Source organism: Pagrus major, chromosome 14 (assembly GCF_040436345.1).
Source record: "Pagrus major chromosome 14, Pma_NU_1.0".
NCBI lineage: Eukaryota > Metazoa > Chordata > Actinopteri > Spariformes > Sparidae > Pagrus > Pagrus major.
In genome coordinates this window covers 9,358,137-9,585,243 of record NC_133228.1, presented here as the reverse complement: position 1 = coordinate 9,585,243, position 227,107 = coordinate 9,358,137, and the positions used below count along the sequence as shown (strand labels likewise).

Genomic DNA, 227,107 nt, shown 5'->3' with positions numbered 1-227,107 from the left:
GTGGCCCCGCCACTGCCAGTTTGAATTGCCAGTGCGACAAGATTTCAGATGCAGGTTTGCACTGTTCGGCTGTCCTTGAACAGAAGTGGCGCGCACATTAATAGACTTCGCATTGTGCTCGGAGGAAAGCACGTACCATCTCTCTGACGACGCTGCGAACATCTCTAGAGGGAAACAAACGTCTCCAGAGCGAAAATAATTCCCATATCCTCGCAGAGGCTGATATCCCCATACATCCTGTTTTGATATGCAATCATGGGGAAAATTAGCTCTACAGTGATTCTGGCACACTCAGTTAAATAACCATAGGAGAGCTGACAGGATGAATGACTGAGATTAAAACGCAGCAGAAGGTAATTAATAGTTGAACAAACAGAGATAAGGCAGTAAATAGAAGTGACTTCTGGATGTTTATTTTTTATTATCTCATTTGGAAGCAGATGAGTTCTTGAGACACTTAATGAAATTTTTCCATTTTAAGGCAGAGCAGGGGAAAAACAGAGAGGAGAGCATCAAAGCTTCATAGCAGAGGAAATGAAAGGCCTACAGAGAGGGGTAACGTTCCCTCTGTAAACAGGCCGACCCTCCACAGCTCTTCTCTCCTCTTCAGCCCAATCTCTTTCAAACAGCACATACTTCTTCCCTGAGTGGGCTGCAGATACACTGACAAGCTGTTTAAGTTGAACTCCAAGAGTTTATTTCCAAAGTGCTATACAGTGCATCCGCTTTCTGGGAGAAAAACATCATCGACTCAAGTTCATCATACGGCGACTTTTACATGTTCTGAAGTGTCCAGTCTGTGGAAGTGTTATTAAATCAACTTCGAACTGTTTTTGAACAATAACTGTCATATTTAACAACAAAAAAGACTTTTTTTGCAAAGCTTTTACACAAGTTAATAAATCATGATAGTTCCATCAATTTATAAAGTACCTTAAAATTAAGATGTGGTACTTTTAATGGTCATAAATTATGTATTTTTCCCCTGTAGCACTTCAATTATCTGGAAAAAACAAAACAATAAGATTTATCCCTAATAATAAGGTGAATAGAAATGTATATGAAATAAAAGCTCAATCTAAGCCCATGTAAATGTTAATTAATTATTTACTTATTATTAAAAAAGCATTTTTTAAGTATGTGTTTATTTGCATACTTGTCTGCATACAAATGTTCACAATTTTGCATGTTCAGCTGGCTAAAAGACTATTTAGCAACTAACTGGAATTAATTAATTAGAAGTGCATCAATGGTCTCCATTTTCCTTAAAATTAGTGTTTAATTGATGGATTTTTTCATGATATGTCTTATTGTTTTCTTAATGTGACTACAGGGAACTCAGTTTTTTTTGATTCTAGCGGCCCATTTTGACAAAAGCAGTACGACACCAGCGCCTGCTGTTGAAAACATCTTTACGTTTGTGTAACAGAGAGACTGCAGGATGGGTCGTGATGAGGTAATGTATTTAGATGTGATTTTGTATGTGATATATGTGATTGGACCCGAGCACAGGCAATAATAATAACTATATAAAAATAGCAGTCTTTTCGCTGATGGTCTGGTTTGCTTTTGTACAGATCATTTATAATCATCAGATGAATCACCAGACTGTTTCATAAACACTTAAAAGTTCTTCATAGTCACTTTATATCATTAGAAAACAAATTGGAAACAGGAGACCCATAACCAAAATAAATGTTGCTACTCATTCCTGATGATTTTGATGAAATTCATTCCTGCTTTGTTTTTAAACAGATACCTTGCCTTTTTGAACGCACACTTATTTGCTTTCTTGCAGATAATCACCATGTAGGAACTATATATTAATCTAGAGCCAGCAGCTCCCAATATCTATGCTAAGCTAACCATCTCCTGGCTATAGCTTCATATCTAATGGACAGACATGAGAGTGGTATCAATCTTCTCATCTAACTGGGCAAGAGAGCAATAAAGCGTAGTTCACAAAATATGGTACTATTCCTTTAAGGAGCCCAATTTCTTACTAAAACATAGTTACTTGTGTAGTTCTGATACGGACATAGGTGAATCATATACATAACTGAATGTACTTTATGTACGAGTCGTAATTAAACTACGTTCGAAAATAAAAATAACTCACCATGGATCTTTGGATTTGCAATACTATATTCTACACGTGACTTCCTCCTTTGCTGCTGTACTAATTTCTACGGACACTAGAGGTCGCCACCTAACAAGAATGGTTATATGGGTCATGAGAAGCTGCATTCACAGTCGACATATATGGTCGTTTTTCTGATGAGGACAAGCTGACGTTCCCACCAGAATGCATCTCTAATAAAGTCCTGTGTAGTTCAGCATACAAACCATTTATGGTTTGAAATATAAAATGCAGCTCATACTGCACATGCCGGTCATATTTATAGTGGGAGAAGCAGCTGTTTTTTACCATATGTTATAAGGTATTTCTCATGATAAACATAACATATGTTGTGGAGAATCTCCCCTTAAATCTACATTCACAGTGCTCTGCGTAATTTACTCACGATGGCATCGGGCCACGCAGATAGTTTTGGATTTACGTGCTGACATTTCATCTATCTTTGAGATATCCACCGTCAGTTCAGTAACATGGAAATGAATGGAATGGAGAGTTTTCATCAGAGATACTTTTATCCTCACTGACCAAGAAACTGCTTCCATACAGACATTTTTTCAAAAGTAGTTTTTGTCCGTCTGACTACAAAGAGCATGTGAGAAATTATATTTGTTTTTGTGTGTGTATGAGGGTGTGATCTGGGTGAAATCCCACTTCCGTCCGACCTGTTGTCGCATCACAAAAAAGGCATCAGATGGGAATTTAACTTGTGGCTCAGGAGGCAGAGCGGGCTGTCCAACGATCGCAGCGTCGGTGTGTCTCTCCCCGGCTCCTCCTGTCCGCATGTCTCCTCATCCTTGGACCTCTGAAACTCTCTTTACGTGCACATAAACATTGAAATATGTCAGCAGTATAAAATAAAATAAACTGTGGAAACCAAAGTAGAGGATTTCTCCGTTTCTCTCTTCATCCTGTGCTCGATGAAGCATTGCAGTTGCCATGACAACCAAGGCCTTTCCTTGTTTTAAAGACACTCACTATGGTGACCAAGGCGTTGTTGTACTGTGGGAAGGTCTGAGAGTGGGAACAAGGGTTTCTTACACACACACACACACACACACACACACACACACACACACACACAATCACAAGCGTGCTCATAACTTGCACTTACAGGTACAGACACACAAACCCACCCACAGTGGTTAAATGATGTGATGAAACCTGTGATGCATGCTGAGACCTTCAGGGCCTGACATATAAATTGAGCTGAATAAAACAGAGGGGAGGTTAAATATAGAGGCGCCACTCCACCCTTTAAAATCAATGCTCTCTTTCCTGTGGCCCGGATAGTTACACACTTCTACCTGCAGCATCAGGCTGAAACATCAGCGTTCACAAGAGAACATGATTCACAGTCATCAGAGGGAACTGGAACATTTTCAAACAATGGCAAAAGCTTTTATATTAGAGATCCATATATAGTTCTACTCTGTTCTTCTGAAACTCCTGTAGTAATACACTACACACAGTCCAAACAGTGGAGTTGTTGTTGTAATGACTAGCTGCTCAATCTGAGTAGTGCATGCATGAGCACGTCCGCCATCTTGGACAGCTGGGTTTGCAACCCAACTTGGGCGAACCGCATGCAGAACTGCAGTAAAACCAGAAATTTGTTCATTTAGTTTGTGCTAATGAGTATTTTGGACGGCGGTGCATGGTGCCTGTCGTAGCATAGCATATCTTTCAATTTTCATATTGCTGTTATTATGTTCTGTTCAAAAACTTCAGACAAATTGTACTTTCATGCTTTGACATTTTTTTTCATAATTCCCATGTCAATAAAGCCCATTTGAATTGAACTGAAGAGGAAAGAAAAAGCTATGCTACATCAGGCAACCGCATCACTGTCCAAAATAATTATAAGCACTATATTTATCATAACAAACTAAATGAATAAAAACATTTCCAGTTTTGCAGTACAATCATTGTACTGAACAACATGACATACTGTATTGTTGCCTTATGAAATTGACTTTTTATGTGATAAGTAAACACGCTGTGTTCGTCCAACATTGACTCTGGATTGGTCTCCGCCTACGCTTGAGAAAACATCTGGGCCTTTAACTCGATTGGATGTTTGACTTTCTTCACCAGCTGGCTGCTAACAGCAAACATTGGGTTATCAGGAGATTTTGATGGAAACATGCACTTTCTGTCAAAGAAAATGAGGATGACGAGTGCTGGACAGTAAATCTTGAGTCATCCACAGCTAAGACAGAAAATAAAAGAAGTTTAGAATTAGGCTGTGAGATTGGCTCTCCATTGTCGCACAGATGTTTCTCAGATGAACAGAAATCTCTCGTGGCTTCCTGAAGAGAACAGTCTTCTGATTTTCTTCAGAAATGTCTCAAACAAAAAGAAACCACAGTATTTTTCTGATCAAGTAGAAACAAACAAAACTATCAGATCAGAGGGGCCAGGGGCCTTTCCTCAAATCTGAAGAAGTACCAGAGCTGTTTTGAATAAAACTATAAAGAGTACTTACTACACTTGACTTGGATTAACATTAGAAGACTTAACTCATCTCCTGATGAATGATCTGATGATGGATCTTTGTTGCTTGAAGGTATATAATATATATATAACTGTATGTCAAAATATTGATACGTGCAGCTTCAATATTTCTGAAGGGTTTACATTGCATGCTTGTGTATATATGTCTTATGGAAATGCAGCTATTCTCTTAACTGTCTTGTAAGAGTGACACAAACTGTGTAACAGAGTCACATACAGGGAACATACATTCTGTAGTGTGACGGTGAACAGTGTGACTGTAATAGTGAAAGGAAAAAGGAACATAAGTTCATGTGAAATCTGTTTCTTTAAGACACTCTAGTCTCAAGAATACAAGTGATTAAATGTCCACAGTCAGGAGAGAGAATGAGGATGGATACGAGGAAAGATGGGTTTGTTTAGGAGGACAACGCCCCCTCCTGGTTCTATACTTCACTCCTTCTGCTCTACACTTGTGATTTCTACCCAAAACAGAGCTTGGCTGTATACAAAGACACAGAATTCATACGATTATTTCCAAATATTTACAGTAAAACAGTGCTGTGGAGATGGACTATCAGTGAGCAGGTGTGTTTACAGGCGCGGTGGCTGCAGGCAGGCAGAGACCTGTGGCAGATGAGAGATTCGACGTTCCACCTTAAGCATGCAAGAAATCACGCTGGCAGCAGATTACCATCAGGCTGCCAGTGGTCTGGTATGCAACACGTGTCTCAGATTGGGAAAAAATGTGAAGCATGGGACAAAATGTGAGGACGTTTTCAGGGTGTAGGGCTCCGGGGATCAGAGGTCGACTAATCTGAGGTTTAGAAGAACATTAGCAAACTGAAAAGCCGACTATAATATCTTTAAAGATGATTAAGATCAACGTTCTTAGTGAGCACGGTTGTAAATTGAAGATCATTTCCAGGAGAAGCTTAATGTAATGTTGTCTAACACTTTTAATATTTAATCTCTAAATCATCTGCTAACTCAAGTGATACTGATTGGAGTGAGGGTGGTCTGCAGTCTTAACAAAACGGTCTTCAATCGCGAACATGTCCTCACTTTATTTTCTTAAAGAGATTGAGAACAGCTGTGAGAACAACAAATGATATCAGGCTTTAAATCACTGCCTAGTTTAGAGTTGAAGCCACTTAACATGAGGTTCACTGTCATGTGATCTTTACTTTTCCTTGCACATAATCCTCCAAAGATCCAAAGTATCAAGACGTATATGTTCTCTATCAGTGTTGGGCAAGTTACTTTCAAAATGCAATATATTACATATTACTAGTTACCTTCATTTTAAAGTGATATATTACAATGTTACTGTCTGCATAGAGTAATAAATTACTTATTACACTAATTGTTAGTAACTTTGAACAAAATGCCCAAGTAACCAATATAGAACAATGCAAAGTAAAGCACGCACGGAGGATTAGACTTCATCATTAGGCTCATTTCAGTCACACACAGACTGAACAAAGAACTTATAGGCTTTAGCTGCCGTTATTTAGTTATCTCAGTTAGCCATGAAGCTTGCAGTCTGGACTGGGAGCTTGTAGCATCGGGGAAGTGTTTGTGTTTACACTGCTAGCCCAGCTAGCTGGTTAGCATGCCAAAGATCAAAACTTCTATCATTCATTATCAGTTATTATCTACTCTTCCCCATGGCGATGGAAGTTTTGGTGTCTTCATTTCTGGAGGTTCACGGCAAAACAGTGCTGCAGCATTCTCCAAACCTCCATTTGGCTAAAAGTTTTTAATATTTTCAACCTAAATTCTTACATATTGCACCTTTAAGGGAGGTTTTGGCTGGATTTCTGTATAGTACAATGTGTTTTATTGTGATGCAGTGTGAGGGATTCATTTCTTTTCTGTAATATTTCTATTTTAAAGCCACACAACTGCACAGTCGAGATAAAATGGTACTTGGAAAATAAAGATTCTGTTTAGTCTGATTTATGTTTATTCTTAATGACGCCCTGCAGCGATCGCAATCTGTCTAACCAGCTACTCTGGATGATATTTTTAAGCCCACACACCACAGAGGTTGAGTCGTGTGCTGGTGTTTTCTGCGTACCAGGAAATATAACAAATAAGGAACGACTCGGAAGTGTTCATGAAAGATGACAACAGGCTGGTGTCTTTGTGTGCACACAGACGTTAGCACTATACAGGTACAAAGAATGTGTTGGTTGAAAATTGCATACTACTACTGATCCTAAAGCTACAGTAATCAAGATTTTTATCACAATGGATTGAATGACTGTGTGTTATGTGAAAGGTGGCAAACCTACAGAGAATTATCACCACACAGAGCAGCTCTTGTCAGCTCTTTGAAGCGTTTTAGCGTCTTTCAGCTCATTGTTTTGGCTTTATGGCTCACAAAATAACTTTTGGTGAGCAGGCAGCTGTTTTCAGAAAGAGAAAAAGATCTGACAAACCCACTGTATGCTACTGTACCTGTCCAGTACCAAATGGCAAAGAGGTAAAGTTAGTGATTAGCTAGTGAACACAGAGGAACATTTACAGCTAAAGAGCAAGATATTTGTCCCAGAAGTTGGTGGAGACCAAACCAAAGTTATGAGGAGAGGAAACATTGGACTAACAGTCCAAATAACTGCTGATGTTACTCAGCATCTGCTGGATGTACCTTCTGTCGTTGCTCGCAAGTGCACAAAAATTCAGTTAATTCAGAAAATGATTAAACAATAACAATGTTTAAAGATATTAACAACTGTAAAAGATATTCATCTCCATGGATAAACTTTTCCTTGAAGTGGTGCTCACTTATTTTGGTTATAACTGAGCATTCTCAGTTTGACAGGAACACTCAGACATGAAGTCGTCTCAGAAATATCTGCCTGATGATGCCATTGTTTGAAAAGTAATAATGTGAGTGTGTGTGTGCAGTGACATATTCATGACTGAATGTGTTTCATATTACCTCCGTAACATAAGTGCCTAACACAATTAATCTGAAGGCTCGACGTGAAGCGGGCAGCAGATGAAAGGCAGCGCTGGACTCCAGCAGGTCTCCCCTCGCTGTGGCCTCGCATTGCCAGTCAACTTTTAACACCCCGATCGTCATGCCAAGAGGAATAAAAAACAGTAGTAATCCAAGATGAAGGGATTTTGGGATTATCACCACATATTCTCAAAGTTGCGTGTTCCAAAACAGGACTTTTTAAAAGTACAGTAAGAGCCAGGACTTCTGCTACAGTGACCATAAATGGAGAAAAACATTCATGTGGAGCTCTGCGGATGACTGATAGAAACTGGAATGCACGACCACAGGTATAATAAAAGTTGTTACCTTTAATAACAGAAATCTGGATTTTTCAGACAAAAGAACAAAAAGTACAGAAAGCAAAAAATAATCTTAATACCAATTAATTACAGAAACACATGAGATGCATCGCACTTCTCACAAATAAGCAGCCAGACATTAAGATCACATAACGACCAAATTTTACACACCTGAGGCACACGAGAGGGGGTTGGTTTTCATGCCACATTTACACCAAAATACGGAACGTTGATTACACTTAAAATACCATACGATACCATCCACCATTCAGCAGAGAGGAAGGGACACAGTGGACTCAAAGATTGGCAAATAAACCCGTGCATTGACATTAAATCTCTCATTTACAAACGGCACATTTAAAGTGAACTTGATTTTCCTTGAAGTATTAGCTGTACTCAATGGCAAGTCTCTGTGGCTGCATATTCAATTCAGTGTTCGGCTATGTGTCAGTTCAACACACCTAAAGTTAAACCTGTGACTCAACCGTAACTGAAAGAAGAAGAGATGTTAAACATAGCAGAGTATTGCCTTTTCTCCAAATCATACGCCATGTTTAACTGAAATTGTGATGAAATAAAGGATGGATGTGATGCGACTACGTCTGACAGAAATGTTGTGAAATGAGCACAAACTCTGCACACACTGATAACGAACATGGAGGCAGCATCTGTGACATCAACCACAGCAGCTTTTAAAGACACGGTTGGATGTTTTTGTAGCTCAGACAGCTTTCGATCGAGCAAAAGTCCTTCGAATACATCTCTCTTTAAGCTTTAATATCTTCCTGATGTGAAAATGTCTTTCAGATTTGTTCCTCTAATGAAATCGGCTGCTGGCACCAGAGAAAGAAAGAAACAAAAATGAGGACCAGGGCCAGATCAACTTGCTCAAGGGCTGCAGGACCAAAAATGTGTTTATCTCGCTGGTGCAGCACTACAGGTTATAAACTTCAATTTACAGACTATATCCCTAAAAAAAAAAGTTTTAGGTACAAAAAGCTTTGGAATCGGTCCCGTAGATCACCTCAACTGGCAGCCACGACACAGGCTGCAGTGGTTCCAAGTAAACGTTTTGCAATGTAAACACCATCTTCTCTCCAGAAATACACAGTCAAAATGTTAATTAATAAGCATTATAGTTCCATTCAGGGGAAATTAAGAATTAAACCAACTCGCCAGAATAAATGTTGGCAGTGTATGTTTCTGCAAACCACTTTTTCCTGCTACAACTTTACATTTCTTCAGGTTCAATTTTCTATTTTATGTTGTGACTGTGCTGTGTTTATAGTCTGGTTAGGTTTAGGCACAAAAAACACTTGTTTACAGTCCGGAAGAGGACATATTTAGGCTTAAAATAACTGTTTTGGACGCTACAAACGTTTTGAATGTTGAAACGGAGTCTTGAACGGTGGTCACTGGCTTGGTCGTCTTCTACCACCATCCTCTCCGACTCCCTCCATGAAAGTAAGGTCATAAACATGTAATGTGAACGTGATATGACACGTTTTCTAGAACTGGTACGTAGCCTATGACATGTACAAATGTGAATGTATCAGTGGTTTGCCGAAACTCTAACTGCCAACATTTTATAGTGGCAAGGTGGCTGCTTAAAGAAGGAGTTTGGGGAGTACTTTACTACGCAAAGCACACACATCTTCATCCCGCTGTGTACGCAAGAAATCTAGACTCTCATCTCTCTTAGGTTGATGTCACAGACACTACATTGTTGTTTTGCTACAATCCATGTATCAAACCAATCCCTTTCGACTGAGAGGCAATTTCCTCTCCCTTCTTTGTATAACTATGCTCTTAACTGCGTATTGGAACACTGCTCATTTCACAAAATCTCCTCCAGTACTACCATTCTATAGTCAGTTTCTGCAGAGCACTGCTGAACTTGAGGTAGTAAACTTTGCAGTTCAGTTTGAATTGAGACAAATCAAAAATATGAGGCGTATTTAGCTGAAGCAGCTGAATGAGAGACTTTATCTGGCCCGAAATTCCCCAAAAAAAGCTAAATTTACGCTGGTGACGAACTAAAATCATCTGACATCTGTTCATGAATTATTATTCGACCGTATAGATGGGTGTATGCATGACATCAACTGGATCCTATGCTGCATTTTCACCTAAACTGCAATAAAACTGAGAAAAGTGACATCAAAGTTTATCTTTCATCCTGATAGAAGTATTACTAACACATAATTAAACTGTGTGATATGGTTTCTCTCGATTTTAACTTAAAGTCAGTTAATGCTGTGTGCCTCCGCGGGGCAGGACAGGCGTCTTTATGTCTTTTAAGTTAACGGACACAGTGATTTATGTAAATATGTCAGTTTATCAGCGACGTCACAGCCATTATTGCGTGGCACATAAGGGATAGTAAATCCTCATGGTTTGGTTATGGCTTATCACACTGCAGTATTACATACTAAGTGGTAGGCATATTTACAATACAGACAAAACAATATGATTTAAACCTTCGAAGGGTCTCACAATGAAATGCTAATTTGGTCCATTTTGACACAGTGCTAAAGGTGATGAAAGGCTCAATGACAAGACACAGCATTTACTCAAAGATGAAGCTGACTGCAGATCAGTTTTACTTTTACAAACAGTCTTCAGAGGCAGAATTTTTACAACCAATGACTGTTTGGAGGGAAAAATCACAGCGTTAAACTTTGTTAAACTTAAATTGCACCAAAGTAAGATAAGATAGCACTAGCACAGATTTCCTGATGTTGACCTTTCACTAAACCTTTCCCCTGAATGCCTTAATCAAAAATACACCATTGAAAAATAAATAAATAAGGAATGGATTCAACAGGGTGGTTAATATAGGCAGCTAACATTAGCATGTCTGGTGAACTAGCGTACTGTGGACATCTGTGCCTGGGATCTGCTAGCTTTAGCCTCACTTTTTTTTAAAGCACAATATCATGTAGCTATATAGCCATCAAGCAAGTGGCTCCGCCCACTGATGATAAATGCAACCGATAGGATTATTTTATCTCCGGAGCAACTGTTTGTAAAAGTAAAACTACAATCCCCATCACTGCTTAGTATGGTTGTTGGTTATGAGCACTGTAGCGTATATTTTGTCAAGCTAACGCACGTTGAGCTTTTGTAGCGCCATGAACAAACAAAGTCAGCTCCTCATGTTTCCGACGGTGAGACTTTAGACAAGTTTAAAATCAAAAGAGCGTCAAACTTATTATTAAACGAATTATTGCACAAATGGGCAGTTTGTTTTGTGGTAGTATCATTATTTATCATAATGGCAAATATACAGCTTTACACACACATACACACCCACACACACCACCATAAATGTTATACAGCTTCATGCATTTGATTAGATTTTTATCTTAAAATAGGTATTATTATTATTATTATTATTATTTTTATTATTATCATTATTAAAAGAACAATAAGAACTTTGGAATCATGACAGGTCCATTTAAAATACTGCATACTGCCCACAGATATACAGATGTCTTATTTGTAAAAACACAGCAGACACATTTCTATTTCTGTTTGGGGTACTTGGACAAAAAATAGGATGAAATATGTATAATCATTTTCTTTGTTGTACAGGTACCCCTAAATGAAATGGGAGGAACAAAAAACACAGCTATCTAAGCTTATGAAGTTTGTAGCACGGATAATTATGGAGCCAACTACAAGACAGCTTAATAAATTTACTGCAAAAGGAGCAATTTACAGGTTATTAGTTGTGATTGTTCTCTGCATGGAAAGCCAAATATACAATTCCCTTCTGCAAGCTTGATCCAACAAACTGCTGCAGAGGGGATGCACACAGTAATTACTTTGGGGGGGAAATGACCATGCTAACTATTTACTTTGTGGGTCTTTGTAAGTTCCTAATTGTTTGCTTTAAATAGAAGAATAGTAGAATGTTTCCAGTAAAAGATGGAGGTGCTGATTGTAAAGAAAATTGAGACAGCATTCAGTTTGCACACTTTCAAATAATTCCAAAAAACTGGTAGCTTGAATGAAAATGTGAGCACACAGTTATGTTTCCGTCAAACATATGAATATTTACAGAGATTAAAATGGATCTTTGTCATTGTTTTCAGCCATTTAACCTGACACATCCCAGCAGGGATACAGAATACTTATCATCATGAGCTTGTGTTGGTTTTCTGTTAGAAAATACAGTACTGATTGGACTCCAAGTAAGACATTCACTAAACATATACATGCAGCTCCAAAGCAGGATGAATTGGAAGAGGATGTCTGCTCTGCTACCACTGCAGATGTTGCATATACACCAGTTTTACCAAAAACTAAAATAAGGGTGATGATGAATTATCTACAATCAAAGCTGACACTGATTGCAGAGAAGGAGAATCAAGATGTGAGATGGTACACAACCAAACCGTTTCTGTCTCAGTGGATATTGAAGAAGTCTCAAAATGTTACATCCTCACTGTTCGCCATTAAACACACAGCAGTTGTAGTTGCGATACAAATCCCCGGCAGAAAACACACCATAGTGCTATACACAAAGCACACAACAGTAAGAAAAAGAAGAAACTGCAGGGGAAGATCTGGCCTGTGATGGAAGACGATGGCTGTAAGCCAGTACAGCATTTGCACCTTGTGAAATCACAAGCTCAAAGGTTGGTTTGCCGTGTGATTTTTTTTTTCTTGACCCAGTGCAGGGGGGACGTTTTTATTAAAAAGCACTTTGGTAATGTTAGTTAGAGGAGTCACTACGTAAGCCAATATGTGTCTACAGCACGTGGATGTCTGAGAAATGTGGCTGCTGGCAAGATGCTTGAAATCGCTGGTGAACCGTGAGGATTCAGTATATTTCTCATGAAAGAATATTGCCGTAGACGTCTGCAAACCGTTTGGAAGCTGCGAGTCAATTAAAGTAATTAAAAGTAATTTAATTAAATAAATACATACATAAATATATAGAAACAAATCGGACATGACCCAATAATGCACAGTTTCACTGGTTGAACAAACAGTATGCGGAGTAACAACTATATACCAAGCAGTGTGAGCTGTCATCATTTACCACTAGAAAAGGCAAAACTGCCACCAGCTGACTGCTGATCTGAATTCCAGGTCGCATTCACATCTTTTATTGATACTTTTAAACTTTGTTTCAACTTTAAAGACACTAAATTACACCATCAAAATGCCTTAAAATGTCTCGGTCCTCTATAAAAAAAGGATTATGGGTATGAGGACAGCGGCAGTAGCATGTAGGGATGGACTAAATAATGGCTGGAGTGATACTTGATACTTGTATGCTGACCTATGTCTTTGTCTGGCACAGACGAAACAGACAAGATCATTAGGATAAGTAAAATCGATAGAAATTTGAATGGGATCTGGTTGGATTCTATGCCTGCATTGACACCCTGCAGCTCTTAAAATCTCTCTATGTGAAGATGTCAGCTTCTAAAATCTGATACCTCCAGTCGACACCTTCGTGTAACTTTTGGCCTTTCTAGTGATAAATGAATGGCAGATCCGACGACAGCGGGTTGCACCAGGTGTTAAACTTCACAAACAGTGAGAAGGAAAGAGAAGGAACAGGAAGCTGAGGCTAAGAAGGAACGAGACCCCAAAACAGATTAACCAGTCAGGGTTTTGTATTTTTTTTTCTTTTTTCGAACCTGACAACTGACAGGGAAGAGGAGGCTTCTGGGACGGCTTTTAGTCGGAGAAGAGGCTGGCGAAGGACTGTCGGAGGCTGCGGATGGTCTCGGCTTTGGCCTCGTCGTCGGTCACGTTTCCTCGTAATGTCTCTGTGAAGGTGTTGGTCAGCGACTGGGATTTGCTGTGCAGTAGAGAGAACAGTCATTTAATTAACTACTTTAATAAAAGAGAGAAGAAAAGAGGTCAGATGGGAGGAAAATCCATCATTACAAATGTAACCTTTGACCTCTGCAAAGCTGTTAATTTCACAGCATTTATCACTGTCCCTCTACTCACTGCTGCCAAACAGCATCCCTTTTTACTGCTGCTTGTATTATTTGGAGTTATAAACAAACAGTATTCCCTGATTGAGAGCCCAATCTCACCCCTGTCTCTCAAACAGGCTGGACTTTGGACAGCTTCGCGATTTCATGTGTCAAAATTCAACCAGAAGCCAAGGCAGCGGGTCAATTTGCAACCAAAAGTGAATGTTTCTTGCTCTGTTTCACTTAAAATTGGAAGGGAAGTGAATTTCGGTCTAACTTAGAACTTTGATCTGCTCGGTCTTCCAGCTGCACTGTGTTTAGGAGTGGAGAAGTTATTATTCTAGCATGTTCTATCGCTTTATTTAGTACAATATGACACTACTAGGCTACAAACTGTATGGTGCATTCAAGTGATGTTGGAAATATTGGAATAATTAGTTCCCAACTAGGAAAATGTACATGATTGCCTCCTTAAGTTGGTACAAAGACTCAGAAAGTTGGCAAAAAGTAAGGTACAAGACTTTCTGACGTTACTATCATATAATCAGTAACAAGGCCGACAGAAGTAGATGTTCCAGGACATGGAATGTAGTTTTGTCTGCTGTTTGGTGTTAATCGAAAGGAAACAACAGTAAATCAGCTGACTTAATGTCTCCACCTTGAAGCAACAAGCCTGATATATCCAAACATGCAGTCCTACACAAAGCTTTTCATTATTATTGTCACTGAACTGTGACTTTAATGATAAAAAATTTAAATTAAGTCGTGGCTCTTCCTCTCTGATATGAGTAAACGTTACATTTTTGAAAAAAAGACACAGTCAAAGTAATTATTTGGCTCATTAATCATATACTCACAGTATCATGGATCATATTGGTGTGCTACTAGCCAGACCCCAGCGACTTACTTCAGCTGTGGTGACTGTTTCTGAGATCCAGGCCCGGTGGTGGCAGGGATGGGACCAGGCTGGAACGCCTGGCTGGGAGAGGTGGTGGCTGATCGGGCTCGCTGAGGTGAACCCTGGGCCGACTGGGAGGGAGAGGCGGAGGCAGAGCGTTGTCCTCCTGCAGAAGGTACACAGCAATACATGTAGGTTAGTTATTTTACTGTACCATGACACTGCTGCTCTCTGCTGCAGTAATGAACAGACAAAAAGTGTCTCCTACCTCGTCTGGGCTGCGTGGTCTGTGGATGAGGAGACACAGAGTCATTATTGAGTCATGCACATGTCCAAGTGCTCAGCCCTCATAGACTGAAGACACCAAACAAAACACAGCTCCAGGTTCTTACAGTCATTCATCCATCCATCAAAAATGCTGGACATTCAACTAAAAACTGCGGCACTGAAATCATCACAAAACAAACAATAAAACATGATATGGACTTAATCTTCAATCACAACCCGAGTCTTTTCTCTTCAGGGAGACGAATAAACCTGCTTGTTTCTGTAATCAGTCTGCCTCACATCAGGCTCCACACTGTAGTCATTTCAATTAGAGCATTTGAAGTGATGGTCATGGTAAAGTACGAGCGGCCAGTCAGATGTGATTAATTAATTAATTCAGCTGTTCAATTATATTTTTCAATCATCATTTCTTTTTAATTTCCCAGTATGAAGCCCATACACACCTAGAATATCAATCACTGAGAAATAAATACATACACTACAATATATACCTAATTAAATTAATGAATGCAATTATAATCATGTGGCTTTTAAGCAATTTTGTTTCTCAAATATTGAAATGTGTGCATCTATTTGCCCTGGTTGTGGGGAGGATCTTACTGTTCTTTCAAAATCAAAAGGAAGATTTAAAGAAAACATTAAAAAGTCTGGGGAGGGGCGTGTTTTTAACAAGCACACAGATGTATTGAGGAGAAGAGGACACCACGATCAAAGATGGCGCCCATTCATTCGTATGTATGTACATATGGAAGCCTCCATGTGCCTCCTCAGGCTGCTGTGTTGAGTATGAGTACTAGTGTCTAGCTGAGATGGTCGACAACCGAGACCGAATACTATAAACAGGTCCAGTAATATTGGCAGTAACGGGCAAAGTAACAGTAACAGTAGTAACATCACTGATGTTAATAATGGTAGATGTGGTGGTTTTTATAGTGGTACAAGAATGGTAGTAATTTTATTATAATAGCTACTTATGATACGAGTATTAGCATCAGTATTCGTAGTATTATCGTTACAGTAATAGTACAGTAATAGTAATGGCCACAGCACTACTACTACTACTACTACTAATGATAACGTGGATTTATAAGGCATTTAGCAAAACAAGCATACAAAGTGCTTTACAACAAACACACAGACACAACAATACAATACACAGTAATGTATGAATAAGCAGGCTGGCATGAGGAATAAAACTGATTTAAACCATAAGAAAAACAAAAAAGTTTAAAGTATACAGAACAATGGGAGAATAAGCAGAGAGCAGTGCAAGATTTAAATGGAGCATCAGCTGATGTGTCAGATATGATGTGGTGACGTACCTTGACAGAGGAAGGCTGAGGTGTGGCAACTCCCAGCAGCACTTGGGCCATCTTGTTGATGACCAGCTCTGTGATCAGTTGTTTATCCTCCTCCACGTGCTCACCAATCAGAGGCATGGAGCTGTCCATCACCTGCAGAGACGGGAAAAACAGCCAATCAGCTTCCTGGATGGTTGAAAGTGCACAGAACTGAAACTTTAAAGCTCCTCCACTAGATGGCAGCATTGCATCTCTTATCATGAGGATTAGACACAGTCAGCCCCCACATGATGTCAGGGATAATGGACCCTGTGGGGATTTGCCAGCAATGATGAGTCATTTTACAGAGATCTCAGACAATATAAGCTCTATATATAAACAACTCTGCTGGTCTTAAAGATAATTTATTGCCGGATGCACTGAGCATGACACTGACTTTTCCTTTTGTTCCCATGCACTCATACTCCTCAGAAAGCCCCCTGTCCTGGGTCTCTTCGCCACATCCCCTGCAGAAGGGCGCAAAATGGACAAAACAGTGTTTAATAGATGTCCAATGTTGCTTTTTAATAAAGATCCTTATTAAATAATTAAAATGGTAAGCCCCTCAGCCCTCTCTGATACTAAATCACACAAACCAAAGAAACAAGAGACACTTTTGAGCAGTCTGAGAAGATGAATAGCTTCATTTTAAGGGCTCATGAGACAAAACTGTTGAGAGCTCCTGGCCTACTCTCCATTTGAGCAGTAGATAAACTGAATAGGCATATTTGAAAACACAAATCTCATCTTTCAAACTAACTGCTATTTTCCTGCGCCACCCTCAGACGGACAAACATGACCCAAAATTAGACAATTCCAGCAAACAGCAGCAGATAAAACGTGACTGCTTCTGTTTTATAAATATTATGTTGCCCTGGGTATGACTTGGAAGGGCACAGACCACATCCACTGCTGTACACAAATAATTAACCTCAAAGAAAAAAAAAAAAAGAAAAACAACTTTCCCACCACTTGAGCTCACATGCACGTACACGTGTGCAGCAGAACCACGGAGCACATGGGGCTTCGGAGACCCGCCGTCCTCCTTCCCCGAAGACCAAAACAAACAGGAGCAGAGGAGTGTGGCTGCTGGCACTGCTGGCTTGGATGCAAGATGCTTGGTGTGGTGGATGAGGCTGCTGCACCGCGCCCCGGCCACAGGCTGTAAACACAGCAGCGGGCATGCATGTGCTCATCCTCTTGTACACAGTGTGCGCCAAACAGAGGCAAACCATGTGCTGCAGCGAGCACGCAGGGATTCCAGTCCAAACAAACACTGACTGCATCAGCTCATTTCACTTCCGGGGCCTCCCTGTTCTCTGGCTGGAGGTGTTTTCATTTGCGGCATCAATTCAATTCAATTAAAAATACTGTTGTCCGTTGGGGGCAACAATCAATCAATGTTCTACTCTATAAAAATTTGAAAGGGACTGTTAAAACAGCCGATCACTGCCAGCTGAAGGCAAACTGGCCAACCCTCCCGATTTCCCTCGGAGACTCCCATTTTTCACTGCCCTCTCCTGGTTTCCTGCCACAAAATGATCCCGTATTTCTCCTGATTTATGACAAATTTTCACAACCGTTTCCCCTTGTGTTTATCACAACCTGTTTCTGGCACTGTGATCTACTGTACTATTGCGCCCTGGTCCTCCCCAGTGAGTAAGAGACAGACAGAGAAATGGAGAAAAGAAATACTTGAGCACATTTCAGACATCCTGAATAAGAGAATTCCTTTTGGAAAGTTTTAAAGGGGCATGGGACTGTGGCAAGAGTGACACTCCACATCGAGAGTTTTGAGAGTCATGTCTTTATCTGCCCTGATGTAAGCTGCTAATGTTAGCATATCTGGCTAACTATAACTGGTCCTCATCTTCAAGGACTTTTCTCTTGTCTACTTGAATGTGAAAACTGCTTGAAAATAGGATTAACTGTTCTGTCAGCCTTAGACTACAGCTAATAACAATGAGCTAGTAAGTCAGTCGGCACAATCAGTTGGCAGTCGATGGCTAAATAGCTAGTAGCAAGCTGCTTCTGTCTGACTGCGTCTGAAACACCCATTGTTTCAAAAATGGCTGAATTTTAAGGTTAAATCTGCCAAAATCATTGTGAACTTCACATGTGCTGTGGGAGAACGGAAAGCTCCACTGGCATCAGGTGAAATTCCACATTATATTCTTCTATCTACAGTTACACACACAGGGTATGAAAATCCCTCTCTTTTTGCTATGTGAAAGTTTTTCATATAATCTGCTGAATATATGAAAGTCCCATCAAATAAAACACGACATAGATTTTGGTATTGACCCAGCCAAGCCCCCCTTGATCAGGTCTCTATAGTTAAGCCCTTCCTGATGTTAAATCCTCTCCCAAGATCATGTTTCATGTGGAAACACGTCAAACCACAACATAAAATTAAAATCTTGAATGGGACCCGATTGTCCCGTGCATTCTTGAATGAGATGAATCCAGAAAAACATACAAACTGATGTTTTTATGTGACAGGGTCTTGTTTTTCAGAGTAATTTCAGATCTAACCATTTGGGTTCATACCGTTATACACAGAACCACTATCCATACCAGAGAGCCCTTTAAAGCCCTTCCTTTTCTGTGTGTGCAGCTTCTTGGCCAGGACTTGGCGGCAAGGTGGGGCGTGGCACGGTGTTTTGGCCAGTTGAGTCATTACCACAGGGGACTGAGCAGAGGCCTGGCAAGCGACCACCAGGCCCCACTTCAAACGGCGTGCGGTGGCAAGCAGAGCCGGGATCCACCCTGCTGATTTATTAGGATACAGAGTCATCTAGCAGAAGACTGGAGCTGCCACTGGCCTTTTCAGCACTGGAACATAGAGGTGTTATTCTGCACTTTTATTGAGCTGCACAGTGTTCTGTCTGGACAATATACCCGGCTGCATGGGAAAGTTCACGGAGCACGACATGTGAAATGTGCTCATTCAAAATTATGGTGCAGTTGCGGCACAGGGATGGGCACAGGGTGATGTTTTTCCTGAGAAAACAATTCTAGCTTCAAGAAAGGAGGGTTTGTTTCCCTCCCTCTTGTGAGATTAATGATTTTTTTGATTCACTCCAAAAAGTCAGAGATAACAAAAGGCCACGGATAGTTTATCTGAGATTATCTGACTCAGTGGGCTGTGTCCTTCGACTCTATTTACTGTATCTCATTTCTGTTTCTCTCTATCTCTGCCTGTATCAAATACTGTAGCTCAGGTCATGTCACTGAGTTATGACTGTCATGTTACACTGTGTCATGACTGTCATGTTACGCTGTGTCACGATGTTGCGGGATATGCCGTGTCACCTCATGTCGCAGCATCATCCTTTCTCTGGACACTTTTTCAGTGACAGCGCTGGAGTTTAATGCCAGCTGTGGTGAACTGTTAATGAAGTGCCTTTGAGCAGCTCATTACTTTCCATTAGGGAGAGGTGTCGAGGCTGATGTCTTTGTCTGGAACAAAAAACAGATTCCCACTGTGATGGAGCGACAGCTCGTCCCTGTCGTGGTTAATTAAATTCCATCATGCTGAAGGGTTAGAGAGAGACAGCTCCACAGAGCAGACGGGGAGGAGGAAGCGTTGGTCCTTATCAGAGAACATTGTTACTCGACTGTGTCACCAGTTTCTCTCTGACCACCAAACAGTCCGGCTCTACATATCTCTGGGGAGCTGGTAGATATTTCCTGAGATAGTTAAGAGTTTAAAAAACAGCTTATTTTCTCACTGCTGACCTCACCCAGCGTATAGATAGAGAGAGGCATGATGACATGGTCTCAAAATAAATATGGGCACATCAGACGTCCCAGACAGGCCTGTTTCCTCAGATTTGAAGACATAGGAGACTGTTCTGAAAACAAAACTGATTACACATGATACAACTATTTTTCTCTTGTTTCTCTCCTGGGTATAATCCTCAGGAGGAAAAATCCCCTGCATGTCATCCTCTCACACAGCATATTAGCAGTCATTCCTGCGTGGTGACTTTCACAGGCAGTGTTACAATTCACCTCTTTACTATTCTCTCAACCTGCCTCCTCTACTTCCACTCCAGCTACTGATATCCTGTTTTGCGCTGACCCCAGAACAAACAACATGACTAAACCTGTCTGAGCATTTTCACTTTTTTTCCCGTGCCGGAGGAGAAAGTGACAACAACACTGATAGCAGACGGAGATGTCTTCCATTTGAGAGAAAGGGAGTCGTGACCTTTACTTACATCTCAACTGTCTAGTTGCTGAATTGCATTCTAGTCTATTTTCAGCTCGTATGGGGGTAGAAAGGGAAATGACAGCTGCAGAAAAATGGTTGCTTTTCTCTCTGAGGAACAATGCCTTCATAACCAGAGAGAGAGGCTGAGAGGAAAAGCTCATGTTAAATATATCTGGACATATCGTCTCTCGCAAGCTGTAAACACAAAGGTGACATTAACACCTTGTTCATGAACCTGTTAGTGAAAGGCTATTTAAACATCAGGCAGAGACAGAGCAACATAAGCCTTCATTTGGGGTCGTGCTTATGGCTAGAGCTTGGAAACCCAACCTGAACCTGTCGGGATCTGACGGGCCGGGCCGAGTTTGAATGATGTCCGAGGTTTTGTCACATCAACTGACAAATTTTATATGTATATATTTTTTAAGTTTGTGTCTATGTGTGTAGGACAATGCCTTTTCATGATCATCTACACTGTACATGTCTGTAACCATGGTAACAGCTGCATGACATGGTAACACACACTCAGTGCTTCAGCTTACATTAACATCTGTTCAGTTCGTGTCAGGCTCATTTACTGCTTTCTTTGGACAGAGTAATGCAGCCTGAGCTGCACTCTATATCTGACAATCTGTTGAAGGAAATTTCTATATTCCTTTTACTTTTAGCTCTGTTTTTGGTCTTCACCATCTTTTGAGAAGAATATCTGGCCATTTAGCTACTAAATGCATAACTGTGTTTCCTCGCTAGTTGCACACTTTGCATTTCCTTTAGTGCTGGGCAGTTAGCACACAGAAACTTTATCTTTACCTGCTGTGTTTAGATACAACACAAAGAGAGCAGTGAGACTGAACCAAAACAATAAAGTCGTGGGCAGTAAAACCAAAACACTTAGTTAAAAGACACTAAAACACTGCACAGGGGATCTGCAGCATCTGGTGATAATTCTCTGGGTTCATTACTATTGGCGACCCATATGACATTACACATACAATGAATCAGTGGCTAGTATAAATATATTGATTATAGCTGCTATAATATAATGTTCATACATTTTCAGCGTTGGTGACCCCAGTTGGAACTGGACACTAGGCAGTGTTACCGTCGGTGGAAAGAGTCCTGAAAATCTGTACTAAAGTACTGAAGTATAACTGCTTTACTACTTTATCAACAGCAGGCGTTCAATCAAAGGGGCTTCTGTTTCTCCAAGTCTTGAGTCTAAATGACTCCCAACTCCGGCTCTGTTCTGTTAAGTGGCCATGGTCACCTCTCCAAACCTGCGCCTGCTGCAGAGTTTTGTGTTTTCTGTCCGTATGTCAGGGTTTTTGTGATCAGACAGCCTTATTGGCTACAAACATGCAGATGAAAGGTTTAGATATTAATCCAAATTGTACTGAGTACTCAAATATGAGTTTAGAAGTTACTGAGTAGAATACAAGGTGAAATGCACACTTAAGTAACAGTAAAATTACAGACTTGAAAAAATACTCAAAAAAGTACAAGTACTCCAAAAAATGACTTAATTACAGTAATTCAAGTAAATGTAATTAGTTACTTCCACCCCTGTCACGTTATAGAATGGAATTCGAAACATGAAGTCACTTTGGAAGAAAACATCCACTGAGTTGGTCGTGTCAGGCCATGCAACGGCCGTTTTATCTCTGTACAAACTGTAAACTGCACGTGGAATGCCAAACTTAAAATAAACAGGCTGTGTTGGTAGACCCTGTGAGTCAACCGCGTCCTGATGTTGTTTTCATTCTCCTGCCTGTGTTTGGTCTACACACTAATCATTCTTTCAAGGCTCTGATGATCACGTCCCATCAAGTCTGGCTGCGCCCCTCCCTGTTGACTTTCACCGTGATATGAAAAGTTTTATCAGCAAGGGAAAGGCGACTGAATCCAGGGGAAAGTTTACACTGGATTGGTGTTTTGCCATGTGATCCTACGAAAAACTGGCCTACAGATGACTAGTGTGGGTCGAGCACTAGTAAATTGCCAAGAATGTAGCAAATGTTTGGTAAGGGGGGACCACCTTTAACTCAAAAGGTGTAGTCTTTGTAACTTTCAAATTACACAAGCGCTTTATCTCAGACGGAAGCTGGAGGTTATTTTGAAAACAAACTGACCTCGATGATATAGTCGTTGCCGTCCTTTCCGTGGACGGCCTTCACTGCACAGATGTCTAGGCCACCAAACATCTCAGCGCAGGAGTCCACCCACATCCGATATCTGGAACACAGCGACACCAAAAACTGATAAACCAACAATTAAAGACCCAGTAAAGGAAGTAATATATGTGAGGTTTAGTAAAAAGAAAGATATCTTTGAAGGTCTACAATATACAAAAAGAAGTGAATTATCTCAACAGGTCAGCATGTTCCCACTGTATCTCTGAGTCAGCTCACCTGTCAGTCATCGCAATCTGTTCCAACATGGCCGAGCCTGTGTTAGCTTTCCAGTTCCCGGAGATGGACGTTCTCCTGAAAATCACCGAAGAAACCTCAACAAATGAATCAACCTGCCTCCAGTTAAAAAGCAGGCGCCTTTGACGCCCCACCAACGTTCAGTCACTCACAACTCTTGCTTAATCGAAAAGCTCATGGGAGAAGCTATCATCAGCGATAATGAATGCTACCCACACCTACATTACTGTATGTTGGTGTCAGAGCGATTTAAAGACATGATTTCTTGGTGAGCCTGGCGGGAAACAAGATGCGATAAGGTTACTGGTTACTGTGTTCCTCTGCTTTTGTTCAAGGAAATGTCGAGATACAGTCTAAGAGTGTTGACTCACACTCCTTGTTACTATACGCTCGGCTGAATTTACAGAAAAAGGTCTCTTGCTTCCAAATGGGTGTGTTGGTTTGAAGGAGGAATGAGAAAATGTGTTTGGGATGAACAGACATCTTTTCATCTTTTAGCTACCATTAAAAATGACCAAACTGAGCGCTGACGACAATGAAGCACGTCTTCTCACGCTTTTACTACATTTACTATCACTGGCTGTATCGTGTTGCTCGAGATATCTACTGAAATTAGCATGCTAAACAGCTAACCGTCCCAGTCCAAAGCTCCTATGCTAGTTGTGTAAACACCAACAGTCCAGACCACTAGTTGCATGGCTAACTAAGCAAACTAGCTACAGTAATAGTCGCAGTTAGCGATTTGATATGCTGTGCATTACATATTGCACCTCTGAAATCCAAAAGGATGCGGTAAACTCACTCAACAGGGGGACGCACCCTGTTTTTTCCATGATAATGCTACATTGTGGCTCATGGAGCTATAAGAGCTAATAAGATAACAGAGCTAAACACACAGCACGAATGAGAGTTTCTGCTCATTTTGTCTGCAGCCCTGTAGATGATATTTATAGCCATTTGTGTTTTGATCAGTGGACTTTATTTAGCAGCCAAAATTTCTGGTACCAAAAAAGTCTCTGCTCTGTGGGTTGTACTTTCTGATCGCCTGATGCGTGAAAATCACACATGAAACGCTGGCCTCCTGTGGTCTCGATGGTTCTAATGTGGAGACGCAAACAAAAATGTACAGAAGAGTTCATGTTTAGTTCCTGTGGCTCCATAGTTCCGGGAACTACTTACTATGTACTGTCTACTGATAGTTTAAAATGCTGTTTCAAACCACTTTCAACTAAAGAAAATTGAATTTCTGATGTGAAAGTGGTCAAAACTGAAGAAACTGGTCCAATATAAAAGCTTTATAGGCAGCTTCAGTCCATCTGTAATGGTATAGGCTGTTAAATGTATTGACTGAACTCTACATGTTGCACTTGTTGGCCCCCAGCTGTCAAATGTATGACGCTGGTGGTGTGAAGCATCTTACATGTAAGCCTTGTAGTTGTTGCCGATCTTCTGGATGCGGATGTCGTACTTGGACTGGACGAAGGGCTCGGTGGTGGCGTAGGTCCCAGCCAGAGCCACCACGCTGGTGATGTCCTGGAAGTCCTGTTGGTTTTCAACTTTGATCTGTGGGAGAGACGCCGCTCGTTAGTGAGCAGCTAATTAAAAAGCGCGCCGTCAAAGCTGGCAGTGGTCGCCTAGAATCCCACAGGAATTTCACACTTGTACACAGGCGGGATAATGAAGGGTCCCTGGATGGAAACATTGCCAGGGGCGGCTTTGAACCACGTCACCACACCTCAGTCTACAGTGATTAGACTACAGATGGAGGGAAATGACGCAATGGGAACCCGTCAACACAGAACACGGCTCTTACATAAAACTCGATTTTTCACTATAACTCTTAGATAATTAGGTAACGATGAGGTGTGAGATTGTAAAATAGGAAGGAAACAACTAGTTGCCCCTCAGTGGTTGTCTGCAAGGCCCTCATTTCTTTCTGTCTACACTCTATCTTGGATGCAAAAGCCCTCATTGGCCTCTTCACCACAGTTCCCTTGCATTTAAACAGCCTTACGCGGATGTCTTCATCTTTGGATTTTCTGTGGATGATGTTACTTTCGGTGGTTCTCTTTTTCTTAGTCTTATTTAACTTTTGTAATATACATGAGGGGTATTCTCTCAGGTCATGGGAAATGAATCAGCAGCTAAGATGTATGCAAACTGGCAAACTGACAGAGCTCAGTGTCTGAGATGCAAAATGATTCAGTCCAGAGCTTCCTATCACTCATCGCCACCCCTTTCACGGATATCATCACAGTTCTACACAATGGGTGAAAAAACACAAACCAGATAGAGAATCCAGGAAGCCCTTGTTGTTCCTCAGGGGTTTCAACTCATCACACGGTCTTGCTCTTCTGAAGATGAGTTTAAGTGTAGGATTAAGTGAACTTAGTGGGTGTGAAGGTCATCAACTCACCATAAGATTGTATAGATATGTGATTGCAGTTGTCTGATGTTCTAAATGAGGCTTCATATCCTTTCTCAGGGTGTAGTACACTAGTTCTGCCTCAGATTATGTCAGTATCATAGGGTACCAAGCAGTTCCATGCCTCAAGGTCTGATTTTGTTGAACATGGGGATAAAAAGTTGTACTATTTTACTTCTAGATTTACATATAGGTAACAACAGATTAGATGATTTAAAAACCGCTGTAGTAAAGTATGATGCTGTCAGAGTGATCAATATGGAGTATTGTGTGGAAAAGACATAAGACGCTGTGTGAGGTCTTAGGATTACTGTTGTGTTAATAAGGGTTAGGATGAGGGTTAACTGTACTTTCACACACAAACAAATCCTAAAAAGACCACTGAGAAAGAAATAAAAATTGTCCGGGTGGAACAAAGAAATCCCAAGGAGCTTTTAAAAATGATGCAACCCTCACCAAAAAATGATCAACAGAGGCAGCAGTGGGAAAACAAATAAAGTCAATCTGAGTTAGAACGAGAATGGTACCCAAACAGTAAAAGTGGGCTCAAATGTTTAGAAGAAGAACAGGCAACTTTGATGGTTAATGTGGTCCAATAAACAGTGTTGTTACTTTGATGGCCAATAAAATTAAAACGCTTGTTGGAACCGACATCAAAAGCTGTTCTGCTGCAAATAAATCCATTTTTTTTCTCAAATGAGGTCAGAAAGCAGATAAGCAAGTATATCTTACCGTTTGTGAAGCCAATAAAGTTCATGTCAGAGAACTATTTCTCTTGTTGAAGCCGAGAGTACAGCAGCAATACAACGCACAATCTGGAGTTCATATTGGTGAAGCTTAAATATTAGGGAGCAGCAGCCGACACAATGGATTTGTCTTTGAATCTTTGTACCAGTTGTTGCTCTCTGTATCATTCACTATTCAGTATATTGAAAGGTAGGCTCATTAGTTAGCCCTAATGATAACCAATTTTAGTGGAAGCAACCGAATGCCGACAGCTAACAGCTAATTTTATGCATTTCCTGTTGAATCAGACCGTTCGGGTCAGGCATAATGGAGTAAGCTAGCGTGTTAGTGTTAATCAATGTGATATCACTTGTAAGCTGGTTTTATCTCTTGCAAAACTGGCTAGCATATAAGTAGAGGGTACGACTGGCTAATGGCAGCTTGAAGATGTCACAGTAAAATGGCTTTAAGAGCTTTTCAACTTCATAATTTTATGCATCTCCCATTGAAAAACATGTCTGTTGGGCCAGACAGTTAGCTACAGTAGTATAAGCTAGTAGCCATCCTAGAGTTTTCATATAAGCCTACCTCTACAGTATGAGTTCACAATAAAAAGACATTAGCCTACTGTATATTAACATATTAACTGAGCTGAGTCTTCTCATGCTACAGCTCATACTGACATATGAAGGCCTAGCTCAAGACAAGACAGTTCAACCGGCACAGTTTACAGTACATTTATCAGTGTAGTTTAGATAACTGACACAAAAATATAGACAAAGCAAAAAAATCTGGAAAGTAGAGTCGTTATCTTCTGGCCTTAAAGTTAGACTACGTAACTTTTAAGAGAGGAGATAACTTTGTTCTTTCTCTTACAAGTGCAAAGTTGAATTGCTAGACAATAAAACACACACGTTTTACTACACACGTGTTTTGATACTGTCCTGTCTGTTATGACCATTAGCTGATTGTGGCTAATGTTAGCACTCTTTAGATTTTTCTGTAACTGACATTACTTAGTCAGTTTGCTTATGTTATAACCTTTCTACACTTGTGCTACTGCTACACTATGTTTAATCATGGCACAGATTAACACTGCATTGGTTCTAGTAAAGAGGAGTAAGTAAAGGTGCAATATGTAACAATTGGCCACCTATCAAATTCAGACAAAAAGAAAGGGGGGGGGGGGGGGGCAGCATATAACCAGAGTAACCGCTAACTGCTGCTAACTGCTGCCTTAGCTAGTTAGCTCAGTTAGCCGTACAGCTAACAATTCAGACTGGGAGCTTGGACAGGAGCTTTGGACTGGAACGAGCCAGGGCTAGCTGGTTAGCATTCTAACTTTAGTTTAACTTTTTGAATGTTTTCAACTAAAATTCTTACATATTGCCTCTTTAAGTCACAAAACTACATCAGTAATATCAGTTACACAGCAGAATCTACCTTAAGGTTTGCTCAAATTAGCTAATATTCGCCACCTTTAGCTAGCTGGTTGTATCAGACCAAGTAAGACTATAGCAGCAAAAGTTGTGCCTTACTGAAGTGGGGATGGGTGTGCTTTATTGATTATGTATTCAGTGTTTCATTTGTAAGAGGAAGAAAGTGTTAGTTCTGTTATTAAAAGGTACACAGTGTTGCTTTAATGTTGGATGGCTGTTTTATTATCCTTTTGTCATTCTAATGTTTGTTTGCATCATGTTATTTTAGAAATGGCATCAAGTTATGTGTATGTACTACATTTGTATTATGTTACAAAGTTATTTTAAATGCTGCTAACTGAGCGACTGAAGCATTGAGGCAAGTAGGCAGAAGTTGAAACAACAAAATCAAGTGAATGAAGGGAAGTGACCCACTGTTCACATCGTGGCACCAGAGGTAGAACCTGATAGCTAGTGGCAGGTCCAGCTCTGAGCTGTAAGCACGCAAATCCATCCAGATAATTACGCAATTCCTCTGAGACACTAAACAAACGGTAATGATGCAAACAGAAAGTCAAAAGGTAAGCCAGAGAAGGTGAAGAACTGGCATAGAGATGAAGAATGGCGTCTGGTGGAACAAGTAATGTCATGCTGGTGAAGCGTCCAGACTAAATGACATACTAGCTCAAATACAAAGCCTGTCTGGTATAAAAGCATGTAATGGGAAAATTAGGATTAAAGCTTCCCTCTGCTACTGAAATGCCAATGATATTTGTCAAAATGCTAATTGAGTAGCCATATTTAAAGGACCAGTGTGCAGGATTCAGTGAAAAAAGAAGGTTATGGTTTCGCCCACATCCATTTGTTGGCTGGTTGTTTTGCCAGCAGGATTATACAAAAACTACTGAATGGAGAGGGATGGATGCAGGATTTTTTTTTTACTTTCTTTAACATTGCAAGATTTGGTTATAGTATATAACAATAGTATAACGCTGGTGGTATCAGGTGGTATCTATGTTTTGTCAGCGTCAAGCATCTTGGTAGTTGCCAGTTTGTGGGAAAAACTTAAAAATGTCTGATTTCTACAGAATGCACCCAGCATACTGCACTGCACTAATGTTAGGTAGCTAGAGTTAGCAACATTCACATAAGCGAAGTTAGCACTAGTCTACAGATTTCCCTCCAAGTCAATCCTGTGGCTTACAGTGGAAAATACCAAGTAGGGTATGACAGTTCTCTCAATTTTCTTTAAAGTAATAACGGTAATTACCCAAAATGAATGTGCCATGGACTTAGACTCAAGTGCTCATGTAGCATCTTTAAGTTGTGGTTGATGTAATATTAAGATATTAATAATAAGTTAATGTGGTATAAGCAAGCTAGAAATGCTATCACTTTCTTTGATCCACTTCCATACGCATTTCAGGTTTCTGTCAAAAGCAAACCAAACAGCAATGACCTAAATCCCACATGTTCCTGTCCTCTCTCAGAGCTCTGTGATGTCTGAGGGGTTAAACAAGGTCCTGTTCTACAAGGGCCTGCCAAGTTCCCCTCCAGCCTTATGGGAATTTCTATAGCATGTCTGGCTCCTGAACAGGAAACCAAGCCCATCCAGACAGATGAGGGCACAAGACATATAGGAAGTGTCCCCCCCTGTGAATCCAAATGCTGCTGCTGGCAGGAGAGAGAGAGAGAGAAAATAAGTGTGTGAACTTTCTGACTGATGTATACATTTTCAAACTCCACACTTTTCATTGACAGTGTGTCATCAACAGAGATGATCGACATCAGTCTACAGTTATATCTGTGCAGAGATCATCTGAGATCATCTGCAGCCAGCATCAAAAGTGAAACTGCTTGTGGAGTGCACTCAGACCTTATCAGTGGCGTGTCTGTCTGTGTGCTCTGCTGTCACTGTAACAATCTAGCGATAGTAAAGCAGGAACACACTATATATTTTACAGCCCTGATTATAACTGTGATTTGGCCTTCATGGCTGACTTTAAAGATCATAGAGAGACAGCACTGGTGTGTACAAACTAGAACAGACTTGGGGCTAAGCTGCCAATCTGTTGCCTCCTGTCTGAACCTCAGACCAGCCAAAGCTGTGGTGATAATATCACATGTTTGAGCTGCATGACTGGAACTAGACAATTCTGAGTGTGAGCCTGAAATGTGAGTTGCTCAATGTGGAAATCTGAGCTTGCGTGCTTGTCTGCAAAAGGCAATTGTTGCAAGTGTGACGCAGACTCTTTCTGTGGGTTTACCAGTGACTGTTCACTTTGAAACTGAAAACAGAACCTGGTCTGAAACATAGATGCTGTAAGCTTGGTGCGTGGTCATGTCAGAGGCTTTTGGTTGGACCTCTGGTCCAGAGCAGTGACGTGCATATCATAGGTAAATCGTGCTCGCTTTGCCCTTCCCTCACCCCGTCTCCAACTCAGACTATCATTGAAAAAATGCAGACATGAAGAAGAAATGAGAAGACTGTCATTATCAAAATACAAGACAATGTCAAAGTGGCACTTTTTTCAGTCATACTTTTGATGATGAACTGGGACTTTTAAAATCTTACATCTTCCAAGATTAAAATATAATAAATTAAATAGTAAGACATTTATATCTGTCCAAAAGTTCGAAAGCTTACCAATTATCTATTAATGAATGTATCTTTGTTACCTTTGGACAGAGCCAAACAAGCTGTCCCCACTTGTTTCCGGTTTGTATTAAAAGCTAACAGTGTCCTGGCTGTATCTTAACATTTAGTGTACAGACATGAAAGAGGTTTATTTTCCCATCTAAATCTCAGTAAGACAGTTAATTAGCATATTTGCGACAAAGATAAAAGAGCAAATTAAAGAGTGTGAGTGTTTTTGTTTGTACTGTATATTTGAAAAAACTCACCTTTCCCATTCCAGAGTGGGCGTGCCCCATCTTGACCACCACAGGGTAGGAAGGAGATGTAACCTGCAGACAAGAGCAACATCAGATTATTAGCTGCTATGACTACCTTGGTCTTTCAAAAGCTGGGTGGGAGTAGTGAGGTTTGTATTTGCTTTCTTGGCCACCAACAGGGTTGTAGGTCAGTTTTTTACAATGTAGGGTGTTGTTGATGAAGTTTCTCAGTCATCCAGTGCTGTATCATAGGCAATTGGACGTGTTTCACCTCTCATCCAAGAGGCTTCTTCAGTTCTAACTAACTGGAGGGGAGATGCAGGATTTAAACTCTGTGTGGGAGTGTCCTTATAGAGTTGTTAAGGACACCTGTGAGCTCTGAGTTTCACAGCTGTTAGGGCCACTTGTGGGTCGTTGACTCAACCGGCCTTCATGTGGGTTGCTAGGGTTAGGTGAGCCCAGGTGTGAATGGTTGTTAAGCTGTCTGTGGAGGGAACTCAGTACTGCATTGTAGGTGGGTGATAAGTAGGGCTGTTGAGTTGCTCTTTAAACACTCTTATACAGATTATTATTATTTTTTGGCTACTTGAGAGTAGTGGAAAGTAAGCTGTTAACATAACTCTGACGTACTGCAATACAGCTCAAGTTAATGTTTTAGCGAACAAGTTAGCAAACTGCTAATTATTTACACATGCAGCAGATTTGGATTGAACTTGGCATAAATGTGGACCTTTTCTTCAAAGCTTACTCTCATTTTAGCCTCCGGTTTATTTTTGGTTAATATCTGACTCTATCGAGGCTAATTCTGAATGCTAACTCGTTGTTATGATAGTGTGAATTTGGTTTACAGTGTATATGTGTGTACAGCCATAAAAAACAATCTACTGTTTGTTTAAAAAAGAAAGAAATGTGAGCTGTGAGTGAACCAAAACAGTAAAGTTGCAAGCTAAACAATCAAAACAATAAGCTGAAAGAGGCTAAAATGCTCCATTTGTGAGGGGAATGCAGAGTTGGGTGATTTCTGTGGGCTGGCACGAGTGACACCTTTTTACATCACAGTCATTTTTTTGACACTTTTAATATGCCAACATTAATTATTGCAGCTTTAAATAAAAAGTTAAAATATAAAAATGGCTTTCAGCCTGCTTTAACCTCAAGATTATAACCTGCAGAATAAAAGTTGGAAGCTCAGGGATCGCTGGTGTCAACTGTTTGGAAAATGATGTCCCACTAAGTAGGGACATTCAGAACTGTACTTGGTGCTCTAAATATACAGCAAGACAGACATGTGGTAAACGCCACACTGAGAGACAACCAAGAGCGGGAAACTATTTCCCTTGCAACTGATTTTGGATGTGTACATGAAGTGTCCAGAACCGTGGCCTTGTAAAGAAATACACTGGCTCTCATGACATCCCGCTGAACATAAAGCTGCCCAGTTTAGGAAGCGTAATGTGGAGTCGGAAGAATGTTGGTTTATTGCACAAAAGAGAGAGGTTCTGGGAAGCTGGGTGGACGACCACAGCTCACTGGGATGGGTTTGGACAAACCAGACGAGCCTCAAACATGCTATTTCTCATAGTTTGTAGAACTGAAGTGGGTGAAACATCAACAGATTACTTCAAACCTCCCTGTGGTTTAAACGCCCCTTGATAAATCCACTGATATGATTGTAAATGGGATGTAATCTAGAAGGGACTTTTCCAGTTTCAAAAGCACTTTCCCAATCTTGTGTCTAATAGCTCTGAAGCAGCAATGCCAGTTTATGTAAGGGGCTCAACTGGGGCTAAACTGTACTCTGGTTATCATTTATTGATGTTTAAAGACAAATACTGCACACGCACTTCAATACAAAATCATCCAAATGTGGCTATACTTTTAGACAGATGTGATGCTTGCTGAAAGCCAGTTACCCCTCAGTGTTGTCCAAAACTCAGAATCTTCTCACGCATGTTGCATTTTCACAAAAGGCATGTGGATGTAAGAATCCAAAAGTTTACTCAAAGTTGAAGCGATTATCTCTGCAGGCACCTCCAGTTCAAACCCACAATTAAGTAAAAACAGTAACAGAAGATGTTCGGGCCAGAGGCACGAGGCCAGATCGTGCGTGGAGACATAAGCTCAGACCTGCGAGGAGGAAGGGAACGCCTAAACAGCTGCACATCCTAATGTTGCTGTCAGCTTGTTTTGTGCAGAGCCTTGAACAGACATCAAGCTGCTTGAGGGTGTGAGCGCCGCTTCTGTTGACAGGCTCTGACAGTACAGGCCTGGCTAACACGCTGCCAAGATAAAGTGTACTCTAATTGTCTCCATTATCACATGTGCCAGATTACTGAAGGGAGGTAGGACGAGTCCACTTGGTAATCAAATTTCAACTGATGAACTGTATGTATGAGGCATATAAGTGTAGAAAACACCAGTTGTAAGAATACAGCACCTTCTAACTATGATTCAAGTCTTACAACTAATACAAACTGAATCTTTATTGAGATATTTGCAGTTTCAGCAGTTCACTGGTCTAGCATTGCACTCCTATAACAGTCGGACTCATTGTGGACAGTTCCTCCTACCTAGTTCCTACATTACCCACAATGCAACTCACTGGAGGGAATATATCAGATGACATGCAGCTTCCTCTGGAGCCACAAAAGACTTTATACTCCTTTTTATGTAGACAAATCCTTTGTAAAAATAACGAATCTATAAAGTGTGTAAAAAGGTGCTGAATAAAATCATCTCTTTTCCTCTAAAACAATATTATGATCGTGAATTAATAATTAAAAACATTTATGTCAGGTCCAAAATGAGTCGCATCCCCAACTCGTCAAATACTGATGCTTTGGGGTTGTAGGACGGGTCGGGTTGGGAAACCTGGCAGACTGTACTCCCGTTATGCTAGCTAGCTAGCATTAGCAACCTTAACATTAGCCGGTGGCAGCCACATGAGGGGGCAGATGATTCGAACAACAGCGCTGTTGTGACGTGAATGCTATGGATGGGCAATATTGTACACCGGCAGGCAGTCAGTTTGCCAGCCTCAGTCAAAGTGAGCATGTTTTTTACTTCTGAAGATGAGAATCTAGTCACAAAGTCCCCGAAACAGGCCTGGCAGAATGAAAAGCCTCCTTAAACAAGTGAAAAAGTTTTCAGAAAAATATTTCCATATATAAAACATATATCAAAATTAAAGCAGCACAGACTGAGATTTCATGACTTTGCAAGAGTATAAACTGTCTAGACCTTATCATATGAAGGAATGAAATTGGTTTAACAGGTTACAACAAAATGAGATCTTAACATATGGGTTTTTGTCTTTTGGCTTTATGAGTCCAGTCTGTACAACTGTTAAGTGAGTGCGTCACGTGACGACAAGATGCCTGAGATTTGGCACGTATCTGAGAGGAGCACACCAGCAGCACAATACAGATGTCTGTCTGCTGGAGAGGAGTGTTTTGGGTGGACGGGGCCGGAGCCACCCACTCTGTCTGCACATGTTCCTTCCAGTCATTCCCATCAGTGTGGCAATGACGGCAGACGCTGAACATGTTGGGGAGAGACGACCACATCCTCTGCCCCTGATGAAACTTGAGTGTCAGACGGAGACGTGCGCTCACTGTTGTTTTCTGATGGTCTACGGACCACAAAAATGCATGGTCACTGTTATTACAATATCAGGGAAAGAGAACATATGCATAAGGCTGCCGCAGTTTAGAAACATATGCATTGGTATGTAGCCATAATGTAATCCCTGACATTTGGACACCATATGAGCCAGATTGTCTTGATTCACTCTGGCAGTTTCACAGTCTGAATAGGTGTAATGCGGTAAGGGTCTGGATCTATCCGGTCCTATCCTTCCCTGACCTCTAACCAATAAATTATTGATAACTATTAGCATTTCTAGCCTTTGCGGCACTAGCAACCCAGGAAACTCACAGACCAATTACATGTGTTTTAAATGATCTCATTTGATGTTACTACGGCACTCTGCAAGTAAGGTAACCATAAACACCTTAGCAAGCCAACATAGTCACAATAGTTCCTCTTTTTAGTCTGTACTGTACTGTGGTTTACTACTCATGTACATTTTAATTTTAGGTATGTACATCATTTGCCATATCAGTTTGCCTTTTTAAAGCAACATTATGTAAGTTTTTTACCTTAAAACAAGAGCTTTAAAATCATGTTGATGGTTCAGTGTCTTGTAACAGGGTGAATGGTGTCTCTGTCTCAGCCACTCCGCCCCCCCATCACTTGTTTCTGCACTATGTAACTTCAGTGAGAGGGTAGGATCACAGCCTTACATATGTTTACTTCAATATACAAGTTTTCTACACATAACATTATTATGAACTAATGAGTTTTGTTTGTAGTTAGCATCTACATTACGCCTGACAGATTGTTACAGACCTGGGATTTGTGTTTACAACAGTGGTGTTGCACTCAGAAACTGTGGGGGGCGCCAAATCGCATCAGGTGATCTCTGCAAAGTCTGTCTGGCATGTTACATTTTTTATTATGTATTTATTTAATTTTTAAACATAATTTGTTTCATGTAATGTTGTTAAATCACAATTTGGACCTCTTGCCTTGGTTTTATCTATTGTTTTTATAAATAAGGATTTTTGTATTCTTTGTGAAACATTGAGTAATGTTTATTTGGAATCTTCTATGAATAACTTTCCCCTCCTTTGCTCTGTATATTTCTCTGTCGGAGCTCCCAGCTATAAAATGGAGCAGAGTAAGAAAACATTGTGTGTCAGTGGTGTGAACTGTGGCTGAAGCCTTTCCCTCAGACATAAGGGAGGCCATTTTATGGGACGTGTCTTTATTTTACAGTGATTGATATTCTTTACAAGATTGTTCAACAAAACTAGTTTCCGTACTTAAAAAAGCCTTAAGTGGCCATTAGCGCGAGTGAGCTCTAAGATGTGGAAATTTTGGTTTCAAACTTCGGCTTTCTGTTTCATCCGAGCTGCGTGCTTGCCACTCGGCCTTTTGTTCCAAGCAGAAATCTGTAAAAGGCATCCAGTGTGGTGGAGATGTTAAGAAGTCACATGCTGAAAAAGCTAATTATATGGTGGGTGATTTCACCAGTCTAGGTTTCATTTCATAACACACACGCTCTCTTCATTTACAGTAAATGTGCCAGACGACCAGGCCTGGCGCGTGATGGAAATACTTAAGGGAAGCCCATCCACTCCCACACACATCCCCTCTCTCTGGCTGTATATGCAAAGCGTGTTGTGAGTGAGTCACACAAGATTGTCGCTCAGGTCGGTGTCGGAGGTGATTCATGCTTCCCTAAGTAAAAAGCACCTACACGTGACATTCCAATCCAAAAAACTTTCATCCGTGGTGGACAGAAAGTTTCCAGATCCCACTGTGCACATGTAAAACATAACAGGGAACGTGATACAAGGACTGCATCCATTATTGACTTAATTGTAGGCTCAAGAAAGGTGCGTTTCTTTCACCTCCTCATGTATTGGGATCATTCACAACGAAAAACATCCCTACTAGCTGACTTAACATTTCCTTTTATAGCTTTTTTGGACCTTCTAATCATATCATACGTTCTTCTTGGCAGATAAGACAAAACCTCAAAGTATTCAGATGTGATATGCTCAAAAGTCAACTGTTTCCAAGGTCAAACCACAGCTTAAGCTAACGCAGATCTGTAATATTATAAACTGGTTGAAAATGTATGATATCTTTTAATAATGGATTTGTAAATATATTTAAGATAAAGCTAATACTCTAACAAAGATATGAAGATATTTATCTGCCAAAACAAAGAATTAAGGGAACATTTGGCTTTGGGATATTTTAAAGTGGCTTTCAAAGCGCTAATCGCAACATCATCAGATAAGATTAAGGTTAAGATAACGATGGCTTTAATGCAGCATTTATTGATTTTTCTGGCTGTTTGGGAACAGCAGGACAATCTATGACCTCAGCAATGGATGTTATCACAGTATAGAGATATTATGGCAAACAAGTTAGCAAACAGTTGCCTACTTACACGTCCAGCAGACACAGAGAATCATTAACATTCACACAGAGTCACGTTTTTGGTCACCTGGTAAATGATAGCTCAATATTTAGTCTCCTTTTAGCTCAGATTTGGTCTCTACCAACTACTGAGGGAAATATCTGGCTCTTCAGCTGCTACATGCTCCAGTATGTTTACCAGCTAGATGCAAACTTAATCCTGCTGTTTGGTGCTGGGCAGGTAGCACGTTGGGCTGATTACAGTGGCCTGCTGACTGAAGTTGAGGGCCGTTAAACCAAAACAAAGAGCTGAAAGACTCTAAAACGCTAAGCAGAGCTGAGAGGAAGTGCAGAGTTGGGCAACAATTTTCTGTGGGCTCATCACTAGGCTCTCAAATTACTAGTGGAGGAATGTAACTAACTAACATTTACTCAAGTACTGTAATAGGGTACAATTTTGAGGTACTTGTACTTTACTCGAGTCTTTGCATTTTGTTATTTTGTACGTTTAGCTCCACTACATTTGTCCCCATGAAACGGCTAATCGAGTGCTATTTGTTTTGGCATAGTTACGTGTTTCCTGTAAAAACGCTTAAAGCTAACCAACTAACGGCAGCTAACGTTACATTAAGTAACCGTTAACGCTTACTTAAGCAACAAAGCTACCGGTATCTGTCAACCAGGAAACTCCTTAAATCACCCTGGTACTACAACTGGCCTCCGTCGTTGTTCTCGGAGGCCGTGTACGGCCCAGGTCCGGAGGTGTTCATCGAGAAACTGCTGGTTATCAGTACATTTGTTAGCAGTTACTTTAGCAACAAGTCCAGCTATATGTCCAGAGCGTCTCCAGGCAGGGCAGCCCAAGGCTACATTGAATGACTAGAGCCTGTTAGTGACTTGGACGTAGTCGTACTGTCACAGATAGGGCATATTTCACATTTAATCAGCAGCCCTATCACTCCCTTCAGATTAAAGACCTTAGAACGATAAATATTTCCAATTTATTTGATAAAGTAAAGTAGAATAATGTAAAACTCCACTCCTCTCAAGTAAACGCAGGCAAAAATGGGTCTCACACACACACCTTATCCAATAAAAGTGTGTGGGGATCAGTGCAGTGCTTCAGCTACTGAGGCAGAAGGAGTTGAACCGTTCTTTGGGGGCACATGCATTATCCAACAAAACACATGGTGCATCCATCCTGCATTTATGATCTCTTAATTTTTATTATGGCCACTCAAACCTGCCACATCAAGGAGAAGACATGAGGCACGATGGTTTGGGCAGACGACGAGAGCCGGGGACCCTGACCCAGAATCCTTTTCAAGAGTCCGACCGCAGCGGGACCAAAGACAGGCTGCCCACATCAAACCCTGCCTGCAGATTAAATAAGCCTCAAGAGAGCAATAATGTTTATCATGCAAGTCCCAGCTAAGTTACTGACTGAATTCATACACCTGACAGGAATGGATGCAGCTCTCTTTGAAAGTGTAGCATATGAACGTTTGAGTCGTTTCAAATGAAGGCAGGAGTTTAACCCCCACTTTGATCCAAAACAAAGTGGATAGGTGGGCTTTGGAATTTAAGATTTATTACAACAAATATCCTTACTTTATATTACGATGATGGGGACTACAGCTCAGTATGAGGAGCAGATGAGCTTTTTCAGCAATAAACTGGAGAATCACCAGAGGGTTCCTGTATCATGGTTACAGTCAGCTGGAATTCAAAGATTCAGTAATTTAGTTTTTAACTCCAAAAAAGTTTGCTTCTTGTTGCTAAGAAATAAAAATGCATGTTTCACTTTGTTTGTACTTCAACAGTGATAGGAACATCAAGTTGTTACAAGCTGTAACTTAAAATCCTGTCACTACCCAATGTGAGTAGGGCAAGCATGAGCACAAACTTCATTCTAGACAGCTTGGGTTTAAACCCCATGAAGAACTGAAATCAGATATTTGTTAAGTTACTTTATGATTGTGATACATTTGCAAATTATTATTTCAGACGGAATATTGTTCTGCTAACTTCCATGAATTGAATTTAAAAAAGCCTCACTACAACAGGAAACCACTACCGCCGCTCTAAATAATCATTTGTCATGAAAACAACAATTTACTGGTTTTGATTTTTGTGCAGATTAAATAAACTAGATATAATCTGGTAATTAGGGATCTTTAGCGGTGCTGTAAGGTTTATTTTAACATTACAGACCCAGGCTGGCTGTTTCCCCGTTTTATTCTATATGCTAAGCTAAGCTAACCGGCTGCGGGTTTAGGTTTCAATTTTCTCATCTAACTCTGACTATAAAAGCAAATAAAGTTTAATTCCAACACTTTTTTGCACTTTTTCTCCAACAGTGCTCATACTATATTGTGAACAATCTACTGTCTATCATGTACCACTCTTATGAACATGAGGCTCTTATCTGGTGTGGGTTATAATTCATACTGACTTGTATTTGTGTGGTTGTGAGGTGTTTTCTTATTTTTTTTTAATGAAAAGTTAGTTTTTGCGTTTAAATTTGTATATGAGACAAACTGAAATGAATTTTATGCAAACAATACATTAGCAGGCTAAAGTCCTCGGACTGTAACCCTTCAAAACAACACATGTTCCCAAACAAAGAGTGACATAAGCGTGACACATACAGTAGTTCCTGGATATGCTCCCATAACAGGCATTAACAAGTTGTCATGGTAACCCCCCCTGGGCAAACATCTGCACAAAAATGCAAATGTTAAAGCGCATACAGTAAAGACCATCTAATGGGGCATGGTAATAATTGTTGTGGAATTTAAGCTCATCTGGCTTCCATTAGGGTCCGTCCTGGTGTATTTCCATGAGGGAGACAGCTGTCTGGAAAACACAACTTATTTCTGGGGATGGAAGTTTCCAGAGCAGACACCCTGAGGTGCTGATGGAGAAGTGACGGAGATGGTCGGTGGTGTCTTCTGGTGGTCAAGCCACCTGCTTTATCATTGCAACATGTTGGGAAGAAAAAATGCACAGTAAAGACTGAAGCTATCTTTACCAAAGACAGCTACAACTTTACTCAAGCCACATAGAAGTCAGTCTCCTGTTCCATAAATACTATACAATAGTGATGTCATCTATAGACAGTCACTAAAACACTGACTACTGGGCCTTTGCTTTCACCCTGACAAGCTGAGTCAGTGTTGAATCACCAAATCAACAGCTGTAACATCACTAAAGGTGCCGCCAAAGTCAAGAACAAGAATACTGTCGATTTTTTGTTTCCACAACTTCCTGCGTCATTCTGGAGGTTTCATTCAAGTCTAGAGTGTTAAAAAATGCTGGCAGCATCTACTCATTAAATCAAAAACCAAATCAACACATAGCAGCGCACACTACCAAGAACTTTAATATACTGCATAAATATTAGATATTAGGTCAGTGTTTGATGCCGAGCCCAGACAGGGTTGCTTGGCTCTTGTTTTTCTTGTGCAATAATTAAGTCATTATCATTTTTCAGCCAGGGTAGTAGTGTGGATGGCAGTGTTGGTCAGTAGTCTGGTCAGTTTGGATCAAAGTGAAATATGTCAACAACTTTTACAAGAATTGCAATGAAATTCTGTGCAGACATTCATGTTTCCCAGAGGTAAAAACTCACTGACTTTAATGATCCTCTGACTTTGCCTGGACTACTACCCTAAGGCTGATATTTGTTGTTTTTTTTAGTGACATATCTCAGCAACTATTGGACTGATTGCTAGACAGTCATACATTTTAATCACTTTGGAGATCCTCTGACTTTTAATTTAGCGCCACCATCCGGACAAACATTTTATTTTTGGTTTAAGACCAAATATCAACAAATTAATCATATCAACATTAGCCACAGCCGTACTTTGTGTTAAGCGCTAAGAGGGTGAACATGATAGCGTTATACTGTGCCTGATATCAGACGAGATTGTCAGCTCTTTCAACTCTGTTTCCATCCTCAGTCTGAAAACTCCTCCACTCTAACCAATTTCTGTGAGAAATGAGGGTTTGACTTTCCTGAACAGATCATCAGAGATCCAACGTATCCACCTGAATATAACTTCATTTTAATTCGACACTGATGCAAAGTGAAGTAGAAACAAACTCTAATGTTCGGCGATATTGAACGACACAGACAGCCATGATAGGAGCATCTATCTTGTCTATAGCGGTCGCCATTGCTCCTCATTGGTTCTGGCGCACAGTTTAATAATGCTTGACAACAGCGTTTGATAAATCAGTCAACTCGGTGGCCTGGATGGATTCAAAGGTCTGGACCCAGGCAATGGCTAACTGTAGGTTTAGCCTGTGGCGTAGCTATGTGGCAACATGTGTAATTTCTGAAATCTACACCGTCACTTTTCCTGTAAATGTCTGAATGAAAATTCCCATTTATGCTGTCTTCATAAATATTCTATCAAAAACTGCTCCCTGAGAGCTCGTCGTAATATCTCAGTGATATCACAGGTGGTTAATATTACAGATGGTTAACAAATAGCATTTAATAACAGAACACTACTTGAGTCCAATCCATTCATTTTAAATAAACACAGATTTGTTTGAAAGTCAGTGTTAAGTACATGTCCAGACTGTACCAAAGCAGAGCTATTTCAGTCCAGCTTCTCTGCGGTCGTGCTGTAATAGGGACCTGGACAGGCCTTATTAGCACTAATCAATTCACTAACCTACATTCCTGCTTCAGAAGAAAAAGGACAGACGGGCCGCGGGCGAGCCATTCCTGCAAAAACCATCAACGCTGTGCCACATTCCTCTCAGTCTAAGAGGAAAAGTGATGTTTCTTTCCCATTTTCCAGGAGCTCCTGAAGTATTAGGTCTCGGAAAAGGCTGAGCAGAAATGAGGTGACTGTGCGCAGTTTGGCTCCCCTGTCCCATGATCCAAGGACTGAATGGAATCATTCACTCAATGCCTTCAGCTCAGTGATGCTGGCGAAAACAATCGTGGGTCCAAACCTGAGACTGTGCGTAAAAGTGTACCCAAAACAAGCAGAATGTTGACTTGAGAGGTCAAGTTTATTTTTTGTAATACTTTTTCTTTTCTCCAACCTATTTCTGTACACACATACTCACATACACAGAGGTCAGAGGTCAGGGTCAAACATCACTGGCGGTACTTTCACGGTATAAAAGCTGCTCAGCTGCCGTACAACAACTCAGTCGCTCCTCTATCACCACCTGTTTACCGAGAAAACGTCCATCCAGTCTTTCCTTGAATAATTCCCTTCCAGCACTTTGTCCCACCCCGATATCCTGTTTCCATAGAAAAATACATTAAACGAAGGAAGCTGGATGTCTAAATATGCAGCTTCATTGTAACACTCAGGATACAGAGCAGATGTTGGCGTCTGGAGTTGATGGCGTGGACAGAGTGCTTTAACTACCGTTACATTGGGCTTTACTCGGTGGTTTGCCACAGTTTCATGCAACATTGTCAAGAAAATTACAGCTCGCCCAAGCATGAATTAAAACCCACGAAGTTAGCATCAAGTTATTCTCAAAAGCAACAACAGGCAGAGTGGGAAGTTAAAGGTTTCAAATGTTTCAACAGTGAACTCATAAACTCCCACACCTGTAGACCATGTGATCCAGACCCACTAGTACATCCTTTCTCTTCAGAGCTTATACATTTTGAATGTTAAAACCACAGCCTTTAACTGTGAGGCGTTTAAGGGAGGTTGTGGAGGGAGATATGTCACTTGAGGCAAAGACACCATGAGTTGTAAGCATGGATGGTACTTCAGACCCTGCTGATTGTCACAATTAGAGGTAAAAATTCTCGTTCTTTGTGTCAAATCTGAACACACAGACATGTGTAGAGGTTGTCAGATTCAGTGTGACCTACACTCCCTGAGGACATCATTATCGACAAACAAACACAGGACTCTCACCCAGGAGATTTCAGTTTGTGTCCCGGGTGAAACCAAAAGTAAATGGTGAGTTTTTTAGACTTAGGTAACGTACCTTACTTACATCATGTATGCAAACTTTTATGTAACTAAGATACTTGTTCAAACCCAACCATGATCCGTTTTCCCCCCTTAATCTACCCAAGTAGTTTTGTTGCTTTAACCTAGTTTCACAACTTTAACCGCCTGACGACAAGGTTTTTGTATGCTGCCTGTCGCTGGTGCTCTGTTTAGGTAATAAATGCGATTTGGGGAGTTAATGCCAACCGACCTATTCAGTCATTTAGGTGTGAGGTTATGTTGTGGAAATCACTTGCCTCAGAATCATCCATTATAAGTAATGCAGTGATAGTTGTCTGTACATCCATGGGTACACTGCAAACAGGAACTGCTAATAGCTTCACTAAAAGCTCACTTTTAATGGTGCCAATTAGCTTAAATGAAAACAGTGTAGGCCAGAGAAATGGGGTTTAATATGTAGCCAAAAGACTCTAGCGCAACATTAAACTTCCTGTTCACATCTCGCAAAGCACTATGGTCAATCATTTTTTGGACATAAAGCAGTTTGGGGAGTAGGGGGGCACAGCGTCAGGCTTTGAAACCTCCCGGGTTTAGAGGACACCGTATGTTAAACCAGAAAGTGCAACAGGTAAAACACAGAAGCTACATTCTGGATTTCATGCCTCAAAAAGGGCATGGCTCGAACAGATAACAATGACACATTCACTCAAATGACATAACACAAATTTAGGACATATTAAGAACTGTTTCCTGCTCTCTGTTGCTGATAAGACGCAGTGACAGCAACTTTTTTGACAGCAGAGGAAGGAAAGGCGGATTTCGGCAGAGTGCATACCAGGGCTCAGCCCAAATGTCAGCACTGCCACTGTTTTCAATTAAGTCACGATACAAAGAGAGGAGAGCGAGAAACATCAAGGAGGAAGATGTTTTGGAACAGCTGGATGTGGCAGACCTAGACTGTATTTATAGCAGCTGTGCAAGCAGCAGGAATAGGTGGTACTCTGTAATACACAGCAGCAATGTGAAGGCAATGACTTTCATACACTTTGTTAACAAAACTAGAAAGCAATCAGGCTGTAAAATCCTCCGAATATACTTTAAGAAGAGAAAAATGTTCAGCAATTTTTAATCCCCATCTGGATTTACATACACATGGTGAAAATCAACATTTGGCTGATGGCAGCCATTTTTGGATAACTAATACCAGGATGACAAAAGACACAAACAATCACAGAGTTTTGTTTAAATGTCTCATGTTGCTGAGGGGCAATAATTAAATGAAATGCCATCAATGTTTGCAGGGTCGCTTGTAAATATGTGCCCTGGTGTCCTCGTGGACTAAAGGCACTACGTTGAACAGGGTACACGTGGCATAATTTGGAAATTGGAGGAAAATTCTCCAAAAAACAAGACTGTTTAAAATCCATAGCAATTTGTGAGTGTTTATTTTAATTTAATTTGGCAACTAGTATGCTAGAAATGTTCATATACTGAAAGAATTGTCTTGAACCAAGAAATTCAGACAGGTTCTGTGTCTATGCATCATGATGAAAACTTGATTTTTGAGAGTCATACGTGTGCACCTCTGTCAATTTAAACTGTACAACCCTGAGCTCTGGAAACAGCCTCGTGATCAGACTTTGTCCTAGAGAAACAGAGAGACTATTTAACATATATAACTACTTTTTTCATTAAGGAGTGACTTTTCATGCTTATCTGGCAATGAGATTTGTTTGGCCAGCATAATAGCGGGTTTGCAACCCTGTATAATGTTAAGCAAAAATGTAAAATTATGTTATTTTTTACTAGATTCCATTTTAAAGTACAATTACATTTATGATTTTGCATAGATGTTTTCACCTTGAAACCTTGTATTGGGAATCGTGAGAAGGTTCTGGAAACAGAAACATGGAGCATCCCTATAACCACAGTAACTCAGTCTCGGTCTTGTCATGTCTAGGGAGAAAGTTGCCAAGTTAGCAACACTGTGTTCATAATAAATATTGTGGCAGTAAAAAAAAGACTTGTGGCTAAAGAAAAATAACTATAATGACTGTGGCTATAACCCAAGAGCAGTTATTCTTATCATAGGTTTGATGACTGTGAATTGTAAAGAATTAAATAAAATATTTATTTTTCCTTTTTTAAAATGTTTCTTTAAATATGCCAGTTTGACACTGAGGCCTGAACTATACAGAATTAAGCTATTCATAAAAGTAATTTTATGTTGCGCAATTTCTTAGATTCATCGTGTGACTCCTTCTGTGGGTCCACACCCTCATGTTAGGAACCACTGTTCTACAAAAGTGCTGACACAGCTAAACTTCCGCTGAAAAAAAATGAGCAAACACAACAGACGACAACAGACAGAGTGCGATGTGACTGGGATAAAGTGGAGAGGTCCCTCTTCAGTTTAACAGAGACACTGTTGTTGTAAGCTCCATAAACACCATTATGAACTTCTTTACAGTTAGACAAATAATTGCGTCATGTGACCGTGTCTCCATGCTGTGCTTAAATGTTTGTGTAGAGTCTCCTGTCTGGTTAACGGGGGATTCCAGCCATAAAAATAAATGTGGGATGACTTACCTCCTGCTGTGGTTTGTCCAGCAAATCATTGTAACCTATGGTCAACAAATCCCACACCCTCTGGTCTCAGTGAGGGGAAGGTTCATCACTACCCATGGAAACAATGAGCCATCTTAAAGAAGAGCTCTTAAAGGGGAAAACTCCCAACAACAGTTTATCATAGCTACAAACAAATATTGGTTAAGGCGGGCGTGGGATCTCTCCGTTGAGAGGTATTCTTCATGTGAATAAGTAAGCAAATGCAGATATGTTATGATGTCATGTTTAGATATTCATCTATCAGTCATTTTCTAACCTGAGGGTCGAGACCCCCCCCGCCCAAGGGTCCCAAGATAAATCTAATGGGTCACAAAATAATCAAAAGGATAGGAAAGGAAAACATAAAGAATACTTTTTGTGTTTTCCTTGAGTTTCCCTTTGTTTTTCTTGTTAAACTCTGAAAGGAAAAGGAAATAAAGAAGGATCCCAAGTGGACATTTCCATTTCACAAACTGACAAGGTTGCCAACCACTGATCTTGAACCTGAATTAACTAATTTTTTGGCTTCCTGGGGGCAGCGTTACAAGCTGTAAACACCTAACTCTGCTTTTCATCCAATAATCACATCATAAAGTTGTTACGGCTAATGTGCTGGTGCCTATTTTACATCCAGTAAACACAGAGCAACATCAGCATACATTTGGAGTCGTATTTCTGACCACCATGATGAACGTACGTCTGAAATTCACTCTCCTTTAAGCTCTGCTAAGCTCTCTAACTCCTGAAGAAAAAATCTCACTTTTTACCTGCTAAATGCTACGTTATGTTCACAAACTAATTGCTAACTTTGTCTGTTTTTACGGATAAGTTTCTTATAGAATGACTGATTGCGGCCCGTAAAAGAAAAGACACTAAAACACTCCTTAGAACTGAGGAGAAACTATAATATCTATGATTTGTTACTACAAGTGACACCTTTAACATTAAACATGGTCATTTGACCAACTGTTGGTGTAAAAATTGTAGTAAGTGCAGCTTTAGAGGAAAAAACACCCATACACCCAAAGTAGAAAACAATAATGCAGTGCAAGAACACTGGTTGAGCCTAGTGTCTTGTCTGCAATCGTAACCTACTGCTGAATGAATGTACTTTAAAGAGCTTGGATAGAATATGGCTTACAAATATTGCTTAAATGAAATGATAATCCGCACGTCTCCCAGAACACTTTTGGCTTTTGTTGAAATGTTTCACGATAAACACTCATTTCTTTGGCATCTTCCACTTCCCACAGAGACACTGAAATAATACCATTCTTAAAATAATAGCTCTTCTTTAAGCAAAGGTCAGATGACTCATTCCCAAAACGGTAACTCATTAATCCCCTCAGCTTCCTGTTGAGCATCACGGGTAGATAAGATCTCTAATGGTCTTGGAATGAGAGCCTACATATGCTTGGTCAAGTGGAAAAGACTGACAGGGGTGTTCTGACAACGTGATGTCATTTCTAAATTTAACCCGGCCCGAGTCCCTCCACACTCCCATCGTGTGACGTCAGCACCCTGTGGACCCTGTTGACACTCTTGACCTCCGACCTGCTGATGACTCACTGGTTCTCCCTCGACCATCTTCCCTAAATTAACTGTCTCTCTCCTCCTCCCACACACACCTTTCCTCTGCTGCTTAATTTTCTGGGAAACACTGGCTTTTTACAGCTTTCTGAGCAGAGGAAACACTGGTGTGCTTCAGTGTGCTTTCCAGATGAACTCTACTCGAGGCAAATTAATAGGGCACGGTACGAAACCAGGAAGGAATAACAGACTGGTTTATAGAGGAGCAGTATGTGTAAACACTCTTCTCGGCTTCTCAAAACAGTTTAAGTGGTTATCCGAGACACAAGTTTTACTTTAAGTCTTAATTTTTCTAAGAGCCCGATGCTCATACTGCATTCCCTGTGATCAGCTGTCAATCAAACATTGTCGGCAATAATGTAAATGTTGACTTCCTTTGGTGTCTCTGCTCATGAGGTACTTTCTCAAGCCCAGGTTCGACCAACGCAAACTTAGCTTTGCAATTAACCATGCAGGTTTCTTGTGCTAGCTGGAAGGATGTAGCTACTGACTGTATAAAATATGGGATGGAGCTCCTGGGTCGGAAAAGTTACTCCAATGTGGAAGTGACTTAAACCTTCATTCTCTCTCACAGCCAGCAGGGGGCTTCTCCAGTGGCCGATTGTATGTAAGCTTATGGGAAAATCACCTTACTTTTCACTTGATTTTTTTACCTCAGTAAACATTTTTCTAATGAGTTTATGTTGTCAATTGCTAGCTTCAAATTGTCTTCAATACAGAATGATGTTCATTTTGTAAATTATGGTCCCATTTAGAGTCAAATAGACAATAAAGCTGGCTTTTGGGTGTGGCTTGTTGCTTGCTACCATGACATGTTCATCAGATACAATCTGCATATCCTCCCCAGCTACATCCTCTTGTCCAAATATGGTCACTTTTTGCTCGACAAAATAAAGATGGGAATGGCCGTAATGCTGTAACGTTGGTCTACAAACCAACATGTGACATCACATTGGGTTTACACTTGGGCGTGGCTAGCTAGCACTGTGGCGTCAGGACACAGTACTCGCAGTTAAGTGACAGCTGGTAACAGTTTAAACAACAGAACAGAAAAGTGACATTTTCTTGGTAGCGGCTCCCCCCTAACTGGAGGCAATGTAACATGCTAACATAACACAGGACAATGGTAGCATTCATTTGGTGTCATATCTTTGTCAACTTGACAAATATAGGTCCAAACAGACCGAACAAATCAGCTGCCAGAGAAAGAGGTTGATGAGACGACTGATAGTGAACCAAAACAGTAAAACCAACCAAAACAATGAGCTGAAAGACGATAAAACGCTCCGTAGAGCTAAGAGGAAGAGCAGAATCAGGTGATAAATCTCTAAATGTCACTACTAGTGACACATAATCCAGCTGACAGCACTTATTTGTGAGTCAAGGCTCAAACATTTCCACGTCGTCACTTAATAGTAAAATAAATTATTAATTTCATATTTTTTTCTGTTTATGTACATGAAAATATCACAGGTTATAAATATGATGGCCTCATTCGCGATTTGCGGACAAAAGCATTATAAGACTAAAGCCATTTTGTTTTTACTGCCCTCAGCATCAGACCCACTTTAGGCATTCCCTCAACCTTAAGGAATTCCTCAAAGCTATTTCCATGCTGTCATATGCCCGTGTTTATGGTCAGGCCTGGTGTCTCTTGCCGTAATACAACATAGTCATTTTGTGGGGTTTCCTGACCGCACACACACCAAATATGTACAGTGGAGTACAACGGGGGACCCTGCGTCTGAGCAGCGAGCGCTGTGGTTGCATCTGGCCCGCCTGAGTAGGAAGTTACTGACCGTTCATCATACTTTATTGCAGGGGGGAGTCCCATTGTGAGCGGGATCACGGGTCAGGGCCATGTTTGTGTTTCCTTCTCTGATGTCTTAACTCCACATCAGATGACAGACGTGCTGGAGCTGGAAACTGGTGAGCATCTGTTGAAAAGCTCAGAGGAATGGACGGACTGAGCCACTCACGAAAGCGGCATCAGGCAGCGATATAGCTTCCTATTCAAATGGGAGGGTGATGAGAACGCCACTCAAACGACCAATATCTCATTGTAGTGCCAGCTCTCAGATACTGAGCTTTGAGCTCATTTCCAACAATTCAGCCTCCATTGTTCAGATGAGAGCAACGGTGATAACTACGGCTATCAGATTAATTCTGACAGCTCTTAGATCCTTTCTGTCTTAATTGGGTGTTTTTTGGTTTATTCTACTTTACTACAGATGTTAAGAAAGGAGACTTCTGAAGTTAACATACTCGTATTTCCTTATACTAGACACTGATGAATTGGGAAGCAAGGTCCCAGTGTTGCACCACTAATACTTTTGTTTTAAAGTTAAATTGGTGGGTCAAATTGAGTTGAATGAAACAACAGCACTGAGGCCAGCAGTTTAGAGGCTATTCAGCTTCATCTGTTGTTGGCTGTATAAATACATGATGACACAATTATGCTCACTAAAGGAACCTGAAAAATGCCTTTCATTTCTTATTAACCTGTCTCAGTGAACCTTAAAAGACAAATGCATAATTATATTTAAACGTTGCAGCTTTAATTACAGCATCAGACAGCTCAGGGAAAAAAACAGTGCACACAATTAGCACAGCACTTAACAGTAGACAGCCAAGTTAGCAACTAGCTGGTGAACATAGCATTTCGCAGCTAAAAAGCCAGATATTTCACCATAAAAACGAGCTACGGCGAGAATAACTTTTTGACTTACAATATCTATCAATGCTAATGTTGCTACATATCTGAGGTATGTGTTATAGGCAGCTGTTTGTTCACAGGTTCACCACAACAACTTTGTAAGATAATATGCCACTGTGTTTAAAGCTTGTTGCGCTGCCCCCAAGAGGCCAAAAAAGCAAACAACTGAACAAAAAGGTAATTGATGTTGCTTAAAATTGAATATAAATCTCATAAATTTCAATAAGAAACTCAGGCCAAACAATACTTTCAGATCATGAGAAACTGGCTTCATTTTTAGTCTCGCTTGTTATTTCATACACATGTCAGAATGGAAGCTTTATACACTGATAACTGTGATAAAACACTTTAATAAAGTAAGAGTCATCCTCATTAAATGCTCTGGGAAAATCCTGTAATCATCATATTATGTAACGTCACTAACCATAATCACATAGAAAAGCACATTGTCAGACATTAATCGCCATAGTCATTATTCCTTTTAGTGGACGACACGTGTTTCCTCTCTGTCATATCAGCCACCCAAGAAGTTGGAGAAAGATCCATCCTCAAACCACAAGATCCCAAATCCTCCTCACGACCCGAGAACTGAGGCCAACACTTCACAAACTAGGAAACATCCAATTACAGTTTTTCTCCTGTGACATGACTTCCACTACCCGTCGTCCTCCCAGCACAGAGCTGCAGAGCAGGGGTCGTCCTGTCTGTCCCACTTAACTGAAATGGCATGTGGGCTGTGCAACAGGGCCCAGTGAGTCAGGGCTGGACGCTGTCCCTCGGTGACCGTTGCTCCCGGCGGTGCTATCTTGTAAAAGTTTTGCCTCTTCCTGTGTCTCTTTAGCGGCTTGTCAGTCGGATAAAAGGTATTTCCTCTGAGTCACCGCTCTGTTCTCTTTTGTCAAGCCAGAACCACGCAGGCCTTTAAGACCTCCGGTACACAATGCTGTTGTCTGATCCCCCCGCGGCCAGCCAGCCTCAAAACCGGCCTTTTACTATAATTGGACTTTTTCAGATGAAATGCACTTTGCTCTGCGTTATGCTTACAGTATGTTGGCCTAGTTTGGCAACATTTCTTCCAGGGGGTCCTGAGTAGTTTTCTTTATTTTTTTAGTTGTGTAGATCAAATCAAAGTTACATGCTGGGAGACGGACACATAACCAGAACATTCTGGACACTCTCCTCCGTTTCATCTTGTCCCATTTCCGACAGTAAAGTTAAAGTAGAGCAGGCAGATTTGCATTTAAGTTGCCAGCGATTTTATTGATATAGCTACAGTATTCAAACATAATGTCCTTTTTGTTGGGCTGGGACATAAAAGGAGGCTTCATCTATCTTATTGTGGTCTTTGAGGACAGCTGCGAGCCAAGACGACACATTGATCCCACACACATATGGTGAGCAGCAGTCCCTACTCAACTGTTCACTCTTAAAGGAAAATTCACACTCATATACTCTTACACACAATAAATCATTTTTGATACTTGCTGCATTCCAAGGACTATTTTGTGATGAAGTGTTGCACTTTAGTTTGCCTTTATTTTTAAGCCACTTTCCATCAACCTGCCTCGTAAAACTTCCACTTCGGTTTTGCGTCTTCCTACGTTTTCAAGAAAAGGCTGTAGACAGAAACCAGAGAATGAGGCTGAACTTGTTGCCTTCTGTCCAGATTAGAGAGAGCATTAACAGACTAGCTAGAAAAAGGTGGTGCGAGTTCAAGTTCATTTATAGCTCTGTATCATTTTTTATCACTGCCGTGTCTACAGTAGACTCCAAGGACTAAACATCATCAATCAATTACGGAGCAAAAGGAAGTGATACAGCATCCAAAAACATAACTTGCAATGAAACACATGTAGCTTCACTGGCTTGTGGCCCATTCTCTCCTTTTGTGAATGTACAAATTGGTCCATAATGTGATGAATTTTCCCCTGTAGGGTAGTTGACTACCTGTGAAAACCAGCAGCTCAAGACAAAAGCTATTTGTCTTTAATATTATGGAACTGGTAATGAGATTTGCTGCTCAAGGTGTTGAGTTTTATAATGTATCATTGATACTAGATATGACTGGCTGTTAGATGACACTACCACACCACCACAGACTTTACAGAGTCTAAATTGGGCCAATTATTAATTGAAAGAAACATGTCAGCAGACCTATAAAGTAAGCAAAATCGCTTCAATGAGTTGTTTGAAACATGCGCAGATTGATACCACTCTTGTGTCAGTATGGTTTTGTTTTGGATGGCGCGTTACTTCCGTGACTCGGTCATCAGCTCTGTCAAAGGTGCCTTAAGACAATTTCAAATCCAGCACACTCATGTCACGTCTTCTGTGGTAAACGCATAGTTTTCGAAAGGGGTAATGTCTAAAAGGTTTTGGATGGTATTAAATAATCGGCTAATCTCTCCTCTGAACACACAGAAACAAAACTGATATCAAACACTCCTGGTCAAACAGTGAACAAGCTAATGATCAAAGAGTTACTGAAGGGGATAATTGTGATGTAACTACTGAAATTCACATTGTATGTTAATGCTTTACAATACTCGATAATGAGAAAAGTAATCACACTACTATACTAGCTTTAGCGGTGTTGGTAGGTGGATTTTGTGACCTTGGACAGAGCTAGGCTAGCTGTTTTCTCAGTTTTATGCTATGCTAAGCTTACTTGCTACTGGCTTTAGCTTCATAGTTAATGCATGGTCATAATTCTGGGCGAGAAATACAATAAATGTATTTCTTTAATTTCAGTGTTTAAAAGTTGACTTTAATTTAAGGCTTTTGATTCATCCACATTATCCCTTATTAGGTCTTGGCCTGATTCAAGCTGTTATCTTTGGGACATATGTGAGGAATGCAGGGCTGTTTTACATCCATATCTATAAGTGAAGTCATACACTATGTAATATTGCACAAGTGAATCCCTCCTTCTCCCAGCTTCCCTGTGACTTCTTGTAAATCAGAACTTTTCTGTTTCCATCACCTTATTTGGGCACACAAAATGTGCGTCCACCTGTCACACATGCCAGCACAGTGTCTAACCGAGGAATGTCACAAATCTGTTGGTTCAGACATCGGGTTGGAGGCTGAAATAATACCTGACCGGCTCATTATCAATGGTTAACAACAGCAACGCAGCTGACACGTTTCCTCTAATGTGTGCTGGAGTCGTCAGAGCCATCCAACCTGCTCTGGACCCGCAGATGAGACTGAGATTAAACATGATGTTAAATTTCCACAGATGGTAAATGTCCTGTTTTTTTCCTATCTGATTGGCTGAAACCAGAAATGCGTTGATGTAGCGTACCTGAACGGACTGCTGAACAAACACTTCATGGGTAATAGTGAAAGGACATACTCAAAGTGAATAATAAACTCTTGATGCAGTTCTGAGTCATGGGTGAAGGGTGGATGGAAACTGTGAAACTATTCACGACAGTTCCTGTGTTTGACTCTGGTCTGAAACAATACATCCCGTATGTCTTTAATTGCTCTATCTGCAAAGTGAGGACAAAATAGTCTTGTTAGGTCACCGATACATGACTTCAGTCACCTTTTCCAACTTTTATTTTGAAATGAAAGTTACTTTTAAAACAGATATTTGAAGAACAAGCATATCAAGGCCATGCTCAGTACAAATAAAGTCTCTATCTGGCCATGCAGGTTCTTTAAACTGAGATAACTGTTAATGAAGGCACATGAAGGGTCAGAGTTCCCCGACCTGATTATTTCTGGCTTGGTTATATAACCGCGTGTAGCGTCAACCCTTAACATAGCTCCCCCAGTCTCCGCCGATAAGCCTCTGCAGCGATAACACAGCTCCACTCAGGTCCGTGAATGCAGGAGAGAAAGGGGGGTTTAATTGGCTAATTTGACTCATCGTGCCCTGCGAGTAACTTGAGTGAATCCAAGTCGGAATAAAATGGGACTTAATGAGGCTGTGGGTCCCGCCACAGGTAGCACTGACGAGGAAAGTCAAAGAAAACTGGAGCCTTCGTTTGCCTTCACAGCTACCGTTTGTCACCTGGTTTCCTCTGTGGCTGCTGCAGACTGAAGGAATCTGGCTGCATCCTGTATTCACTACTTTGTTAGTATTACTAATTAAGTGGGCGTCAGTGGGTGGGCAGGATGACTAAGTGAGACTCAGGAGAAGTGAGCAAAAGGAAAGTGCTTTTACAGAAAAAAAAGAACAAACTAGACAATCTTCTGTATTATCTTGTTTATATTTAGGAGGAAGAATGTGTTACCAGGTTTCAAAACGTATTCGATGTGATGACACGATTAGTGAAATATTGAATATTGAAATATTTTGATAATTGATTAATTATTCAAGTCAAGTTCCAGCAATTGTGAGGATTTATTTTTAGACAAATAGTATAAGTTAAAGATGTTATCTCAGATTTTATTGTGATCGGCATTTGTCACAATTATCCAGCATATTATGTGCCAAACAGTCAATCAAGAAAATACTGTATTTACTCTGTGATGGAAATGATTGTAAACTTGCATACCTCCGCCAACAGTCCCCTTTAATTCAATCAAGCCTAATCAAATATCAAATTTGACAGCCTCACTCTAAATTTTGGACCACCCACAACTTCTTAACAATAATTCAAACTCACCAGATGTAGGATCTGACTCAAATTGTACTCACACCCTGAAAAATGTACAAAAATTTGGAAAAATGCCCGATCACACAAGTCTCTCTGGGCCGAGACACATCCTCCATCCAAGTTTTGTGGAAATCTGTGCCGTAGCTTTTATGCAATGTATACGTAATCTACCTGTCGCTGAAGATGAAGATCAATTTCGCACACATTTCAAGCCAATCATGTGAAACTGTGTGTGGCTATTTCTATATTTATACTAGTTTAACATCCATTTTAATATAAGTCTGCGTACTGTAAAGTTTATGTTCCTTATATTAGATAATTAAATATTTGATGTTAGTTACACTGCAGCGTGGGAAACATTAATCAAGCACAGCTTTTTCAATCAAGTAACACCTTTCAAACTCTTCTCATCACATCTGTCACTCTCACTGTGTATGATGAAGTCCAAGTGTGCATGAACATTATACTTCTATATGCCTGTTCATCTTTGAAAACATTATGTACCTCGACCTTTTTTTTTTTGTCTGTCTGGGAAAATAAGACTAAGTTCCAGTATGTCATCGCGTCTGCGATTCCTAATGGCATCACCGGCCGCTGATTGGCCGCCCCTCCCGCGAGCTGCAGAGGTGGAGAGGGGCGTGAACGTCTCTCCGGCGCGCTATATGTACGGCTGTGCGCCTCTCCGGGATCAGGGAGAAACGCTCCAGCGAGGCGAGAAGCACCAGCGACGACAAGCACAGAGAGACAGCAGAGACTTGGACATTACCCGCAGCCGTTCACTCCAGCACTACAGCAGCAGCCTGTGCGCGCAGCGGATCCACACGGACTCCATACTACACTTTATTCCAGCAGCAGAAGCAGAGAGGAGCGGGAAAAAAAAGTTTGGAGAAATGCAGTCAGTGTACCAGCACCTGATCAGGCTGCTGTTTGTCTTCAGCAGCCTGCACCTTCACCAGCTGACGGAGGGCTGTTCGTGCGCTCTGACGCACCCGCAAGACGCGTTCTGCAACTCCGACATAGGTATGTAACGGCTCACACCGCCCGCTTTACTGCCATAAACCAGTGTGGTTTTTTATTTTCTCTGAGAGCACGTTGGGATAAGAGTCAACACACGAGTGGGGAACTGATCTGCAGTCAGTTCACAGCATGCATTCTTTTGGTAGAGCTTGTTGTCAGATACATTTCTAGAAACACAAGTTGGAATTGAGATGTATGGGGTCATTTTTCATCAAATAGTCCTACTTTTTTTACTTTCAGTCAAATGTTAACACCAGAACATTATATTATGGCTCTCTCCACTATATAACTGCTAAGAATCAGGTTCTGTCTCCACTGTTTGACTGAAATATAACAACTTCTGGGTTTGGTTAGTGATAGACATTAATGAAGGATGCCAAACTCACAAAGATCCACTAACATTTCCTTGGTTTTCATCTTGATTTTATGATATATTTTCTCCATCTTCTCAAGCAACTAATATCTCTGTGTGTGGCTCATGATCTGACCCACAGTCACTTCAGATGTTTCAAATCCAGCTTATTTATCTGCACGCTCTGGTATTTCCCTGTCAGACGTCCACCTGGTTGTAACTCAGACATGCCCGGCCTCTGCTCCACAAACACTGGACGAGACGGGTTTACATAGCTTGTTTTACCGCCTGGTTATGCTTTCTCTGACTCCCCAGGATAATATGAACTTAGGATCTGGCTTAGCCTGGAACGCCGGTCCAACCTGGCCTCTGTTTTTGGATAACACTGGTTAAAGACTCTGGGATTAAATGATCTGCCCCTGCGGGGAGAGAGGGGAGTGTGTTGTTGGGTTGAGATGGGGGGGTGAAATGTTTGAGACAGTACAGGAGGGCAGCTGATTTCTTTGTGAGGATGATTTTTTTGACTGATAACCTGCCACACATGTACGATCACATTTGCAAAGGCAGATGCTGAGGCTGTTTTTGAGGGCAGTTGATATTTTTGCTTCAATATCATTTGACCCAAAAACCGTCATGAGGCTCTCTGAAACCATGACACACTATCAAACAATAATCTCTCAGTTTAAACTGAGCACACACACACGCACACAAATTGCAGCCATGTGTATAGACCATGTGTTTACCCTATCGCCTAGTGTCTGCTAACACGTTGCGAGGGAAGTCCTAGTTTCTGCAGGAGACGCCCCTACACACACACAGGCACACACACACACAGGCACACACACACACACACACACACACACACACACACACACACACACACACACACATGCATAGATGTCACTTTTTATGATGTTGCACTTACAAGCGGTCACCAGTAGAGGCTGATAATGACAGATTACACATCTTTTAATGATGCTATAGCATCACAAGGAACCAAAACAAACTTTTTTAATTATATTATATTTAATTACATTTTAGTGTTTTATTTCTTGTTTTTTTTATTTTGTCATTAAAGGGCTAGTTTGACATTTTAGGAAATATGCATAACTGCTTTTATTGCAAGGGGAAAATCTATGCAACACTCATGTCCATATGGTATTGCTTAGCTTAGCTTAGCAAGATGTAAGCTAGACTAATATAATTTAGTTTTTATGCTGGTATTTATATAAATGAAATAAAAAATGATATAACATGTTAACTCTTGAGCTTTAGAGTGATGGTGAGATAATACTGTTAACTAGCAAGGCTAGCTGTTTCCAGTCTGTATGCTAAGCTAAGCTAACCAGCTGCTACCTTTAGCTTTAAAGTCAACACAATCATGAGAGTGGTATCAGTCGTCTAATCTAACTCAGGCAGAAACAAAAACTATTTAACTACTCCCTTCAATTCTACCTTATTCTGTCTGAATATGTGAAAACATAAATCCTTTATAGCCAGTAATAATATTTCTTGCCCCTTTCAATCCTCCCATCTGAGAAAACTGCCTCTCTCCTGAACTGATCTCTTGTTGTTTTACACTTCTCAATGATCCCACTGCAACAAGAAATACTTCACATTACACAGGACATAACACGCTGTTAAAATGCAGTTTCATTAGCAGTGTCCTATTAACTCAATGCATCACTGTACTGCGTGGCTTTCCTTTTACAAAAAGACTCCTCCAAATCCAACATGAGGCTTCTTCGCCTAGATTTTCAGCACACAACCAGCATTTTTTTGTAGGCGAAGGTCTCTTCTTTTAGTCCTGACGTGGGTGGGAACTCACAATGATGCTTTGGTGAATCCTCTGCAGAGTCTTGTAGGGGAGGAGGTGCAGGTTTGGCCTACTAGCCTGATATTTTAACTCGCTGGATCCAAAATGGTCACTCTGTCTCTTGCTCTAGGGTAACCCCTGATCACAAGGTCTGTGGGAGCGTCTTCAGCCAAGTGACCTGGTTGGAGGGAGTGAAAATGCCGCTTCAACAAACACTCATGCGATGCCTTTTGCAGTCCTTCAGATAGCTCATGGTGTTGGCACCCGCTGAGATTTGCCGGTGTAGAATGTGGGACTGACTTCAATGGGCGCACTGATCAGTCGTGAGCCCCACAAATCCTGTTTCCAAGGTCCCAGCTTAGCTCTAGATGTGCTTTGAATGCTCACAGTTCCTCTTAAACTTCGGTCCTCTGAGGGAAACCCTCCTGAATCATCGTTTGGATGTAGATCACAAAGGTCAGGGCTAGTAACATTCAGTAATCGGGGTCAAATTTACGTCTTTCACGATGTGTGTAGGAAGCCTGGATGGTTTGAAGTGATCCAGCCTCACAATATTGAGTCATTCTTCCAGTTTTGGCCTAAATACTGGTTTCATCCCCAGGCTAATGTCAGAGCAAACATCATGTTCAGCACTACACTGCATCAGTGTGATCCTCCCGTTCTGGTTCGTCCTTTCATTTATTGCCAATTTCTATCACCTCAAACTAAAACCTTTCTGTTCAAGTTCTGCTCGTGTCACCAAGCCGAGTTGAAACGCTGAGACGTGGAAAACAAAAAAAAAAAGTATGGGGTTGAAATGCTAATGTGGCGAGGGAGAAACCCTGTAATTCTCACCGTCGACATCAAAGGCGACAGGCCTGAATCTTCCCAATTTAAGACCCGTACTTGAGTTCAAAGCGTTTTGCTCTTGTTTTCTTGGCCCTGACCCATAATCACCCACAGGCACTCCACTGGATGAATCACAATTAGGTTAGGTTTGGAAATTGGGTTATTGGAGGCTGTCTTACTTTATTTGACAAGTTTTAAATTGAAATATTCGAGAGCATGAAGTTGCTCCAAGTAGTAGTTTCGGCTCAACTTTATTAGTGTCTGGCTTTCCCTTCATTTTGATGGTGGTATCACTTTCTTGGCAGCCTTTTGAGTACTTGCTGATCAAGTGTCAGGTTTGTTGTTTGTATTCAGAGAACTACAAGTGGGAAGTGCCTTTGGATGAGAGAGCCTGTCAGGTTCCCCTGCCTAACATACCTGGGCACCAGGCGATGACCTGGCTGCTTTCTTGTGCAGAGACCTAGTTGGCTGCTATTAGGCAGCTGGGTTAAAGCAGCCTATTCACAAGGGGAAATGAGCAGCGCTTGTTTTTCCAAAGCCCTCCGAAAGCAAGATTAGAGGCCCGGCAGTAAACTTTGACCCTGAGATTTAATATCGCTTCGTAACGACGGGTTCCCAAGCGCTCTGGGTGACGGGAGAAAACCTTTACATGCTTGCGCCATGAACCAGGTCAGTTGCTGAGGATTAGCATTGTGTGTGTGTGTGTGTGTGCTCAGTTTAGGACCGGGCCATTGAGAGAAACGGATCCCATCCTGCTGCGGGTATTTTGTTGCGCATAGAGGAGCTCTGTCAAACAAGTGCAGCGTAGCAGGTTTAAAGTGATGCACGGCCTTGGGCTTTGTGACAGCTCTCTCCTGGTACCACTACATCCTCCTCTTTCTACTAATGAATTATGTAGCATTTAGTTAAATCACTACTCCCTCTGTCAGCCATCCCAACCCCCCCATTCTGCAGGTCAACAGGTGACGGATGATAACCTGAAGCCAGGAGTCCTGCTATGAGAGGCATTATATAAGCTTGGATCAGATATCTTCAGTTTTCCCAAAAGTGAGTTAAAATGCGATGAGATGTCAGAGGTCCTGGATTCCGTACAGGCCTGGGATGTTCGTCCACTGAGCCAGGCGTATCAAATCTCCAGTGCGGCCCTCCCTTCTCTGATGACCACGCAGTCCATCAAGGGGGTTGGTGTTTTTAAACAGGAGGCCAGCACAGGGGGCGATGGGCATCAGCCCAGCACACACTACACGTGATGATGCATGGGCTATTACACCACAGATCAATGGTTCGATCAGCTTCAGCTGTAATTCAGCTATACTTTAAAGGCAGCATTGAGTTATTCCACCTCTGTCGACCTCGTAATACAATTTCCCTATACAAGTCAGACTTTTTACTCCAGGAGGAGATCGAACTACAAACAGAAATGTAATTAAATATTGGTATTTGAACAACAGTTATGTAATCATCAGTATATCATCATCATCATCATCATAGTAGTGTGTCAAGTAGAGTGTCGCCTAAGTGGCATTATCATTGAATTTGCTGACAATGTTTTCATTGCAAGTTACATGAATCTGACCAAATTTAAGGTAAATTTGAAGAATTGGTGAAATGATCATTGCTGGACATGTTGTGACATGAACAGACCACCGTAGGCAGCGATTTAAAACTCCGTCCCTGCTTCACAGGCTGTCTGAGCGTTTTGCCAACCAGTGAGTGGACGTTCCAGGCTTTTCTGCTCCGGCGTGTCAGTTTCAGTGTTTATTTTTGAGCGTGGTAGTGTGTCGTCCTGAGAATTCCTCTTCCTCCCACTCACCTCCATAAACTTGGACCACTTTCTGCATACTAGAACCAGCGACACTCGCCCTGCGCCTTGCTTTCTTTTCTCTCCCTCACACTCACACACATAAATGAGTAACCTTATTCTTGTCATGCCTGCAGTTTGCCACATTGTACGTAGGCTGAAATAAATGTTTAACTAAATTACATGCTCACCTTAAGATTGAGCATTTGCATTTGCGCTTGTGTAATCCCCTGCTTTAGGCGAGAGGTGCCGAGTGAAAAAATGGATTCAGTTCTTCTTTTTTCTGTCAGACCCTGGTTACCTCTCTTATCACGAAAAAGCCTCCCACTCTTGAAAATGTGTGTCAGATCCTCTGCAGGAGATGAATACTTGTGCGTCACAGCGCTGGCCTGTAAATCCTCATGTTTAGCAAAGTAAGAAGGAGAGAAACGCTGATTATTCAACCAAACTACATTAACTACAGGGTTATTAACTTCTAAAATAAAGCCTTGTGCCAACTGCTGTGGGCTGTACAGTATGAGGCGCTCACTGTGGAAGCTGACAGCATGTCAAAACTGAAAGCTGTGCACAATGGCTGCAGTTGCATTATATTTACCAGCACAAACAGTGTTCAAATTTCATTTTTAGGATCTTTAGGAATCACGAAGACAAATGCGGTTACAAAGATAAGCACTTTAGCTGCCTGATGTCCTGCTGTAATCACCATATTAACCTAGTGGTGTAAACTAATGTACAAATTAAACTATCTAGATAATCGATTTATCATTTCAGTCGTTTATTAAGCGAAAGGTTCAGTCAGTTGGTGGTTCCAGCTTCTTAAACGTAAGGATTAGATATTTTTCTTTGTCATTAATGATGGTAAATGAAGAATCTTTGGTTTTTGGACTGTTGGTTGGACAAAAACAGCAATTTGAACTCAATTAATCTAGAAAAATATCGTTGGATTAAGTATGTAGACGTACAGTATGTACATAAAAAGAGGCATTGTAGTAAACTGAAGAAACCAGACTTTTATCTACACAGTTCCTCCGTAGTTTCTGTGAGCTCACCTGATGAAACTGGGTTAAATAAACACTCGTAACACAGCCTTTTTGACGTGAGAAGGCAGCCCTGCGTTTGTACATAAATATAACTGCCGAAATGTAGAGGAGGTCAAGGGGTCACTGCAGGGGGAATGACACAAACCCTCTGTCTCTGCAGCAGCTGAGGCCCTTCACACATTCCTCTGGGCGATGGCACCATCACCGGCCAATTAGTGGCTGCCGTCTAACAAGAGGGGTCCTATCTGGATGTACTTCAGTGAAATCAGCTGACCTGTGGCCCCCCAAACGCGAACATTTGTTTCTCCTGAGGGTTGGTTTTGAGGTCAGGCCGGAGTAGGAAACTAGGTTTTGGGGTGACACTTAAAATAACAGCAGCAGTGTATTTAACAGAGGCAAAAGTATCCTCATGTATCCGCACATTCCTCTGTAATTGTGCCCCGGTTCCTCTGTAATCGCAGCGGCGTACGTCTGTCAAACAGCGTTTGGGTACATTTAGCAGAGGCCCATCAGGCAATGGCGCTCTTTAGTTCATATCAGAAAGAGTTGACAGATTAATGGATCAGATGTTCTGCGGCAAGTTATCGTGAAAGGTCAAACAGCGGAAGGCAGGCAGGGGGTTTGTACATTAATACCAAAAGGTCTGAAGTTACATTAATTTGACTCGGTTGTGTGATTTATTGTGACACAATGATGGCAGGTGAGTGTGTCCTCACATGCACTTTAAAAGATTTTTTCCATTTTGCAGCTCTGTAGCGCTGCATGTTTAAGGAATATGAAAATTCAGTCATTATATAATCATTTCTGGAGCTTCACAGCAAAACAGCACCGCGGCATTCTCCTAAATGACTGAAGTAGATGGGGGCTTGTTCTCGAACATTAAGAAGAAGAAGAAAAGCCAAAGCATGGCTCCATACAGCTTGTCCAGCATAATCCAAGTCACCAGTAGCCCCGAGACCATCAGTTGAACTTCAGACGAGGTGTGCTCTAAAGCTTTTAGTGAAGATTTTGGCTTTAAAAATGTCGTAAATGACGTCTTTTCAAATCATTTTTGGATCTCAGAGACTTTGATTACTTGGATATATGTTTTGCTCATTAGTTTTTTTTACATTTTAAAGTTCCCCTTTACTCCAGTTGTTTCAGAGAATACTGCGACACTTATTTGCTGTGAAGCTCCAGAAATGTTTTGTGGACTGCAAAACTTCAGCCGACTTTCCATCTGCATGGGGTTGAGTAGATGATGAGGTGAACTTATCCTTTAATGTAATGAAATTTTGAACAGATACTCATGGTACCCCGAGGATGAACCCTACTGACTTTGTTGATGCCTAGTGCCGCCATGAGGTTGAAACTTGTTGTTTTCAGCAGAATATATCAAAACCTATTCAGTGGAACGCCATCAAGTTTTAAACAGACATTCGTGGTCTCCAGAGGATGAATGTTTCTTTAACTTTGACCTCCTGGCTTTTCATCAAGTGCCATTATCAGCTCAAAATTAGTCTTTGCCCAATACTCAGCCTCAGCTTTACTTTGTGTGTAGTGTAACTTAGCTAATGTTTGCATGCTAAACTAAGGCGGTGAACAGTACTTGCTAAACATCAGCATATTCGTGCTGTCAATGTATGCATGTTAGCATGCTCATGTTAGCATTACCGCAAAGCACAGCCTGAAGGAGTAAATGTAAAAGAATTGGCCATGTTCCTTTTTAATTTGGTCATACTGGCTCAAAATAAGATTTTTTTAGGGTTATTCAAATAAACGCTCGGTTCAAGTTGGGGTCCTCATGTCCAAAATAAATGTGTGGTCACCACTTTTGGGTGGCCGTGCTGTAACTGCTTCCTGTTTTGAGTTTTATTTTTACGTCCATTTCCATTTGCCTGGAAGTAGCACAGCTAAAGCAACACGGACCAAACAGAAGATGCCACATGCCTAATTTCTTCCTCCGGCCGAAAAAGAATGAAAGGCTTCTCATTTTTTTCCTTTTCTGGGGAATGTGCGCCCCCAAAGAATGTGTTAAGGAAATTCCACCGGGAGAAGATAACAAACATAGCCAGTGTTAGTTGTGTCTGCGGCCGGTCGGCTGTGGGCAGCAGGTGAACTTCACAGAGGATTGACTGCTTATGCAGGGCCCGCAGCTCTGGTTAGACTCTATTCACCGGCTTGTATTATCACTCGTTTCTACGCCCCCGCCTCGTTCGCCTTCCACAATAAGCCCCCTTACTCCAACATGAGTGAAAGCAAACAAATCAAGGTCGCCGCTGAGCGTTTTCACCTCTCAGACGTTTACATGAGGGTCTTGCACACAGATTAGATCTTTTTCAAGCCCTGATCCCAATATAGAAGGAACCCTGTTTCAACAGAGGAGAGGCACTGCACCGGTTCCCCTCGCAGGACTCTGATCTGGTGTTTTTTAAATCAGCGAAAAGATAATTCGACTCAGGTTTTCCTGTAAAGTTCCATTTCAGATATAACACCAGCAGTGAGAATGAAGCCTTGGTATATGGACGAGGCCTCTTCTCCTCTAATTCCTGTATCAAACTCAGAAGTCCCAGTAGTGTTTTTTCCCATTGGCCTCCCTTGGCACACAGCAGCAATGCAGAAAATCGGATAAACGGATTAACTGTGGTGCCAACCTCGTCCTGAAATGGTATTTATAATGGGTTTGCTAATGCCTCCTACTGGCCGAGGCAGTGTGTTATTTTAATGGCTTGGAGTGGAAAGCTCAAAGTTATATGTTAGAGGAATGTGACAGTCTGCTCTGATCGTTCACCAGTCTGTCTCCTCTCTTCACAGTGATTCGAGCCAAAGTGGTCGGCAAGAAGCTCCTGAGAGATGGACCGTTTGGAACGATGCGCTACACCGTCAAGCAAATGAAGGTGAGAGCACTGTTACTCTGCCGAAGTGCTGCTGAGCAAGACACTGAATCTCTATCAACTTTAAAGGAATAGTAGATACATTGGCAAACTGAGCTGAGTATGAAGTGCTAGAGCAAGTACATTTAGCCTAGCCTAACATAAAGTTAGCGTAGCTTAACATACAACAAACAAGATGCAGCTTAATTGTTTTTTGTTTTGTTTTTACTTTGGACACAACTCAGCTAGCTGTTTGCCCCTGCTTTCAGGTTTTATGGTAGGCTAGGCTAAGCTAACGCTACTGGCTCTAGCTTCATATTCAGCTTACACACCTTAGTTTAACAGCAGAAACAGCTAGCCTGTCTACACCTCTAAAGCTAGTAATTGGCAATTAGCACACTGCTTCTTTAGCTAAGCTAAGCTAATTGTCCTATTGCTGTTGGTCCGTACTTAGCATGCAGTTATGTCAAAGGTATCAATCCTCATATCTAACACTGGACAAGGAGGCAAGGTGGTGTATTTCACAAAGTGTTGAACTATTCCTTTCACTGTTGTGTAGGTAAGTTGTGTAGCACATGCATCATATTCACAGCCAGTTAGCCATTTTGGGATGCCATGTTCTTTTCTGCTGGGCTCTGTTAAGGATCAAGACAAATAAATGGGCGTAATCCTAACTAGGACTTTTAAATAATTGGCTTAGGTGTCAATGTCCTCAGCTGACTTTAACATCATTATTATTATTGTTCTATTTTTAATTTTGCCCCTTACATGTATTTAATAGATGATGTTTTTGCCTCTCCTCAGCGCTCAATGAAACCACGTGACAAATTCTTCTTTATATAACCCATTCTTATTGTAACCACAGGGCCATTGCAGTAAGAGTGTTATCACCATGAAATAAGAACAAACCTATTATTCTCCCATTTATGAATGCTCTTTGATCACGTATTTAAAAGCTCCGGCACATAAAATGTCATCCGCTGGATGTGGCAGGAACCCCTTTAGTTACAAGACTGTCTCTCCGCCCCCTCAGCTGCTGTGTGATAGCTGAAAAGCAGTTCGGGATACTTAGCCTGAAAGCCTGTTCTTCACTTCCTCTGTATTCTTACATAACGCTGCATATTTCTGACAGATGCTGACATCGGCCTGCTGCTCAGACAGGAGCCAGGCCGGAGGATTAGCGAGCTTACAGGCATTACAGCTCAACCAAACTCCTCACTCAGAGTGTAAACATTTCAACAGAGTCATGCGCCGCATCGGTACGATCCCAGTTCGTACAAAAGCATTAAGTGGCCTCTTGTTACTGAAGCACACCAGTCATCACTGTAAGGATTATCCTCAGGAATTAGATGTGACCTTTGCACCTCTCGGGTTATTTATTTGTATTACAGTCTGCTGGTTTATACTGCAAACAGTGGTTTTCCTTGTGGGCTATAATAGTGTACAATTCTCTCCAAGTTTCAACAAATCCTATGAGACAAATGCCTTTGGCTTTCCCAAACCTCCACAGTTTCGGGCTTAAGAAACAGTTTGTTCTGCTTTTCTAGGAGCGACACGTATAAACAGGGATTTCCTGTTGTTCCCAGACAAATAAATTACACTGAAAAAATCCCAACAGTTCTCAGGGCAAACACTGACTGTTAGCTCCACATACCTGAGCTGAATAGAAGGAGCCGGGTTCCAGGGTTTAGCAGTGACCTTGCCAAAACGGCATCAAAGTCGAAGCACATTACACAACGTAATTATGTTATCTATGATTGAGTTAAGGGCACAGCCTAATACTCCCTCTCCCGTGAGGCATTCTTTAAGGAATGTCATCTGATAAAGCTGGCGTGCGCTTTTCATTCCAGATTTATTTATGGGTGGAGGTGGAGTCCGGGGTGTAGTTGCCAGTGTGAGGGGTTCACAATATTGCTCTTTTAAATTCAGGTTTTAACTCAACAATTAAAAACAAATTCAATGTCCTTGTGTCTTGCAGATGTACAAAGGATTCGACAAAGTCCAGCACGTGCAGCACATCTACACAGATGCTTCAGAGAGTCTGTGCGGCGTTAAGTTCGACATCAACAAGTACCAGTACCTGATCACAGGTGAGCTCACTGTCTGACTTTGGATAGTTAATTTATATATATATATATATATATATATATATATATATATATATATATATATATATATATATATATATATATATATATATATTATACTATGTTACTAAAAATGTTTGTTGCAATATTACAGGGTAGAATCCAATGTTTTTGGTGCTTGAACCATATGAGGGAGTAAAGTCAGATTAAAAACAGCATGGTCAAAATCAAAGCAGCAGATGCTGAGATATTCTGTTTGCAAGAGACTTGCTTTTGGGATTCAACATTTGGGGAAATAAATGACACTTTTATCTAGTATCTATCTTTCTTTCAGTTCACGTTGAACTTATTTGCCAAGTTTGTGACACCACACAAACCTCCAAACCTCCGTCCCAGCCGGAGAGATGCTGAAAACATTTCAGTCATGTTACTGCTGCCAATAAACACTTGCTCCTTCTCTCGGGCCTTTCAGAGTTTTGCTAGCAGCAGTGCGAGTTTTTTTGGCCCAACGAACTCCCTCAGCCCTCTCCCCTCCAAGGACTTCTTCATTTGTCCTGTGACACAAACTTTCCCCCTATTTATAACCTGTCATTTGCCACTGTGCTCGCAGGCAAAGCAGGGTCACTTTTTTTTTCTTTTTACATTTTTGCACTCGTTTCCCTCATCTTCTCAGGCCAGAAACAGCAGAAGGCCGTTTTCTCTCTCTCACAACTTGTAATTAACAGCTAGCAGGAAGCGACTGGCGTTTTCCAGCAGAAGCTTTTTATGACTTGCTATTTCCAACAGAGGTGCAGTTTACTTTGGACCCTGCTGTGCTTGGCGTAAATAGCTAAGTCCCGACCTGTAAATACTGTAACTACACCCCCCCAGTGCAAGTGAATGAGCCGCCGTTGCCAGGCAGCGATGGCTATGTTTACCTGGCCTGGGTGCGAGTGACATCACTGACGTCTTTCCCTCCTCTCAAGGCGTCTATAATAAGTCGTGCATACGATGAAGACTTTATTACGCGCAATTTAAACGCACCAGGCCATGTGAGACGAGCTGCTCGGCTCTCCTTTGATCGAGCCCCGAGCGCTCCGGCCCTGATTAGTATTTTAGGAGCATGTCACACACTCAACACTATGTAATAAGCCCGAGAGTGACTCCAGTAATCCCAGTGCGGGGATGCGGGCCGAGCGGGAGGTTCAGGGGGGTTGAAGAAGCACATATTTGTGAGCTGTCAAATACCAGCGTGGTGACAACACGGTGAAGGAGACAGATGGTGACAAATCATGATGTTCCTGAGCGCTCGCGGGCCGCCGCGGTGCACCTGTCTCAGGAGTCCTTAAGCCGCAAACGGTCCGGCGCTAAAAATAGATGTCTGCTGACCTTTGGGTATTCAGAAATAGGGGTGCTGGTTTAATATGCGCTTACTGTATGAGATTGTCTTACCATACATAAACAAGTTGGATTGCTTGAGCGGTTTGTTTATGTTATCCTATGTTACACAGGGAGGATTATGAAATTAGACGAATAGCATTCACGGCCTCGTGGCTCAAGAGCAAAACAATTTCTCCAAAGGGAACTACTACATGATGCCAACTTTGATTAAGTGACGGCCAATCGGATTCACATATGTAAAGCTTCCTTAAAGCTTCAGCAAACACTAGAAATCTGGTTGCTGCTGTCAAGATGTTCACCACTTTGGTCCAGACTTAAATGTCTCGACAACTTTTGGACAGATTGCCATGAAATTTCGCACATATGTTTACACGAGCAGGTTTTGTTTGTTTTGTTTTGTTTGATAGAACATGTGCATGTTGGCATCGTCATTAGCATTTAGCAAGCTGCAGAATCACTAGCATGGCTGCACCTTTCAAAACAGCACCCGTCAGTCAGCCTTTCAGTATCTTAGACACTTGCGTCTGCAAAGGAGAGAAGTCTCATCCACACTACCTGATAAGCTGGACTCAGGTATTGACCCTGAATAAAAATCTTAAGAATGAAATCACAACAGAAAGTTTCCAAGTGGCACTTTCAAAAAAAAAAAGGAAACTGAGATAAAGATTCAACTTGTGTCTCAAAGCGTTAACCAATCCCCTCCCTTCATTCCTTCCTCAGGTCGTGTGTATGATGACAAGGTCTACACGGGGCTGTGCAACTTCAACGAGCGGTGGGAGCGCCTCTCATTGGCCCAGAAGAAAGGCATCAACCATCGCTACCAGCTGGGCTGCAACTGCAGGGTGAGTGGAAACCAGCAACCTCTGCCCGGCAAGAACAAGGAAGATGAGGGGAGAGGAGGGAGGAGGAGGATCAAGAGAAGAAGGAGCTAGAGCTTCCGGCTCCTTCATTTCACTCACTAAAGTATAAATACAACCGGTTGACCGCTTATGTAAAGTCTACTTATTAATGATTATAGGAGGAAGGAAGTGCCTTTGAAGGCTATGTGACAGGTCAGACCAATTCAGGCTCATTAATGCTACTGTTCAACAGAGCAAAACTAATTTACTGAAAGTGACCTTCATGGTTACGTAGCTCTTGTACAGTACTATTGATACTGAGGCTGAATTATAAGCTTCAGCTCCACTATTACACAGCATGGATGTTCAGCACGGACAGAAATAGAGAGAAAACAAGTTTTACGAGCACTATTGGGAGTTATTTAATAACAGTTTTGGAATCAGTTCATCTCCTCATTCCCAGTTTTATGTGACTCAAACATGTAGCCTGCTGCTGTGCAGCTGTTGACCCGCCTCGTAAACGTCCTACTGTACAGCAGTGTCCTGGACATCTGCTTACACCATCGGCCCCTATCAGTATAAGTGGATTAGCAGAGAGACCTATTTGTTCCCAGTGCGGGCCAGCGTTGTAAACTTGTGTTCAGTGTGTTCATGGCAGCAGCCCAGAGGCATCCGGAGAAGGCCATCGATCAGCTGAGACCCCTGGCTGAGAGTCCGTAAGCACAGGCAGGCGTAAACATCATCACACTTTTTAAACTTTACTCCTCCGCATTTCTCCACAAATGATGATTTACTGCACTGGAAAGCAGGAAGCGTGTCGCACCGGTTAGAAAATTATTCCCCACACATCATTAAAACCACTCAAACCAGGAAGTTATGTCGAACATCTCTGAACCGTGGAGGACAAACTCTCCAGGCTTGAATAACAAAAACACCCAAAATGGGGAACACGCCCTCTAACTGGCTGATTGAATTTGCCGGCTCATTCAGATTCAGATAAGTGCGGCTGATGACTGAGTTTCGCTGTCACTTGACACTGCTTTTCCGTTCATCACCTCGGAGCCGTTGTGTGATTCTTCCTGTCAATTCACGCTGTACATTCATCCGTGAAGCTGCTTTTTTATTTGTGCGAGCACCTGGAGGTGTGACGCACGAAAGAGGCTCAATGAAATCTAACTGAATCATTAGGGAACTACAAAAACATCACCGCTTCAGGAAGATGGCTGACGTTAATTTAGCATCCCACAGCACAAAGCGTACGAATGCTTATTGGTTTTTGCACTTTAGTTATTTTTCAAAAGCTGAACTTACACACCTCATCTGTTCATCTGCTGCAGTAAGTGACTGTAAGCAAAATCTGAAAAGCTGTAGAGCAAAGACGAGATGTTCACCAAGCGCATGTTCACCCTTTTTATATTTTAACCAAATCGTACACTGACTTCCTGTCTTTGATTATTCAAGCTTATTGCTCTTGTAGAATTGTGACATTTTTCAGATGTTAATGGCTCATTAAGCTGACTCTACTTTGGCCTTTGCACAGACTTCTAGACTGTAGACTCACTGTTGTTGAAGTTAGCTTCCTTGAGAAAAATAAGCCGATATGTTGTTAAGAAACATGAAAAGAATGTCTTTCATTCTGGGAAAAATACTTATTTGCTTTCTTGTCATAGTTTAGGTGAAGAAACTGATACAACTCTCATGCTAAGGTTGAAGCTAGAGGCAGAGGACATTAGCTTACTTTAGCATAAACATTGTAAACTAGGCAAATGGCTAGCTTGGCTCTATTCAAAGTTTTAAAAAAGCCACCTACCAGAACACGTAACATGCTAAACCAACAAAATACAACTTGTTTTAGAGGTACTAAAGTTAACCCTATAAACTGTAAAGACCCTGTTTCCCCTTGTTTCCAATATTATGCTAGCTAAGCTAAGTGCCCCTGGCTCTAGTTGCATATTTAGCATGCAGACATGAGAGTGGTATCAGTCTTCTTATATAACTCTTGCTAAGAAAACATCAAAGTTTACTTTACCTTGCTGCTGACTTAACACAATTACTATATACCTGAAAAAGCAGTGAGTCTACACTAGTTGTTGCTAGTATGCAGTTTTGTTTCCTGCTTCATGGCTACATCTTTAGTTTCGCTTCTGTCTCTGTAGATTAAGCCCTGCCACTACCTGCCCTGCTTCGTGACCTCAAAGAATGAGTGCCTATGGACGGACATGCTGTCCCACTTCGGCTATCCCGGCTACCAGTCCCGGCACTACGCCTGCATCCAGCAGAAGGAGGGCTACTGCAGCTGGTACCGGGGCATGACCGCACGCGACAAAACCACCATCAACACCACCGACCCCTGAACCCCCAAAGCACCCTGCCTGAAATCCACTGCCGCCTCCCCTGACTCCGTCCCATCCCGATCACTTCTAGAGTATTACAGGACTCTTAAAGCTCACCGGCCTGGGTGACAGCCGCCTCTTTAAATGGGCAAAAAAAGAGAAAAGATCAAATCCATTACAGTGCCTGTTTCGTAGCACTTCTGATAGAAAACAATACCTTTTTTTTGTTTTGCAGATCGCCCTGTTGAACTGTATTATCATTTTCCCAAACCGCAAATCAAACAGTCCTTGCAACCAGCTGTCTCTGCAGGGTTCAGTCAGGTTAAAAAGGTGACAAAGACTGTGACCAACAAGAAATGTAAGACCTCAATCAAAGAACTTATCCCCAACAAGTATCAATAATTGTCATTGGCGTTAATTAGTGACATGCAGTTAGACTTCTGCTCATCTACCACTATGGTCTTTTGTGCTTTTGAGGCAGTTTATCTTCAAGGACTCTAAAAACTAAAGGTCATGATTCAAAGAAAAAAGTCCAGCCAATGATCACTACGTAAATCTGAGAGGGTGTTGCTACTGAACTGCGCTTGCTAGCATTAGACTCAGTTCTCTAAGAATCTTTCCAACAACACAGATCGAGAGCCGATGTGAGGTACGTTCTCCGAAAGTCGTACCTGTAATTTCGGCTCCAGAAATCCTTTTTGAAAATGGTATTGTTTTACAGTGAAGTATACATCGATTATGTTCAGTTTTTTACTGTAACATGTGTCTTTATGGATGGTGGTATTCTCTGCTTACCGGAACGTTTGCAATGTAACTCATTTTGCAGTTATATCACAAACAAACGCCCTTTCTGTTGAGCACAGACGAGTATCAGAAATGCTAAAAAAAAAAAGAAAAGAAAAAAAAAGAAGTCTGTCTGTTACAGTGCCAACGCAGGGAAGAGCTCACTTCTTGCAGAGATGGTGATATTTTATTTTTTGCTGTATATAACATAAGCTACAGAAATGAACTATCAACTCAGCTGAAACCTCTGTAATACGTTTATTTATATGTTTATTGGATTACTCTGTAACCATGTGGTATATCTGCAAAAAAAAAGAAGAAGAAAAAAAAGAATATAAAAACAGGTCAGAACTACATAGTGACAACCATCACAGCCTGTGCAACCGTCCAGAATGAAGGACCAGCATCTCCAATGGAACAGTACTTTGTTGTTAGCGTGATCGTAGTTCCCCCCCGACTGGTACTCTTCACCGATCCAATGAAAGTCAAGTATAAGCAGAGGTTTCAGACAATGAGATATTTTGTAAGTGTATATTCAATCTTTTTGTATTTAACTATTTCAAATGGACATTATATATATAAAGTAACATATTGTCACTAAATTCTCCACCTGTTCCCTTCACCTGTTTTTCTTATTTTGTTTCCCAGTGCTGTACCTTCAGTCCATTCCAATAACAGACACAGATTTGCCTCATGGGGAGTAACGGCCCCTTCATCACTAACATTACACACAAGCAGCACTTGAGAGTTGTTTGACATTTTTGAAAATATCCTCATTTGCTTTCTTGCTTACCACTTTTGGTATGAAGCTACAGCCCCTGTGAAAGCAATGTTTTTGCTCTTCTTGAGACAGACATCAGTAAGAGTCAACAGTTCTCCTACTGCTGATCTGATTTGGCCCATGATAAAGGTTGACAGACAGATGGTTCGTCCAATCACCTGCCAAGTATTTTTTTTGAAAGTGAGTGCCCTTTTCCAAACAGTTTCTAGCGGCTGCTTTCCAGATGGTTCGGTGTAACAAACCATCTGGCGCGTCAAGTTAAATGTAACCATCTTGCGACTGTAGCTTCATATTTGACGGACAGACATGAGAGTGGTAGAGAAAATTCTTCAGCAAGAAAGCAAATCAGCTTATTGCACAAGATGTCAAACAATATCTCTAAATCCATTCATCTCCATTCCAGAGTGCTGTTTTCCGTGACTTTCCTTCATGGGAAAACAGCACTTAGACACTAAAACTTTCCACTACAGTCCGATCATATCAGAGGAGGAAGAGAGCGATGGCCTGATAAGTCGATCTAAATTACGATTAAATTATCTGATTCAAGTGATGTTCATCTACCCTTTCATTTTGCAACACAAGTACTTTAAACAAAACAACTCAATCCATCTTTCCTATCTAAAGTTTTGCTCTTTTTAAGTGAACTTCTGAAATAGTCGTCAGCCTCCTCTTGATCATGAATCTTTGGCTCCGGTATGCAATATACAGCGAGTCACGACTAGAAGTCCTTTTCTTGTAAGACCTTACAAGAAAAGTTAATAATTAATTACCTTTGAGGGAAAACACTTTGTGTAAAGCAAACAAACCCACGTCGGTGTATAAAACATCTCCTTTCTGTCTTTCTATGTGATGACGAGGCTCTTTATCCAGCCGTGGCGTTTCTGTGTCACTATTTCTGTGGTTCATGTTTGTGTAAATATTCTGCTTAACACAGAAACACTTGGTCAAATTTGATCCTTAAAAAAAAATATCCAATCGAGGAAGCTGTGTACAGTCTGTGTGTAAAAACACTGATTCCTGAAGTGTGTGTGGGGGGGGATGTTTCCTTGTAGGGGTTATAGAAATGTTTGACTTAATTTCTGTGTTTTATATTTTTATAATAAAGATTTAATGAAAAACTGGCCACAAGAAGTCTGTGCTTTTTGTGTGTGTGTGTGTGTTTTCACTCACCATCTGCGTGTGGTTGGCATAGAAAGTTTGTTCATTCAGGGGGAACTTCTCAGGACCGAGGGAGTGGTAGAGTTTAATCATCTGAGAAAACTGCAAGCAGAAACAAGCGTAACGGTCAGACGTCGTTATTTAAGCAGCAGAGGACAGGAGAAGTTACACCTATGTTCAAAACCAGAGGATGAGTTGCATGACGAATAACCTAGAATTCAGTATGGGATTGAGTTGGCATGCTTCGCCCTTTCAGATGCTTTTAAAATGTGACCCAGTACAGTCAGACCGGACTCTGACTGTGGGAGTCTGAACACCTTTTGCCCTAAAAGGAAAAAGTTATTTTCAGAGCGGCAGGAGCTTTGCATTTCAGGAGTTATTTAATGTCGAGGTGTTGTAATGTTCCTTTCTGGTGGACCCACTTCCTCTCACATGCCTTACCTACTTAAGTTAATCGTGTTGAACTTGTTGCATCCAGCTGTGGGTTAACATAACATCGAGCTTAGCTTGACATTGTAGCTGCAAAGTATTCTGGGCAATTTTCTGCTACACTGGGTGCAGAAATGCTTCTCTGCCCCTTTTATAATGGGAGTTATTTCCCCCATGTGATTGTAGAGTGGAAGCTCGACGAAGAAACGCTCTCTGACATTTACTGTTCAGAATCATAAGTACATTAGATCACTAATACAAACCAACAATGCAGAATATATAACCACAGACCATTGAGATGTTTAAGCCTCATCAACTTGATTAAGAAATGTACTAATGTACTGTTTCCAACCATTTTCTAGACATAGCCTGGGTAGACATAACCTTCTTGGTTTTGTACTCTTCAGCAGGGTTGATGTCTGATGACAAAGAAACACCGCTGCCACCAATGTATCCCACCGTCTTGGGTTCGCCTGACTGTGTGCCTTTGTGTGCTCTGCTGGGGGGCCTTTTTTTTAATCACAATGTTACGATGGTACAGGGGCTCCGACTTTGATGACAGTCAGCCAACCCTACCCTCCATCCACTGATTTGAGTTTATTTCAGGATGCTACGAAATTGAAAATCGATTTGTAGAGATTCAGTATAAACGTTGCTGCAGACACGGTTGCTAATCTGCACGACCGTCACAATGAACAACACGCCTGCCTTCATAGTTACCAAAGTGACATCGTTGCGGTGTGGTAACACAGTTAGCAAAATGGCTAACACTTCCTTGCTTGGCATGACCTGCCATACTCTGCCTCTGACTGGCTACATCCTGCCCGACGAGATGTCTCACTCTGTAGCTGAAACGGAGCATTCAAGACAAACAATGTTCATTTGAAAATGAAAGTATTCAAACTTATTCTACTAGGACCGCCAAATAAAAGTATAAACCTCACAATTAGCATGACATGACCTCTTTAATGGTCAAAACATTCAGAGAGCTTTGTGTCTTTTGTGTACAGACTTGTGTGGTTTGGGCAAAATTTGATTTCAGTCACACAGCAGAAACTAAATAAAAACGTGTACTTCATGTTCCTGATAATGATGTTCAATGAAATCCAACATGTCTACTTTTGTTTCTAGGTTCCCCAATATTGCTAAAAAACAATCAATTGATTCCTGCCTTAAAAGGTTTCAGCTTCCAAAGGGGGACATGACAGAAAAACTGCCAACAACTGGAACAGATTGATTTGCAAACAGCAAGTCTGTGCCATCTGGTTTTCACTGAGCATCACAATAATAGAAATGTGTGGCTATCTGAAAGCTTATGTTAGGCCTGTGCTTTGCAGTACTAACAGATAACAGAGGTGTAAGTGTGTGATGAATGAGCTGCAACATGAAGAAAGTAAATTATGGAAATATATGTGTCGTCTTCTGTTGAACATACTTTGCTCCTTTAAACTTATAGCAGCTGACAAGACTACAATTATGAAGCTCTGCAGAGCCGAGCCTTCACACTCTTTCCACTGCAGTGTTGTATCGTGTTTTCTCTGAGTACAGAGTGAGTAATAATGTGTGGTGGTTGTGGTGGTGGAGGCCACTCGCTCCGCCGACTCCAGAGACAGGTGTTACAGCTCCCTTTAATAGCCCAAATAAATCAGCCGCCGAGGGAGGGACTCACGACGCCTTTGTGTGGGTTAAAGTGGAGCAAACAGAGCAGTTAAAGATGCTTACCACCCAAGGTTTGCTGCAGAAGTTGTAGATGGAGAAGAGAGAGTTGATGCTCGCGACGGCGCCGAAGTGAAGGCCGATCACAAGGTTCCGGAAGTCTTCACCGGGGACCATGCTGTAGGCGTGCTGGCGGATCAGGACGAAGTCTGGCTTGAAGGACCTGGAGAAGGACAGAAAATGGAAATGAAAACCAACAGATAGTGGAGTTGGGCATGGTTTGGGCTACTAATCTGCAAGGGGAAAAAAAATCAAGGTGTTTTAAGAGCACAATAAAAACAGGGAAGAATTCAATAGCACTAAATATTCATTTTTAGCCTTGCTAGCAGCGTGGATCTGGGAATGACGAGGTCCGGTAGGCCAGATTGGTTTGGTCAGACTGAAGTATTGGACGGATTGGTGGGAAATCTGGCACTGACATTCTTGACCCCTCAGGATGACTTGTAAAAAGTCTGATAATCCCCTGACTTTTCACCTAGCACCGTTACCAGGTCAGAATTTTACAACATCCCATCAGCTAAAAGGTTTTTAGAGCTAATCAGCAATTGTTGCTAACATGCTAAACTTAAATGGTGATCATGGGAAAATAAATACCTACAGACATCAGCATGATACCCTTTTTTTGTGGGCATGTTAGCACGCTAATGTTGCTAATGTTGGCTGTAGACTTTGTGGGGGAATCTGTCACTTCAAGACCAAGGCCAATCGAGTTGTGGCGAGTTCTTGTCCAAGATTAGCCACTCATTTTCCCAGTTTAGTCTTTGGTCGAATTTCTTGAAATCTGTAAACCTTTTAAAATCACAAGATCTTCTATGAAATTAAAGTACTCATAGTCCCACCTTCTGCCCCTCTCAAGTGGTCCGTCAACCATCCGAACATCTGTCAGTCATCATGAAGAGCTGACATTTGTGTGAGGGTAGAGTTTATGACAGGTGATGAGGTAATTTACATGTAACAAAATGTTCTGAACATTGTTTATGAAGCTATTTTCAGGCTGACAGGAACATTTGGATGATAAATGTCAGAAAAACGTTTCTAAAAGAATCATCCTTTCATTTATGACCTCTAACCTGACTGCGCTCTCCACCCGGTGGCTCCTCCTGGGCCCTCAGCCCTGTCAGCACATTAACACACTGTATCTGGGCCTTGTGTTTACAGTCAAGGGCTCCATTATTCAGCGGCTGTGTCGGGCTGAAGGGGTGAAGAAATGCTCCTCGGTGCACCTAATCTTTTTGGACCATCTATCCAATTAACACAGCCTAATCCTTCCTTTACAAACTGTTCTGGGAGCAGGGCCAAGCGACCCATCAAGCACCTGGAGGCCTCATTTCAAGCAGCCCACATTTCACAGTAACAAAGGAAATTCACTTTGACTGCAGCCATGTTTTATCTATTAATGCTTCCAGATTTGATTCAGGCAATGTGCAACATGTCTCAGATTCCTGTTATTTACTGCACTTTTTCAAATCTTTCATGTTAGCAAGTGTTGTCTATTATTAACACAGTCTGACTTTGATTTCCATTGCTTTGATGAGTCTCATTCCTACTAACAGTTACCAGAACGTTTAGTTTGCAAGTATTTTTCAAGGAATGAAAAGGTCACCAGTCCATCTGTTGTATGCTTTCTTCTGTAATTCCATGTTGACGTGTTGAGGCATAATGAGCAAAAAACAACCTGGCTCTTGGCTGCAGAGTTTAAAAACTGGTGCATAAATAAAACGCTGTGAGTACTCTACCAATCAGAAATGGTGATCACTGCAAGCCCCACCCCCAAAGTCCCTGTACTTTTGGAAAGTACTACCCCTCCAAGCACAGATTTTTTAAGGGGTATAATAACATCCCTGAGACCTAAGTCCTCCAAAGTTCCTCCAAAGGTTCCTCGTCCCTGGGGAAAGCTCATGCAGTGGAAATGTATCAGTTATGTGTCTGTGATGTAGAGAGATGTTCAAATATATTACGCTGCCTTTACTTGCATCTTTTATGCTTCAGATTCCTACGTTGCTCTTTTCTTAAATTGTAAAATGTATCTAAATAACACAGTCTAGGTTAGAAATGCGCATTTCCAGTACATGGAGTACTTTTTACATTTAAAAAGTTAGTGTGTTACATGTTGTAATTTCATTTAGACATAACAGAACTCATACATTTAACATTTTTACATCATGTCAACATACATGTTAATGAGTCACGAAAATGAAAAGAGTTTGTTTCGGCATTAAAAAATGAAGACCTTTCTCTTCTGATTAAAATTTCTCCCGCAAAACTACATAGTTCACCTTTAAGGGATAGAAAGTTTTCTTATATTTTCCTTCTCTCAGGGAATTAATGAAAAAAGGCATATTTAGGTGGCTGATATCTGTAAGTGACTGTTGGGCCTTACCAGAGGTGTGCGCTCTAGTTGCCATTCATGTGACCAGCAGCTTCACAAAACCCCTGAGAGATTACTTCTGTCTTCTTGCAGACGCATGTGCTCGCACATCACATATGCACAATGAAAATACATACACATACATGCACATACACACACAGGAGGTTAATGGCTGCAGGTCAGAGGGTGAAATTAAAGACAGGCCCTCAGAAAGGCTCTGGGTCTTCAAGTGCTGCTTATGTAAGACAGGACTGGCAGGATGACTGAGGAGTGATCTGGTCTTCGGCGACAGAGCGACTACAGCTGTTCCTCCCTGCTGCTGCACTCAGCCGCAGTGGCAGCAGACCAAAGGCTCTGCTATTTATACTGGATGAAGCTGTTTATTGAGGCTCCAGAACCAAAACCAGATTCAACAGTTCATGTGAAACACAAGTTCGTGGTAAATATGAGCTGATTTGTGTAACGTGCTGATCCGAACAAACACCCGAAGCTAAGGAAGGACAACAGGCTGCTTAAAAGTGTAAATGGGAATTAAACACTGCATGAGCCAAGACATTGATTTAAAGTGCACCTGTCTGATGAGCCTTAAACAAAGTGTAGCGCTGCATCAGAGAGGAGCAATCCATCTTCCAATCCAGAACAGCTGGGTTGAATAGAGGAGTGCAACGTAGAATTAATTTAATCAATTAATCTACTACTATTTTCTCAGTTAAGTAATTCTGAACTTCCCAGAGCCCATGGTGACATATAGTCTTTTTAATTTACTATTATAGAAGATGAAGAAAACCTGCAGGTATTCACATTTGAGAATCTGGGGCCCATGAAATTGGAGCATTTTGCCTTAAAAATGACTTAAACTATTTATCAATTATAAAGATTGTTGCCTGGGCATTCTGGTGGATTGGCGTTTTAAGACGCTAACCACATAATCACAACATCCCTGGTTCAAGTCAGGCCAGGTACGTTTACTGCATGTAATCCCTCTTCTCCTTGTGAATTAAAAAAGGGTAACACCTGCACACCTACTCCGTGCCACAGGAAGACTACGTTTCGCCCCCACTTGGATCAAAAAGTTTGACCTGATGCTCTAGGATTCATTCATGTACAAGGACACACATATTCCGTTTTCACCTTGTGCTGACCATCCATGCCCATGTACAAGATTCCAATCTACCATATACCTAGCACCCTGATACCTCGTGCAAATTTTGGGTGCAAATTATTGCGCCTCCAGTCACAACACGGTATCTGCATCTACCATGGTAACAGGACGCTAATCCTGGTTCTTAGAGTGATTGGTACGACGTATCATTAATTCATGATGATTTAGATTTACGACTTTGTCAAGCGAATACTACTAACACTATAATGGCTCAGCCCGCTTAGTTTCTAAAGAGCGTCAGTTATTATGATATTTTGTTACTTCCGCTAGCTCAGTGGAGCACCGGAAGTAACCTCTCCAGTGACGTCCCCTGGAAACTCATGGACAGATCACATTTCATCACTATTTCACACACTGGCTTGACACTGGGTTGTCCTGTCACCTCTCAGCTGCCCACGATCAAATGACCTTAAAATCTACACAATGCATTTTTGCAGATTCATTTTCTGGCAATGGATTGATTAATCGACAACTCAGTCCAGAAGCAAGTTACATGAGGGCATTAACACAGCTGCAAAACAGTTACCTCTCTAACCCTCACTTGTGGTGTCACGCTCAGCAGATTACTGTCGGTCAAACACAGGCGAGCATGTTTAGAAATAGCTTCACTCCCAATGAATGCAAAATTACATGGATTCATTCATTTTTAGGGATTGATGATCTTAAATGCATCCATAGCCTCATAACACTTACATGATATATTCACAATGCAGATGTTCATTAGTACGGACAACCTTTTATCCCATGTTTTTATCTGTTATGATCTGTTTACTACCACTACCACTGTCGGACAGCATGCCTGCATAATACCAGATAGACTTTACCTTTGTGCTACCTCATTAGCACACAAAGGCCAGATGCTGAAGACATTCAGCTCAGCGGGATGGCTTTCACCGGGCTACGGTTAATGGAGCCAGTGCCCTATAGCAGCGGAGCTTTACTGAGGTTTGTCACCCATTAACTTTGTTTTTCCGTCTCTTCACTCGGACTCATTGTGCAGAAGCAGGGCTCCCTGCGGGTCGTGGATTACACTAAAGCGGCACATCTAGGCTTTACGATCCAAATCGCTCGGGCCCTACAGTCATCACTTCACGGACGATATGCTAATGCGCCCTTTGAATGGGTTATCAGTGGTGCAATAAAGGCTCATAACAGGCACTGATAGGGGGATGGCAGGGTTATAGATTAGGACATGAGGAGGGAATGGATCCACGTGGAATCATGAGCCCACTCAACACTTGAATGGAAAATTGAGCACGATAGGTACAGAAGTGCTGGAGAAAATATAAAATGTCATCACTGAAGTTGAGTCGAATAAACCCGTGGAGAGGGTAACATCATATAAATCAAACTGCCTCAGCACAGTCACATGTACGCCTTACTCGATGCTGAAATTCATTTTTTTCTAGACATGAAATATGCTTCAACTGACAAACTTTACTCCTAAAATTTGATATCATTTCATGATTTGTTTTAAAAAATCTATTAATATTGACAGCTGTGCTTTATACACATCATGAATCATGGATGTGTAGAAGGAACTGTAGCCTTCGAAACATTGTAATACTTCAGCTCAACAGCATGTTTAAGCAGTTTGTTGTTTTGTTTTTAAGGACTGCACCTTTAAAGTCTCACAGCTCTCACCGACATAATTTCTTGGCGCATTAGCCACTTGTTTGCAGTGAAAAAGCTCTGATAAACCCACTGTATGGTACCTGCCCAGCACTAATAGACAAAGTTAGCGACTAGCTGGTGAACGCAGTGGAGCATTTAGCCGCTAAAGAGCCAGATGCCTCCCTCAGGAGACCAAAACAGAGCTAAAAGGGGAAAACTTAATCTGAGCCTAGAACATCATTGGTACACATCTACCGAGCATCAGTGATATTGGTGAAGTGAGATATCTGAGTATACTAAAAGACAAAACCCACCCCAGCCAGTCTGTTCACCCTGCTGCCATCTGACAAAAGATACAGAAGTATCTGCTGCCGTACCACCAGATGACAGAGTTTATATAAGTAGCTTAAAGGGAATACGACTATCATTTTGTAGTTTAATCCTAGTTGTGACATGATGATTAAACTTATAAGGTGACCAAAAACACAAGCTCAGATATCAGCTGTATAAAGTGATCACATTTCAGTGTTGTGTTTGTAGCTTGTGGCTTATGGTAAAAAAAAATGTGTTGCCAGTAATGAAGAGTGATAGTGAAGCAAGTAAATGCTCAAAGCACCAATAATAAACATAACAAACATCACCAACCTTTATATCTGTTGGGTAGCCTGACAATTATATAACATATTGTCCAACAGCACCAACAAGATGTTTTCATCACCATTCCGAGAGCAGAAAACTATTCAAACCCAAGACAATATGCTGCCATTTTGTTCTCCAGATCTATTTATCATACAGAATCTCTGACCTTCTAATAGGCTCCACAGGGATGTCTGAATTGCGGGGAACGTTTGTCTTCGTAACAGCCCTGTGCCTGGCTCAAAGGCTGGTGAGGGCCTTATCTTCCTCCCATCAGCCTGTCTTTCAGTGATAAGGATAATCGGGGTAGAACTCGGCGGGAATGCCACAAATGTCAAACAGTACATACCGAGGATCGGCGCGGTACTTGCTCACAATGGTGCATTGTGCTGAACAGGCTCTCCGTCATCGGAGGGAAATGCACCTTAGAGAGAAAAATCTGCTTTCCTGTTACGAATGAGACACCATAGAAAAGAAAACTCTCCATAGTGCTACATGATTGTTGTGTAGACTTAACAAAACAGATGGTATAAAAAAAGAAAAGTTCCAGATTTTGCTAAATATGCTTATTTCTCTCTTTGAGGTATGAGAAGCTTGCTGCCAGTCTCATTCCTGAGAGTCAAGAAAGGAGCTGTAGCTGGGAGGTGAGTTGCTAGCTTAGCATACAGACTGGAAGCAAGGGGAAACAGGTAGCCTAGCTCTCTCAAAACCTCAAAAAAATAGCCCAGTAACACTTCTAATGCTCACAAATTAACATCTTAATGTATAGTCATGTAAACTCATGGTTTCAGGGGAAGTTCCCAACTTTCCCACCATTTTTTTTGGCGAACAGAAGCCAGGTGCACTAACTTCACAGAGTGTGCTGCACAGAATAATGCCACGTTCACATCATGTCATTTAAAGCAGATATATGTTGCTCATTTTCATGTTGCATAATTTTATTTTCAGTTGCTTTAATGCTCAAAAAACACATCAGTTTCCTCATACTGTCCAGTGCTGCAGCACTTTATCCCCCTCTTTCTGAAACGCTCTGTTTTAGCTCCTGTCTCTTTAAGGCCTCCCGAATACCCAGTCTGCTCTGATTGGTCAGCTCACACACGCTTTAGCAATTACGTGCACTGTCTTTCCGTTTGGCTCCGTCACATTTTCAACTCGTTCAACTGCTGGCTCTAGATCAACACAAGTGCATGAACGGGGTATCAAACTTATCATCTAGCTCTCTAAAGTAGGCAATATTACCAAAAACTATTTTAATGAGTTATTATTTAAGAGTTTCACGCACTTGAACTTCAATGGTCTATAGCATGACATCAGTAAACTACCTTGGGGACTGGACCTCAGTGAGTCTACTTTTATCTTCAGCTCTCACTTTCCTCTCTGTCGCAACCTCCCTTTGTCTTCTAGGCCAACAAACGTGCTGTATTAATGAATTAGAAACTTGACCTGTGAAACTTAAAGAGTATAATAGCTGTTGCTAATCCAAAGCAATTAACTTGATCGTTTACAGCTGAGAGGCATTGCCTGTTGGCAGCAGTTAAGCGGAGCGCTCTTTATTTTATGTATCAAAATGTGAAGCCCCGTCATACTTTAAACAAAGATATTAGCTCTGGGGTTTACTGTGATACTCACACTGGCGCTCTGCTAATGAAAACTCTGTACGCTTTTATCAAATGATAAACATCATCAATCAGAAACGACTGGAGAGGGGTTTTCCACCCCCGCCTCTGTCCGCCTCGTCAAATTGTGTGAAAACCAACATTTTTGTTTATTTTAATTGGTCGATTGAGATTCAGTTGGCTGACCGTAGGAAACAAATTGAAATGTTTGAGTCCAGCTATGAAATTTATGAAGTTTTACTCAAACAAATCAGACGATTTTAAGATTAAGTTTTTTATCTAGAACTGTACGGACAGTGCCCAAAGAACCCTGGAGAACCCTCCATTCTCCCTGCGTACGCTGACTCCCTGCAGCTTCAAGCTGTGGTCCCCTGGCCTGAATGGAGGACTCCCTGTGGTTGCGGCTGTGGCTCCGGGCCCGGTGGCACCAGAGCGACCTGGCAGTGGCTCAGACCCTGGGCGGTGGCCCGGTCAGGGCTGCCAAAGCTCTGGATCGGCCCCAAGTTCTATCGCGCTCCGGGACTCATCTCCACAGCAAAGTGAACGCGGCGAAGGTCACGTAGAAAACAAAAGGCGCACGCCAGCAACTAAAACAACAAAGACTAGATTAGATTCATTTGAATTACACCTCTGAAGTCCAAACAGGAGAGGGTGTAACTTCAGCACGTCTACAAGCAAAACAAATTAGAGAATGTTTAGTTGTTTAATAGTGATTTTGTTGAGGATTTTGGGAAGAGTCCCATGGGAGGCAGATGTAATGAGGAAAGGAGCTGCAAGAGCGATAGAGCACCAAATGACCTCTGGCAGGAGGGGAAATGAGTGTTGTTAGGAGTTTGAGTGAATTAGCGGGGCCATTTGTATTCATGGCTATATTACAAAAGCAGCGACGGTGGAGTGGGCCTCACAGTTGCTGTATGCTTTCATTACAGTCACCGCGCTCCTAAAGGAAACCACCCTCAGGCCTCTTAAAGCCATGTCTGAACTCAGCGTGTCTGTGAGCGGGATTTATTTGCTCGGTAACAAGATGAACCTGTCTGAGGTATTAGGTGTTGAGGCCGCTCCAAGCAGACAGTCCCTTCACTGATTAAAATGGGTTTTCACAGGGGTCAAGTGAAGAGGGGCTTAAGACTTGTTCTTGTGTGTGTGTCTGTGTGTGTGTGATTCGTCTCTGTGTGGTCTCGGCAGTAAATCGTCACCTGAGGTAACCAAAGGAGGAGAGGAGGGGATTTGAAGGAGGGGTGGCCCTGTCTGGTTGAGACCGGTAGCTTTCAGGACAGAAATTAAATCGAAGGGGAGGGGGGAAAAAAAAGAAATCAGACAAGGATCTGCTAATGTAATCCCGCTGCCTCCCTCCCTCCATCTGTGGGGCCGACAATGGCGAGGAATGTGACAAGGCTGTCGGGCCATGGGAAGGTCGGGAGCCACACACGGCAGAAAACGCCCATCCGAGCATGTAATTCTGCGTATTGTTGAACTTTCTCAAATCCAGTCAGCTAATGTCAAATATTCGTCAGATATTCACAGAAATAACTGAATTGCAGTGGTGACAGGTGAGAGTGAAAACTGTGCGCAGTAACATTAACACTAATAAGAGATGAATGTGATTCTATTACCTCTGGTTGTCTTTGCCAAATTTGACTCCTGGTGCTGGTTAATAAAGGACGTCCTGCTGCGGCGGTCTTCAGTGAACATAAGCTAAACTGACTGCTGTCACTTTTTTATCAGACGTCCGAACATTCGTTAGAACGTGGGGTGAAAAGTTCATCCTCGAGCTGTTTGAAATGCACAGTCTATAAGAGCATTAGGCCGTTTTGTTGCGGTTTGCCTTGTGATCCGGCGGGCAGATGGTGCTCTGAAACGTTACTATCAGCTTGACCTACAGCCATATCGATCTATTGATAAATTAAGCTCACGTTGATGTTAATTGTGTGTCATTTCAAATGCCTTTCGATCTTGATTATTGGAAAAAGTGACAGCCAAATCTATTTGAAAACACTTTATTCACATCCTTTAAAACTGTAACCTAATAAAGTCTCAAGATTGTCTAAGGTGTAAATAACGTCTTTACAATTTAATTGGGACCTCAGGGCTTTATGTTTTTATGTTTTGAAAGGAGTCCCCATCTACTTCAGTTGTTCAGGAGAGTGCTGCAACGCTGTTTTAGCCGTGAAGCTCCAGAAATGTTTTGCGGATCACGAAACTTCACCAAAAATGATGTTATATACTAGAATAAGAAACAGAGGGCTATTGGATGTGTTCTAGCATAATGTAGCATAATAATGCAAACTCTGACGTGTATTAAGAAACAAAAAAACTTCCTTGGAGTGAATGAAGTTTGTTTCTTTGAAATTCAGCGGAAGTAAACGTATCAGCGTCCTCATGGGTAACATAATGTGAGCTGCTCGTGTTAATTAGACCCTCAAAGAGCAATAAATGTGTTTTCATTGTATTCTGAAGTTTATTGTACTGAACTCCCAACAGTGTAAAACCCCACATTTACTTTTACATCCACATTTTAGCCATCTAGCTGACGCTGCCACCCAAAACTGCTTCCAGTGAGTGCAACAGTAAAACAAGCGCAATAAACTCCTCAATCACCAACGGTTAACACACACACACACACACTCCCCGACGTTAATTACCACCAATTAATCAAGGGGTTTTATTAGCTCTGTAAGGACGGTGGAGGAGAGAAACGTCCCTCTGTGGCTTATCATTCTTTGGCTGCTGCGATCCGTCTTTCAGCCAGACCAGCGTTCCCACTTGGAGCCGAGCAGCTCGCTGGAGGTTTTGGCAGCGGAGAGCGGAGAAGCCAAAGGGCTGACTACAGCAGTGCAGGCAGGGAACGACACGCCATAACTACTGTACCTTGTGGCGTGTCACTGTGCTGTACTGTAGGCCGGGCAGTGCGTGCCACGTTGCACGTCGCACATCGTGGGAGCAGAATTGCATGTAAGCTCTACTTTTTATGGCCTGGAAGCAGAAACCGGCATTCAGGCCATTTGTTGCTCGTCGAGACAAATTTGTCATGAAAGCAAAAGTATGATGGTCCATCAACCAAACAATGAGGCAAAAATGATGATCCCTAAGACCGACATATACACATACTGCATACTCAATGTTCTCATTGTGAAACTGCTTGCATTAGTCCTGTCAGTCTTTCTCTGTCATTTTTAAAGGGGCTCTATGTAACAATTTGTAGCGATTGACATGTATTAATCACTTTTTTATCAGCCATATGTGAGCGGATTGTAACGTGACGTGAAAAATGAGACCTTCTCCGTCTCTCTCAAGCCTGTGGACGATTTGTTTAAGTTGTTTAGTGTTTGCTGGATTGTGGATTTCTTTGTGAAGGACTCCGCTTTTCCCGCAACACTCAAAATGATGTGACTTTATGCCTCGTCTCTGTGCCTCTCTCCACTCCTCCAACAGAGATCAACAGTAGCTAACGTTAGCTTAGAAATTAAGTCGCTAAGGTAAAAAAAAGATTGGCTTCCAGTTCAACACAGAAGATCACGGAGCCCCTTTAAAGCTTAAATTTAACCTATAATCAATATTTACTATGTACCTATAAACTGTATAGGCTTATGCATAACTAACGTCTACGTCCTGTCCATTAGAGGGCGCTCACACATTACCAATACACTTTAAACTGCTAGCTTTCATGCTTAGTAACAGTCTGATAAAATGTTGTTGAGGTGTAGACTTGCAACCTGCATACCCTTTCGTTCAGTCTCTTCAGACGGTGCTCCCTCTAGGGAGACATGTTTACGCATATTATGACTTTCTGAATAGCAGGTTTTCTTGAGGAAATAGTATATGCGTGTTTGTTGTGCGTCATTGAGACATCCGGCCCCTGGTGTCATTAAATTCACACCTACTGCTAAAACCAGCACACAGTTTGAAATCAAACTTTTTCATGACCTCATCGCTATTTCTCTACATTCATCAGTGGCAACAGCGAAACAAGAACCTGATTCACACACAATTTATATGACCTGTTTCCTTACTGTAGCGAGCTTATCGTGTAACATTGATTGTCTCCAGTCCATTGAATACATTGAACCATACACCAGATGGATATTTTTGCATAGCAAACATGACACAAGTGAGAGAAACGTCACTGCGCAAACAACCCTGAAACCACAGAACTGTGAGAAAGTGTGCTGCTGCATGGAGCCAGCAGAGGAGAGGTGTGAACAGCAGAGCACGGCTGTGGATGGAGGGCAGAGGTCAAAGGTCAGAGCGCTGTGAGCACAACAACCAGAGGACACATGGAAAAGCAGGAGCCTGCTTTACATCTACAGTATGAGTACAAGTGTAAACATGATAGTATGCCTTAATGTTGTCACTATAACAGGATTTTAAACAGGATACGATACTAGAATGAAAAATAAAACTCAATACCTCTGTGGACACTGCCTCAAGCTTTCTTTTGTGTGGGACAATAATGCTTCACACAAACACTTTGTGGTTGTTATGGAGATGATAAGGACGAAATAAAACTAATTTTGGATACGCTTCACTTCATAGTGCTTAATTACAGCTGTTTCTGCCTGCAACCTGATTAACTTTACTATTGTAACATTGACTAACCAATGTGCGAGCTAGCTAGCCAACGTTAGCCGTGCTCTGAGGTAAAAAGGTTGCCAGCTTGACGTTAATGTTAGCTGCTAACGTTACAGTAGCTCACTCATCAACATCAAATCGCAGCCACTTGATTTTTCATTAATGACAATAACTTTACACTTATTAAAGTATATTAAGTCAATATTACCTCTCTTAAATGTACAGTGTGTAGTTTTTCCGCTAGGGGGCTCTCTATCCAAACAAAACATAAGACATTTGCAGAGTGTTTTGTGGAGAGGAACCGGCTGGAGTGTTTAGGTCCAAGCCAGACCTGTGGAACTACCAGACCTGTCGTACTATTTTCTTTTTTGAGTTGGGTTAGTTCTGGACTTGCCACGGCTAACTATAGCTTGCTTCTTGAATAACAGTGACAGATCACCCGCTGGCTGTTCTGACATCAGAGTGCATTTTTTTCTGTGTTTGGGAAACTTGTTTCATCTGTCCTGTGCATCTGTGGATGCATCTCAACATCCATTCCTCTGGCTGAGAATGAAACGCATTGCGATCAAAGAAATATTTAGCTTTCATTGACAGTAATCTTTGATGAAAACAGATTATAATCAGTTTACACTCTGGAGGTTTTTGGCTGATGTTTGATCCAGACAAACTTTCAGTGTCTTCCTCAGCGAAAGATATCAACCTCTGTGGGTTTGAACTTTGCAGTTACAGGATCGTGTTTCAAACCACCGTACTTTATTAGTCATCAACTAATCAGACCGCCAGCCAGAAACAGGCATTATACTATTTGTAGTGTAGTTCAGAGTCATAAACGACAAGCCAAACCACAGCAATTTGGCAGTGAATGTCAGTGTTGTGTGAACGCAGCAGCAGCCAGACCATCTGCTGCCAATTTTGCTGCTCTGTCATTACAACAATATCACCTAAACATATTCAACCCACACAATAACCTCCGTGTCCAACCTGACAACAGGTCGCATTGTAACATCAGCCTTGTTACTGTGATTATCCCTGCTTGATTTAACACTCCACTGTGCGCTGAGGCCATTTCCATTACAAATGCTACTTTCAAGAAAGTTAAGATAAGAAAGTTATTTTGCAAAAGTCGAGTCGAGTCCAAAACACAGATTAGCTGATTATTCCCCGAGAGGGCTAGAGTGAGCACTGGTGGCCTGACGCTGGATGGCATGCGCTTGGTTAGCTGATGTAATGGACCAATGAGGATGCAGGAACTCAGAGGCCTGGAGAATAAGAAGCAGAGGACAGTTGAGGGTTTGTAGATTTGTTGTTTATGATGATTGTTTTAAGCAGTTACAGTTGATGCAATGTTGGGTGTCAAGGTGAGAGGATGCTGGAGGCAAATAAAGCAACCAGATAAAGGGATAAAGACAGCTGAAAAATTGGCTGTGGGTTGAAGGTCCACTATGAAGCTTTGGGGAAGAATTTTTAATCAGAAGAGAAAGATCTTCACTGACTGATACTAAATAAACAAACTGACCTTAAAGGACAACACAATTCATACTGTTTTACTTTGTTTATATGTGGCGGACCCTGCCACCTTTCTAGCTTCAAACAGTGTTCTGGGACCTTATTGTCCTCTGAGAACAGCTTGTTTATTCACTTATGGTTTGCATTATCACCTCATTAATACTGTAAAGTTCTGAGTTTGATTTTCTTCTCCAAAACTACATTGTGCCCCTTTAACATTATAGGGGGTTCTGACTGGGTTTCTACTGTTGTTATTTCTGACTTTGTTGCTCTGTGGATCCCGAGTCTGCACAGGATGTTTTACTCCGAAAAATTGACCAGATTTTACAGCTGTAAACACAACACTGACATATTATCACCTTCTAAGTTGATAATGCAAATTTGTTCGCAGTTGCTTTTTCACACGTCCAGCATATATGGAGCATGCTAAAGTTAATGTTAGCATTTATTCAGAGTCATGTTTCTGTCCACCTGATCTAACTGCAGTGTTTGCTTTCCTTTAGCTCTGTTTTAGTCTCCATCAACTCCTGAGGGTAAAAATCTAGCTTTAAACGTTCCACTATGTTCACCAGTGAGTCGCTAACTTTGTTTGTCTTTGCTTTGGTGCTGGGCAGAAAGTGTGCAGTCAGGTTTTAAAGTGTTTTTGCTGTTAACAGCTGCCTGCTGAGGCTGTAAATGATGCTGATTAGAGGGATGGGAGCAAAGTTTTGGATACAAAAACCAAAACAATGGGCTAAAAGAAGCCAAACATTTTGTTCATCTGAGTAGAACTGCAGAGTCAGTTATAATACAATATAAAAATATAGATCATACCCACTTTTTGTTTAAGGCACTGATGGCATTCATATGTCGGCTGAGCAGCAGCATGAAGTCATCTTTACCTCCAAGATCAGCTGATCATTAGTGATCGCCTTGAGTGCCGGCTTCACATCACAGAGCAGTCTATTTAAATACCCAGCTTCACTTGTCTAACTGCTGCTGCTACAGGAGCTGCTCATTGGCCAGAGGCCACCTCTGCCACTGCACGATGAATAGCTTTTTTTTGTACTTCAGATGCACCCAAATGACCCAAGTGCTCAGCAGCTAGCCAAGAATAGCATAAAAATGACTCATGTGTTTTCTGTTTATTTTTTGCTGTGATTATAGGCATGAAGCTGATGTATATGGTGCGAGTAGCTGTCAGCATTGCCAGCCCACAACAGCTGTAATGAAAGGTTATATGACTCAAAGGTAATCTCATTTCTACACAGTGATTAGAAATACATGTGCAGAGACTAGCTTAACTAGTTTCCAACAAGCGCCACGAGCTGGAAATGCAACCAATGGCCTGACAGGAATTATCAGTATTGTCCGAGCGCTGACACATCAAACTCCTGCACAACATGCATTATGCAATAAGGAATAACATTATGGTGACAAGATGAAACCTTTTGAATCCATCTTTTTATAACAATGTCACACAAATTTCCCACCAAGGTTGAAATAGGGTAAGAAGTCTCTTTGTTTTGTCTTCCCATGGCATAATCACATTACAGCCTTGATTTCTCTGAGTGCAAGCAATGTTATATATACACAGTCATGCTCAGTGCCACTGAGAGCAAAGAACAGGAGTCTTTGTGCAGGCTCACTGAGGCAGATTACAGATTGCGTGGGCAAATGCGTCAAAGGACTCGAGCTCCTTTTCCCTCCTCGAGCGTCTTACCTGACCACTTTGGTGCCACCTTTGTTGACCTGCATGTCCACCATACACCCCGAGTTCACATAGGAAGCCAGGTTGATCTCCGAGAACTCCGCCTGCAAAAAACACACCCTGACGTTAGATGGTACATTCCACAACAACATACAGAATAAGGTCAAGTTTGTCCTCAGTAACTGACTCCCTGACTCAGAGCTCAGATGAACAAAAGGTCTTTCTGACATTAATATATTCATTTTGGAAAGTGAAAGTAAAAATGTTCTCTTGGTTTCAGGCCTTGGACTCATGAAAGTCATGTGATTGAGCTGCAGATGCAGGCTCCAGCTCTTTCATTTGACATCTTTCCTATAAAAATGGAAAAAAACAAAGACAAGAAAAGTATCTCTGACTACCAAGACAGGACAGACAATAGATTTTTTCAGCTTGACTTCATTTTACATTTCTGCGTTGGCACAGCAGAAAGAAAAAGACAAGAGTCATAGAGACAGACAGAGTTGGTGAGAGAAGCCAAATTGAGTTATCCCCAGTCTGTGGCCTCCAGGACAGTGAGAGTCTTGTGAAAGGCTGTAGCCCGGCTACCTAATGACTCAGTCAAACTCCCAAAAATACTCAAAAGGAGGGGCAAAAAAGCTGACTTCTGGGAATGGACTTTCTAGAAGGACAAGAACCAGAGGGACAATTCAATTTTCCTGCTAATGACTGTCACCACAGTCAAGATATCTATTGATGTGCTCCTGACCTGAACTGTTCTCCTGTCACATTAAAGATGACAAAAGGCTTCTTATTGAAAGTTTTCAGTGTGAGAAGTAAGTGTATTTAAATTCAACTCATTCTGAATTCAGAGGTCAACCGGAAGCTGTTCAGAATACAGTTACTTTAGCTCAAAATATAGTTAGATAGAGATATAGAGAAACCTAGCAGCAGCAGAAAAGTGATGCAGAAGTGGACTCCACCATTACAGGTGCAACAGAGGACACTTTTGTCTGAAGTGCACCAAATTTACCTTGTTTTTACTCATGACATACCCATCAGCATCTTTAGTGATGGGAATGTAATTTGTGTTTAGTGCAAATTAGCAATTGTTAGCATGCTAACACACTAAACCCACCTTCAGGCATCACCCATTGGTTTTTGGTCAACCATTTTGAAGCCTCAAGTTTGACATTGTTGAACCAGAAGTGACCATTTTTGAACGTGAGGGTGGAGCTGCGGAGGATATCCTGATGGTAGTAAGGCATGGTGGTGACTTGTCAATCACAAGTAACCACGTCAGAAAGCACACCCTGCTTCATCATCTGTTTAACTCTAAATGGGACTATGATTTACAATGACTGAACATGATGCTGTATGTAAGAGGACTTGAAACTAGCGATTGACCATAAACTCATTAGGACACTGTTTAAAGTAAGAAGTAGGGTCAGTTTCTCATAAGCTTACATATAATCGGACTTCTTTTTTAAATCAATGGAAGCTCCAGCCATATTTTATATAGTCAATGAGCTTCACTAAGATATCTATACATCTATTAACTATATATGTATGTAAATTATTCTTATTTAGCTGCAACACAGCTGCAATGGCTGCAGTGTAATCCTTTGGGGCAACTCTGTCAAAGTGGTGTCCAGTAAGAGGACAACAAAATAACATTACAGAAAACGATTCCTACAGAGCTAGACCCAAACAATGATCCTTTTTTAAAATCAGAAACACAAGTCTCGCTCAAGGAGAAGTCTCGCTCTGACATCTTGCGAGAGGCAAGTTCTTGCAGGAGGACAATGATGGAAACGTGAGTCAGAGTTAGAGCGAGGAGAGAAGGACACTACCAGTAAGAATTTATTTCCAAAGTCAAGGCAGAATATTTAACCGACAATCTAGATGAGGCAACAACTGTTACAACACACCTCACGAGATTTCAAAATCAGACTTCTCTTAGAACGAGACTTCGGAGTTGCCCCAAAGGATTACATCGCAGCTGGGTCGTGGCTGCCAGCTGAGGCGATCTACTGGACTGATTCATGTCTCTATTGTCTCTCTCTATATAGGACATTATATATATATATATATATATATATATATATATATATAGTAATATATAGTTTGATATATAATAATAGTTTGCAGAATGCTTAAGAAGCTCTTATTTACTGTGGCTGTGGTGCTTAGGACACAGCACCAAAATAAAATGTAGCCTTCTACCAGACACCCTGCTTCACTCTGAACACGCTCTGCATGTTTCCTCAGAGGGGTAGTGGGGCTACAGGTTGCTGAGGGCTGAGAATGTTTTCAGTCAGTCTAACAGACTGTTGCATCACATATATCCCATGTTTCGTGACAGGATCCAACCTCAAGGCTGCATCATCGTAAACTCCAGGTACAGAAAGCCCCGGAGGGACACTAAACAGCTGCCGGTTGACCTCAGACATGAATCGCTGCCATTTGTTAGTCTTCACATCACTTTCAAGTATGAGGAGTGACACTGATGCAGGCGATTTAATGGGCTCCAAACAAAGCAGCCTGCTGACTCTCTGTGGAAAAACAAAAATTCAATTTGACATGACGTGGTCAGCTACCAAACACCGCACTACAAAGAGAACATGGCTGCATTTCATTTGTCTGAGTACTCTGAACCTGAGTCAGCAATGTACCAGATTCAATCCTTCACTCCCTCTTAACACTGCATAAAAGGAAGGCTGCGTTTAACAATCAAATGTTACTCAAACGAAAGACAAATCAAATGAAAAACGGCATCCATAGATGTGACAAACTGAAGCTGGCTCTGACCACAACATGGTGCCACTGAGAGCACAGAACAATCACACTCACACTGTGTGTCAACACTGCTTTTGGCTGCAGAGCCTGATATTCAACAGACTACATCTAAAGATCTCATTACCATATAAAAATACACCTCTACAGCACAATTTTAATCTATATAGCTTTATAACATTAGGAAGTGATTTTATTAAGATGTGTAGTTTATTTTGGCTATATGGGAATAATTTATGCAATTCAAATATTCCTCACCAACACTTAGCAACAGATTCCTTCTCCAGAGGATATACTGCATTTTGGAGTGTAGCCTGCACATGTGTACAGCACATGGCTAATAACACACGGGAGTCAGATAATCATAGAAATCGGTTTGTGGCTGGAGGGTCGATGGATTATCTTCTGGACTGGCTACATAAATAAATAAGTAACAGCTTGATTGTGCAGCGTGTAACTCTTTGTAGCTGCTTTACATTTGTAACATTGGCATGAAGCATTTAAGACTTAAGAATTTTGAATAAGATCTCCTCTGATTGTAAATACAAATAAATGCTAATGTTGCCCCCAAGTGGACAAAAAAATCAATTGATGCGTAAAGAGTAAAAGAGAGTTACCAAAGTCTTAAAGAGGAAATGGCAGCAATTTAGAACTACACTGGAAACATAGCTAACGCAATAAAGAGCAGCTGTTTGAATGTCAGACAGCTGATGCTGTGATAATCTCACAACAACACAAACCTGCAGTAAGCTGCTCTGCTTTATGAGACAGGCGTGCAACATGTCTTATATAGATCAGCCTTGGAAAATGGCAGCATTTATGGGGATAGAAGCAAATCCTCCGGCTGACCTGGCACTCAACCCAGCTCCTGCCAATTTGCATTGCATGTTAAGTCAATTGCTATCTACACATTCTCATACTGTGATCATCATTTGTCACTTTAAGCCTGCTTTACCAAGCTTTACATGGGCTTTCATCTGCATGAAAAGGAAATATTATCAGCAATATTCTCTCAGAGATAAATTTCCCTTTCATCCAGCGCTGTGGCCTATGTAAACTCTGTATGGGGGAGTGAGTTGGTTTTGAAAAGAATGTGCCAGCATTACGATACTGGGTTTTTTTGCCAAGAGAAAAAAAAACAACACCCACCTCTTTTATTTATTGTGTTGCACTCTCAGAGGAAGAGCAGGGGGCGAGTAAATGCCGTAATCTTATTTAGGGGACAGCGAGGCGCCACTCATACTCTATGTGCCTCAAGGACATGCACTTGGCTCCCTTCCTTTTCTCAGCTCTACTCTACTGATCCCCACTTCTGAAAGAAACATCTGTGCGCTCAGCAGCAACATACCTTGCTAGAAAAGACTACACAACTACACATCCTTCATCGTCGCTGCATCTCCCAAACAAATCCCATCCCAAACACTGGGGCCTACGTTGACTTTTGCTGCGACCAGATAAAACAAGAGAGCGGGCAACATTTTGGCAAGGGCTGAGCATTCCACGCCACCTCTGATTGGCCGGTTCTGGGTAAGAGGAGTGCTAACAACCACTGTCATTGGGCAGTAATGGATGGAGTGGCTGGTGTGGGGCACAGGCCCAGAAGCCAGGACAGGAGGCCTTTCACAGCGCCATGGTTACCATCATGGTAATACATTCAGACACTTGTCTTGAAGCTGCTCTTGCCCTGGGAAAGGAAAACAGGAAGTGATGCATGGGACAACTGCTGATTCTTCTCATCTCAAGAATAGTTTCAGCCAACCTGTGTGAGGAAACTGAATTACAGAAGACAGTATGGTTGCGATCTGGTTAAACCATGTCTCCTTACTGAGCTAGGTCTTCTGTTGTTTGCCTGTCAGCCACATTCACTCACTGCTATCTGCTAACTGACTGGTTCACTGATCTACAAAACACTTTTCGTTCTCTCTCACAGGAAACAGCTAATGGATAAGCTCCCATTTATAAGTACTGGATCACTGACCACAGGAAAAATGGTACTTAAATCCACACAATCTTGGACTTGGATTAATAATATCTCATATCTTACAAAAGGTGCAGGGGTATAAGGCACCAGTTTAGCTTAGCCAAAGCAATTTACAGGCAAGCCTCTTTTATCCCTGCATTGCTACACGCACTCAGTCCCTGACTGCCAAGCCATGTGAACCTGCGGACAGTACAGTAAACACCACTTGACAGTAGCTCATCTGGAATCTTGGTGAGTTATTTTTAGATTCGGACTAACCCGTGTCACTGAGGTTCAGGTGGTTAAGGTGCCTTTTGTTTGGTCACGAGTCAAACTGTAAACAGGACCTTTTGTCCTTTGGCAAAAACAACTTAGTGGGACCACTGAAGCTGTTCTTTAACTACAACCTGCGACTCTTTCTGGGCAACAAAACAAATAAAAGGATTAATGTTAGGAGGAAAGTTTAAGTGCTTACTTGTGCTGTGAATGTAAAAATTGTAGCTTGAGTTGAAGGTCAGTTTAAGTTTAAACACTTAAATCAGGGGTGCACAAACTTTATCCCTTAGAGGGCCAAAACTGGAACTTAATGGTGGGTGACGAGCCAAAAGAAAACATACTGAAGCCCATTTCATCCAGTTAATGAAAAGAAATTGATAAAGATTTGATGGTAAGTCATAATCATGGGTTAAATGTTGACTTTTTATCTTATAAATATGACTTTTATCTCACTGTGAACTTTTTTTTATCTCAATCTAGATTTTTTATATCAAAATCATGACTTATCATGGGGTTATTTGGAAATCTATGGAATATGTTTTTTATTAGCTTGCTTAGTTATCATGTTTTTTTCATCTTTAACTGTCTCAAATGGGCTTCCATACAAATGCTTATTGTATTATTTAGATGCAAAATGGTACTAGGATCCAAAGTTCTCTTAATTAACCAACTCTGGACTGCAATCCCCACTTTGGGCAGCCCTGACTTAAATAGTTTGAATTGTCAGTTGAAGTGTAAGTTGAACTGTCATTACAAGAATTACAGATAAAAGCTGAAATGTCAGCTGAACTGTAAACGGTGAAAGCACTTGTAATAACAGTTTAAGCACTGGAGACAGCTGAAGTGCGTGCACTGTTAAATGTGAAGTGACAACAGCTGAAATGTCAAATTCAGTAGCTCATCCATCAGCTGAAGAGTGAGAATCCGTTAAAATGACAATTAACATGACGACACTTGAAATGTCAGCTGTAGAAGAAGGAGCAGCCAACATGTCAGTCAATGTCTAATCCAGTAAAGCAGTTCAAATTATTGTGTACACATATAAATTGTAGAAAACATTACAAAAGATCTCTTATTAAGATTTAATATGTTGATTATGGAAAAGAGCACTTGAATACAAGGTAGAACTTTATTATTCAAATAAATGTATTATATAATATAATTAGAGGTCGCAGGTATTACAAGCAGCCAATGAAGATAAAATGAGAAAATAGATGAAAATAGACTGTTTATGCTGATCTAAGACATAATTAACCTTCCTGAACTTTCATTTTTCTTCTTCATAAATGACTATTATATTCCTTCTAACACTGACCTCTAGTTCTAGTGTTTTTTTATTTCTGGTCCCGAGTGAGACTGCTGATAAAATCAGAACACCCAGACGCAGCCTCTTATTGTGTGGTTTCCTTCGTATCTGAAAATAGATGTTTTTTTGTGACACAAAGTGCTTCTTTTATCGCTTTTACCTCTTCAGTTTCAATGGGGAAGACCTTGAACAACCAAGACCTATAGAAGTGTTGTGTTGTAGATGTAGTTTTTTTTATAGCATAGGACGAAATCAGGCAACGCAGTAGTAGGGCAGAGATAAACTTGCTTTTTAACACAATCTTGAACAGCTTGTCTTCAAACCTTTCCACCGTTGTTGTCCCTGGTACTGCTGACATGCTTACTGCCCCCTGACCCTGTCACACCTCCATATGAGCAATTTACTGCCCGTACACTTCATGTGCGTATTGCATCTTGGCGACGTTACTTTTTCCCATAAGTTTAAATGGTGAAAGAAGCAGCTGTAAAACGTGGATAAATTTTTTCGAGCATCACAACCCCCATGTAATAACTCATTTGACTATCATAATTTGAGCCATTCGGCCCATTTGGAAAGCCGAGAAGAGCCGCACGATTAAATCATTTGATCTCTATTCAAGTTTGCTGGGTGCACGCTCTATGTTCACACGCTCAATGAACCCCACAACATGGAAGATCCGGGTAGTTTTTTATACCCGCGAAGTCGAGGTTTTTTTGGCTTCATGCGCCACAGAGCAGCTTTTGTAGGAATGAACAGGGTGCCATCTCTAACACTGTATACAGGTTTAAATTGCTAGATGCATGATTGGCGGTTGGGCACAGGACCTTCATTCAGGAGACTGCTGTTCGTGTCCCGTGCAAAGCCACAAGTCATCGCTTTTATTTGACGTGACATACTTTAACTGTCATTCACTAACGTTTCGTTTCGTTTTGATGTTACTCAAGCTAACTTATTTAGCCACAAACCATAATCTTTTCCTAAACCTAATCAAGCAGTTTGTTAGCTTAGTTTTCCGTGCTAATGCTATAAGAGAGCAGACTGTAGTGATTTGATTTGCAGTTGGAGGGCAGACTACTTTGTTGACTGCCTCTGAATTTAAGTAACTCTTGATAAGCTCGGTTGAATCACATACTGATGCAATTGAGAGGCCTGAAGTACAGTGGACCATTCATGTGCACCACAGAGAGGCATTTGCTGCTAATCACTACCACCTTGTACAGCAGTGAAATAATCCATTGAGGCACTAAATGTTGAAATCCAAGACAGATGCTAAATGCCACAGGGCAACAGAAGGCGTGGGGGCAGCTGGGTCGGTCAGATGTCTGCAGCAAGTACCAATCCAAATCATCTGTCTTGAGCAAGTTCGACCCAGATGCCCCATGTCATGTGCAAATACCAGCCAAAAAAGGGTACGGATAACATACAGCCAACTGCCTGTGAGCTGCCATGACTGCAGCAGAAAGGAGCGTGGACGGCGCTGAGGTCATATGCCTGCTGAGCAGATGTTGCCCTGCTCGACCCAAACCACACATGGTCCGGCCACGCTGAAGAACCTCCCCTTGTTCTTTCACAAACAACAGAGCCCTTCAAATTTAACTGCCTAATTTGTCCAATTGTGTAAATTGCAGTGTTTATGACTTCGCAGGGCTTGTGGGTAGCAAACAGGCAGTCTGTTTGGCTGCCTTCTGTTGGGTGTCATCATCGCTGTGATTAACTTTGGTAGCAGCAGGTGATCATTCAATTTGACATTTTCCGCAATACTTCTCATGACTCTCAAAGTGCCAAACATCACAGAATCTCAGCTCACTAGTCCCTCAGCCTGGCACTGCCGCCACGCTACACATACTTTAAAAGGAAAACAAAAGGCTCTGTACAATAGGCAATACCTAATCCCCTAATCGCAGAAGATCTCTGGAACGCACCATGGTTTTGAATGAATGCGCATAATCTCTGGGTTCAAGTGCAGAGTGGCGAGCATATGTGTCCAGATAACAAATCAGGGGTAGAGTCAGTGGGCTGAATTATCTCTAGCCACCTACTGTGAGATAAAACTCCCCGAGGAAACATCTATTAAGAAAATAGCAGACAAGTGGGTCAAAAACTTGAGTCAACTTTAGAGTGAGATGTAACTTTTGACAGGAGAAATACCTGAGTTCTCCTCTTATAAATGAAAAGTTGAACACTCAAGCATTAAAATGCACCCTTGCTCACTTCAGTGAACTCAGGTGTTTTGCTGACTTTACAAGTCACTGGCTTTAAAACTTAACCTGTGTTAAGTTTTATAGCATCCCATGAATTTCACTTTAAAAGGCATTTTTCTGATCATTTAAATTTCATTTGATTTGGTTGTTCATCTATCACAAGAAATGTTAATCAATCAGTTATAAAAGGCTTCAATCCTTTCTCTGTGTTAGTGTGTATTCATTTTAGTGGTGAGGTAACACTGTTGTTTACATGTGGATCAGAGGTTGCACCTTTAAAGAAAAAGTTAAACATGTCATTAAATATGCTCATTGGCTTTCTCACCAAGAGGCCCAGAAGGCTGCTAGCTAATAGCTTAAGACTGAATCAGGGGAGAAAGGCCAGCATAATTAACTTCCAATGAGAACATCTGAAGATCCTTAATGACACATTGCATCTATTATACACAAACATAATGTAAAAAACAAAAATAACAGTGATTTCACAGGGAGTTACTTGCTTTAAGCGCATGGTCGCTATGAGTGACAGCTAGCAGCTCGCTCTTCAGAAAGCTATAGGTGACGTCACAGCGACTACATCCATGTTTCATACAGTCTGTATTTCTAACACTCTCACAGCTAAATTTAGATGATGAACAAGGTAAAGATGATATGGTTGATATCAGTATCGTATCATTGTTATTGTGGGCATATTAGCATGCTGACCACTGTGACTAAGTACAAGCTTGCAAGGCTGCTATCATGACTGTAGACTTATTGTTTGAACTTTAACTCAGATTATGACATTGTGGTTAAAAAAAGAAGAAGAGGTTCATACTAGGGAGAAAACTGTATGATAGTTATTGTGTTTTTACCTCAGTTTTATTTTTGTGGATCTCGTGGTTTAAGTGAGTCACAGGCTCATGATATATGAGCACTGACCTGATTGAACTCCACATTAACTCTCCCTTTAAACCACAAGGGATTAACTGGGAGTGAAAGGGAGTTTGAAGAAGTTAATATACAACTCCCAGCTCTCTTCATGTGAAGCAACAGAGAACTTTTTGTATTTGGCTCCGACGTTACGTGTCAGTGAGGCAATCTCTTTACATTTCTGGCTGTGTTTTCGTTTGGAATTAAAAAAGGTTTCACTGCTGTATTAATCTGACTGTGAGGATCACTTGCCGTGTTTTTGGCACTCAGAGCAACAAGAACTACTACAGAACATGATTTTTCATTTAGCAAAAGAGCAGTGGCTTCAAGTCTGTTCTTTATTAGACACCCAGGAGCACGAAGAAACACCACTGGCAGTCTCATGAGCATCTGTTTATAGGATAAAAAGAGTTACCCGGTGGACACACAGGACCTCAGGCGCCTGCCAAATGTAACTTCAAAGCGGGTCATGTAAATGAGAGGGAATGATCCACAACAATGGGATCAGAAATGTGCTGTGGGGCAGCGTCTGGGGAAGGTACAGGTGGCGGAGCAGCCTTAATGACAGATATTACATCGAAGAATCAAACCGGGAGTGGCTTTCTCTTTCTTTTCATGAAGTTTGGCATCATGCCTCCCCACTGCAGCATCACATGCTGCGGTGAGTCTGTGCTGGAGTCTGAAGATGGTACCTTATATGGCAGAAAGTAAGCCAGAGAGGAGTTCCATTAGTTTGGGGGTTGTGAGCACGGATTCACAGAGCTGTAACAGCATGAATACGAAAGATGGCAGCAAACATATACGTTGTAAGGTCAATGTCCATCCAGATAAGTTAAAAATCAGCATATATAATCATTTTTTGTTCAAAATAGTACCAAAACAGCCTTGAGAGGAAGATATTCACTACAGTGGGTAAAGTTTGTTTCAGTGTTTCTGCAGACCACTGAAAAATGTCCATGTCTGATGAGAAGTTTGCTATGTAAAAGCCAAAAAGGAAGTGCGATTGAAGAGAGACGGAGAAAGTGCAGTTGGTCTCTCTGCTTTTATTGTCGTCCCCTAAAAGGGTTCATCTCAGCGTGTCGCTAACTTTTCACACAGAGATTGGGTTTCCATCGTCCTAAGGCTCTCAGCGAGGTGCACTAACAGCCTATGAAGAGTCTGGCTGCTGAAGGCAATTAGCGACTGACTTGTTATCGTCAACGCGGAGGGCTTCTGGGAAAGAGTGGAGGGTCCAACAAGATCTAAGTAGGTCAGCTGGAGCTGTAGCTGAGCTTTGGTCGTGTGGTCCCCTTTACTATACACTTAAGGGGCCTAATTAACGGCGCCACATTTTTATTGGGGTTCAATATCTGTAACGCCACAACATTTTTTTTTTTTTTTTTTCTAAATCCATGTGAATGTACACTCCTTAGAAAAATCTGGACTCATATTCCAGCCCCACCCCGCCCCAGAAAGAGGATGTGACCACAACAGTAGAGCGCTGAGCAAACAGGCTATAAAATCACCGGTCCAGCTTTTTGTGGTCGCTTTTTCCTTCTCTCATAAAAACTCACCACTTCATTTCAAAGACAGCTCCGGTCTCAACAATGGGTTGCAGATGTATCGTTGAAGTTATTTGAGGTAAATTAGATGTTATCTACACGCTGTAAATACTGTATGTCTAGACTTATACGCACATTTCTGTGCATACGTTATGTAATGTTAGCACAAATGCGTTAAAATTAGGTGGCTTTATGAGATTAGTTCAACATTTGGTAATATCCACTTCTCTGGCATCTTCATAACATATCCATCTGGAGATGGAACAAGAAAGTGATTAGCTTTGACCAGTTTGTCATAAAGACTGAAAACAAGGGGAAATAGCTAGCAAGAAATAATTACAGCTCTTGACTTTAATTAGTGAACTTTAGCGATGCTAGTAGGCACATTATTAAACCCTGGGTTCAGCTAGCTAGCTCTTTCCCCCTGCTTCCAGTTTTAATGCTAAGCTAAGCTAATCGTCTCCTGACTATGACCAACATACTTAGACAACAGGCATGAGTGGTATCAAACTTCTCATCTAAATCTTGGCAAGAAAGTCAATGAGCACATTTTTCAAAATGTATATTCATAATACTTTACTAGAATAGTTTAACTACTTTTTTAAAAAATGTGCAAAGTGGCATGGTATAAGAGCGATAATGCACTCTGAGTTGTACCAATATAAAAAATAATGCACTCAATGAATGAAACAGCTGTTATTGTTTATATTGATACACCTTGATGTACTTTGAGGTTCATTTCAGCCAAATCATTGACAGTTAGCCTGTGAATTTGCTACTAACATCCACACTATCATTTATTTACATTTTAATGTAATGAATTTACTAGTTTTCAAATGTCATATTACGATATTTAAGAAGGCAGAAGTGATGTTGAATCCACCATACCTGCTCCACCCGGATTTCATACTCTCCGTTCAGCTTCTTCCCTCGAAAATACTTCGCCCTGCAAAGAAACACAAGACAAGCTGTCAAGGACTTGACAAGAAGTTTGCTTTTTATATACAGTTAGAGCTTTTTATGTAATTAATAATCTCCAGATATGACATCTCTGCAATGGAGCCCAATCAAATTGTATAAGTGACTGTACTGCAGGGATTGATTCTGTCTTTATTTTATGTGTACTTCAACATCTCTGCTGCACCAACAGTACCGGCTCCCAACAGTCAAAACAACCTTAAAATATCCTTTGTTTATTTGATCAAAGGAGAGCTGAAATTTCAACAGACCTTCCAAAATACCTTGTGAGCGGGCAAAATAATGACTCATATTTTCCATAATTACAGAATCTGACCTTGCGAGGCTTCAAGTAAACAGAATCTCTTGGCAAAGAGTAACTAGTGAAATACAGTGCATTTAATAAAGAGAGCACACTGATGGAAGGGTAATCCCTGTCTGTGTGTGTGTGCGGCAGCAGTTTGTGGTCAAGGTGAAGCTAAATGTCGGTGGCTACATTATTGATGTTAACAGTGGGACATATTAAGTTGAGGCAGCCCAGTGACCAGAATTGTGTTGTACATTTCTGCAAGCCACGGAGTAAAATTTGTATGTTTCCTGCGACTCATATCAACTTGATTTTGAGGAAACATTGGGACATTTTCCAGCCGTGTACATGGCAACAAAACTGCATATCCTTGATGAGACATCGGGGACAATTTGCAGTCGAAAAATGCCAAAAAAAGATTTCTTCCTCACCCTAGCCAAGTGATTATTGTGAGTAAACCTAACCAGAACATAAGCACAGTGTAAAATTAGAAATTGAACATAGAAAGAAAGTTAAGTTTCAACATGACTGGTCAGAACAAACATACAATACATTGCACACAGTCACTCTGGTGAATGAGTTGGTTTCTGAGCCATCTGATGACCACATGGAGTCATCCAGCACTGATGCACTGGTTTTGTTGCCCTTGGAAGCTGTGAAGATTTATCTCCCTAACCATCAGACCTGCAGTGTTTTGACTGATGGAGAGATGTGTGGAATCAATGTGCTATTTAAAGCCGGAGTGTGTATACAGAAAACCACGGTGGAAAGTAGACATGGTTTTTGTTTACATTTGGTTCATTACAACCATGTTGCACAGTTGTACACACTTGTAACTTCATCCAGGCGTGATCCTCTGTTATACACACTTCTTCTTCTTCTCTGATGTTTAAACAGCTAAATACTCTAGCAATTCAGCTTTGCACTTCCATAAAGTCAAGGTGCTTGCAAGAGACATACATATCTGTCAAAGAACAGTCAAACTTGAGATGCAGAGATATCCAGACTTTTATTCTTTGTGAGGCAACCTCCAAATGCATTGGATCCTACATTTCCCACGATACATCTCAGTAGCGTCTTTTGCCTTCCGATGTATTCCGGTTTGCAGTACAGTCTTCAAGCCCAAGCACAGATGACTAAACCTCCATCCAGAGAGGATGTTACACGGCTGTTTTCACATCCAAGTGCTCTCCAAGATAACTAAAACTGACCTTTATTCGTTGGATCTACCTTAAAATGAACATGTCTAGTTTGCTATTGCAACAAGTACAAACAGTGGAGTGTCCTGACTTTACACACAACATACAATGGACAGGTGCACAGTGGGTTATGGGATGCTGAATGTCCCAAAAACCATACAGTTCAAAAGTTGTTTGAGCAACCCACTAAACTGCACCGTCCTTTTCAGCCCATTATGACACATTCAGCCCAAAATTGCAGCCTTTGCAGGATCCAGGCCAAACTAAATTGCTTTACAGCAGGGGTCCCAACTTTTGTTGCGCAACACACCATTTTGTGTTGACAATGTTACCCTAGTTCACCCAAAAGAATCTCTCAATCTTTTCCAAACTCTCAAAGCAAAAGCTTTTTTCCTCATGTTAGCCAGTTGCAACAGTGATAAGAACACAGAACATGCAGATCGAGTGTCTAAGTGGGTGATGAGGACTTGTGAAATCAGACAAAATGGCTGTCCTGTTGTTGCGAGAGTGATTGAGAAAGATGACCTCACACGCCGGATGGTTTGCTACACAGAGCCTTCTGGGAAGTCGTCCTCGGGAGGTGGAGCATTTTCAGAAGTATTAAGCAGGTGATTGGACAAACCGTCTATCACCGTCTACAATGGGCTAACTTCATCCAACAATAGCAGAGTGCTACCACCAGCGGAGGCAGCTGGTCACCAAAACTCTTGCCGAGGGCGAGAAAAGCCTTCCACTTCCAGGCTGCTGATTGGTTTAACCACTGTGTTTGACTTGCTTGGAGCCTGGCAACATGAATTCGCCAGACCACATGCTCATGTGATTTTGCAAATCCAGCTGCCTCGCAAATTGATTACAGTCATTACTGCACAAATCATTTAAGTTATGAAATCAGTATTCAGGTTTTTTGCCGAACCAGATTGTTTTCTTGTGGCCAGGTAGCGGTCCACGCAAAAATCTAAGTTCTAACAGTGCAAACTGAGCTGAAACTTTCAGAGTTTTCACTGATTTGAGCCTAACCATGCAACAGTGTCCCTGGGAAATGCTGTCTTTATTTGAAGAAACACGACAGCTAAACAAACCTACTCTCTCTTATTTGCTCAATGTATTAATTTGGCAGTGACTACGTGGAAATGCAGAGCCCTATCAGTTTGTGGATTTTCTGATCCTCTCACGCACTTTTTCATCCATTCTGTTGTTTAAAGCCATGCTGTGTCCCAGTGCTCTTTGGGTCTCGGCGTTGAACTCTCAATCTGTCGAGGGCCTCAGGCTGTGTGTAGCAGAGGATCTAGGCTACATGCTAGAGGCCTTCGGTTACTGGGACAGGCTGTTAGGGATTTAGAGTGCCTCTTGACCTACTCACACCAAAACACATTTCCCCATTGCTGCGTTTTCTCTCAGAGCCTCTCACCAACAAAGCCTCCTCCACTTATCTTCTCCATGTCCGCCTCTTGTTTTTCATCTCCCTACATCTGTCCTTTTAGGTCCGTTCATTAGCGTTCATTATGGCCACTGAGACTGAGGGGGATCTTGTTCTTAACGTCTCCCAGCTGTTGGACTTTAAAGTTTCGGGTCCCTAGCTGTCTCATTCTCTGTAATTTTGGAAGCCGTGAATCTTCAGCATGACTGACCTACATACTAGACAGGCAGTGCCCCCTGTCACCCTGGACCACCTCCATCACAGAGCATGAGCGAGGACCTCAAGGCTCAGCGTCTAAAAATGACTGGTATGTGTTTCAAGGTATTGCAAAACATGTCGTCACTCCAAGTGATCAGTTTAATTTACTGGGCTCTTTGGTTTGAACGGCCGCCTTATACACGTTCAAACGTAAACACTCAGCCCGGCAAAGAGGTCTGGGCTTTCCTTCTCCCAGTCGTGCACACGCCCACTATATAAACACCACGGAGCTGAATTCCTTTTTTTACCATGAGAATATGTTCCTTCTTTTGTGTACCACTAATAGGAAGCGTATGAGTCATGTATATGGATAAAACCGATCGGCCCTCCAGGGTGTTTGTACAGTTATCCCCGCTTCTATTTGTACTCACTCTGCTAAACTTGATGTTGAGCTAATACTGCTGTGTTTACAAAGGAGATTTTCTATGCTGGACACATATTTTTACATGAAGATCAAATTCCCCATGTGTTGGTTCAGCTCATGTTTTCTCCTGTGAAGGACGCAAGGTTCCCAGTGATAGGAAACAGATAAAGTTCATTGTAATATGACTAGAAGTGTAGTTATTGTCTGTCAGGATCACTGAGCATCAATATTATTTGTGGCGACCTGACAAATTTAAGTCCTTTGCTCTGTTTTATGGTCTACCAACTCCAAAGGAAAATATTTGTCTCTTTAGCTGCTAAATCATCTGGTACGAGCGAAAGCCAACCACAAACTGTGTCTGTCTAGTGTCTGGTTCTGAGCAGGTAGTGTGCAGTGGGTTTACCAGGGATCATATCCACAATTCTGTGGTTCAGTTCCAGCCAGGGACCTGTGTTGCATCTCATCCCCCCCTCCCCAGCTTCATGTCTGCGTCTTCACTAACAAACCGTCCAATGGAGCGTAAATGGCAAAAATGACCAAACAAAACAAACAACAAAAAAAAAAGGACAACAGCACTGAGGCTTAACCAAAATCACATAGTCCTGGGCCAGACACCAAAACACTGAGCTAAATCACACTCAAATGCTCTGTAGAGACAGTAGAGTCGAGTGATAATTCTCTGATAGATCATCACTATGAGCGATCCTTTGACATAAATGTTGTGTGATTTGTTGCTAACAAAAAAATATTAAGCACGAACCTCTGCACACATCAAGGGCTCAGTATGCTTGACAAGAACTAAGCATGCAATGTGAAAAAATGGCCCTCCAACAAAAATGTTTCCCTTAAAAAATGTTTTAGCTCAAGTGACAGAGCATCCGGTCGAAGGAAAATCATGATGGGAACAAAGGAGGAAGTCAGGCGACGTTATTACAGAGAGACAAAGTCTGTGCCAGACTGACAGTCAACATTTTCTTTAAGCATGACCATGATTGTTGCGTAGCTTAACGTTGGTTACTACCACAATGTTCCCCTTCGCCTCCAGACACACAGCCAATTGCTGCTTCGACTCCGACATCAGAACAGGGTTTTCAGACTCTGTTAGATTTGCCATTTTTGTTCATACTGAGGCCTTTATACCCACCTGGTCAGTTGAAAAGTACCAGCTTGTAACAATGTGTATGGATAAAGGTGCTTGACTTTCTATGCTGATAGGTTATTGTTCTTACTAGAACATCATATAGTCAATTAGGAAACCTAACTTTTAACTGCTGGAACAATGCACCATCTGCATCTTCCTTTCAGGTCAACGTTGCAGCAGTGCAATGAGTTGAAAACGCAAATATTCAATTACAGGCCCCCTATGAAGATGCGCCACTCCTCTCAGTTTCATCAAGATCTGAGCAGAAATGTGTGGGAGGTCAGACTAGAGATAACGGGGCTAGGTTGATCTGTTTAAGCACGTTACTGTCTTTAACTTTTAAGCACTTTTTAAAATAGTTCTGCTACTTTGTAATGAACTTTGTTGTTCGTGAGGTGCAGCATTGATTGACAAAAGCCCCCAAGAACATGTTCTGCTTCTTTTCACTCTGAAGATGTTCAGCAGTGTGTGGGCTCCCTGCTTTCTCTTCAGACAAATGATGAAATTAAAAACCCTTGTCATACCGCTCCGAGCGAAAAAGAGGATCTCATAGTACTCTGCTACGTACATGAAGAAGTAAACACTTTGCCAGAGCGGGGCTGAATTGAGCAATCAGATGCTCATATCATTCAGAACACAGTGCAAACAGACCGACAGCTTCTTGGCATAACGTCTCACATGTCAGCCTGAGAGAGAGAGAGAGAGGGAGAGAGGGAGAGGGGCACGGAGAAAGAAAAGGAGGGATTGTCGGTGGTGGCGGTGATGCTCTCGGAGACTTTGCCTCGGTGCTGTGTACTGCTATTGTGCATCAGTCATTGCTGGAGGCCAAGCCTGTCAGGACAGAGCAGCGTTTCCTCAGAGACCTCAGCCTCTCTGCTGGAATGCCCAAGAGGAAGTTCAACCCCGAGGCAGGGAGCGATGGATGGACGGACACCCCCTCGCCTTCCACTGTGGTACCTTCAAGTCAGGACAGTTGAGAAAGACTGCGCTATCTGACGAGTAACCTGTCCTGCATCACAGCACCGAGACTAATTTTGTTTTCTGAGGCACTGTGCATTTTTTGGAAAAAGCCATATTTTATTCATACAGTACAATTCATCTTTGGCCAACAACAACAAACAAACCTGCAGACTGACAATCATAATAGATCTCAGAAGCAGTTCATTAATCTGCTTGTCCGTCTCAGTTGTTCCTCCAGATAAAACAGTTTTGTTGGCCCCAGTTAAACCAGTGACCACGGCTGGGATAAGATCAGTGTTGATTTGTGGAAATGCATGAAAATCAAAACGCATATATTTAGAGGGAGACTGCTGGAAGACTCGAGGAACGCCACATGGTGCCTTGAAAAATAAAAACAAGATTGCATCTGGAATCACTGCGGGGCCGTCAAGTAAATTAGAAATCTGGCCGGCGTGGATGAAGCGTTTTATCTCGACAGCACAGAGATTTCGACAGCAAAGCAAAGCACACAGTATTCCTGTTTCCTCATCGCCTATGAATCAACAACAGGACGCTAAAAGCAGGTTTCTCATTGTCCTTAAAGCAAACATGGTGATAGAAAAAGCCAACACTGTGACACTGACACGTTGCCGAAGCAGCGGCTGAATATTTGGTCGTTTTTACGAGGTGTACTTGTCTCAGGGGGTCGAGCTTTAACTGTTGAGATGCTGCTTTGTGCTCGACCTGAAACTTTTGAAGTGGCCTCCGACATGTCTACTGTAAGACTCTAACGGAAAGCCAGAGAAAGGTCTTATGATTTAGAGTCGCTTTTTGAAATGACCTTGAGGCAGAAATGAAGAGTTTTGACTTCAGAGCTGTTGCTCTCTTAAACATAAGCAGCAAACAGTCACAGCTAATATTTATCAGCGATATTTTGGATATAAACCAGCACAGAGAGGAGCAGATCTGGGGAAAAGGCAGAACAAAGTGTCTTATCTCCTACAGACGGAGAGGCTTCTTTCATGTTGCTGTAAGGAGACATCTACTATAAGTGTTCTTCTGTTTATTCAAACCAAACTTACTCCCTGTGTAGCAGTACAGAGACAGCAGGTTTCCTCTAATGTGTATCTTGTCCGTGACGTAGTATGTTCTAGAGAGTGTCTGCTTCATCGACGAGGGTCTCAGCCTGTCACAGTCAGCTGTAATGATTGCTGCTTGCTCATCTCGCTGTACAGACATCTGTCAGTGGAAAGAAAACTCAACAATTTGATGATTCTCGGGTAAGTTCTGGACTTAAAAGGAGCAGATTCTGTTATTTATAACAAGATTAATGGATATCTATAAGTGATTGTGATTAGTATCGTGTCAGTGTGCTCAGATCTGACTGGATTATGACTCAGAGAAAGTTAAAGTACCTTAACTGCATTAGCTGAGCCACTGATGCTGCTACAGCTGTTGATCATGTTGGTGTGTGAGTCAAACTACAATAACTAACTTCATATTGCCTCTTTCAACTCATGTCTCACATCTCTACCTACGCACCCCCCTCAACTCTCCAGGGGGGCCTCATTACCATTAGTAATTGGAGATCAGTGTTGATGTCAATGCTAATTGTTACTTTCAAGCTGCTGTATTACTTGCAACCTACAGAAAACCTGCAAACAGTGGTCAATTAAACCAAAGTGATGAGACAGAAAATGACTGGTGAGCGCAGCTTTCTATGGTAGAACACCAAAGAACTCAGCCTGAGTTTAGACTGAAGTTTACTCTTAAGGTTGAGTTGGTCTCTTCCAGCGTGAAGATTACAGTGACTGTGGACAAACAGCATCACTCTGTATGAGATGGGACACCCTGCCCTGTCACAGTCCATCCTATAAATGTGTCGTAATGCAGCTAAACGTGCTTTTATGTAGGAATCATCTCAGTGTGAGATCGAGTGTTCTGCGTTGCCTGAGAAGGGCTGCCGTTGTTTACAGAACATCTGCGAGTGTTGATTATTCCAACAGCAGAGGCAGAGTGTTTGGTATGAACCTCAGAGGCTGTCACACATCGCCCTCTGCTGGCCAAAGCCCTTCACTTGCACACAGACATATCAGAGCAGGAGTAGAACTGATGAGCGTTTCACTGTGGAGCTGGAGGAAGTTAAATCACAGCGCCCCTCGGTGGCCAGAAAAGTAACAGGCTGAGTTACATATCAATTTAATTTACATTTTTCTTGTATAGATGCTAACAATGTAGCTCTCTTAGAGGGGCAGCTTTACTGATCAAGTATGTGTACAGATATATCACAGTGCTGTCAATGTACTGCAGACATACAGCTAAGAACAAGGAAAACAAAGCTGAATAAATGGAGGTAAAGAATAGACATGAAAAAGTGGGTGTATATAAAATGTATTCAGTATAAAAGCGCCTGTAACAGGCAACGTGAACAAAACCTCTATATTCATGTCAAGTTTTCTGTAAGTTGTAAACAAGTAGTGCAAAGAAATAAATATTTAATGACTATAAACAGAGTGGGTAGGTGGGTGTTTTCTGCATGTGTTATCTGGAATCCTGCCTTAGATGAAAAACAGAAGTTCATGTCTCTGAGGACAGGAAGGCACGGTGAAGTAAAATCTACGAAGTGCATGCTGGGATGTCACACATCTACAACTGTGCAAAAAATAGATTAATATAAAATGAAGATATTCTTAGTGAAAATAGCTACAAATGTTGCAAAAAGATTCCTAGATACTACAGGATGATTAGAATATAAAGTACATTAAAGGTTTGGAACAATATATTGCTTATACATTACCACAAACTTTAGCCTTTGAGATGACCATAAAATAATAATTTATAATTAAGTAACTGAGCTTGTTTATCTCCTGCTATTCTCTCAAGAGTGAGCATGATCCCTCAGAGAGTCGGACTGAGCCTGGACCCCTCAGTGGGTGGATGATCCTCTGATGACTCATTTCAGAAACACCAGGGTGTGAAGAGGAACGGGCCCTTTTGGGATTTCAGCCAGCCGGATTAAAGAAAAAGAGGTCGCCCGCCTTCTCAGCATATTGAGCTCAATCCTGGTGCTTTTGACGGGGCTGTCAGCGGGGCGCTTTAATTTAGTGATCATTTTTAGACCCCGCCGTGATTTCCCCGCCGAGCCTCAGATACAGGCTTTGGCACGCAATGATCCCTGCTAATTGTGTAGATAAATTCAAAGGGCTGAAAATAGCTAATAACGGCTTCACTGAGGTTGATTTACGAGCAGATTTCAGGCAGCAGAATAACAGTCTATGAAATGGAAGAGTGTCCTATTGATTCAGTCAGACAAACATTATAAACTGGCTGCTGCGCGTCTTGACTGCAGCTCTGGAAATTGATTCCTCCACGGCTTGCAGCAGAAGACAGCTGATATCAGCCGCTGACATGCATGTATGTGCCGTCGCTGAAAGATGAACCCATCTCTCCTCATTAAAGGTAATTTGCTTGTCTGTCATCTTCGGAGCAAAGGACCTTCCTCTTGTTACCATGGCTATTTTTATTCCCACACAGAAAAACATGGTATAACTCTGCATGAGCCAAGGACGTAAGAGTCTACCAGAAACAATAACACGTCTCATTCCTTTCAAAACTGAAGCAGAGGAATGTTTTTGATTTAAGCTAAAAGCTAAGGTTAGCGAAGAACATAGAGGGAACTTTTTGCACCTTAGCCACAATTTTTCTTATAATGTCAAGAGATTTTGATTGTAAATCAGCTTACTGACACTGATTATTTACCTCCAGAGCAGCACGTTAAAGCAAGACATTTTGGGAAATTCACCGACATGCTTTCTTGAAGAGAGTTAAACGAGAAGATGGATACCACGAGTATCAAGCTGGAGCAGGGAGGTGGTTAGCTAAACTAAGCAGAAAGACTGAAAACAAGGCTAACAGCTAGCCTGGCTCCATCGAAAGTTAAAGAATACATTAACAGAAATTAAAAACAACTATTTGAGGTTGTAGGGGGATTAACCCTATAACACATGGACGTAGTCTCTGTGATATCACACACAGGTTTCAAAAGTCACTGTGAAACTCTTCTTGGCAGTGCCTGACTCCAAATAATTCCTGGCTCATCAATAAATGGGCAAAAAAGTGGATCGTGTCAGAGCTAAGCGGTCTGAGTAAAGCCTGGTGGCTAGCTGTCACTCAAAGTGCCCATGCCCTTAAAGCTGAGGCTGACAAGATAGTAGAAACCAGCAAGAGCAAGCTACATTTTGAAAGAATTTAACCGAAAGAATCCCACCTGCTCTTGTCGGGATTCCTTCCAGAGCCACTACACAACACCAACTGGCTTAAATGAAGAATGTGTTACTCAGTGATCTTTCAAAGTGTTAACAGGCTTTTCTTTCAACTGTTTACCCCTTTCCTTCCATATCTTTATGTTAAGCTAACAGCCGCCTGTCTCAAGCTCCACATACATGAGAGTGGTATCAATCTCCTGATCAAAGTCTCAGCATGTAAATCACCTGATTTCCCTCACAAACTGTTCGTTTTATGACTTGAAATAAAAAAATCAACACGTTGACGACTCCTGCATGCAATTAAGATTCCACACAGGTTGAGCTAAAGACAGCCCAGGGATACAGCATGTTAAGAAGTGTTCACTTACGCAGTTTAAACATGCTTTCCCTTTGAAAACAAAGGTCGAGCTGTCATCTTTAATCCTCCAGATACTACTCCGCTTCATGTAGCAGAACTGAAGCGTTGTTACTTCCAGTCAGTAAAGAAAGCAAGTGAGCTAAGATGCTCATTGGTTTTCGTGATTCACTGTAGATTTGTCAAGGGAGCTAAACTCTAAATGAACTGGAATAATTTTGGCACTGAGACAGTGGAAAACAAATAACTCACGGTTCATTTGATGATCTGCTCAACTAGGAACTTTTTTGAGACAAATCAGAGTCATTTTAATGCTCAAAAGTAAAACTGGAATTTGAATGACGAGAGGAAACATGCAGCAAAACGTGAAGATACAGGCTTGAAACTTCCACTCACCAGTCTGTGTGCTGATCATCGATGACCAGCAGGATCTTGGGCTTGCGTATGACAGGTTTAGGTGGCTGACTGCTTCCTGTTGAGGCTCCTTCAGCAGCTGCCGCAGCCGCTTTGGCGTGTGCAGCGGCAGCGACGTTCTGGGCCATCTGAGCGCTCTTCACCACACTGGAGAAGGAGCTGAGGAAGCTCCCTGCGCCTGAGGTTGGGCCTGAAGTTGGGGCAGGAGTCGGGCCCGAGGCTGGGCCCGGGCCTGAGCCCTGGGTCTGAATCGGGATGCTCGGGGGCTGCCGCCTCTCTGTGGCCGGGGAGGCAGGAGAGGAGGTGGATGAACCTGGAGGGGTCGGCCTCTGCAGATCCATCATGTAGCCGTTGGGGAGGTTGGCCACGAAGCTGCTGTCTGACAGGCGCCGGCGGAGGTAGTTCATGGTGATGGGCTGGTGGGTCAGTCAGGCCAGAGGAGGTGAGGGGGACAGATGCCTGAAATCCTGAAAGGAGACAGAGGAAGGGAGAAAAGACCTGTTCACAACCAGATCTGCAATGCACTTCCTATCTAAATACTTGTGCTTCCACTCCACTACATTTTGGAGGCAAATTTTGTTTATTCTACCTCATTTAATTGATAACTTTAGTTACTAGTTACTTTTTGATTGCTTGCAGCATCAGAGCAAAGCGGCACAATTTTAATTAATTTATTTGATCAGTAATTGGATTTAAAAGAAACACTGATAACAAGGCAAAGGCTGTATAACAAATCTCATTGGCCAGTCAGAAAATCAGTGGGGTCATCATGGGTTGTTAAATATACTTGGGCGGCCATTAATATACCTGGGCGGCCCGCCCAAGTAAAACTATGTGTGGGAAACACTGCCTATGAAGCGTTTTAGCATCTTTCAGCCTGTTGTTGTGATTTGCAGCCCCACGACTTTTGGTTCACTGTCACAGCTATTATCAACCTTGTTTGCAGTCGCACCACACAGCTGTTTCCAGCTCCAGTTTTTCTGTCCCTTTAGTGACCCAAAATTGAATTTATGCACGGATCTCTCAATGTTCTGCTTGTGGCGGATTCTCAAGTGAGTGAAATAATATTAGCATAGCATTAGCAACCACAGAAATCCATTTTGAGCGTTCAGTGAGCTACAGTATTTTGCAGGATCAGAGATACATTTTCAATAGATGAAAATTGTTAAACATGAAGTTTTCCTGCTTTCTGATCTTCACACTAATCAGCAAACATCAGATCTGAGGTAGAGAATCCAACCTTGAAAATTCAAAACCTTCAAGCCCAACAAAAGCTGCTATGCTGTTATATCGACAGCTTGTACTAAGGTGCTACAGCGAGGGTATGAATCTGCTAAACCTGATTTGCATAAGATTAAGTTACCCGTGCAGGGTGGGACAGAAACCGCTGGCAAATAATTCAGTGACACAGCAGTGATGATGCAAAGTTGGGAGCAGTGATTCACTGCTCATTTCTTTGTAAAGCAGATCGAGCTCGCCGGGAGAAAGGAAACAGTTATATAACACATGGAACCCAGCGTGGCAGAGAAAAGACATTCAAACAGATTAGCTATCAAGCTGCAACGAAGCAAGCATCCTAGCAGAGGGGGGAAGAAACCCTTAAACCTGATTAAAATTAGGCCGCTCTCATAGTAAATGGAGCTCGGATGAGATGAAAGTGCATTTGTTATTGAGGCGTCACGTCTCAGGCGGATGGGCCCGTTGTTTGCAGCGGTGTTCTCGTAGTTAAAGGGGGAAGGATGGTCTAACAAGCCCCGCAGCAGGAGGAAAAGGATGTAGGGCAAATGTTTCATCTTGACAAGCTAATGTAGTCAAACAATCACCATCAGGAAGTCTTTACGGAGAGTGAAAGTTGTAGCTTCTGTCTGAGCATCTGTAGCCAAGGAAGTCAGATCTGTGAGCCTGACCTCGTAAAGTAGTATCATCGTTAGTGGCAGCACTGATCATAACTGTTGTAGCAGTAGTGTCATAACGTTTCTTTTTCCAATGCGGTAATGCGATAGCCACAGGGGAAACTCTCTTTTCTCTTGCCTCCCTTGAGAGACCCCATAGAACATCAGTGAGGGTAGACAAAATATTAGAAACACCTCTCAGTATAACGTAATACAGCTCAACTGCACCAAAAAGCCAACAGCTGGCGAGTGAATGGATTTTCACCTTACCGTATAAAGTTGTTGTGGCTAACAAGCTAGCAAACAGTTGCCTATTTACACGAGGCAACATTAGCATCATTTGCACTTATGCTTTTGGCAAATTTAAGTCCAATATTAACTCTTCATTGAGCTCTCTCTTGGTTTCCACCAACTCCTGAAGAACATATCTGCCTGCTAAATGCTCCACGTTGTTCACCAGCTAATCGCTAACGTTGCCTGTCTGCTGTTTGCTCGCAGGTAGCGTACGATAAACTCATCGGAGCTCTGTCTTTCTGTCTGCCGCAGCTATAAACAAGGTTCATGAGAGGAGTTGGAGAGTAAAGTTGCAAGCAACAAAACCAAAACAATGAGCTGAAAGATGCTAAAATGCTCCGCAGTGTGGTGATGATTCTCAGAGGGTTTGTAACTATGATTTACCCCTCTACTGTTGCATGAAGTTAATTAACTTATGCTACACAGCTGCAACTAACGATTATTTTCATTATCAATTATTCTGATGATTATTGTCACGATTCTCTGATTGTTCAGTCTATAAAATGTAAAAAAAAACAACTCTCTCTTGTTCTTCTATTATACATGACAAAGAGAAGCACCAATTCTAGAATCCTTGTTGCTGTAACCAGCTAATGTTTGACATTTGTGTTTGAAAGGCAATTCAATTTCTTTGAATCTACTAAATGATTAATTGACTAATCTTTGCAGCTTTATTTAAAAACAAATATATAACTCTATTTTTTGGAAAAAGTAATTTCCTTAAACAGCAGTAACTAATGCATTTATCAGGGACTATTTCCCACAGCGTATTAATGAACATTTGGTGCTCTATTGAGTATGTTATCACAGCGTACAGTACATGTTAATGATAATATTGGAATATCTCACACAGTGCACAGTTTGGCTCGTGAATGTGTTTTAATAATTTCTGGACACCAGTGGAGCTCTCTGTCAAAGCACGAGATGATATCATCTGAGCTACACAGGCAACGCTTGTTAATAGGATCAATTCATTGTTAGTTTGGATCTTCACATGGTTCTGTTGATGACAAAAACAAAGAATATTATCCCAAAAATTTTAATGCTTGAGTTTGGGCTGTTTTGCCGAGGGGCATTTCAGCAAGCCAGATGCTTGTTGTCAAGAGGAATAACATGAGACTGGGAGATGTAATATGCCTTCCAGCGGGTGAGCAGCCCATCCTATCGCAGAGCGGGGCGGCTTCCCCCTGGGAATTATGCTTATGCGTCAACCACAACACAGCACTTAAAGAGCAAACTAGCAGGGCTTAAGTCAAATTATAGAAAATTGCTAGAAAACAGACAGAATATACGCAAACAACAAGATGTGGCAATTACAGTCACAGGGCCACTGACTGCCGGCTCAGCCCTCTTTGTAACGACTTGATCCCATTGGACAGATAAGGAGCTGTCTGCTGAAATGCTGGAAATCACTATCTTTACACCACTGGCACATTCCCCACTTTCTCAACACCCTATAAGCTGCTTTCTCTCTGTGCCAGAGCACATCTGATGCCATTAAATCCTTAAAGGCTTTTGCCTCTCAGTTCTCCGTGCTGTGTATCCACACTGGGAGGAAACCACGGGATCCCACTGCGCTGTTACTGCTGACCTGGTGGCAAACACGACTGATAAGAGCTTCTCAAGAAAGAGCGATAGAAAGAGACATACAAACAGCAACAGGACAGAAATAACACCTTTAGGTTATCAACGTATTTAGGATCTTTCGATAATCCTTTTGTGCTAAGAGTATAGAAAGGATGTGGCTGTCAAATCATTTTCAATATTTACAGACTGCGCTAATAGAAACCTATAATTGGTGGCTGATGATTGGTACAGTAAGCAGCAATATGAAGGAAATATTAGAGAAGTCCTTAGAGAAGCCATCAAACAGGACAGTGGGCCAGCAGTAATCACAGGCTTTGCTCTATAATGATGGAGAGGAGCAGGATAATACCACAGCAGACTGTGGGACCCCCGCTGCCGTACGGTGTGTGTTGCGTGTGTTACTTATTCTATATTTAAAAATCTTGTCATAGATGAAGATGCAGCTTCGCGGAGCGAGCACTTCCTTCAGGCTGCTCTCGAATTGTTTCATGTTTCGCATCCTGACTGTGAATCTGTCGAATCTATCACATACTCCGACTGGCTGTTCTGTGAATTTGCTCACCAGAGCCTGTTAGAATTGTTGACTAATTAGTTCAGGACACGCAGTCGTGTTATTCCATCTCCCTGTTCACTACCTAAAGCGTCAAAATTATGCAATCATGACTAATATGTGGTTTAATAAAAGCGAACGCACCGGATTATATTGGTAATGAGATTAATGATGTGAGGTGCATCGAGGATTACTCCCAGATGAAAGATGTGAAGTAATCCTGAAGTTTCAGCCTCTTTTAAACGCCGTCTCACAGCTTGTGTAAAAATTTAGACCATGTGTAGCTATTTTTGGAGGTGTGGAAAATTGAAGGTACACAGTGGGGGATGACCACTGTGGCACTGCTATCTGGAGTCTTACATGGAGCTGTGGTGGATGAAGACCGTGTTAAGAAAAGAGGCACTGGGCAATGTTCATATAATTTAACAACCAGCACTTTCGGTTTATTTGCATTCATGTTTATTACATTGTCATTTAAAGAGAACATGCGCACATTTAGTACATTTTGTCAAGTATTAAAGGATAAGTTCACCCAAGTTTGGTAGTCAGCAAAACATTTCTGGAGCTTCACAGCAAAACAGCATTGTAGCATTCTCCTAAACAACTGAAGTGGATGGGGACCTACACCCTCGATGCATGGTCAAGCTTGTGCACCCCAAACACCGTGTGCATACTTTAGCTTGCAGCTACAGTGACAATTTCGGCATTAAAAGGGTTTTTTTCAAATCAGTTTGGGATCTCAGAACTTCTGGACACTTGGATTTTGCCAGACAAGCTGTATGGAGCCATTTTTTTATATTTTTATATTTTATAAGTCCCCATCTCCTTCAGTTGTTTAGGAGAATGCTGCAATGCTGTTTTGCTGTGAAGCTCCAGAAATGTTTTGTGGACTATGAGACTTCATTGACATGGGGGTGAGAAGATAATGACAGAATTTTCATTTTTGGGTGAACTTATCCTTTAAGATCTGTAATCTATAAATTGCATTCATATCCAGGTAATAAGTATGTTTAATTTAGAGTTATTTTGTTTATATCTTTAACTCTGAGTATGAAGCAAAATGTCTATCTAATTTATCATGTTTTGTTCAACCCTTCTGTCTTCAGTTGTTTGTCCAGTCACAGTACAGGCCTACATTGTGTCACATGTCATTAGTTTGGTCGATTTTGTCTTTGTTGAGGTTTGTTCAGTCACTCAGTTCTTTTCAGTTGCTTGGCCCATAACAGTTATTGTTCAGTGTATGTTCAGGTTAAAAAGGCTCTGTGGAACTTCAGTATTGCGCTGGAGGCCGGTCATTAGTTTATGTTAGCAGACTCCATTTATAAACTAATGTTAGCTACTGTTGCTCTGTGTTAGCGGAGTGGAGGGAGGCGGTGAGAGGAGGCACTCGAGAATGAGAATAAAGTCACATCCTTTGGACTGTTGTGAAAAGTCCTTCACAAAGAAATCCACGGCCAAGCAGCATTAAACAACTCAAACAGATCATCCACAGGCTTGTGCAGGCAGCAGACAGAGACGGGAAGGTCTCATTGTTCAGTAAATGTTACAATCTGCTCACATATGGCCAATAAAACAGTGATTAATACATGTAGATTGTCACATATTGTTATATTAAGGCCCATTAAAGATAAAATCATTTGTCAATTAATTGTTTAGTTGATTTGACAGAAAACTGTTTTAAGAACTAATTAAATCAAACGCCCCCCAAACATTCAGTTGTTACATAGCTGATTTTCTTTGTCTTATGTCACAGTGAGCTGAATGTCTCTAGATTTTGGACTGTTGATCGTACAAAACAAAAGATTGGAAGGCATTCCTTAACCTTTAGAAAGTTACGATTGTGAAAGAATTGTGATTTTTTAATGTTTTCTGGCATTAAATAGAACAAATGATGGATTAATGGAGAAATTGGCAGATTAATCAATGATGAAAATGATAAAAATGAAAAAGACAAAATGCACGACTTTAATGGATGGTTGTTAGAGCTGAAACAATCACTAATTTAATCAATCAGTCGGCATTTGTCACTATTTTCTGACATTTTCTTCTTCCTCTGCAAACTCAACAGGCTCAAAATGGAAACCCAAGATACTGTGCAGATCCTACAGGTGCATCAGTGACAGTATCCTGACTGGCTGCATCACTGCCTGATATGGCAGGTGCACTGCCCTCAATTGTAGGGCTCTACAGAGGGGTGGTGAAAACTTCCCTACACATCACCGGGACCGAGCTGCCATCCATGCAGAACCTCCACACCCAGCGGCACAAACTGTTCTAACTGCTGTCGTCTGGCAGGTGTTCCTGCACCACCAGGCTCAGGGACGACTTCATCCTGCAGGCAGTCAAACTGTTCAAGTCTCGAGCTCACAAACTCGTTACACAACTTTAATGAATGTTAATATCGCTTTGCACGCATCACAGTATACCTAATTATTTGTTTTACTACTGTTTACAAGCTGTTAAACCATAATGTAGTATATTAATGCACATTAAATGTCCTACATTACAGTTCATTTATTTTAGCTCTACTGTACACCAGTCTGACATCTCCAGGTTGTCTTATTGTCCAACCAACAGTCCACAGATTCTTATTTTACTTTAAATGACCAAAAAAATACTTAGACAGATTTTATTGTCAATCTGTGAGCAACAAATGAACACAGAACGAAATTTCTGAAAAAAAGCAGCAAATTCTCAAATTCAAGACGCTGGAATGAGCAGATGTTTGACAGTTTGTCAACAAATGGCAGAAATGATCAATTGATTATCAAATTTAGTTTAGTTTTTTCAATCAACTACTCGATTAATCGACTCATTTTTGTAGCTCAGTCTTATATAAATGATAAATCAGTCCTAAATTTGTAACCTCTGTACTATTTTATGTCTTGAGTCTTGGATTGTCTTTTTCATGATTTTCTTTTTTTCCATAATATAGTATTGCTGGAGGCCTGGGAACATGAATTTATGTGCCAAATACTGCTACACTGTGACATTATGACAAATAAAGATCTTGACACTTGATCTAAATGCAAACTGAGGCAGGAAACAGACGAAAAATGCTCTGAAATGTAGCATCATCTCAAATCTATTCACTAATACCCTTTAAAAACCCTTTTCTCACATATTTCCATACCATTTACTGAGATGTTGTTAGTATTTAATGACCTTTCTGTGTTAATCTAAAAAGATAATTGGCCTAAGCATCCTTGGCCAGACTCTTACAAGAACCCTCCTCACACCCCACACACAGACAATAACACACAGTCATTGTCCACCACCACAACTGTAATGAGCTTAAAGGGATCAGTGTGTGTCTGCTGTGCAGTGTGTCACCACGAGCACTCATTCATGGCTTTTATTATTCATGACAGTCTGAGCTGGGGGGGCTGGGGGTGTAACCGGTTAGAGCAGAGGGTCTGGAGCCAAAGTGAGGAAAATGAAACTTAAAGAGAGGTGGGAGAGCAGAGGGGCCATATTCTGGGCTGGAAGGTGGCGTTTAACCTGTCCTGAGGCATTCTGGGGGATTGTAATAAACATGTGGGACTGGATGCTCATGACAGGTCATCACTATCTTGACATCCTACAGTTGAATCCTCCAGGTCAGCGCTGCTGTCACTGATGTTGGTCCATCCGTCTGTCCAACACTTTAAGGTCCAGAGTGAGATATGTCAACCAGATTGGAATGACGTTTGATGAGGAACGCACCGATATTTGAATTCTAGGCCGATACTGATGTTTAAAATAACAATTTGACCAATTAATGACAGATTTTTTTTACATTTTTGTTTTTGTTATTTATTCCCCCTTGAGTGTCAAGGAAACAAAGAAATCCTCTTTATAAAACAACAACTGACCTGATTATCAACTCATTTGGCTCTTAGTCACACTATCTGCCCAGCACAAACAGCACAGCACAACAGAATCAGCCCATGGCATCAGTGAACGCCTTCTTATTTGCTGATAAGCTAATGCCAGTCAACAAGGTGAATATCGACCGATACTGAAGTTAGGCCGGTAAATTGGTGATTCCCTACATTTGACACAAATATTCATGGTCCCCAGAGGATGATTCCTATACATATAACTATAGATCCTTCCCTTAAGCACCACCATCAGACCTCAATTTTTACTCAACAACACAATTGGTTCAAAATCCCCATGGAAAATAACTAAAAACAACTAACAGGTAGACTGCCACGAACTGACAGAGCCTGTCTACGCTCTTCAAACCCTTTCTGAAATTGTTTTTTCCATGGCCTCTTTAGTAGCTCCACACTGAAGGCTGAGTGATGAAATCATCACAGTGTTTTTGTTTTGCCTGCCTTTAGTTGTGTTTAAGGTGACTAGTTATGTTTCACATCAGCCTCCTCCTGCTTTTCCTTTTGCCTTCTTGTAACTTCACTATGATAAATCTTTACAGCATCTGAGATTATGTCGATTATTCAACCACCTACGAGATTTAATTCAACTAATAAGATTATTTGAATTGCATTGCTTTGCTTTAAGCAATGTTTAGGCCTCTGGTTAGTTTGTCACTGACTGTCTTATTTTTGAAAATATGCATCCAAGTTGAATGATTTTGTTTTTCTCCTTAACCAATACTTTGCTCTGTGGTCAGGAGGAAGCTAACGTTTTCTGTACTTTCTTCACAGTTTTTGGGCGATGGTAGCAGCTCCAGGGATGATGATGTCTGACTGTCAGTTCACCACTTTCTCCAGACAGAAATGTCTCAACTCTTAACTACTTCTACATCACTATTGAAAGCAATTACATTTCGCACATTCATAGTCCACAGGAGGACTTTTTAATGAGGTTTCCTCTCATTTCTCCTGACCTTTCCAACAATTTGACATTAATATGCTATGAAATTTGGTTTATGCTCCCCTGAGGATGAACTGTAATAACTGACTGATTGACTTTTCATTTTAACTTTGTCCAATAGTATGGTTAATGACAACCAACTGGCAAAAGAAAACCCTATCATCTTTAGCTTGCTAGCATGTTAGCACACTAAACTAAGATGGGGAACTGCTTAACATCAGCATGTTGTGTCATTGTGAACATGTTAGCATGCTGATGTTAGCATTTAGCTCGAAGCACCGCTGTGCTTTAAACTCTGTGTTTGACTCAACCTACCTATGCAATGTTTGTAAAGCTGATACTACACTGGTCAGTTGTGCATGTTGCTGATGGATGGTTGTTATGCACTGTCCCTTGCTCCTGTTGTTCATTTCCAATGGGTGCCAGCATTTTCACTCTACGAATTCATATACGTTCATTGTACTTTGCAATAAAACAAACTGCTTTACAGCATCAGATTAGCTACAGTGTTTCTACAGTCGCTTAGCAACCCGGTCCCTATTTTACTTATAATCCTACAGTGCGTGTGGTGCAGGAGGCAAACTCAGTAACACTCTGCTCTTACTTTGCAGGGCACAGTGGTGGTAACATGGTGACTCATCATGGTGTGTCTAGCACTCTGCCACCTTCTCAGTGTTGCTACTAGGAGAGCACGAAGAGGCTAAACATGCCATTAAAAAAGCTTCCTAAAAGCTTTGTTCTAACACCCTGTCATCATATATTACTAATGTCAACATTAAGGCTGCTGCTTAAATAAATAAAGGACAAGAATGTAATATTACAGTGAGAACAGTGTAAGCTGGCATCTGCCTTTTGTTAAACATTTTTACCAAGTTATATTCAACACATGCCATTAAATGGAGTAGATCGTTAGTGTGTGACACAATGTGTTTAGGTAATATTTTTAATTCAGTTACCTTTATAGAGCAACATAAGCCAGTACTGGACTGGCATACTGGAAGCCATTTGTGGGATTTCTCTCGAAAAAATACCTAATAGTTCACATTTAGTGTTCAATATCAATAATAGTTATTTTGTACTTATTTGAGTTTGTCAGTTTTGTGAGCTGCTAATATACAGGATCGGTATATCAGTTTTGGTTTTAGTTCACAGTCTTATATTTCATTAGTTTAATGATAAACTGCGACTTTCTTGAAAATTATCTTTTAAATTGACAAACGTGTAGTTCGAGGCACAATTCAAACAGATCGAAAAATGATTTGCCCCATGGGGTCCTCCAGAAGGACTGTGACTTCGGCTCTTTATATTGCTCCCCCCCCCCAAAGCCACTAGACTCCATTGAAAAACACGATAATTTTACCTTGCAGCTGACTGGAAAACATACTTAATTCAAATTTGACAGAAACAACTCACCGAAACCATCTTGGCGAGTCTTTCCACTGTTCCAACAACCACCAGCTCTGGTTTGGCTGGAATAATCTCTTAATTCAACAACTTAGAAGCGAAAGTATTCTGGCTCTCACAACGTTTTCCACTTGGTAAGGAGCTTTCTTCAATCAGCCCAGTGACCTAAAGCCAAGTAATGTAAGCTATCCTGCTAATGCTAGCTACCTAAAACATCAAGTACAATGAGCTTTAGGTAGCTAAAGTTTGATGCTTTCAATTAAATGTGAAAACATGAAGGTGAATATTTTAAACTGCACTTTGCCAGCTCACTTTTACATTACTGTGTGGGAGGTTACTCTGTTAGCTACAATTTCACAGGAATAACGTGCACACGCGGCCAGACTGGCTACCTAAACAAAGAACAGAGAGGCTCAGATAACACACACAGAGACACACACACACACCCACGAACAGAAGGAGAGCGACTTCATTTCCTGCTTACGATGCCATTACTGCACTATATCTTTACAAAGCAAATAGGCGTTTGCTGCTACATTAGAGTTCAAAGTCGAGAAAGTCAAGTTTTTCTGTATCTTTTCCAAACTGTTACACCACAAATACAATGAGCGAGAAACACCTCTATCAGAGGTGGACTGCACTCACAGAACAATATCTAATAATCATTATCACTGGTTTCGATTCAAAGCCAAGTCTTGACCTTTATGCGTGTTGTCGCCTCCGCTGTGACGGGACGTCTACAGAAAAGATGGTGCTGGGTTGTTTTGGGCGGAGGCCTGCTGCTTATTTTAATCAGCCATCACAAAACCTGTAAAACGCCAGCTTGGGAGACACTATTAGATTTAAGCTGTTGATTTCAGTGACTGAAAACATGCTGTGAAATGCTTTCAGCAATGCCTCTATTTTAAAAAACGACTTTACAGCCAGACAAGACATAAGAAGATCATGGGGGTAATAATCATAAAGTAATTATGACTGCAATGCTTCGCCACACACAGATCAACTTATAAACTAAAAACAGTGGAGCTTAAACTGAGACTCTTGCCGGAGAACACACCAGGAATGAGAAAGTCATCCCTGAACTGTGAACCTTGACGACTGCAGTGGCAGCATGCTCTCAGCGACACCACAGTCGCAGCTCACTGTGAGAAAGTCTGCAGCGACGACGCCGAGCTGGTGAGGCGAGGAGTCACAGCCGAGTCACCACGCAGTGACCTCACCGCCCTTCTCACTGCAGACGCCACATTAATATCCACACACAGACAATGAGGCGAGGAGGGAGGAGGGAGGAGGGAGGACCACAAACTCTGGCTTTTCTTTTCTCTTGCTCTTTAGATTAGATGAGGTTCACTCAAAACAAATGTCAAGAAACCCTCAGGTCAAAAGCGACTTGTCTCAGCTCAGGAAACACCTGAGCATTATTCATCGTTTGAGCCAAATAACCAGACATTTCACTGGACTGAAGCTCCACGAACTAGAAAATTGCTACTGAACGACGCACTGTTGGCGTTCAGCTAGTCAAAGCAAAGCTATTGCCCTACTTAACACAATACATCATCCATTCATGTCAGAGTTATGACTAACAGACAGCTGATGAATCATTTCCATATAAACAGCATCAGCAGCATATTGATTCAAAGCTCCATTCAAAACAAACCAGCCCCCTCATGACTACAGCTGTTTCTGCATCCAAGTCTCCTCCCATCACAAACTGGACACTTTTCTCAGTGAAGTCTGGTGCAGCGAGCCGGCTAATTAAGGACGGAAAGGTCACTGTTATTTTGCAATTTATCATTTCACCAGAAAAAAAGGGATCATTAGTGGCTGCAGGCAGCCTTTCATGCTGGGGAGCATCTGCTGGGAGACAAAACAGATAACTGGTTATGGAGGGAACACTTGTGTCTGCCTCCTGATTGCCTGATAAATATTTCATGGTGTTTATTTGAAAGTATGTCGTCATTATCATCAATATTCAGAGCTGAGCTGTAACATGCATCCACTGTATATGGAGGTTGAGTCATTTTCGAGCTAAAAATGATATTAGAATGAATATCTATGTTTGTGCACAACAATTAAAGTCCATGTTTCATGTGTTAAGTTTCTCTCTATGACCGTAAGTAGCCATGAATAAATATACAACAATCAGAGTTAGAGTTCAAAAACGCGCTCAAAAACTGCAGCCTAACCCCAAAACCATAATATTCTGATTCAAATATTACTAAATTCTGTTTGGTGGACAAAAAAAGGGATGTCATCTTTATTCAACTGAGCCTATCCACTTTAAATCCAGTGAGAAGAGCACAGAGAAACAAAGAAAACTGGCGGTCTCTAAAATTAAATAGCAAAAACTGTTCTAACTCTGTGTAAACTTTCATGTAAGACCCCATCACTTACAGTAAGAGGCTGATTGGATTTTAGTGTGTGGGATTTAGGTGGATCTATCTGCAGAAACTGAATATAAATTAATAATCATGGTTTCATTGGTGTATAGTTATCTGAAACTAAGAATAGTTGTGTTTTTATTACCGTACGATGAGCCTTTATATCTAAAGTGGGAGCAGGTCCTTCTTCACTGAGTCCACCATGTTGCACAGCTGTGTTTTTAGCATTATAACCGCAGGTAAGGATGAGGCAAAGGGTTTAAGGTTGGTTGCATTCAGCAACCTCAACCTTAAGTGCCACTAATTCCAACACACTGGACCTTTAAGTGGCAAGTTTACTACCATCTTGTAAAATACATGGCTGCGATCAGTATCTCTGTGTTTACAATGGATCCAACAACTACTTGAAGGCCTAGTATATGTGAAGAAGTAGCTCATAGTGACAATCCAGGGAGAGTATCACTTGACTCTGCAGCTGTCCTGACACATTTTTTATTTTCCATAAGTGAGTGGATGACGTGAAAAATGAGACTGTCCCTGGCTCTCTCGGTAGCCTGTGGACGATTTGTTTAAGTGGTTTAAAGATGCAATATGTAAGAACTTTAGTTGAAAAATTAACTACAATTAGCAACAGAATGTGAAGAAATAACAGTTCTGACATCTATGTATTGTGTTGCAAAGTTATATACTGAAGATAGCATGCTAACCAGCAAGCTTCAGCCCGTCCTGGTCCAACGATCCTGTGCTAGCGGACTGCCTCGTCTCAGTGCCTCTCTCCACTCCGCTAACAGAGAGCAACAGTAGCTTACATTAGCTTACAAAATGGAGACTGCTCAGAGGTTCCAAGCTGCAATTGTAATGTTTTGCATTCACATTCACCTCTCGCAGTGTTGTTTTCAAAGCTCTATAACGCTACCTGGTCAGCACTGAGCAACAGACAAAGTTAGCAACTAGCTAGCTAACATAATGGCGCATTTAGCAGCTAAAGAGCCAGATATTTTTCTAAGGAACTTGTGAATAGCAAAAGAGAGTTATGAGTAGATTGAAATTTTGTGTTTACATTTGCCAGGTGGGCAGAAACACAACTCCAAATGAATAATAACGTTTGCTCTCAGTAAGCTAGGTGTTTAAAAAAGGAAAATGTCGGCTAACATGGCTAATATCCGTTTGAAAAGTGATAATATGTCACTTTAATCTTCATAGCATGTGGTGGCGCAATTAAACAAGCAAAAAATATCTCAATATTCAATATGAATTGTTCTGTTTGGCCGCAATTTGTAAAATAGGGGAAATAATATCACGTCCAGAGACATGTATTAGCTTAATGAAGGCTAAAGGAGCTCCTGTGCATCACTTTCACATTTCTAAATAGGATACACACACCCCTTATAACGCCAGTAAACTGACTTTATGGTCCAGCCCCCCGGTCACAATCATGAAATGGATACCCCCCCACCTCCACCTCCCTCCCCTAATGAAACGCTGAGCGGAGGAGTGACTGGACTGGAGGCTGCAGAGACATGGCTGAGGGAATCCCTGCACAAACCCACTGTCACAACACCAAGCTGTCAAACCATTCAGATCAGACACACAGAGAAAAAAAACCCCACTGCGCTCACAGGTCAAACCCTTCATCTTATCCGGGCTGCAATAATCACGAAAAAAACCCGGAAAAAGATTCGCCTCATCGTGTTAAGCAGCTGATTTGTCCAATGAGCACAGCCGGCAGCAGGAAACCCACACACGGAGGATAGATACTGGAGACTAAACGTGGGAATGATGCTGAGGAGGAAAATGCGCACATTCATTTACCTGAGCGGCTGTCAGTGATGAGCAAGTGTCGGAGGATGACTCTTCTTCTTCTTCTTCTTCTTTTTCTTCTTCTTCTTCTTCTTGTGATGCTGCTGCTTCTTCTTCTTCTTCTGCGCTCAGGTCCTCCTCAGCCTCCCAGCCAAGCCCCCCACCCTCTCTCTCTCTCTCTCTCTCTCTCTCTCTTTCCACAATGCATGCCGGGAACGTGAGGGGTGTAGTGAATTCATTACTGCAGTCTGTCCATGAATCTCATTGGCCATGAGGGAAATTGAGGGAGCATCTCTCAGTAAAGCAAAATGTGAAGCATTGAGTAAAAAATCGTGATAATCTAAAATATTAGACTATATTTTGGTTGTTTTTTTTTGTCTTAACCCTCTGAAATGTAGCTATATAATAATTATGTATTAAAAATATACAGTATATTTCATGTAAAGAATGTTTTTGGCAATTATTCTTATAAATGATACTGTTTTTCTCATGAAGATTCATATGCGACACATTTAAAATGCACTTTAGTCACCATAGCTGAACCATGATACCACGTCAATGATACATAATGTGATCGTTTTTCGTTTAAAGCTGCACTAATTATGGATACAATCCCCCCACAAAAACCCTGTAGTCTACCCTCCCAGCTCTACACAACTGACAGATAATAGCAGCTAGCTGGTGAACATCACAGAGCATTAGGCAGCTAATGAGCCAGATGTTTCTCTCATGACTTGACAAAAGTTGAATATTGAACATTCATCTGGCGGCGGATAAACAACACAAGATGAATGTTAACGTTGCTCTTCCTGTGTGCTAACACGTTCACCGTGTCACCTTTTATAAGGAGGGAGAGGAAAGTAAAAACTCAAAATGCTGTTCAATTATGTAATATTTATGAATTGGCCATGTGCCGAACTCAGACTCAAAACAAACAGAGGGCAGCAAATCACAAGAGTAACCACTAACTGCTGCTAACTGTAGCCACCATTAGCTATTCAGCTCAGTTAGCAGTACAGCTAGCGGTCCGGAATGTGAGCTCGGAGCAGCGGGGAAATGTTGGCTTTTACAAGGCTAGCAGGGGAGCTTTGGACAGGTCGGTGCTAGCTGGTTAGCATGCTAACTTCAGCAAATATATCTCTGCAACACGACAAAACTATTACAACTGCCTCGACGAAGGTTTTTTTTTTAATTTATATTTTCAACTAAAATTCTTACATATTGCACCTTTAATACAATTTCTCAATTGATAAACAAAGATCAGCAAATTACCACAATGATGATCTCATCACTTTAACTTCACCACTGAAAAAAAATTACCTGGCCCTCATTACCTCTGCATCATATGTCTTATATATATATATATATATATATATATATATATATATATATATATATATATATATATATATATATATACAGTATATATATATATAGCTTATGTAGCTGCAAATTTGGCACAGGTGGAAAAAACATATACAATGTTCATAATTAAATAAAAAATCAATAAAATCTCAGGTTGCTTGTAGATAAAATGCTCTAATCCAAACACCGTTTGGCCAAACAGCTAGTTAGTAACTAGCTGGGGAACATAATGGAGCAAAAAGGAGACTGAATATTGGACCTACCTTCATCAGCTGGACGCAAACTTGACTCTAAATGAATGCTAATGTTGCTCCATGTCTGTTGGATGTAGTAATAGGTAACGGGTTGCGATCAATTTAGCCACACTGACCCCCAAGTGACTTCAAATGGTGTCTGAAGGTTCCCTGTTGGTCCTTGTCCTTCCAACATGCTCCACAACTACTTTTATGACCAAATAATTAACGAACAAAACATTACTGGAAGGTTTAATGATTGAGATATATGTATCATACCAGCAGGGATAAATATTTGATGATGGCACTCTGGCGCAGGAGAACATGTCAACCCACAGCTGTCACTGATGTAATAACAACATCATTAATCTCTTTTAGTCTGCAGCCTCTGAGATGTTCCTGTCTGTTTGCTGAGAGTTGGTGCCCGAAAACAAAATTCTGATACCATAAAGGTGCCGATCATTGATCATGATGATATGTTTCATTTCAGGAGTTCAGTGGGTGTCTTGTGTCTGAATAATAATGAGAACACACAGAGCATAATTATGACACTGCAGTCTCCAGTCAATACATTAGACAACAGGATCACAAGCACAAAGCTGGATTAAGAAAACTTTAATTAATTTGTGGATAACTGCGTGAATGGATGGACAAATCCCAGGACTGTGTTGGAGCTAATTACACTGTAATGAAAAGCTGTGGTCCAGCTTCCAGCCCTATGGAGGCGAACAGCACATTCACAGATGCCGTGACAGCAACTAATTAATTCCAAATTTAATGTAACGCAACAGTATAACACCTTCATCAGCATTAGTTGGATATTCATGGGCAAATATATGAAGCAGAGCCAAAATCAACTATGGTAGCTGCATCGTTTCAGCTTCAGGCGTCTCTTTGGTTTGAATGCATGAAGGCGAGACGCGAACAGAGGAACAGGCTGCACCCAAAAGTGTAGTACAAATGTTGTTATCCCTCCGTGGCAAGACACATCTGGATCCAGCAGCTGCTCAAAAAATAGAAACTAAGATGAGGTTACAGCTCATATCTATCCATATTACATTAAGACCACATTTCCTATTATCCTAGTTGCTTCCTGTGCTGCTTCAGGGAACTCAAGACAGGATGTTTTTACTTAAATGGCATATTTTATCACAAGAGGTATAATATATAATAGCAGAAGTCGTAGAAGCACTAAAGCGTCTGTCTTTCTTGTCTCTGTAACTCTAAATGGGGCTGTAATGGTCAGAACAAACATCATCCAGTACTGAAGAAGACTTGAAACGGAAACCTGTTTACTAAGGTAATGAATTAAGTGAGAGGTAGAGCTATTTGCTCATAAGCTTACATGCAATCAGATTTCTTTTTGAAACCAGTGGAATCGCCCCCTGCTGGCCATTAGAAAGAATGCAGGTTTAAGAAACCTCCGTATTAGCTTCTTTTTTCAGACCCAGAGGCTCCGTCCTCAATCATGAGTATCTGTAAAAAAATATAATGTCAATCTGTAAGATCGTTGTTGAGGTATTTCGGTCTAAAATCAGTGTCGGGGACAGAGTTACCAAACTACAGCTGCTACCACACACCTTTGATAATGAGCTGATCACCAGGTGCAGTACTGATCCATCGAGGCTGCTCACACTGTACAGTAGATGTGCTGATTGCAGCTGTTATTCAAATGAAACATTTCAGAAACTCAACAAAAACTTCTGCTATCAGCCAAAATAAAGCTCTGACTCACTTCCACTCACCCCGGGGTTTTGCCACTATAGCATTCTTCCAACAGTTGGAACTACACCACCATGACTCAGCAGAAACATGAACGCCACGAACACCAAGAGGGGTGCACACAAACAAAGGGAGAAGAGTCATATTTAATTCATGAGCCCTCGCAACGAAGGAAAACCAGATTTTTCCGATATTATAAGGCGTGGAAGCCCCTTTGCTGAGCAGATCTGGTGGATCTGTTCAGTGTACTAGGAAACAAGAGCCAGGGCAGGACACAGCAGCCACCACTGGCACACATCAGACAGGAAGTAGCTGCCAGGCTGGCTAATGTCAGTGGATTACTGTCACAGGGTGGGCTGTTGCACCCTACAGAGCACAGCTGCATCTCCCATAGGACAGCTCCGTGTTAATGGGCAGCACACGCATAATGAAGCACGAGGGTAGGGAAATGGATGCAGTGGTAGTGATAACCGAATCCATTTTCTCCCCGGGAATTGTCTTTTGGTAATCTACTGTACCATCAGAGCTGATCTTTCTCTGCACAGCTACACCGAAGGGGAGTAATTGCTCTCGTTTCACTGAGAGCGATGCTCTTTTTCAGGAACACCCTGATCACTTTCACACAGTAACACATCCACACCTGGAGGCTGCTCAGTAAATTAGCCCGATCTGCGGGCCACTGAGCGATGAAGCAGTTTGGGTTAAGGTCCTCGCTCAAGGACACAGTCTGACCACCAGTTCTTGTGTCGTATAAGGTTATCAATAACAAATCTCAAATAACAACACACTTATTTTGAAATGACACTAGATTGCATAAGAACACTGAAGGGCTGAAAAGGCTTTTTTAAATTCAGCCCAATGCTGGTGGTGAGAGGTGCTGGAATGGGCTCCAGAACCAGACTAGCAGGACCAGACAGAGCCTCCAAGGACATCAGAGGCCAGTTTGACAACAGGGAACACAGTACAGAGGTGGTTTTCTTGCTGGGTCCGACCTGCCTTAAACTCCGCTCAGGCCTCCAGAGGTGGGCGCCGACTGATGCCTCTCACTCCTCCTGCTTCACGTCTCTTTCTGTTCCCGCTTGAACGTGCCTCATCCCTGGAGTCAGAGTCTTGGTCGGAGCCGCTGTAAATAACCCTGGTACCGTATTCCCTGTCGTCAAATCGGCCCCACGTACCTATTTTCCATGCTACTGTAGTTACATTCCACAAGGTAATCCCATGGTTTCATCTAAAGTAGGTTGGAGAAAGAAAAGATGCGTCCTGTTACGATGGCAATCTGTAAAATGTGGCCTTCAATGAGTATGTTTATCTCAACACAAGATGAAGAAGCGTCTCATCGTCATGCTGTAAATCATTACAAGTCCAAACATCGAAGAGGCACAACACAAGTAATCGCAGATATTGTGAACATCAGTGTCCCCTTCATGTAAATCAATGGAATGTGGAATGATTTAATAAAAAAAGGGAGTGTGAGTGGAGTGAAATCTCATCTTAACATGCAAACATATTCACATTCATGCTGCAGTTTGTCAGGAAACAACAGGAGGCGGTTGCTGGTGTGTGTGTGTGTGTTGAGGGGAGAGCGGGGGGTGATTTGCAGCCTAATGTCTAATGTCACAGGAAGCACCGGCAGCCATATTGATCATTTTTCATGTCCTGCCTCATTTCACTAAGAGGCCCAACCCGACTGCTGGTGGCGTTTTCAATTCACTTATGAGACAGCCGGAGAGCTGCAGCTCCAACAGTAACAAACAGGGCCGCATAACACAAACTGGGAAATAACACAGAGTTAACAGTGAACAAGAGTAATAGATTTATTTTCAATGCACAGAATAGTGTTTGCAAACGGTACAACACTTTGGAAAATGGAAGTACTATTAGTGACAGTGGAATATAAAGCAAAAGAATCACTCAACACCAAATCTGCAAGTGGTGCTTTAGACAATCAATAACCGTTCACCCTAAACACACATTACAAAACCTCATTTACATTTTCTAAACAAAGATATTCATTTTACAGCCTATTTTTGGACACAGGAGTTTGTCGCCCTCCACTTGTCGGGGAGGGTAAAAAATGATTATTCCTGAGCAAATTTCTAAACAAATTAATTTCACATGTATTCCTGTTGATTTCCATAAACCACACTGTTTAAGTGCACTTCATGAATGTGTTATTATGCACATTTTTCATTTGTGCGCACTAAAAACAAACCCTTGAAATTATTAAGAAGAAAGAAAGAAAAAAAGAAAGTTGTGTATTGGTGAATTGAGTCGGTGTACTGATAGAAACTAAATGTGACACAGAGAAATGTCAACAGATTTAGTGCATAAGTCATGACGTCCGCTGAAGCTTCTGCTCCACTGGAGACACTCATCGATGAAACAAACCGTAATGTCAATATTGCATCATGTTCTTCGGTAATGCAAAGCGCCACCAACAGTTTGTCTCCATTTACTCATCTCTTAATATTCCCATAGCAGTAGTGGAAAAACACACACATTCATTTACATTTTCTTTTACAATTTTCTGGAAATTTCTTTAAAATTTGCATTTAATGTGGGTAAAAACTTGGCGATTGTGAACGTCTACTTGACTATTTTCAATACTGCGATTAAGAATTTTCGTATAATGTCGTCTTTCACTCTGTGACAGTCACAATGCCGTGTGCTGCATGAAAGACACTTTGAATATACTAAATAACAATCATTCATTGCCAAAGTTACCCAAAACATTCTGCGTAAGTGCAATTGAGCATCTTTAAATGTCATTATCCATTAACTGCCCTCACTTCAGCTCTGACCCTAAGCAATGACACAAGTTTTATTTGGTTTCGGGGTTGGTGAGGAAGGTGGGGAAGAGGACCATGCACTGGATTGATATGAGGATGTGCTGGGTCGGTGTGGGGATGTGCTTGGTCGGTATGAAGATGTGCTGGGTTGATATGAGGACGTGCTGGGTTGATATGAGGATGTGCTGGATGGATGTGAGATTGTGTTGGGTTGGTATGAGTATGGGTTGGGTTGGTATGAGTATGGGTTGGGTTGATATGAGGATGTGCTGGGTTGATATGAGGATGTGCTGGGTCGGTATGCGGATGTGCTGGGTGGATACACAGAAACAGTGGGTCGAGGAGCTGGTTTCGGTGCCGGTGCCGGTTTTGGTGCCGGTGCCGGTTTTGGTGCCGGTGCCGACGCAGCACCATATAAGGCAACGAGCGGGTGCGCGGTCTTGTACTGCAGCAGGTACTCGGGGTAGATCTGGTGCCTCTCAAACACAACATAGATGGAAGGATTCATAACGTCGTCAACGCAGCTGTCATAGAAGTTTATGTCCCCGCCGTCCTTAGAGGGAGGCCGAACGTAGTTGGAGGAGCCCTTGGTGTAGTGTCCCACCAGCAGCCGCGCGATGAACATGGATTTGACATCAGAGTCACCGGTGTAGCTGTGGGAGTATTTGGCATCCCGGGCAAAATAACTACCTGGATTTGGACACAGAGATATTTAAAATTTAAAATGTCAGAGATGCTAGGGGCTGCATATAAGGAGCATGTCATGATTGATTAGACTGCAAATTATTTTCTTGAATAAAAAAAACATTTGTTCGGGTCTATAAAACTATGAAAAATATTTTTTCACAAACATTATATTAAAGGTCACATTAAGAACATTTGTATCTAGACAAATCGATATTGCGACAATATTGCAGGGATGACTGTTGACTTACTTTCACAAAACACAAACACAATGAGATTTTTGAAAAATAATGATCAGTAATGTGGATATAATGACTGTGGATTAAGATTAGTATTAGAACATGTAGAAATCTGGTAAATTAAGAAAATTAAATACTTTATGCAGCCTTTAAAATCAGGAAACGGTTACACGATACACAATAATAGTCTCATATCAGGAAAACGACAAATCGCTATCTCAAACCGGCAGACTGAACAGTTCTTCAGCTCACCTTTGCCGAAAGCGGTCCCGTGAGTTCCGCAGATTCTCCAGTCAAAGTTGGTGTGGCTGATGACGTCCACGTATTTATTGTCGGTGCCGTGGAAGAGTTGCTTTTCTGTCACGTGGCGCCCGCCGTTGTTGTCCTTCATCTGCATTTTCTGCCTTTATTTGGCAAAAAGTAACGAGAGAACTTAAATGGAGCTGAAACATTTAGGATCACGTGACAACGTTAAGTGAGACTAACGTTTGCTGAACAGTCAATTGTAAAATGTAGCAAAAGAAGGAATAGAAAAAACTCACAAAGTCAGTGAACTGGCTCAGTAATATCTATCTAAACTTTTCTGACATTAGCCACTGTAAGCTACATGCTGCAGCGACCCAATCCCTCAGCAACAGTGCATTTTACGCTTTACATTTTTAAAAAGGAAGAATATTTGTTGTTTAAAAGGTTATGTAGTCTCACTGAGTAGACATGATAACTTAGCCTAGAAAACATTAAACACACAGCCAGTCAGATGGATACGTACAGCTGAAAGCGATCCCAGAGAGTTTTGTTCTGAATCCTCTCGATCCCGACAATGTCGAACCCGATCATGGTTTTACAGAAAAGAGCTTCGATCTCCTTAAACTCATCTGAGGAGCGCTGGAGCGACACTCGCTGAAAGACACATAGCAAAGAGAGAGAAAAATTACTTTCACCATTGCAGAAAGTGTTAATTCTACGATTATCCGACACAATTCCCTCCAATAACCAATTTCTTGGCTACTGCAAAGATCTGCACACGAGAATAACGTATTATCGCCTTTAAAATGACAAAACCAACAGTTAGCAGCAACGTTATCACTAATTTGAGGTTGTATTTCTGGCCATGTGCTGAATCTCAGTCCAATATTTAGTCTTTTAGCTCTGTTTTTGGTACAGCTTCCAGTTATCTTCACTTCTATCATGAATATGTATGTATAAATCATAAAAAAGGTCAAGAAGTCACATAATTAAAGGTGGGAGCAGTGTTTTCTGAGGGAGAGACGAGCTCCTGTTGACGCTTTCTCCTTTAAATTCACAGTGCAGTTTATCGTTTCAGTGCACAGATGTCATTTTGGACGATAGGGTTTATGTTAAACTGTAAAATATCCCGCCTTTGTTACTTACCTTTGTCACAAGTTTAAGGGATTATTGCAAAAATACTTTCCAATTGGCTTTAGTTTTTGGTCTCTAACAACACCTGAAGGAAACACAGCCTGTGGGTTAGGGTTCTTTGCTGCATGTACTAAAATCACTAAACCACTTTCACATTGGCACATTGTCATCTGATACATTGTTAAAGATGTTAAAGAAATTGCAGCTTTAATTTTTTAAGGGATTAAACTGTTTCCAGTGTAGGAAGTGGGGGGAAAAGAGCACCACTGAACATTAGTCTGGCACTCAGCTAACTCGCATCACTGCTAGTCGAACATATTAAAGGCAACATCTGTATTGAAAATAGCAAAAGAAGATCAAACCTTCTTGCATTTTTTAGTTTGAATGCATTACAAGCCATTTTCCAGAGCAAACCAAATTGTTTTTAGTTGCAAAGCATCTCATTGAACAAGGAACTGCCTCAGCCAAAGAGCGTTGCAACTGCTTGTTTTGAGTATCTGTAAACAAGTGACTGCGGTTGTAAATTCTTTGGATCACAGGGTAGGGCCAGCTCGACTGGAAGTGCAGGTGGATGACGTCAGCCAGGTTTCAGGTTTACATCAGTAACACTGTGTGTCCTTGTCAGGGTTGTAAAGTGTTTTTCATTCCTGTGGCTGTCATTTCTTTCCACTTCAGCATTAAGCCAGCTGTATTTTACATTTTGAATTATTGTGAAAAACACAACTCATTTTTATCCAGCGTTACTCAAAGTGGAGAAAATGGCATCTTTGTAGGGGCATGTTCTTTAGCAGCAAATAACTACACGTGTTGTGTTGTATGTGTGACTCAGTGGACAGTGTGACTCATTGACAGTGTTGGGTAACGTTACTTTTAAAGGTAACTCATTACGTTACAAGATTGCTGCCATTAAAAAGTAATTTGTTTTACTTAAGAGTTACCAAAAATTACGGTAAAACCACTTTGCGACTCGTTGCACATGCCGGTTATGTTGTCCAAACGGCGTGTAGCCAACTGTACATGAACCTTTGAATGTATTGGCTCTACCATCATTTTGTAGCCTTCTTTACAGCCCACAATCAGTAACTCTGCAACCTGATAATAGGAATGACAGATGCAGTATAACATTTACAGCTCTTTATTTAGCTAATAATCTGTCAGCGAACTGGGCAGAGGCATACAGCTGTTTGAAAACAATGAAAACAATACAACACAGGCTCTTTTAGCCTAATATATGACGTTTAAAACTGCAACTAATGACCCCGTAAACTATGAGTGCTTACATAGAAACAATAAAAGCACAAATACAATGAAAGTTTTTTTTTTCTTCTTCAAAACACATTCCTACACACAAACTATAAGTGCATTTAAACTTTTCAAATAGGGCTGGGGCGACGCGTCGACGTTATCGATTACCTCGACGCAAAAAATACGTCGACGCAAAAACTGTACGTCGATGCGTCGTCCAACCAAAACAAAAAATGGCGGCAGCGAGTAGCAGCAGCAGCAACGCCAGTGAGTCAGCTGACGCTGAACTCAGCAAAAAAAGAACACGTATTTCGAAGGTATGGGACTATTTTACAGTAAAAGCGAGCGACTCTGTTGTTTGTCGGCTTTGTAAAACGGAAATGGCCTATCATAAAAGCACGACGGCTATGCACCAGCACCTCAAAAGGCGGCATCCAGGAGCAGCTTGAAAAAACACAGTAAGTTTTAAGTAACTTTTTTTTCTTTTCTTGTTTGTTTTGTTGTACATATTATATTACGCAATGAGACGTCACATTTTAATACCGTATTATAACATTAAACATCATAACGTACCCTTTGTTAAATGCTACCTCTGGCATCAGATTGCACTACTGTATTCATTACTTGAATTTTATTTGGAATTTGTAATTAAGAGCAATAAAAATGTATTGGAATTAAGAAATTTGTGTTTTTTCATTGAGATACATAAATTAGCATATGTAAATTGCTATATAGGTCAAATTATGGGGAAATAATCGCTAATCGAATCGAATCGAAATTGAATCGAATCGAATTGAAAAATTAATCGTTAGATTAATCGATGCATGGAAAAAATATTTGCTAGATTAATCGATTACAAAAATAATCGTTTTGCCCAGCCCTATTTTCAAACACACAGGCGCTTCCTCTTGGGGGTAAGGACAAGACTAAAAAGCCTTTCCATGGGGGCACTGGATGGCAGCAGTTTTTTCCAGTAATGGATTTGGAATTGAAATACAGAACTAACACGTTACGTTACTCGTTACAAAAAAAAGTAATCCACGTACATTACGGATTACTAACAAGTTACCCCCAACACTGCTCAATGATGGTTTTTCTATTGTTTTTTGACAACAATGAAGCTCTGTGGCACAGAGGATTGAGATATATGAGGCTTTCACAATTCACACTTCTCTTCACAGGATTTGTTGACAATAGTAAACGTCAATCAATTCAATATATTATTCTTTTATAAAAGCTTCATTATTGTTGGTTTAACTGTTAGGCATAGTAGCTGCGCCACCACTGGTACTACACAGCATACTTTGTAATAGGGTTGGCCATAATATGGATATTATAATGTTAATGTGATGTGAGACTATATTTGTCTTAAATTTTGGTTATTGTTATATCTTTATTTGTAGGTGACAGGTTTTAAAACAGTCCACTGGTCTAGCATTGCTCTCCTGTAACACTGTTCGACTCATTATGGACAGTTTAAGGGCAGAAATATCGCCTTTTTTAATCCACACATTATTCTTCCTTTTCAAAACCTGCTGCCTACATTACCCACAATGCAAGTTGTCCACTGAGTGACATCACTGGAGGCAATTTATCAGCTTAGAAAGTGACAGAAGCCTGAACAATAAACTTTTACTGGCTTTTGGTAAAGGGACTTGCTGGCGGTATTCCAGAGACACACTTTCATTTCTTGTTAGTACAGGACACAACATTCACTGACGGCAAGACCAGCATCAACATTCATTTATGGTGTTTATATAATTACAACAATACACAGTCTAAAATGTCTGCATGTCTTATTTGTATGTAAATATTGCAAACTTTATTGTGTTGATTTTTCCTCTTTTGTCAGTAAATCACACCCAGACAGGACAAGCAAAAAGAAAATGTGCAGCTAAACTACCACCTTGCTTGTTTTGCTAAAATCTTCAATAGAATGTACATTTACACAACTTCTAATCCTGGTCATGAGTGTCAGCTGAATCTGTGGAGGCGGATACCTTGTATCCTATCTGAGGGATCTGTGTCTTGTCCCACTGATCTGGTACGGCGGTGATATTTACTCTACCAAGAGGCCTTCTGTGGTCAGAAAGAAAATCAGGGTTAGTTTTACTGTGAGGTAGTTTGAAGAAGCGTTTCTTATACGTGGGATCAACGTAGTATATTCAGGATGTCGTACCTCACTTTCCTCGCTTGAACATCAGCCGCAGAAGCAAACCGGGGTCGTCTTTTCACAACCCTCTTCGTGCCATATTGCTTGTTTGTTTGTATCATGTCTGAGGAGAAAAAAAAACATCATTAGAATATCGCTTTCATTTTTGTAAACACGACATCAACTGCATAATCTTTGTTTACCCTGGAAACTCAGTGAATATGACTGTGAACCGGCAGTGAACTCCACCACATCTTTGTCGTTGTCCAGGAACTTCTGCTCCAGTTTGGCGCTGTCCATGTCTGCTTGTTTGTGTTTACCATCCTGCCACACAACACAGAGAAGTCTGTTTTAGCTCAACAAGATTCTGCAATGGTAGACGACCAATCAGGAGCCAGTTGTTATAGTACACAAAGACACTACTGCCAACAGAAAATGTAAATATTAACAGTAAATGTGCATTTCAGGCAAATTATTGTTTACTGCAAATACAGTTGACTTCAGCACAATATCTAACATTAGTGTTTTCAAAAAAAAGTTAGAGGATAAGACCAACTGCAGCTGCTCAGAGCCGAACAGCTCTGGAGGAGAGAGTCGGGTGCGGAGCCAGATCGACCGGAGGAATAAACACCCAGAGTCACATAACCTAACTTTTGGAATTAAAAAGTAGATTTATCTAAACTTCCATTCATCAACCTGACTGCAGCAGACATCTGCTGAGGTGACCTCCATTGTCGGGCGAGCTGGAGGAGAAATGTACTTTACTTCACGAACGTAACATAACAGAGAGGAGAGGCGAGAAGAAGAGAGAGAACCAGAGTCTATGGTGAGTGTTGAGTTTAGTCAGAGCTGACCTGAATTTAAACACACAGACACGCACCATTGAGGAGTGCCCTTGCTTGCTATCTAACGGCTAATGTACAGTAAAGTCATCTGGGCTGTAAGAAATAATGTTTCTATTGATGTTTTTTGAATGAAGCTTCTAATGGCTTCTGGTAACAACATAAGTAATTTACTATTATAGTATTAGAGCTAACACATGTTTTGTTATTGTAGTTAGCAGGGATCCAGAGTAACATTTTTTACCACCATCCCAGAGCGGTCGTTGTTAGTTAAAATTAGCATTAGCATTAAACATACTTTTACTTCCAAACTGTACCCAGTGACTCTATTTACTGTAAACTTACTGTGTTGTCACATTAAACTGCAGTTCACTGTTTGATGCTTCATGTTCCTCTGAACAGAAACTCTTAGTCCTGCTGTGTTTAGCTGTTAGCTGAGTTAGCTCTATTAGCTCTGTTAGATGCAAGCTACTCTGGTGCCCACCAGCTGCTAAAAGCCTACAGCTTACTAGGTTTTTTCCTTCCCATTTCAACACAGATTTGTTGTTTACAATGTAGGAAAAGAATAGGGTGCATCCACTTCAAGGGTGATTTTACTGCATCCTTTTGGATTTTATTTATTTTTTGTAGGTCTCTCACTGAGTAGCCAGCCCCGTGATAGTAACAGCATGAGAAAACAAGCTCAGTTGTAGTCAGCGCTCAGATCAGATTTCATTTGCTCATCATACATAAATACATACATTAAAAAAAAACATTTTTTGTCCCAAACACATTTGTTTTTGTCGTCCCTGAAATGACAGGAGCCCGTTAGTCTCGAGGCTGTCTGTATCTATGTGTACTGTTGCTCACAGCTCACTTAAGAAGTAACATTTAATTATTAATTGATAAATTCATTTATACTCAGATATTTAGTTTATTTTGGTGACTAAATGTCTCATTTCCCAGAGTGTATGAGAGTTTGAACTATTGAAACGTGATCAATGTGAGTATATTTCATCATAATTTCGTGGAGATCAGAGATATACCAGAGACTTAGTGTCTCTTACTATAATTTTCAGGCTGTATGCTTCTCTGGATCTCTGAAATCTGTAGCTTCCAGTCAGCTAATGTTCTTTTTGGACGTGTAAACCTGGAGGACAGCAGATAAACTGATGAGAAGGGCTCAGCTTTGAAAGTTGGAGAATTGATCAGCTTTGGCTGAGGGGGCCTTAAGAACTTTATTTCTTAATTCATCAATCTAATATGAGCGTGACAAATTCAAATTTATTCAATCTGACTACAATCTTGGCTGCTGCTAATCTCTCTCCTCTGAAATGCTACCACACAGTCTGTACACACAGCTCAGGCAGTGTGGCAGCCTCTCTCTCTCTTTTGATTTTTTTGTGCGGCTGTAGAGCCGTACAAAATAAGATTAAAACCTAAATGATGTGCATGAGTAGCAGCATCAAAAACAAAATACAGCAGGGACAAAACGAAACGTCTGCCGTAGACATAAAACAGCATATAAGAGTTTCAGAGTTATGTAAACGTGTAGTCGTCAGTTCAGCGCAGGTTTACTAAACCACGTGTGGGAGAGATGAAGTGGGAACTTCAGTCGTGTTGTGATTTGAGTTTTTACATTTCTGCTCCTTTAAAAGGCAGAGTCTGAGACCACTCATTGCCACGACAGCTGTCAGAGTCCTCCACAGCCTCAGATAGCGGAGGATTGCATCAGACGGCCAATATCACGTTATAAATTCCACTCCTGAGCAAAGCAGCCACTTCTTTCTTATCATGTGCAAAATGTATTAGAGTCAGTTTGCTACAGTGAGTTGTTGTCACTACAGCAGCATTTAAGGTTGTGGTGCGGCTACAAAACATCACTGGAATAAAAAGGTACAGTGGCCATTTTTAGGCCGAATCAGCTCCACTGACTTCACTTGCAGAGGCATGTTGTCAGTGTGCATATCTTCAATGAAACTGTTGGCTGCTGCTGTATTTTCATGCTGCTCCACCACTATCTATAAGGAACCGTTTCAGTGTTTCAACAAGTGAAACTCTGTCACTTACTCAGCCTTACAAAGGTCAGATAATATGCATTTGATTGATTGCAATCTGCAGTGTTGCAATCTGCAGTGTTGCAGATATCCTGTTGGGCTACCAGGACATCTCGATTTCAAGAGATTTACAACAAGGCAAGACATAACTAACATCATGAAAAACAGCAAATATCTCCAAATTTAATGAAGAAAAATACAAGATACTCTTAAACACATTACAAGTTACTCACAGCTGAAGCGTATATGTTCCACTTCCCAAACTCATCCTCCCAGTACCAAAGCCACTCAGTGGTGTGGATGAAGGTTGGCTCAAGCAAAGAGTTGAGGGTAGAGAGTCGTCGGACTTTGTTCGGGCCACAGGTCATCGTGTCAAAATGCACTTGTGGGCTGCTGCTACTAAAGACAGAAGAATAAGTAAACATTATTTCAAACAATTATAGTCATTTTTAAAAGACAGTAGTCTATCGTGTTACACCAATGCATTCGCCAATATGTTTATTTACTTTATTGCAGAGACTTAAACAAGAACATTGGTGCCACTCTGAAAACTATATGCAAATATGGCAAATATAACGAAGAGGCTAGCAGCTGGTTAGCTTTATGGGCGCAGAGTCTCCTCAGTTTGCCTGGCAACCGCGTTTATATGGATCCCACTGCTTTTCCTGCCAAGACCCGCCTTACTCTGCTCGGTTGACTGGTTGCCTTTGTTGGTTGGGTTGGTTAGGTTTAGGAATGAGAACTGAGATTAGTGAAGGTAAAAATACCAGGGTAAGCTTATCAAATATAGAGTAGGGGGAAGGAAATGGATACTACCGATAAGAGGCAGAGTAGTCTCCAGACGGTCACTGCACCCAGCTTGTCTGCTAACCCTAACCCTGTTTGCAGTTTTTATGCTAAGCTAAGCCAACCGGCTGCTGAATGCAGCTTCATATTTACCATACAGACGTGACAGTGTTATCAATCTTCTCATCTGACTCATCTAAAGTCAAGAAATGAAGAGTTCTTAAAATTTAGTTACAGAGATATTTTATCATTCTGATGGTGTCTATGATGTTTCAAAGGTGTTTCCCCTTTATTAGTTGGGAGAAGGCAGACCAAACTGGAGGATTGGGTTTGCTGTAGATGTAAGACTGACCGACCTTGAGATGGTTGAGGTGAAGAGCAACATTAATTCAGACCTACAGAACTACAATCCCACTGAATGTCAGTAGAGAGTACCTGTATGTTTTTGAAGGATCACAGTAGTCCTTCTCAATCGTCTCGTTATCAGGCATGGCGGTCCACTGGTCATTCTCTCTGACCTCCCATCTGTACGGCATCTTGTCATGAGCTTTAAAGCATCGATCTGGGAGCACGTTGGTCACAAAACAAGTTTAACGTCACCGAATTAAACTGATGTAACGATCGCTTCAAAGAACACAAAATAAGTGTTGTCACTGGTACTCACCCTCATGTATACAGTGTCCTTTGATGAAGAACATGCATATCTCAGTTTTATCTAAAAGAGACAAACAAAAAGTGTTGTATTGTATCACATGTCACACAGTTCTTTCAGAGAACACTTTTAACAAAAGCTTTTGCAGCTGGTGGAGTTTACCTCTGACAGGCCTTCGCCTTTCTCCTCTGTTCGGCCCATCATCACAGTTTCCCTCGTCATTGACAGCAGCAGTGATGTCGCCAGTGGAATGGGTTCGTTGCAGCGGTTGATGGTTACCCCTATTGGCCACGCTGCCGACGGTACCACCTCTACCTCTGACAAATGTCAAGGTTTTATTTGGATTTGGTATTTGTTTGGCGTTCTGACCATCGACGCTGCTTGCATCAGTGCTGTAGGCAGCAGCAGCAGAGATGTCACTGGTGAGGGAATTTAGCTGCTGCTGCCGAAGAGTTAAGGCATCGATGGCAGCAAGGAGGTCATTAGTGGAATGGGTTCCATGCAGCTGTTGATGGTTGCCCCTGTTACCACTGTTGCCACGGTTATTCTGGCGTCTTGTTCTTTTTCTTTTGTGACCATCGACGCTGCTCGTGTCAGTGTCGCTGGCAGCTGCAGAGATGTCACTGGTGGAGGAATTCAGCTTCTGCTGGTCACCGTCAAGTAGTCCATCTTCAGTATAAAGATCAAAGTCGTCGATGTCAACAAGGAGGTCACTGTTGGAACAGGTTGGCACCTCCTGTTGACCGTGGCCCTGGTTTCCTCTGTTACCTCTGTTGCCCCGCTTTCCCCTGTTGCCTCTGTTACCTCTGTTGCCCCAGTTTCCCCTGTTGCCTCTGTTGCCTCCGGTGCCCCTGTTGCCTCCGGTGCCTCTGTTGCCCCTGTTGCCTCCGTTGCCCCTGTTGCCTCTATTGCCCTGGCAACCACCTCGCTGTTGAAGGCTGTCCCTGTAGTTAGAGTACCTCAAAGCCACTATATTTGCATAAACTGACCTCAAGGAGCGAATGAGGTCGTCAGGCACGCCTTTCTCCTGCAGAATTTGTAATGGCTGTGCCGCATTAAAGTCATGGGTCCTGAGGCAGCTGCAGTCACGGTTCAGGTACCTCTCACAGATGTGCAGTCTCTTGCAATCATAACCAGCTTTACAATTGCCGAACTCCCCCGCTCCATTGTTGTAATCATGACATACCTAGTAAAGAGAGAAAAAAATACAATCAAGGAAAGCAAGAAACAAGGAAAAAGAAATTAGACATTGCAGCTGTGATGCTGAACAGCTCATTTAAGATAATAATTACACATTACGCAGCTAAATCTTTGTGTTGATCAGAACTTCTTGTACTCCAAAGAACTCAACGGTTCTTCTGGGGTTAGGTGATTGGACGACTATAACGGTGACTGGCCAAGGCTGGTTGTTTTTTTTTGCTAAGTTAATGGTCTGCCTCAAAAGAACAAGTGAAAGCTGCTGTTCAGCAAAAGACTCAGCTCAACTCTCAGCGAGCAGGGTTGTGTGTGTTCTGACTTATGCCAATTTTGAAGACAAATCCCTTAGAGACTGCATTTGCATGAAAATACCAAACCTTCCACACTTCAAAAGTAGCCAAATTCCGCAGGAAAAACAACAGACTTGGGCTACTAAGTATTTTCTTACAAATGCGGTCTTGACTCTGGTGTTTGCCCCGAAAAGCGGCCCAGGTCGGAACACACACATGCGATGTGTCTTTACTCTCCACCTGCCGACGCCCCGCCTTTCATTCCTAACTCTGCTAGTTACTGAAGAAAATAATAGCCAACATGTACATCCTCTCACTTGCCTAATGTAATAACATTGTCACTTGACATGGTCCAAAAAGGGCAACTCAATTCCTTTCTTTGTGCTGCTGTGAACAACAAGAGGTAGAGAGGGCGTGGGGGCGAGGGAGGGGGAGACGTGGCTGACAAGCCGGTTTGTTTTGGTCTAGCATGTTGGTGCTGAACTGCGACCATGAGTGGAGCTCAATGTGGCATTTGGGAACTTTAAAGCCAGAATACTTTCAGATCTTACTCTGCGAATTAAAGAATTACTTTGGGCGTACAGGAGTTTGTGATTGTTGGCAGAGCGGAAAGATGGTTTTGGTGACTTTAATTTTGTGTTTTATAATAAGTAAACAGTTAGCAATTAAGCTTGTCTTAGTTTTCTCAAGGGGGAGAAACTTAAATTCAGGGTTACTGTTCAATTTTCCTGTTTAACAAGGAAAATAGGTGGAAGAATATTACCTTTCTTGACGTTTTTTTGTGGATTAATTTTGTATACCCCCACACAAAATATTAGCAATTGCTGGTTGTTAGGCTGGTGCCTCTTTGTACCCTTCCTTGTGCGGACACAACAGATGTTAGTCCCGATCCACTCTGCGAGCAATCAAACAATATGATTTTAAAAAAACTCCTCTGGATGTATCATCTGTGTTCAGTCTTACTTACAGATGGCAGCAGCCTGTCGTCGCTCTGCAGCAGCAGCGTGCACAGCTCCGTCCTGCTCAGACTCTCCAGCCCGTGATCTCCCAGAACCGTCTGATTGGGATCAGAGTCCAGCTCGTGGGAGAAGGTACATCCTCTCCTGTCATCAAAGAACACAACGCACGTAGTTCAGCCATGAGTTTGATTCGTAATGAACAGTTGCTCAGGAAAAGAATAAACTCCTGTATGATCAAATATAAGTAGCAGTTACAAAGAGGTACCGGAGTGGAGTACTCGACTTATACAACACTGACCTACAGTAAAATGCTGACAGGGATAAAAGGTCACCATTTCACCAGAGTTGTGAAACACGACTAAGAATATATCCAACTCGTTTTTTATTGTCTGACTACTTTCTTGCTGACAGTTATGGAAAGAAATGATAACCATTGCCTGTGTTTTATGGGAAATATGTGGCTAAAATCAGCAGCTGGTTAGCTTAACTTAGCATAAAGACAGAAAACAGGCGCCTTCACTTCCCTAAAAGACACAGTGCAGTAAATAGAAACTGTGTAACATATTGAACGGTTATAATGCTTTGTTTTTTGTTTATTTTTTGCTTTATGCGTGGATTTTATTACCAGAAGCTGCCAGGAACTCAGAAAATAAGCTACCTAAAAATGACTTACTTAGTTACTGTGCACAGAAAATAAGTCCGGCACTTTGAATTAGTAGAAAACCAAACTTTATTGCTGTTAATTTTTGAATTTTAATTTAATGTAATTTATCAAAACTTTAAATGCGGCACAGGTATGATGCGTCATCTGTTATCTTTAAACAGAGTCAAGCTAACCGTTTCCCTGCTACCCTTCTTTGAGCTAAGCTAGCCAAGTGGTCAGCTAGCTTCATATTTACCCAACTCTCTGGCAAAATCCCTGAGCGGTTTCCCCAGAAATGTCAAACCATTCCATAAATATCATGATTCTGACTTTGAAGTCACCTATAAACCTGTGCAATATTGGCTTTACACGGTGTCCAATTAGCCTGCCAGCTGTGCAATGTCTGTGTTTGTCCTGGTTACGCCAAAGCCAAAAATGAATGCCATCTGGCAAGCCTCGGACGTTGGTAACAAGTACATGAACGCACCACTTTTAAGACAGGTAGCACCTTAAACGCAACAGCATTACGTTTCACCAGCACACTGAGGCCAACCTGCGACAATTCGTTCGTTATTGAAGCTTTAAGCAGCTTTAATCAAAAGGAAAGGGAAATAATGATAAATTTGAATTTCAAACAATAAATGTTCCTTAAAAACAACAACTGAGATGCCTCTTAATGAGTCACAGGCCTTATACCTACGTGCACAAGCACACAGACCGGTCCAGGGCTTCATGACTCAGGACTTCTTTGACCTCACACTTGAAGCAAACATATTTACCTCTGTAGACTGAACCGACAGGATCCGCTGAAGAGGAAGTTTTTACACAGGTGCAGGCCCTCGCATGACCCCGGACAGTCCCTGGCTCTGCACAGTCTCAGTCTGGTCCGGGCCACCACCTTCGGCTGCCCGAAGGGACAGCAAGAGGCGAACTTGTCTGTGTTGCAGAGGATATCCGACACGTTTGCTGAATCACCCACACCGAGATTAAACATGAGAAAGTCCGTGTTCACTGCTCCTTGATTGGAGCAGATGAACTTCAGTATGTCTGACTCCATCATGTTGACGCTCTAACCGTGTTTCCTGCCTCCAACGAGCAGGACGGCGAGTCAGCAACTGCTCGGCGAGCTGCTCACTTCTCTGGAGGAGGAAATGTTAGGTATCGTTTCTGATGATTGGAAACCGAAACTTAACTGCTCGGTATTTTTAGCAGGATGTGATGGTGTAACGCTGCTGTTTTCCGCTTGGGGGCGTCCTCGCGTTACATGACCTCATGCAGCCTCTGGATTCAAATGAGGACAGAGGAGCTGTTTTCTTTCCCTCCTCTGCTCTGTAGTTGGACACTGTGGGCAAATTCATCTTGGGATCTCTGGAAGTGCACATGGAAATGTATAAGTAGTAATATCTAAACAATAAATGTAACAGGACCAGAAGTGTCCTTCCTTCCTTCCTTCAAGGATTAGATTTAAAGGTGCAGTATGTAGTTTTGGAGAGGACATTATAAACATCTTCATTTGTGCCTCAATAAACTAAATAAACAAACTATCTGTTTTCATGACTGAATAAACAAACTGACCTTAAAGGACAACACAGTTTCATACTGTTTTACTTTGTTTATATGTGGCAGACCCCGCCACCTTTCTAGCTCCAAACAGTGTTCTGGGGACCTTATTTTCCTCTGAGAACAGTTTGTTTATTCACTTGTGGAAAAACAAATATTTCTGAGTTTGTGTTATTACCTCATTAATGTTGTAAATATTAAAGTTCTGACTATGAATTTATTCTCCAAAACTACATAGTGCCCCTTTAAAACAAGTCTGAGTCTCAGACGAGTGAAACAGTGAAGTGACACCACTGAGGACAGACTGTACCAACTGACTGTTTAAATTGTAGCTGTAATTTCTAAAAAATAAAAATATAAGTTAAGTTTTCACTCAGTAAATTTCAGTACTCACTTTCTGTCAGTGTCTGTAATCTGATTACTGTGTTTTTGCAGTGGGTGTGTAAAATTACATTTGCCACTTTCTTAATCCGATTACTGTAATCCCATTAATGTAATCGGTCAGTCTCACCTGCTGAAACCCTGCCTTACACAATGTGTCTCCCCTGCGCTTTCTTGGATTTTGTGAAAACACAGAAAATACGGTTGAATACACGTGAAGCCTTTTTCTTACAACTGTCAAAATTTTAATTTCTTTGACAAACTGGCTCATTTCAACTGCACAAAGGACTGAACTGACTTTATTTTATCACAAATTCCAGCTCCAAAATACAGCAAATTACAAAGACTGCCTTCCAAATACAAGTTTACTTACAGATTACCTCTAAGACAGTGACTGCAGTGTGTATTATTGCAAAGGTGATGAATAGAGCTACAAGTTTTATATTCAGACGTAATTTAGATTAACTTCTGTTGATTTGTTTTCACTGTAATTGTTTTTTCTGAAGGTCATGGCAAAAAAACAAAATGAAACATCCTAATACCATCCACTGTGATTACATCTCATCAGAAAAAAATAGATAAAATGAAATGAAGTAACATAAAGCATGCAAATCCAATTATGTAGCAGGTCTCAGTCTGCAGCATCAGGATGTACGTGCAACATCCCTCAGCTTCCCTCATCTGCGTTCGCTCATTAAATTGCAGCGCACTTCCCATCAGCCTCATCGCTTCCTGTCACCCTCTCCCTGAAGAGAATGCACACGGCGCATGATGGAAGTGATTTTTTCCCGTGATTTTTGCCTTTCTCGCCTAACACCATCTGCTGCCGCCGGAATCTCTGAAGATTCATCTGACCTGGAGGCTCAGAGTGTCTGAACACGAATCAATGGGGCATCCTCATGGTCCAGTAATCTGAGATGCATATAAGTAATCAAAGGGGTCCAGGTTGGGGACCTTCATCACATATCAGATGCTTTCATACACATGGAGCCACTGTGTGGTTTGAAAATGATGAAAAGCACATGTAGTCACCAGATCTCAAACACCTGTGGGAGATTTGAGAGATTCTTTGTCCTCCACCAGCTTCAAAACACCTAAATATATTGTCTCAATGCATCGTGGTATGAAACCATATAACTAGATCTTATGTTGTCTTTTTTTTCTTATATTTGTCACTCATCATACATTAGGTAAGTTAATTTAGCTCTGGGCACCATCTGTTAAGGGAAAACCAAATGCAATCAAGTGGTTTCTATGGTAATGACTTTGTGCAAAGGACTGATTGTGCAGCAATTAAAGTGGTAGTGACATATTATTGGCCACTTGGGGGCAGTAGAACAAGCTGTAAATACAACACTGACATACAGAATCATCACCTTATAAAGTTTACCATAAATCCTGATTAACGATAAATGTCCTTTTAATACCTGACTATCATGCTCTTTTAGCTCTGATTTGGTCTCCACCAATTTCCTGAGAGAAATGTCAGCCTTTTTAGCTGCTGAATGCTCCACAGTGTTCACCATTTAACTTTGCCTGCATGATATGTGCTGCTAGACATAATTTATATGCAGAGAACACTGTGCAGCTGAAAAAAATGATAAAAGTAGTGAAAGAGACCCATAACAGTAAAGTTATTTGGAGTAAAATCAAAACAATCGGCCAGAAGAGGCTAAAATGCTTTGTGGACGTAAACTGCAGAGTGATATTCAATGTGGGGTTTGTCGCCATGAGTGACCCCTTTCACATCACTTTTAATCCATTGTTAATATTAAAATATTGCTTACTGCAAATGTAATTATTATTAAAAATTTAGCTATTTATGCCAAGGTAGGATTCATCCAAATATTCAGAAATTTGTATTCCAACATACATACTTATAGTTGTGCAGTATGTACGGATATAGACATTGGACAAAACAACCATTGAACTTTTTACCCTCTCATAAAACTGGACCAAGCTGTGGGACCTCAGTTTGACAACCGCTTTATACCTAAATTATTATCATTACTGAGTCTCAGAATAAACCATTCTAAAATATTTTTAAAGCATTGGGTATTTTCCCTTTTATCTTAAATTCTATACAACATTTAATATTAATTTTCCTTCTCATATAGAATATTTGAGTTGCCCACGTCTTTTTGTATTGTAGAGTTTTGTATTACATCTCTAAAGTGGAAGTCAGTGACTGACTTTAAAGTGACCTTTTCATATACTGTGTCATTTGGTTGATAAATAATAAACCTTTTACCAGCTACTGTTGCTCTTCCTTTTACTTACACCTGCACTGTTTATCTCTTGTTCATACTTTTTACTTCTTAGAAAATGCATTTCACACTATTCATGCTATCAATAGTGTAAATATGTAATCAAGCAATATTCACATCTACCTGTTACTTTTTATCTATAAATGTGTTACTCTGCACTTCACTGTTTTTTGCATTTAGATGCACTGCACCTGTTCTGTGTGCAATGACAGCGTTTCATCTGATCTAATCTGCATCAATTAAAGGATAAATTCCCCAAAAAATAAAAATTAAGGGCCTGTGTCCGCATTATGTTTTTTCATTTGGGCAGAAAAGGGCTGGCAGTGGGATGAAGCTTTTGTGCCCTGAGAGAAAAAACGCTGCACGTGTGTCTTGTCTCTATGACAACAATATCTTGACAGTCGCCGCTGTATGGCGGCCACTGCCCCTAAGCGCTTTACTGTCCATTTGTTTTTTTTATTTGACATCGGGACATCGGAGCAAGAGAGGATGTGGGAGCATGACATGATCCGTAGGAGACAAAAATACGGTGAAAGAGCGACGGTGGTGAGAGTCGAGAGATTTTTCAAGTGGAAGCGCTCTGGTGTCTGAAGCGTCACAGCCAAACAGTGTTGTTGCTTTTTTCCCCTCCAATCAACTGAAGTAGATGGGGACTTGTTTTAAAATGTGAAAAAACAACCGGAAAAAAAGAGAAAATGGCTCCGAAATATTAAACCTCACCTGATTTTCATCAGATTACGATGATGACTGAATTTTCATTTTGGGGTGAACATATCCTTTAATAACTCATATTATTTCATTTTTTTAAAAACTATAAATATGTAATAACCATTCAGACATAATTGGCTTTATTTGGAGTCCTGCACATGCTGATACTCCTGCCCATCACCTTTAAGGAGTTACACTACACTACACCTGATGCTCTCTCATTAAAGCAGGTCGAGTCTATTGTGTAACCGCATTAAGCTGTAATTAAAAAACAAAACACACACAAAACCAGTGTGTGTGTGTGTGTGTGTGTGTGCCTCGATCACACTCTTCAGCCAGTCAATGCTTTGAGACCTGCTGCTGATTTCCTGCTACGGGTTTCCCTTTAAAAGGGGGCAAGGCTCAGTGCTGGGAATTCACGTCATTTCGCCGTTTTACACACATCCAGATCAATGAGAGAGAGAGAGAGAGAGAGCACAGAGGAGAAGGACACTCTCTCGCTCTCTTTTTTAGCCTCGCGCTTCCAGGAAGGGATTATTAACCAGCACGCTGCCGACCCGTGAAGGGAAAACACACGCAGACAAAAGAAGTTTTTTCGCAGCCGACAGCCCGCCGCGCTATGGAGCCGCCGGCCAGCGGATAAACTGAGCACAACACAGGCGGGCTTACATGACAAAAACAACTTCTTCTCCCACCACAACAACAAGCCGAGCACTGGGACTGGACGCTTCTTCTTCTTCTCCTTCTTCTTCTCCTCTTTCTTCTTCTTCTTCTTCTCCTTCTTTTCTTCTTCTTCTTCTGCTGCTCCCGCCGCCGCCGTGTTGCGTTCGCTCCAGGAGAGGAGATAAAGAAGAGAGGAGCACAACGGAAAAGTGGAAGGAGAAGGAGTGAAGTTGACGGGAGATAATGTCTGAACCCTCCTCCGCTGCGAACAAGGTAACACGCTCGCCTTTTCTCCCCCCTTCTCTCCCCCCACTTAAAGGTTTTTAATCCAGTGTGTCTCTATATTTGTGTGCTGCCTTCACGTCACCTCTCCCGGTCGTGTTAGCGCCATTCAGTCGAGGCGCGTTTGTTTTGCCAGTCATCTGTTGCTCGCGGCTCCTCCACCACCTCCACCTCCATCTCCACTCCGCCGGTGATGGGGAGAAGTCGTGACCGTCTGCGACACGCTCAACGTTTGGTTTTACCGCCCGGGAAAAAAAAAGTGATCAAAGCCGGCGAGGCGAGCATGTTGTAACCTACACACACACACACACACACACACATACAACACCTCTGTACAGGTGGGCAGCGTCACAACAACACATCAGGGAGCTCTAAAAAGTCACTACATGGCGGGCCTGTTGCACATGTAATCATTATTATAATCTGATAACTGATGAATTATTGTGATCATGGTTTGATTGTAAATTATTGAGCAAAAATAAAATCAAAAGCCAAACATGTGTTTACTCCAGCTTCCAGATGTGACAGTTTGCTGCTTTTGCTGCATTTCGGGCGATCAGATTAAACCAGAACTCTGAAAACATCACCTTGGACTCTTGAATATTAGCATTTTTCACTTTTATTTTTGTAATTTCTATGAAAATATGAATTGATTTGAATATTTTCAGGCACTATGTAGTTTTGGAGGAGAACTTCAAACTTTAGACATTTTAATTGAAAAAATATAAAACTCATACATATTTATTTTTTCTTCCATAACTGAATAAACAAGCTGTTCTCAGAGAGAAAACACTGTTTGGAGTTAGAAAAGGTGGCAGGGTCCGCCAAATATAAACAAAGTGAAACGGTACGAAATTGTGTTCAGTCGGTTTGTTGATTCAGTCATGAAAACAAAGAGAGTTTGGTTACTGAGTTTGTTTAGCCAACGAAGATCTTTCTCTTCTGATTAACCCCCCCCCCAAAAAATAAATTAATCAATAAGGTTAGTTGCAACACTACCTTTTTTAATATTTTAATTATTAAATGGATATTTGCTTGTCAGACTGTGTAAACAATCCAAAGTCAATCTGTGCTTGTGATGGCGTCTGTCATCATGTTGTAATCTAACTGATCAATCTTTCATTAATCAGTAATGAAAATAATCCATAGTTGCTCCCCCACAAAAAGGAACATTTCGAAAGATTAAATTCAGTAATGATAAGAACAGACTTTGCTTTGAGTCCCAGTCGGAACTAGAATTAAAAAATGTAATAATTGATGAATTGTTTGCATTTTTGTAATCAAACAAACAACACAGACAAATATTCACTTGTTCAGCCTTCTCAGGTGTGAGGATTTGCTTCTTTTTTTTTCACATTTCATTAATCAAAAAATACATTGACTGCTTAATCAATCATATAATAGTTGCAGCCCTAATAGGAACATTTATAGAAATATTATTTTGGGTGTTAAAGGAGCACTATGTAGTTTTGGGAAAGAAATGTTAATTGGAAGAGAAAGATCTTCAATGAATGTTTTTTTTTATGCCTAAACAACCTAAATAAACAAACTGTCTTTGTTTTCATGACTGAATAAACAAACTGACCTTAAAGAACAACACAGTTTCATACTGTTTTACTTTGTTTATATGTGGAGGACCCTGCCACCTGTCTAGCTTTAAACAGTCTTCTGGGGACCTTATTTATTCAGTTATAGAAAAAATAAATATTTCTGAGTTAAACTGAGTGTTCAAATTCTGAGTTTGAATGTCTTCAAAACTACAAAGTGCCCCTTTAATGTTGGCCTGAAAACAGTACAAGCTGTTCAGCGACTGGAAGTGTAATACGGTGTTTTGTTTATGAGGGATGTCTTCTCATTAGTGAGTCTGATGTCAACGCTCGATTGCAGTTGCATGCTGAAGAGCGACCAGCACTCCCCTGTGAGAAGAACTCCCCATCACCTTCATACTGCAAATCCCTCTGCCTCTCCTGCAGCATCTTAATCACAAGCTTTGGCCTGACTGTCGCCTTACCACTAACCTAACCTCTGTCTGGAAAACTGAATTTTTAGAAAATGATTGTCAAGCCAGAGTAGAGAAGCGTTCGCCTCTGAGGGGAGGAAATAAAAGACTTAAAGATTATTGCGCGGCGTCCCCAGGAAATTCCTGGTGCACACAGTGTCGCAGGTCTCAGAGTGGCTGGGTGGTGACAGTGTAGTGGAACTGGTGGGAGTGAAAGCAAAAAAAAACTAAGCTTCATTTCCTCAAGAAAATGAAGTGGCTTCATGTTCTGCCCTCATTTACAGGAAAGGAAAGCAGTCAACAGAGAAAGACCGCAAACTGGAAAACCTCATACCTAAAACCTACATTAAATGAGTGTGCTGCACAATAGCAGACCGAGAGTATCTAAAATCTCAGAGTATCCTGAAGACAGCCGGCTGCAAATAACATCTGTTGTCATCGTGGAAGAATATGCATATTATTCAGTGTCCTACTGCTCAAGGTGACAAATTACTGGATGTGTCAGACCAGCATTTCAAACCACAAATGATCTAATTTAGAATCATACAAAACTGAGAAGGGCAGCTAATCGTCACATTTGCAAAACTGAAACCAGGAAATGTTTTTCTTTTTTGTGACTTTTTTTAAAAATCCATCAATTCTTGATAATTGGATCTGATTTCACGCAGGAACACTTCTCAGCTGAGGGTTGATGCTCATTTGATTCTTCTCATGTTCAAACATGGATGGAGTATTTGCTCTGTGGTTCACGACTGGAGAGGTAACTGGTATTGCTTCAGGTCAGGGCTGGGCGTGATGGCCTTAAAATAATGTTGCAGTAGATGATATCTTGATATCAATATTGCGACCACATTGTCAGGATGACTACTGATACTTACAAAATATTAACTCAATGAGATTTTTGATAAGTAATCATCAGTAATGTGGATGTAATGACTAAGTAGAGCAGTCTGGTAAATTCAGAAGATTACATCACTTATCTGTAATTCAGCCCTCAAAACCAGAAAAAGAAAACACTTATGCCACATTACAATCTAACAATATCTCCATAATCTAAGATGATATGTAGTCTCATATCCCAATGACCATATTATATCAATATATTGCCCAACTTATGGCAAATAAAAATGGTAAAAATACATTTAATAAAGTACTGCAATCACTACTGGTTGTTGTTGCCACTACATCTGGCTTGTACTGACTCATGAAGACAAGGGACTAAAATAGCGACCGTATACATCCTTGAAACATCCATCAAGTTCTGAAATACAGCATTTATTTAAATTATCATGGTTTACAGTTTTCCATGACAGGATTAAAAATTACTCTTGAGGTCTGAATCCGATATTGGTCATTTTCCCTCACTTGTATGTTTATTCAAGGGCTGCAGCTATCATTAATATTCATTATTGGTTAATCTGCTTACTATTTTTTAAATAAATTGATTGTTGATTCTATAAAATGTCAGAAAACAGTTAAAATGTCTATCAAAGTTTCTGTAAGCTGAGGGGGAAATCTTAAAACAGTTTTCCCCCTTAATAAACAGTGTAATAATAATAATAAGCAGGGACCCCCTACTGCGTATGTTGTATAAAATGATGTTGCTTATTAAACTGGGTCTACAGTGATGTGTAGCTAACTGGCTAATATCATATGTGGTTAGCCACACGTCGTCAAATACAGGAGCCGCTTTGTCACTCTGTGTTGTCTCATACATATACAAAACGTACCCTTTAGCACATTTTTGTGACATGCCATGGCATTAAAGTAATCAAATGATTAAAGGTCCAATGTGTAAGAAAGTTGATTTTTAAGTCTCATTCCCAACTTTTCAAACATCGATGCTGTGGGATTGTAGTTCGGGTTTGTCATTTGAAGTCTCATTACTTGATCTTGGTGCATACCTCCGCCAAGGCCCATTCAGTCAAGCCTAATCCAAAACTCAACAGCCCTCTTTCACTCTAAATTAAACCACTCTTAACTGCTTAACCATAATTTAAACTGACTACATCTATGATCTGCATCAAACTGTACTCACTCATAGATACCAGCCAACTAAATACGCCTGATTTTTTCACCAAGATCCATCAATTACTCCCTGAGACATTAACGAAAATGTTGAAAAATGCCCTATCTTGCAATGTTAAAAACAAGTGAGAAAAAAAATTCCTGGATTCGTCCCTTTGTCTGGATCTGCACCAAAAAGTTAATGGCATCACCTCAAGCTTCCTCACACCTCACCTCTCAGTGTTGTCATGATACTGGAATGTCTAACTTCGATACAATACCTTGGAAAATAGTGAAATTCGATGTTAAGTTTGATGCAACAGGGAAAAACTGAAACCACATTGATAGCTTACAATTAAATTTTTTATTCAAAGATGCATATAACAAGGCTTGTGTGCTGTGTATCAAGCACAACAGCATCTTAGTTAATGTACTCCTGGAGGTGGTGGGGCCATGCGGGCACTACAGCGGTGTACATATTACATAGCTCTCGGAGAGGAGAATGCAGATGGTACTGGACGTTCGATACTGCAAAAAATGATTACTGAAATCGTTTCAAATAATAAATATTTTTGACAACACTAAAGAAAACAACTGCTGATGTAAATCCAGCTGCTTTGTTTCTGAGCCTCTAATGTATCTTGAAGCCACTTTTACAAACACAACATGTTGGTGTAGGACTTAAAGAAGCAACACGTGCTAAAGCATGTATGGCATTTTGAAAATTTGTGTCTCCAGAATACGACTTCACAGCACAACAACCCCGTGTGTCGGTTTGTTAGACGCACACACTCCTCTGTGTACAGGGATGAGGCCGCGGCTAGCCGATGTTGTGGGTGCACGGCGAGGTGAGGTGAGGCGAGTTGGCGTTGGGGCTGTTTGGGTTCAGGGCCGGTGCATCGTGGAGCTTTGTGAGCCATGCTTTGTGTCTCTGTGTCTATTCATAGCAGGAGAGGAGCTCTTTCAGTCCTTCCGCGAACCCGCTGCCAAACTCCACTTCCTCCCCCGTCCATGCTCCTGCCGCGAGGCCAGCCAGCCGAATGGAGGACGAGCCTGCCAGGCTGCCTGCGCACCTGCGTGAGTCACACACACTCTCACACACACAACCAGATGAGCAGTGACTCCTACACACATTGATCAGTCGGTCATTTGAACAGGACAGATTGATTTTTGTCCGTGTTTTTAGTACCTTGCACTGTAAATGTTTCTGTAAGGTTGAAGCTGTGATCTTGGAAGATATTTGTATTCGTCTCATCCCATAAACCACCTGTCAATCAAGCCGTGTGGGCGGGACTGTGACATCTTTGGATTTACTGTAGATCCGGTTTGAGCTTCTGCTGCAGGTGGTGATATCAGAGAGGTTAGAACAGCAAACAGAAGCTGTAGACAGTCTGTCAGAATCAAAAGGGCCAACGTGAATGACAAAAAAAAGCGTTGCGAAATATCACTTCAGTTGTTAAAACCTATCACATCCAATCATGACAACACACACATCATAATCATTGCATGAGCGCCGGCCCAGTCACGCTGGACCTCTCAGCTGGGAGGCGCTGAGGCAGAACCGGGGGTCAGACACCTGAACCGTACACGCTTCCACTGGACCAGAACTGACAGACCTGGCTGCAATGACCAACAGTTACAGCACAGTCGGGTACAGATAATGCAGAGCGGAGAGCACACAGGGGCTGGCAATGATTGAAGAGGAAAGGATGGCAAATAATAGGTTGAGGGCCGGGGAGAAGGAACTAAGAGGAACAAAAAAACTCCTCAAAACTGAAGTGTAGGAAATGGATGCAGCTCGTCACAGTTTGAATGACAAACAGGACAAAGTAAAGCTGGACGAACGCTAATATTCATCCATTATGTATCTGCATGTTTTCTTCTTCAAGGATCCTATTTTTCATTGAGCCCTTCAATACACAACATGTTTAATTTACATTTATTCTGACCTTTGAGCTAGAAGCATCCTTGAACCCCCTTGAATGCATCAGCAAGGTGAATTAGTCCCTGCCTGCTACTGCATTAAGAATAATGAATCTCTGAGTTAATAGAGGCAGCAAAATGTTTTGCCATTACGGTCAGAAAAAAGGTGCTCAGTGACGGCCATGATCCTGACAACCGAGCCAATCAGAGCCTAGGCTGGTTCAAGAGTGGGGATGTTATAAACCTTGAAAAGCAGTAACAGAACAAAAGTGTTGTTGATGCAGCTGAAGGAAAAAAAAAAAAATCATAAAAATAACAACTCTTAAAGTGACATAACATGTTTCTCCTCTCACCTAGAAAAAGTTTAAAACTAATTATTTTTTGTTTCGTCTTACAACCAATACCTTAAGGTGGCTAATATTAGCTATTGTTAGCAAACTGAAGCTAGTCATTGTTGTATTCAGTTATTGTTATGGAGTCAGTTGACGGATGGGATGACTCTTTTCTACTTGTATACTGTTACAATATATTGGGTTGCAGAGGTACCTACTGAAGTTGGCATGCTAACCAGCTAGCTGCCCACAGCTCATGTCTCAGTGGGGCTGCTCTGGTCCTCTGAGCTCCCAGTCTGGACCAGTAGATGCAAGGCTAAACGAGCTGAATGGCTAATGGCAGCTGTAGTTAGCAGAAGTGAGCTGTTCCTCTGGGGATATGCTGACCCGTTTTTTGTTTTTAATAATTGAATTCAACAGGTGGCCAGTTCTTGCATATTGCACGTTAAATGGACAGATTTCTTTGATTGACGTGGAGTTAATTGCACTAGCGTCCATTACTGAATGTGTTTTTTTTGTAAAATGACAGCTGTCTGAGGGCTAAATATGACAAAATAACCCCCCTCTCCCTAACAGAAAAGAGCTAACATGAACATGTTGTAAGACTCAGTGCTAAGGTAGGATAAAAAGGCAATTCAGACTGATTATCAGGCTAAAATCGGTCCATATTAAAGGCACCCTGTGGAGATTTTGACCACTTGTAGCACTACAGAGTTTTGTTTGTATTGCTCATTAAGACACGTGGGCATGTGGACACGATTCATATCCTGCTGTTGGTTTTACCATTTCCTTTGAGAGACAGCCGGTGGGTTAACACGTTACCAAATGTGGCAATGGGCTGACAAAGGCTGTGAAGAAGAAAACTACTTGAAAGCAAACCTTCTGTAGATGTTAACAACGTAGGATTTAAAATATTTTTAAAAATCAGGTTTGCAAATCAACTCATTTCTTAGACCTCAAGAACAGAGATGGCGTGTTTGTGTAAGAAGACACGCCATCTCCTGCGCCACACCAGACTAATAAAGACTCCCGCCTGAGGGGGCTTGGTTTCGGCTAGTTTCAAGCCGGCACAAAATAGAGGCCTTTGTAACAAACGGTTGTATTAACGTGACAGCTAAACAGTACACTCAAATATGTTTTTGAAACATATGAGGCGAGAAGAAGGTGACACAGTAACAGAATCTTGGTTCATATTGGATCGTCACTGTGTAGTCTGACTACCCACATTGCCAATTTTCAGGCCTTTTATGAGTGTTCCTTTAAACACCAGTATCTTAAACTGGTATGATACAGCCGAGATGAAAGAACCAGCATGTCACGATTAGCCAGAGTAGCTGGAATCAGACTTGTTTCTGATGAGTTCTAGTAGACACTGGAAGTCATTTAGCTTTTGTTTAGAAGCACTGATTGTCTAGTAATTGGCTACTTTGAAACAGAACAAACCACATGTATAGCAGGGGGAAAAAGAGACAAGGAAAACCATTTCCAGGCCATTTTCCATTTAAATTTACCTGAACTGGTTTGGATCTGACACTACCTGAACTCAGTTTTGTTAATTGAACCAATAGAGGAAGCAAAGTGAGAAACAAACAGTGTGCAGGTGAGGCAGTCGGTGAAATATGGTTATGAAATGGTGTAAATAAATGAAATGAAGCAACACTGTGACATTTATGGCTCTCCGGGGCTTCGGTTCGGTTGCATTGGCTCACTGTTGCTTAGCCAATCACAGAGCAGGCGTGGCTGGAGCCGTGCCAAGAGATATGCTCCATGTTCAAAGAGTAACCCTGCGCCGCTTTGTCCATGCGTCCGTCAATATTTAACCAGCTTATTTATTTTTTTCTGGCAAGTGTGAAGTTCAGGGCTCTTGTGGGGGCGATGGGCTGGGCGGCTTACCGGCTGAGGCTGGATGAGACGCGCAGGAAACTCCCTCAGCCCACTTCCTCTTTTGCATTGTTGCAGAAAAAGGAAGAACGCTCAACAGGTCCGCGTTGAGTTTCCTGCCGAGTAAACCGATGGGTCAGTTCACATCCGCAGACATGTGGAAGTCCTGCTTTGTTTTAATCAGATTTCAAACACAGTTCCTCACACAGACATGACTGTCACGCTTCTGCAGGAAAATGTCTCTTCTCTTTTTTCTCGTCAGTGTTTAGTTTATGGCCGCCGCTGGTCGGGATCCACTCTCCTCCGTCAGACAGACGGCAACATGTCTTTGTCACCGCGCACACAGTGAAACACCTCTGCTCGCCCCCTTTTCTCCTCCTGCCTGTCTAAACACACATGTGCTGGAAAACAAGCCGTCCATTAACCCCCACACTCAGAGGGAGTTCTGTCCTGAGGGGGGAGAGGGAAGGAAGAGAGGAGGAGGAGGAGGGAGGAGGAGAGGGAGGAGGAGAGGGGGGGAAAAGACAGAAAGAAAAAGAATGAGGGAGGAAATTGCAGTGTGGGCAGAAATCCGCCTTCTCCATTTCCTGGGGAGGAAGTGGATTAGATCGGGGAGAGTTGCAGCCTGCTCCTCACACTAAAGAATGCTACCAGACTCGAATTTAACCCTTTCAGCCAGACATCACTGTAACACACTACACACCCAAACCTCATGAGAATATGTGTGTAATGAATTATTTTCTGTTCACTCCTTACTTCTATTTTCATTAACTTCCTTCCTGTTTAGATCCTTGGCTTCATCTTTTTGTGTTTTGTTTTTTTTGTCATCTCCTTTGTGCATTAACAGGTTATTCATGTTCTCCTCTTTGTGCGTCCTTTCTGTTCTTCTCTGAATTTCCAGTGAAATTAGTTGGAATAATTCTTTCCATTCGTTAGAACAGACATTTTCCTGTGAACGGCTCTGATTTTGTGCAGTGTGACAAAATGTGTTTTTAATAACATGAAATTTAAGAGATAAGATCTTTCTGAAGAAATGTTTGGTTCCCGAGATGCTCAACGTTAATGGAAAAGTAAATACATACCATAGATATTGTATATGCAGATAAAAATAGATTTGAATAAAGGTGAAATATTGTGCAATATTTGAGTTAAAGTGCAGTTGACAGTTTCAAAGCAATACATAAACTGTACAGAAAGATGCATCTAAATTACTGTATTAGTTTGTAAAAAAAACAAAAAAAACAAAACACAAGCATGGAAAGATAAAGTACTGAATGAAAACTGAGAAGCACTCTGTATGGAGTTTATTTAGTTTATAAAGTGAATATGTGAAATGATGTTACAGCTAAATTGCATTTTCAGTGCATTGTACTTATGATAAATATACAAATGTATACAAATGAAATATAACAATGTTACTACCAAAAGTTGAATAATTAATATTTATGTCTTATAATTACCAGTAAAAAACATAAAACCTCAGGCAGCTCCTGCTTCTGATTAGTTACCATAATATAGAGCAACATCTGGTCTGTGCTTGTTACTCAGTTCTGTTACTAACCAAGTTATGGATCCTGGAGTATACACTTACTAGAGTCTGTACCAGCTGCCTGATAACCTCCAAGGTGACAACAAGACTTCAGCACGAAAAGGTTGAGCACATAAAACCCAAGTGAAACCATAACTTTTTTACACTTTGGGTTTTGTTCAAGTAAAACAAGATATCAGTGTTGTCACGATACAGGAATTGCTAACTTTGATACAACAACTTGTAAAATATCGATATTTGATACCATTTTCAAAACCACAGGGAAACATTGACACAACATTGAGAATAACACTTTAGATTTTCATAGAAGACAAATATAAAAAGGCTCTGACAACGAGGTAAACATTTTCAAAAAAATGTATGTCAGTCTGTATGCTAAGCTATACTAACCGTCTCCTGGCTGGAGCTTCAGATCTAAGAGTGGCATTAATCTTCTCGTCTAACTCTTTCTGCAAGAAAAGGGAGTTACCACACTTTCCAAAATGTTGAACTACCCCTTTATTCCTTCTTTCTATTTCCTTGTGTGGTAACACTTTCTATGGAGCCCATGTCTAGACTGCATCATAACACATTATGAACTATAATGTGCTATAATGCACCCATAATGCTGTCTAATCATAGTTATTAGCACTCAAGAATATTGAACTCATTATAATTTCATTATTTTATAAGGTCAGGTATCAATACTTAATATAATAATTGCTGGTCACTCGCAATTTTTGCAAGTATCATAGTGTATTAAAATTCTCATAGCTGTCAGACATTATAATAATTTTATAACACATTATAAACACTATAATGCATTATAATATGATTTTGAGTTACTGTAAGTGGCCGTTGGGTGCTTTAAGTAAAGTAAAGAAATCCCCTGTGTCATAGGCTGATTTAATACATTACAAGCGGGTTATGAATCACTATGAGTGGTCATTGTTTGCTCCAAGTAAAGTGACAAGAAAAAGAGAAAAAAATACAATAATCCATTACACTGATATTCTAGGGTGTCAGTGGTGGGGACATATGACAACGGTCTTCCACATATGAGATTTTAGGCATCAAAATTCATTTAAACTCATTTGCTCGTTAACATTTGGTGGTGCTAGCTTTTTTTAAAATTTATTTAAAATTTTTTAGGCAAATTATTGACTCGCCATGCCTTTATGTGTTTATTTCAAAAAGTGGTGGGAATATGTCCCCTGCAGTGTAAATAACACCCATATGCTAATATTTATAATGCATTGATAATACGGCTGTATAGGCGCATTAAAACGCATTATAGGTGTATTCATAATGTGTTGCGTTGTGGACATAGAAAGTGTTTTTAGGTAAGTGATTTGAAGAGCATGTTCCTCCGTTTTATTTAGGCGCACGTCAAATAATGGTCTTTTTAAGAAATAGGTGGAGCCACATTACATCACGTGAATTACACATTTGTAAAAAAGAAATATATATTTTTCGATTCCATTGTGACTTAAAAAAAAAATCACAGCAAGCTGGGTAATATAAGGCATCATTTTGGCAGTACTGGTCTAAAAGCGGACTAATGTACAGCTGTAAGCGGCTAGCGGAGGAGTGCTGTCAACCACCGTTGATGTCTTGTTTGTGCTTCTGTGCCGAGACAGGTAATAAGTTGCCTTGGAGAGTTTTTCCCCGACACTCGCAATGAAGCAGTGCTGATTTTAACCGATGAACTGGATTTGTTGGGTTCTAATACAATCGAAAAATCCAGGCAAACGTCGCTCGACACGGCGCCCACGTACTTGGAGCGTGACGCAACCGAGAGCTAGTCATTGGGACAACACTGAATTATTTAAGGGCCTAAAACACACGGCGTCCAAAGTGATATTTTACAATAAACATGCAGGAATTACACAGAACAGTAGCTGCAACAGGAGAAATATCTTACTGGGTGATTAAAAAAAAAAATCTATGTCCATGGAAACAAGACTGGCTGGTTTCCTCGGTATGTGTGTGTGTGTGCGTGCATGCTCGTGTGTGTGTGTGTGTGTATATACTCACAGCTGGGTTTGCACTATGCATGCTTGTATGAGTGGGTGGATGAGTGTGAGTGAATCTTGTGTCTTTGTGCAAAGCTTGCCAGAGGTAGTGTAGGTGTATAGTCTGTGTGTGTGTGTGTGTGTGTGTGTGTGTGTGTGTGTGTGTGTGTGTGTGTGTGTGTGTGTGTGTGTGTGTGTGTGTGTGTGTGTGTGTGTGTGTGTTACCGTACATGACTGCAACACCCCCCCCCACCAACTTCCTTTGGTCTCTCTCTCTCTCTTTCTTTGTGGTATATTACCCATTTTACTGTGTGGGGGGATTGGTGTTATAAAGTATGCCGTGTGTGTGTGTCTGTGTGTGTTTATGTGTGTGTGTGTGTCTGGTCTTTCTGAGGGGAAATTTCCTGCCCCTGGAAGCAGCTCTTGTCCTCAGGAATTTCCTGAGTGGGCAGACGGCGCTTCCTGAATAAATGTTGTTGTTGTTGTTGTGTGTGTGCGTATGTGTGTGTCTGTGCGTGCGTGTGTGCGCGTGTGTGTGTGTGTGTGTGTTTAACTGGCTCTCTTTTCTCCTCTGAAAGGGAAACTGTTCTCACATGCCAGCGAGTGAGCTGAGCGCAGCCCCCTTCTCTTCCTGTTCGCGACACACTCCACATGGCGTTTCTAACAGAGCTTTACTCTAAACACCACAATGAACACACACTGGTGAGACTGAATGATGGCGTGTTGATTTCTGGATTTAAGAGGAAAATTCACAAACGCACAAATGCTCTTCTAAAAATCGAGTTATTGAAATCACTTTTCTTTCCTTCTCTACAAACACTTTGGTTTGATTTCCTTCCACACAGGAGTTGATATGTTTTATATCTCCGGCATGTTTAGAATAAAAAAAGAATAAGAAATGCTGGGTATTTAGCAGACCAGCAGACCACCTACAGATTTCTCCAGTTTCAGGCAGGAAAGTTGAAATGGGAGTTTTGTTATTGTACTCTCTGAAAGTTGGCAAATGTGCAAGAGACAGACACAAAAATCTTCAGAATGAAAGCACCAGGGGCTGAGATATCCTTACTTTTAGTCCCAAGTATGATCCAAAAATCTGAAAAACTGGATCTTACACTTCCCATAATGCAACACCCACGTTTATCTCACTCCTCATCTTCTCAATTTTAATGTACATGCAACAAATGTAGTAGTTTTTTTTAAATTCAACATTCTTTACTGTTTTACACCACCAGAAACGGATAATAAATTCAAACTGTGACTTTGGAATAACAATGCATATTCAACTCCGAGATGGCAACATTTTTTCACACAGGCTGAGAGAGGGGGATGGTGTGCAACAGATGTCCCCAGCTGGACTGACTAGGGATGCTGCGATCATGTAATATGGGTCCTAAAGGTGTAATATGTAAGAATTTCGTTAGCCTCGAGCCATTTGTACCTCTGATAGTCCGATAGAAAACGGCACCAACATTCCCCTGGTGCTCTGAGCTCCCGGTCTGGGCAGAGTTGGCTAATATGACCGCTAGCTGAATTCAACAGTTGGCCAATACTTACTTTAACCTCTAGGCTTCAAAGACGCTGTGAAGATTTAGTTCTTTAATATATTTTTTATTTTTCCACCGTCTTTTGGAGGTTTCATACCACTAGATGTAATTTATTTAAATGTTTTGCAGCTTTGAATAGCTTGTATATTTCCTTTAAGCACTGTAAGACCATAAACACTATTTAATGAATGATAATAAGTCATTTTTACAGGGCTCCTGACTTTTATAAATAGGCCCATACTTAATGTTTTCTTTTTGGCATGAATTCAGAATTAGTCATTTGGAGTCTTTCTGGCCTATCTCTGCTCACAACGCTCATCCAGAGCAACTGAATAGACATTATACACCTGTTTTCACGTATTGTATAGAACTCCCTATGACTAGTCAGTCGATTGTTAGTTGTTGAATTGGCCGAGTTCCCTGTTCATTGACAGGTAATTCTGGAAAATTCGATGTGAAAACCCTGCAAAATTGAACACACATTTGAACACAGAATGGCTGTGTACTTATGGTGGGGGGGTGGTGGTCAGTATTTGACGACATGAAAAGACTCAAAAATTTGCTATTTTTCATCAGAGTCACATTAATTGTCAGCGGATGGCGTTATTCTCTCATACGGATAAAAAACAAAAATATATATGAAATGCTAAAATGGCGTGCCAAATATACACAGGCAGCCGTTAATATACCTGGGCGGACCGCCCAAGTAAACTATACGTGTGGGAAACACTGCCTACCACTTAAGATTGAGACAGCACTCGCAATCTTTAGTGGTAGGTAGTAAAATACTTGGCTCCGCAATGTTAAAAACCTGGCTGTAAATGAAATCAGTAACCAGTGATTACTGGTTCAGGGAAAGCTGAAAGAAAAAGATTTTGACTGTGCAAAATTGTTTGTCACGGTTTACTTGTACACTTATGCAACATGGGACGAGAGTTCACAAGCAGTCATTGTTTAAGACGAAAGGGGTTATGAAACACTGTCAGGAAGCCCTCAGTAGAAGTGATCACCTAAGTGTTAGACAAAATGCTGACTTCACTTTCTTCACATGGAAAGAAAACAAAGAGTATATACAGTGTTTACAGTGTGTGTGTGTGTGTGTGTGTGTGTGTGTGTGTGTGTGTGTGTGTGTGTGTGTGTGTTGGGGTGGGTTCAGACAACCATGGGCCTTTTGATTTAACAAATGTCTTTGAAGCTTCTGCATTTTCAAAAAAAAAAAAAAACGAGGGGGGGAGATTGGCTCCTGAACAAAAGGAAGAGTGGCAGTTGACGCTGGATTCAGGAACTAACCTACAAGAGCCGGCTTGCTCCTGCGCTCAACAACAAGCTATCAAAAACAGGTCGCGCTACTTCCTGGCCATAAAAGTTCCGTGTGATTGATGATCTGTTTTATGTTTGTTTTGACTGGATGGAGTCCAGATTTGCAGGACGGGGACAGGCACGTGCATGCTGGTGGAGGAAGCAAAGGATGAATATGAAAAAAAAGGAGGGGGGGGATCTCTTGACTGAAAAGTAAAAGTGTGTGTGTGTGTGTGTGTGTGTGTGTGTGTGTGTGTGTGTGTGTGTGTGTGTGTGTGTGTGTGTGTGTGTGTGTGTGGAGGTGGATTTTCCCCTGCCGCACCCACCTGACAGGGAATCGATGTACGGAGAGACACACAAAGCAAGCGGAGATGAATAGTTTGTGAGGATTCACTGTGGAGATGTGTTGCTCTCATACCCACATGTCCCTGAGTCAGGGTGTCAGAAGGTCACGGCCAGCCCCCCCTCCACCTCCTTCCACCTTCCTCCTTCCTTCTTCCTCCTCCTCCTCCTCCTCCTCTGTCTGGTGAAAGAAAAATCTTTTCTCTATTGAGATAGCAAGACCAATATCCGCCTACTTTCTGCTTCAAGAGAAAAGGCAAACATTCACTGAAGGACTGAGTGACTAAGGAGCTTTGAGTTTGGAGAGCAAAGTCCCAGCCTTCCTGATGCAGCAGTGCTTTTTCTTGTTTATTTAGTTATAGTTCATTCAGTTCAGGCTACGCTGAAATCCTCCGTCTGAGTCGTGTCTTTGTGCAGGCTAAATTTAGACTTAGAGTTTCTAACAGAAGACAATATCTGAGACTTTCATGTTCCAGTATGACTCAAAATACAGTATGCGTGCACTTTTGTTCCATTTTTAAAATAAAGAGAAAGGAAATGCTCAGGACTATATGACGCGCTACAGAAGTCTAACACATCCAGTTAACTGTTGTTTCTGACGCAATTCCTGCACTTTACTTATTACTCACTTATTGAAAACGCACCTGAGACTGAGAACTTGGCACTCATATTCTAAGATTTAACTTTTGTTTTGTCTCACTCATCAGCCAGTGCTACTGAAAACTTAAATGGTCGATTTAATGGCTGAAAATTTACCAAGCAAGCTAGAAAAGGAGAGTTAAAAACAGTCTGTTGTCTGTGGATCCATTTTATTGTCCACAGGAAAAGTAAACCGGCTGGTAAGGAGGTAAATTTGTGTCTAAATATGTCTTGAGAAGCATCAGCTCAATTTGTGTCCCAATTTTCTACTACATACTAATGATGTATAATGAACTTAGCTATGGCGTTAACTAGCAAAACACTGGTTTTAATGCTGACATTGTAATGCTAGCTTCGTCTTAAATGTGTTCCAATGACCTACAACATACTAACGCGATGACATCAGCTATGCTTAGTTAAAAATACCTGCTAGCTGTAAGGTTAAATAGCAAAAACACTTGTGTTAATGCTAACATTGTAATGCTAGCTTCTCCAAAAATATTTCCCAATGCTATACAACATACTAATGCTATGACGTCAGCTACGCCTAGTTAAGTATATCTGGTAGCTGTAAGGTTAATTAGCAAAAACACTGGTGTTAAGCTAACATTGTAATGCTAGCTTCTAACATTGTAGTGCTAGCTTCTCCGAAAATATGTCCCAATGCTCTCCAGTATGCTAATGCTTCAGTCTGGGAGGACAGCAGTTAATATACCATTAAATGTAGTCTCATGTTTCATACGAACGCCATTCACCAGTGAAAGTCCATCAAATGGTGTCTTCAGAATTGACAATGACACAATACACTAAAATTGTTTTCAAATTGTATCACTTTGTTACTTTCTGGCACAGCATCAATTTTATTATTGAGTTATACTTATGAATTCCGCAAAAATTTAAAATATTCACAGGATTTGTGCTTTTCTTTGTGTTCTTTCTTTATAAATGGCATGGAAAAGTCATTATTTTGGGGTTTTGAGTCATTGTTCAGAAAACAACTGGAAGGCATCATTTTGAGCCTGGGTTAGGTATTTTCTTCCTATTTTACAGACATTTTATAGACTAAACCATTAATCGATTAATCACAAAATTATCCGTCGATGAACTGATAATAAATGTATCATTAGTTGCCTCCCTTGCTGGAGCAACAACAGAATTGTTTCTCTTTTATGAGCTGTGAGCCGGTCCTCCCATTTCCATTCTATATTGCATTGTGGGATGGTTATACTTTGGTTAGTCACCATTTTTTCCCCAAGGGTCTGGGTTAAATAGAAGAATTGGATGAGTAAATACTGGAGTTAGCTTGCCAATAAAACAATTTAACCTAACCTAAAATCAGTCAGATCAGTCCAATCCAAAACAGACAAAACAAAAATGAACAGCATCAGTTCTTCTTTACTGAGCTTGGATCGAGCTGTAAGAACATTAACCCAAAACCTTTTAAAATGGCCCCCCGAGGTGGCCGTGAAAGTTGAAAGTGATTTTTTTTTTGGTCAGTCGAAATAACAGCACACAGTCGTTGCAGTTTCCAGTTGGGTGAGAGAAAAAGAAACGACAGTATATCAGTGGCGTGAGTGTTGGAGAAACGTTCCGAGCTAAGCAGAGATTTTGAACGGGACCTTTTAAGCCTCACAGCAGGACGGACCTCATTAACTCGTCTGGCTGTGAGGGGAAGTTGAGGGCTTCTGTACCGCAACAACGAAACAAGATACCAGTGATCTCATCCTCCTCTTCCCTTCATTCATCCCAAGCGCTTATGAGTTGCCTTGGCAACTTGTGCGCCCTGTGTGTGTGTGTGTATGTGTGTTAGTGAGCATGAGCGGGGGCCCGAGAAACCACAGAGTGAAAATTATGTGTCATCAGAGAGGATTAGGAGCCCACGGTTTAGTCAAGGGTTTGGGATCTCGCTCCTGTCGTGCTTGACGCTTTTATTCAATGTAAACACACACACACTCAGAAACACACTCTCACGCATACACTGTCATGAGCACTGTAAACCTGTGATGCAGGGACTGATGACAAGGAAGACTGAAATTGATTTTTCTTCCTCTTGCAACAAATCTGTAAGAGATTCTCTGACAGAAGACAGCCAGAGAGGACATCAGTGTGTGAATGTGTTGAAGGATCGGAGTGTCGGGGTCGAAGGGGCTCTCTCTTCGTCTCCTCTCCTCTCATTTTTCTTTCCACCTCTAAGTAAGCAAAGGATGTTTGTGTCTCACTGGCTGCGCCGAGACAGAAAGTTTCCCATCATGTTTAGAATCAGTTCCTGTCTAGATCACATGGATATGAGATAAAAAATAAGATCTTGAAACTGGCAGCTTCGGTGTGACTTGAAATCAGAATGATCGGCGTCGATAAGGCTGTGTATCTTCATGATTCACCTAAAGCTGTCATAGTCTTTGCCAGCCTGCTGAGAGATGTGAGCGTAGAGGACAAAGAGACACGTCAATGGAAAGAAGAAACCATGAGTGACTTGACTCATGATTTCTTTCAAACCTAAACATTCAGACGGTAGCTGAAACCGGTTGCAGAGACAGATTCATACATACAGTGCAGTCATCTGAGCTCTTCTGCTTTCATTGATTTACGCAACATTGATCAATTTATCTTAGTATTAGATATATAGGATGGAACAATATAAGAACTATTACGGATCACGATAGCACGCACTTGGGATAAGTTGACGGTGGAGAATTTCTTTGCTCAGGATCATTGTAAATATCCTCACAAGTGACCTGTAAAGTGCAGTCCAATAGTGATTTTCTGATATATTTTGAAATGCCACAGTCTGCATTTCCCATCTTATTTAAAAATTCAAAGCCATGGCTCATTAAAACTCCGCTCGCCCATTGTATCCCCCCCAAAAAAGAGTTAAATCAGCTGTTTGAAAATACTATGGAGTTCAAACTAAAGAGCAGCAGAGGCCTGGGACTAGATTAGACTTTAAAACAGGTCTGCCTTCAGGAATCCGTAAACACGAAATGTTACGATAAGTTTAAAAAATTTGGAATCAAAATTAGAACTGGCAGTTGTTACGGAACCTTGGATCAATCAGCCGTCTCACGTGGACTTACATGGAAGTACCAATCTCGGCACAGCAGGGAATGGGGAGTGACGATAGGGGAAAGTAGACTCTGAGCCCTCAGGTGGATGCTGGGGTGGATTGAACTTGAATTAACGGCTCTGGCAGTGGCAGCAGCAAAAAGTGACAGCATGGCTTTCAGGTGATCCATAATAATGAAGGGTGCCTTGGATATATGTTGGAATCAGAGTATGCCATGTGAGTGCGGTGGCTGACTGGAGTTGATCGCCTGAACTAGCCTGCAGGCTTTCCTTCATATATTTGTTACATCCCAGAATAGGTATGAACAGTCAAAAGAGTCAGACGAGCAAGAATTCAGGGCTGATCATGACGTCCCGCTCTGTGAGCTACATTTGAGTTCGGGCTTATTATCTGTTTCCCTTCCTGTTCGCCTTTCCTTCCTCTTTTTGCATCTTTGTTTAGTCCTCTTGTTCCTGCTATCTGCCTTCATTTTTTCCCACCGCTGTCACACTCTATCCGCTGCTGCTCTCGTCGCTCTTTCCTTTCTGTTTCCACTCTTCCTTTTCTCGTCTGTGTCTTGCTGCTGTCTGTTAATACACCTCCCGGCGTCACTCTCTAACCTTACCGCAGGAAGTTTCCTGTGCTGAAACGGAGCCCACGCTGGATTGCTTCCTGCCAAAGTGCGTTGCGGGACACGTTTGTTTGGGCCCCCTTCTTCCTTCTCCTCCTCCTCCTCCTCCTCCTCCCTTCTGCTCCCCTTGTTGCTTCCTCCTTTGGGCTCTGTGCAGATGGCTGAGGCCGGCAGACCGGATCTCGGAGGGGTTTTGGCAGAGCAGCACCTCTCTCCAGCCCTGGAGAGAGCATACCGCAGCCATGACCTCGCGACCCGGGCTGCACTGCTGCCCGCCCTGGCCTCGCTGCTCTCACAAGTCAGCCACGAGAGACGGACGTACAGCTGGTGCTTTCAGTGCAGATGGCAGCTTGATTCAATATTGATAGAAAGTCAATGATGTAGGCAGGAGTATTCCAGTGCATCCTAGATCTATTCCTGTTATATAGTCCAGATACATTTAAATATTCAGTTGATTTAAACATTTGTAGAAAATACAAAAGAGACCAATTTTAGGTAAAACCCAAATTTTAGCTCTTCAATTTCTCTGATTTCTCTTACCACTGTTGTTTAAAGTTTATACTCAATCAACTTTAATTGCCAAAGATTGGAAATCAAAACAAGTACATTTACATACAGTATATTAAACATACTAGAGGCGAGATAATGTAGCCCTGCTACTGATTTCTACTGTGCCAATGCTCTGGGAAAAAAAACCCAGTAAAAAAAAAAAAATGTATGAAGAAATATAGTTCCTTATCTGCCCAGCACTAGCTCCTGTGGTTGTGGAACACCTGTATCCCATTCCCTGACACTTTCTTCGGATGTCTGTTGACAAGCTGAGGGTCAGAGCTTGACGGGCTGTAAGCTGTGCCTCAGATAACCTAGGCCTTCCCGGGCTTATCGGCACCGCTCCTGCAGCTATCTGAATATAGAGGACTAGAAGGGAAAGGGAAGAAATGGGAATCTGACAAGCTAGACAGGGTTTCATTTTATATTGATTGCTCTCTGTGAAAACTTCCTCTGTTTGACGGCTAGGGGGGAGCTAAGGGGGGGAAGAGGCCTGAAAGCGAGCACAAGGTTCCTATTACTTGTGTGACAGTGACATTGGCGGCCAAAGATAACAGCTGTCCGACTCCCAGAGGAAGTGTTTGAGGCCCGGGCGATAAGTGAGATGTAAGAAATGAGTAGTTATGCTCCGTGTGGGTGTCACCAAGGTTCTGATCGGGGCTATACACTGTTGCAAGTCTGTTTTTGTGTGTGTGTACATGTGAAAGAGATAGAAAAGGAGAGGGAGGTGAGTCTGAGTCATACTGCAAATCATTGGGTTTCACAGAAAGCGCAAAATGATATGATGAGGTGGCAGTATCTGCCTTAACCCGGGTAAGGGTCAAAAATGTTTATGTGTGAGGCTGAGATCATGGACCATTTTATGTCAAACAATAACAACACTATCAGTTTGAGAAATAATCAAACAAAAGCTCATCTGGATGATTTAACTGTAACTATAAATATAAAAACACAATTGGTAAAAGAGGAGGAAGCTGATGTAATAAGACCTAGTGCTCTGGTATTAGCTAAGAAATCTTGGCATAGTTATTTATTGAGTTTTGCTATTTGGCTCATTTTATTATTTCAGTTTTATTTTAGCACATTTGGCTAATATTCAGGAAAATTTTGAGGCATTTCCTGTCACTTCACTACACTCAGAATGTTCACACAGCTGATATGAATTCTCTAAAATGTGTTTAGTTTCCTTTTGGAGGAACTAAATATTATGTATTTCCTCATTCGCTCAAGCTGTTGTTGTTACAGTATTTGCTAGGATGTGGGTTAGCCATAGAGCTACCATTGTTTTCCTTAAAAGCTAATATATAACATTTATTTCATCATATAATAAAGGTGCAATGCTTAAGAATTTTAGTTGAAAACATTTAAAACTAAAATTATCAACAGATTGTGAAGGAAGTATAAGACTTCTATGTTGTGTTGAAAAGCATTTTTGGTTTGATAACCAGCTAGCCCTGGCTCATCCCGGACCAAAGCTCCCGTGCTAGCTGCGTGAACACCAACACCTATCGGTGCTCCAGGCTCCCAATCCAAACCGCTAGCTGCATGGCTAACTGAGCTAACTAGCTAACGGTAGCTACAGTTGACAGCAGAAAGCAGTTAAGCTGGTGATACGCCATCTGAAATTCTTTTGAGAATGACTTTTCAATTCTTACAGTCTGCACCTTTGAAAAAAAATAATTTAATCGTTGTGTTTTTTATGTATATAAGTATATTTCTTCTTTGCCATTGAGCTAGCTAGCTTGTGCACTAGCTCTGGCTGGTGCTAAAAACGTACTTGAACTTGTACAAAGAAGTATCAACATTAAAATCTAGAGTGCATCTTTTGTATAAAGATAGAAATAGAAAGTGTCCGTTACTTCAACTTATTAGCTTTAGCGTTTAGCCATGGTGGTTGCTACCTAAATTAGCAATTGTGTTGCCTCAAGGTTAGTCAGCTCATTAGCTATTCAACAACTTAAATGAATGACATTGAAACTAGCCTCCATTTACATTTCTGTCAAGATTTTGACCAGGTTTTGACGATTAGCTAACTTGTCCACAGAAAAAAAACGTCATGCTTTGAGCTCTGCCAACGGAGGTTGAGCTAGAGAACATTTCCAGGAGACTATTTCTGCATTCACAGCTGGTGTGGGAAATGTTTAGTACAACTATAATCATTTCTGGACCAGATTCACATGAAACTGAGCTTTTGTTAAGATTTTTCTTCACACTCTCCTCTATTCTTTCCCTTGTTGGTCACCAGTGCAGATGTTTTACACCCCTGTTCCCACGGCAGTGAAAGAAACATTTCAGAGTGCGAGGGAGGAGAGAAAAAAAGAGATAGTGTCATTGCTGTTTCCTCTGCGCTCTTTCTCTCCATGTGTCCTTGTCCGTCTATACACAAACCAATAAACTGTCCGTCCTCTGATGTGCCTGGTTGGAGTTCAGAGAGCGAAGAACAGCACAGATCACAGCAGATCAAATAAAATAACGCTCTTTTCATATAACTCTCTCCCCCTCCTTTTTTATGCCTGTGATTCATTTTGTATTCTTCCCCTTAACCTATCATCTTTTAATCTTTTATTCTAACCTCTTCTCCCTTTCTGACTCTGTCTCCTCCTTCATCTTTTTTTTTCTTTATCTCTGCTGCCGTTCCCGTAATCACTCCCTCCTTTTGGCTTTTATCTCCACTTCCTCAATATCCTTTTTACTGCCTCTGCCTCCTTCCTTCCTCTCCCTCCCCCCCTTCCCCTCCTCCTTTACTCTCTCCCCTTCACCCTACCCTCCTTCCTGTCTTTCCTCCTTTCTTCCTTCCTCGCCCCCACCCCCGTCCTTCTGCCACCGTGCTGAGTTCATCCTTCGTTTGTTCCTTCCTGTCCCCTCCACCTCCACTTTGTTGCTTCTTTTACCAAACCCTGGTCTCAATTCCCTTTTGTTCATCCTCTTCCTTTCCCTTTTTCCCCAAATATTTCCACCTGCAGGTCTGCAGCCAGTCTTTTGGAGCAGGGAGGATGTGGCCCAGTGGCTGCGATGGGCAGAGAAGGAGTTCGCCCTGCGGCCGATCACCAGCGGCTCTTTCCAGATGAATGGCAAGGCCCTGCTGCTGCTCACCAAGGAGGACTTCCGCTACCGATCCCCCCACTCCGGTACGCCTCCCGCCTCTTCACTCATTTCTTGACGATATTAAAGGTGTCTTCCAGGCTTGGGAAAACTGGAGACATCAGTGAAAAGTTAAACAAATGAGTCACTTTCATTGATTGCATTAGACATTTTCTTAAGTCCAACTGGAGCCAGACCCAGACTGGAAAACAAGATCTACCATGTAGGAAGGAAGAACGGTTTTAGATCATGGAAACACACTGACGACATCCAGAAAAACTACGGAAAATTGGCGCAATTGTATGTAAAAGCTGCTTTTCTCAGGGAAAAAAGTGACACCTGCTGTCACAAAATGAATGCTTTAATACATCAGCATCCATGACCACATCTAGTCTCCCAGCAAATACTGTGACTTTATGTCAGCTCCTGTGCTCTGTGGTTTTGACTCATACTATAGTTTATTTGTACATGAAAACCTGTGCCAGTGCAGCTTTAAAATCAATGTGTTTACAGCAAAACTACACCCTTTAAAAATCAATAAAGTCAGCTGGAGCAGAGGAGGGGAGACAGCAGTGTCAGGCGACAGGGGAGGGAGGCAGCTGTTACAGAGCGGCTGCCGGGGGAGGAAGTAGGAGACGGTTGATCAGGAAGTACGAACCAACCTCAACTGTTGCCCCGGCAACGCCAGCGGCCAGGCGCATGAAAATAAAGCAGAAAAAGTTCTCATTTGGGGAGTTTTTTAAAAGTCTATTTTTCAATGAATGAATCAGGAGTCAGCTTCTGTTTGTGGTCGTGGGAAATATTACACTACACATCGTTAGTCAGGGACGACGTCAGTACTGTGTGGTGTGGGTCAGGATGATAGTCATCATAGAGAGTGGGATGATAAGAGTGATCAGCATCATGAAGTATAAAGATAAGATAAACCCTCCACAGCCTGTAACAGAACTGGTAATGTAGGTTCAGGTCATTTTAGGTTCAGAAACGTGTGGGATTGAAAATGTATGTCATGCTGCAGTGAATACAAAAAACTGTATCAGTGAAGAAAAGAATAAATGAATGAAATCAGAACCAAATGCATAAATATAAAAATCAAAGAAATAAATCAAAAATGCTAATTAAATATTGATATTTTATTAAAGCAACATTATGTCACTTTGTTTTACCTTAATATAACAGCTTCAAAATCACCTTGATGGTTCAGTGTCTTGTAACAGGGTGAATGGTGTCTCTGTCTCAGCCACTCCGCCCCCCCATCACTTGTTTCTGCAGTGTAACTTCAGTAAGAGGGTAGGATCACAGCGTTACATACATGTTTACTTCGACGCACAAGTTTTCAACAGATAACATTGTTCTGACGTAATGAGTTTTGTTTGTAGTCAGCACCTACATTACATCTGACAAACTGTTACAGACCTGGGATTTGTGTTTACCACAGTGGTGTTGTGTGTGAACAAAGTTAAAGATGAAGTTGATTGATAGCATTATATTTTCTATACATATATAGCTTCTGTGTACTGTATGTGTAACTAACCGTTAACCTGGTCATTTTCTGACTGCAGGTGTATTTTTTCCTTTTAGAAAAGCAGCTTCATTTTATAATTGCTCTCATTTTCACAACTGGTAACAGGATCAATTACTTTTGCCTTGCTAGTGGTGGTATATTAGCTAGTGGTAAATTAATGTATTTAATTCAGCTTTTATTTTTATTATTTTATTATTCTATTTAATAATTTAAATAATTATAATTTAAGTAATAATTTAAAATCTTTATGTATTTCAGCACTTATTTGAATATTGATTAATTGAAAAAGTCGTTTTTAATCCTCCGTACAATTGAACAGAAAGTAAGTAAAGGTTTTGTGTTTCCTGTGTCCATTTTGAGTTATACGACATGTTGTGAGGAATAATCTGTAGTTACAGAGCGATGTGGCTCCAGCTGACAGCTGTTGTCATTCTCCTATAAGCATGTTTCAATTTCAGCCCTGCAAAATCTTTCATATCCTGTCAAGCAATTGATGTCTGGAGGAAAAAAAAACATTTTGGAAAATGTGCCTGATCCTCGCAGCTTTTTATTAGCTGGTTTTCGTCATCGCTACATGACACTGCCATCATTTTGTTGTGAAATGGTCTCATGCGTCAGCAACTTCACATGTTTGATCACATTATTTTACCCAAAACAAAAGCACGGGGTGTGAAGAGATAAAGCTGTCAGTGATTGATTACATTTCGGTATTGTTGGTAGTTTCGGCCATGTTGTCGGTGACATCAGTGAAAACGTCACTTTAGGGAACAGAGCACATTTTTTTGCCATGTGATGTGTCCCATTTCCTCCTTTGGGGGATTGTTAGGGTGCAGTTCCCATCAGTCTCTGCCGTGTGCCATATTTTCCTTTGAGAAAGCTCAAATGATACGTTTTTTTTCCTGGAATGCCTCAACCTGACTTCCAATAATCCGACACATGGTTCATAATTACGTTACAGCTACATGTTTCTACTCCATATGTCTTTTATTGAGCACAGCTAAATGTTTCAACCTGCACATGTTTAATGGGACACACTTAAAGCCAAAGAAGGTGTTTCATGTTCTGACTAACTGTAAGATGACTGGATGTTTTCTGTCATTTCCTTCTAACTGTGATTCACGGTGATAAATAAATTCTTTTGTTTTTAGCGTTCAGACAAAGTTCAACGTTTAACAAAAAAACAGAAAACATAAATCCAGAATGAAACAAACTTTAATGCATCAGGAAGCAGGGATTTTCCCCGGACTGCAACTCAGTGCCACAGGAGCAGAAAGTGAGAACTGAAAGGGGTGTGTGTGTGTGTGTGTGTGTTTGTTCACCATCACTTCCTTTATGAGAATCATTTCCTTGTTATGGTAATCTTGAAGGTAATGTGTGATGGCAGGCTTTCTTAAAAATCACATCCACTGCACCTGAGGTTATTTGCTAACCGTGTGACTGCTCTGTGATTGTGGGAGAGGAGTCGTGGCAAAACAAACAGCTGTTAATGATTCGGTGAACTTCCTGCTCAGGCTTTGAGCCCCGTCGTCACCTGCTACTGTATAGCCACTTAAAGAAGAATACCAGGGTCGTATAGAGCCACGGCCCATTTACTTGTGTCAACATGGAGTTCATGGTGTCTGCTAAGTAGCCTGCGACGCCTGATGTAGGTATGTAAACTCACTGGGTGCAGAACATTTACCTCTTTGGCCCCTTCTGTACTCAGCAGGTCATCAGGGTTAGGAAATCATTTTCTAGTAACAAACAAGTTTTTTTTCCACGACGCCCTCTCCTGAAAACCATCACTCATCTTTACTTGTGGTGTCTGCCTCCTCAGCGTCTCTTCCATTATTGCTCAAGCTCCCCGCTGCCTGGAAAGCATAGAGGAAGAAGAATGGGAACCAGATTCTGTGAATGACGCCAACGCTAAATTCCCATTTTTATGCAGGCGCAACAACGCTGCGGGGAGACGTATGGGTAACCTCTGACCTTTGCATCTCCGCAGGTGACGTCCTGTATGAGCTGCTGCAGCACATCCTGAAGCAGAGGAAGCCCCACGTGTTTTACCCGTCCGCCTACTTCCCTGGGAACTCCTTCCACTCGCTGCCTGAGAGCGCTGTGCAGCACATGAAGCTTGAAGGTCAGTACAGTAAGCGATTTCTTCTTTAGCGCACACATTTCATACAATTCCTGCTCCGGGATTGGACAGTTACAACAGGCCCTCGCTTCATCCGGTGGCATCTGTTGGAATCTTATTGGAAAGCACTGAATGTTGACATTTACTGGGCTGTCTGAAACTCTCAGATGCACAGGTTATTGGAACCTACCTTCTACCATGCATGGGTTATAAATGATTGTATTTCATTGATAATAAATACACACTTAAGAGTTTTTCTCAAATGAATTAATTCATTACTATTCCTCACAAGAATCACTTAAAAACCCCATTATTGATCCCTCAACCAGCATCTGTAAGACTTTTTCTCAGCTGTATCCAGCAGCCATGTCAACAAAGTACAAGGAGAGTGTGTTGAACTGTGTCATCTACAATCAATATTTATTTATATGAATCATCACACGATCAAACTAGAAAATATTCTGGTCTTTAAATTAGCTTCAAGGTGCATGTAGGAATCGGCCGCCTTTCAAATTCATACTCAAAACAAAAGAGGGGGCGGAGGGGGGCTGTCATGATAATGACCCGTCACTGCTGCTAACTGTAGCTGCTGTTAGCTAGTTAGCTCAATTAGCCGTGCAGGACTGGGCACTCGCAGCGCCTTTATATATTGGCTACTTCACTAAGTTCACTTTAATGGCAGATGTTGTTATTCTGAGGCCAAAATGAGAGCTGCAAACATTAACCAATTAATCAACCATTAAATTAATTGCCATCTATTTTGATAATCAATGATTTCTTTCCTCTCCGCTGACAGTAAACTGAATATCTCTGGACTTTCCACCATTTTCTACCATTTTATACATCCAACAACAAATAATCAACGGATGAAAATTCTTAATTTCAGCTCTTGTTAAAATACATATTATACATGCACCAAGTATAAATGAGCTGTTGATAGTAGTATAGCTGAGTGGTTACGCTAATTACATTTATTTTCAATTTCTCACTACTAATTCTCTACTCGGCCAAGTCAGCAACTACAGTAACATTGACAGTGATCTACTATTAGCTAGCACTTGGCTAGTAGGCTAATTTGAGCTTGTAATTAGCAGCAGGCTAATTGATTTGGATCATTTACCATAATTAACATAGATAATTATAGGTGTCAGCCCACGTGATGACTTTTACTGAGGTAGGAAGTAATAATTGTAACTCAGTGTCGATGTTAATGACAGTTGAACTGTGGTTCACAGTAGATATACACACCTGACAGACATAATTAAAAAGGAAGAACAGCAAATCCACAGAGTCATTTTGAACTACTTGGGGAATATTGGGGTAAAAATCTAAAAAAACACAACACAGGTAAATCAAACATATTACTATAGTAGGGTGTATAGAGCACAAGGCATCAAAAGGTCTCTTTCTTCAGAAGAACAGACGTTTAACTCGGCTTTTGTTGTGACCAAGGAAGTAATGATTACGTTCGGTAAAAATACCGGGGACTGTTGGCACATCAACAATCACCATAACTTCACATGCTGACAGTAAAACCTGTTCCACAAGGAAATGCTGCTTTATTTGAACAAGCTTCAGAACAGCACGAACCGCTCCAGGTGCTTTGATTGGATCGCTGGTATTTATTAAAACTGTCTTCCTTGTTGCGTTTTTTTTTGTTGTTTTTTTTACAGTGCCTGGGGACAACACAAACCTCAGAATTTACATTTACTAAAACCCAACAAAAACAATGTAATAACCATTGTCAGCCCAGCTGTAGGACGTTAGTGACGCCTAGTGGTCTTTTCTGTGTAAAGTCAGTCCACCAAGAAGCTCTTACAGCAGTGAGCACCCTGACTGCCAGTTCATACCCTGTTCTTTAAACTTTTTTAGTAATAATGTTGTATTTTTTTTTTTTTATATAAAACCTTGTAGCTGTCGATATTTATCACACATTGTGTCCTCTTGTAACCTCAGAAACGGTACGGCGGGCACCACGTGGCACAGAGCCACTTCCCCAGAATCCACCAACCATTGAGCTGCGGCACCGCTCCCGCTCCCCCCACCATCCAACAACCAGGCGATCCCCTCCAGAGTCAAACCACCCCCGCCCAACCAATGAGGACCCTCTCCAGACCTTCTCCCAGCTGCCTGACAGCAACCACCACCTGCCAGAGGAAATGTACCCTCTGTCGGTGTCCCCGGCCGCGCCTAATGGCCGCTGCACGACGCCACGAGAAGCCCCGTGCCCGGGCAGCCCTGGGGGCCCGGAGGCGGGCCCTCCACGTGTCATCCAGCTCATGCCCAGCGCCATCATGAACCCCCTGCTCCTCAGCCCGAACAGGAGCGGCGGGGCTGCAATGGACTTCAGGCACAGCCGCGGTGGAAGCCAGTCTCAAGTGACGCTGGAGAACGGGCGTGAGGGGAAAGTCCACAGCCACCACCATCAGATACCAATGACCCAGCAGCAGCAACAGCAGCATCTACTGCAGCAGCAGGAGGAGGCGCTCTACAGGAACCACGTCATCATGCCCGTGTCTCCTCCAGAGGAGCAACAAATACCCATCGGACGGATAGCAGGTAAGATTTAGCCCTCGTGAGGGTGAAGATTAATGCTTCATGAGGTGGTGTCTTCAATCTCATGCAAACTCCCTGTGCTTCCCTGCTGTGTCACTGCAGACTGCAGGCTGCTGTGGGACTACGTCTACCAGCTCCTGTCAGACAGCAGGTACGAGAACTACATCCGCTGGGAGGATGCAGAGAGCAAAGTCTTCCGCATCATGGACCCCAACGGCCTGGCCAGGCTCTGGGGCAACCACAAGGTAAACACACACCTGGCAGAGGGCTCCAGCTGTTCAGTTAGTATCTTTGATGAGGCTGCAGGTGGCTCAGTGAGGAGGGACGTCCCACCCATCGCTGTCATTCCTGTCACAGTGTATAGCTGCACTAATCATTACTTATTTGCATCAACAATGATTTCAAAGATGATGTTAATATAGAATAAGTTGCTCAGAGTGATGAATTCACAGATAACACCTAGTTTAGCAGCTCACCTTCAGCTCTACAGCCTTATAGCCACTTTAGCTCCTTGTTGTGGAGCAACTAGCTGGTAAATCGAGTGTGGAATCTAGAAAGTAAAGCTATCTGATATTTCCCTAAAAAAGAGCGTATAGTATTAGATTTGCATTCATTGGATGACCAGGAACTCCAAATGAGAATTAATGTTCCTCCATCTCTGCTGAAGGTGTAAATAAGCCACTGTTTACTAACAGTCTAGCTGTATCAACTTCATGCGGTGATGATACTGTATGTCACTGTTGTTTGCAGCTTGTATCTGCTGCCCCCAAGTGGCCAAAACATCAGTTGCTGCAGGTTTAATGTTTCCACCTTTCAGATCACGGTTTTTTGCTAACTAAGCCTGGCAGACAAGTTTCTAAAGGTCCCATATTGTAGAAAGTGACATTTAAATGTCTTTTTTTTTATAATAAAGCAGGTTTTAGATGCTATATAAATACTGTTCATATTAACAAACTGCCTTATAGTGAGAAATACAGTGTGATTTTTGAACAGTAAAGCGTATAAACATTTTCTGGTCGACTAGCAAAATAGAAGTATGAAGCTGAAAATGAGTTTGACTTTTAAAGCTGCATGAATCAATATAGTCTACACAGAAGTTTGGAATCAGGGTTAAAACATGAAAGTTGTTGCCCTTAGTGATGAGCTCACCTGGAATTACCACCCAACATCTGCACCTTCCCCTCAGCTCCACAGAGGTTTTCAGCCTCTTTTAGTTATTGTTTTGTTTTTTACGGATCACAAACTCTGTGAGGAAAAAGGCTGCCATTTGCCTCAACAAGTTTCAAGAGGCAAATATTATGTGTCAGATGTTATGTTTTCAACATGTTCTTCTTCCCCCACGTGACCAAACCATTAACAAGTGAGTTAATATTATTTAAGGAGCTATATGGAAGAATTCTAGTTGAAAACATTAAATAATTAATTATGAGCAGATTGTGAATGTTCCAGCAACGTTGACATTATGATGTCTATGTATTGTGTTGGAGAGATATCTACTTAAGTTAGCATGCTAACCAGCTAGCTGCGGCCCGTCCAGGTCTAAAGCACCTGTGCTAGCGGTGTAAACACTAACACTGCCCTGGTCCCCGAGCTCTTAGTCCCTACTGCTAGCTGCACGGCTAACTGAGCTAATGCTGCTCCCTGTTTGTTTTGAGTATGAATTTAACAGGTGGACAATTCTTACATATTGCACCTTTTTAATACCACTTTTGTTGTTTTCCCTCTCACAGAACAGGACCAATATGACGTACGAGAAGATGTCGCGAGCACTGAGACACTACTACAAACTGAACATTATCAGGAAAGAGCCCGGACAAAGGCTTCTATTTAGGTATAACAACTTAAAGACACCTATTTGAAATTAAAAATGTTAATCTAACATTGCCTCAGTGACAGAGATTACATAGAAGAAACACTATAAACAGAAGTCTGAATAAATGACAAATGTTGTTTCCTTGTCCCGTTGACCAGGTTCATGAAAACTCCCGATGAGATCATGAACGGACAGACGGACCGGCTGGAGCACATTGAGTCCGACACAGACGAACAAATCTACATCAAGGAGGAATGCTGAGGGAACTCTGGGAAAACGAGTCCATGGACTACTTACTACTACTACAGCCGCTGATGCCTTTCAGAAGCAGCCTGAACAATCGTTTGAGTCTGGAGCACATGGACATTTGGCTCGTATCAGTCCTCCACAGACGGACATGACACCTGATCTCTCTTAAGATCGCCTTAGGATGACAAAAACGGCGTCGGCTGTTTTGATTTTCCTGACGGACCGAGCTGAAAGGACTCTCTTAAGTGTTCCCTTTTTATTTCTGAATGAACTGCAAAAGCCAATCACTTTGTGCTTACGTCACTTTTCTGATTTTTATTTTTTTGTCTCCTCACATGCATTATACGATGGATTTTTCTGTTTGTAAAAAGAAAATTGGGTGTGTGCGTGTGTGACAGGAATGTTTTCACCATGGAATAAACATTTTTGATCAAACTGTATTTTCTGAGTGTCGACTCTACTTGAACATTGATCGACTTCCTCTCCAGTGTTTCCCGCTTCTTGCATTAAAGGGCAACTCCACCAATTTTTTACATTAAAGTGTGTTTACAGGTGTCGGGCAGTGCTGCTGCATGTGATAAAAGTAGTATAAAGTATGTTGTGGCTCCAGAGGAAGCTGCATGTAATGTGATAAATTGCCTCCGGTGATGTCACTCAGTGGCTAAGTTGCATTTTGGATAATGTAGGCGTCAGGGTTAAAAAATGGAAGAACACGGAGGATAAAAACGTTATCTCTGGTTCTGCTCGACCAGTGGACTGCTTTTCAAAACCTGGCGCCTACATTACCCACAATGCAATTAATCACATTGCATGCAGCTTCCTCTGGAGCCACAACCTTTTTTTACTACTATTCCACCTATGCAGTCATGCCCCTAAAGACACGTCACTGTGTAAAGTTGGTATATTACCCTTTAAGGATGTCAGTGATGTGTGGTGAAATACACCAAAGGTCCACATGAGGGCAGCATTGGACCATTTTTGATGAGGCAGGCGCAGAGCTGGATGTTGTCCACAGTTCAGCAGTTCATCACACACACTCACACACTCCTTCACATTTAAAGCATCAGTTGTGAGATTGAATGTGGAAGCAGCTGATGATCATGTTGGTGAGAGATTGAAGACGTGGTCATATTTTGGTGTTTTGTAAATGTTTTGGTTTTGGTGGGAGTGATGATGTCACAGTGGGGAAATGATCACGGTTGAGCTCAATTAACCAAATGCATTTGATCACTTATTAATTACCAGTTCATTGTTTTACTTCACTCATTTCTCTGACGCATGTTTTTGCTTTACACTTCCTACATTACAGATTGTGTCCTAAATATTCCCACAAAATCATTATCAGTATTATTTTTGTGTGGATCATTATTCTCTTTGTATCATAATGATGATGCAGTCGGTTTGAGAAAACGACAACGTCAGTCATCTCTAATTAGATTATGATGGATTATCACAATGAGGTTCATTTGGAGGTGATAACAAAAAGACATACTTCCTTCCGGATCAGTCACTGTGACATTCAAACGAGCACGTCACATCTAAATATGACACAAATGCTCCGCAGTAATCGGAATACAGTAACGCGTTACCGGCAGAGGTAGCGGCGGTGCGCTGTGCGCTCCGGAGTCTCCATAAAAGTTAGTGCGCGCAGAGCGGAGCTGTCAGACTGGGGAGAGACGCGGCGGGGTAAAGACCGCAGGCTCAAGTGATTGATCAGGATCGATCCCACAGTGAGACATTCATCTGTTCAATTTCAAGTGTGAGGTCTGATCCTGTAGGTGAGGCGCACAAGCAGGGCGCAATTAAAGCTCATTATCCGTCCTCAGGCTCCTGCTTTCTCTGGACTCTATCGGAATAAAAAGACAGGAGAGGTTCGGATGCGGGAGGCTCTCGGCTGTGCGGCGGATGAGGTGCCCGAGCGTTAGAAGAAGAAAACCCGTGTCTGGTTCTGATCAAGCAGTTTGATTTCATCTATAAAAAAAAATTTAAAAAACAGAAAAGCCACCACTCCCGGTTTTTTTCTTCTCCGCCGGCCCAGGACTCAAATGTCTCCACACCACAGACTCACCTCTGGATTGTAGCAGCAGCCCCGCCGATGGTTTGAGAGGGCGTTAAAGGTGCGGGAAGGGAGTGGGACAATTACAGGTAAGAGCCGCTCAGCCGCTCGTTTCTCTGCGCTCTCCGCTGAGAGTTTGTCCCCGCCGGTGAGAGCGCACAGGCTGGCGCAGAGAGCCACCAGCACCGCGCCAGTGTCCAGTCAGGACTAACACTGTTTATTTTAGCTGTCAGTCACAGTTTAATATTTTGGATGAAGGCATAAATGTAAAATATAAATTTATCTGCAACAGACAAATATTAATTTCACTTTCCTCCATTACCATCCATCAGTCAGTCTGCATTGTAACTGCCTGGCTGCATTCCTGCACATGCTTTTAAGGCGGTGATGCCTCACACTCATTTTCAGAGAACTGGAGTAATTTTCATTTTACTGTATATTTTTTCCTGCATCTGTAAAATTGCAAAAATTTCCCATGAGGGCTATTTGAAATTAACCCTCATCACACCAAACCCCTGTGTAAAAACACACATATTTAGGGAAATGCAGTCTTAGAGTTCAAGCTCTTTATTTGTCACTCAGCATGCACACATTCAGCAGACATGACCTATAAAAAGAAAGCCACTCAAAGAAAAAAGTCCCTGAACGTGTATGAAAAACATGTTTTCCAGGTATTAGTCCCTGTCATATCCGGTTGACTTTGTTTCACCCAATCAGTGCCCCATGGAGTCCTGCTGTGTAGACAGGGACGTCTTATAAAGAAGTATTTTTACTCTCAGATCTAACGCTGTATGTAATAACACATCCCAGGGTTTGGCGTTGTATCCAGTGCACATCCTGTCAGTGTAAGCACCAAACTGCTGTCAGGAAGTCCACTAATTTTAATGGTGATGTATCGATTTGGCCTCCTGCACTGTGACTAATATCAGCTCACCTGGAGCGAATCGTGAGAGCCCTCTGATGATGAAATACAGTGTCACAGAGGCAGGAAGTACCGGGCGGGCTGATGCGGACACTCCCTCCTCCACCTGCTGCCTGCCACGGAGCTAATGCTTTTAATTTGCTAAAAAATACAACAGGAGCACAAGGAAGTGGGCATGCTGGGAGTTTACAAGAGCAGTGCACAGTAGAGAGATGATGGAGCCGGGGACAGGAGTGGATGGTGGATGGAAATAACAGTGGTCTGGAGCAAAGGTGCAGACGGGGCTGCTGTGATGGTGGAAACAGAAAGAAAACACATTTTTCAGTAGCTGTGTGGATGCGCTTCATCCTTTCTCACCCTTCACCCGACCTTCACTTCAACACCACATAGCTGCAAGGCAGAACATTAAAACAGTTTGGCTTTAGACACGTTTGTAAAACTAAAACCCCAACTGCTGCTTTCATTTCTGCTCCGCTCCCTGGAAGCTATTTAACTCGCATAATCAATAAATGAATAGTGATAACAAACAGCTGACAACAAAAATGTTATTGTCTCGACTCACTATCATCCAAAAATGGTGTTAAAATGCTTTCAGTGGTGGAAAGTAATCTAGTACATTTACTCAAGTAAATTTTTTCATTTAGGTGCACCAGCACATCATTTAGATGCACCCAATAATACATTTGAACCTCGTGTTTTACATTATGTAATTTTTTTTAAATGGGAAAAAGGTGGAAATACATGTTTGTCTTCATTCAAATCACATGCAACAGGAAATTGCGATAATTCATTGAAAATGTTGCATTTGACAGATTTTTGGGTGCATGTGCGACCAAAATAAACGCAACCTAGAGTGCTGATATTTTTACTTAAAGTGGAAATATACAACTTTTCAACTTCTCCCCCCTTCGAGTATTTCCCCATCGTATCAGTGTTGGTGCCGCTGTCGCAAATACAGCATTAGCAACATGGCTATCGTTAGCACCTTGGCTACTGTCCAAGAAAACAACCGTTCCCAATTTGACCTTGAAACCCTGATGTCAGTGCTGTGAAGCAGGCAGAATCAAACACTTGGTTGTTTTAATAAGTGGGCAGGTTCTGTTACTTACTGATCTTGTAGTAAGAATGTCAGTTTTGAACCGTCTGCAGTCCCGCTGGTGAGGGGAAACACAAGTTAGCGGGGAAACAGACTTTGACACAACACCGGCGCTCTCCATCAAGTGAGTGCCTGTCAGTTCGCTTGTTTTACCTCAGTTTCTGTCACTCTCCCTCTTCAGCTGCTTTGCCTCCTCCATCAGCGGGGTTCTTTTGCTTTTGCAGTTGTTTCACCGTTACCTGGAGATAGTGACCGGGTAAATCAATGCCTTTTCCTATTTTGGTTGTGGAGTGGCAGACTCGCCTTAAGGTGACCTTTATTTTTCAAGTCCAGCGCGGTGGGCAGGCCGAATAGCACAGTGATAGCGAGGTTTATAGGGAACCAATCTTTACCCGGATGGTGTCATTTTTCTACAGCCTTTACACTGTGCAATCAGTATTTACTCCGAGTGATAAGTACAAGTAAAAAAGTCGTCTATTGCCAGTTAAAGTAGGATTTTAAATGCAGGACTTGTACCTAATGGAGCAGTTTTCCATGAATGAATCATTACTTTTTTGAATAAAGTATGTGGATACGTCTTCCAGCACTGCTTCCTCTCAGCACAGAACAGAGGGGATGCAGCAAATCACATAATGACGTCGTCTGGCAACTTTTTAGCAGCCAATAGCTCCTTCCGTCAGAGCAGAACTGGCAGCCCTGGCAGTCCCCAATTAGCTCCTCCACCATGAATGATCAGCTTTAATTCAAAGCTCGGGGCCGCCTGGCTCAGGTCACACCGGTCCCCCTCCAGCTGGGCGACCTGGTGCCGACTGTCTGGCCAGCGCCCGCGGATCAGCCAATGTCACCTTTTTCCGTGGGTCACGTGACCTCGTCCTCGCGCTGCCTCGCCATTGATCCAAAGTGATGACACCGAGGCTTCACGGTCCGCTGCTCCCCGCCAAACCGGGCTGACTTAGTGCTGAACAGCTGTGACATGCAACACAGCAGCAGTAGGGAGTCTTTGAATCAGTCTGTCTTTGTGGGTGACCCAGTCTTATTAATGAAACTTCTTTTTTAAAAATTGTTCATAACACGGCAGATTGTGGGCCGACATTTTTACATGTAACTGCAAAGCACAGTAACAAGAGCAAATGCTGGGACACCGAGATGTGAAATGTCATCATTAAAAGGCATGCACATTCTCATTAACACAAAAATCCTGTGATAGCATGATCACCATTTCTATAGGCCAATCGATCTGATACAGGGGAATTTGAACATTTAAGTCCCCGTTATAAAAAGGGGAAAAGGTATAACGGATGAAGTGAATTGTGGCTGAATTCCATTTAGCTGCCTCAGTTTCAGGGTCCTGGGTCAGTGTCACACTGTCATGACTGACCTGGAATGTTCTTGGTAACATGTGCTTTTTCTGCCATGACATGTCAAAATATCTTGTGTGAAAAAGGTCTTTTATTGAGCTTTAGAGGTGCCGGTAGGTGGATTCTGGTATCAGGCTAGCTTCCCCCATTCCCCCCAGTGTTTAAGCTAAGCTAAGCTAACATATTTTTTGCTCGTAGTTAATTTTAACCAGGGCTGGGCAATATATATAAAATTAACTTGATTGATTGAAATTGTTGTTTCTACACACACCGAGGTCCAAAGACATGGATGTTAGCTTGATTGGTTGGCAGCTCTAAAACTGCCTGTAGGTATGAATGTGAGTGTGAATCTCTGTTTCTTTTTTTGTCTGCCTTGTGATTGACTAGTGTCCTATCCAGAGCGTCCAGAGCCCCTTCTCACCTAATGTTAGCAACATTAGTTATTACAACAAAAAGTAACGTGGATGTTAGCTGGCTACATTAGGAGGTGCGATACGTAACAACTGGCCACCTGTCCAATTCATACTCAAAACAAATAGGGAGCGACATCACCGGAGTAACTGCTAAATGCTGCTAACTGTAGCTGCCGTTAGCCAATCAGCTTAGATATAAGTGCAGCTAACGGGCAGGACTGGGAGCTCAGAAGCTAGCATGGAAGCATTGTACTGGGAACGTGTCAGGGTTAGCTGGAAAGTATGCTAACTTAGAAATACATAGACGTCATAATGTCAAAACTGTTAATTCTTCACATTTTGTTGATAATTTTAGTTTAGTTTTTGATGTGTTTAGCGACACTAATTTGCTCACCTGCCCCAATTAATGGGACACATAGCATGCTAGTTAACTCTGGCTATATCATAGAGAATTTAACAGTCATACACTGAAAAGACTGCCCACTGACTGTATTTGTCATCTGTGGTTATGAAAGGTGAAGCTACAGTGAGCAGATTTCCCAAAGTGCATTTCCCCAAATTTCTAGAGATATACTGTATGTAGGAATTTTAGCTGAAGACATTAAAAAAAAGACCGCTAGCTGCACAGCTAACTGAGCTAACTTATGGCTACAGTGGCTACAGTTAGCAGCAGTTAGCAGTTACTCTGGCCCTCTTACATACTGCACCTTTAAATGACAGAAGAATACCAGTGGGTTAGACAGCTTCACTCTATCTGAATCCACCTCACTCATTATCTTCACACGGGTGGAGGAAGCACGATATCACTTGTCTTGGAATCAGAGGAATTATGATATCACCACTGGCAGGTTTTTGTCTTCATTCTAAGAGAAATAGTCCCAATGATGCCTGGACATTTTTTTGCAGAGATGTTTGAAAAGCTTTTGAATGTGTGAGATGAAACCTGCGAGCCTCAGTGTAACTGCCCGGGGATTTATTCCTCGCCGCTCCAAATGAAAGACTTGAGCAGAGGTCAGGTGCTCGGCTGTACCGCCTTGATAGGCGAGTTTGTGCTCTCCTCTCCTCAAACCATTGAAATTTGTGTAAAATATCGGCGGCTGATTGGCACCCACCGTGCAGGTGTTTGATGTAAGTGGGAAGCGAGGGCTTTTTTCCCCCTCTCCGCTCTCTTTCGGATTCTATTTGATCTGCGGCTCGCTCGGCTCTCGCTCTGTTTCATTTCAATAAAACAAATTCATCTGCTGCTGAATAAACAGGAGCTTTACAGAAATGATGAAACAATAGCAAAAGGTTCCTCTACATGTTTCCCTCTGAACTCTGTCTTCTAGTTACATTTTGACTGCTGACAGTTATTGGCAGGCCTTCATTTTGACTGGTCCTTTCACCATATTTCACATCGGCCGCCGTGGACTTTGAGTCGAGTCAAACGTGTGATAAATGTGACTGTTAGCAGCAGCATTGATTTTTATTTTCTCCTTCTTTAATGCCACCTAACCACACTGCTGGAAACTCTGAATCCCCTCACCTGCTGCGAGAGTTCAGGTTTCCAGTAATAAAAAAAGTAATCATAGTGCAATGATTTTTTATTTGTGTTGCTTCACAATAGTTGCAGAAAAGCTGGCTGAATGTACAGACGCTAATGTGGCAATATTCTTTACTCATTTAAAAAAAATGTTCCTATTGAATGAATTAGCAGACTAGAAAATGGGCCCATTAGCAGAATATAATGATCCAGAGCCACGCTGAGTAGCCAGCATTGAGAAAACATAATAACAGTGAATTTATTAAGGAAAGTAGTTCATACTGTTATTTTAAAAAATAGTAAAATAACACATGAGAAGCAAGTCCATTCCCTGTATGACTGACACAGAGCAAAGCGAGTAAAGGAAACTGTCACATAATTCTTTCTTTTATAGCTTTATTTATAATTATGTATTTCCAGGCAAATTGTGCTTTTATTTTGGTAAAAGACTGTGTGTAGGTGACAGGACAGGAGTGAAGAGAGAGGATCAGCCTCACTTGAATGGGGACACATTAATGTGTGTTTACATTACCCACAATGCAACTTTGCCACTGAGAGACATCCTCTGGAGACACAAAAGGCTTTATACTACTTTTTTTCATTATGCAGTGTTACTCCAGAAGACCTGGCAACACACTTTAATGTGTAAAAAAAATGGTGGCGTTACCCTTTAAGTCATTTTATTTTACTCATCCACTTGGGCGTTGACATCTAGACCCTTAAACATGCTCACAGTTTGGTCGTATCAACTAAAACACCAAATAAAAAAAGAAAGAGATGTAAAAGACATCTATTATAACATAAGTATACGTACTGTGCAGTACTACACTGTACATGTCTGTAATCAGGGTTAATGGGCAAGTTGTAACCATGGCAACAGCTGCCTGACAGGGTCACACAAACTCAGTGCATCAGCCCACATGAACTACATCAGGCTCAGATCAGGCTCGGATGTAAAAAATAACAGAATGCCTGTCGAGTTGGGTCGGGCTCCGTTACTACTCTCTCGGACTCGGTCGGGTTCAGAGTATTTCAGATAGCTGCGGACCACTTTTATAAAATATCTGTAAATTACTGCATTGTTAAGATCAGGGGAAAGATTGTGGTTAAGGTGACACCCACCCCCACCCCGTCATTAAAGGCCCCATACTGTAGAAAGTAAAATGTCCTATCTTTTTTATTACAAGGCAGGTCGAGGTGCTGTATGCATACTGTGAAAGTATCAAAATGTTTAAACCACAGAGAAACGCACACACAGCCTGTATTTAGAGGCCGTTGCCTTAAACTAGCCGTCAGGACTACCGTAATGTTGTGATGTCACAGCTGCATAGTCGCCACCCTCAGCCACGCCCCCAAGCACGGCCATGGTGGCAAAAACACCGGCAGAGCCGATTCAGAAAGATGGTGGGCGGTGCCTCCTTAGGCCTGACCAATCAGAGCAGGAGGGTGGGCCTTAAAGAGACAGGCACTGAAACAGCGCTTTCAGGAAGAGGGTGAGTAGGGGTGCTGCAGCGATGGACAGTATGAGAAAAATAACGAGTTTTTTGAAATGAGAGCATGTAAACATTTTTTAGCAGACACACAAAACAAAGGTTTGAACATGAAAATGAGCATATTATCTGACCTTTAAGGATTTATAAGCAGTTTAGTAAGTAGTTTATTACAAACTATAATGTGGATGTGAGCAGATATAAGCATTTATTAAATTAATTAAAGTACATTTTTGTCATTTATGTAAAGAAAAACACATCATTGGAACCTGTAACAGGAGTTACACACCAATCCACCACCCACACCCTTACTGAGGCGGCACTGCTTCCTACACTGGTACCTAACGTTGGCATAGCACGCACATTGTATGATGAAGAATTATCCAGTATCTATATAACATAACTCTGAATCCTAATTGAAAGTTGTGGCTATTGACGTCCCCATTAGCCCAGATCGCAGCGATGAAGTTGATTAATACGATGTTATAGCAACTGATATTAATGACGACCACAATTACCCAAACATGACCTTTTAACCGCTTAAATGCTCCAGTGAACCTTACAGCAGCAACAAAACATGCTCAGTTAACCTTTGCAAAAATCTATAAAACGAAAAACAAAAGAAATGAAATGACTTGGAGTTAAACATTGTGTGTTAGGACATGATCTGGCTCCCATTTCTTGTCATCTATTGCCGCCCCAGAATCCTCCTCTGCTGGGACAACCCTGGTCTTTGTAGTTCCTTTTCACACCATCCTCCCCCTCATCCAGCGTTCCTTCTCCAGCCGACTGTGATCCTGTTTCATGCGGAGCGAGAGAAAAAGAGAGAGGAAGAAAGACGAGTTAGAGAAACTGAAAAAGACAGTGAGAAGGAAATGGAGATCCGCTGGTCTGTGTCCAGGTTTTCCCCCCGCGTGGCCGTTTTATCTCTTCAGCTGCGTCTTAGTGTTGCTCTGTGTGTGGCCCAGTGGCTTATAAAACATGTGCCCGTCATGCAGGATAACTCCAGCCTCCAAACAAATACACCAACGCACAGTTTGGACAGCAGAAACATCTCTTTCCCTGCGCTCTCCCCTCCATTCTCCTCACTCCCACCCATCCCCTTCCCTCCGTTTCATTTCGATGGCTGATGGTTTGTGCAAGGCTGTGGGCCTTACAGTACTTTCATGATGTGAGCCAAACCCATCTGGGACTCAATATCCTGTTTACCAGCTCTCAGCACTCTGAAAACCACAACAATACTGAGCCGAGGCAGAAGTTCAGAACTCATTACAGTTTGTTCAGGTCGCAGCCAAGGTCGAAGTCTTCTCCGTTACTCTGCCGTCGCGTCTTCAGAAAGCAGACTCTGTTACTGCTGCCTTTTTTCTCCTTTCCCAATCTATACATGTTTTTGTGTCATGCTTTGTGAGCAAATCTCCCGGCAGCCGCGTGCAGGGCCGTTATGCTGGTCCACTAGATAATTGACTGAGCTCAAGAAAAAAGAGAAGGGATCTGTTTTAGACTGTTTGTAGATTTGAAGCATTATTAGAAAATCTGATGTGGAAGGTTTCTTTTAGAGTGTAGTTTGCTGTGACCCTGGTGAGCTTCATTTAGTACGCCTGTTGCCTCGAAAACCTCTTCGTCACTCAGTGATGTCCTGCATTTCCCTGAATGTCTCTTTATAGTACTCTCTTATTGTTATGTTCATTGGTATCGTTCAGCTTATTGTGACTGTTAGGAACACTGTGCATTAGGAGTCGACTGATAGGGCTTTTTCAGGGCCGATACTGATACTGATTAGAAAGCAAGGAGACTGAAACTGATTTTTGACCATAGTTTATTCAAGTACTGCTCTTGAGTACAATTCTCAGGTACTTTACTTGAGTATTTCCATTTTCTGCCACTTTATACTTCCACTCTACTACGTTTATTCGATACAGTTCGTTACGAGTTCATTTCCAGATTCAGATTTTTCAGTGTTTAAAGGCTATTAACTGTGACGTGTTACCAATCCGATATGGGACATTGTGTGAGAGGATACTGCATCAGACTCGCAGCAGCACATTTTTAAATTACTTTATTTTATCGGCAATCTTTATCTGGAAAATCTGCGGTACCAAAATTTGGAAAAATGCTGAATCTTGGCAAGGGCTGATAATCTGTCTGCCCCTACTGTGCATGCACTAACACTAGTGTGCTGCAGCTACATATTCCTGTCCTCAGTTAGAAGGTGTAGGTGACCCAATATGATGAAGAATTAACTCCACAGCGTTTCAATACTGCTGTCCAGGACTTTCTATTCCTCTTTCGCCAGAACATACACAATGTGTAATGGTATCTGAAGTAAACAACAAGTAACAATAAGTGTATGTAATAAGAATAAAATATAAAGGCAATTACTATATATACTCAGCTTACCTAAACAAGCAGGTTCTTGATGCTACCGTTAAGATAATTATGCTAACTCGTACTAAATAGCCTACGTTAGCTAGTGCGCCAATTATCATTCTTGTTTACATAAAAGCAACGCTCCGGCATTAAAAAAAGAATCTCTGCAAAAGAAAAGGTAAGAACTGCTAGCTTGTTGAACGTTATCCACCATTAGCGACCATGTAAGGGTGCCGTGCTGGTTTTTTTTAGCACGTAGGTTGCTAGCATGGAGCTTGTTGATGTTTTTTCCCGTAGCCGCAGGGGAGGGTTAGGGAGGAGAATGCTGCCTGAAATAGGTGCACAATGGCAGGTTTTAACAACAGGTGAGTCACACTCACTCACACAGGTCTAAAGAGTGAATGTGTTGCAGACCATTTTAGAAGCAGATATGACAAATTTGGTGCTCTCGTGAGTATTTTTAGCAGCAGAAGGTAAACTACAGTGTCCATGTTCATTCTAATGAAGGAACATGTCACCCAGTGAGACAGAGTGACTCACTGAGGAGATTGATGGACAACCATGGAGCTCTGTAGAGGCCTATTCAGAGTGGAATAACAAGCTATATCAGCTGTTGGTTACACATACTTATTTGATGGGACGTGCCTTGTTCAATTCCTCCAACATATATTATCAATAGACTGATCCATCTACAAGAAAACAGCTGCTGTGTCCGAAATTACTCCCTAATTCTTGCTCATAATGAACATTGAAGTTTACTCTAAAGTGAGTCGTACATTGAGGTGTAGCATACACATGCACTGAAGGCAAAGCAAGTCATTGTACTGAGGTAACTTCAGCAAAACTGTTATCAATACTACATTTTAAGGGCACAAAATTTACACCAAAAGTGCAGGATCACAATACATGATGTTTCTAACTGAGAGAGTGGCGGTTGATTTTCCACAAGGTCTAAGTTCATTCAAAATAACCTTGGATCCCAAATACTCTGACCTTCACAATTCTGATGTAATCGGTAGTATAGCTGCACAACCTTGCACAAACTATTGACTCTTGTTGATTTGGTCTTTTTTGTAAATTGCCGTGAGGAATGTCAGAAATATGGTGCACAGTATAAAGGGTGGAGGCTAACTTTGCAGCTATAAAATTCAACCCTGGAGACCTCCAATATGGTAAGCAGAGCACTAAGTTCTTCTCTGCGTATAGATTAGGACCTCTGCTGAGGACGTTATGTTTTCACCCATGTCCGCTGGTCGGTTGGTTTGTGAGCAGGATTACTCAAAAACTACTCAACAGATTTCCATGAAACTTGGATGAAGGATGGTTCTCGGCCCAGAATAGACCCTTTTTGATTTTTTTCCCACTTTCTTTAACTTTTACCAAACATTTTTATAAATTTCTCAGGGAATAATGCATGGATCTTGATGAAAACACACATATTAATGTGGCTGGTATCTATGAGTGAATACGATTTGATGTGGATCAAAAAAATAATCTATTATTATTCCGCAACAATGAGATTGAGAAGTGGTTTGCTTAAGGGTGCAATATGTAAGAATTTTAGTTGAAAACATTCAAAATTAACTAAAATGATCAACAGTATGAAATAACAGCGTTGACGTGTTGAAGTCTGTGTATTGTGTTGCTTGTTATCTACTGAAGTTAGCATGCTAACCAGCTAGCCCTGGCCCATCCCAGCTCCTGTGCTAGCTATGTAAACACCAACACTCCGAACTCCTGGTCTGGACCACTAACTGCAAGGCTCACTGAGCTGACTAGCCACCGGTAGCTATGGTTAGCAGCAGTAAGCAGTTAACTCGTTAACTACATATAGCACCTTTAAACAGTTATGGGTGGTTTAAATTGTGTAGTGATACAGGGCTAATAGAGTGATATGAGATCAAGCTTGACAGAAACAAACTGTTGGGCCTTGGAGGAGGTATGCGCTCTACTGAGTGCCATTCTAGTTGTCATTGTGATAGTAAAGGGGCACTATGTAGGTTTGGAGAAGAAATTCAGACACAGAATTTTAATATTTACAATATTAATGAGGTAATAATACAAACTCAGACGTATTTATCGTTTCCATATCTAAATAAACAAGCTGTTCTCAGAGGAAAATAAGGTCCCCAGAACACTGTTTGAAGCTAGAAAGGTGGCAGGGTCCGGCACATATAAACAAAGTAATGAATGAGTATGAGATTGTGTTGTCCTTGAGTTTATTTAGTTTGTTTAGGCACAATCAACGCAAATCAGTCAATGAAGATCTGTCTCTTCTGATTAAAATGTCTTCCCCAGAACGACATAGTGCACCTTTAAAGCATGTTTTTCTCCTCAGCACTGACTACAGTGCGTTGTGATCATGTGGCACCTGTCAGAAATCAGAGGCTTTGATGTGCATACAAGAAGTACTTCACAGAGAATTTGTTTTGTTCATTAGACATGGATGTATAATATGAATACATTGTAGTATATATGTATAAATCTGTGCACAGCTACTTAAATCCACCAACATATGAAAGGCTTTTTGAACACAGGAAGGTATCCTTTCTATGTATCCACCTGTCTTTATGATGATTATGCTGTATGTTGGTTATATGGAGAACATACAGAGCGCCCTGTGTGTGTCTCCCTCTGGCAGAGTTTCAGCCCTTCCACACGCACTCACACCGAGCTGTACGCCTCGTTTGGCTCACTCCGTGCCCCCGGGCTATTTAACCCGGGGGCTGTAACCTAAAGACCCGATACTGGCAGCCTGCGGCTTTCAATCTGACCGCTCTCCCTCACTTATCTGGCAAATAAGCCGCTTTAATTGCTTACACACAGAGCCCTATCAGGCCATGTTGCGAGCATGGAGATAAGGGTTACACAGAGTCAGGCATTAGTAACAGGATGAGAGGACCGCAGAAAAACAGAGCTGCAGGATCCCAAGAGGAGGAAGAGTCAGGAAATAGCTGTGGCCATCCTATTAATTTCAAACTCGCAGAGCCGTTCCTCCAGCTAACTGTGAGGCTCAGGAGACGGCTGTTGTTCACCGAAATCAAAGCAAATTAGAATTATCTCCTTAAGACGACAGTGTGCAGTGTACTGACATAATCGATGGGCAGACTGGGAGTGACTAATGTGTAAAATCACACGGGTTCATGTGCGAAACGACCTCGAAGATAATTTCGGCTTTCTAACGTGCATTTGTGCAGAAACAAAGGAATTTGCCAAGAATAATGTGGAGCATTTGCTGTTAATTCAGAATCTTAATTAGTCCAGATGCCAGGAATTTATCATGCTGACGTTTGTGCACGAATACTGACGACTAGCATACGCTTATAGTACAGACAATACAGCAAGGACACCACGAATGGCAATGCTTTGAATTTCAAACTTCACTTCAAATTAGACCACATGGGTCATTTAGAAAGGAATATGTATGGATTTTGTTTTAGAGCATGTTTTAGATGACATCCAGTCAATTCACAGAGTCCAGCGACCCTCCTTTCCGAAGAGATTTAGATTGTTGAAGTGTCACTGTGTATTGTTTTGACCCATGTGGCCCGCGTGAAGAGCTAGTCAACAGAGCGGCTGGGTGACTGTCAGCCACACTAGGCCTCTAATGAGACCAGAGACTAAGGAGAGGCCTGACACCATCATAGGCTCTGTGCTGAGAGGCTCATTTACATTCTACCAGGCGACAGCTGGAGATATGAGGGGAGAGAGGGCGAGCGATGGAAGCAGGGAGGAAGGGAGAGAGAGAGAGAGCTGGGGGAGGTAGAGAGGCGGCAGGAGCAAACATGTTAGCTTTTGGTTTGCAGGAATCTCTCAGAGCCATAAATGATTTCATTGGTTGAGAGGGTGGAGTGTGGATTGATTTTTTTTTTCTGGATAGAGCCGCACAAATCAATACTTTTATATTAATGTATAAACTATGTTCAAAGAAAACAAAGGTCAAACCTTTTTTTTTTAGCATTTTAGCTCATTGTTTTGGTTTTATTATAACTTTGTTGTTGTTTTAGTCTCACTGCTAAGCAACTAGCTGGTGAACATATTGGAGCATTTAGCAGCTAAGGAGCTGGATATTTCTCTCAGGAGTTGCCATACCAAAACAGAGCTAAATGGAGAGAGCGGTGCTGCGGACAGAAACACAACAAATGAAAGTTAATATTGTTCTGCGTTTGTTGGGTGTGCAAAAAGGCAACTTTATGAGACATGTCAGTGTTGTGTTTACAGCTCATCACGCTGTCCTCAAGTGGTCTTAAAGTATCACCTTCACCAAGGAGGTTATATTTTCAGCCGTGTCCGTTTCTTTGTTGGATGGTTGGCAGGGTTACACAATAAGTACTGAACAGATTTACACAAAACTTGGATGGAGGATGGGTCACAGCCCAAAATAGACCCCATTAACTTTTGGTGTGGATCCAGATAAAGGGACGGATCCAGAAACTTTTCTCACTGTCTCACATATTTAAGTGGCTGTTATCTATGAGTGAGTACAATTTGGTGTGGATCCAAAAAAACCCAAACAGATCTAGTGTTTTATTTAATATTGGATTAGGCTTGATTCAATTTTAGGGACTATTGGGCCTTGGTGGAAGTATACACTCTACTGAGTGAAGTGAATACATTTTCCCTACCACCAAATGATTTACCAAACTTCAAAGGTGCTTTAAGGATATTGGTATATGGGTGCATATATGCATGTGCATGGATATGCAATAAAAGTCAAATGAATGGGTCACATTATTTTTGGGGACCAAAAATATTCACAAATTACAAAATAAAAATTCAGAAATGTCACAGAATAAACACAATCAAATATCCCTAACTGATTTTGAGTAGTGTAAGTGTTAAATAGCTCTATATTCCTACAGTAATCACTGTTATAGAGTGTTTGGTCTGTAATACACGTCTCTCCTCTTCCTGCTCATGCAGTAAAAGAGAAAACACATTGTCTGGTATCCCTGCCCACTTTATCCAATCAGCGATTACCGCTGTGCTTTCATGTGGTGGCGCAGGGAATCACTGACTACAACGCTTACAGCAACTTTAAAGAAATGATGTGACATTTTGAAAATTACGTTTGTTAATTTTCTTGTGAGAGTTTATTGAGAAGACCGATATGACTTTTATGCCTGTATGCTAAATATGAAGATACATCCCTGGCCAGCTAGCTTAGCTTAGCATAACGACTAGAAATAGGCAGGAAACAGCTAGCCTGGCTAAGTAAATGCAAACTATGTAACACGTTATATCTCGTTTGTTTAATCAGCACGAAAAACAAAGAGTAGAACTGACAAGATGTGGTTTTTCCAGGTTGGCTGGACTATTTCTTGGAGTGTTGCTGTCACCATGAGGTTGGCAGGCAACCACTGCCATCCTTTAACAAATGTAATTAAATAATGTATGTGAAATAACACCAAATGATGCTCCTCTTTTGTTCAGCCATCAGACCAACTATCTATCTATCTCTTTAATATAATAAGGTAATACAGTAATTAAAACTAAAGCCTCAAGCTCTGCTGCTAAATCAACAGACCTCTCAAGTTCAGGACAGCCATATTTGGCCAGCACTGTCAAAGTAATCTAGTTTGCTGGGTCGGTGACCTTTCCAAAACATGATCCCAAGATCGCCATAAACATGTTTTGTTAGTTTTACATTTTTGCTTCTGAGTATTAAGTGTAAAAATTGAAACTAGTCTGCAGTATGCCAAATCTGCTCTAGTGTAGGCCTGTGGTGTTTAATCAAATGTCACGCAGAAAGACGAATAAATATTCAAGCGTGATACTGTGGACTTTCATCAGCTGCCATTCTTGCAATGTGACAGAAGAAAAACAGAATTTCTGATGGAGAAAAGGGAGCAGTGGAGGCGTCGATGAATAACTCTACATCACGTCCTTGCCGCTGTAGCTCTCTATCCTCTCTGGCTCAACGTCAGGCTACTATATGATTGTGAGAGAGAGAGAGAGAGAGAGAGAGAGAGGGGAAAAAAAGAAAGAAGAGAAATGCAGTCACATCGCCTTGTGAGTACAGTAACATGCCAGAAATGAGTAACAGCAAGCCTCCAGACTGCAGAGCCCACTGAGCTCCAGTCTCAAGGCTCTGGGATCGGTTGATTTGTTGATGTACATGCCAGATGTTCCAGGTGCCACTGGAGACGGTCGGCAATCTGGTCGGGTTTCCGGACAGATTCATGTTCAAATTATTCAATTAGCAATGTGTTTTGGTCCGCTGATAGCGTCCCAGTAGAGATAGATTATTTGTAATATTTTGTTCTAACTGAGCAAAGCGGACAGAGAGACAGACTGAACTTAGTTTAAGGCCTCATGCCTGGTAATTTCTTACTGCTTTGCTTGCTCATGTGCATTTAAATGCTAATTCAATCAGTGTTCATACCACAGATCACAGTGAGGTTTTAAAGCTGCACTAATCAATATTTCTATATCAACAGATGGTTAAATGACTATGTGTAATGTAAAATGTGTTGCTTTTAGTGAGGAACACACAGGGAATTGATGTTGAAACTTTGTGAGAGTTAGCTGTATGCTACAGGTGCATTTCAGAGCCAGGCTAGCTGCTTTTCACTGTTTCAAATATTCGTGCTAAGCTACGTTGGCCAGCTGCTTGCACAGTCAGGTGGATCTTTATCATCTGGCTCTCAGTGTGAAAGCGAATAAGTCAAACCTTTTTCATTCAGCCGTGATCACAGTACAAGAAATGGGAGGGCGACCTGACGGAGTTACTTCGGAAAGCTGTGACAAGCTAAGTTAGCTTAGCTGACTTGGCTCGATTGTCTTCCACTTTCTGTAATAAAACACACTTAATGTCACCACTATGGAAGTACTGAAAAGCATCAGATCTGGTCCGGTAGTTCATTGCTTTACCATTCAAATAGCTAAACATGCTACTGTACATTATCCACGACTGCTCCTTCAGGTCATCCTCCTATCCCACCATAGTAAAGGTATCATGGAGCGAGGACAGAGGTGGTGTTATATTGCATCGTTTAGGTTTTAATGTAGTAATGAGTCCAGCCCAGTTTCAGTATTGTTTGTTTTGGTACGGCAGATGTTACCTCTGGACAGGTGGTGGTGAAAATCCAGCTCCAAAAATATACAACACTGATGGAGGTTGTCAAATTTGTCACTGATGGATGAAGAGCAGCACCGCACAACGCCTTGTGACCAGTCAGTGCTGGATCTGACTGTTAGAGAAGGATGATCCACTAAGCTTCTCAGCTGTCGTCTTTCTTCTTAGCTGCCCGCACACGTCGGCGGATGACTGGTTCGCTGCTGATATCTCGAACGCTGCAGTGAACCCGGTGTTTCCTTTTCAGTCTCTCTGAAGGGCACGGCACAAATCAAGTTCTCAAATAGTCAACTTTAATGAGTTTAAAGCAACATGGGAACCAATTACATCGTCAGGCTCAAGGTGCTGACAGCTAATTACAAAACTGGGAGTGAGGAAACACTCAATGCGATGAGCAGTGTATCTCCCTCAGACAGCACACCTGACTGCTGAGAGTCATCATATTAGTTCAGTACTGTATGTGTGAAATTACACTCCTCTTATTAGCTTAAATTGTAAACAGAGGAGACTGTCCTGTTCTCCAGATGGGTGCTGTCTGTCACCTCTGCCTTGCTGCTAATGTCATGTGTTAATCAGTGTGAGCAACAACAGCAATCAAACAACTTATTAAATAAAGCTTTATTGGAATTGTTTACCAAGTGGTGACTCATTTAAAACAATTTGCAGCAGACAAGCTAGATCTGTTAGTAAATATTTACACTCAGTGTAAACTGCTAGATGTAGCTGTTGCATAGCTAACACAACTTATATTAGCCTGCTAATTAAGACCCATTTACACTGACGAATATGGTTTACCAATCAAAACGTTGTTTAACAAATTATGTAAACTGGGAAGATTTTTAATTGAATTTCACCAATAATGTAATTGATCTCAAATTACCTAACTTTATACTGATAAAAAATTAGCCTAAATGACCAAATGATGTCGCTTAGGTTAGCATCATTGGGTAATCCTGCTCAGTATAAAGGGTGAAAAGACTGTTTCCCAGGTCGTCAGATCCCCAAGTGTCAGTATTGGATGACCTGGGGATGAGACTCAACAATCTCATAGAAGTTACATTTTGTTGCTTTAATTGGAATAAACAATGCATGTAGACAGCTACTCTGCTGCAGTGACAGCAGCATGAGTACTTAGAATAAACACTTCAGACGGTGGCCTTCAGTAACTGGTTAAGGCACCTCATTTGGATGGTGATCTTATCATTATTCTTATTTGACATATTAGACATTGGTGACAACAAAAGCCTGAATAGATAAAGGAGAAATAGATACAAAACTTGCCATCTGCTACATTTACTGTACTGTGTAATATGCTAACGTTACTGTACTAGCTAGCAAGCAAAATCAATCAAGAGCTGAATTTAATCATTACAGACCAATTACAACAAAATGTCAACTCACCCGACAGGTCAATATGAATTCATCAATAAAAATGATAATGTTCTTGATCTACTTCTGGCCAACATCTTGGTCCCCTGTATGCCCAGTGAATCTATATAAAGTCTATGGTCTCACACTGGGGCACTCTGCATTAAGTAACGGTTTTTGTACACGCACACACATATGCACACACTTAGATATGCACATAAAATTAGGCATAAAAGTTACGTACCAACCATACCGTGGACAGTGTTGTGACAGTCAAACTTCTGAAACGTGAGTGCAGGGGAGCTGTCCATTTCACTGTTGTGCTGAAATGACCGCAGAATTTTTCGGGCATTTTTAGTACAATATCTTCCCGAATTCCGCATTCCTCTTCGACATAGAGGCAAGAGATTATAGTAAACAGGAGAGAAGAGAGCTGCAATACTTATCAACAAACAGCGCCATGTGCCGAAAACTGGCCAGCTGCATCGGCATGCACACAGTTTACACACAAAAGCACACACACACACACACACACACACACACACACACACACAATGAAACAAGTGCTTTTTAAACAAGGTGCCAGTATGTAAAGGGGCCCGCTGTAGTTGACGTAGTGGCCCAATTATGCTACCAACAGTTTGTAATTCATCTGCCTGAATGGGCCCCCGACGGCTGTGGGCCCCAAGTGCATTGCACCGCCTGCACCGCCGGTAGCCACGCCAGAGTTTTCTAAAGTTTGCTAAAATTATCCTGATGATGTCATTTCAAGTTGGAGCTTGACCCATGCTAAAGATTAAAAGTCTGGGTATCTCAGCCTCGGCTGCATTGATTGAGATTTGACAATAAACTCATTCTGTGTACTACAGTGTTGCTGGACTTTCGACCTCTTCAGACGTTTCCCTTCTCCATGCACTTTGGAAGTCTTGCCAGAAATCCCTAAGCTGTGATATGAGACCAGAAAAGCAGACTAAAAGCTTTAATAAAATGTAAATGTTCACTTAGATTCCACTTCATGAAAGCACCCAGGGTATCAGCACACACCAGCAATTTGCAGTTGCTTCCTGAGGTGTTGGTTTTCTTCACCAGTCTTTATCAAAGGTGTAAGATGTGGATCATACTGAGGAGCATCTGCTCAGCATAGCACTGTCTGTATTAATGAGACAGAGGGACAAGTGTGTGAGTGTGAACATGAACAAATCAGAGCCCTGTTAATAAGAACACCCTGCTATCAAAAGCTCAGGAAAATTTATCATCGCATTTGACAAACCATACACAAATGTCTCTTGAGTCTTGCCTTTGCTTGATCCTGGTTTGAATTTGAAGAGATTTTCTTCAGGGACATACGCATCATTTGAAAAATACATCTGGCCTGACAGAATTATTTCTGGCATGTAAGTGAAACTCATATCAAACACTGCTGAAGTTGTTTGCGCTCTTAGGGCTGTCAGAGGATGTCATTTCAGAGAATGTAATCATCCGGTTTATTAAATATCAAGCAATGACCACCAGCTACACTAATTTTCTCTTTCAAAACAGAGAAACCTTTTTTTCTTTTCTTTTTAGAAATGTGGGTAAACTGGTAACTAGCTCCCTGGTTACCACAAGAGATGAAATAGTAACAAACTAAGCATCATTAACTCAAGGGCGGATATTAACAGCTGAATAAGTCAAGGTAAATTGGGATTCCATTCTATTCCATTCCATTTTTCCCAAGAGCAATTCCTGAGGGGGACACCAAAGCTGCCATCAACACTACTGTTAAGAAAAGTGCAACAAAATGGTATTAAATATGTATAGAGGAAACGCTGATTCGTACATTTACACTATGCTGAATAATTGAAAGGTAAATAACTTGAGGGTTGTACCAGCATGTTATCTTCTCTGTTTTTCCAGGACTGGGGGGGTCCATGTCCCCCGGTCACATGGACTGGACCTTTATTGTACGGTCCACTTTGGTTAGGTTTAGACACTAAAAGTACATGGTTAGGTTTAGACACTAAAAGTACATGGTTAGGTTTAGACACTAAAAGTACATGGTTAGGTTTAGACATTAAAACTACATGGTTAGATTTAGACACTAAAACTACATGGTTAGTTTTAGACACTAAAAGTACGTGGTTAGGTTTAGACACTAAAAGTACATGGTTAGGTTTAGACACTAAAACTACATGGTTAGGTTTAGACATTAAAACTACATGGTTAGATTTAGACACTAAAACTACATGGTTAGGTTTAGACACTAAAACTACATGGTTAGGTTTAGACACTAAAAGTACATGGTTAGGTTTAGACATTAAAACTACATGGTTAGATTTAGACACTAAAACTACATGGTTAGTTTTAGACACTAAAAGTACGTGGTTAGGTTTAGACACTAAAAGTACATGGTTAGGTTTAGACACTAAAACTACATGGTTAGGTTTAGACATTAAAACTACATGGTTAGATTTAGACACTAAAACTACATGGTTAGGTTTAGACACTAAAAGTACGTGGTTAGGTTTAGACACTAAAACTACTTGGTTAGGTTTACACACTAAAACTGTGTGGTTAGGTTTAGACACTAAAACTGCGTGGTTAGGTTTAGACATTAAAACTGTGTGGTTAGGTTTAGACACTAAAACTGTGTGGTTAGGTTTAGGCACTAAAACTACGTGGTTAGGTTTAGGCACTAAAACTACGTGGTTAGGTTTAGGCACTAAAACTGCGTGGTTAGGTTTAGACACTAAAACTACGTGGTTAGGTTTAGACACTAAAACTACGTGGTTAAGTTTAGACACTAAAACTAATTGGTCAGCATTAGGCAAGGTTATTCTGTAACTTTTTTTACAAACTTACCTACATTACCTAAGTAACTTTACTAACGTAATTTCACTACGTAAGTAAGTTAAATGAGCCCACCATTGACCTTGAACACTAACAGCAGTCTCCTGAATATAAGCCCTGTCCTTATTTTATAGGAACAATTATGGTCAACAGGCAACTGTGACTGATCAGACTGTATTCTGTGATTGCTCAACCACTTGGATGTTGTTACTCTGGCCCCTCCAGTCGTCTGCTTCAGTATACTGAGAAAATTATCACAGACAAAGAGAGACAGAGGACTTGTAAATGTGCTGGACTGTTATCTGATCATAGGCTTGGTGTCTATTCGAAAGCTTAATGATGCCTCCGAGTCATAGTGTTGCGTACAGAAATCGAACCAGTTATCAGAAATTCATGATGCAATAGCTTGACATGATTCTAGAAGTTGTTATCGGGGCATTTAGTAATTATCACTTTTATTGAGTGCTATAGGCAGCAGTAGGAGCTGCAATAACAACAATTAAGTTTATCTCTTCCAACAAAAGTTTGTGGAACGCTCAACCACCACTGTAATCTCCTCTAATTCCCTTGGGCTGGAGTTGCTCGACACAAAAAGTCCTCTTTTTAACCCAAGTAAGATCAGTAATCACAGCAAAAAAGGGAAAATACTTCTTTTATACTGCTGTATATCATCTTTTGTTGCTGAGCACTTGAAGCTGTAAGGCCACTTGAGTATTGGGAGTTGAAGACATAATATTGTCAACTCTAAGGTCTGCTTTGCTCATGTAGACAGTCAGATACAGTTTTATGCTCTGTAGGAGGCATGTATGGCCATGCTTGGATTGAGACCTTTATTAGTTTGAATAAGGCCTACAGATGCAAAAAAAAAAAAGTGGCGTCAACCACAAAAAAGCTAACGTGACACCTATCTACAAGGCACTGCTTTTGGCGGATCAAATAGGTGCAAGCATACATTCATCTTAGCTTACTGTACAAAGTGAACATGTATTTATATATCAATCATCATGCTGAAAATGTCCCTGTGGTAACTTTCCAGAGTTGCATTGAACTTCCTGGATCCTATTTCATGCCTCAATAGTGCCTGAACTATGTGCAATCCGCCATGGCAGGTATAACACCTCTTAATGTGTAGCTTGTAGCATTTTGCTAATTTACAATTTACCTCAGAAATATCAATTTGAGGGAGAAAATGATTGGCTATGGATGGTGATGACAATAATGCGCTGTACTCACAGCACACAGCCTGTTGTTCAGCAGCTAGCCAACAAAATAGCACTAAGTACACAGCCCTCAAGCCAATGTGCGAGTGAGCTGCAGCAACAGGGACAGAAAGCAAGCAACCTCTGAGCAGTAGAACAGAGTCGTTGCAGCAGCAACAAACCTATTTCAGAGGCTAATGTTAGCTAATCTTAGCCCCTGAGCCATAGACCAGAGCCACTGTGAAAGCACCGCAGCCCCTGAGCCTGTCGTTCAGCAGCTAGTGAACAAAGTAGCACAAAACACACAGCCCTTGAGCCTGCTAGCACAAAACAAGCAGGCTGAGCAGTAGAACAGAGTTGTGGCGGCTGTAACAGACATGTTCAGCAGCTAACGTTAGCACAAAGCACACAACCCCTGAGCCATGCTTACCCACTTCGCTCAAAGCACGCACCTAAAGCAATAAGGACTTATTTTTGTGACAGGTAGCCTTTTCGGACGGAAGTATATTTGTGACAGATTTTTTGCGGTGTTTTATATGATTATGGCATTTAACATAGTTGTTTCTTTATGCGTTTATTTGTTTAAAAAAGCGAAGAGAGCTTGTTGAACATAGTTTCAGGTTTGGTCTGCAAGGGAATTCTGGTTGGTCAGTTAATCAGAAGTATAATCACAGGATCCTGCTTTCCTAGTGGAGTCCTCTCTCTGCTGTCTTACCATCCTTTCTATCTCCATCCCCCTGGTTACATATCATCAGATAACCAATTAACCCTGTCATCCATGAGAACCCTATAGGGCACTGTCACATTAAAGCTCATCACCACCTAATATACATGTGATATACAGTTGTTTCATAGTCAGCTATGATCCACTGTACCTCACCATATGCGTGTATTTGCATGAAGTCGAACCTGATTGCCGAACCCCATTCTTTTCAGGCTTACGACATGCTGAGCACAATCATTTACCCATCCAAACAGCACGTCAACAGCTTGCAGAGTGACAGGCCCTTTAGTGGCAGCGTTTCAAGGGATTTCAGGCGCTGGTTTACCAAATACCTAGAGTCATGTGGCTGTGGAGGTTTTTAAGGGGAACTTCTGAGTGATAGTAATGAGCTCTTGGAGACAGCAGCGCCGCGGTTGTAGCCGGCACGGCGCCCAATTATCCGCTAGCACCTGTCGAAGTCGGTCGCGGCTGTACAGAGTGGCGGTTTCAGACGTGCGCCTGCAGTCCCACCCCTCTGCTTTCTACTGTGTGTCCTCTACTTATAATGAGAGGGGGGTGCTACGGCACGAGCACACTGAATTGTACATTTTAAAGAAGCTCTATGAAAGGAACACACTTCTCTCTGAGTTGTCCATTTTTCTATATCTCTTTCTGGTCGTTCCTTTGGAAGAACATCAGATTTGGTCCCGACTGGTTCTGCTCACTGAAGAATTCCTGAAATCAGCCCAATCAGTGTGCAGCATCTAAACTGGGAAAATTCAGACTCAGCAGGTTTTCGTCATTTGAATCAGAAGAGCTGTTGTTGACTTCCAAGTCAGCTGCTGAGCAGTGTTGCATTCACTTGCACCAAATCAAACAGAGATGAGAAACGATTAGCTAACAAAGACATCAACTTAATTAACTATTAATGCATTTTGGTTTTGCACATTGAGGTTAAGATGCAGTAGTTTTCTTAAACATCATGTAAATGAGAAGCAGGGTGTCAATAGAAACCTAATTTCCCACTGGGAAAGGTCTGTTCCCTGGCCATGTATACATGTACCCAGGTTTCTAATGTTTAATGTACATGACAAAGTCTTTATACTGTACAGGGAAAATATGAAATGACTGTTGAGCTGGGAGATGAAAGGAGTGATATACACATAGAGATGTGCTGTCATATTCAATAGACTTCCTTCCAAAGTCAAACTAAAAACTTTACAGTGTGAGTATTTGTATTTGTGTATATTCAGGCATAAGAGCTGTTAGGAAAAGCTGTGCGCTCTTACTACAAAGCTTGTTCACTTTCACACATATACAATCAAAAAGCGTTTACAGTCATTACACCGTAGAGTACAGTATTTATTTGAAGATGATAAGTTAAAGAAAATAGTTGTCCATGCAAGTTGAACCATATGAGTTGTCTCCGAAACGCACTAACCAATGACCCTCTTTGCCGTTTCGATATGAGAAGCTGTTGGGCAAAGAATGAATCAGGAATAAAGAATTTTAGAACATGACAAGAGAAATTTGTCCTCTGAATGGCTTCTTGTCAAATGTGTACCTTATAAAATTAAAACCTTGTAATATGTGCATTTGAGTTGAGCTTCTCTGATGTGTCAGACCAACACACAGGCACACGCGCGCGCACACACACACACACACACACACACACACCCTCTCGTCTGCTCTGTTGATAGATGATGTAATAATGTGGTGAAATGTAATAAATTAGGTCTTTACATGGCTTACAGATGCAATAAAATTTGATGAGGCAATCAATTCTGAGATAACATAACATGGGGATATTACATTACCTGCTATCATATGTCCATGTGAGGCACGATACAATGTTAAATGATGGGCCAATATTAACATTAACAACATTAAGGGCCACAGTGTGATGAAATGCCTCCTTTCCATACAGTAAATCTTGACACATTTTTTGCAGTATTATTATTATAAAGCTCCCGCTAGCTGCACTGCTAACTGGGCTAACTAGTTAACGGCAGCTACAGTTAGCAGCAACTAGTGGTTATTCTGTTGATATGCTGCTAATTCTTACATATTACACCTTTAATGTTAACACTATAATAACCATCATTAATACATCATAATTGTATAGTTAGTTAAACTTTAGTTAATAGTTATTTAAAGGTGCAACATCTCAGAACTTTAGTTTAAAATGTTAATTATTAATAGAATGTGAAGAAAATACAGAGGTCCAGGCCTACAAAACCTTCTCCACCCACCAGCCCAATGCTCCTGTGCTAACTGTGCAAACAACAACAATATTACCCCAGTGGTCAGAGCTCCCAGTCCAGACTGCTAGCTGCTCTGCCAGGGGCGGGTCCAGAGAATTTTCTGGTGGGGGGCACAGGGGGTAACAACAATTAATCTGGGGGGGCCGCCCGAAAGTAACAAAAATGAAGGCTGCCACTGATCGCCCACTTCAATATTTATATTGTACAGTTACACACTGTTTATGTTTTCATCTCGCTTTTCTTGACCACATTAAATCTGCTGGGTGTACTCTTACCAAGTGGTAACACACAGAACGCTAGGATGTTTGCTGTACAGAGTTAGTCAGAAGTTAGTGCTTCTACCTCTGTACAGTGAACATAGCACAATTTTAAGTACATAGAGCCAGTTTTATACTGTGATTAAAAAGGAGGTATTAACAGGAGGTATTTAAAAGGAGGTATTTAAATTCCTTCATTCACTGAATAACTGTAAAATTGTGCAGAACACAACATTACACATTTTAAAGCTTTTCCCTAATACCTGCATTTTCACCTGGAGGTCCATGAGTGCTGGTCTGGCCCTAAAAATTTTGGTCTGTGTTGGCTGCCTGGCTGCATTCAGCTTGACTCTGACTCTCACAAGCTGGTCACCTGCACTTTCCCTGTTAATTTTCTTCTTAGTGAAGAAATTGGAGATATCTCCCTGCCTCCGTTTCATACTGTAGTCTACATTAAAAACGTGTCCACAAACACAATGAAAAGCAACATGTTATTTGCACTGTACCAACATCACAGTAGCAATAATGATATGATACTCTGTTGTTGACTGTTAATTCATGTCGCAAAACGCAAAACACACGACAGATGCTAGCGTTACTGAAATAGTGGAGAGATGTTAACGTTTATCCAGATGGAGAGCTAACTAAAGTAAAACACACCTGCAGTGTTGTTTAAGAACAGTTTTCCATGCAAATTGAACCAAATTAGGCCCAAATGGAACAGAAGTTGGCAAAACATTGTTGAGACAGTCTTAAAGAACCTGTAGTGTTCTGTTCTTACCCAGTGGCGAACTTAGCCATTTGGGGGCTCCAGGCGAACAGTCATTTGGGGGCCCCTGCATCTACCGGTCTAATGTACCTTATATCGCATAATGAGATACTCCATACAAGGGATGAACAAAAGTCACTATCCTTCCTTTCTTCCATCACACTCGGCCAGTGTAATCCATATTGGATTAAACATCCTTTTCTATGGATATTGCAAACTCTCATATTGTCCTAAGGCATGGATGTGTGCAAATAGATTTGAATTTGTTTCAACTTTAGTTTTCCTGATCTTCTTCAGCCCCTGACAAGATAATCTTGACTCTTCAACTCTTAACAAAGATTCATATGACCTTGGTTATACAATATTAGTAAAGACTTGACATTTGTTATTCCAGGGTTAAATAAAGATTTATTTAAAAAAAGAAAAAGATTGAAAGACACAAGGACTGTCTCGTTACTTGCAGTTTATACCTTGCAGACTGATTTATCTGGTGGTATAGAGCTATATACTTGTAAAGCTATGCTCGAGCAATCCAAATACACCTTCTTCAAGACATCTACCAGCTCACCAGAAGCAAATATTTTCCTTAGCTTTCATGCAACTGTTAATTATTTCATACAGGGCCGTGCGTGATATGCACTACACAAAGAAATGACCATTATTTACAGTAATGTAATATTTAACTGAATGTGGTGCTGCCACCGCGGTTCCTGTAAAAAAGCTCAAGGTTTCAGCTTTGCTTCTGTTTAACATGCAGCATCAGTAAAGAGCTTTACACAATGATTGACATTACCACGAGTCAATGACCATTGGGGGGGCACACGGGGTGGCCAATCAGATTGCAGGGGGGGCGGGTGCCCCCCCGTGCCACCATGGAAGCCCCGCCTCTGTGCTCTGCTAACTGAGCTAACTAGCTAATGGCTGCTGCAGTTAGTGGTTACTCTGGTGATAAGTGCCTCCCATTTGTTTGGATTTTGAATTTACTCTGAATCAAACTCTTATATACTGCACCTTTAACTGTTACCAATGAAATGCTTTTTAACCATGTATTGAGCAAGTGTTAAGGTTTATAAACGTGAGTAGCAACTTAGTGTGCATCTAAATCATGTTTATAGATTAACATTTTATTAACCATTTTAAAAGTATTATAAACATCAACTGTGACTTTACAACAAACAATTGTTTAATAAAAGCATTTCATTGTTTGTAAACGGTGAAATGACTATTAACTAAAGTTTAATTAACTATAAATGTACCATTTACCAGCAACGGTAATTGTTAAGTTTTACACATTTCATTTATAAAAGTTGCTTTGGGAAAACTTCTCTGGAAAAAAAAAAACAGACAAGCACAAAAAGTGAAAACTTTATTCCTGACTATTATTTGTCCGCAGATTAACAGATTAATGGACATGTGCAGACTCCTGCTGTCCTGCCCACCGTGCCCCTCTGCGTCCCTGCCATTCCCGACACCATATGCATTCAGACAGCATATATTTTCCTAATCTCGGATGTGAATTGTACCCTGAATTCTCTGCAGCAGCGAGAGATTCTTTGACTGAGGAATTTCATATTTTAGCATTCATTGTCATATATTACATTTTCTCCGACAAAGGGAAGACCGGGGCCACCATGTTCTTAATCACTTAAATCCACATGCAATCTGGCTCAGCCATCTTAGCCAGGGCCGCGGATCCATTAGTCCCTTCTCATTTCAGGGGGAGAGCTGCCAAGCCATTAGTTCTGCCATGCTCCGCTAGATTTCCATATCCTTCCATTTCAACATTTTCTGCAAGAAAATGGGAAAAGTTGTGGATTAATTCGAACTAATCCTCCATTTTTCTATTGCCTTTAATTACTTGTTCCGGCCTCTGACACTCTGAATGGTCATCAGCAATAAGTTGACTTCGCACGGGTCCTGTCGTATTGTAAAAGGAAATGGGCTTGTGTCTATGTTTAAGGGCATATATCTTGAAGCTTTGGCTTGTTATTAACACCCCCCAAACACACACACACACACACACACACACACACACACACACACACACACACACACACACACACCCTCTTTGATTTCTACTTGAAGAGATTTTCAGCTGGATGTTTTTGTCTCATTATTGAACCATGTTAACACCACTAGAGTCGCCTCTTGTCCCCTTTGATGGATTTCCACTCCTGCAGAAAACCTATTTCTCATTCCATGGGCCTTTAGTTCAATTTAACTCTCATCGCTCATTATAAACAGCCCAAATTCTCACTATGATTAGACTGAACAGTCGACTGATCTCGGCCGGTTGGAGGTTTCCCCCCGCGCAGCTCCACTTTTTGTACCTCGGGCTCGATCCTCCTTGCTTGTTCTCTATCTGCAGTGAGAAGATTGAACACGACTGAGGAAATATGGCCTCCAAGCGCCTCTGTGACCCCCCCCCCCTCCCCTCCTCTCCTCTCCCCTCTCCTCCCCTCATCCAGCCCGTGGCAGTCACACAGCATACAAGTCAATGTGACTGCTGAGGCAGAGCAGCCCTTTCATACCGCTAACGTTCAAAGCAGGCCCAAACGACCCGATGAAAGCAATCTAATACCACAAATTAGCCTGTCACTTAGCCTGGATTATAAGCCTCACGAGGGCCGCGGCTAAAATAACTTGAGCCTCGTTGTTCCGTGATGTAAAACAGCGGAGAGAGGAGTGTAACCAGAAAAAAACAGGTGCAATTTAATTTTAATGCCTGTGTGCTCTGCTCAATCGCTTTCTGTAATTAAATTGATTTTTTTCACCCCTTCCTCAGCATCTCACCCCTGGCCGTTCTGTCCCAGCATGGGGCTCTCCTGTAGACAGAGGATCGGCACTGTTCAGGGCCCACGCTGGGCCGCCTCCGCCGCCGCGCTTCCGCTCTGACACGTGAGAGAGGTCGACGCGAGAGAGCAGGAGATAAGGGGGCGCGAGGTGCCGGTGATTTATGGCTCGTGTCGGCGGAGCTTGTCATTCACGGTGCATTCGTGACCGTCATTGGGTGTCACACTAGGGTTATGATAAACTGGCATGGCTGCCCTCTCTCTCCTATTTCTCCCTCCTTCCTCCACACACACACACACATACCTACATTACTTACTTCAATTACAAAAGCATTTCTTTTGATTAGACTCACACTACATCACCTCAGTCTGCACTCAATAATTCAACAACAGGCTCAAAGAGTTGTGTATTATTGTTCTCTCAGGCGTAAAGTTTCCAGTCTGTCTCACCTCTGGCCAGGAGCGTCGCTTTGTGTTGACAAGTGGTGAGAACCAATCACTGATTATTGACTAAAACCTTGATGATATTTTAGTGTTGGATTCATCGGAGCCCTCACATCCACACCGCTTTTAAACACAAAGTGACGCTCTTGATCTTAATATGTTTAAAAAACATTATCCTCTGCTACTCTCGCCAGCTAGCTGCCTATGATTTTACAGTATGTGCTGATCACATCTCTGATCTGTTTTTTTTGGTATCAACTTTATTCAAACAGATATACAGCAGGTAGACATCATCATCTGTCTAAAAAAGTCTACTGTTTGATACAAGCAGCCAGCACCAAACAGCTTGGTTTTTTGTTTATGAATTTAGATTTGTGAATTAAAAATATGGTAAATTATAAGCAAATTCAGTGAATCCAAACAATACATTTTTTGAAAGTAGCACAAAGTGAGGGTAAATATAATCATGAGGTACGACATCATGGTTAGCTGGATAAAACCACTGAACCAGTTTAAAGGCTCTCTTTGATTTTGTTGGTTAAAAAAATATTGTTCTCTCCAACAATGTTGTACCAGTGTGATAAAGCAGAAGGTGTAACTTCTGATGTCTTGTTGAAGTTGACGGATTGTCTCATTCTTAGTCTCAGTTTGCAGTGTTATTTTCCCAACAAGAGCTCCGCTGCACCTGTAACCACACCTGATAGTGATGTCACAGTGTGCTGACAGATCCTGGAGTACACATCGACACCGGTGCAGTGATGTGAAGTTAGGAAAGGTCAGTGAATGACAAAAGAAAAGAAAAGAAAAGAAAAGAAAAACACAGATTTAGATGGACAGCTTCTGTTAAGTTGCTCTCAAAGTGAACCACTTAAATATCAATCTGTGATGTTAAAGGACGGGTCATCTGGTTTTATTTTAAAGGTGCACTACGTAGTTTTAGGGAAGACATTTTAATCAGAAGAGAAAGATCTTCATTGGCTGATTTTTTTCTGCCTAAACAACCTAAATAAACAAAATCTTTTTGTTTTCACGACTGAATAAACCGAATAAACAAACTGACCTTAAAGGACGACACAGTTTCATACTGTTTTACCTTGTTTATATGTGGTGGACCCTGCCACCTTTCTAGCTTCAAACAGTGTTCTTATTTTCCTCTGAGAACAGCTTGTTTATTCACTTATGGAAAAAAAATATTCTAAATTTGAATTATTACCTCATTAATATTGTAAATATTAAAATTCTGAGTTTGAATTTCTTCTCCAAAACTATACAGTATATTTTTTGCTAGAAAAAAACTTTTGAGGCTTTTGCTCAAGTACTATTAGTATGGGTGACCTTACAACACTGTACAAAAGCGTGACAAGGCAAAAGATAAGTGCCCAGACTATCAGACACATTGTAAAGAAGGTGAAAGTACAGACAGACATTTTTTGGATGTATAACAGATACAATTCCACATTGCACAAGACAACTGTGCATGAGCAGCAACAGTAACAAGCACAGAAGGTCAAAGTTGAACCAGGAGCTACAGGTGTGTGAAGTGTGATGGTGTTTCCAATCGGCTCTCATCTCTTTGGTTTTCTCTTCTAAAAAAGTTTGACTCACCTTGGATGTTTGTTTAAAGCCCGTTCCACAGCTGTTATTGAATTGCAGACATTTTAGAATGACCCATCCACTTCCACTGATATCATCATTCATTTCTTTCAGGACTTCAAACACTACTGAACCCCTCCAGCTCGGTTTATCACTTACACTTTAACTCCTCTCAGCACTTTGATTGGCACTTCAACTTTACCCAGTGTTCACCCTGAAGTACACTGACACCTCCAACTTCATTCAGCGTTGCAAATGTGTCGACTGAAATTTTCATCAGCAAGAACAGGAACATTTCCTGTTTTCATTTACAGTACATCATTATTTTGCCAATTGATTAATCGTTTAAGTCACCTTGTGTGTTTTATATCATTGTATATTTAATATCCTTGGTTTTGAACCTTTAGTTGGAAAAACAAACTGAGCTTTTTTCACCATTTTCTGACATTTAATAGACTAAATGAAAATCAATGAATCCCTAAAAACAAGATCAGAGAAAGAAAACACCCAACTGATCCATTAAACTCTGCCCAGCATTTGTTTCCTTTTAATTTGTGGTTCTTCATCCCCCTCGGCCGGCCTCATCTGTCTTGTTTAGTGAATTCCTACATTTCCCAGAGTGCTAACCCGGAGAAGTAGTGCGAAGTCGTTGCAATCAGCTGCAGGTTTTACACAGCAGGAGAGAAGAAGACAGTGATGGCGAGAGATTTCCCAAACGGCTCTGCCTCAAAACCCAACCTGTCTTGTTGCTGCGTTGCACGCTGGTCTTTTTTCTTCCTCTGTGGTTGTGTAAATTGGCCTCTGTGGCTCTTCCACGATGGATTTCTCCCAGTATGAGTGTGAAACATCTGTTCAAAATGGATCGGTGGCTTGGAGAAAGATGCCTATGGTATTTACAGTGGACGCTTTAGATCGCAGAAATGTCTTTTGCAGCAGCTCCCTTGCAGTTTGCTGATCCGTCCGGGATGTCACGTTGTCTTGAGTTTGCTCTCTATCCCGCAAAGACGTCCACATTTCTGTTGGCAGCGGTGGGAGAGTTGATGAGGAATCACGCTGGGTGAAGATAGAATGTTATCATGATGTCTCCACATGAACCGTCCAGGACAACTAGGTGCTATGTCATAAATTTAGTCCATATTTCCTCAGCTCTTTAAAATCAAACATGGGCGGGAGGCATCAAACGTGGCATTCAGTCATGATAATTGGCTAACAGATCCAGCAGACCTTGGGAGCTAATTAAAGTGTATCATAATCGCCTGTCAGAGCCTGTCTGAAAAGTTTCATTAGACACCTAAAGATAGATTTCCCCCATGCTTCGACACCTCACTCCTCACCTTTTCTACTCATCACAGCCTGCCAGATTACACTCTCTTCATTCTTCTCCCGGCGCTTATTGGCTGCAATTAATCAAGGTGGGAACATTTTGGGGTTTCCGATCACACAGACTAACGGAAGCGCTCTGAGCCTGTCACCAAAGAAATCATTTATAGTCACAGGTGAGACGGAGGGGAAAAAAAACAAAACGCAGCCTCCGTTATTGCTCTTAAACATTGGTGGAAAAAACTCGAGAAGTCGCGATCGCTGCTTTTCATATCAGCCTCGTTTCACATCACCTATCTGCTGTGTTCTTCGCAGCGGCGCGCTTCATGTCTGAATTTAGATGCGAATCCTCCCCTTGTTCATATCTGCGCACTTTATTATCCTGTTTGCCTTCAGAGAGAGCGAGGCGGCTGCGGCCTTGACAGCCATTTTCACACCGAGAGCACGGATATCACAATGTTTTGATTGACACTCTTGTGAGGCTCTGTTCGCTGTGTTTATACACCTTCCATCTCCCCTCAGCTCCACGTCGAACCTGAATACAACCGCTCTCTCCTCAACTCCTCAGATCTAAAGCCAATTATAGCAGTTCAGACTTAACTCCAAACCCCTTCTCTTACACATAATGTAGCCTATTATTGTTTCCTCAAGGTGCTTTAAGTCGTCAGGCATGAAAGGTAGGAAGGGGCAGAGGGAGAGAGAGGGAGTATCCACCGAGCGTTAGCTTTGACACGTACAGGCACAGGACTCAGGCGCTGGCTGTTTGTTTAATAATGATGATAAATGGCGGCCCACCTCACACTGTAATGCATTCCTATTCTCCTCTGTGATTTCTTAAATAGCTTTTTTTTTTTCCTTTTAAAGAGAAGTCGGCCCCGCTGTGAATTTGAAATGAATAGGCTGGCAGTTGTGTTACAGTGGTAGTGATCGGTCCCTCCACGCCGCAGACCAGATTGAGCTGTGATTTGTGTTTAGATGACATGAACCGCATTGTAAAGCTCCCCTTCAACAACTGATATCATCACGTTCCTACTTGTTCTAAAAGTATGTTTTCTGTTTTTTTTCTCATGAGAGATTTTGTCTGTATACTTCTCGCTGCATTTCTACAGAGCTTCAAACCAGCGACCTTCCAATTACTAGGCGACCCGCTCTACCTCCTGAGCTACAGCCGCTAATCTGGACAAAGCTGATGCACCAATCTGAATGTTGCAATATTAGTCTGAATCTGATGGCGGATGTTTGGTTTTCTGCCCGTGTCTCCAGGCTACTGTCAATCAAAGCTAAGTGTTGAAGTCTTAAGAGCAAGTGAGAATTTTAAAACATTTTTCTCAATGTTTGATAGAATTGGATCTACACAAAATTTCATATAATTATTCATATATTATAATAATTTCATATATTTCACATATCATTTTTCATATATATTATTGCCCACTTCAAAAGACAACAACATTTTGTCTTTTGAACACTTGAGGCGTTTATGTGCCGTGGGGGAAAAGGCAGAATTTTGCACAGGAAATCTTTTCACTGCTTCTGCCATCACATATTTATGAAAAGCTCTACAAAACTAAAGGCAGAACTGAAGTAAATATGTCAAAATCAACCAAAAAAACTCCCCCATCATCCTCTACCTTTGAAGGCATAGACCAAATCTAGGTGACGCCGCACTAACAACAGTCACTTCTGGGTTGTTTTGCATTGCGGGGAAATTGGTGAACTTATTTCTGTTGTCATTTTCAGCCGTAACTGTAACGTTTAAAGACATTTAGTTAGAGGTCCTACTTGTAAGAAAAGTTGATTTTTCAACTCGTCACAAACTGACAGGATGGCAGCCGGCCCGACCTACAGTCCCACTGCGTCAGTATTTGACGAGCTGGAAAATGGGACTCAAAAATCACCTTTTCTTTCAAATAGCACCTTTAAACACGATGGTCTGACCTATCTCACACTTCTACTGTGCTTATTTTACATACTGTTGCTTTGCTAGCGTCTTTGACATCTACTAAACAGCAGCATTTGACTTACTGCTAGTTTGGGGAGAACTCACACTGTCATTTTCTCTAGCCTGTGGCCCAACAGGAAAACGAGGTCTCCAATATAACGTTAGAGAAAGTGTTATTACTGATACGATATGAAAGCATCAAATATGCATTTGAGATGAGTAAGATGTATCCACTTTGAAACAACATCTTGAACGCATGCAGAAGTTTTCTACCCAGAAGTCATTGTAAACAAACACTGTGATTGGCTCTATACGCTCTCTTTAGAGGCCCAGATCACCTCGTTCTGTGTCGCTGCGGAGCCCCACTTCCTGACACACTGCAGGGTTTCTATGGCCGTAACTGTGATGATTAGATTATATATTTACGCCGAGTGACATGTTTCAATGAGCAGCGCCGTATCTGTGTTTGCTAATCTGTGCCAGTCACAGTAACATAAAAGAGAGATAAAATATAAAAAAATACAAAAAAAGTCCTGCATCTATAAATGGAAACTACATATAAATAGTAGTAATGTTATGAAATGTTTACAAGCAATATTATACAACCATGTCATTCAGTCAGTGTAAATATAATGAAGAGGTCTCTACAGACCGTGTAGGACTGTTTCACAGAACACCGATGCGTTCAAGGATAACACGTCACGACACAGTTGTTACCAGATATGCACATTCATTATTGTATTTGTCAGGCCTATAACCCCATCTGTGGACACACATGCTGATGCATAGACACATGATGAAAGGCGATATAGTGAAAGACTGTTGTAACATTATAGAATATGTATTCATAGGAGAAGTTATAGTGCTTATGAGTGCAAAATAGGTTGGTTAAGTGTAAGTGTTAATAAATATTTCAATAATAGAAGCTAATGTAAAGCAATAGGAAAAAAAGATTCTCTAAAATCACACAACATTTAAAAAGCCAACTCGCGCCACATTTAACACTATGGAACCTTCTCGCTGCTCCCTGATGCAGAATGCAATTTCTCTGCTGTTATCAAACTGGGACAAAAGGAAAATGGCATTTAATATTCTGAAACATGTAAAATCAAAAAAGCCCTGTGATTCAGCTCCGGGCTTATCACATAACTGACAGCCGAACCGCGAGACAGCAAGAAAGACTCGCGCTCAGATTGCCACTTCCTGTTATCCCCACTTTTATCCTAAGGAACGACTGCCACAAATGTAGTAATAATCACTGTCTTTGAGGTGTCAGTGGGACGACACAAACACAATGAGCACCGCCGCCAATTGACTTTAATCAAATCAAACATCCACACACATTAGAAACTGCAACAGCATGAAATTGTGACCCACAAAACTGAAATTAAATCAGACGGAGAGCTTCCTGCTGACTCCCACACACCTGACTGGCTGTCAGGGATATAAATATAATTTTTCATACATCACTTATTTATTATCCTCCGCGTTGTTCTCCAGTGATTGAGCCGACACACTCATCTACAGTGGTGACAGAGGGATTCGGCGTCTCGCGCAAGGACACCGGGCTGTCACGGGGATCAAACCCGCGTCCTTCCAGTCGCAGGACGGACTCTGTGGCCACGAGGACTCGCTGACACCACAATGTGACATTGATATATTTTTTAAAAGAGCTGACAAAAGTGCCAGTTGGTGATTTAACCTGCTCTGGACCTTGATGCAGTTTTGACAGTTTGACTTAATTTCCTGCGCGTCCTTCATGAAGCTGTTTGGGTCGATGAAACTGGAGCAGTTCTGCTCATTTTTGACTTTTTATCTTTCTGTTGAATGATAACAAACCTGATTTTAGAGGCAGTTTGTTCCTCTGTTGTGTGGTATATACAGATATATACATATACAGATTAAAGTGTAAGAATTAAGCCTCTTAAACACATTTAGATCATCATGAGACATTAAGATGTTTCACTGAATCTGAAGATAATTCATCATTACTTATTGCATTATTCTGTTTTTACAGTACATTGGTTGAAAACTGTCCTTGGCCTTTAAATCTGCAAGAAAAATGAATTTTCACTGCTAGTTTTAAATGTTTTTATCTGTACATGATCTTGACATTGCTTTCAGAACTTTTAATTAAATATCAATGCCACAGTGTACAAATACTCAAGTAAGTTTTTGAAAAAAAATGTAGACCATCATTGAACGTTTTATGTATTTTTTTCATTATTCACTGATAGAAATCTATGTCAGTGGCCTCTAAATCTGCAAAGAACATACCATTCTGATTGGTTAATGACATGTACACACAGTGATGGAAGATTCAGAGGCTTTACTCAAGTGAAAATATCATAAAATGTAAAAATACTTCAGTCCGTGTAAAATTCTGAATCAAAGAATCTGATTTGATTAATCAACATTTTGGAGGAAAACTTTGAATATTGATGTGTATCTTTACAAAGAGAGTGGTTGCAACAAATTTAGCATATTTACCAAAATTGTAGTAAAAGTATCAAAATGCAGAAAAGTTGTATTTGAGGTGTCAAATATTATATATTTTACTATTGGATTGTTATTAAAGGGGCACTATGTAGTTTTGTAGAAGAAATTCAAACTCAGAATTTTAATATTTATGATATAAGTGAGGTAATAATGCATGCTCAGAAATATCAATTTTTTCCATAAGTGAATAAACAAGCTGTTCTCAGAGGAAAACAAGGTCCCAGAGCACTGTTTGAAGCTAGAAAGGTGGCAGGGTCCGCCAAGATTAGTTTGTTTATTCAGTCGTGAAAACAGAGAGTTTGTTTATGTAGTTTGTTTAGCCATAAAAAATTCAGTCAATGAAGATCTTTCTCTTCTGATTAAAACTACATAGTGCACCTTTAATGATGCATAATTGTTTAAGCAGCATTTTACTGTTGTACTTCTAAGTGTACAGATAATGTTGGGTTATATATTCTATATAACAATGCATCACATTGTATTAACTAAACCAACAGCTATAGTTTATTTAGTTTAGTTCATCCGTGACAAGCTAATATTGTGTATTTTTTTGTTAAAGATGCACTATTTAGTTTCTTACCCAGAAAAATAATATTTACAATATTAATAAGGTATTATTACAAATTCTAAAATATTTATTTATCTCCATAACTGAATAAACAAGCTGTTCTCAGAGAAGATTCAGGTCCCCAATCTTTGAAGCTAGAAAGGTGTTTACTTAGCAGGTTCCTGCAAATATTAACAAAGTCCTTTGAGGGCAGTTTGTTTATTGAGTCATGAAAACAAGGACGGTTTGTTTATAATCAATCAAAGAAATGTTTCTCTTCTGATCTGAATTTCTTCCCCAAAACTAAATATTGCAACTTTAAATCTGAAATTTAATAAGTAACTATAGCTGTTACATAAATATAATAATAAATAAATAATAAATATAATAAATATAATGCAGCAAGTACATTTACGTATGTACGTTTATGTATTGAAGTAAAACTAGAATAAAACTTAAATACTCAACTAAAGTACAAGTATCTCAAAATTGTACAGTACATGTGCAAGTTAATTAGTTCCACTCAAAATGATTGATATCAGTCCTACCCCAGTTTTTCTGTGCTCCAGCGTGACACAAATGTTTTATTTGTTTAAACTCATTGATAATTCATAAAGCCTGAGCTAAGAGAGTAATTACAGGGAGGCAAACAGTTTTCTGTTGTGTTATGAAGAAGAAGAGGAGACTGGTTTTAGAGAGGTGCTCTGGTCTCCATGAACGCTGCTACTGGCTGATGGTGCCGGACCGTGTTGAAGGTGGGGTTGGATGGAAATAGCACACTGGATCATGAGACGTTGATGCATAGACACTTTGATCAAAGGAAAACTAAGGTAGGGACCATTTGGCTGTTGCGGTTTTGATGAGCGCGGCCTCTCAGATAGCATCTCGACGTGTCGTTACGGAAGGTCGTTGTGGTGGTTAACTCTCTGAAAGGGCACTCAGCATCAGTGTCGGGTAACAGCGCTCATATTTGCCCTGCCCCGGGCTTCTTTCTCTGGCGAAATTTGAAATCAAGGCCTTCCTCGCTCGGCTCCGTTCACGCCGCAGCTGGAAGCGTCCCCAATCAGTTTTGCCCCCGAGGTTACATTTTATAATCAGTGTGAGCTGCATGGTGTCACTTTTTTTTTTGCAGTTTTGATCAGAACTAGATGGAATCAGATGAATTTTGTTTGCTGAAATCCAAAGCAGATCTCAGGAAGTTGTCATTTCTGCAGCTTTGCAGGGAAACATTAGCATTAGAAAAGAGGATGTAATTAAAAGCAACTAAAAAAAGCTCATTTGTAGCTTGATTGGTGAGCGGGGGAGACTCAATAAAAGCTGTGAAACAGTTTCAACTAAAATCCATAAAAAAATGAGTGAAGCAAGGATTCAGTTGCATGTAGATGTTTGACAGAGCCGTCATCCAAAAATAATCAGATATGAGCATGAAGGCCCGAGGAGTGAACTGAGCCACTTACAGTCTCTTATGTGAGAATTTGCACTGAGAATCAAACGGCGGAGCGGCTCGGTCCTGCTGCAGGCTGGTGTAAAATGATTTGATTAGCAAGTCGTCAGGACAATGTGCTAAAGCAGGCCTCCTTTTATAGTCTTAAGTTCATACATCAACTTCAACATGGCGCTGACAGCTGTCTTGTCGTGTTTATGAAGTGAACTGAGCAGGATTTGTGGCAGATGCTTTACAGAGCGCGTGACAAAGAGTGGGCAAACTCCCTTGTTTGGCGTGACAGGGTTGAGAGCTTCACTCCTCAACTGTCAGAAGGGAACATCTGTGTTTTGGCGAATGAGCGATGTTTGCTCGGCGACGGAGCAATCGGCTGCCTGCAGCCGTCCGAGGTGACAGTCCCTGTCACGGTCCAAGTAAAGAGTGAGATAGAGACGGAGGCGAAGGAAGGGAGAGGGGGGTAATCCCTGTATCGAATCCAGCTGCAGAAACAGAGAGGGAGAGTCCAGCTTTTTATGGTTTATGACCCTCCCTCCCTGCGCCCTCCCTGCAATCTCTGTGATACTGTGGATTACACACTTGCCTTGAGCATTTCAAGGGTGCATCTTCCTACAATTGAGGAAAAACTGAAAATTGAATCTTACACTTTTAAAATGATTACTTCCACCACAGTAAAACACATTAAGGTTTACTACTAAAGCTGCTTAACAGGCAATATATTTATGGAAAAATATGCCATGTCTCATAAGCCTTAACGTGTCTGAAACAAGGAAGAAGAAGCATTCCTTAAAAATATGACACTAAGTCCTCTGCACTCAGAAATATGTTTCTCTTAATGCTACTTCAGTTGGATGTTTGAGCTTCGCTGTGTAGAATAATAATGGACGTGAGGAGTTCAATATGATATAAGAATTGTGAGAAAATTCAAAGTAAAGAAATAACAGTTTTGTCATTATCTGTGTGTTGTTTTGCAGAGATATCTACTAAATGTGCATGCTAACCAGCTAGCCCCCAGTGTAAACACCAACTGGTGCTCCAAGCTCCCAGTCTGGGATGCTAGCTGCACAGCTACAGTAGCTAAAGATAGCAGCAGTTAGCGGCTACTGTGGTGATATGCTTCCCCTATTTTTTGTGAGAATGAATTCAGCAGGACTCCAATTCTTAATTCTTCTTACAATTATTGCACCTTTAACGGCCTACTTTTTGGTTCATACTTCTTATTTTTGTTTACATGCTTTAATGTTCAAAAAACATTATTTTTCTCATACTGTCCATTGCTGCAGCACCTCTATTCACCCTCTGTCGGAACGCTCCATTTTAGTGCCTGTCTCTTTAAGTCTGCTCTGATTGGTCAGCTCTCACAGGTCTGAGCAGGCACCACATTGAATACAAGCTGTACGTGTCTTTTGATACTTTCACAGTATTCATATAGCACCTACGCCTGCTTTATAATCAAAAAAGACACAAGATCTAACTTTGTACAATATCCTCCTTTAAAAACGCTTACCTACAGTATTTATATTTTGTGTTTCTTAAAAATGAGATCGTGGTTAGAACATGAACTCTAAACTTTTACATACAAGATTGCCTACAACTAATGCTTTAGAAATCAGAGTTACATTTTACTTCACATTGTCTCCTTCATACTAAAGTTTGGTCATTTCACTGTTGACAACAACCATCTTTAACTCTAAAATGTAGACCGAAGAGTTGATGGTAAAACATCTGCAGAAATTGATTTGTAACATTTAGTAAAGCCTCTGATTGTCAGTCCCTGTCTCTTAGAAAACTGCATTACTGTACAACACACATGGTTTGTATACTGTATAAAGGATTTGCATTACAACAGTCACCTCAAAAGCTCTTCCTCAGCCTGCAGAGAGCAGGTGACCGATGAATTTCCCCAGTTTTTCTTTTCTCCTTTGCAAATAACATCTACCTTTAATAGGCCAAGGACGATAGAGTCCTTCACTCACTAATGAAAAGTATTGTGGCTTTGTGTAAGCCCATCAAAATAGAAAAATAAGTGACACAAATGGGACAACAATGAGAAAAGAGGTCAGGATGGAGATCTACTTGCAGTCCTTGATTTCACTAAGCGTTCAGCTCTCTTCTGCTAAACAAATACACATTTATATTCAACTCTCCTCTTACATCTGAGCTCTATTATGAAGCATGACTGTACTGTATAAGTAGCCTAGATACTGGCTTATCTTTCCCTATTGATGTTTTACATACTGTAGATGTTTGACACATTGAATTTGTCCGTCTTTCAGATTAAATTTTCTCTGAAGAATTGAAGCTATTAGGTAAAGAAATGTCTTTTTATGTACTGTCTGCTGGTGCCAGCGTTCTGTCAAACTAAATACAGTCTAAATCTTTGTTGAGCTCTCACCTGCCTGTGCCTACAAACACAGAATTTGTAGACACATCATAAATCTGCCAGCAGCCAGTTCTATTTCTGTCATGGAAAATCAATGTAAAAATGTTCGTTATACCTGACAACCAAGTTAGAAAAAGAGAAATTGTGGTTCGTCTGTGTTAACTGCTAACCAATGTGAGGTTTGTTCAGAATGTAGGTCACTAAAGCAAGATAAAAAATATCATTCATGTCTCTACTCCACAACAGCTGGCAAAAAGCTAACTAATGTGAATACCTGAATTGACCCTTGGCTACCTGACCAACAGGCTAATTAAGCAGTAAGACAAATGTCTAAATGCTGAAGCTAACCTTGCTTGACTTGCTTACTTCTGATTCAATTCAGTTCCATGTTTTGTGTAGGTCACATCAAATGATGTGGGCCACACATAAAATTAATAACAATTGTATTAGTTTATTGGGCGTTGATGCTTTGGACCTGGAATAAAATACTAAAATCGACCAAATTCCAGGGTGAAAATAAAAAAAAAGAAGGCAATCTGACAATTTTTTATCATTTCACTGCTTCCTGATTGATTAGCAACTCTAAAGACAGTGGATAGTTTAATCCAGATGGACATCGCATC

At 41.3% G+C, this 227,107-nt stretch overlaps 4 protein-coding genes across 8 annotated transcripts; 2 read left to right on the top strand and 2 right to left on the bottom strand.

Annotated features, from left to right (window-relative positions):
* Positions 1 to 13,645: 13,645 nt before the first annotated feature.
* syn3 (synapsin III) lies at positions 13,646 to 127,741 on the bottom strand. The gene is made up of 14 exons (XM_073480784.1): positions 127,698 to 127,741; positions 112,939 to 113,423; positions 102,229 to 102,286; positions 90,385 to 90,476; positions 75,218 to 75,374; positions 73,079 to 73,168; positions 30,538 to 30,600; positions 24,485 to 24,627; positions 23,047 to 23,121; positions 22,768 to 22,870; positions 16,402 to 16,533; positions 15,060 to 15,078; positions 14,801 to 14,957; positions 13,646 to 13,769 (listed from the first exon to the last, which is right to left on the bottom strand). The coding sequence occupies exons 2-14, from the start codon at positions 113,361 to 113,363 to the stop codon at positions 13,646 to 13,648; spliced, it is 1,638 nt and encodes a 545-aa protein (XP_073336885.1). The 5' UTR covers positions 113,364 to 113,423; positions 127,698 to 127,741.
* On the top strand, positions 54,696 to 71,430 carry LOC141008576 (metalloproteinase inhibitor 3). The gene is made up of 5 exons (XM_073481009.1): positions 54,696 to 55,019; positions 63,647 to 63,729; positions 65,684 to 65,795; positions 67,893 to 68,014; positions 70,168 to 71,430. Exons 1-5 carry the CDS (start codon positions 54,890 to 54,892, stop codon positions 70,363 to 70,365), a joined length of 645 nt encoding a protein of 214 aa, XP_073337110.1. The 5' UTR covers positions 54,696 to 54,889; the 3' UTR covers positions 70,366 to 71,430.
* A 5,064-nt stretch (positions 127,742 to 132,805) lies between the features above and the next one.
* On the bottom strand, positions 132,806 to 148,035 carry LOC141008146 (protein mono-ADP-ribosyltransferase PARP12). 2 transcript variants are annotated; one of them, XM_073480387.1, is made up of 12 exons: positions 147,679 to 148,035; positions 146,265 to 146,400; positions 143,973 to 144,996; positions 143,823 to 143,873; positions 143,594 to 143,720; positions 142,606 to 142,771; positions 139,698 to 139,818; positions 139,522 to 139,618; positions 139,343 to 139,421; positions 135,487 to 135,617; positions 134,970 to 135,121; positions 132,806 to 134,484 (listed from the first exon to the last, which is right to left on the bottom strand). In XM_073480387.1, exons 1-12 carry the CDS (start codon positions 147,957 to 147,959, stop codon positions 133,808 to 133,810), a joined length of 3,042 nt encoding a protein of 1,013 aa, XP_073336488.1. In that variant the 5' UTR covers positions 147,960 to 148,035; the 3' UTR covers positions 132,806 to 133,807. The 2 variants fall into 2 exon arrangements, with proteins under 2 accessions (XP_073336488.1, XP_073336489.1); XM_073480388.1 differs by having other exon boundaries at positions 133,707 to 134,484; positions 142,606 to 142,768; positions 147,679 to 148,034.
* Positions 148,036 to 152,291: 4,256 nt separating this feature from the next.
* etv6 (ETS variant transcription factor 6) lies at positions 152,292 to 184,272 on the top strand. 4 transcript variants are annotated; one of them, XM_073480306.1, is made up of 8 exons: positions 152,292 to 152,751; positions 157,717 to 157,843; positions 175,456 to 175,620; positions 179,083 to 179,217; positions 181,171 to 181,773; positions 181,873 to 182,015; positions 183,501 to 183,601; positions 183,742 to 184,272. In XM_073480306.1, exons 1-8 carry the CDS (start codon positions 152,722 to 152,724, stop codon positions 183,842 to 183,844), a joined length of 1,407 nt encoding a protein of 468 aa, XP_073336407.1. In that variant the 5' UTR covers positions 152,292 to 152,721; the 3' UTR covers positions 183,845 to 184,272. The 4 variants fall into 4 exon arrangements, with proteins under 4 accessions (XP_073336407.1, XP_073336406.1, XP_073336404.1 ...); XM_073480305.1 differs by having other exon boundaries at positions 157,714 to 157,843; XM_073480303.1 differs by lacking the exon at positions 152,292 to 152,751 and adding an exon at positions 156,419 to 157,619.
* The last annotated feature ends 42,835 nt before the right edge of the window (positions 184,273 to 227,107 follow it).

Coding starts and splice junctions, on each gene's coding strand:
- LOC141008576 (XM_073481009.1), top strand. CDS start 54,890: ATGCAGTCAGTGTACCAGCACCTGATCAGGCTGCTGTTTGTCTTCAGC. Junction 63,730..65,683: donor ACACCGTCAAGCAAATGAAG/GTGAGAGCACTG, acceptor TGTGTCTTGCAG/ATGTACAAAGGATTCGACAA. Junction 65,796..67,892: donor GTACCAGTACCTGATCACAG/GTGAGCTCACTG, acceptor TTCCTTCCTCAG/GTCGTGTGTATGATGACAAG.
- syn3 (XM_073480784.1), bottom strand. CDS start 113,363: ATGAACTACCTCCGCCGGCGCCTGTCAGACAGCAGCTTCGTGGCCAAC. Junction 73,169..75,217: donor TCTGCAGCAAACCTTGGGTG/GTAAGCATCTTT, acceptor TTCTGCTTGCAG/TTTTCTCAGATGATTAAACT. Junction 24,628..30,537: donor CCCACTCTGGAATGGGAAAG/GTGAGTTTTTTC, acceptor TCTCTCCCACAG/ATCAAAGTTGAAAACCAACA.
- LOC141008146 (XM_073480387.1), bottom strand. CDS start 147,959: ATGATGGAGTCAGACATACTGAAGTTCATCTGCTCCAATCAAGGAGCA. Junction 144,997..146,264: donor ACGACAGGCTGCTGCCATCT/GTAAGTAAGACT, acceptor TCTCTTTACTAG/GTATGTCATGATTACAACAA. Junction 142,772..143,593: donor GATCCTTCAAAAACATACAG/GTACTCTCTACT, acceptor TTCTGTCTTTAG/TAGCAGCAGCCCACAAGTGC.
- etv6 (XM_073480303.1), top strand. CDS start 157,473: ATGTATGGCATTTTGAAAATTTGTGTCTCCAGAATACGACTTCACAGC. Junction 179,218..181,170: donor GCAGCACATGAAGCTTGAAG/GTCAGTACAGTA, acceptor TTGTAACCTCAG/AAACGGTACGGCGGGCACCA. Junction 182,016..183,500: donor GGCTCTGGGGCAACCACAAG/GTAAACACACAC, acceptor TCCCTCTCACAG/AACAGGACCAATATGACGTA.